General features: G+C 58.0%; 9 protein-coding genes, 1 long non-coding RNA gene and 1 other non-coding gene across 16 annotated transcripts; 7 read left to right on the top strand and 4 right to left on the bottom strand.

Moving 5' to 3' along the window:
- Nucleotides 1-26,607: 26,607 nt before the first annotated feature.
- On the top strand, nucleotides 26,608-36,059 carry TLE6 (TLE family member 6, subcortical maternal complex member). The gene is made up of 16 exons (XM_087425766.1): nucleotides 26,608-26,676; nucleotides 26,776-26,849; nucleotides 27,054-27,099; nucleotides 28,122-28,163; nucleotides 31,807-31,869; nucleotides 31,956-32,277; nucleotides 32,401-32,423; nucleotides 32,728-32,791; nucleotides 32,865-32,968; nucleotides 33,065-33,102; nucleotides 33,706-33,958; nucleotides 34,251-34,501; nucleotides 34,771-34,912; nucleotides 35,293-35,443; nucleotides 35,675-35,751; nucleotides 35,899-36,059. The coding sequence occupies exons 1-16, from the start codon at nucleotides 26,608-26,610 to the stop codon at nucleotides 36,001-36,003; spliced, it is 1,824 nt and encodes a 607-aa protein (XP_087281892.1). The 3' UTR covers nucleotides 36,004-36,059.
- A 1,713-nt stretch (nucleotides 36,060-37,772) lies between these two features.
- On the bottom strand, nucleotides 37,773-56,153 carry TLE2 (TLE family member 2, transcriptional corepressor). Of its 4 annotated transcripts, none has more exons than XM_014796043.2 (20): nucleotides 55,993-56,153; nucleotides 55,817-55,914; nucleotides 55,368-55,431; nucleotides 54,875-54,919; nucleotides 52,589-52,651; nucleotides 51,640-51,714; nucleotides 51,291-51,474; nucleotides 50,939-50,958; nucleotides 49,547-49,654; nucleotides 48,408-48,452; nucleotides 47,694-47,843; nucleotides 45,953-46,091; nucleotides 45,082-45,242; nucleotides 44,049-44,125; nucleotides 43,135-43,384; nucleotides 42,269-42,516; nucleotides 41,985-42,132; nucleotides 40,298-40,448; nucleotides 39,521-39,597; nucleotides 37,773-38,071 (listed from the first exon to the last, which is right to left on the bottom strand). In XM_014796043.2, the coding sequence occupies exons 1-20, from the start codon at nucleotides 56,014-56,016 to the stop codon at nucleotides 37,964-37,966; spliced, it is 2,235 nt and encodes a 744-aa protein (XP_014651529.1). In that variant the 5' UTR covers nucleotides 56,017-56,153; the 3' UTR covers nucleotides 37,773-37,963. The 4 variants fall into 4 exon arrangements, 3 of the variants coding, with proteins under 3 accessions (XP_014651529.1, XP_004441385.1, XP_087281889.1); XM_004441328.2 differs by having other exon boundaries at nucleotides 51,291-51,471; XR_015550241.1 differs by lacking the exon at nucleotides 41,985-42,132.
- A 12,705-nt stretch (nucleotides 56,154-68,858) lies between these two features.
- TLE5 (TLE family member 5, transcriptional modulator) lies at nucleotides 68,859-76,750 on the bottom strand. Its single transcript, XM_087425764.1, has 7 exons — nucleotides 76,434-76,750; nucleotides 75,248-75,345; nucleotides 73,027-73,090; nucleotides 71,774-71,818; nucleotides 71,245-71,307; nucleotides 70,042-70,116; nucleotides 68,859-69,955 (listed from the first exon to the last, which is right to left on the bottom strand). Exons 1-7 carry the CDS (start codon nucleotides 76,458-76,460, stop codon nucleotides 69,734-69,736), a joined length of 594 nt encoding a protein of 197 aa, XP_087281890.1. The 5' UTR covers nucleotides 76,461-76,750; the 3' UTR covers nucleotides 68,859-69,733.
- A 2,746-nt stretch (nucleotides 76,751-79,496) lies between these two features.
- Nucleotides 79,497-84,435, top strand: LOC147912201 (uncharacterized). Of its 2 annotated transcripts, XR_015550240.1 has the most exons (4): nucleotides 79,497-80,779; nucleotides 81,805-81,934; nucleotides 82,617-82,719; nucleotides 82,852-84,435. It is a non-coding gene; the product is annotated as an uncharacterized LOC147912201 (long non-coding RNA). The 2 variants fall into 2 exon arrangements; XR_015550239.1 differs by lacking the exon at nucleotides 79,497-80,779 and having other exon boundaries at nucleotides 80,805-81,934.
- Nucleotides 84,205-84,311, bottom strand: LOC147912202 (U6 spliceosomal RNA). Its single transcript, XR_015550292.1, has one exon. It is a non-coding gene; the product is annotated as a U6 spliceosomal RNA (small nuclear RNA).
- A 17,518-nt stretch (nucleotides 84,436-101,953) lies between the features above and the next one.
- On the top strand, nucleotides 101,954-124,851 carry GNA11 (G protein subunit alpha 11). Its single transcript, XM_087425762.1, has 7 exons — nucleotides 101,954-102,108; nucleotides 115,017-115,201; nucleotides 117,115-117,269; nucleotides 117,811-117,939; nucleotides 120,788-120,917; nucleotides 121,145-121,298; nucleotides 122,437-124,851. Exons 1-7 carry the CDS (start codon nucleotides 101,973-101,975, stop codon nucleotides 122,625-122,627), a joined length of 1,080 nt encoding a protein of 359 aa, XP_087281888.1. The 5' UTR covers nucleotides 101,954-101,972; the 3' UTR covers nucleotides 122,628-124,851.
- Nucleotides 124,852-131,089: 6,238 nt separating this feature from the next.
- GNA15 (G protein subunit alpha 15) lies at nucleotides 131,090-152,040 on the top strand. The gene is made up of 7 exons (XM_004441326.3): nucleotides 131,090-132,006; nucleotides 138,333-138,517; nucleotides 143,411-143,565; nucleotides 144,163-144,291; nucleotides 147,079-147,208; nucleotides 148,403-148,556; nucleotides 151,117-152,040. Exons 1-7 carry the CDS (start codon nucleotides 131,862-131,864, stop codon nucleotides 151,341-151,343), a joined length of 1,125 nt encoding a protein of 374 aa, XP_004441383.1. The 5' UTR covers nucleotides 131,090-131,861; the 3' UTR covers nucleotides 151,344-152,040.
- Nucleotides 152,041-154,813: 2,773 nt separating this feature from the next.
- On the bottom strand, nucleotides 154,814-159,751 carry LOC147912200 (uncharacterized). The gene is made up of 3 exons (XM_087425954.1): nucleotides 159,449-159,751; nucleotides 157,366-158,820; nucleotides 154,814-156,164 (listed from the first exon to the last, which is right to left on the bottom strand). The coding sequence occupies exons 1-2, from the start codon at nucleotides 159,749-159,751 to the stop codon at nucleotides 157,825-157,827; spliced, it is 1,299 nt and encodes a 432-aa protein (XP_087282080.1). The 3' UTR covers nucleotides 154,814-156,164; nucleotides 157,366-157,824.
- On the top strand, nucleotides 159,572-161,599 carry S1PR4 (sphingosine-1-phosphate receptor 4). The gene has a single exon (XM_004441324.3). It carries the CDS (start codon nucleotides 159,856-159,858, stop codon nucleotides 161,008-161,010), a length of 1,155 nt encoding a protein of 384 aa, XP_004441381.1. The 5' UTR covers nucleotides 159,572-159,855; the 3' UTR covers nucleotides 161,011-161,599.
- Nucleotides 161,600-166,188: 4,589 nt separating this feature from the next.
- Nucleotides 166,189-183,391, top strand: NCLN (nicalin). Of its 2 annotated transcripts, none has more exons than XM_014796055.2 (15): nucleotides 166,189-166,467; nucleotides 173,094-173,284; nucleotides 174,056-174,200; nucleotides 176,009-176,103; nucleotides 178,226-178,306; nucleotides 179,478-179,581; nucleotides 179,948-180,036; nucleotides 180,110-180,249; nucleotides 180,454-180,632; nucleotides 181,812-181,899; nucleotides 181,975-182,013; nucleotides 182,088-182,248; nucleotides 182,832-182,885; nucleotides 182,978-183,056; nucleotides 183,192-183,391. In XM_014796055.2, the coding sequence occupies exons 1-15, from the start codon at nucleotides 166,284-166,286 to the stop codon at nucleotides 183,249-183,251; spliced, it is 1,689 nt and encodes a 562-aa protein (XP_014651541.1). In that variant the 5' UTR covers nucleotides 166,189-166,283; the 3' UTR covers nucleotides 183,252-183,391. The 2 variants fall into 2 exon arrangements, with proteins under 2 accessions (XP_014651541.1, XP_004441379.1); XM_004441322.2 differs by having other exon boundaries at nucleotides 182,085-182,248.
- A 9,549-nt stretch (nucleotides 183,392-192,940) lies between these two features.
- CELF5 (CUGBP Elav-like family member 5) lies at nucleotides 192,941-242,797 on the top strand. Its single transcript, XM_087425256.1, is given in 14 exon segments — nucleotides 192,941-193,199; nucleotides 214,632-214,714; nucleotides 228,133-228,184; nucleotides 230,002-230,130; nucleotides 231,825-231,904; nucleotides 234,061-234,207; nucleotides 235,022-235,163; nucleotides 235,246-235,392; nucleotides 236,686-236,748; nucleotides 237,516-237,599; nucleotides 240,273-240,416; nucleotides 242,567-242,607; nucleotides 242,609-242,642; nucleotides 242,645-242,797. Coding segments are annotated over 14 exon segments (1,548 nt in total). The 3' UTR covers nucleotides 242,788-242,797.
- The last annotated feature ends 1,299 nt before the right edge of the window (nucleotides 242,798-244,096 follow it).

Here is a 244,096-nt window from a genome sequence, read left to right as displayed (position 1 = left end):
GAGCACAGAGTATGTGACTGTACAGGGTCCTGGCAGGGCCGCTGGACTCGCTTTGTTTTAGGCCCTGATTAGCCACATAGAGTCCATCCTGCCTTTCCCTTTTAGGGCTCATCTCTCGTTTGTTTGATTCCACGTTACACAGGTTGTTTTGCAAGATTTGCGATTGCTGCCAGCAACACTGTTCTTGGCTTTACGTCACTGGTTGCCAAGGCCATCTCTAAGGCAGAAAAATGCTTCTTTACGGGGGTAAGCCTATTTCTTGAAAGAGGGTCAAGAGGAAAACAGCCAAGGGCAGTTCAAAAGTTACAGGGGCCGGCCATGGTGGTGTGTGGTGAAGTGCGCGCGCTCCACTTCAGTGGCCCGGGGTTCACAGGTTCGGATCCCGGGCGCGCACCAACACACCGCTTGTCAGGCCATGCTGTGGCGGCGTCCCATATAAAGTGGAGAAGGATGGGCACGGATGTTAGCCCAGGGCCAGTCTTCCTCAGCAAAAAGAGGAGGATTGCCAACAAATGTTAGCTTCCTCACCAAAACAAAAAAACAAAGTTACTTTCTACCTGGGTAGAGACTTATATGCATGCCTAAGCTCCATTTCTTTAATGGCCTCGCATTTTTTTGGGGTCTTGGAATTGCAATCAGGGGCACACAGGTTCCCGCAGCAGCCAGAAGAGTGTCTCCCCGAGGATTAAAAGCCAGTTGTTTTTATTAGCAAAAAGGAGATCTGAGAACAATTCCCCCAGCTGTTCATTGAGATTTACAGTTGGAGGGTAAAGGAGGTAAGGAAAATTTAAAAATACTAAGGTGTTGGGCTGGCCCCGTGGCTTAGCGGTTAACTGTGCGCGCTCCGCTGCTGGCCACCCAGGTTCAGATCCAGGGCGCGCACCAACGCACCACTTCTCCTGCCATGCTGAGGCCGCGTCCCACATACAGCAGCTAGAAGGATGTGCAGCTATGACATACAGCTATCTACTGGGGCTTTGGGGGAAAAAATAAAAAAACAAAATAAATTAAAAATACTAAGGTGGATGAGGAAGCTATTCTGGTTTAAACCTGAGTTGCCTTGAATTTTATTTTAATCAGAGCAGCCTGCCTCCCGCCCTGACAAACCTACATTGCACATTTGCTTTAACTCACTCTCCTCAGGCTCAGGATGGCTCTTTGTAGGGAGGGATGAATGACCTTCCTCTGAGGTCAATACACGTGCTCTTTTGAAGATAAGTCTTTCTTACCAGAAACCAGGGTCAAGTTGACCTGCTGTGTACATGCTAACCTGCAGCAAAATATTGTGACTTTGAAAAAATGTATCCCTGTCATGGTGGATGTATGTTCTCTGTTCTGAAATGGTGTATAATCGTGCTGCAAACCATGCTTCTCCAGAACTTTCTCCCTGTGTGGAGACTGCCTCCCCAGCTCAGGTAAAATTCACCTGCTCTCTCCCGTCTATACAAGGGTTATTTGTTATTTGCATCGACATACATTTACGTCACACCTCATTAGCTTACTCAAGGACACCTTGCTGCTACCAGAAAAAGTGTATTTTTGCACAGTACTTCAGAAAGTTCTTTTTCAGCAAATAATTACCTTTTGGCAAATCAGTAAAGTCAGCACAGTTTCACCATTTTAACAAAATGGAGTCACTGCTGACAACTTGTTTCACAGTCTTTAGAGAATTCTGAAATATAAAGGTTTGGGATATCCCCAAGGCAACCGAATCCCTATTTTAACTGATTTAAGAAAAGACAATAAAAGTTTTTTTCTGTGTGTGTGTGAGGAGATCAGCCCTGTGCTAACATCTGCCAATCCTCCTCTCTCTCTTTTTTTTTTTTTTTGTTGCTGAGGAAGACTGGCCCTGGGCTAACATCCGTGCCCATCTTCCTCCACTTTATATGGGACGCCACCACAGCATGGCTTGACAGGCAGTGCGTTTGGTGCGCGCCCAGGATCCGAACCGGTGAACCCCGGGCTGCCGCAGCAGAGCTCATGAGCTTAACCACTTGCACCACCGGGCAGGCCCCCAATAAAAGCTTAAATAAATGTGAGTTGGACCTGAAAACTCTTAATACGCTGATTCAATTAAGCCAAAACACCTAGAGCCTTTCATCTGACTGCACATTCCAAAAAACACCCTCCAATCTGCGATCAAGTAAAAGTATAAACTCCAATATCATCGACCACTTTACTTATAAACATAATTATAAAAATACATTTTCTATGGTTGGCAAGAGGTTTTATTCACTTTCATAAAAATTGGTGTTTAGGGGAACATGTTTTGGAATGGTTTCCTATGTAGAAAAGTGACTTCCAGTAAAAGTAAATTACTTTTAATTTTTTTTTTTGTGAGGAAGATCAGCCCTGAGCTAACATCCATGCTAATCCTCCTCTTTTTGCTGAGGAAGACCGGCTCTGAGCTAACATCTATTGCCAATCCTCCTCCTTCCCCCCCCCCAAAGCCCCAGTAGATAGTTGTATGTCATAGCTGCACATCCTTCTAGTTGCTGCATGTGGGACGCAGCCTCAGCATGGCCGGAGAAGCGGTGCGTCGGTGCGCACCCGGGATCCAAACCCGGGCCGCCAGCAGCAGAGTACACGCACTTAACCGCTAAGCCACGGGGCTGGCCCAAAAGTAAATTACTTTTGATTTGTACACCCTTTAAAGATATGGTTCATATTTTTTTCTTTTTGTGAATTAATAATGAATGCTGTAATTCAAAAAATTCACCAGGCATTTAGAAAGCTGCATTCATGTCCTCTTACCCCAGACTCCCCTAGTTACCAAACTAGTTTCTTGTACATCTGGTTGGCATTGGTGTAAAAAGTAGCAACTTTACCTACATGATTTGCTTTCTTCCCTTTGTTATAAAAAAGTAACATAGTGTACACATTGCAATACCATTTGCTTTTGGGGTTCAATTAAAAATAAATCCTACAGCCCTTTCATATCAACAAGTGGCTTTCTTAACTGTTACAAAGGCTAGTAAGATGTGTGAAAAATGACCTAAGTGCACCCGTCGCAGGGGAACTGCCTTGAACATCCTGTTTTCTGAACCTTTGAACTGGGCCAAACGACCAGGGTTCCAAGAAGTCAACAAGACCCAGAACATCCTGCTTGAAAGAACCGATAAAACGAATTTTTGTCTGGTGACCCCTTCCCCTGACCAGTCAATGAAGCGGAAATCTAGCCCTGCTTGTCAGCACCAGTGAACTCTTCTTAAAAACAACTTACCTCATCTTCCTTTTTTTTCCCCCATAAAACCCTGAGCCACCCTCTGTAATCGGGACACTATTTGGGTTTCTACCTAAATCTGTGTGCCCCAAATTGCAATTCCCCACTCTTCCCGAATAAATGCGCTTTGATTTCCGGGCTTTATTGAAGATGGCTTATTTTATTTTTTTTTTTTTGTGAGGAAGATCAGCCCTGAGCTAACATCCATGCTAATCCTCCCCTTTTTGCTGAGGAAGACCGGCTCTGAGCTAACATCTATTGCCAATTCTCCTCCTTTTTTTTCTTCCCCAAAGCCCCAGTAGATAGTTGTGTGTCATAGCTGCACATCCTTCTAGTTGCTGTATGTGGGACGCGGCCTCAGCATGGCCAGAGAAGTGGTGCGTCGGTGCACGCCCGGGATCTGAACCCCGGGCCTCCAGCAGCGGAGCGCGCACACTTAACCGCTAAGCCACGGGCCGGCCCTGAAGATGGTTTATTGAAAGTGGACAGATGGTGTAGGTTCATGAACCAGTGCTCTCTAAGGAGAGACTGGGCTGTTAACCTGGAAGAAAACACTGACAGTCAGAGGTTCGGGGGAAGCTGGAGTTGATTTCGTCCAGTTACAGTCTGCAGGCTGGGGAATCACCGACTGTACAGGCTGAAACCCCAGGAGGCTGGTGTCAGTCCAAATTCCATAGTGACCGCTGGCGAAAACTAGGCTCTGCAGTCATGGTCTGGTGGTCTGACCACTGGGGTCAGTCCATCTTTGTCTGCATCTTAATCAGCACAACAGGAACACTGGTAAAGTGTCAGTTGCAAAACAGAATGTCACAAGTTAGGGATCAACGCTACATTGTGAGTACATTGCTCACCTTTCCATTTCCCCCGAGAAACTGACCTGGGGTCAATAGCAAAGAATTTACAGCTCAGTTAGCAAGAGAGAGTCCATTTCCAATCTTTTGGTACTTAAATATTGCTCGATGTTGGGGAAATATAATTGAAAACACAACCTCCTGCCAACCCAGAAAACTTCTCACAAAGGTCGAAGAGAAAGAAAACAGTTTTATTATTGAATCAGCACGAAACTGGAATTTGACATGCATCCCAGGCACTCTGCTAAGAGATCACCAAGACAGAAAGAAATCTCGCCCCCTTATATAGCCAAGCAGATGTAGCACACTAGACACACGTTCTCAAGATAAGCGACAATCTAACCAGTCCGCAAGTGAGAGGACCTGACAGCACTGGTCATCCCCAGTCTACCCAGTAGCTGGGTGACCATATTCCGTAGTTAACTGGCTTTATGACTGGAGGTAGTTTCCCAACGTGGAGAGAGGCACCGCACAAGGGTGCTATCTCCCTGGAGGACTGCATCTCCATCTCGGATCCCAGGTTGTCTTGAAAGTCTCTCCTGGGTGGGAAAGCTGGCAAGAGCCTTATTTAGCTTTTGAAGAGGTTTACACACATCTCAAAGGACAGAGAAAGAATTGACAACCACAAGTTCTCTAAAGAAAAGGCTCTAAGGAAAAAGAGGAGGGGGAAATCTCTTTCCTTATTTTCAACAGGGCGAATTAAGGCTCTGGTTGTCAATTTGACTTGCCCTTACATCTAGGGAAATTTGAAGGGACTCAGTATGAAATGGGAAACAAAATGGGCTCGATGATGTCTAAGGGTTTAAAATGGAGCTGGAAAGCCATCAAGGAAATGGGTCTTCCGCACGTCCTCATCGGGCAGAACACGAACTTTCAAACTGAGCCAAGACACAGATATTCTAACTTGTCACAGTGAGGGCCTAGTGCCTCCCTCTAGCCATAGCGTTAGCCATCAATTATGATTAGCCAAGATTAGCTTTCTGCCCCAACCCCAATTAACATTCTCTGTGATGCAACCCTCCTCCTTTTGCCTCTTTTGGCTTTAAAAGTCCCTGCTCTTACTCCCTAGCGGTTCACTATTTGGGTCTTGTGGGAGATCAAGATCTGGCCACCCTGAAATCTATCTTTTTTTTTTTTTTTCCCCCCAAAGCCCCAGTGGATAGTTGTATGTCGTAGCTGCACATCCTTCTAGTTGCTGTATGCGGGACTCGGCCTCAGGATGAACGGAGAAGTGGTGCCTCGATGCGCACCCGGGATCCGAACCCGGGCCACCAGCATCGCAGCGCGCGCACTTAACCACCAAGCCACAGGGCCGGCCCATGAAATCTATCTCTTTACCTTGATTGTTTTCTCTGATGGCCATTTGACCTCCCCCACTAACTGCCTAAAGAATTTGACTTAGTAACTCCTTCCTGGAACAGATCTTCTATCTGAGGGCTGTAATACAATGTAAAATAGATGTTACAATAGGAAAGGCACCAACAAGCCCATCTTATCAGAAGTTCTGTCTCTCTGGCCACATTCTCTGGATGGCCCTGCGAGGAGTTGCCAGACAAACATTTACATTTGTAAGGGAAATCTCCATTTGTAAAGGTATCTCCCTCTCTGTATTGGGAAGAGGGGGGATGACCTCATTTCTAGAAACTTATCACTGTGGAAGGTGGCCTTAAATCTGCATAATAACCTTACTCTTGTTTACTGTGCTTTAGTAGTAATCTCCTGTAACTGACACCCCCCACCCCCAACATCCTCCTTTATCTTTAGCTGAAGATATTAAAGACACGAATTCCTGCTATTGTGTTGAGAAACATAGTGTCCCAGGTTTCTCCCATGTTACATGTTATTAAACTTGGTATTATTTTCTCCTGCTAACCTGTCTTGTTGATTATTTGGCCAGCCAGAAGAACCTTAAGGGAAAGGGCAGAGGGAGATTCTCCCTCTTCCCCCGACAGTAGTCTCTTGTTCTGTGTCCTGACAACTTGGCTTTGTGACCAGTGAGAATATTCTCCTTGGTCTCCACCATACGGAAGGTGCATTTACCGGGGTGCACCTTGGTGGCCAGCAAGTAGACTGGGGTTCCGAACTGTCTCTTTGTCCGGCTGTGCCAAGCTCTCAGGGGAGTTTGTCATAAAGGGCCCAGTCCATAAGGGCTTTTGTCGTCTTTACCTTCGTTGCTTGTTAGTGCTGGATAAATCCCATTCCAGTATCGCCTGCCCGGTGTCACAGATTAGCGGGTCTGTGACTGGAGGCGTCCCACACTATTGTGGGAGACCGGAGACACCATCCTTACCGCCTGTGCAACGAAGGTCTTTACTTTCTCTGAATATCTTTGGGAGTGAATTCTGTGGATCATGGGGGCTACATCATCTGCGCCCTCACCAGGGACGCCTCTTTGCCTCCATGGTAAAGATTTATTCTGAGCGTGGAAAGTTACCTCCAGGTCTTTCCTTAAAAAGGCTTATTGGATCCAGTCACTATTGGAACAAATATACAAATGAAGATCCTACTCGTCAATGGCCAGACAATGGATCCTTTGAATTGGAAAAACTTCTAAATTGGGGGAAAAAAAATGTTTTGAGAGCTCTCACATAATTAATTAATTGGTACCTAAGTAAAGGCCAGAAAAAGGAAGGGAAAAATTTGAATAGCCTTAAGACCCTGACTCAGGTTACAATTGAATTGAGAACATGTAAAAGTGTAAGTGTTGATAAGATTATAAAGGTTGGAATGTTTGAGCTAATTTTATATAAAGAGGTTACATCAACTTTGCTTGAGTATGTTTTAAAATGTCTGACTGGGAATGCTTCCCTTGTCCAAAATTATAAGACCAAGACCTATTGATAAAACTCTTAACGAAAACTATGTTTAGAGGTATAAGAGGTGATGAAATTTTGTAAAAAAACTGATGTTATTTCTATTACAGAACTGGTTAACAAAAATAGTAACTTAAACGATGGCTAATTTTATCTAATGTCTTATGAAGTCTTGCAGGCAATCTAAATAATTATTGGGAACAAGTAATTAAATAGATGTGAAAAAGATGAATGTTGGGTAAACTTTAAACAATAATTATGTGTTATGATGGTTACAGCTTCCAAACTCTTTTTGGTGACTTAAAACTTTAGAGCTTTGCTAAATTTTATGATAAAAATTCATTGAGTATCTAGATCATTTCCAAATAAGATATGAGACATTGATTGCTAAATGTACTTTTGTCTACTTTTGGCTTATTACAGAAAAACTAAAAGGTGTTTTGGGTCTATTATTAAACACGTCTTGTGTTTTATTAAAAGATTGTACTATCAAGTAACATGTTTCCAGAAATTAGGAAGTGTTTATAAAGTTTCCAAGCCACAGAATACTACTATAAAAGAAAGTTTATAATTACTTATTTTTTACTTACAAATTAAGGTTTCTAAGGGGTAAAATTTCTAATTAGTATATGTGATTGAAGCTACTAAAAAATTGAGAAAAACATGTCTGTGTACAAGGAAAGTAAGATGTATAAAGAAGGTACAAAGAATGCAAATATTTTGTTTGGTTGATTAAGAAAGATAAATTTGTCCTCAAGTAGTAGGAGGGAAAAGACATGGGACAAATTCTGAATGTAAAAAGAAATTTATAGAAGGTTTGTGGAAGAGGCATTCTGGAAAAGGAGTTTTATGCCTGGTCAAGTTGGCTGGGATTAAACTAAATCCAATGAAGTAAATGAGTTTTAATATCAGAAGTAAGCTGGTGCAAAATTAAAAATTGGTCTTCTTTCCCTTAAAAGGATAATTTTCTTGAACTTGATAAAGAGGTTATAAAAGATTTTTCTTTACCTTTGAGTAAGTCTACCTAAAAGACAGGAAAAAAAAATAAACTGTTAATTTCCTACGTTCAAAAGACTGAGGTCTCTCTATTAAGGCTTTTTGGACTGTTAATGCTCTGTTTGCCTTGATTTTTTATATTTTTGACAAGGTCCCCAAAATTCGTATCTTAAAGTCTTTTTTTTTTACTTTTTTTCTTTGAGAATTTTCAAAGGGCCCTGGAACTTCTCAAAGAAATTTGCTCTCTTCCTATAAGGAGGAAGATACTAAACTTATTAGGCTTATTCAGTATGTTAAGTTACATGGAAAGCATTGTCAGACAAGTGATGATAAGCCTGCTTAGGTGGTATTATGTGGGTAAATGTTATTGATATAGGCGTCTTAAAATTGTATAACATTACTGAAATTCTGATCTGTCCTGGTTATCAGTCATAATTCTGGTTACTATTTTTTTTTTTATAATTTTATTTATTTATTTTTTCCCCCAAAGCCCCAGTAGATAGTTGTATGTCATAGTTGCACAGCCTTCTAGTTGCTGTATGTGGGACGCGGCCTCAGCATGGCCGGAGAAGCGGTGCGTCGGTGCGCGCCCGGGATCTGAACCTGGGCCGCCAGCAGCGGAGCACGCGCACTTAACTGCTAAGCCACAGGGCTGGCCCCTGGTTACTATTATTTTAAAGTGTTGTATGTCACAAAATTAACCAAATTTCTTGGTCATTTTGAGGTCTTGTTGTTTACTGACATTTCTTTGCTCTAATGCATTTGCAAAATATGTTTCAACTTCAGAAAAATTCATGGAAAGGACTCTGACATTTACACTGGAGTACAGGTTTCTGACAAACTTTCTTTTTTTTTTTTTTTTAAAGATTTTATTTATTTATTTTTTCCCCCCAAAGCCCCAGTAGATAGTTGTATGTCATAGCTGCACATCCTTCTAGTTGCTGTATGTGGGACTCGGCCTCAGGATGGACGAAGAAGTGGTGCCTCGGTGCGCGCCCGGGATCTGAACCCGGGCCACCAGCATCGGAGCGCGTGCACTTAACCACCAAGCCAGGGGGCCGGCCCTGTGACAAACTTTCTGATCGTAAAACTGAACTTGGTAAGAAATTACAGAAATCTGATGGAGAGACTGATGACTCCATGAAGCTGCTAACAAAAAGATTGGGATCAAGAATGGATTACACAGGGGCCAGCCCCGTGGCTTAGCGGTTAAGTGCACGTGCTCCGCTGCTGGCGGCCTGGGTTCGGATCCCGGGTGCGCACCGACGCACTGCTTCTCCGGCCATGCTGAGGCCACGTCCCACATGCAGCAACTAGAAGGATGTGCAGCTATGACATGCAACTATCTACTGGGGCTTTGGGGGAAAAATAAATAAAAAATAATAATAATAAACTAAACTAAAAAAAAAAAAAAGAATGGATTACACAGGACTGAATGAACTGATACAGATGATTATAATTTTTATGATTTTTCATTTGAAGTATTGCTGAATTTTTAATGTTTTACTTTTTCAGATTTAAGGAAAACTTTCTCTTTTCTCCTGAGCTAGCTATGATTTATAGCAATTTGGTAAATGATACTTTTGTAAGCAAAATTGAAATATTTCTTTTTCTCTCTACCTGACCCCTCCAGAATCTAAAAACTCTTAGTAAGTGAGTATTGTTGTTTTCATGGCAATATAGTTATTTGCATAAGTTCAATAAGAATCTATTATCCTTATAACAGGACACAATTGGAAACACTGGTTATATTACCAAGGCTGTGACTGGAACATCATATTTGCGATATAGCCATACAGCTTTTGAGGTATGAAGATTGGACTTTATGGAATAAAGCCACGTGGAAATATTGGCCTGGTACTTTGTGTTCCAAGCAGCACTTACCAGGATAAGTAAAGAATGTCACTTGTCTGGCAGGTACAAGGAACCTCAAAATATTTTGGGGGGAACCTCGAAAAAGAGAGGAATTCACCCAAATCTGTAGGTATTGCAGGCGAAGTCTGATGACAAAATCCTTGGCTTGGCTTTCCTGGCCTCAAGAGGCCTTTGAAGTTCAATCTGAGATTCCTTATAAAAAGTTCCAGCAAAGCAGATTTAAAAGAACTTATCTGATCAATTGCTATTCTTGCTGTACTTATGTAAATAATTGGGCCAACTTTATTGGAACTAGACTTATTTTGCAAACTAGTTAGTTTTAATCTGGCTATCTTTGATAAAAATGAGGGTGATTTTAGAGAGAAAAATTATATTTCAGTAAAAACTATAGTATACATTTCCGGATATTAGATCCTAGTTTTGTTAATTGTCTTTTAACGTTTTTGTTTCATATCTGTTGACTGGACTGGATCCTGATTTCTTCTAGTCTCCTAAAATATCTGGCTACAGATGTCCAAACTAACGTTTTTGATTTTTTCCATCATTTTCATTTGGAATCACTGAGAAGTGAACCTGCCCTTTATCCTGAAGCCTTACAAACTGAAGCCGATGGACTTGATATAAACTTAAGAGATTACCCAATGACATCATCAGAGACATTTTAAACTGCAAAAGATGCTTTGATGCTGACATCTAAAAGTCTTAACTGGCTGTCCTCTGAACTCAGAAACTGGTTTACAATTTGCTCCAACCATTAACCTTGTTTTTCTTTTGTTTACATAGAAATGCTTCTATTAAAGACTTGATTGCTTGCTTCCATAATATAGGTGTAACCTTGAGAGCCCACCTGCATCACCACCTTCTAAAATGAACTTAATTGAACTGATCTATTATCAGGACTAAGAAATGTGTTGAGTGAGATGAAACAATCTACCAACTCAGCTTCTGGACTATGAAACTTCTTTAAGTTTCAAAAGGACTGTGAAACTTCTAGTTTCAAAGGCCGGACTGTGGGAGATCAAGATTTGGCCACCCTGAAATATATCTCTTTACCTTGTTTTCTCTGAGGGACATTTGACCTCCCCCACTAACTGCCTAAAGAATTTGACATAGTAACTCCTTCCTGAAACAGATTTACTATCTGAAGGCTGTAATACAATGTAAAATAGATGTGACAACAGGAAAGGCACCAAAAAGCCCATCTTATCAGAAGTTCTGTCTCTCTGGCCACATTCTCTGGATGGCCCTGCGAGGAGTTGCCAGACAAACATTTACATTTATAAGGGAAATCTCCATTTGTAAAGGTTTCTCCCTCTCTGTACTGGGAAGAGGGGGGATGACCTCATTTCTAGAAACTTATCACTGTGGAAGGTGAGGCCTTAAATCTGCATAATAACCTTACCCTTGTTTACAGTGCTTTGCTGGTGACCTCCTGTAACTGACTCCCCCCACCCCCAACATCCTCCTTTGTCTTTAGCTGAACGTGGTATTAAAGACAAGAATTTCTGCTACTGTGTTGAGAAACGCAGTGTCCCTGCTTTCTCCCATGTTACATGTTCTTAAGCTGGGTATTATTTTCTCCTGCTAACCTGTCTTGTTAATTATTTGGCCAGCCAGAAGAACCTTAAGGGAAGGGGCAGAGGGAGATTCTCCCTCTTCCCCCACAGTCTGTACCCTACTTTGTGTACCTCCAATCGCAATTCTTGGATCCTGAAATAAATGCCTCACTGCCCCTTACTTTGGCTCTTTATTTTTAGATTAACATTCATAATAGAGATTTAACGAATTTTTCAAGCATGAGAAATTATAGCTTTCAAACCTCCATTTTCCCATGTTCTGTGACCACTCCCAGTCGTGGGGAGGAGGTTCTGAGCCTCTTGTTAACAAGGGTCTTGCAGCACGAGATGCCCGGACACCTCCAGGGCTCCTCCCACATCAAGTCCCCAATTCATAAAGAGGGAAACTGAGGCACCGGGAGGGGGAGCAGCTCACCCGCGGTTCACCGCCCAAACTACCTCGCCCGCTGCCCTGAGTCCTCCGCCCCGACCTTCGACCTTAACCCCACCGACAGCCCCACCCGCCTACCCAGTCCTCGGTGCAGTGGACTGAAGAGCAACCACCGGCGCCTGCGGGCGCTTCCGCTTCCGGCGCCTGGGCAGGAAGAGGTGAGCATTCCTGAGTTTGTGATTGGTGTAACCTTAGGGAGTGGGCGGGGAGAGCCCCATCCTCCAATCACAAGGTGGAAACACTCTAGTTCCTGCCCACTGGGACACGATTGGGCCCTAGAGCTGGAGCTGGAACTGCCTGTGGGCGGGGCTGGATCGTGGCTCCGCCCCCTGGGCAGCCTGAGAAATGAAGGGCTCCGTGGGCGTGGCTTGCATTTGGCTCCGCCTCCAGGGCGTGGCTAGGGCGTGGTCCCCCGGGGTCGTGATGAATTTCTTTCTTCAAGTTTACAAGGTCTCAAACGATACGCCCATATTTAGGATTTTTTCCTTACAGTGTTTCTAATTTTTTTTAAAAAATGGAATCATTTCATACACACTTTTGTGCCACTGGGTTTGCTTACTAAATAATACAATATGATTATCTGTGCAATTGAATGCATAGGCTCTAAGTCTTTTAAAGTTAATGGACTTTTTGTGGCAATCCATTGTCAGTAAAAAGTCCCTCTCGACCCCATTCCCCAGAGCCCTCACCAAAGACAAACACTGTCACCAGCGTTTTATGTAACCTTCCAAAGACACTCTGTGTGTACGCAAGCAAAAATGTGTGCATATTCTGTTAATTAACTGCTCCTTAAGCATCTCCTATGTCCCAGACTGTTCTCTGCACAGGAGGATACGGCAGTAAATGACCACAAAAATCCTTGCCTTCGTCCTTCTTAGATTCCAGTGGGGAGGGACAAGAAGACAACCATATTAATAAAGAACACGTATAATAAATATAATATATCCCATTGTGGACTGGGGAGTGGCCGTGAGTGCCCGTCCCTTCTGCTGCCTCCCCCAGACCCTGCACAGCTGTTTGATTCTCACCACACACATGGGAGCCTCCACTCTGCCCTAGCCCCCCTCATCCTCCCCTTCTGGGGAACCAGCTCCAGCCTCATCCAGGTTCTCGGCAGGAGGCTCCTGGTGCTGGAGGGCTGGCCCAGGGTGACTGAGGAGGGGCTGGGGCAGGCCTAGGGATACGTTTGCATACCCAACAAAGTAAAAAGACAATCCGAAGAACAGGAGAAAATATTTGCAAATCACATACCTGATAAAGTAATTTTATCTAGAATATATAAAGAACTCCTACAACTCAATCAACAAAAAACAAACTTATAAAAAGAGGCAAAGGATCTGAATAGACATTTCTCCAAGGAAGATATACAGAGGTCCAACAAGCACATGAAAAGATGGCCAACCTCATTAGCCACCAGGGAAATGCAAATCAAAACCATAAAAAGATATCACGCTACACCCACTAGGACAGTTAGAATCAAAGTCAGGGGCCGGCCAGGTGGCGCAAGCGGTTAAGTGCGCGCGCACTGCTGCTGGCGGCCCGGGTTCTGATCCTGGGCGCGCACCGATGCACCACTTCTCCGGCCATGCTGAGGCCGCGTCCCATATAAAGTAGAGGAAGATGGGCACGGATGTTAGCCCAGGGCCAGTCTTCCTCAGCAAAAAAGAGGAGGATTGGCATTGGATGTTAGCTCAGGGCTGGTCTTCCTGACAAAACAAACAAAACAAAACAAAACAAAAGAATGAAGCACTGACATACGCTACAACATTGATGGACCCTGAAAACATTATGAAAGAAGCCAGTCACAAAAAATACCACATATTGTACAATTCTATTCATATGATGTATCCCAAAGAGAGAATCTATAGAGACAGAAAGCAAATTACCGGTTCCTTAGGGCTGGGGGTAGAGAATGGGGAGATGGGGGGAGACAGTAAAAGGTACAGTTTCTTTTTGAGGCGATGAAAATATTCTAAAATTGATTGTGGCGATCGTTGCACAACTCTGTGAATACGAAAAGCCACTGAATTTTACACTTCACATTCAGTAAAGCACTAAACCTTTTCAATAAAAATAGAATTTTTAAATGGCCACATATGGCTAGCGGCTACTGAATTGGACAGCACACACCTCGTCGAAAGAAAAAACACCACAAAAATCACAGCTTGTAGGAAATGCTGAAAATTGCAACAATTCACTCTGTGAAATCAGACACGGTAGCAAAAATAACTGTGGATCCTTTATTCAATCCTAGAGTCTTTTCTCCAAAGTCCAGTGACAACCACTGTCATTCTGCCCCTGCACTTCAATTGTCTAAGACTTTTATTTTTTTAATTTTATTTATTTATTTATTTTCCCCCAAAGCCCCAGTAGATAGTTGTGTGTCATAACTGCACATCCTTCTAGTTGCTGTATGTGGGACACAGCCTCAGCATGGCCTGACAAGTGGCGCGTCAGTGCGCGCCGGGATCCGAACCCGAGCCGCCACCAGCAGAGCGCACGCACTTAACCGCTAAGCCACGGTGCCGGCCCTGTCTAAGACTTTTATATGAGGATGACGACCACGATGATAACCTGACATTAACAACAAATCAACACTTTACATCACACTCGTTACTTGCCAAATGCAGGTACTGGGACGTACTTTCATTTTATGGATGTGGAAACTGAGGCTCTCAGAGGCTCAGCAACTTGCCTAATATCCCCCGAGGGCTGATGAAGGCTGGCGCCCAGCTGAGTAGGAAAGTCTCCCTGCACCTGATACCACTGAGACAGTCAAAATCAGCTGAGACTATGACATACAACTATCTACTGGGACTTTGGGGGAAAAATAAATAAATAAATAAATAAATAAATAAATAAATAAATAAATAAAAATAAAAACTTATGAACTGTTTATTTCTAGAAACTTCAAAAAAAAAAAAATCATCTGAGAAAATCAGTTAACTGCCCTGACATTCATCAGGCTGGGAGGACAGACCCAGAGGGAGCCGGCTGCAAAATTAACAGGAAACATTTTCTCCAACGACAGTCTGCGGCTGTACAATGCCAAAACAACCCCTTTCTCTGGGCCGTTCCTGCTTTCTAACTCGCTGAAAACTCTGTCCATTAAAAGCACACCCTCTGAGCGAAGTCAATTGGGAAGAAGCCGGCGTCCCTCTCCGCAGGGCTCAGATGAGGGGTTTCCGGCCACTACAATCCCCCTCTATCTTATCTTTGTGATTCCCAAGCACCTGGGTCCACCCCGCGGCCAGACCCCACGCTGACCCCGTTGCACGTGGGCCTGCTTGGCTCTGAGCACGGGGAAACCAGGCTGCATTTCCATTTCACTTACACCCACCCTTCCCCTAAATCCTTGAGAGGGACCAGCCCAGGTCCTATGGTCTAGGGGGTCCGAACGCCCCGCGCCCCCAACCAAGACCCCCAGGCCCAGCCCCGTTCCACCGGCCTCCGCCCGGGCTGGACCCAGGAATTTGCCCTTTAAATAACCCCGCCCCCTGCCCTTTGAACTATGCCCTGCCCTTTGACCCATCCCCGGCACCGCTCGCCCCTCGCCCAGCCCCGTCCGCTTAGTAGACGCGAGGTCGGGCCCTGCAGTGGACACAGGGACTACCGCCCTCCGGAGAGGCGGGCGGCCGGGCACAACCACCACCGCCGCCCCCAGCTCTTGGATCCGCGCTTCCCCTTCCGGGGCTGCCGGGGCGGAAGAGGGGGCGGGCCCGGAGTTTGGGATTGGTGGAGCCTCAAGGATGGGCGGGACGAGCCGCGTCCTCCAATCGCTGAGCATAGAAACGATAGTCCCCGCCCACTTTAACACGATTGGTCCCGGTGGCCGGATCCGCCCCTCTAGGGCGAGCCTGCAGCTGGAATGGCGTTGTGGGCGTGGCCAACACTGGCTCCGCCCCAGGGCGTGGCTAGGGGCAGAACGAGACCCCGGGGTGAGGCTGGGGGCGTGGTCTCCTGCGCAATCCCTGAGGGCCCGGTTACCCCGATAAGCAACAACGGGTCACAGGAGCAATAAATGCTTATTTCCCTCAACACTTTCCTCCTGCTAGCATACTTTCATAAAGAGATATTTCCAATGCTGGAATGTTTCTTCCTTGAAAGTCTATTTCTTCCAGAAATGGGGTCCTGTGTCATGCATTTCTCTACCTATGGCTTTTCTTACTAATAAATACGTTGTGGTATCCTGTCGTGGCCGCTGGATGGCGACCTAGCTCGTATTTTCACATCTGTGCATGTTTTTATTTTTTGCATTGGGTAGACCCTGTCCTGGGATTCCTCCAGTAAATGCTCATTATGCATCTTCTATATCCCAGACTCTGTTCTCTGCACTTGGGAAGACAGCAGTAAGTGACACAAAAATCCTTGCCCTCATCCTTCTTAGATTCCTGTGGGGAAGGACAAAAAACTATATTAATAAAAAGCATTTATAATAAATATAATATATAAATATAATGTGGATAGGGGAGTGGCTGTGAGCTTCTGTCCCTTCTGCTGCCTCCCCCAGGCCCTGCACAGCCTTTTCATTCCCATTACACACACAGAAGCCTCCAGTCTGCCCTAGCCCCAACTCATCCTCCCCTTCTGGGGACCCAGGTCCAGCATTTTCCAGGTTCTAGGCAGAATGTTCCTGGTGCTGGAGGGCCGGTCCAGGGTGACTGAGGAGGGGCTGGGGCAGGCCTGGGAAGTTCCTGACTGTGAGCTTCCATCTCAGGCACCTGGAGAAATCAGGTGTGTGGTGGATGGAGCCCAGGCTGTGCTGGGACAGCTGGTTGAAATTGCACGAAATTAATGGGTTTCATTTAGGGAGAATCGAAAATTTTTACAGATCTCGTTCTGCCTATTCAGAATCAATAACTTCATCATAATATAGTGTACACAAATCAATTCAGTGTGAATCATAGACCTGAATATAAGCGTTAAAACTATAAGACATTTGGAAGAAAACAGAGGAGAAAAATCTTGGCAACCTCGGTTTCGGCAAAGACTTCTTAGTAAGGACACAAAAGGTGACAAACACACACAAATAGAAGATCAAGTGGGTCATTAAAATGGTAAAGATTTGCTCTTTGAAAGCCACGGTGAAGAAAATAAGAAAGCAAGCAACAACAAGGAGAAAATATTGGCGCAACATATGCAGAATATACAAAAAATGATTTCAATGGAGAAAAAAGCTGACCACAAGAGGGCCCCCTGTCACTCTCAAAACCCCCTAGTTCACTGTTGTCTGGAAATAGCCACTGAAGTATTTTGGGATAAAGGGGCATGGAATGCAATTGACTCGCCCAGTTAAGGGGGAAAATATGCATAATTTATATATACATATTCATATATACGCAGACTGATAAAGCAAAAGGAACAAAATATTAACATTGGGAAAACTGGATGAAGGGTATATTCAGGAGTTCTTGGTACTATTCTTGCAACTTTTCTGTAAGCTTGAAATTATATAAAAACAAAAAGTTACCCAAAAATATGTTCCTAGTTTGTATTACAAAGCTTAGAGATAGCCAAGCAGTGATCAAACAAGAGTGGTCCATTTTAATTGTCTGCAACCACGTGCTTTCATTTTTTTTCTTGTTTCTCTGGTTTAATTGCTGTGTTTTCCAAGAATATAGCTGGCAAGATGACTCCTTTAAGGAATTTAAGAATGGCTTATTTGTGATGGAAAATGGGTCCCAAATGAAGCTGCTTCCCTGAATTACCCAGAAAATTCTTATTTTGTTTTTCATCTAGAATTTTATTCTCACATTTATTTCCACAAAGCAGACTGGACGGTCACAGGGAAATTCATTCATTTAGCTCCACGTGATCGTCTGTCGGAAGCTGCCACCAACGTATTCTCGAATTTTCTTTTCGCAACCTCTCACGTTATTGGCTTTCCCATTGTGATACGTTTCTATTAGTACATCTCCTTAATTAACTTAAAGAGATGAAATTTTTATTGAGACAATTGTAGATTCACATGGGGCTGTAAGAAATAATACAGCGAGATCCCTTCTTCGTTTGCCCAGTTTCCTCCAGTGGTAACATTTTGCAAAACTGTAGTACAATGTTATAACCAGGATAGACGATCCATCCATCTTAATTCAGATGTTTGCTTTACTTGTACTTATGTGTGTGTGTGTGTGTGTATACTAAGTTCCATACAATTTTTATCTCTTGGGTAGGTTTGTGTATCCACAGTCAAGATACAGAACATAAGATACAGAACATTTCCATCACCACGAGGATCTCCTCCTTTGCCCTTTCTTTTATAATCACACCCACTTCCCGCCTAGATCTCCCACCAGCCTAACCCACCAGGAAGCTTTTAAAAGAGACACTTATTGGGGCTGGCCTGATGGCATAGTGGTTAAGTTTGCACACTCCACTTCGGCGGCCTGGGGTTCAAGGGTTCAGATCCCGGGCTCGGACCTATGCACTGCTCATCAAGCCATGCTGTGGCCACGTCCCACATACAAAATAGAGGAAGATTAACACAGATGTTAGCTCAGGGCCAATCTTCCTCACCCCCCAAAAAAATATATATCTTAAATAGATTCAAAGGGGAAGTGCCAAGGGCCCACTGGACAATATCGGGGAGCACTCAACGGGGAAATGATTATTTTGCAACTGTCCTAGCAGAGATTGTTTCGGGCAAGAATCATCCATTGTAACAGCTTCTGAAATGGTTTCTGATGAGTCTCACTTCCTCTTTCTAAATTAATGTAGTGCTGTTCAATGGTGACGAGTGCTGTGAAGACAAAACCAGACAAGGGGACTAGAGAGAGCCCAGGGCAGGTGTGGGGGGCCATTTTATGTGGGGAGGGGTCACAGAAGGCCTCTCTGAGGAGGTGACATTTGAGCTGAGACCTGAGGTCCTTGAGGGAATGAGTCACAATGATGTCAAGGAAAAGAATGTTCCAGGCAGAGGGAACAGCCAGTGCAAAGGCTCTGTGGTAGCGTTTGAGGAACAGCGGGGAGGCCTGTGTGGCTGGAGTAAAGGGACCATAATCAGGGAGTAATCGGAGGGATGTAAAGACCCTCTGGGGCCCTCAAAAGCCATCTGAAGACTTCAGCTTTGACTCTGAGAGACTGAGAGCCGTGGAAGGAGTTTGAGCAGGGGGGCAGAGTCTGAGTTAGTTTTTAAAGGATCGTTCTGGCTGCTGTGTTGAGAATGCACTGTAAGGAGAGAGAAAAGTAAGAAAAAAAGCAACTAAAAACTAGAGCGAACAATTCAAGCGTCCATCAATGGGCGAATGGATAAACACAACGTGTCCACTCACACACTGGAATATTACTCAGCCATGAAAAGGAGTGAAGCCCTGACACAGCCACACCGTGGATGGACCTTGAACACATGATGCTCAGTGAGAGAACCAGACACAGGGCCACACGGTGTGTGATCCCATTGATGTGAAATGTCCAGAACAGGCACATCCACAGACAGAAAGTGGGTTCGTGGTTGTCAGGGGCTGGGGAGGGGATGGGGAGTGACCACTGATGGGGACAGGGCTTCTTCTGGGGATAACGGAAATGTTCTAATGTGGTGGTGGTTGTGATGGTTACACAACCCTGTGAATATACTAAAAAACACTGAATTTTACACTTTAAACAGGTCAATTGCATGGTTTGGGAATTATATCTCAATAAAGCTGTTGCCAAAAAAAAAAGACACAAACCTAATAGAGAAAGAGAATAAATTGATAACAGGCTGCCCCCTAGAGAAGAGCCATCCCTGGAAACATATTGCGAGGCACATAAGCAATTTTTAATTTTCTAGACACCACATTAAAAAAAAAGGATGAAAAAACAGATATGAATTTTAATATTATATTTTATTGAACTCAACCTGTCCCAAATATTATCCTTTCAACATGTTATCAGTATAAAAAATATTCATGAGCATTTTACTTTTTTTTGGTACAAAGTCTTCAAAATCCCATGTGTGTTACACACTCACTTCGGAGACAATTGTCATTACAAATCCTTGATCTGCGTTCAGATTTCATAAAATTTACCGTTGAATAATTAGATTTGCATACCCAAATTGTTGCAAATGGAAACATTTTCCTATAAATGTATGATGACCAACTCGTCCCCGTTTGCTCTGCACATCCTGCCAGGCAAACCAGGATGGTCGGTCACCCTCATCGAGTGTCATTTTTAAATCCACGCTGTAATTAATTTAATTTAAATAAAATTAGGCATCCATTTCCTCCGTCCCACTAGCCACGTTTCAATAGCCACGTGGACGGCCAAGCCCAACAGAGAACAGTATTTAGAGTCACAATGATACGGCTGACCACATGGCTTATCGGTTAGGTGCGCGTGCTCCGCTGCTGGCGGCCCAGGTTCGGATCCCGGGCGTGCACCGACGCACCGCTTCTCCGGCCATGCTGAGGCCGCGTCCCACATACAGCAACTAGAAGGATGTGCAGCTATGACATGCAACTATCTACTGGGGCTTTGGGGGGGGAAATAAATAAATAAATAAATAAAATTATAGAGTCACAATGATAGAAATGTCCATTATTGAACTAAATAAACTTAATGATGAAGAAGGGGGGGAACGGGGAGAGAGGGATTGGTGTGACAGAGTGAGATCTTCCATCATCCCGTGGAATCGATCGTGTCCACGTCTGCAAACCCATGGACGGTAGGGTTCTCAAACTGTGATCGCCAGACCAGCTGCATCAGAACCACATGGGAGTTGGCTGGAAATGCAAATTCTTGGGCTCCACCCCAGACCCCCCGCAGCAGAAACTCCTGAGGTTGAGGGCCCAGGAATGCGTGTTTTAACACCGCCTCCCCCGGCTGACTCTGATGCACAGGCAAGTTTAAGATATGACAGTAAATACCCTAAGACAAAGGAAAAAGGAACACATAGCTGACTCCAAGGAACCCCACTGAGAACCCAGCAGCTGATGGTCATTTTTCATTTGAAATCTTGGGTTCTCTTCGTTTTGTTTTACTGTGTGTTTAGAAGCAATGCGTCAGTATGTTTCTTTGGTGGAACATTTTTTTTAAGTGTCAGTAAGTGGCAGTTAATAGAACGATGGAGAAACAGAGAGACAAACTGAAGAGACAGGGTCCCCCCCACCACCAGGAGCCACGCCCATTTGATTCTGCGATTCCCCCGTCCCATCTCAGAGGATGGGCAGAAGCAGACCTGGACCCTGATGAGGGCAGGCTGGCTCCCAGCCACCAGGAGACCCCTTCTGAGAAGGAAGAAGTTACTGCCACCACGAATCTTTAATTGAAAAGTTTTCCCACGGTGAGGATGGGGAGTAACCAGGACTGTCATGCGCTACTGGTGGGAACGGAAGATGGGACAGCCACGTTGGAAAACAGCCTGGCAGCTTCTGAAAAAGATAAACTGACATGTTTACCCGCGAATGCAACTCGTAGGAATCCACTGAGAAAAGTGAATGCAAATTTCAACACACAGACCTGTAAACAACCCAAATGTCCATCAACGGGCAAATGGATAAACAAAATGTGGTCCATCCTTGCAGTGGAATACTAGTCCGCGGTCAAAAAGGAATGAAGTGCTGATACACGCAAAAACATAGATGAGCCTCAAAAGAATGATGCTCAGTGAAAGAAGCCAGACACAAAAGGCCACCTATTTTAGGAGTCCATTTATATGACACTTCTAGAATAGGGAGAGAAAGTTAGGGATGGGAGGGAGGGATCGACTCAAAATGTACAAGAGGGACATTTACGAGGTGATGGAAGTTTTCTCAAATTGGATTGTGGGGAGGGTCGCACAACTGGACAAATTTCCTAAAAATCACGGAGCAATATGCTTAGAACGGGTGACCTCACTTATGCAAATTTACCCCAAGGAAGCTGTAATTCAAAGTTTCACCGGGAGAGGGTGCCAGAGACCACAAATTTAGCTCAGAACCAGCGAAGGGGATTCGGGCTCATCTGCAGGGTCTCCCCTCCCCTCTTCCCACCGCGTAGAGGAAATGGACCGGACCCTCAGCAAGGCCTTCCGCAGTCTCTCCGTGCCTTGGGGGTCTCCCTGGGACAAAGCTACTGCTTTCATTTGGATGACGCCATCAGAATTAACAACCAGCCACCTGGGAATCTGCTGGGACGTTCTCAGCCGCCTACAACAGCCACAGCTTGGCCGTGGAAAAACAACCTCAACCCCTGATGGGAGGCAAAGCCACCTTGGACCCCCAGCTGAGACACAGACATCCAAGGAAAATAAGCACAAAAAAAATGCACGTGGATGGACGCAAGTCTCACCCCTCAGCCATCCTTCCAGCAATGCATGAACCCCAGACAAGGAAGAATTAGATAAAAAATATCATTTAGGAGAGAACGAGAGAGAGAGCGATGGGGCCTCACTGAGAACAGATTTTTTTTTTTTTTTTGCTGAGGAAGATCAGCCCTGAGCTAACATCCGTGCTAATCCTCCTCCTTTTTTCTCCCCCCAAGCCCCAGTAGATAGTTGTGTGTCATAGCTGCACATCCTTCTAGTTGCTGTATGTGGGACGCGGCCTCAGCATGGCCGGAGAAGCGGTGCGTTGGTGCACGCCCGGGATCCAAACCCGGGCCGCCAGTAGCAGAGCGGGCGCACTTAACCGCTAAGCCACCGGGCTGGCCCAGAACAGATTTTTAAATTGAGTTCTGGGTGGCAGAGGTGTTCCCTGTGAAGAAGGTGGAAAAGAATGGCTGAAGCGTTGATAATTGCTTATCAGGGACCCACTGTTGAAGCAGCAAAGCCACCCCCAGATTCCTGACCACCAGAACCCACGTGAGATGATAAATGTTTATTATTTCGAGCCACTACGTTTGGGGGCAATTTGTTACACAGCCGGAGCTAGCTAATACATCTGGATTTCTTTAGAAGTGAGAGCTAGGTCTAGGAGACTCAAAACCCATTTCTAGAATGATTGCATCTTCCTCCAAGCTGGGGTGCCTGGGGCGGTCCAAGCCAATGGCACAACATGGCCAGTTCAGGGGCAGGGACCTAATTCAGATCTGGGCATGATGGTGGGTGGCTTATAAGGGTGCATCTTGGAGAGAGATGACCTGGGTTCCAATCCTAGCTTAGCCACCTAGAAGCTGTGTGACCCAGGACAGGTCAGTTAACCTCTCTGGACCTCAGTTTTCTCCTCTGTCAAATGGGGATATGAGGATTCACAGAGGATTGAGTGAGTTGCTATAGTCACTTAATTTCTCGTCTGAGCTCTGTAGAGGGTAGAATTGTGTCCCCCCAAAAAATACATTGAAGTCCTAACCCCTGTAACCTGGGAATGTGATCTTATTTGGAAATAGGATCACTGTAGATGTAATTAGTTACGATGAGGTCATACTGGAGTGGGGTGGCCCTAAATCCAATGTCTGGCGTCCTTATAAGAAGAGGGAAATTTGGACACAGACACAGAGGGGAGAAGGCCACGGGAAGACGGACGCAGCCATTGACAGGATGTGTCTACAAGCCAAGGAACGCCCAGGATGGCGGCCCCACCAGCAGCTGGGAGAGGCAGGAAGAACCCTCCTCTGGAGCCTTCGGAGGGAGCGCAGCCCTGTAGACACCTTGAGTCTGGACTTCTGGCCTCCAGAATGTGGTAGAATTGATTTCTGTTGTTTTTAAGCCATTTGGTTTGTGGTCATTTGTTAACAGCAGCCCCGGCAATTGAATAGAAGCCTCTCTCCACCAGGTGGCAGAGGCAAATCTCTACCAATTCTGGGTAATTTAATAAATTCACTTCTCCTGGGGGCAGGTCTAAGTTCAAGGGGGTTCACGTGGCGTCTGAGAGTGGGGGCAGCTGGGGGCCTCCCAGCCTTGAGCATCTCCCAGCCTGGCCAGCGTCTTCGGAGGGACCCCGTCCTTCTGCCTCTCGGTCATTCATTCACGGGCCGGACACCAGGGTCCTTTGGTAGAAGGACTTTCTGCAGCTTCTCCCTCACTTCTGTCACGTGGCTGTTGTCTCTTGCCCACGTGGGCCTCTGGGAAGTTCTGGGGATGGAGGAGAGAAGGGGGGTGATGAAATCTGTCACCACCTCCCTGCTGTCACCTCCCTGCGGTCACTCCATAGCCCCCTCTGCACCCTGGGCTGTCTCTTGAGCCCTCTGCCGGGTCCACACCCAACCCAGGTGACCCTGAGGCCTCTGGGGGGCGGGTCTAAGGTCCCCAGGGCAGGCCCAGGGAATCCCAAAGCTTTGGAAATGCAAACCCCTTTTCTCTCCAACTTTCCTCCAGACCCTGGATTTCCAAGTTGACCACAACAACTGAAAAACCAAGAAGGAAATCTTTGCTTCCTCCCATTCTATCCGCTATGTCACCCATCCCCTTCCCGGGGGCTCAAGGAGGCTGCGTCCCTGCTGGCCAGGCTGGGGCAAGCAGAGATGACCACACATCATGGAAGGCACCCAACATCACCCCAACCCCACAGGCGGGGGCTTTCAACAAGTGGGAATGGAATAAAATGTTTCCACTTTCTACACAGACCCAGAATTTTTCTTTTTTAAGAACCTCAGATCTGCGCCGTCCAGTGGAACTTTCTCCGGCGATGGGAATGTTCTAGACCTGCCCTGCCCAGTGCGGACGGTTGTCCCCAGCCGCGTGTGGCTACTGAGTAATTGACATGCGGCCTGAGTGCCACATGATGAACTGAGTTTTTAATTTTAATTTGTTTTAATTGAAATAGCCACAGGTACCCAGTGGATACCAGATGCGACAAGACAGCCTTGGGTAAGCTGGTGGGCCCAGCTGAAAGTCAGAGGAGGAGAGCCCAGGGCACAGAGGGAGGCAATTAGCAGGCTGGACCATAAATAAAATACACTTCAATTAACGGCTGGGTGATGGATCCTGGGTGAAAACCTTTCTGGCAGCTCATTCATGGCAGCCCTCGCTTTCTGCTCCGTAGACCAGCCCCCAAACCCGTTGTGTGTCTATATCATAACCTCTGGGGGTTACACATCCCAAGATCTGAACCCTCAGTGTCACGTGTGTCTGTCTGTCTGTCTGTCCATCCATCCCACTGACAAAGCACAGAAAGGGGCAAACTGGAGAATTCTCAGCATTATATGAATTTTGAACACAGCAGGGCTTACTGGCCACTGAGATTCCAAGATTAGCTCCAATCCACATTTGGAGAAAAGTAAGAAAGAATTGGGGTGGGGGGTGGGAGTGCCCTCACTGAGGTGGTGACCTCTGAGCAGACTGCTGAAGGTGAGGGAGCCAGCTGGTGCTGTGAGGAGGGAGGCTGTCCCTGGCAGAGGCGGAGACAGCCGGTGCAAAGGTCCTGGGGTGGGCAGAAATGTGGCCTCTCATTCCAAAACTCCAGACTGACCCTTCACATCTCGAGGAGGCATTTCAAACGGGCCAAAACAGAACTCCTGAATCCCTCCACATCCCCCCTCATCTCTCTGACATCATCCCAGGCCTAGGATACCCACCACATCCTCCCACCTCGGCCTTGGACCTGGAACCTGGAAAAATGGTACCAGCCTCCATGCGGTTGCAGTTCCAGCTTTCTGTTCTCAGAGGTACTGTCCCTGGGCTTGGAGAGCATTTTGGGAAAATTCAGATAAAATGTGTAGCACGGGGCTTGGCTCGAAGAAAGCATAAAAAGAGAGCTGTTTACCCCAGAAAAGGGGCTTGAATCTTCGTTTGCATTGCACGTTATTTAATATTGAGGGAAATGTCACTAGCTCATATCAAAGGATTGGAATCAGAGTCCTAAAGACCCCCCATTCCCAGCTCCCCACCCCCAGCCATAATTCACTCCTGGGCATGGCTAAAAATTAACAGGCTTCTCACCAAACAATGCAACTACACGCCGCCCAGCCCCTCCCCAAGTTGCACCTTCTGACCCCAAGCCCTTTGCCTTTCCAAACATCCTCGCGGGCCTGGACCCCAACCTGCCCGCAGCCCTGCACGCCCTTCCCCGCAGCGGGACCGCAAGGGTTAAGCGGCGGCGCCTCGTGCGCTGATTGACAGCTCGGCCAGCGACCTGGGCGAGACGACCAATCAGCGACGGCGGCCGCAGCCCACGTGGGCAAGCGGCCTGGCGATTGGCAGGCGCCGCCGGCGGCCGCCCGCGGAGCCCGAGCCCACGTGCAGCTGCTGCGCGTTCATTGCTCGGCTTCGCGGCGCAGGTGGCGGCGGGGCGGGGCCCGACGGGTCAAATAGCCCCCGGGGTTGGGGGGAGCCGCTTCCTCTTGGCCTGAACTTGGCTGACCTCTGCAGCTTCCTCCCGGGCCTCTATTGTAAGGGAGGTGGGTAGGCCGGCGAGTCTCCTGCAGGAGCCCAGGGTCCCCGGGCTGGGGACGAGGCTGGAGGGGCGTTGAGCCTCAGAAGTGAAGTTAGGAAGGGACTTGGTGTGGCAGGAGTGATTGTGGGGGGGAGAGGTCTCTTCTTCTGTGGGATAAATCCCACCTAATTCACCTGGCCAACTCTTACTCATCCGACAAAACCCCTTTCCAGTGATGTACTCCTGTACTTTAGGAAATTGTCTCAAAACTAAGGTTAAGCTTTGGTGTCCTTCTCTGGGGTCCGCCAGCCTGCTGGCGGGGAGTGTGTGCGTCCAGCACTGTCTTCCCCTCCTCCTCGCTCATAGGGTGAGGCCCCTGAGGTCCCCACGGTTAATCGGGGCAGCTGGAGGCATCAGAGTGTTTGATGAATGAACACAGGATGTGGGGAATGTGGTGGGGTGCTGGAGGTCAGGGAGGGGATGGGGGCCCAGGACTGGGTCCTGGAGGGGAGGCCGTGTGGGTGGTGCAGGAGGCCCAGGGGTGGGGTGGGACCAGTTCTGTCCCTGCCCCAGGACCTGACGTCTTTGTTACTTTTAGAGTCCTTGGCTAAAACCCTTGTGCCTACTGCCTGAAGATGACCTCCAGGGGCCATCTCAGCCCCCAGGGGCCCCCTCAAAGGATGGTGAGGCCCCCAGGGACTTCAGTGAGGAATCTGGGGTGGCATTAGCCCCTGGGGGGAGAGGGAGGAGCCTGGGGTGAGGGGGCCTGTGGGTTTGGTTTATCCATCCCGCAACCTTTCCAGGCTCATCCTGGGGCCGGCCTTCCAGGCCAGAACTACCAGGACGTCCTGGATGAGCTCAAGAAACAGTTCCCCAGGTGAGGGCGATTCTGGGGCTGGAGGGCCCACCGCGGCCCGAAGTCCCGCCCAGGAGAGAATCCCGTCCCATCCCTCGGGGGCCCAGAGAGCCCTGGCCCCAAATACGGCATCGAGTCGGGGAGAGCCACGCTGGAGCCTGAAGCATGGCTCGTGCTGGGGAAGGGTCCTGAGCCGCCGCCTCCAGCTGGTCTGTCTCCCCGCAGGGTCCCCCCTCACTTGACGAGCCAGATAGAGCACATTTACTACTTGGTGAGCCATACCGGGCAACCCCTCCCGGGCTTGGGGACCCCCTCCTGTCTACTTATTTTCGCTTTACTTTGGCCGAGTGAGTTAACTCCTTTGGGCCCCAGCTTATCGGGAGACCTTCTTCCTTAATGCCAACCTTGCTGGGAAAACTAGAAATTTCACATTTAAAGGAGGTGTTTCTGGGGCCGACAGTTGGTCCTGTAGGGATACGGCGTGTAACTGGAGTCCCTGCCCTCGAGGAGGGTGTGTTCTAGTGTGGGACGGTCTTCTAGAACTTTCCACGATGATGGGACTGTTCTATATTAACAGGGTCCAATAGGATATGGGGCCCTTGAGTATTTGTAAGGGAACTGGATTTTTAACTTGATTTAATTTAAATAGCCACACGTGACTAGTGGCTACATCATTGGACAGGGTGGCTCTAACGGGAGGAGGAAGACCAGTAAATAGAGAAACAAGACGCAACAAAGTGTAAGCCTGTAAAGAAAAAATGGAAGCCAATGGGGTGAAAATGAGCACAGATTTTGAGCTGAGGGAGTCAGGAAGGGCTTCTTGGAGGAAGCAATGTTCACAGTGAGACGTGGAAGATAAGGAGCTCCTGCCAGCCCTGGAGAGAACAGGGAAGGGTGTGCCAGGCAGAGGGCACAGCCCGTGCAAAGGCCCTGGGGCAGGAGCAGGCCTGGCGTGTTGGAGGAACAGCAAGGAGACCCGTGTGGCTAGAGCAGAGGGAGTGAGGGGGAGACAGGGAGGAGGGAGGGCAGGGAGGGGACAGGGCAGGTCGTGCAGGGCCTGGGGGGCCACGGGGAGGGCTTTGACCTTCACCTTGAGAATGAAATCCAAGGGTCTCCCTAACTAGCTCCCACTCTGAGTGTACGAGGTGTATCCCATTTGATGAGATTAGGGACCAGAGAGGTCGAACAACTTGCCCGGGGTCACACAGTTGGGGAGAAGCACAGCGTTCAGGTTCTGGACCCTGGCCGACTTCCCCCGAGCACCTCCCAGTGTCACGCTGTTGTTCCTTCTAGTTCCAGAAGATCCGGCAGGGTCTCCAGGAACATCACAAGCAGGTGAGTGAGTGAGCAGGAGCTCGGGGTACAGCTGCCCCTGCTTGAAAGGCAGGAGGGAGGGCGGGGAAGGCCTGGGGGGCCGCGGGGAGGACGTGGGCTTCTACCCCAAGGGAGGGGGCGCCCTGGAGGGCTGTGGGCAGAGGAGGGGGCCTGACCTGGAATCCCCCGGGAGTCAGTGGATCCACATCTTGGGGGTCCATCTCCATCCTGTCTCGGAGCCTCTTCCTTCCCGGCCCCTGTGTGGCGGCTCGGCTGCTGCGGCTGGGAAGGGCCTTTTATGTGCCAGGCACACCCGGGTTGTCATCTTCCGTGCGTCTGAGATCTCAGGGGCCGGGCTCTCGAGCAAGCGGGGGCCAGGTCTGCCCGGGGGGCCCGGGCTCCCGGCATGGGGCGCCCTGTCCTCAGCGCAGCCCGGCTCCCGCCCCTGCCTGACCTCCCGCCACCTGGCCCCTCTCTCCTGGGTGCTGGCAGGACTTGCTGCCTGTGCCAGATGTGACTGGCAGAGGGCCAGGGCCGCGTCTGCGACTCAGCAGGGCCTGGGGTGGGCAGCTCGGGGAACAGAGAGAGACAGACCCAGAGCGGGCGGAGGGGGGGAGCCAGGAAGCAACCAGAACTCAGTTATTCATTCAACAGATATTTATCCCTCACCTGCTTGCCAAGTGGTGGTGTAGGCGCCACCGGGGAAATGGCAAAAAAGAACACAGACGAACCCCTGCCCTTGGGGCGAGAGGAGCTTGGTAAACAGCAGTGTCAGATGGTGAGGGCCCGAGAAAGGTGGGGGGTGGATTAGAACAGCCTGAGGGGCTGGGGGCCCGGGCTGGGAGTGGATTGCAATTCAGGGTGGTCAGGGAAGGCTCGCTGAGAAGGTGACATTTGAGCAAACACTTGAAGGAGGGCAGAGGAGGAGTGTAGATGTCTGCAATGAGGAAAAGACATGAGGCAGAGGGAGCAGCCCATGCAAAGGCCCTGGGGCAGGATGGGGCCTGAGGTGTTGGAGGAACAGCGAGGAGACCCGGAGACCCGTGTGGCTGGAGCAGAGAGAGGGAGGAGGGAGGGCAGGGAGGGGACGGGGCAGGTGGGGCAGGCCTGGTGGGCCGCAGGGAGTACTTGGGCTTCTCCCCTGGAGGGAGGTGGGAGCCCTGGAGGGCTGTGGGCAGCAGAGGGGGGGCCCTGACTCAGTGAGTGGTTCACAGGCGCCCTCTGGTGGGAGCTGTGGGCAGGATGGACAGTGGGGGCCAGGCCAAGCGTGGAGGACCAGTTAGGACCATCCAGATGTGGGATGCTGGTGACTAACAGCGGTTGGGTGGTGAGCAGGAATCAGATGGTGGGCTTCCTTTGGGGAGGACCCTGACAGCCCTGGCTGAGTATCAAGACTGGGGGGCGAGGCCCCCAGATGGGCCACTTACGTTGCTGCTCACCCAGGAGGGCCCTCCCCACAGGCCATGATCCCTGGCCGCCATGCGGTCCTGCGGGACCCCCTGCCCGTCTCCCTCCCCTCTGTTCCCTGCTCCTTGTTTTGCCAGCCTCCTGCCTGTGCGTTTACAATCCCAGGCAGGCAGCCCCCCTGCTCCCAGCCCCCTGCACACAGCTCTCCCCGGGGAGGGCCAGCCAGCAGGCAGGAGGGAGCAGCACTTTGCAGGCTGAGAGCATTAAAGTGCCAGTAAATTGCGCATTAACGAGCCAGGGCGAATTGGGGAAGGCTCCCCTGGGCCTTGAGCTACTGGGAGGCGCAGCTGGGGAATCCATCACCGGCTGCCCCAGGAGGCAGCAGCCTGGAGCTCTGGGGCTCAGAGAGCGGGACCCACATGCCAGCCCTCCCTCCACCATCCGGTCTGCCCCACCAGGCAGGGGAGGGGCCAGGCGGGCAATGGAGGCAGGTGAACACTGCCTGGCCCCCGTTTCTCCTGATTTGGGGAAACTGGCTTTGATTCTCTGGGCCTCTGTTTTCCCATCTGCAAAATGGGAAAGCCAGTTCTGTGCCTGTTACACAGAACTGAGGGCAGTGGGCGCTCACGCTGCCTGCCTTTATCACTTGTCTTTCTTCGTGAGTTGGAACGTTTTCCCAGGATTTTCCGGTTCACCCTGGGCCAGATGTGTTGAGAGGCTGGGCCCGTGTCCTGAATTAAGAATATGCAGATTACGACCTGCTGAACGAGGGGGCACAAGCCACCCACACGAGGTGGGCAGGTGGCTCCCTCTGCATCTGGGCTCCCGCGTAGGGGAAGTGAAAGCCACGGGGGCATTTTGATTGAAGGCGCAGTTTCAATTCACCCACACAAAGGAAGGAGAGTCACGAGATTTATGACTTACAGATCCAGGTGCGAGGGGGTGCAAGGAGCTGGGGGAAGTTCCCTCTCAGGTCACGCGAGCAGGAGATGGAGAGCAGGGTCACTTATAAGGCTGTTGGGAGAGCTTTTTGGTACCCACGGTGGCGGGGAGAGTGCATTAATAATGCCCATGGGCGCCCCTCCAGGGCCGTAGACCAAAGACCAAATCAGTGCCATCCTCTAAGTGGCACCAGCCACATTTCAAGTGTTCAGTAGCCACATGAAGCTAGCAGCTAGCACATGAGGCAGATCTAGAACTTTCCTGAGGTCACTATATTTAGTCTGGCACTGGATTAAATACAGCTGCACACGCACAAACCCCAGAGAGTTCCTTATCGTGCATGACAAGGAGCTGGGTCCCCGCGCTGCGAATTCTCGGGCGTCCTGGCCGGGAGGTTCCTGTCTCGTTTGGTCTGAGTCCTCAGCTGGAGGCCGGGCGTGTTCTAGGAACCATTGCTGCTGGGTCTTGGTGCCGTCCGCTTCGGCAGCCGCTGGCCCCACGTGGATGGAATTGCGTTTTTAAGTGTACTCGACTTGATGTTTAAATAGCCATCTGTGGCCGGCAGCTACTGTGCAGGCGCAGTCCCGTGGAAGGAGGGGTTAAAGTGAAGCCAGTACCTTTGTCGGATCAGTCCTACGGGGGAAAAGCAGTAGGGTATGTGCTAGGAAGGAGCGTACCCTAAAAGGACAGACAGGTGTCCTGTGGGTAGGTAGAAAAAGAAACGTAGATTACTCAGTCCCTTGTGTGTCCATAGAAGCTGTTAAATTTGGAATCAGTGGTAGTCACATGGCTCCATTTTAAATATAAAATAATGCGAGTGACCCTCCCACGGGGTCCCCCATTGTCCTGTTGCCAGCCCTTCCCCCGTAGAGGTAACCGTCGGTTTTTTAGTATCTTTCCATCGTTCAAGGAAATTCAAATGCTGTCCCCACACAGGGGACATGTGGAAACACCGTTTTGCTTCTTGAGGCCGTTTTAAGCACAGAGTGGTGTTCAGGCTTTAGTTTTCAGACATCCCAAGGAAAGAAGTTGGGGTGCGAACCCGGATCTGACTCTACTGTCATATTATAATGGTGACTGGTCATTAGACTTAGATTTTTGTCACCTGCCACCAAGGCTGGCTTCTGGGTATAGGGAAGTTGCTTTACGCTAAGTCTAGTGCAGAGGGCTCTGCGTTATCATGAATTCACACAAAATGTTCGAGGGGCGGTATATCCCCGTTGTAGGCACGGGGAAACGGGCTCACGGGAGGGATCCACGCCCCGGGGCTGTCCCATCAGGAAGGCTTAGCTTGGGATGACGTTGCCCCCTCCAGGCAGAAAACTTCCTTCGGATCATGGAGACCTGCAGCGAGCCCCTGGGCTTCCAGCTGGCGGAGGTAGGTTTCTGCGTCCTCGAGGAGGGAGAGGACAGGCCCGGGGCAAAGGGCACGTCCTCATGTCCCTTACAACCCCATGCTTGCAGCCGCAGCAGAGCCAGGTCTCCCCTGGTGAACAGGCCGACCAGGACTCCTGGAGGCCTGCAAGCCCCGAGGCTTCCTGGCAGCGGGGGGTCAGGACCCCACGTCCCTCCAGTCTCCAGGGGCCAAACTTCGAGGACGTCATGGCCTCGAGGTCTTCCGACTGGCTGCAGCAGCCTTCTGGACTGGACGACGCCCCAGGCCACCAGCTGGACAGGCAGACCCCCTGGGACTCGGAGCCCAGGCTTTGGCAGGACGTTCTGACCGAGCAGCTCTGGCAGATTTTCACTGGGACCCACGATAAGGTGGACCGGCCGGGACACAGGAGTGAGTCTCCCTGAGGGTGACGGGAGAGGGGTGGCCTCGGGCTGTGTGGGGGGACAGCACAGGCTGAACTTGTCATCCTGCCGTCTCCCTCTCCATCGCCCTGCCCTCTTCCCATTGTCATAGTGACAGAAGAGACGCCAGGTCTGGTGAGTAACTGGAATCCTCGGCACCCGGAGGAGGGGGATCCCAGCTGGGCCCCCAGGTCTGGGCATTCGGTTCCTGTGGGATTGGTGCACTTCCTCCCTAGCACCCTTACCCCTGGGATGCCCTCGGAGGACTCGGGACTGTGCCCTGAGACTGTCTGCAGCTCCGTCTGGGTGGGAGGACAGATTTGGGGCAGTTGACGAGTCAGTCCTGTCCACGCCGCCTGCACCCCCCTAAGGTTTTCTGGTTCTAAGACCCCAGGCAGGTCCTCTGGTCTGACCAGATGGCCCCCCTTCCTGTGGGCAGGAAAGCCAGGACCCAGGACCACGCTGCTGCCCAGGCATGGAGCCACACCCCGAAGATGCTTCCGGTAACCCCAGTGGGAGGGGGCCGCCCGCCCCGGGGAGCCCTTGCCTGCCTCTTACCGGCTCTTGTCTGCCCAGTTCTCAGCCGGCCTGAGCCCTCCCCTGGCTCCCATGAGGGTTCCCGAGAAGGGAGCACAGGCCCGGGCACCGAAGCACGGGGGGTGCGCTCCCGCGTGACCCAGGTGAGACCAGGACCTGAGTGGCACCGCCTGTAAAGGCTGGGGGGACGGGGCCCAGGGGCCTGACATGCTCAGCTGTGATTCCTGGTCCACCCGCAGGAGCCTGCTGGGCAAGCCTATCGATTTCTGAAGCCCATGTAAGTATGTGCACTGCCCTTCCTTTCTGTACCCTGTCCCCGGCAGATAGAGGGGACCAGAGGTGTAGGTGCATCCTCCTCCTTCCCCATCGCCACGGTCCTGTCCTCAGTAACCGGAGCTGAGAGGTCTGGGTGGAGATGTATGACACGGTCAGCATCGCTGTCTCTCCCTATGGAACCAGCCCTGGGTTCAAGGGCTTTAGGGAAGGAACTCCCATGGAATGGCGAGGGAGGGGGGCTGTGTCAGAGCTGGATGCAAACAGCCCCAACCTTGAGGCTGGAGGCGCCCAGATGGGGACGAGAAGGCTTCTTTGAGGAAGGGGCATAATGGTTAGGGCCTTGAAGGATGAGTGGGAGTTTGCTGGGATAGGGCAAAGCATTCCAGACAGAAGGCAGTGGTGTTGGGTTATGGGGGAGGGAGAATACTTGGAGGGATGTGGGGAGGACTTTGGGGGAAGTGTAGTGTGGTGAGGAAATGAGGCCTGAGAGTAGAAACCCAACATCTGAAAAAGAGCAAAGCCCCTCTGGGGCTTGATGGGTGCCCCCGCTCGGGGAAGATGGGCTCAAAGGCAAGTCGGTGACCCCGAGGCCTCCCCTCCCAAGGTGCTGGGACCTCGAGGACTTCGAAGACATGTGGAAGAGACCGGATGCTTTGCCCTGGCAGTCCAAGAAGTTGGCCGTCCCTCACAGGATGGAGAAGATGCGGATGCTGCAACACGGGGAGCCCGTGCTAGCCACGGCTGTCAGCAGCTTCACGCGGCACGCGTTCACCTGCGGCAGGGGTGGTGTCAAGGTGTGGAGCCTGGCCGGCCAGGTGGTGGACGACAGGTTTCCCGAGAGCCACCTGCGTGTACAGGTGTGTGTGGGGGGGGGGGGGGCTGGCTCCCAGGGGGCGGGGCCTGGGAGCAGGGCTGCCTCATGGGGGTGGGGCTTTCTCCCAGGGAGGTGGGGCTTTCTCCCAGGGGCGGGGCCTGCTCTTTGGTGGGTGGGGCTATCGGGGGCGGAGCTTGGGAACAGGGCTGACTCCTCAGGGGCGGGGCTTCCTCCTGGGGCGGTGCTTGGGAGCAGGGCTGCTCCCTGGGGAAGGTGCTATTTCAGGGGTGGGGCTTGTTGGCGCAGGACCTCACCTGCGCCTCTGCCCATCCTAGACCCAGGGAGCCTACCTGCGTACCTGCCTGCTGTTCTCCAACAGCACGACCCTATTGACGGGCGGCCACCACCTGGCTGGTGTGAGTGTGTGGGACCTGACGGCACCCTCCCTGCATGTGAAGGATGAGCTGCCCTGTCCGGGTCTCACCTGCCAGGCCCTGGCTGCCAACCCTGCCGACAGCCTGGCCTTCGCCAGCTTCACCAACGGCACCGTCAGGATCTGGGACCTGCGGGACCAGAGTGTGGTCAGGTGCGGTCAGGGGGTAGGCAAGGTCACCCCAAGAGCCCGCACCTGCCTCATCCCCTAGACAGGGCTCTGGCAGTCTGGACGCCAAAGCCCTCTAGCCTGCTGGAATTCACTTTTGAGCGAGTCAAAGACTCGGGTTCAAATCTTGGCTGGGCTGCTTCCGTCTGGACTTTTTGCCTGCCTCAGTTTCCCTGTCAACGAGCTGTGGTTGGGCGGGTGGTGTTTCTGATGCCCAGAGCTCAGAGTCTCAGCCCCGACCCCCTCCTGTCCAGAGACCTGCCAGGCCACCCGAATGGAGCGAAGAGTATCGCTATCAAAGACCAGAACGTCTGGACGGGTGGTCTGGACGCCTGTCTGCGGTGCCGGGACCTGCGGGCCGCCGGGGAGCCCCAGGAGTACCCATTCGAGTCCCAGGTGTGCAGGCTGGGATGGGGCCTGCATGGCCGGGTAGCGGCTGGTCCTCGGACTAGAGAAGGAGGTGGATGTTGGTGGAAGAGCTGGGGGTAGTGGTACCCCAAGTTCCAGGGATGCTGGGAGGAATAGGAGGTCATTAGAAATGTTCCCTGTTACCCGAATAGGGATTCTTTCATACTTGGTACCAGGGTCCGGTAGCCCATTTAGTCTGTGGTCATCCCTTAGGGTAGAGAGGACCATGCCCATTTGACAGATGGGCAGACTGAGGCCTCAACATGTGAAGTTGTTTGTTGGGCCCCCAGGGTGGGTCCCTGTGTTCCTGCCTACCTCCCGGGCTGGATGAGACCCTGAGCAGGTTCCTCTGTGCCGCCTACCCCCAGATAATGAGCCTGTCCCCCAGCCCCCGGCAGGACTGGGTGCTGGTGGGCATGGCCAACGGCCAGCAGTGGCTGCAGCCCACCCGTGGGGGCCAGAGGCAGCTGGTGGGGTGTAAGGATGGCACCATCCTGGGTGTCAAGTTCTCGCCCCTCGGTGAGTGGCTGGGTGGGGCGAGGGCAGTCCCCAGGGGCCCCCAGCCTCCCACAGGGCCCCGCCCCACTCAGACTCTGCCCTGCCCTTTCTGACCCTCCTGAGTACCCCCACTCCCTTCATCAGCGATGTAGGAGGGGGGTGGGGGGCTCCCTCCGTGTCCCAGATCCCCAGGGGTCTGGCCCTCAGCTGCCAGCTTTCCCCTGTGACGCAGTGCCCTCTGCCTCCTTCCAGGCCAGTGGTGGGTGAGCGTCGGGATGGACGACCTGGTTAGCATCTGCAGCATGCCCATGGGGACCGTGGTGTTCCAGGTACCAGGGTGGGGCAGGTGTGCTCAGGGGGCCAAGGGCGGGGGGGTCCCGATGCAAATGGCCCCAAAGGGCCCACATTTGAACTGACAGGCAGAGCTTAGGGGCGAGGGTGGGTGAGCCCCCTTGCTCTGCTCCTGATCCCCCCAGATACCCGAGACCTCCTCCGTCATGTGCTGTGACGTGTCCCCCAATGACCGCCTGATCGTCACGGGGTCCAGGGACCACGCCTCCGTGTACCAGATCACGTACTGAGGGGCTCGGCCCTGTCATCCCAACTCGGGGCCCTTTTCTCTGTCCTTTTTCCCCTAATGGGAGGGGTGGTGGTGGAGGGGCGTGGTGGGTGGGCTGGGTTTCTCCGGCCTTGCACGACTGGGGCCCTGATCTTCGTCAAGTGTAATAAAGCAATTAGAAAAAGCAGAGCTGATCTGGTTAGCGGCCTGGCCCCACCCACTGGCCCTCCCGTCGAGGTTTGGAAAGCCTTCGTCCAGCCCGGGTCTCTGAGACTTGAGTCCACATTCTCTGTGAGTCAGATCAAACCACTGACCCCCGCTGTTGGGGGGAACTGGGGACGGAGCCCCTCTGCCTGCTCCCCTGAGCTGATCTCTCCTTGTCTCACGGAGAGAGGATCTCCAGCCACGTCTTGCACAATTCCAGGATGAAGTTCTCGGTCCTTCGCAAGACACCTGCCCCGTTAGACCAGGGCTTCTCATCCAGGGGCGAATCTAACCCCCAGGGGACACCGGGCCATGTCTGGGGACATCTGTGGCTGTCACACTGGGGGTGCTCCTGGCATCGAGTGGGTGGGGGCCAGGGATGCTGCTCAACCCCTCACAGTGCCCAGGACGGCCCCCCACAGAGGGTGACCCGGCCCTGATGTCCACAGTGCTGAGGGGCATGGCCTAGTTTACAGCAGTAGCTCTTGTGAGCGGGCTTCTCTTCTACCCTCCAAAGCCACTCTCCGCTCACCCTGTCCTTCCAGGACAAGGACCGTCCCAGATGGTGTCAACAGGTCTAGTTTCCTTAACCGGAGATTTATCCCGTCCCCGTAAAGTGCCTTCAGAAACTCCACCTGTGTGTGACTTCTGTTTCCAACAGGGACTCCCCCCACCCTGCCGTCTCCTTCCAGAAGGTTCCCTACAGCACCCCTGCTTGGCCCCCAGCCCCTTCTAACCCACGCTCCTCGTGGCAGCCCAGGGGAGCTTCCAGAACCCAAATCTGATTATGTGGCCACTCCCACCGGCCCCTCCCCCCTCTGGCTCATTTCCATGGCTTTCTCCAGTAAGCCCTGGCTCCTGCCCTGCCCTCCTGGTTTCCACCAGGCCAAGCTCCTCGCCTCTGAGCCTTCGGACATGCTGTTCCCTCTGTGCCCAGCAGAGTCTTTCATGACCCTTCCCAATGGCTGTTTCTTCTCCTTTAGCTCTTGGCTTAGCTGTCACCTCTGGGACTGTGACATTTGCACAGCTCCTTACAGTGAGGCCATGAATCACACGCCAGGCTCTTAGGAATTATCTCCAGGTCTCGACGGAAACAGGAGACACCCCAAATTCCTATGTGCTCCCCTATATTCCCCAACCCTTGGTATGTGTGTCTTGGGATGACAGTAAAACAGATATGTGACACTTTGGGACCAGGGATTTAACAGCCACGTGCGGCTCATCTCCCCTGCTCCGATGAATCCTGAAGTGACATATTGAGGGGGCAAAACCTCCACCATCCTGAGCCCTGAGTGTCTGGCGGGGAGCCTTGCATGCCCCGTGGGCATGAAGAAGAAGCCTCTGTGTGTTCAGCCCTGAGATCTGGGGCTGTTTGTTACCCAGCACAACTTAAGCCACACTGCCCAATACAACGCCCGTTTCTCAAGGCGGACTCCACACTACATGTGGAAGGAATTGTCGAGATGAAGAAAAAAGAGGCGGGGAAGCCACTCACTCACAGTCACACAGCCAGAAAGCGGCCTTCCCGTAGTGACAGTGCCTGAGCAGTCCCCAGTCCCCCGGCCCGAGACCTGGATGGAAAGGCAGTTGTGATAAATAGGTTTATTTCCCCAAAGGCCTCCTGCCAGTCCAGCCCCACACCCAGCAGGAGGATGTGGGGGCAGCCAGAGGGCAGGCGGGACTTCGGGCTCCCAGGTACCACTTGGGGGGGGTGATGGGGTCTCTGTCCCAGACGCCCCGCCCCCAGGGGTCGGGCCAGGGGGGCAGGAGGAGGGGTCTCAGTAGACCACCTCGTACACGGTGGCCTTCTTGTCCCCCGAGCCCGTCACGATGTACTTGTTGTTCCCGGAGATGTCGCAACTCAGCACCGAGGACGACTCCTTGGACTGTGGACGGGGACAGAGGGGAGGGGGAGACAGGGAGAGGTGAGGGGCCGCCGATGGTGCACCACGTTCAGAGGGAGGAGGCGGGTCCATCGGGCCGCCACCTGCCCCCAGGGACGGGTCTATGGTCGAGGCTGGGCAGGGACAGGACTCAGGATGGGGGCACCGAGTGGGGAGCCAGGACTCAGCAGAGAAAGGAGGGCGACGTGTTTTCCAGAGAAAGGTTCTTTGAAGCTAAGCATTTCTAGAAAGATGATGATGCTCCTGGAAAGGGCGGGACCTCCGTTCTCTGGACACCAAGAGAGATGGACCTGGAGCGCTGCCCTTTCCTGGGAAGCTCAGAGAGGGTGAGCACCCGGCACGAGGCCACACAGCACAGCAGAGGGCCGAGGCTCACAGCACGATGAGCTACGCCCGGGCTCAGCCAACTGTTTCTGTAAAGGCTGATGGTAAATTTTTAGGCTTTGCCTAAAGTCCAAAATCTGGCCAATAAGTCCAGAAACCAAATAAATCTAGGTCACATACTGCCCCTTTCCTTTTTTTTTAACAACTCTTTAGAAATGTAAAAATGTTCCACACCCACCAGGATGGCTATAATATAAAAGACACCATAACAAGGATTGGTGAGGATGGGGAGAATTTTGAACCCTCACACATTGCTGGTGGGAAAGGAAAATTTGCAAAACAGTCTGGTAGGTCCTCCAAAGATTAACGGTTATCAGCAATTCCAGTCTGAGATATCTGCCCGGGAGAAATGAAAATGTGTGTCCACACAAAAACTTGTACACAGATGCTCATGGCAGCATGATTCACAGTAGCCAAGAGGTGGAAACACCCCAAGTGTCCAAGGACGGATGATGGATAAACACAATGTGTCCATCCACACGCTGGAATATTACTCAGCCATGAAAAGGAAGGAGATCCTGACACCTGCTCCAACGTGGATGGACCTTGGGGACATGACACTCAGTGACATGAGCCAGACACAGAAGGACAGACACTGTGTCATCCCCTCACAGGAGGCCCCTAGTGGAGTCACATCCACAGACACAGAAAGTGGATGGTGGGGCCAGGGGCTGGGGGAGGGGAGGGGAGTCAGTGCTTCATGGGGACAGAGTCTCAGTTTGGGAGGATGAGAAAGTTCTGGAGACGGATGGTGGGGATGGTTGCACAACAGTGTGAATGTGCTTCATGCCGCTGAGCTGTGCCCTTAAAATGGTAAGATGGTAAATTTTATGTTTATACGTATTTTACCGCAATTTAAACAAAAACAGGCTGTGCACAGATGTGGCGGCGTTAAGTGCGCCAACCCTGCTTTAGTAGCTCCTGTCTGGGGGGGGTGGGGGAGTGGCTTGGAGGACCCGGGGAGGCTCCTCTCTTAACAGCAGTGCAGGACCCAGGCCCCTGGGCACAGGGCGCCCCTCCGGGGTGGGGGCCCCGACCGCCACGTACCTGGAAGATGCTGGCTCCGTACGGCGTCCTCCAGGCGTTCAGCAGGTTGTCTTTGCCCGTGCTCACGAACCACCGCCCTGGGGGAGGAGAGCCGGAGCGTCCAGGGGAGGAAGGAAGCCCCGGGGTTGCGGGCCAACGTGGGACACGCCGGGCTGGCCTCCTCCCCTCAGGCACCTCTGCCCTCATTTGGGGGACACGAGGCCCCTTAGAGAACTGAGGCCCCATCCTTCCCCCATTCTCCAGACGGTGACATCAAGGCCCCTGGGGGCTCCATCTGGCTTTCATGAAGGGAGAGCCCCAGGAGAGGGTTGCCAGCTAAAATATGGGGTGCCCAGTTACATCTGAACCTCAGATAAACCACAAATCATCTTAGTACAGACACGTCCCAAGCATTTCATGATTATTTTTTTTTTGTAGTATACGTACAGCCCATGCAATACTTGAGACATACTTATCCTAAAGTATGGGACATACTTATACTAAAGTTTGGGCTATACTTATGCTCAAGTATGAGATACACTTATACTAAAAAAAATCCTCTTTAGCTTAAGTCTATCCCAAGCAATATTTGGGCTACATCTGTACTAACAAATTAGTTGTTTTTTAGTATAAGTACGTCCCACACACTGTTTGGGATGCTCTTATGCCAACAAATGATGTGTCGTTTATCTAAGATTCAGAGTAACCGGGTGCCCTGTCTGCTGTCGTGTGGGGTTTTCTGCCGGTTTTGCTGGTGTTTCAGGGCCCCGGGGCCCCGCCGCAGCCCGGCAGACGCACCGCAGGAGGCGAACTTGAGGGAGAGCACGCAGCTCTCGTGGAGGTGGAGCTGGTACTTCTCCGGCTTGCGGACGTGCAGGATCTCCACGTTGCTGCTCTCCATGCCCACGGCCAGCCAGTCCTGGTTGGGGCAGTGGCCCAGGGAAAAAATCTGGGGGGAAGAGGGGAGGTCAGAAACCCCCTTGGGCATTTGGGGGATACTGGGGATGGGAGAGGTCCAGCGCTCTCCCCTGCAGCCCCCACATCGTCGAGAGGCAGCCGGCCCCGGGCCCACAACGCAGCGGGCAAGCGCGTGTCGCATCATTAACACGAATCAGAATCACACGGAACCCGGGGCCTCGCTTCCGTTATCTGCTCCGAACGCACAACAGCTCCGGGGAGGGAGAAGGGGAGGAGGGAGAAGCCGGGCGAGGACGGTCACTCCCCTTGAGCAGACGGTTTAAGGGAAACTGAGGCCACGTCCTGCTCATGGTCGCACAGCAAGTCTGAACGGGCAGACCGTGGGACTCCCAGCCTGGAACTTTCCCCATTCGCCGACACCTCTTTTTACTATGATTTGAAAGGCCTCATCATTCTGTGCCCCAGCCCAAGCGAGGCACGAAAAGGAATAAGGCCCTCTTCCATCCTAAACTTCTCGAAGTCTTACTGACCCAGAAGACACGTGTGGAGAGAACTATAAATTTACAGCAGAGAGAAGGCGGGAAGGTTTCACATGTTCTCTCCTGGCCCCGTAGAAGTGCTTGTGTATAAAGACGTGGGGCCCGGTGGGATGGGAGAGATTCACAATGGGCTCCTCAGATATATACACATCCTATCTAAGTTTTGGGGACAGGCAATGGACAACTGTATCCATGTGCACTGCTGATTTCCTCATCAAAGAAATTTTCAAGCTAAAGAGAAGAGAAGGTAAAACAGAGAGTTTGGGAGCTAGCTCCCTCCAGGCTTCAAGGATGGGGGCAAATTGGAGATGGATTTTGAAGCATGAACAGGAGTTTGCCAATTGGAAAAAGGAAGGGAAAGGCATGTCAGCCAGAGGGCACAATAAGTGGGGAGGTCTAGAGATGTCACAGGGCGTGGTGCATATGAGACTAGAGCGTGGAGGCCTTAAATGACAGGCCAAGGAGCTCACACCCTGCCCCCAAGGCAGTTGAAAGGTCTGGGTCTAGGCCTTGACTCTGCTCACCCATGAGGAGCCCCCTGGTTCTCTCCAACCCCTTCATCACATCCTTCAGCCTGGACTCCCACAGAGCCCTCTGCAGAGAACTCTCTGTGCCCGACTCACATCAACCTCTTCCTGTCTCCCTGGTCTGCGGCTCCCCCATGGTGAGTCCTGGGGGGGCAGGTGGGAGCTCTCAGTAGGGTCAAGAGATTAAACGCTGGGAGAACAAACCAGCTACCCAAGGAGAGATAAAAGAAGGGGGGAATGGCTTGGCAAGAGCACATAGGAAGATGATCTGAGAGTCTTAGTAGCCCCACAGCTTCATATAAATCAGCTCCTCTGTGTTTCCCCGTGACTGTATTTGTAGAACGAAGGGGAAGGCCTGAGGATCTGTCTGAAGGACAACAAGGGGGACACGGATAGCAGTACTTGGTCCTGCCCGGCTTCCAGAAGTGGGGGCCTCAGGGGAGAAGAAGGGAGCAGGAATCCTGGAGCTTCTGTCCCCCTCCCCCAGACCCCGTGGGGCACCTGGGAGGTGAAGTCATGCTGCTGAAGCTGGCGGCCCTCCCGCAGGTCCCAGCAGCGCACGGTGTTGTCCAGGCCCCCGGTCCAGAGCCGAGTGCCGTAGTCCGAAATGTCGATGCAGCTGGCACCATCCGTGTGGCCCTGGAACTGCCTGCGGGGACAGGCGCCCAGGCGTCCATCCTGGAGGTGGCGCTGCTCCAGCGTCCCCCCAGGCCACTCCTCCGCCCCCACCGCCCAAAAGGGGAGGGGGCGGGGCTCGCCCAAGGTCTCAGGGCCCCGCCACCCACCTGACCATGGTCTGGTTCTGCAGGTCCCAGACCACGATGTTGCCGTCGCTGCAGCAGGAGAAGCAGACCTTGGCGTCCGGGCTGACGGCCAGGGCGTAGCAGGCGGGGGCCGAGGAGGTCAGCTCGGCCTTGATGCGGGGGGTGGGCGCCGCCAGGTCCCAAATGGACAGGGTGCTGGCCTCGCCGCCCACGATCAGACTCCGGCCGTCCGGCAGCAGCTTGCAGGAGCGGATGTAGTTGTCCCGGTTCTGGGACGGGAGGGAGGCGAGGGCGTGGTCTTGGCCCCCAGCTGTGCCTCCAGGAGCCCAGCCAGAGAAACCTCACCCCACCCCGCGGTGGCCTGTAAGCCCCGCCCCTGTTATCCAACAAGCCCCACCCCATTGGACTATAAACCCCGCCTCCTGTTCCTATAAGTCCTGCCCCTGTTGGGCTATAAGCTCCAGCCCACTGGCCTATAAGTCCCGCCCCATTGGCCTATAAGCCACGCCCCTGTTGGGCTAAAAGCTCCACTCTCATTGGCCTATAAGCCCCACCCCTGGTTGTCCTATATTCCCACCCCATTGGCCTATAAGCCCCACCTCTGCTCGTCTATAAGCCCCACCCCCTTGACCTATAAGCCCTGCCCCGTTGGCCTATAAATTCCACCCCATAGGCCTGCAATCCCCACCCCTGGTGGACTATAAGCCCCGCCCCTGATTGTCCTGTACTCCCACCCTATTAGCCTACAAGCCCCACACCCTTTGACCTATAAGCCCCGCCCTTGGTTGGCCACAAGCACCACCTCTGTTGGACTACAAGCCCCACCCCCATTGGCCTCTAAGCCCCGCCCCAGGCCCGCCAGCCCCGCCCCCAGGCCGCGCCCTCACCAGGCAGTCGAGCTGGGCCACCGGCGTCTTGGCGCCGGGCTGGCCCACGTCCCACACCTTCACGCAGCCCTTGCCGCCGGTGTAGACGTGCTGCGTGGAGCCGCTGATGGTGACGGCGCAGACCACCTCGCCGTGCGCCAGCGTGTGCAGCTGCCGCGCGTGCCGCGGGATGCCCGCGCCCACCAGCGCGTCCGACGGGAAGGGCACCGGCTGCATCTGCCCGTCCGCAGACACGTGGAAGGAGTAGGCCCTGGCGGGGGCGACAGCGCGGCGGTGGCCCACCAGGGCAGGAGGGGCCACGCCTTAGGGAGGGGACCCACGATCTGGGGTGACCTGGGACAGCCAGCGTGGTACAAAGAGGCGCGGGCCAGGCCGTGGCCTGGTGCCTGGCCCCCAGGCACTGCGCACACATTTGTCCACGAGGATGCCCTGAGAGTTCCAGAGCACGCGGCCCGCAGTGCCCCCAGCCACACTGCCCAGCTAATTCAAATAAATCAACTTCCCAGGGCTTTTGCTCCATGGGCCACACTTCAAGGGCTCAAAGGCCACGCGTGGCTGATGGCAATCAGACTGGACAGCAGTAGGTGCAGAACATTCCCATCACGGCGGAAAGTTCTGCGGATACTTGGGGCAGGTCATTGTAGGGGGCCGTCCTAGGCACTGGTGGGGGGCGTTGAGCAGCATCCCTGGCCCCCACCCACTAGAGGCTAGAAGCATCTGGGTGTGACAACCAAAAATATCACCAAAGGACTTCTGGGGGGCAAAATCGACCCCTGTTGGGAACCACTGGTCTCGACTTGGCTTGTCACATACCTCTCTCTCTCTTAGATTACCTTACAGAAGAGACTTTCTGGAAAGGCAGCAGGGACCCACCCTCCCCCCCCCCACAGTGTGAGCCCCACCCCGGAACTCACGGCTTTCCCCCAGGGATGCTGGGCAGGGAGGACGAGATGGACGACCCGCGGAGATGGGGATGGGACTCAAATGCCATCTGCCAAGATGCCAAAGGGGGAGTCACAGGGCAGGTGACTCAAAGCCACGTCTGCCCTCTCCCATGCTCATCTGCCACATCCATCTCTGTTTATCAGAGGCCCCCCAAATCTGTTTATCAGCCCCCCACCCAGGAAAGCGGAGATGCCCTCTCCTTTACCCATACTACAGATGGGAGAGTGGAGGCTGGTCTCTGTCCAGGGAATCCTAGAGCCCCAGAGGTGGACGGATCCTGAAGCTTCTTCCGTCCAAGGTTCAGAACAGGGGTCGGCAAACTACGGCCCCCTGCTTGTTTTTGTAAATAAAGTTTTATTGGCACGCAGCGCCACACTCATTCGTTTAAATGTTGTCTATGGGGGCTTTTGAGCTATAAAGGCACAGTGGAGAGTTGTGACAGAGACCGGCTGGTCTGCAAACCCAAAAATATTTACCGTCTGGCCCTTTACAGAAAATACTGGCTGATTCCTTTTCTACAACAGCCCTCAAAAGTGCACACCCAGCCCGGGGCCAGGGATATCTCCAGTGACGGGCATTTTATTCCCTCTGGAGGCACCTTGAGCCACTTCAGGACGGCGCACTCTATCAGCCATCTGTCCCAGTCCTGTCCTCGGGGGCCCACGCAGACCCTGTCTGCTCCTGCTAGCCCAGCTCGGGGGTCTCATGCCTTATTTCTTCACCTCCTCTTCATGCGACCCTCACCTCCCATGGCTGGGGCTCTCTGTTGCTCTTAATGCAGCATAATCACAGTTGCTTTTTCCAGTCACAGGTGCTGATCTGTGTTAAGCTTGTGGAGCCACTGAGACCCTCAGATCGTCTTCCCACACACACTTGCCAAGCCCAGGACTCCCCTCCCTTTCCCCATTCCCTTGTTTCTCCTTGTATGACTGGTTTCTCCTCCCGGCCCCCCGCCCCGGGCCCTGCTGACACCTCCTGGCATCTCCCACCACAAGGACTCACCATGGGGGAGCGTCCATACACCACAGAGCCGCTGACTTGAGGGGACAGGTGGAGACTGACATAGGAGCTGGGCAGAGAGAGGTCCCCGTTAAGAGCGCTGTGGGACCCCAGGCTGAAGGAGGTGGTGAAGGGACTGGACAGAGTTAGGGGGCTCCTCAGGCCTGGGTGAGAAGAGAAACAGACAGGTGTTCAGACACCTTAAACCCTGCCTTCCACTGCCTTGGGGGCACGGTGCCAGCTCCCTGGCCTGTCATTCAGGGCTCCCATGCTCTGGTCCAGCATCCACATACCCTGTCTTATCTCCAGACATTTACAAATGTTGTTCCCTCTGGCTGACAGGTCTTTCTTTTTCCTCCTCCAATTGCCAAACTCCTAGGCATCCTTCAAAACCCAGACCCAACGTCTGACAACATCTCAGGAACATCCTTGAGCCTACTCACCCCACCCCTGGCCTCCAATCTTGCCCATTTTGGGTCCCTCCCTCTACCCCAGCCCTGACCACACAGGGCCTGGAGTATTGGGATCTGAGTCTCCTCCCCTGCCATCTGGGAGCTCCTTGAGGGCAAATCCCAGGGCTGATTTCTTTCTGGGACCCCAGAACCAGCAGAAAACCTGACCATAAGACAGAAACGAAGAACAGTGTCACCCTATATTAACGAGGAGGAAACTGAGGCTCAGAGAGCTTGAGGCACTTCCCCAAGGTCACACAGCCAGTGAGTATCTAAGGCTGGCCTCACACCCCAGCCTGTCTCTTAAGCTTGTCTTTCCGGTGCCCGGGCTGGAATCCAAACCTCCTGCCTCCCTAACCCCCTGCCATCTCCAGAACCCCCAGGGAGGAGACCCCCTCCGCCAGGCACCAGCGGGCGCTCACCAATACTGTCCACGGAAGGCGCTGGCTTGGCAGCGAGCTGGCGGAGGTGACTGGCGGAGCTGGGCCCCGGGGTGGACGCGTCCTGGGGCGGGGAGGAGTCGCAGGACTTGGAGGCGGGAGTGCTGGCGGGAAGATCGTTCTGGGGAGAAAGGGCAGGGCTGAGCACCACCTGGCACCTGGCGTCTTGCAGCCTAAGGATCTGGCCCGGAGGAGGATGGGAGAAGGCAGCAGGGACACCTGAGGGTGGCCAGGGCTCCTGGGGGGGCCTGCACCCCTCAGCAGTGCACCCCTGTGACTGCAGGTGCGCACGCGCTGGGGGAACAGGCCCACAGCTGATCCCCGGGGCACGGGGGACACGGAGTGTGAACACATCGGAATGCCGGGCGGGCACCTGAGCGGGAACGGCACGTGGCATGTGCCCACGGGGGCACACACGCATGCACGCCGAAGGGAACCGACACACACATCTCTTGTGAGAACCGTGCATGCATATGAGAAGGTATGCAGTGCAGAGACACAGCCAGGAATGTGCGTGTAGACAGGATGGTGTGAGGTGGACCCACAGCCAGGGCACAAATATGGTGGCAACAAAGTTGGCGGCTGTCACACCCTTTGGGGACAAGGAATAGGGAACTCTGGGATGGGCCCAAGAACCAGGAGACCACACAGCCGGCTCCCAGATGCAGGAATAGTGTCTAGTCCGGGCGGCGCCTCCTTCCCCCACAGGGAGGGGGTGTCCCCCACAGCCGTCCCTCCCCACGGGGACACTCGAGGAGAGGGGAAGCGGACCTCCATGCAGGGGCGCCTCTGTCCTCTGGGCTCTCTGCCATCACCCCCTTCGCCTTGCAAGAAACTTCACATCCTCGTCAGATGTCAGATGCCTCCCATCTTTCCATTATACAATCACACGTTCTGTGACAGCCACCATCGCACACCCACGAGAGGGAGAGGACGGGGACAACACGGGGGCAGGGGGTCCTTCCGGGGGCTTCTCCACTAGCACAGAGCCGCCCTCCCCCTCCCCGTCTCCTTGGAGTGGGAGGAGGGCACTGGGATCAATGGGAGCCCCAACCTTGGCGGTTGCCATAGCAACCTGCTGGGAGGGGAGGCCTAGAAACTGACGCAGACTCCTGGGGAAGTGCGGGGGCAGGGGTCTGGGGGAGATCTGGGGGGCTGGGGGAGGGCAGGGACAAACGCAGCCAAATTGCGGATGCCCTAGGGCTTTCAGGCAGTCCCCGCACCTGGCATTAAACATCGGAAAGTTGTCCCCATATTAATCATCTTCTCTTGCGGGGACAACATCTCAGGTTGGGGCTGGTGTGTCTCTAATGCCTCCCAAAGGCCTTAACACTTGCAGGGCTGGAGTCAGCCTCCGAGATGCCAATTCTAAAGTCTCGCCATGTTTATTTCCATGGGATTTCCTATTTATTGCAAGAGATATTGGTTTCCCTCTAAGATGGTGATTTGCCTTTTAATATACTATTTACAAAGCTTATTTACAAAGTTGCCTTTTGATAATTGTTCAGGTGCAACAGAGTGAGTGATTTAGGGAAAATGACGGAATAAAGGAGAGGTGGTGTTTAGGAAGGCGGGAAAATCATCAAGAAGGGAAGGCTGGACCACACCAGCCTGGCTGATTTCTCCTGGACCCTGCATCCAATGTGGCGGCATCTGTTTCCAGGCCCCCCCCCACCGCCCCGGGATGAATAAAGTGAGTTTCAAGGCCTCCCCTACTCCTTACCAGGATAAGCTCCTTGGCTCTTGAGAGCGGTGAGCCAAGGCTGGAGGCCAAGGAGGCCGGACTGTCCACAAGTTCCCGACGGGCGGGGACGCAGATGGGCGCCTTTCCGCAGGGGGTGGTGGCAGGGCTGGGGGGCTCCGACGGTTGGTCCTGGGTTCAAGGAGGTGACGTTGAGTGGGGGTGAAGCGGGTGAGGAAGGAGAGCTCCTCTCTGTGCCCCTCCCAACCTCTAGACTGGGCACCTATGACCCACCTTGGGGGGATTATGAGACTTCCCTGGGCCTCAGTTTACTCATCTGTAAAATGGGTTTAATGAAAGGACACGACTCCATAAACACACGTCGCAACAACTCTACAAGGGCTCGGTTTTGTTTTCCCCCATTGAACAGACAGGGAAACTGAGGCAGAGGAAGGGAGCGTCACTCCCCCAAATTCATGCAGTGAGCCAGGGCTTGAAGCCACTTCTGCTGCCATCTCCAGTGTTCCCTGGGCCTCAGTCTCCCCACCCGTGCTATGGAGAGCAGGTGGGCCCGAGGGGTCCTGGGATCCCCTACTCCCCCAGCCCCACGCCATCCCCGTCCCACCATCCCGCAGAGAGGGGACCAGGGCCCTAGCTCCCTCTGGGCCCCCACGCTCCGGAAAACCCACCGCTTGCCCTATGCCTGGACCTCCGAGTCCCGGGGGCCAGAGGGGGAGGAGGCCGGACCCAACTCACCTCATCCACCACCAGGTTGTAATCGCTCTTGTCTTCGTCGCTCTCCTGGGGGGACATGGGGAGAGAGCTCGCCCTGGCCGTGCCCCTGCCTCCATGCCCCCCGACATCCCCTGGGGACGGGGAGCGGACACCCAGCCGGCCCGAGGATTCTGGGCCCATCTGCTTGGTTCAGAAGGAAGGTGGGTCCCTCATGGAGAAGGACGATGGAGAGGGATCTGAGCGCCCCCCAGCCCTTCCCGGCCTCAGTTTCCTCCTCTGTGCAGTGGGTGAAGAGCCAGAGACCAGGAGTCATCCGCACCTCCCTCCTGGCTGTAGCCCCACAGAGCCATCAACCTCTCAAGATTGTCCGTCTCACCCGCCAGTCTGCCCACCACCCATCCCCACAGCCCCAGCACGGACCTACCCCCTCCTTGGGCTCCTGGCCTGCAGCCTTGTCCCCTCCAGGTAGCCCTCCAAGCTTGCCCCAGGGAGATTTTCCTAAGACCCACGCCCACATCTGCTCTACAGCCTTCTATGGCTCCCCATTGTCCTCGGGGCAAACACTGACATGTTGGGCTGCCCTCTGGTTTGGCTGGAAACCAAGAGAAGACCAAAGGTTGCAGCCCGGAGGCCACCTCCACAGACGGCCCCAGCTGCCCCTCTAGACAGACAAATGCCCCCCAGCTGGCCACCGTCCCGGCCTCACTCTCAGCCTGGCCCCTGGGACGCCAGAATTTGAAAGGACAGGCGCAGGAATCGCTCTGACAATGAGAGACGAGGTCCCGGCCCCCAAGGAGGGGGTCGGGGAAGGCTTCCTGCAGGAGGGAGCATTTTGTGCCTTGATGGGGAAACTGGTTTCTGAGAGGCAGGGGGAAAGGGTTCTAGGGGGAGGGAACAGCCGGAGCAAAAGCCAGGTGGTGGGAAAATGGATGCGTGGTCCAGAGGCTCCGGAGACTTAGAGAAAATAAAGAGTTAAGCCAGGCCCCAGAGGAAGGTCTCTGCTGATTGGCCAGTGCTCCATGAGCCATAGGGAGCTATGGAAGGCTCTGGAGGGAGAGAGTCGTGGGCAGAGCTGGGCTCTGGGAGGCTCCGAGGGGCAGGACCAGGGGCAGGTCTAGGCCAGGCGTGCCCACCCCAGTCCTCCCTTGCCCCTCGCTCACATAAGGTCCCGACAGATCCCTCTCCTCGGCCCTCTGCTTCCCGTCGCCGCCGGGGCCGCCCGGCTGCTCCTCCTCCGCCACACTCTCAGGGGGCGAGGGGGACGCGCTCTGCAGAGAGACGGGGCCGGGCGGGAGGAAGGGTCAGGACCCTGGGCAAGTCACTTAACCTCTCTCTGTCTCAGCATCCTCATCTGTAAAATGGGGATCATAATAGTGCCGACCTCCTAGGGTCGCTGGGAAGATACACGACGTAAGAGCTATGGACCGCTTAGCTGAAGTGGTGCCCGGCACACAGCGAGCGCTGTTATTTCTATAGGAAAGAGCCCATTTCTGTACAGATAAATGCAGAAACACCTATTATATACCAGGGTCTCCCCCTCGGCACTGGACGTGGGGGCCGGGTCATTCTCTGTGGGGGGCCGTCCTGGGCACTCTGGGGGTGGAGCAGCATCCCTGGCCCCACCCACGCGATGCCAGGAGCACCCCCAGTGTGACAACCACAGATGTCCCCAGACATGGCCCAGGGTCCCCAGGTGGCACTATTGCAAGTTGAGATGAGCTCTAAGTGCAAAACACATTCGGACCTTGGAGACTTAGTACAAGAAAAAGAATGTAAACTCTCTCCTTAATCATGTTTTAGGTTGAGGACAGGTTGAAATATTTGGATACATTGTGTCAAATAAAACAGACTATGGAAATTCAGTTCACCTGTTCCACTGTTTGTAACCTGGCTACTAGAAAATTTACCACTGCCTGGAGATTGTGGTGGTGTTTACGCAAGCCCGAACACAGGAGGCAACGGCACAGAACCACACATGCACACACATGCACACACACGCACACGCACGTGTGCACACAGTCACGAACAATGCACCTGTGTAGAACTGTGCAGTCTGCATAAGCTCCGTGGGTGGTACCCACGTCAGCTTCCTGCATGGGATACTGTATTTTAGTTTCACAAGATGTTATCTTTGGGGGGCAGCTGGGCCAAGGGTGCAGGGACCTCCCTGTGCATTTCTTTGCAACCTCCTGTGCATCTACAATTATTTCAAAATTAAACACTTTTTTAAAAATTACATACAGGGCTCACATCACATTTCTATCGGGCAGCGCTCTCGTAGGTAACAGTATTGAAGCGAAGGACGGATGGAATGCTACCACGGGCATGCATGCATTTATTCAGTTGCAAAAAGAGCTCCAAGATTGAAACATGTAAATAAATAAAACGCGAGCCTTATGTGCATCTCCCGCACCAAAAGGCTCTGGGCGGCACAGTTTGAAAGCGGGATGTGGGTCTCCGCCCCAGGCCCCCATCAGCTCAGAACAAGCAGCTTCGGCCACATGCGGATACAAAGCAAATGTCACACAAGTCCCGGATGCCCCTCAACTTACCCGGCTCGGGGCTCTCTCCACTGGAGGGTTGGAAGTGAGGAAAAGAGAGACAGAAGGAAAAGAATGAGGGTTGCTTGTCTCATGGTGCCAGAGGGTACCGCCCTCCACAGTTTGTAAAGCCCTCTTCCCAGCTCAGAATCTCCCTTCTCGCAAAGAGTGGATTATCCCTTCTCCGCACCATCCAGATAGATGCCCAGAGAAGGGCAGCAGCTTGCCCAAAGACACACAGCCAGTGGAGCAAAGTTGACCCCCACGGCCCCGCAGCCCCCCTCATTCATCCCCTCACACTTAGATCTGAGTCTGGTGCCCCACCGTGTACCCCGGCCAGTGCCACCCTGCGCTGCCCACTCACCTCTGGACCCCTCGGCCTCCACGCCTGCCCGGTCCTCCTTGGCGGCCGCGGCCAGCTGAGCCTGGGCGGCCAGCGCTCCGGACAGGGCCAGCAGCCCCGTGGCACTGCCGCCCACCAGCCCGGCCGGGCGAGGGGTGAGGGGTACAGGGGGGGCGTGGTGGGACAGCGGCTGGAGCTGCTGCTGCTGGAGACGAGGAGCGGTGGGCCGGGGGACGGGGACGGGCAGAGGGGGCGCCCCGGGGTCTCGAGAGCCCAGGCCAGCTGCCCACCCACTACCCCGGCTTTAGCACCGACTGGGTGCAGGGACCTGGGGGTGGGGTCCCCCCACAGCAGGGCCAGGTTGACTCACCCCGATGAGGCTGTTCAGCTCCCCCACGGTCACCTGCTTGGCACGTTCCACGGCCTGGAGCACCTGCTGCTGATGCTGGGGGGACAGGAGGGGAGTCACCGGGGCACGTGTGTGTCTGCATTCACACCCCCCCCCAAGGGTCTTCTGACCCTCGTTTCTTGCGGTTTTTGCCCTCCTCACCCTGGACCACCTTGTGCCCACTCTCAGCAGATGCAAAGGTCCTGAGGCTGGAAGACTCTTGGGGCATTCTCACGAGGGCTATGTTGTTTTTCTAAGTTTCAATAAAGTGCTCACACCGTTTATTGCTTTTATCTGCTCTAGTTCCATCTTTTTTTATTCTTGTGGTTACAAACATAAGAGTTACTCTTTTAACCATTAAGTGCACAGCTCAGCGGCATGAAGCACATTCACACTGTTGTGCACCCATCCCCTCCATCCATCTCCAGAACCTTCTCATCCTCCCAAACTGAGACTCTGTCCCCATGAAACACTGACTCCCCCTCCCCTCCCCCAGCCCCTGGCCCCACCATCCACTTTCTGTCTCTGGGGATGTGACTCCTCTAGGGGCCTCCTGTGAGGGGATCACACAGTGTCTGTCCTTCTGTGTCTGGCTCATGTCACTCAGCATCATGTAAGGTCTAACTTTTATCGGGTGTTTACTAAGCACCCGGCATCATCCTCGGCACTTTGTATGTATTAGCTCGTCTAAACATGACGACAGAGGCACAGAGAGGGCAGGCAGCTTGCCCAAGGCCACACAGCCAGGGTTTGGACCCAGGCAGCCCGGCTGCTGGCTTTGAGCCCCGACTCCTCACCCTCAGGGAACCCTCCATCCCTGCGGCCCCTGCCCCAGCTGGTCCTCCCCCCCAGACCGGTGCCTGCAGCTTCCCACTGTACCACACCCCCATCTTCCGCCAGCTCCCCTGCCGCCCCCACCAGGCCCACTCACCTCCTGGGTCAGGAAGGGGATGATCTGAGCACAGATCCCACTGAGGCGCTTCACGATCTCGGCCTGGCGGGAGGCAATCGGAGGGAGCTTGGAGGGGGGCCTCTCAACGCAGCCCCCCGACTACCGGGCATAACGAGCCTCTGCAAAACTCGGGGTGGGGGGCTGTCACCCGCAGGCACAAAGCGGGCACTGAGCCAGCGAGGCACGGGCTCAGGGAGAGATGGAGGGCCTGGCGAGGAGGCTGCATGCCCGGCGGATGCCCAGGGCAGGTACGCCACCCGCCAGACACGCCCGACAGAGTCCCAGAGAGCGGAGGCCCAGCCGGACCGGGACACGGGGAAGCTTCAAGTTCATCATAAACCAGGCGAGGGGCCTCCGCCGGGGTCCTGGGGGCTCGAGCCCTGGCTGGGCCCATGTCCCTCTCTGGGTCTGGCCTGCGGTCTCTACCTGCAGCCAGGTGACATGCCCGGGCGCCACACTGCAGAAGGTTTGTGATGTTGTGATATGAGAAACATGTACTTGGTCTCTGTCCCCAGTTCCTGGCACAGAGCTCCTGAAACCCCTGGGGTTCCTGAGTGATGGGCTAAGAGGAGCGTCTTTTGCTATTTGTAATAAGCCCCCCTTTCCCCCACACCTGAGTTCATCAGAGGGCTGGAGCTCTCAGCCCCAGCCTTCCACCTCCGGGAGGGGAGAGGGGCTGGGGATTGAGTTAACCACCAATGGCTAATGATTTAATCAATCGTGCCAACGCAATGAAGCCTCCATTAAAAAAATCCTACAATACTAGGTTTGGAGAGCTTCCGGGTGGGTGAACACGGGAGGTGCCGGGAGGGTGGTGCCCAGGGAGGGCACGGAAGCTCCGAGCCCCTTCCCCACACCCTGCCCTGAGCATCTCCTCCATCTGGCTGTTCCTAAGTTATAGCCCTTACCATAAATGGGTGATAGTAAACAAGAACTTTCCTGAGTTCTATAAGCTGTTCTAGCAAATTATCAAACCCGAAGAGCGGGTCGTGGGAACCAGGATTTATAGCCAGTTGGTCAGAAGGACACGAGGCCCGGACTTGGGACCGGCGTCGGAAGCGGGGCCGTCCTGTGCGGCCGAGCCCCGGACCTGTGGGGTCTGCGCCAACTCCGGGTCGTGTGTCAGAATCGAGCTGAACCGTGCGACACCCCGCTGGGGTCGGAGTTGGAGAATTGGTTGGTGTGGGGAAAAGCCACACGTTTGGCATCAGAAGGATAGAGAGTAGAGGAGAAACGGGGTGGTTTTACTTGTAGGTTTCATCTGGGACAGGGTCCAGGTGGGGGGTGTCCCACAGAGCTGAGCAGAGGGGAGGCTGTGCGGGTGGGGAGGCATATCCAGCTGTGCACAGTCAGCCTGAATTACCGGGGTGCTGGGTGCATCTGGGTGGCGTCTGTGTTCCCACCAGGAGGGAGGAACCAGGCCCCACCCCACACCCTCCACCCCATAAGGAGGTCTATTTCACGCACCCAGGGGACCACGGCACGCTCGAGGCCAACAGCCCCCTCCGGCCCACACCAGAACCGGTGGAGCCCACACATACCCGGAAAGCATGCCCGGGGCGGGCACCCCCAGGTACCCCCCACTCCCAGCCCACTCCTCTCCTCTTCCCACTCACCAGGAAGCCCGGACCCTAGGCTCTACTCATTGATTCTGATATTCTGAATCTCGGGGCCCCTTTCATCCCATTAGAAGCCCTCAGAGGTCAGTCTCAGGACCTCAGGATTAATCTGGGACAACCAGACTCAAGTTCAGAAGCTTCGGGTCTATCTCAGAACCTCTGGGTCTATCTCAGAACCTCGACGCCACACTCACAAGCTTAGGAGGGTCTCAGAGCCTCAGAGCCTTAGGGTCAATCTCAGAACCTTCAAAACAGTCCCAGGACCTCGGGGTCCATCTCAGACCCTCAGGATCCAAAGGTCAGACTCTCCGGGCTGAAAGGGGCCCCCCAGACTGTCCGGCCGGCCCCCTCCCGGGACAGAGGGCATCCCCACAGCCTCCCAGACCCGGCTGCCGGCCTCGGCTACGAGCCCTCCTTGGTGGGCCCCTGCCCCCCGCTCGCCTCGCGGCTGGACAAAGTCTCCAGAAGCTCAGACGCTTTTTCCTTTCACGAGGCTGGAATCTGACCCCCTGGTCCCACAGATTTCAGGATAAGACCCCTGTGCCCTGGATTTGCTTTGCTGCAGACCGCCCGAGCGCTGGGGCCCTGTCACAGCCTCCAGACCCCCATGCTCCCTCCTGAACACCCTCACCCCCCACCCACCTACCTGCTTGTGCATCTCAACGTTGAGTCCGTAGGACATCTCGTAGTACTGCAAGAGAAAGCCAGCCGGGGGCCCACGGGCCGACGCGTCCAGTCCTGCGCTGGGGGACGCTGGCTCTTCCAACAGCCCCCCGGCTGGACCCGCAGCTTCCCAGCCCCGTGGGACCCCGGAGAGGAAGCCCAGAGGACGATGCAGGGCCCCCCTCCACTCTCTCCAGGGAGGTGGGGCAGGTCACTGGTGTCCAGTGGCCCTGGCCCCGCCGAGATGCCCGTGGAGCGGGGACATCCTTGCCTCCCTGTTCTGAAGAGCCCGGAGGACCCTGGGAGACACAGCCTGAAATCCCAACCAGCCCACTTCACAGACAGGAAAAGCGAGGCCCAGAGAGGGGCAGGGACTTACCCGGCAGAGGCACAGTGAGGCCAGCGTCACACCCCAGTGTTTCACTCACAGCCCAGCCCTCCCCACTCCCCCCACCCAGCACCATCACCCCCCTCACCATGACATAATGTCGCTGCATTTCCGTCTTCTCACTGGCTAACTTCTCACATTCCAGCTTGAGGCTGGGAAGGAGACAGGATGCTGGGACCCCATTGCCCCTGCCCCCCAGCTGGAGTCCCAGGGACGCCCCTTCTGGGCCCGTTTCCAAACTGATGGGTTTGGCTCTCCCCCTCCCCACTTTTTCACACACGCACCCCCACCTCCTGGTCGCAGTCCCTCCCACCCCTTCGCAGGCTCTAAGTGTCCCAGTGCCAAGTGACCCCCTCCAAGCTCACCTGCGCCTCCACCTGGAAGCCCTCCCTCCCCTCGTCCCCGGGGGGGCCCCCCTCCTCCGGCACCCTGGAGGCCCCGCCCCCGCTGGCCCCGCCCCCTCCCCTGCGGGCCCCGCCCTCTCCCGGGGGGCTCCCAGGTGGACTCCGGGGTCCCCTGGGGCGGGCCCCCCCTCACCTGTGGTACTGAGCCTGAAGAAACTGGAATTCCTCCTTGATGCGGTCGCAGATCTCCAGGATCGAGAACTTGAAGGGCTGGCCGGACTGAAGCGGGGTCTGGGGGGGTCGCCGGGGTCTGAGCTCTGGGACGCCCCGGACCCCCGCCCCCGCCCCGCAGCCTGGACCCCCACTCACCGGGTGCCTTCCCTGGGGGTACATCCTGGCGATCCGGGAAGCCCCCCGCGCCGCCGAGCTGGATGGACAATATGGGGGTGGGGGGCGAGGCTGGAGGCGGGGGGCTGCCCGGAGGAGGAGGAGGAGGAGGAGGGGGCGCGGGGCAGGGGACCCCGGAGTGCCCGGCGCCCCCGAGAGCGCGCGCGGGCGGCGGGGACGGAGGGTGGCCGGGGCCCCTCCCGGGCGGGGCGCGCGGGGGGCGCGCGGGGGCGCGCGAGGGGCGCGGAGGGTCGGGACCGGCCGGCTGGGGAGGCGCGGGCGGCGGGCCCCGCGCGGAGCCGCCTCCCTCCGGCGGGGCTCGGCCGGGAGCCGCGGGCAGAGCCGCCTTAAGGTGGCGCCGCCGCCCGGCCCGCCCACCGGCCCGCGCCCCCCCCCCCCCCGCGCCCTCCCCCCGGCCGGGGGACCGGCGGGGAAACTGAGGCTGGCGTCCAGCCCCGCCCGCCCCGCCCCCGCCCTCCCCAAGAAAAACAAGAAACAGATAAACAAATACCTAGGCAGCCCGGTGGGGAGGGGGCGCTTTGGGGGCCTTGCTGGGCAAGTGGGCTAAGACTGCGGGTGAGGAGGAAGCGGGCTGGCCAGGCGCCTGCCAGGGGTGGGAAGAGCGTGTGCAAACGCCCCGGGAGGACCCAGCTGGGAGGCAGAGCCAGGCCCGGGCCCCCCCAGGATTCTCATCTGTCAAGTGGCAGAGACAGGCGCTCTTTTTAAATGGCATGAGACTGGAACAGCCCTCGGCCTGGCCTGGCACAGGGTCAGCCCCAGAGGTGGGAGCTGGTGTTCCGGTGGCCACCACCTGCAGACGGGGCTGCCTCCCCTCTCAGACTATGGGGTCCCAGCGAGGACGGGAACGGAATCTCTGCCATCAGACAGAGGCTCCTTCTCCCACCACAGACATCCAGTGAGCATCCCTCACACTCACCCCGGAGGTACCACGTCCTTGTTCCCATCTTGCATACAAGAAACCTCAGAGTCGATTATTAAGTCAATCAACAAACACCCCTTGAGTGCCTACCATGGCCCAGCCACTGCTCTAGGCACTGGGGCTCAGCGGGGAACAACAAGGGAAAAGCCCTTGCCCCATGTTAATGTTTGCACCCGGGTCAGTGGGTGAGCGAACAAAAGCACACACAAGCCCTTATCAAACTTAGAGCATCGTTTCCAGCCAAGGGCTACTTCTCGAGCATGGACTGCCTTCCAGGCACCAGAAATGCAAGGGTGGATGAAGGAGGACAGACTCCTGCCTTCTCTGGGTTCAAGGGACAAGGCAAGATCACAGCTTGGCAGTGATGGAATTATCTGTGTTAGGGAGCAGTGGTGGAGATCAGCAGGAGGGAACCTCCTTATCTGGGGCATCCGGGAGAGGCCTCTCTCCGGAGGTTAATGTAGGAGATGAGACCTGAAAGATAAAGACGGCAGCCCCGGAAGGGAGGGGAAGAGAGATCCTGGGGATAATGTGTGTGTGTGTGTGTGTGTGTGTGTGTGTGTGTGTGTGTGAGTGTGTTGGAAGGAGCATTCAATAGCTCCCTATTGCCATCAAAATAAAATCCAAACTTCTCCCTCTTCCCACAAGGCCCCGCACAAACCCCCTCCTGGCCCTCCCATCTCTGATCCCAACTCTGTTCCCTTTCACCCTCACTCCCTCTGTTCCAGCCACATTGGCCTCCTCGCTGTTCCTCCAACAGAACAGACAGGGGCCTGCCTCAGGGCCTTTGCACTGACTGTTCCCTCCACCTGGAATGCTGTTCCCTTGCTTCCCACCATTCAGGTCTCAGCTCAAACGTCACCTTCTCAGAAAGGCCCCTCCCAGCCACCCTTTAAGCAGCGTCCACCCATCCCACGCTGTTATTCTAAATAAATACTGTTATTCTCAACTACTCTTCTCTCTCTTTTTAGCTCCTATCAGAGGTTTTTTTTTTTGGTTTGTGATTTGTTTTGATATGTTTATGTTTCTTTGTGGGTTATTCTATGCATTGTCCCCCCTAGTACTAGGCTGTGTGGACAGAGCCTGTCTTGGTCCGTGCAGAGCTTGGCACACAGTAGGTGCTCGATAAATGCACAGGCAGTCAGTGAGGAGCAGAAACAGCCGATCCAGCCAAAGCCAGAGATCCCTGGCCACACTCCTGCTGGGAAATTCTAAGAAACGGGGAGGACCACAATTCCACAATGCCGGGGGCTCGTGATTCCGGGTTCTGGGGGCGTCCGTGAAGTCCTAATTCCAGAACTTTTCCAGGAGGTGTCTTGCGTCCCCTGCGAAGGCAGCACCTCCCCTCCCTGGGCCGCTAGTCCAAATCCTGGCGCCCCCTTCCTCACCTCTACTCCTTCCCACCCCGATCTCCTCTTGGGCCTTCTCTTGCCAAAAGCCCTCCACCTCCTCAAAGTCAAGGGCCCCGCCTGGACCCTCATCCCGCAGCCCCACCTGGAGCAGCCTCCCCACCCCGCCTTCTGCATGCTCTCCTAGCCCGTGGCCCTGATTCCTGTCTTTTCCTCTTTCCCTTTAGCCTGCTGGCCTCGGGCCGCCCGCACTTCTGGCTGCTTGGGCTCCAAGCCACCACATCCTTTTCCAGGCCTCAGTCACCACCTTCATGAGGGCGACTGCAAACTCTGGCTCCAGCCCTGTGGATGCAGCCACCTCTAGCATCTCCCCTGGATGCCCCCCAGGCCACTAGACGTGGCATCTTCCCCCAGACCTGTCAGGCCCCACAGTCCACCCTGGTCCCCAGAGACAGAGCACCAGCCGGGCCTCCTCGCTCCCCCTCAACTGCCATGCAACCCTCCTCCCCATCCCCACAGCCCCCGCCCGCACCAACCCTTAATCACCTCCCATCTGGACTTCAAGCCACCTCCCCACTCTGAGCAGCCTTCACTTTTATCACCTTCCCTTTGAGCCTGGCCCTCCCTCACTTAAAACTCTCCCATGGCTCCCGATTGCCCTTGGGACAAATTCCCAGATCTTCAGGCTAGCATCAGAGGCCCTGCACCAGCCGGCCCCGCCCAGCTTTGCCTCCCTCCACTGGTTCAAATGCTGTGCTCCAGCCACACCAGCCAGATTACCTAATCTGTGTTCTCTCCCACCTCTGGGTCTCTGCTTCCGTTGTTATCTCTTCCTGGAATTCCCTCCCACTGCATTTCTGCCTGGAGGAAGTCCACGCCTTCAGGGCCCAGCAAAAAGGCACGTATTCCCTGCATCTCCTCCAAAGTCCCAACGTCTCCTCCAAAAGGCATCTCCCCCTGCCCCATGTCTCCCTCAGCCCAATGTTGGTGGCTAAGTGAGCATTTATTCTATAGCCACCTCCTTTTGCTGGAAGATGCTGGGCCCTCAGCCAGCCTCAGGCCTTGCAGGGAGAGCTAGGGGTGGGGGGCGGGGGGACAGAGCAGAGCACACACCCCCAGGCCCACACAGTCAGTGCCAGGACAGAGGGAGCGCCCAGGGCGGGAGGTCCCCACAGTGGGAACGGGGCCTCTGCAGAGGCAGTCCAGAGGAGGCTTCCTGGAGGAGGGGGCCTTTCCTTTCCCCAGCAGTCTTTAGATGTCCCAGCCAGGCACACTCCACAGGGGAGGGTAAATACAGATTTGTGGATTGCCTGAGAGGCCACAGACCACACACACACACACACACACACACACACACACACACAGCGAGAGATGGTGTGTGTGACCTGCCAGGAAGGAAGAGATGTTTTGTTCTGAGCAGCAGCATCCCCAGTTTTGGGGGCAGAATTTGGGGAGGCTCCGCTGAGAGCAATCTGAGAGATGGGGGGACCCCCAGGCAGCCTGTGGCTCCATAACTCGCTAAAATGGCACATCCGGCCAGAACAGGAGGCAGGGAAAGGACTGGCCAGGCCAGGCGAGAGTGACAGTCTGGGCCGCCTGGCACAACCTTCTCATTTCCCCAGCCAACTCCTTTGCCATCGGGGGGGGGCTTCAGGCCCCACCTCCCTGGGGCTCAGTTTCCCCATCTGCAAGATCCAGGAAGACGCTGCCAAATGGGGGAAGGGGCTTAGCTTCCAATCTCTCCCCTCCCACTGCACAGAAGGGCTCAGCCCCGGTGGTTCCTGGCTGGCTTTTTATGATGTGGATGTGGTTGTTTTGTTTTTTTTTTTTTTAAAGGAAAAAGCCGAGAAGCATCGCTGGGACCCCGGGTTGCTCAGACCACCTTAAATCAGCCTCACCGCCCCAGCTACTGTGGAAATTCCTTTCTCCGCGGTGGTTGGCTGCGAGCGCCAGCCAATCCGCCCGCGGCGCTCCCACATGGGTCCGTGACGTCACAATAGGACCTGGCCAATGGGGTTTGGGGAACCGGCAACCAATGGCAGGAGGCCCTGGGATCCGCTGGGCCAATCGGAAGGCGGCGAGGCGCTCCGGCGGGGTATGGAGAGCGCGGCTCCCCCCACCGAGAGGGGCTGAGACCCTCGTGGACGCGCGAGCTTGGCCGGGTGGAGGCGGGGATCCGGCTCGATTGTATCCAGAAACAGGCAGAAGCGAGCCACCCCTGAGCCTGGCGGGTCTCCCCTTAAAAACAAGAGTCCCTTGTGCAACATGCTATCTTGCAAAAACCAGAGCTGCTAGCCCTATTTCACAGATAAGTAAACTGAGGCAGAGAGGCGTTGAGTCATCCTAGACCCCCTCCCCCGCCCCCGGCCAGGGAAGAGCTGAGACCCCCACCCGAGCCCGGAGGCTCCCAGCACGGCTCAGTTATTGTCCCCAGGTCCGACGGGGGAGGGATGGGCCTCCGTGTAGGCAGGGAGGGGGTTGCTGGTCCCCGTGCCTCAGTTTCCCCGCGCGCAGGCGGGAGAGGGGAAGGGAGCAGGGGTTCTCGGAAAGACTACAATCCCCAGAAGCCCGCGCGCGGCGCCCGCCCGGGCTGTCAATCAAAGTAACGTGGGGCCCTCTCCGGGCCGCGCTCCCCCGCCCGCCGCCGCGCTGCTGCCAGCTCCCGCTCCGTCCCCGCCGGCTCCGGGCCCGGCGCGGTATAATTACAGCCCATTGATCCGACCCGGGCCGGGAACGCGGCTCCCTCGGGGAGGCCGGGCCTTTGGCTTCCGACATCGCCAGCCTCTGCCTGCCGCCCCCGCAGAGCCGCTGGGCCACCAGCCAGGCCTGTCCCCTCCCGCCTGCCTGGGCTCGCGGGTGACCTCTGGGCCTCCGTTCCCGCCGCTAGAAATCACTCACGTATTCCCTTCCACCCAGGCACATGGGGGGCCCTCCCCTGTGTGCCAGCGCCCCCCCCCCCCCCCCGTGACCTTGAGACTCCTGAGGGCCCCTCTGGGGCCTCAGTTTACACACCTGTAGAGGGAGATGGTTGGACAAGACTCGTGGATGACACCAGTGCCCTCTGGGGTCCCCCGAGTGAGCAACCAGGCCTAGACCATGCTAGGGACTCAAGGAGAAAACTCTGAGCCCCGTGTGGTCAGGGCCGGGGTAGAGGGAGCCACCAGGCCTGGGGGTGGGGGCAGAACCAGGAGGGAGGTCCCTGTTGGGAAATTGGAAAGGCTTCCTAGATGGCAGGAGGGGGTGTTTAAGCTGGGGTTCTGCAGAATGCATAGGAGTTGCTTCCTTTGAGCAGTGCATTTATATTACCCTAACCCAAAGTGGAAGAGGAAAGATGGGGCAACCATAAGGCCTCCCCGGGGGGAGTGAAGACCCTTGAGCTCTGACCCTGCCTGGGTGGCCCTCTGGACATTCCCTGGCTGTGAAATGGGAGGAGGTGGACACCCACGGGCTGTAAGGCCCTCTGCCTGCTTTCACATGGGTCTGTGAAGTGGCAGTAGGCTCTGGTGGATAGGAGTCAGGGAAGTGGCAGCCAGTGGCAGGGGCACTAGGATGGCCGAGGGCTCAGAGCTCCAGCCTCTCACCGGGCGAGAACTGGGCAGCTCAGGGGAGAAGAGAGGGGGAGTCCAGGATGGCCCTGGGCTCAGTGGCTCTCCTCTCCTCATGTGGAAAACGAGGTTGATACTAGAATCTTCAAATAAGTTACTTAAAACAGTTCATAGTAAGTGCTCAGTAAGGGCAGGCGTCTGTACTCCCATTATGCTCCCAAAGGGCCCTCTCTGCCACCCTGACCTCACACCCCACAGCTGGACTATGCCCTCACTCTCCATCCCTCCCACATCTCTGATCACCCTTTAAAATGTGAATCAGACCCCATCCTTCCCTCTGCTCAAGAACCTGCCATAGCTCCCCATCACCCTCAGAATAAAATCCAGACTCCTCACCTCTGTTTACATGAGGTGTAACTCTCATGAGGTGTAACACTCACTCTGCTGCAGCCACACTGGCCTCCTGGCTGTTGCTCCAACACGCCAGGCCCAGTCCTGCCCCAGGGCCTTTGCACAGGCTGTTTCCTTTGCCTGAACCATGGCTGGCTCATCTCTTCCTTCCAATCTTGGATCAAACATCCCATCCTAGTGAGGCCTCACTGGGCCAGCCTGGCTATAGTAGCCCCCACCTCCCTCCCTGCCTCTCTCGTTTCATTTCCTCCAAAAGCCCCCTCACGCTTGGAACACTGACTATTTATGTGCCTGTGTGTTTATGGTCTGCCCAGGCCCAACGCAGTGCCTGCTCCATATATCAGGAGGATGAAGGGGCAGTGCCCAGGTCCCCCAACACGCAGAGCAGGGCCGCAGAGTCCCCGACAACCTGCCTCATGCTGACCTGGCCTGCAGAGGGCGACTGCACCCTGAGATCACAGCACCCCTGGAGGCCCGGGGTTCAAATCTCCCCTTGGCCACTGTGTCCCAGTGATTCTGTAAAATGGGGGAAATAATAGAAATTCTTTATCTGATCCTCATAGGATCAAACAGCTGGAGAGATGAACCGGCCTTTGCTCTTATTATTGTGCGAGAGCGTGCAGGGCCCGGCAGGGACGACCCCCGGTGGGGGAGCAGGGCAGGAGCTGGCACCCCAAAGGCGACCCCTATTTTTATGCTCCTGGGGTCTCCTGGCCATTGCACCCGTCCCTGCCCAAGCCACCTCCAAGTCACGGCCTCACCTTCCACTTCCTCCCTCCCTCTGGTTGGCTGAAACCTTTAATCCTCGCTGGGCCCCGTCTGCTCATCTGCAAAGGGGGCCAGCCCTTGACCGTGACCCCTACTGCCCCCCATATTCCCGCCGCTGGTGTGTTCACCTGAGCCGGGCTGGAGGCTCGGGGACCCTGCAGAGCCGGCAGCCCCCTCCGCCTGGAACCCTCCCTCTGTGCAGCCGTCTCCCCCTGGCAGGCTCTGACTGTCACCCAGGTCTCAGCTCAAATGTCGCCTCCTGGGAGGGGCCTCCTCCCATCTCTGGCTTAAGCAGCCCCCTGTCATCCTCCGTCTCCTGCCGGTGCTGCCTTTCTCTCCCTGGCACTTGACTGTTCCCTGACATTATCCTATTCGCTGGCTTACGTGTTGTCTGTCCCCCGCCCCCGACCAGGCTGTGGGCTCCACGAGGGTCGAGAGGGGCTCTATCCGGGGCCCCAGGCACCTAATAAATTCCGGCTTGGGAGTGGGGGGGGAAGAGGGGACCGCGGCCAGGCCCAGAGACGCCTAGAGCCCTACCCAAGGTCACACAGCGCCGCGCGCGCAGGGTGGGCGTCCTGCGGCTGCTGTTCAGGGGCCCCGGGGCCACCCCTCCCGCGTCCCAGGCCGGGCCCAGCGCCAGGTGGCCCGCCCTTGCCCCCGCCCCGGGGAGCCCACCATTGGCACGCGGGCCGGCCCAGCGCGCTCCCCGACAGGCCCGGTCAGGCCCAGCGGGGACGGGAGCGCGGGCACCGCCCCTCCCCGGGGCCGGGATCGGGGGGGCGGAGGAGGGGGGAGGAGGAGGGGGGAGGAGGGGGAGGGGACGCAGCGGGAGGAGGCGGAGGGGGCGGGGCGGGCCTCCAGGCCTGGCAGGCGCCCAGCGACAGGGCAGGGGGGCCTGGGGGTGGGAGAGGTTTGCAGGGGGAGGTCGGCTGCGAGGCGGGGATGAGGGGAGGGGGGCACATAGCGGGCGCACGGGGAGAGGAGGGAGGCGAGGGGAGAGACAGCCAGGAAGACCTTGAAGGGCAGAGGGAGCTGGACGCGGAGACGCAGGCCACCCAGAGGCAGGGGGCGGAGGGAGTCAGAGAAGGGCAGATAGCCCGGGAGAGGGCCTCGGAGGGCAGTCCTTGGCGGGGGGCAGGGGGTGGCGTGCCCGCGGCTCCCTCCTGCAGCCACTATGTCAGAAAACACCCTCCCGAGCCCCCCCTCCAGCCTGCTCATCGCGCATCTGGGTGTGTGCGCCCCTCCCCTGCTCCAACGCCTCCCATGGCTCCCGGAGGCCCCAGCCTTCCCACCTGGCGGGCGGGGTCCTGCCCCAGACACCTCCCCATCTCATTGTCTCCCTAAATCTTCACGGACCCCCTCCTGTGTGCCAGGCACAGTTCGCAGCCCTGGGGATTCGGGAGGGACCCCAACAGACCAAGGCCCTCTTGTCAGGGACTCCCAGAGCAAAAGGGAACGCTTGTTGACTTAAGTTGTGCGCCGCGATCAACGCTGCGCCGCGCGATAACGCGAGCGGGAGAGGCGGGGTGGTGGCGGCTCTGGGGACAGTGTGTTCCAGGCAGGGGGAAAGGCCCGGAGCGGGGCCAGTGCCCGGTCACCCTCCGGCCTGGAAAAGAGGCCAAAAATGGCGAGGATGAAGGCCACGCGCACGGCGCAGGGCTGCGAGGCCCGAGGAGCACCCCTACCCCCCATCCACGCCTAGTAGCCTCCTGCTGTATACCCCCACCCTGCCTGGCACCCCCATCTTTGAGGTCCTCCCCACTCCCGCAGCTCTGCCCACCAGCCCTGGGTCCAGAAGCTTCTCTTTCCCTTTAACAAGATGGCCAATATCCTGGGCCCCATAGCTGGGCCTTTCCTGCATCCGAATTCAGGTTCCCCGGTGTGCGCCCTTGGGCGAGCTTCTTTGAGTCTCCAGCCTCAGTTTCCTCATCTGTAAAATGGCCCTTCTTTCACGGCCATTTTCCAGAATTAATCTAGAGCAGCAGTTAAGGCCCCTCGCCCAGGCCAGAGCCATAACGGATGGTCTGCAAATCGCAAATCCAGCAGCGAGGCCAGGAGACCTGGCTGTGGCCTGGTTTGGGGACTGTGACAATTTCCTGCCCACCCTTGGGCCTCAGTTTTCCTGTCTGCACAATGGGGAGAGAGCGAGATCCTTTCGGGGTCCCCAGTTCCACCATCCCTGCAGGCCCGGCTTTTTTTGTGTGTCGCCCCATGGGAGCCGGGCACCCAGAGGAGGGGACCCGGGAAATATTTCAGGCAGCAGAATATTTCTGGCCACCTGTGACTGACTGTTTAATGTGTCACCTCCCAGTCCTGGCTCCTATTCGGAGTGTTTTTCCCCCCCGGGTGGGGATCCCTAAGTCCTCCCACTCCTGCTGAGCCCAGGAGGCCAAGCTCCGAGCAGGAGGGAGGCTGGCTCCGGGAGGCTGGGGTGTCTGGGTTTCCAGGAGTCCCCGGGGTGCGGGACGGGTGTGTGGGGACAGGGTCTGGGTCAGTCTCAAGACACAGGGGCCCGCGGGATTCCTAACACTGAGGACACTGGAACCACTGTACGGATGGGGAAGTCGAGGCACACAGAGAGCCAGGACAGAAGTATACCCTTGATGCACAGAGACCCCCTGCTGCAGGACCCGTAGAAAGCTGGAGGGGCTGGGAGCGGGGGACTCCCAGGAGGGACAGGGTCTGAGGGGGGCCGGGGTAGTCGGAAGGGGTGGTTCCCCCCTCCCCGCGGCTCCCCTCCCCTCAGGTCCCCGCCCGCGGCGCTGGGAGCGGCTCCCCTCCCCCTCCTTCTCCCTGAACCCCTCCCCAGGTCCCGAGCCCCCTCCCCTCCCCTCCCTGCCCCCTCCCTCTACAATCCTTCCCTCCCCATCCCCATCCCCTCCATCCCCTTCTCTCTCTCTCCTCCTCCTGCTCTCTCCTCCCCTTCGCCCCTCGCTGGTCTCCCTCCCCTCCTCTCTCCGCCCTCCCTCCACTCTCCCCCCCCCCCCCCTCCCCTCCCCCTCCCCCTCCCCCTCCCCCACCCCCACCCCTCCCCCGTCCTCCCGCCCCATTAGGCGGGGCCCATTAGCGCATCAATTAGCCGAGGTCCCGGGCTGTGGTCGTTAAGCGCGGGGGCGAGGGGGGCCGCGGGGAGGGGGCTCTGAGCGCCCTGGGCCCCCCTCCCCGCCGCCCCTGCGGGCTCCTGGATCCCCCAACTCTCCCCTCCTCCGGGGGGACCCAGCCCCGCGGGGTGGGGTCGGGGCACCAGGCCAGAGGGGGACCCCGAGGTCCCAGACCTGCCCCCTTCTTGGAGAAGACCCCCCGGGTGGGGCTGCCGGGTTAGTGCCCCCCCCACCCGCACCACCCCCACGGCGCCCTGCAGCCGCCAGCAGCATCAGTAAGAATAACAACAACATCAGCTGACAGCCCGGGAGTCCCGGCCTCGCAGGCTCTCTGCTAATTCCCAGAAACGGGGATCAGGCCCCCGCAAAGCCGGGGCTGCCGGCAACCAATTCGCGGACGTGTATCGAGTTGCTTCCATGTGCAAATTTCAAAAAAAAAAAAGAACTGACTCCCCATCCGTCTCTGCCTTGGTCTCTATCAACACCCCCCCCCACCCGACACATTCTGTATTTTCCTCATTTCTCTGTCCACCCAACCACGAGGGCGGGGAGCTGTCTGCTTGGTTCCCTGCCGTGGCCCTGGGCTCCTGGCGGGGTCTCGATAAGTGAACGCGTGTGCCAGGCTCTGCGTTCCACCGGCTAAATAATACGGTCTGCATAGCAAGGGTCGGTTCTGTGATTATACCCATTTTACAGATGAGGAACCCAAGACCCAGAGGGGCCAAGCCACTTGCCTAGATCACCCAGCCGTGGAGGAAGAACCAGGATTTAAACCCACGCTGGAGACCCCGTGCCTGGAACAGCCATGATGCAGTACATAATAATATCTGCTATTTGTGCAGATGGGGGGGGTTGGGGGGCGTGTGTGCAGAACCCTGCTTTGGGGTAGGGTCAGGGGAGGCCTTCAGAAAATCGACTTCTGGGGAGTCTTGGAGGATTAGAACAAGGAAAGGGACAGGGGAAAAAAAAGAGAGAGAGAGAGAGAGAGAGAGAGAGAACACTGTTCCAGGCAGAGGGAACAGCATGTGCAAAGCCCTCCAGGCAAGAAACAGCAAGATGTTTCACCCTGGCTGCAGCCTGCTGAGTAGGAATGATTGGAGGGATGGGTAGCAGGACCTGCCCTGCAGGGTCTCCTGGGCCTTGGTGAAGAACTTAGGATTTATTCCCAGAGCCATAGGAGCCAAAGATAGTCGATTTTTTATAATTTAAAAAAATGAAATATAACACACAGACGGAAGAGCACAGATTCTAAGTGAACAATTCTATGAATTATCAGAAAGTGAACACACTCGTGTAATCAGCCCCCAAGTTAAGAAGGGAAATACGACCAGCCACGTTAGAAGTCCCCTCCGCCCCTCCCCCCCTCCTGAGGGTAAACCTATGACATCTGACACTATAGGTCACTTGGGCCTGTTTTTGTTCTTCATGTAAATGGAATCACCCAGTATTTACTCTTTTGTTCAACATCATGTGTGTGTGAGATGCCTGGCGTTGAGTCCGTTCTTTTTCATGGCTGTGTAGTATTCCACCACACAACTAGGCCGCAACTTATCAGTCCTGTGGCTGATGGACGGCTGGCAGTTTGCAGTCTGGGGCAATGATGACTAACTACAGTGCCTCTGAACGCTCTTGTTCATGTCTTTTTGAGTCATGTTCATGACTCAAGTGGCATTTCTTTCGGGGGATGGACACAGGAGGGGGACTGCTGGGTGCCAAACAGCCTTCTGAAGTAGGTGCAACAATTTACACTCCCCAGGTGGCATAGGTGAGTTCGGGTTTTGAACACAAGGATAAATGTTGAGGAGCTAGTGACGCCATCGCACTGGTATCTGGGGAGGTGCTTTGGCTGCAGTGCGGGAGGGGCGGGACCCAGCAGGAGGCTGGTAGTGACCACTCCAGTCCCCTCCGTCTCCTCTTTCTCTCCCTGGGGACAGGAGACGTTTTCCTTGAGGTCAGCAGTCCCACCATCACCCTCTCCCTCCTTCCCTCCCTCCGTCCTTCCCTCTCTGCCCTTGTTCCCCCGTGGGAACCCACTGCACTGGGGAGACGGGTGAGAACTTCTTGGACTTCAAAGTCCCCTGGGTGTCCCAGCTCCGACCATGGAATTTCTGTGCCACGCAGCCCTGGCAGAGATCTTGCCAAGTCAGGATGGCCCCCCCATGCCAGCCCCACATCCTGGGTGGCCAGCCTGAGGCCCCCTGGGCCCAGGGCCAGATGCACTGAGGGAATCTGGCTCCCCTGGGGTCTTCCAGCTGGGGTGCGTGGGTGATGGTGGGGGCCTTTCAACTGGTTCCTTGGAGGATCGAGGTTCAGCTGGGGGTCTGCGTTGTCTCAGCTGGGACAAGGGTCTGTGTGAGTGCAGAGGGGGTGGATTCTGCTGTCTCCACATCTTCTGTCTTCAAGGGAAAAGAATACAACTTAGGAGCCCCCTGGCCTGGGGCTCAGCTCAGTGACCCTTAGCTTTTTTGAGCCCCTTCACCCACCTGTCTAAATAGCTAGCTAGACCTCAAGCACCCAGGTCGTGCTGTGTGACCTATAGCCTCCTGCTGACCCTCTCTGGTCTATGCATCCAGTTCTGGAGATAAGACTACACTTAAAGCCAGACTCGCCTCGGACCCTCCATATCCCGTCCTGGAAGGGAGGAGGGGGGCTCAGACATGAAGGAAGCCCCCTCCTCCCGGGGGAAGGGGGCCCCCCGCGGGCAGTCGCAACACAGAGGCAGGAACACGGCAACCAACCTTCTCACATCTTTATTTGAAAGGCACAGCTAAGCCCACCCTCGATACAGCATTTCACTTCTCTCCGCAGAGATCAAACGAGGAACACACAGAAGCCGACAGTCTAAAAGGCTATATACAGACACAGGTGTGGGAGTTGCTTTTTTTTTTTAAACATTTTTTTTTTTTTTTAATATCCCCCTTCTTCAAAGACAAGCTAGTGTACTGGAAAAAAAAAAAAAAGAATAACCAAGACAACTTGAGTACCCTCATCTTTATTGGGGAAGGAGAGAAAGGGAATTCTGAGACCCCCGCCCCGCTCACTTCCTGCGGCCCCCTCTTCTGTGGGCGAGGGGAGAGGCCCAGGTGGGGGTGCGTTCTGAAACTAGCGGCGGGGGGCGCGTGGGCAGAGGGGAGGGGGAGACTCGGGGTGCCCAGGGCGGGAGGGGGCAGCTAGCATCTTTGCATGCAGTGCCGGGGTAGGAGGAGGCTGGGGGGTGTGCCCTGAGGGGGCCCGGCGGGCGACTGTCAGTTACACGTGTGTCAAACGGGGGCGGGGAGTGCAGGGGGTGTTGGATTTCTTGAGGTCTTGCTCCCTCCTGAGCTGGCCTCCCATTTGTACCTCCAGGCCTCAGCTTGCCCCATCTGTGGTATGCGCAGGTATATACCCATTCTGGCTGCAGGGGAGCGGGGGGGTGGGGGGGGATCAGGAGGAGGAGGAGGGAGGCCGGGGCCGGGGGCAGGAGCAAAGCCAGGGGGTGGCACCCAAGCAGGGCTGGGGCCTTAAATACTACCGGAGTCGAGCCCATCTCCAGAGATACTGTGTCTGGCACCCCATCTTCCTCTCTCCGCCTCCCCTCTGTCCCCCCGCCCTCCCCATCCCCGCCGCCCCCTAATCCGACTTCTCCCCGTCGTCCTCCTGGTGGGTGTCCCCGTCATGCCCGTTCTTGTCTTCCTTGGAGAGGTGGGCCTGCGAGCCCAGCGCAGACAGCGAGAGCAGCCCGGTGCCCGCGCTGACCGCTGGCAGCGAGGGTGGCTGCAGCCCCACGGGCAGCGGGGTCAGGGGCAGGGCCAGAGCCTGCAGCTGGGACAGCTGGTGGGCTTGGAGCTGCTGCTGCAGGGCAGAGGGAGGGGGCGTCAGCCGCCTGGAGCGCCCCCACCCCACCCCTGCGCGCCCACCCGCCGCCACCCCGGACGTACTCGGATGATGGAGTTGAGCTCCGGGGCCGTGACTTGCTTGGCCCTCTCGATGGCTCCCAGGACCTGCTGCTGGTGCTGGAAGGGGGTGGGGAAGAGAGAGGAGTCACGTGAGGCGCCCGGATCTCCGTGGGGATTTGCGGCACAGAGCCCCCGCCCCCGCCCCAGAAAGCCCCCCTCTCTGCAGTTGATTCTTTCACCAAACCTCAGTCTCTTCATCTGGAAAATGGGGACCAATAGAGGTGCATAAAAGACCCAAAACGGCTGGTGGAAGAGGCCTTTGGGGGAGTCGGGAGAAACCCTGAGTCACGACCTATCCGATGGCACGTCCACAGAAGTGAAAGTGCAGTGCACAACCTGGCCAACCCTACAGGGAGGTCCTGATCCCAAGAACTCAGAGACTGTGCTCTGAGATCTGCTGATCTCAGCTCCCCTCCTTCTAGACCCAGCGAATTCTGGCAGGGCTGGGGCATGAGTCCAGGTTCATTCAGCGCATTCTCCCGCCTCCTCACAGCCCTCCCTGAAAGTCGGGCTCTGCTGCCATCAGCTGCTAAAATCTGCCCATCTCCCTTTTTGCCTTGGCTACCAGGAAGCCCACCATGAAAGGGAAGCACAAGTCTAGACCTGCAGGCCCCCAAATGCCCCCTTCTCTGGTGCTTTCCTGGTGTCCTTCTGGAATTGTCGTGGGGCATGCCTGGCACCCGGAGGACACTGAGATACGGGCAGGGATTAAAGAGGAAGTGACGAACTATCAACAGGAAACCTGGCAGAGAGCAGGAGCTGGGCCCTACACGGCCTTGAGGGGGGCGGTGGTGGAGCCGGCCTCACACCCGGAGTCTTGAGAACCCCAGAAAGCAGAAGAGGAAGAGCCGGGGGCCCAGTTCCCTTGGGGGTGTGTGCGCACACGCACGCGAGGCCATAGGTGCCTGTGTGTGTGCACTGCGTGTCTGTCTGCACACCCCACACACGCGCCCCCTTACGCGAGGCCTGAAGTGGCGCAGGGCCCCGCAGGTGAACCTCAAAAGGGTAGGCAGCAGAAGACGACGGGGAAAAATAATTCTCGGGGCGGCCCTGGGCGGATCTGACATTTTTACTGGTGAAGTGAGTCACCCAGGCTGGGAATTCCACAGCAGGGTGACGCCCCTCCCTCCGCCGCCCTGGGGGGAACAAGTGCATGGTCCCTACCCCTCGCCCCGGGGCGCTCACCTCCTGGGAGAGGTACGGGAGAACCTGGGCACAGATGCCGTTCAGCCTCTTGACGATTTCAGCCTGGAACAGACGGACGCTTCAGTCCCGGGGGGCGGGCACGGGGCAGGTGCAGACCAGCCCCGGGGGGGGCCCCCACAGCAGGCCCGCGGGCACCCAGTCGCGGGGTCCCAGGCCGGCTAGGAGCGCAGGCACAGGGCCACTCGGGGGGCGTGGGTGGGAGGAAGCGGTGGGGGCAGTGGGCAGCGTTATTCTGTGACACCCCAGACACCAGCCTCGTCCAGGCCCGGAGGGCAGGAGCCAGGCTGGGGGGCGCAGGGCAACCCGGGCGGGGGGCGCACGGCGGGCCTGCCCCGCGCTGTCACGGGGGACGACGGGGGGGGGGGCGGGCGGTGGCAGGTCCCGGGCAGGGGATGGTCTCTGTCCTCCCCCCTCAAGGAGGCCTGTAATAGGATCACGGGGCGGACCTGGTGCTCAGCCAAGGGGCGCCCCACCTGCCGGGGGGGCAGAGGAGGAGTGGGGGGCTTACCTGCTTGTGCATCTCGATGTTCAGGCCGTAGGACATCTCATAGTACTGTGGGGGGGGGACAGAGAGGGAGGAATGGGGGCGGGCAAAGATGGGGGCTCCAGAGACAGACATGGGGGAGATGGCCGGCGGGAGAGCCGGAGCCAGGCAGGTGGGAGGGACAGAAAGATCAGGGGGCACCCGCCCCGGGGGACCAGGCCCAGGTGCCTGGTGGGGGACCTGTAGGAGGAGCTTCAGGGCCCCAGCTGGGCCCTCTGGCTTCTGGAATAATTACCACCCCCCCCAGCAACACACACACATTCCAAGGCTCCTAATCTCTTATCTTTATGTGTCTTGTCTGCGGGTGGCCCCAGACTCCAGGGAAGTTTGCCTTCCTGGATATAAATAATCGAGGATAAACAAAGCTTGCTGGCTTGGGCTCCGAGGCCGGCAGCCCCCCTCCTGACGCCCTAGATCTGACCCTGCCCCTCCCCTGCTCTAAACCGTCCCATGGCTCCCCATCACCGGGGAGGGGGGGAGCCAAGTTCGTTCCAGGCCCTTGCATGGTTTCCCTTTCTCTGCCCAGAAAGCTCCTACTCGTTCATCAAGACCCCAGCTGCAGTGCCCCACTCTCCATGCAGCCTTCCTCAGGTAGCCTTTCCCCCTCAGGGCCCCCCAATCCCGGGGCCCTCTCTCTGCCCCAGCCCCATCCTTCTGGGGCCACGAGGGGCAGTCTGGCTCTGCCTTCCCCATGGCCTGGGAAAGTGGGGCTCTGGCTGGACCAAAGCAGGGGTTTTTGAGGCCAAAATCGCCACCTGGTGGGTATAAAACCGAGCAAGTGATTCCGACAGGGTCTCAAATGTCAGGCCAGAGAAGGCAGTGTCACCCCCTGGCCCCCACCAACCCCAAAGGGCGTCACCCCCAGGAGTCCGCCTCCCTGGGCGAGGAGGGGTTAAGCGGCGGGACGCCCGGGGTGGGGGGGGATCCGGCTGCTCCCCCACGTCAGTTCCTGGCTCTGGCTCCCACAGCCGCCTCCTCGGCTGCCAAGGCCAGCCGGGGGACCTGGCAGGCTCGGGCTGCAACCCGGTGGCTTGGCACCTCCGCCACCTCCCGGGCCGCCAGCCAGGCCAGCGAGGCGGACGCAGCCGGGCTCCAGGGGCCGCGGGATGGAGAGCAGACCCCGACTCCTCGCGCTGCCCGGAGGAGGAGGCCGGGGTGCCGGCAGGGAGGAGGGTCCGGGGTCCCCCACGCCCATCCCCCCACCCAGGGCTGCTTACCATCACGTAATGACGCTGCATCTCCGACTTCTCACTGGCCAGTTTGTCACATTCGAGCTTCAGGCTGAAGAGGGAGAGGGGGGAGGGGGCGGGCGCTGGGCTGAGGTCCCCCCGAGGCGCAGGGGAACCCCGAACTTCGATGGGGGACACACACGCCCTCCTCTGTGAGGATGGGGCGGGCATAGAGACCCCCAGGTTCCCCAGGTATGACGGGAATTATGAAACCAACCTCGCAGGTCGGGTGGTGAATAACAACAACGATAATAAAAATAACAGAAGTCAGAGCGAAAGCCCCGACTCTTGGTCAGAGGGGGATTCAGAGAACCTTTACCCATCCCGAATCCCGCTGAGGTCGGTCCTGTTAGCATCACGCTCATTCAGCAGATAACGCAGTGGATGCCCAGAGAGGGTGAGGAACTGTCTCCAGGTCACACAGCCGGGAAGCTGGCTTCAGAGGCCACACTCTCAGCCACTGGGGAAAAGTCTCCAGCAAAAGAGGAACAGACAGAGACCGCAGAGGGGCTGAGAGGCCGGGGGCCGGCTGGAGGGCTCTGGGGTGGACTCACCGAGGAATCCCCAAGGTGGTCCAGGCACCCCCCTGCCGTGGGCTTTGATTTCATGAGGAGGTGCAAGTTCCACTGCTGGGTAATGGATGGTGACCCCGGCCTCCCCCAGTAAGGACGAGCTGCGGGCATTTCTCGAAGCCCCCCAAGGGGGAGCCGACAGCACAGACTCAAGGCTGCCGGACTGCGTTCAACGCTGTCCTGTTCCTTCGATGCTGTGTGACTCTGGGCCAACGCCTCTACCCCTCTGGGCCTCAGTCTTTGCGTCTGTTAAGTACCAACCTCCCGGGGTGGGCTGGCGAGGAGGACACGGATTAAGACCAGAAATGCTCTTAGGACGATGCCTGGCATACACTAAGCATCTAATGAGTGCTTGGTGATCGTATGGTCACCCCAGGAGCCTGGCGCTTCACTCCGCCAGACCGACCGGGACTTGGACAGCAGCTGGGGTCGCCGTGGCCTCCACGAGTTTATTTTCTCTAATTTGCTTTAAAAATGCACATTTGTTAACCCCACTTAAAAAAAAGAAAATCGCAATCTCATCCCAGACTCTGGATTCCTGGCAGATCCGGTGTGTGCCCCCAACGTGGCAGGGCACCTCATTGGATAGCGGGAAGTGCGGGTCCAGTGCACAGAGACCCCAAAGCACAGAGAGGGGCTCTGGCCCCCCCCGAGGTCACACAGCACTGTGGCAGCAATATGACGCTCGGTGTCTGCGACTGGACCACCCCACGCTCACTGTGCGGGGGGCAGGGCCGGGGTCGGGGAGCGGAGGACCCCTTGGAGGGGCTCGGAAAGGCCAACCAGACCCCTGCACATCGCAGACCAGAACAAATTCCTGGGGCCTGCCTTCCAACTGCCCGTGCCTCAGTTTCCCCACCTTTAAAATAGGCACGATTATGGGACAACAAGAAAGATTTAAACGAGAGGATGTCTGTTCAGTATTTAGCACATGAGGAGTCTAGGAAGCACCTCCAAGAGGCTGGATGTTTGTAAAAAAACCGAAAAACTCACTATTCCCCCTTTTTTCTTCGAGGAAACCCAGCATCCTTCAAAGAACACTTGTGTGTGGGTAAACTGAGGTCCAGAGAGGCCTTGGACGCCCTTCCCGGGCCTTCTTCAACCCAGAGAGATCGGGTGCAACTCTCAGTTCCGCCACTTGCTTGCTGTGCGTCCCCGGGAAATCCCTAACCTCTCTGGGCTTCAGTTTCTCGGGCGGAAAATGAAGATAATAATAGCTCCTTCCCCTCAGATGGGGCAGAGGGCAGGCCCTGCAGACAGGTCAGCACATTCCATTCTGGAGGGAGAAGCACCTTTGAGAATCTGTTGGCTGCCGGGACGCTTTCTGCAAAACTAGCAGAGAAACGTATAGCAGGCTACAAAATTCTTTTTTGGGGGGTGGGCGGGTGGAGGGACCCCCGACAGTTATTGGGAGGTCTGTTATCCAGTAGGGATGGGGGTGGGAGGGGGGCTCTGAAGCCACGAGTCTTGGGCAAATGATTTAACTTTCTGCGCCTCAATTTTCCCATCTGTGAAATGGGACTGTCGGGAAGAGGAAGTGAGTTTATTCTTGGTCCAGTGCTCAGGATGTACACAGCAAGGGCCACGACCTCGCCCCAGGCCGCAGTGCTGCGCCTGCGCGGGGGCGCCCTCCTCACCTGTGGTACTGGGCCTGCAGCAGCTGGAACTCGTCCTTGATGCGGTCGCAGGAGTCCGAGGTGGTGAATTTGAGTTGCTGGGGTAGGTGCGACGAGCCCTGCGGGGAGGGGGCGGCCGGGTCAGGGTCAGGGCCGGGCGGGGGGCGGGGGGGCTCCCTCCAGGGCGGCCCTGAGGCCCGGCAGGCCCAGCTGCAGCGCCCCCGCCCCCCGCGCCCCACTTCCCGGGCCCGTGTTTACAGCCCCCGGCGCGCCCCCGCCCTCGCTTCCTGCCCTGCTTCTCCCGAGGGAAGCCAGGGGGTGGGCGCGCCCCGGAGCCGCCTTGTCCCCGCCACCCCCGGGCTGGGGGGTGCGCTGAAGGCCCGCCCTCGGGGACCCAGGGTGCGCCCTCTACCGCCCCTCCAAAGCGCAGGGAGGGGGGCGCACATTGAGCGCCCCGACTGCCTCTGGGAGGGGGGTGGGGACGCGTCCTGGGGAGCCCCCTCCCCAAGCTGGCGGGGAGCGAGGCCTCCCTGCAAAGTCCCGTTGGGGGAGGGGCCCCTCTCAGCGCCCCAAATCTCCTGGGGGGCCCCCCCGATTCCCGGCACCCCTCCTCCGGGCCCTTCCGGGAGGGGTGCGTCTCGGATCTCCCCCCACTCCCGGGCACCGAGAGCAGCCCCTGCGTTAGGGGCGCCCCAGGCCCGACGCCAAGGCCGCTCAGGCCCTGCCGGGCTCCGTGGGGGGGCGCAGGGCCCAGGGGCTGCGGGGCGGGGGCGCAGGGCCGGGAGCTGGAGGGGACCCGGCCGGGGAGCTGGGGGGGGGGGGCCCGGGCCCGGAAGCTGGGAGGGGGACTGGGAGCTGCGTGGTGGGGGAGCCCTGGGAGCTGGGGGAGCAGCGCTGGGCCTGGAGCTGGAAGGACCGGGCCCAGGAGTTGGGGAGGCGCCGGGCCCGGATCTAGGGGCACAGGGCCCGGACCTGGGGAAATGGCCGGGCTGGGAACTGGGGTGCCAGGCCCGGATGTAGGGGGGCACAGGGCCCGGACCTGGGGGGGAAATGGCCGGGCTGGGAACTGGGGGTGCCGGACGCGGGACCTGGGAGGGGCGCCGGGCCCGGATCTGGGGGGGGCGCACGGCCTGGAGCTGGAGGGGGGTGCCGGGCCCCGACCTGGGGGGGGCGCGGGCCCCGAGCGGCCCCGGCGGGCCCCGCTTACCGAATGCCTGCTTTGTGGAAACATCATGTCAGTCGCGGCGGGGGGCGCGGGCTGCGCCCCGGCTGTGCGCCCCGGCTCGGGCGGCTCGGGGCGCCGGGCGGCCGCGCCTTTGTCCCGGCGCCGATCGGCAGCTCCCGGGGCCCCGCCGCCGCCTCCCGCGCCCGGCCTCGCCCGCTTCCTGCGCCCCCTCCCCGCGCGCCCGGCCCCGGCGCGCCCCGGGCCCCGCTTCCTGCGCGCCCGGCGCCCTCCCCGCCGCTCCTATTGTCTAATGGCGGCGCCGCCGGCGGGGCCGCGGCCTCGGCTGCGCGGAGGCTCCCGCTCCACCTGCCGCCGCCGCCGCCCGGGCCCCGTGCGCGCCGCCGAGGGGGCGCGCGCCCGGGGAGGCCCGCCGAGCCCCTCCCCCGGGCCGCCCCTCGCCCGGCGCGGTGACCTTGGGCACGGCGCGCGCCCGCCCCCCCCGCCCGGCGGCCCCGGCGGCCGCGGGGGCCTCGGTTTCCCCATCTGTCAAGGAAAGGGGCCCGCCGCCCCCTCGCCACGGCCGGCTGTCATGGCGCGACCTGGACGCGTGCCAGGGACACGCTCTGCAGCCTCGGCTCGCCGGCTGTTCTCTCCAGCCTCGGTTTCCTCCTCGGAAGCAAGGCGGCGGCGGTACCGCCGGCCTCCTGGGGGCCATGCCTTCCCCACGCGTTCATTGAGCGCCTACTGTGTGCCAGGCCCTGCTCCAGGGCGTGGGGGCCAGGGCGGGGGGTGGGGACAACGTCTTTACTCTGGGGGAGCCGACATGGGGCACGCTAGAGACGAAAACACCAGCCAAGTCCCTGGCGGGTCAGATGGTGGTAACAGCTATGGAGAAAATAAAGCAGAGAGCAGGGCCAGGTAGGTGCGATTTCAAACAGAGGGAGGCAGAGAGGCCCTCCTTGAAGCAGAGAGGACCGGAAGCTGAGAGAGGGAGCTGGTGGAGGCCTGCCGGCGGCGTGGAGGCTCGTTCAAGGAGGCAGAAGCAGCAAGTGCAAAGGCCCTGAGGCAGCACTGCGCCTGGCACCGGGGGACCATGGGAGGAAACCAGGGCAGGGAGGCAGGGCCAGCAGCTTGACGCATTCGCACAGGGGCCCGGCTCCCAGAAGGGCCTGCGGTTGGGTTAATGATCTACTGTTCTGGTCTGGAAATTCCTAATAATTTTTGAAGGAGGGGCCTGATAGTTTCGTTTTGCATTAGGCCCTGCAAATTCTGTAGCTGGTGACAGGACCAGGGCAGATGGTGCAGGGCCTGGTGGGCCGAGGGGAGGACTCGGTCTTTTCCCCTGAGAGAGGTGGGACACCGGAGGGCTGTGGGCAGAGGAGGGGCGGCTCTGACTCAGATTTTGATGGGATCTGCTCGCGGCCACGTGGAGGACAGACCTCAGAGAAGCTGTTGAAATAATGCCCATCAACCCCTGGCACGTGCTAACCGCAGTCTCTGAATTCTCCTCCTCGTCATCGTCTATGCAGCTTGCCTCCCTGGGTGTGTCTAACTTCTCTGGGCCCTTGCTTTTTCCATCTGTAAAATGGTTAGGACCCTGGTCCCCTTTCCTGGGCACATGAGGGGCCGGGACTAGGGTGACATAAATAAGCAAAATTTTAAGTCTCCCCCCAGAGCAAAAAGCCTTCAAGATAAATAATACTTGAATGCAGTATTTTAAAAAATAAAAAGGAACGCCCCCAAAAATTCATAATGCACAAAATATCCACATATTAAATAAGACAGCATCTGAGGGGGCCGCAGACGAGTCTCGAAAATGCAGGGTCTCCCTAGTCCTGAGGCTGGAAGGAAAAAGGAACAAGTTTGGGAAAGTTCTTCGGTATTCCCATCGGGTTCTGGAATACTCAGACCCCACAAATCCTCCTGGAGTCCCTGATGGGGCGGGCTACAGAATTTTAGGGCCCAGGGCCGAAATGAAATGGCAGGACTTGTTGTTCAAAAGTGGTTAGAAATTTTGAGATGGTGACAACAGAGCATTAAAGCAGGCGCCGGGGCCTGGAGTGCAGGACCCCGTGGGGCAACACCAGACTCACACCGTGAAACCAGCCCTGTCCCCATCCCCACCCTCCCCCCGGACCGTGGGGACCAGACACCTTTCTCCTGGGAGGCCGTCTGCGCCTGGCCCTCATCCAGGCAGGCACCCCCCCCCGCCGTATCGGCCCTCGGGGACCAGCACTCCCACTTAGCACAGACTGGTTGTGGGGCAGAGCTGGGCCTTTCAGCGTGTAGAGAAGCCCAGAATTTTGACCCAAACCATGAGCAATAATAAACCAACCCAGCTGTGTATGTTTTCACTACGCACCAGGCCCTGCCTTTCCCATGTTAACTTAGGTGCAGCCATTGTGCCCATTGGAAAGAAGGGAAAATTAAGGCACTCAGAGGTTTAGTGATTTGGCCAAAATCACACAGCCGGGAGGTGGCAGAGCCGGGATGTAAACCCAGGTCCTCGGGCCCTTGACCGCTGAGCAAGACTGCCCCTCCGGGTGGGGCACGAAGGCAGGGCATGGGGGGATACTGGCTGCAGGGGGCCGAGAGCCAGGATGGTGCGGGCCCCTGCATTCAGCGCTGAGGAGTGGGGACTTGACCTGGAGGGCACTAGGGAGCCATGGGAGGCTATAGAGCAGGTTTCTGAGACTGCACTCTTGGCGTTCTGGCCTGGATTATTCTCTGTGGCAGTTCTGGGCACTGTAGGGGGTTGAGCAGCATCCCCAGCCCCACCCACTCAATGCTCAGAAGCACCCGCAGTCTTGACAGCCGTGGATGTCCCCAGACATGGCCAGTGTCCCCTGGGGGACACAGTCGCCCCCAGCTGAGAAGCCCTGGCTTAGAGCAGCAGAGAGAGGCCTCTAGGGCCAGATGGTGGAAGGTTCTCGCTGGTCATGGAACAGACGAGGCCAGGTGGGAGGCCAGCAGACCAGGGGCACGCCCAAAGTGGGGTTCAGGAAGGGGCGGGCTGGGGCGGGCCCAGTGCGCGGAGGAGCTTTTGGGGGCAGAAAGAACGGAACACGGCCGGGGAGGGAAAGGCACGGCCGGAGCCCCAACCCAGGAGGGCACAGTCTTGATGGTGTAATTCATTTGGGGGGAATTGGGGCTTTTGAGCTCTTTCTGTCTGGGTGGCTGTCCCCCACACCCCTCGGCCCCCACCCGTCCCCGACTCCACGTCCTGCTCTGTCCTCTCCCCGGGTCCTCTGGGCCACTGCTGGGGCCAGGTCGGGGCGGGGACGTGTCTCCTGGATCCCACCATTGGGGACCGGCCTCGCGGGCTGCTTACACATGAGCGGGGCTGTGGCCGCCGGGCAGAGCCAGGCACCGCCTGGTGCCTGATGGATGGGGCCGCCCGGCCATTCATCGGGGCCGGAGCAAACAGGTGGCCGCCCGGGGCCTCCCCCGTGGGGCTGCTGGAGCGGGAGCCTCCGCCGTCCTGCTCAGCCTGGCACGACCCCGCCGGGTGGCTGGAGGCCCCGGGACTTTCCTGCTCTGCACCTGAGTCCCCCCCTCCCCACATGGAGCCAGTATTCATTCATTCTCTCAGTAAATGTTTATGCACCGACTGTGTGCCAAGGTGCTTCTTAGTGGAGGTTTACAGCAGTGACCAAGGAGGACGATATTCCTTCCCCTGCAGAGCTGACAGGCTTTAAAACTTGACCTAAGTCCCGTCCCTCCTCTGCGCGCAGCCCTTCAGGGCTCCCACCTCCTTCCGGGGAGAAGCCCAAGTCCTCCTCGTGGCCCACCAGACCCTGCACGACCTGTCCCGTCCCCTCCCTGCCCTCCCTCCTCCCTCTCTCCCCCTCCTCCCTCTGCTCCTGCCACACGGGCTCCTCGCTGTTCCTCCAACACGCCAGGCCCGGTCCTGCCCCAGGGCCTTTGCACGGGCTGTGCCCTCTGCCTGGAACGCTCATCCTCAAATCCCAGCTTGGCTGATTCCTTCGTCTCCTCCCAGTCTTGGCTTAAATGTCACCTTCTCAGTGTGGCCTCATTGTGACTTCCCTGGTTCATTCAGGCAGGGCTGGGACCAGGCTGAGTGTACTTTCAAGTGAGACACTTTCTTTCTTTTTTTTTTTTTTTTAAAGATTTTATTTATTTATTTTCCCCCCAAAGCCCCAGTAGATAGTTGTATGTCATAGCTGCACATCCTTCTAGTTGCTGTATGTGGGACGCGGCCTCAGCATGGCCGGAGGAGCGGTGCGTTGGTGCGCGCCCGGGATCCGAACCCCGGGCCGCTGGCAGCGGAGCGCGCGCACTCAACCACTAAGCCACCGGGCCGGCCCCAAGAGACACTTTCTTCAGGCGTAAAATTTAAGGGGACCCCAAAAATCTCGGTCAACACGGTAAGCACTATTTTAAGACTTTTTTTTTTTTGGTGAGGAAAATTGGCCCTGAGCTCACATCTGAATGCAATCTATTTTTTTTTATTGTGGTAAAATACACATAAAGTTTACCATTAGAGACATTTAATACATTCACCATGTTGTGCAGCCATCACCACCATCTGGTTCCAGAACATCCCATCACCTCCAAAAGAAGCCCCGTCCCCATTGGCAGTCACTCCCCACCCCCTCCCCAGCCCCTGACAATCAGGAACCCACTCTCTGTCTCTGGACGTGCCTGTTCTGGACATTTCACATCAATGGGATCACACACCGTGTGTCCCTCTGTGTCTGGTTCTCTCGCTGAGCGTCGTGTGTTCAGGGTCCATCCACAGTGTGGCTGTGTCAGGGCCTCACTCCTCTTCAGGGCTGTGTAATACTCCAGTGTGTGGGTGGACACGTTGTGTGGATCCATCATCAAATGGACACTTGGGTTGTTTCCATCTTCTGACAACCGTGAGCAGTGTTGCCATGAACACGCGTATACAAGTGTTGATGTGGACGTATGTTTTCATTTCTTTTGAGTGTGTACCTAGGAGTGGAATTGCTATAGATCATGTAGTAATTCTATTTGTAGCTCTCTGAGGAACCACCATCCTGTCCTCCACGGCGGCTGCACCATCTCACATTCCCAGCAGCCGTGCACAAGGCTTCCAATTTCTCCACGTCCTCGCCAACACTTATTATTGTCCATTTAAAACAAAACTCACAATAGCCATCCTAGTGGATGCCACGTAGCATCTCATTGTGGTTTTGATTTGCATCAGGCAATATTTGAACAGATCACAGTAAATGAAAGAATTTCCCTGATGAACAAAATTTCAAACTTTAAGATAAAAAAAACAGGTCCAACACTTCCCTTGCGTGACCGCCTCCCGTCCTTCCCGCGCCCCTGGCCCGGGGCCGCTGCCCCCCTGCCCAGGACTCACCACCATCAGACAGCCGACGTCTCTTACGTATTTATTTTGTTGGTTTTCTCCTCCTAGAATGTCAGCTCCAGGAGGCATGGATTTTGTGTGTCTTGGTCACAGCTGTGTCCCCAGCATCTAGAACATGGCTGGCTCGCTGTCAGAGCTGGATAAATTGAGAACGAGTGCATGAATGGAGGAACGGAGTGTAAGGATCTATTGGGTTGTTGGGAGAATTAAATGAGATGGGACGGGAAAGGATTTAGCACAGATGGCTGGGACTCGACATCCCGGGTTCAAGGTTGATGACCCAATAGAAGCCTCTGATTGGCCAGATTTAGATCACATGACTACTCTGATTCAATATTAAGGTCTCAACAGATGCTCTGATTGGCCGGATTTAGATCACGTGACTTTCCAAATTCGTTGAATGAGGAAATGAGTGATTATTCGATTATATTACTTTTTCCTTCTCCCATCTTCCTTTCCTTAATAAATGCCTCTTCTTTACGGGGCCATTTGCTATGGAAAAAGAGTGGAGGATAAACTGACACTGACTGAGCATGTATTAATGCTCAGGTTGGCCCCTAATTTTCATCCGAATCAGTATAATGCAAGGCACAGGAACACGGAAAGTCGGTTGCCCCAGGGCCTTTGCACATGCTGTTCCCTCTCTCTGGAATGCTTTTTCCTACATCTTCCCGTGGACTTAATGCTTCTTCTCAGCTTAAGTGGCAGTTCCTCGGAGAAGCCTTTGCTGACCAGTCCGATGGAAAAAAAAAAAAAAACCCAATCATTCTTTAGGAAATCACCCTGTTTTATTATTTAAAATAGTGTTTATCACTCTGAAATGAACGTGTTTAATTGCAGTCTTCTTTATTTTCTGTCAGCCCCGTCCAATTAAGAGATTCGCAAGAGCCTGTCCTATTTCCTGCTGTGTCCCAGCACACGGCCTGCATCTGGCAAAGGATTGATAATCAGTACAAAAATCAGGTATTTGTGAAATGCGTGAGTGAGGTAGGAATAATGGTCCCCATTTTCCAGGTGAGGAAACTGAGGGCCAGAGGGGAGCAATGATGGATTCTATTATTTATGCATCTTTGGAATCTCTGTCTTCTTTTCCAGCCCCAGGGCTCAGTCACTCCATGAACATTTATTGAGCACCGACTGTATGCGTGATCCTGGTCTAGATGCTATGGATACAGGGATGCACATAGACTCTGACTTGACAGTGTGTTGGGGAAGCCACACAGTAATTAAATGACTATATGAACAAATATACTGTTGTGACCCATCAGAATCCAATTGTCCCCTAATTTGTCCCCTATTTAGGAGCCCCTCTGAGGCGGCCCCTGTGACACATGACACGTCCCCACCATTCTCTGAACACTTCCTTACGTCCTGGCCCCACCAGATCTTCTGAGTCCTTCCCCGGCTCCGCACCTGGTGTCAGACTTCTCCCAGGAGAGCCTGCTCCTGGCGATGGAGGAGGGGACTTAGAGACCAGGACCTGGGCGCCGGGTGTGCGCGGACGGCGGGGAGGGTGCTGTTCCCGGGCCTTCCGGGGGGCAGAGCTGACACACACACATTCGTGTCTTTACAGCTGCAGCTATCAGTCGTCTGTCTATCATCTATCAATCTTATCTGTTCATTATCTATCATTTATTTGTTTATCTACCATCGATCTAGCTATCTATCTCATCTATGATCTATCTATATTATCTACCATCTATCAATCATCTATTGATCTTGTCTGTTTATTATCTATCATTTATATGTTTATTTATCATCTATGTAGCTATCTATATATCTATCATCTATATCTATCTTATCTTTGATCTATCAATATCTATTATCTATCATATATCTATCTAATCTATTTATCATCTGTGTCTCTGTCATCTATCTATCCATCTGTCTGTCTATCTATCATCTGTGTCTGTTTATCATCTATCTATCAATCTACCTATCTATATCTATCTGTCATCTATGTATCAAATGCTTATCTATCCATCCGTCTGTCCATCCATCCATCATCTATCTATCTCTCTATCTCTCTATCTCTCTATCTATCTATCTGTCTATCATCTATCCATCCATCTCTCTGTCTCTCTGTCTTAAGAACTGTGGCTTTGCACTGACCCTCCGATCCCTTCCCCGCCCCGGGACCTCCTCCTTCCCTCTCTCCGTATTAAGCCCCTTCCCCAGCAGGGAACCTGCTCAGAGGGGAAGTTCTGAAAACAGAAGTGAGGCCGTGTCCTTCCCTGTTCAAGACCCGCCCTGGGCTGCCTCAGACGTTGTGTTATTATTATTATTATTATTATTATTATTATTGTTTACAAAACAAACTATGATTTTATTGTGAAATTCTGCTAGCTGGTAAACCAAAGTGAGTATTTATTCTGTCCATCTCGTACGTATTCCAGTTGCCTGTTTAGTGAAAAATAAAGAAACCTATAATTTTTGGCTTAAATTTTTAAAAATATGGAACGCTTCCCGAATTTGCGTGTCATCTCTGCTTGGGGGTCACGCTAACCTTCTCTCTGTCATTCCAATTTTAGTATCTGTGCTGCCGAAGCCAGCACCCTAATGCACTTTCTTCTTCTTTTTTTTTTTTAATTTTTTAAAAATTTATTTCTTTCTTTTTCCCCAAAGCCCCAGTACATAGTTGTGTGTCACAGCTGCACATCCTTCTAGCTGCTGTATGTGGGACGCGGCCTCAGCATGGCCGGAGAAGCGGTGCGTCGGTGCGCGCCCGGGATCCGAACCCGGGCCGCCAGCAGCGGAGCACGAGCACTTAACCGCTAAGCCACGGGGCCGGCCCTAATGCACTTTCGATGAGACCCACGTGCTCCCCGTGGCCCCTCAGGTCCCGCATGACCTGCCCCGTCCCCTCCCTGCTCTCCCTCCTCCCTCTCTCCCCCTCGCTCCCTCTGCTCCAGCCATGGGTTCCTCCAACACGCCCGGCCCTGCCCCAGGGCCTTTGCACAGGCTGTGCCCTCTGCCTGGGAGGCTCTACCCCTTCATATCGCCTGGTCTACTCCCTCCCTCCCTCCCTCCAGGTCCCAGCTCAGATATCACTTCCTCAGACAGGCCGCCTCGGGCCGCCCTAAAATAGCCCGACACCCATTCGCTGGCCCTTCTCTATTTTTCTGTATAGCACCATCCCCGTCTTTACATTTTCACTTATGTGCTTGCTGTGCCCACTAGACTGTCAACTCCAGGCATAGCGGATGCAGCTCACTTGGCTCGGGCTCCCCCCGGCCGGGCAGCTCATAGACCACGGACATCTACTTCCCACAGTTCTGGAGGCTGGCAAGTCCAGGGTTGGGGCAGGCGGATTCGGTTCCTGGGGAGGGCTGCCTCCTCGGCCTGCAGACGGCCGCCTTCTCCCCGTGGCCTCACGTGGCCTCGCCTCGGTGGCACGTGGAGAGGTCTCTCTGTCTTCCTCTTCTCCTAAGCACGCCGATCCGATGGGATTAGGACCCGTCCTTCTGAGGTCATTTCACTGTAATCGCTTCCTCAGGGCCCCGTCTCCAAGTACAGCCACGTTGGGGGCTCAGCGTGGGGCTTTGGGGACGCGATTCAGCCCATGGCACAGCTCCGTTCCTGGGAGGTGACGGCCCAGTGCTGCCCGTCCTGTGTGCCGGGCCCCGGAGCCCCAGGAAGGGACGAGAAGCCAGGCTCCCGGCTCCGCTTGGCGCGAGCACAGCCAGGTAGGAGGCCCTGATCTCATGTATCTCTGGTGCCGTGGGGGCATCCTGCCCCTGGGGGCGTTACACAACATGTGGGGGCGTCTGTGGCTGTCACATTGGGGGAGCTCCTGGCATCGAGTGGGTGGTGCTCAGCCCCCCACAGCTCCCAGGACGCCCCCAGAGAACGACCCGGCCCCACAGTGCCGAGGGGAAGAGATCTCGCTGCTCAGATGTGAGCCAAATGGGAAACGGAGAGAAGAGGGTGGGGAAGTTTTTTCCGGGAAAGTTTCTCACAGTGGAACTGAACTTGGGTGGGGCCCCAGGGGCCCGTCAGGGAGGGCTTCCCCAAAATGAAGGATGTGGGGTTACCTAGGTGACAGCTGATGGGCTGGAGAAGGCACGTGCAAAGGCCCGGAGGAGAGCACAGAGCTGCCGAGATCGGGGGGGGGGGTGTGGAGGGGCTGGGGGAGTGGGCCAGGGGGAGAGAAGAGGAGATGGGGGAGGGCGGGGGCAGACCACCCAGGGCCTCGGACTCTGCATTCATTCAAGGGAGCTGGGGAGCCACAGAAGGTTTGGGAATATCACAGGAGGCCAACTCGACCTGATTTGGCTTTCTAAACCTCCCTCTGGTTGCTTCCAGGAGAGCAGGAGGCAGGCAGTGTTAGGACTTTCGTGCGTCCCTCCCTCCAGAAAAAACACTAAAGGTTATATTTGATGACGGTGTTGGTATACAGACAGATATAATCCAAGCTGGATGTATGATGGTATATTCATGATTATTCTATTCATTGTTTTTTTTCCTGATTTTAAAGGAAATTAAAACATTTTCTTGGAACCTTGCAAGTATCCTGGAACCCGGGGACTGCCCAGGGAACACGTAGGTCCCGGCAGGAAAACCATCCAGAGAGCAGAGAGGAACTGGGGCGGGCGGAGACGGGGTGGGGGCCAGGCAGGGAGGGAAGGGGCCGGGTGTGAGCGGGATTCAGGAGGTGGTGGCCAGGATGGGTGGGTCGGCCGGAGGCGGGGTAACAAGGGTGGATGGCAGAGCCATCAAGAGAGTGAGCTGGGCTGGGAGAGGTGTAGGGCGGCTTCCTGGTTCAGTTTTGGACATGCTGAGTTTGACAACCCTGTTCAATGCGCACAAAAATGTCAAGGAGGGGACAAATAGATACACTGGACTTCATTGAAATTAAGAACTTTTGTGCATCGAAGGAAACGAAACCATCAAGAGAATGAAGACAACTCACAGAATGGGAGAAAACCGTTACAAATCCTGTGCCTGATCAGGGTCCGTTATCCAGCATATGTAAAGAGCTCCGAGAATTCAACAACAAAGCAAAACAAGCCACCCATTGGAGGATGGGCAGAGGACCTAAATAGACATTTCTCCAAAGATGGCATATGATGGCCGAGAAGCACATGGAAAGATGCTCAATGTCACTCATCCTTAGGGAAATGCCAATCAGAACACAATGAGACACCACCTCACACCCGTCAGGACGGTTATTATCAAAGAATGGAAAATAACAAGTGTTGGCGAGGATGTGGAGAAGTTGGAACCCTCGTGCACGGCTGGTGGGAATGTGAGATGGGGCAGCCGCTGTGGAAAACAGGCTGGCGGGTCATTAAAAATTAAATGTGGAATTAGCATATGACCCAGAACTTCTGCTCCTAGGTGTCTACCCCAAGGAATGAAATGCAGGGACTCAAACAGATGTTTGTACACCCGTGTTCACAGCAGCACTATTCACAGTAGCCAAAATGGACACAAATGTCCATTGACAGATGAACGGATAAACAAAAATTCACCATCTGAACCTTTTTTTTTTTTTTTTTTGTGAGGAGATCAGCCCTGTGCTAACATCCGCCAATCCTCCTCTTTTTTTGCTGAGGAAGACTGGCCCTGGGCTAACATCCGTGCCCATCTTCCTCCACTTTATATGGGACGCCGCCACAGCATGGCTTGCCAAGCAGTGCGTCGGTGCGCGCCCGGGATCTGAACCAGTGAACCCTGGGCCACCGCAGCGGAGCGCACGCACTTAACCGCTTGCGCCACCGGGCCAGCCCCTTCTGAACCATTTTTAAGTGCACAGCTCAGTGGCATGAAGCACATTCACATTGTTGTGCAACCATCCCCACCATCCGTCTCCAGAACTTTCCATCTCCCCAAACTGAGACTCTGTCCCCATGAAACACTGACTCCCCCTCCCCCAGCCCCTGGCCCCACCATCCACTTTCTTTCTCCATGGATGTGACTCCTCTAGGGGCCTCCTGTGAGGGGATCACACAGTGTCTGTCCTTCTGTGTCTGGCTCACGTCACTGAGCATCATGTCCTCAGGGTCCATCCACGTTGGAGCAGGTGTCAGAATCTCCTTCCTTTTCATGGCTGTGTAATATTCCAGTGTGTGGATGGACACATTGTGTGGATCCATTCACCCGTTGATGGACACTTGAGTGTTTCCACGTTTTAGCGATTGTGAATCGCGCTGCTGTGGACGTTCACGTACACGTGTCTGTGTGGATGTGTGTTTGTGTTCTCCTGCGTGGCCACCTGGGAGTGGGATTGCTGGGTCAGATGGAAACTCTACGTTCACTCATTTGAGGACCCGCGGCCTGTCTCCCACAGCGGCTGCCCCATTTCTGTTCCCAGCAGCCGTGCCCGGGCCCCGACGTCTGCACGTCCTGGCCGACACTTGTCATGACCCCCTAAACTTTCAAACCCCTCCCTCGTCTAGCCCGAGTCAGCTCCCGCGCGGGAGAGCAGCTCCCTTCTTCCCACGGCCCTTGCTTGTTCTGCCTGCGGCCCATCAAGTCCGGGGAGATGAACAAGCGAACGAGAAGGGAACGGTGCTGCTGATGGCTTGGGATGACTCTCTGCCGGGGGCTGATCTAAGTCTTCACGAGTGGATTCCTTTCCTAGTGACCCATTTTGCACATGGGGACCAGAGAGGCTCAGGGAGCGTGTGGCCCCAGCCTGGAAGATGCTGGAACCGAGGCCTCTGGGCCTTGTTGCCGCCCCCGGGCCGGGCTCGACAATGAATCTGTTTTGTTTTTGATCTCTTCCTTCCCCCCGGAGCATCCGGCTGCGCCCCTGGGAGCCTGGCGTCGGCAGGGCTGGGAGCCGCTGTTGGGGTGTTTAAAGCCCTTAAAAGGTGTTCCCAGCATCTCCCTGGGGCCGTGCAGTAATTAGGAACGGTGATTAGGGGACACCTAGGGACATTCAGGGACTGTGGGAGCAGGGAGGCGTGGCTGCCCACCTGGCCTGCCCCCAGAAACCCCCGCTGCCTCCCCAAGACACCAAGAGCCAAGCGCCGGGCGCAGCTTTGTGACTGGTGGGCTGTGTGGCTCTGGACAAGTGTCTGTCCCTCTCTGGGCGTCTGCTTTCCCACCTGTCTAGTGGGTGGGGATATGGTGGGGCTCCTGCAGGGCCCGGCGCCCCAGTCCTGGCCCCCTGGTGCCCGTGTGCCCCCAGCCTCCCTGGTAACACAATAAACATCCCCGTCATCGTACGTGGCCCGGGTCTGCCGAGCTCCCTCACGTCCCTTGCCTGTTCCAGGCACTCGAGGTGGATGCAATGGTCACTCCCGTTTTACAGCTGAGGACACCGAGACCCAGAGGCCCAGAGAAGTTGAGAAACCGACCCAGGAGCACACAGCCGGGATTGGAACCTCGACCATCATCCTAAAAGCACCAGCAAATATTTCCTGACGCCCTGCTGGACGTGGGCAATGCTTTCAGCGTTCTGCATGAGGGCACTGGGATGAATTCTGTCCCCCCAATTCTTATGCTGAAGCCCGGACCCCCACGGGATGGTATCAGGAGGGGGGCGTCTGGGAGGTGACTGGGGTTGGATGAGGTCGTGAGGGTGGGGCCCCCAGGATGGGATTAGGGTTGTTGGAAAGAGAGGAAGAGACCAGAGTGCTCTCTCCACCACGTGAGGACTCGGGGAGAAGGCGGCCCTCTGCCACCCCTGGAGAGAGACCCCCCCAGAGGCTGAGCCTGCTGGCACCTTGATGTTGGACTTCCAGCCTCCAGGACTGTGAGAAAATAAATTTCAGTTGTTTAAGCCGCCCTGTCTGTGGTATTTTGTGATGGCGGCCGGAGCAGACCAAGACCATGAGTTGTGTAGTTTAATCCCCAGAATAGCCCCAGGAGGAAGCGGTTATATTCAAGGAGGCTCAGAGAGGGCAAGACACCCCCCTAAGATCACACAGCCAGGAGTTTACAGAAGTGAGATCCGAACTCGAGTCTGGCTGGTTCTCAGTCCTGTGCGTGCCCCCCTAACCTTCCCCGGGCCCCCCCAAACCACTCCAGGGGACGGTTTAGCCTCATGATGGGTTCGAATCCTCACTCTGGCATTTTACTCGCTGAGTGACTGGGACCAAGGCACCGAGGTGCATCCTTTAGCTGAGCCTCGGTTTCCTTATCTGCAAAACAGGAGTCCTAACTGTTCCAGAAAATTGTGAGGATGGAATGAAATCGAGCACGAGGGTCCCTTAGCTGGGGGTTAGCACAGAGGTAAGAGCACTTGGCAGCTGTCCTCTCTGACCCTCAGTTTCTTCTTCTATAAAATGGGCATACTGTCAAAAGAATTGAGTCGATGGGAATAAACCGCTCAGAACAGAGTTTGGTGCCAGTAAGTGCTTGATAGATATTAATTTTTTAAAAAATGGTAAATACAAACGTGTCCACTGACCCCGAGACACAGCACCCGCGGACACACACGCCCTGGGACCCTGCTGCCCCAGGAGGAGGGGCTGCTTCCTCTACAAACCGGGCTGTCCACTGCGGTCACCGCGGCGCCCACGTGGCTATCTGCATTCAGATGTAAATTCATGGAAAGGAAAGGAAATTAAAAATCCAGGTCCTCGGTTGCCCTGGCCGCGTCTCCAGGGCTCAGAGGCCACGAGTGGCCCAGAGCTGGAGGATCGGTCATCTTGGCGGAAAGTGCCGGTGGCAGCGCGGGGTGGGGACCGTCCCCGAGGTCAGGGGCGCAGGGGGCGCAGGTGGCGCGGGCCCCGCGCGCAGTTCCACGACCGTCCACACGGGGGCAGCGTCTCCCAGGAGACAGCGTCCTGGGTGGCGCATCCTTGGCGGCACCCGCTGTGGTCCAGGCTCTGCGTGGACACGGCGCAGGGCAGGGGACAGTCCAGGCCACGTGCCCCCCCCCCGCACTGGGACGTGGGCCCGGGTCACTCTCTGTGGGGGGCCGTCCTGGGCACTGTGGGGGGTCGAGCAGCATCCCTGGCCCCCACCCACTTGATGCCAGGAGCACCCCCAGGGTGACAACCACAGATGTCCCCAGCATTGCTGACCGCCTCTTGGGCGGGCAAAATGACCCCCAGCCGAGAACTGCCATTCTAGTGAATCAACGCATCACACACGTAAGGATTTAAATTAGGAAATAAGAATCAGTTATATAAGGATGGTGGGGGGGGCGCCTTCCAACTTTTATTGACCGCGACATCTCCACCCAGTACAAATAAATAAATAAAAATTAATTTAAAAAATATATTTATATACACGTGCTCGGGACGCACATTTAAACCCGTACGTCCCCCCAATAAAAGTCATACAAGACGGTACTTGTCTTTGCAAAGCCGACACATTATGGTATTTCTACTTCGTTTAAAATAAAATGAGGGTCGTGACCCACTCATTTGATTTCGTTCTCGGATTTGGCCCACGGAGTGAGCAAAACAGTGGTTCAGGCTGCAGGCTGGGCCGGACCGAAGCCCTAAGGCCCGTGGAGCCAGTCTAACCCGGTTATAGCACCGGCAAAGGACCCCAGTGGACATTTCCCCAGAGAGACAGGCAAATGGCCAACAAGCATGTGAAAAGGTGTTTAGCATCGTTAGTCATCTGGGAAATGCAAATCGAAGCCACAATGAGATACAGCCTCACACCCACTAGGGTGGTTAGAATAATAATAAAACCCAGAAAGTAGGAAGAGTTGGCGAGGAGAAATCAGAAGGCTCGGGCACGGGTGGTGGGAATGCAAAATGGGGCAGCCGCTGTGGAGAACAGGATGGCGCTTCCTCAAAAAGTTAAACATAGAGTTACCATATGACCCAGCAATCCCACTCCGAGGTGTTTACCCAAAAGAGTTGAGAGCAGGGTCTCAAAGAGATATTTGCACACCTGTGTTCACAGCAGTGTGATTCACAGTAGCCAGAGGTGGAAACAGCCTAAATGTCCATGGACGGATGATGGAGCCACACAATGTGTCCATCCACACACTGGAATATTACTCAGCCATGAAAAGGAAGGAGGCTCTGACACCTGCTCTAACGTGGATGGACCTTGAGGACATGACACTCAATGACATAAACCAGACACAGAAGGACAGATACTGTGTGATCCCCTCACAGGAGGCCCCTAGAGGAGTCACATCCACAGAGACAGAAAGTAGACGGTGGGGCCAGGGGTTGGGGGAGGGGAGCGGGAGTCAGTGTTTCATGGGGACAGAGTCTCAGTTCGGGAAGATGGAAAGTTCTGGAGACGGATGGTGGGGATGGGTGCACGACAGTGTGAATGTGCTTCACGCCGCTGAGCTGTGCACTTAAAAATGGTGAAGATGGTGAATTTTAGGTTATGGATATTTTACTACAACTAAAAAAATTAAATTAAAAAATGTAAAAGAAAAACCCCCCTTGCTTGGATAGGGAGGCAGAGCTGGGCGCTGCCGTCCCACGTGGTCAGGTCTGCGTGGAGTGAGGGATGGGCTGAGATTGCCCGGGTGGGGTGTGGTGGGGACTTGGAGCTTCCGGATAAACTAGGGGGAGCCCCGTTCAATGTGCATGGGACGTGCTTGTCCTGACCTGAGATTCCCAGTGTCCTGAGCTCCCCGTGTTTTCCTTCGCTAAACCCAGCACGGCTCCCCAGGCCCCTCCTGGAATCCGTCCAGGCCTTTCTAAGGGGCCGGCCGGCTCAGGGGGCAGAGCCCGGGTCAGGCTGCGCCCACGTGTCCGCCCGTATCTGTCCTCGCCCCCCGGCCCTCCCAGGAACCCTGACGACGTTTACTGCCCGGCCCAGATAAGGGCTCCGAAGGGGACCGCGACGGGAGAGTGGCAAATACAACGCAGAACCCGAACCCTTCGCAGGCACGCCCTTTGGAAGCTTCTTGTGCCAACAGGCTGGCCGGGCAGGACTCCAGGCCAGACCCAGCTCCTCCCCTGTGTGCCTCAGTTTCCCCCTCTGAAGGAAGGGGCAGGGCCAGACGAGCATGTCCTACAGGCCTGCCACGTGATACGCAGTTTATTCCAAGAGCGCGGTATTGATTTTAACATATATGGGGGGCGAGGGCTTATTGAACAGCGGTTTCGAGTTGTGACATAGCATGAGGCCGGGCGTCCGTCCGTCCGTTCTCGTCATTCGCGGCAGCTCTGTCCCGTAAAGTCATCGCGGACACTGAATGAGCGAATACGGAACGACCGCTCCAGGCAGAAATACGGGGCTGGGTTCCTGTGGGCCTGTGGTCACACTGTCACCAGCCGACCAACACGTGACCTCGTGTTCTGTGTGTTTCTGTTTAAAGACGCCTTATTTAATATAAATTATTATTATTATTATTTTTAAAGATTTATTTATTTATTTTTCCCCCCACAGCTCCAGTAGATAGTTGTGTGTCATAGCTGCACATCCTTCTAGTTGCTGTATGTGGGACGCGGCCTCAGCATGGCCGGAGAAGCGGTGCGTCGGTGCGCGCCCGGGATCCGAACCCGGGCCGCCAGCAGTGGAGCGTGCACTTAACCGCTAAGCCACGGGGCCGGCCGCTAATATAAATTATTGATTCATTGACCCTGACCTCGGGGCCGACAGCACCGTAGCCCGTCCTGAACGCAGCCCGTCTAACACACGTATCTCCTCCGGAAGGCGCGTCCCAGCCTTCTCGCCGGGGGAACGCTGGACAGCACTGCGGCTGGACGCTGGGGGACACGCCAAACAGCTCATCTGCGTCCCCTGGAGCCGAGCGAGGCTTGTCCCTGGCTGCGCCTGGGCTCAGGACGGGCTTGTTGAAAATGCCGCTTCCCGGGCCTGAGTCCCCGCAGGATCTAATCCAGCGGAGTGAGGGCACAGTCCCCGCCGGGAACCAGCCTTCCGGGCGTTTCTGGTGCTCGAGGTCGGCGAGCGGGCGGCAGAAGCTTCCAGAGCCCAAGGCCCTGGGCGCAAACGGTATCGCCCTAACGTGGGAATAAGAAACTCAATCCGTCCCCGGGAAGAAATGGTTTATCCCTTTTTTTTTTTTTTAAGAGGAAGTCGCGGCTCAGTTATTTGCCTGATGTCTTGGTACAAGCTGGAATTAGTCAAAGGCGAGCCCTCAATTGGGCATTCATTCATTCATTCATTCATATTTAGTATACTCCTTGATGCTCCCTGTGTGGCCAGCCGCACGCTGGGTGGACCCTGAGGGCCCAGTAAAGCCAGATCCTTAGCCCTGGCCGTTGAAAAGTCCCCAGTGTGGAGGACACAGATATTTCTAGCCCCAGGGGGCAGAAGAGGGGATCTGAGGTTGGAGAAACCTCAGGAAAGGAATGAAGTATTTGTCAGAAGGAGACTGGCAAAGATTGTGCAGAGGTGGGGGCATTGAAGTTGGGGCTTTGAAGGATCAATAGAAGTTCTCCACTTTTGGCTATTGAGAAACCCCCAGTCTGAGGGTCAGGCACAGATGCTTCCAGCCCTGTGGGGTAGGAGGTGGGGCAGAGGGTGGGACCTGAGGCTGGGGGAGCTCAGGAGGGGGAATGGGGTTCTGTATGTACAAGGGAGGGAGGAAAGGCTGCAGGGAGGAGGAGGCATTGAGCTATTGGAAACTGGCAAAGCAGAGAGGCTGAGGAGGGTGGTCCAGGTGACGGTACAGCACATGCAGATGCTCAGAGATGCGACCCTGCACGGAGCATTTGCAGGGGCTGCAGCAAGTGCAGTCGACTTGGAAGAACCAAGGCCAGGAGGGGAGGTCCTTGGGGGCCTGAGGACGGTCGTGTTCCCAGGACCCCGGTCATGCAGGGCTGAGGTGGAGGAGGGCCTGAGGCTCAGGGAGCCTGCGGGGAGGGGATGAAGTTTCTGCCACAGCGGGCTGGAGACGGCTGTTAGAGGAGGGAGCATTGGAGCTGAGGTTTTGAAGGATGAATAGGAGTTCACCAGTCCTGGCCCTTGAGCAGCCACTAGACTAGGGAGGAAGTTTGTGTGGCCCGAGCCAGGACAGAGAAAGGGACACGGCGGGGAGCCCGGGACGGGGGGCAGGGCTCTGCCTGGAAGAGTCAGCGAGTCATTCACTCCTTCAGTGCCACCTGCTTGATACCTGGCCCTGGGCTGGGAGCTGGGGACACAAGGATGACAGAACTCCTGTCATTGTCCTCCAAGAGTCCTCCTGGGGGTGGGCCTTGAGGGTTCCCCAGGAAGCAAATTTCAGGAAGAGGGGTCAGTGTGAAATGGACCCTGGGCTGACAGCTGCCCCGCTGGAATAATAAATGATAATGATCATTACGAGTATTACAACAAAAATCAACACTTATGGACTGCCTGCTGTATACGAGGCCTTGTGTTAAGTGCTTGGCATAAATTAAACCTTCTGAGGTGGGTGACCGTTATGTCTCTGTCTTACAGGAAAGGGAATATGGAGGAAGACTGAGTCACCGCCTCAAGGTCATGGAGCTGGGATTTGAACCCAGAAACTGTGGGGCAGAGTCTGGGCTGTTACGACCAACTCACTTCCCACCATTCCAGTGGCCTCCCCCTGGTCCAGCCCATCTTCGCTCCCCTGGACCAGCGCCGTCCCCTCCACCCCGCTCCCACCCGGCGGCGCCCACCAGAGGGCGCCCGTGAGCCCCTGAGTGAGGTCCGCCCTCCTCTGCCCACAGCACTGCAGGGCTCCCCCTCCCTCCGGGGAGAAGCCCACATCCTCCCCACGGCCCCCCAGACCCTTTGCTCCAGCCACATGGCCTCCTCGCTGTTCCTCCAACATGCCAGGCCCGGTCCTGCCCCAGGGCCTTTGCACATGCTGTTCCCTCGGCCTGGAGCCCTCTCCTTGTAGATACATGGGTCCTCAGAGGGTCCTTTCCTAATCCCTGTATCTAAAATCCCACTCCCTTCCTAAGCCCCCTACTCCACTTATTTTTCTCTGTTTAGTATTTATTCCTGTCTAACATCCAATATATTTTAATTATTTATATTTGTTTCTTGTCTGTCTACCCCACTTAGAATGGTGGCTCCACGAGGGCAGAAATTTTTGTCTGTTTTTTCATTGCTGTGTCCCCAGCACCCGGCACCGTGCCTGGCACACAGTAGGCGCTCAATACATGTTTGTTGAAAAAAAAAACTGTCTCTACTGTGTTCATTCAGCCCATTAGAATGACAATCCTGAGCATTTGTTGAGTGCCTTCTGTGTGCCAGGCCATGTGGGAATTCCTTTTTTTATCATTGACATATATTTTTTGAGATGTAGTTCGCATATCATAAATTCACCATTTTAAAGTGTACAATTCAGTGGCTTTTTGTGCATTTAAAATGCTGTGCCACCATCACTGCTATCTAATTCCAGAACATTCCATCACCCCCAAAAGCAACCCCGTCCCCATCAGCAGTCACCTCCATCCTCTCCCCCAGCCCCTGGCAACCACAGAGCCACTTTCTGTCTGTGGATCTGCCTGTTTTGGACATTTCACATCAATGGACTCACACACCGTGTGTCCTTCTGTGTCTGGTTCTCTCACTGAGCATCGTGTGTTGAGGGTCCGTCCACGGTGTGGCTGTGTCAGGGCCTCACTCCTCTTCACGGCTGCATCATATTCCAGTGTGTGGGTGGACACACTGTCTGGATCCTTTATCCGTTGATGGACATCAGGCTTGTTTCCACTTTTTGGCGACTGTGAATAATGCTGCTGTGAGCACTAGTGTAAAAGTTTTTGTCTGAACCCCTGTTTTCCATTCTTTTCAGCAGATACCTAGGAGTGGAATTGCTGCTGGGATGGTAATTGTGTGTTGACCTTTCTGAGCAACCGCCATCCTGTTCTCCGCAGCGGCTGCCCCATCTCACGTCCCCACCCGCCGTGCACGAGGCTCCCGTGTCTCCACGTCCTGACCGACACTGGCTGTCATCCATCTGTCTTTTTTTTTTTTGTTTTTTTTTAAAGATTTTATTTATTCATTTTTTTCCCCCCAAAGCCCCGGTAGATAGTTGTATGTCATAGGTTCACATCCTTCTAGTTGCTGTACGTGGGACTCGGTCTCGCGTTGGACGGAGAAGTGGTGCCTCGGGGCGCGCCCGGGATCCGAACCCGGGCCGCCAGCATCAGAGCGCGCGCACTTAACCGCTAAGCCACGGAGCCGGCCCTCATCCATCTGTCTGATCCTCGCCGTCCCTGTGGCGTGCGATGGTGTCTCACTGGGTTCTGATTTGCGTGTCCCTCATGACTGATGATGTCGAGCATCTTTTTTTTTTTTTAATCACACAAACCAACATTCACTGGGTGTCCACGAGGTGCAGAGCCTCTTTGCATGTGCGTATCGATACGTGGAGATTCTCATCATCACCCCCAATCTAACACATGAAGCAACGGAGGCTCAGAGAGGGATAGCCACTTCCTGAAAGTCACACAGCCTGGAGGGGAGTGTGTGTGGGGTGAGAACCAGACAGTTTGACTCTTACCCACTAGCTTAAAATGAGACTGCTGTGAATGCCCGTGTGCAAATCTTTTATGGACGTATGTTTTCATTTCTGTCGTGTAGACACCTAGGAATGCAACGGGAGATCCTGCGGGAGGAGTGTGTTTAACCTTCGAGAACCCGCCCCAGGGTTTTCCCCGGCGGCCGCACCATTTGTGTCCCCACAGCCGTGGAGGAGAGTCCCGGCTGCCCCTCTCCTCGCCAGCACTTAGTGTGGTCAGTCTTTCTCGTGGTGGCTATTTGGGGGGCGGCACCTCGCCGTGGTGTCCGTGCGCCTTTTCCTACTGTGCCCATTGGCCCTCTGCCTGTCTCTTCTGATAAAGAATAAAAGCTCACATTTCTGGAGCTGTGCAGCAAACGCTAATTGGGGGTCTCCTGTGGACCAGGCTGGCTGTTGTGGGGTGCAGAAAGACACCCCCAGAGCCCTCCCGTTTTCTTGGATCGCACCGTCTTTGAAAAAAATTTTAAAAAGAAACAAATATATACCCCCCTAAGGCAGGAGAAGGCTGCAAGCCCCATCCCCGGTTTCTCGGTTTCTCCGATGCTGGGTGTCCGGGGGCATCGATGGTTTCCAGGGGCAGACAGGAGTGCCCCGCTGTCAGCCCCGAGGCCGGGGAAGGGCAGGGACGTGAGAGATCCCGCGGAATCTGTCCCCTGCAGCCCGCCGGCCCCGCCTGGGCCTCACTCACCTTTGCTCTCTGCTCTGCGCCGGGAAGCGGCCTTGTCCGCAGCCCCGGACCCTCATAAAGTGCAACTCGTCCAGGCTGGAGGCCACTTCCCAGGACGCAGGAGGGGAGGCTGCGGGCAGGGCGGGCGGGGCCTCGGGGCCATTGAGGTGCGGCAGCCGGACTTTGTCTCTCTGGGCCTCCGGGAGGGGAAGCCAAGTCAGCGATTAGCGAATGCCTGGGCCCTGAGGCCACTTCACCATCTCCCCGTGGGCCTCAGTTTCCCCTCTTCCTCATCGGGGGCCTTCCCGGTGTCCGTCCAGCTCCTGGCACAGAGTAGGCACTTAGTGAACGCACGAGGACGATGGCACCCCCTGTTATTCTGCTCCCCGCTGCTCCCCTCCCTTCCTCCTCCCAACGCCCAGGGGCCCAGGGCAGAGCTGCGGCCGGGAGGGGGTGTCATGGGTGACATTTGATAAATACCTAGGGAACTCACGAACCCACCACCCCTTCTCCCATCTTATTCGTTTCTCCGCCCTGGGCTGCACTCCCACCCTGCCTGCCTCTGCTTCGGCGTCCTTTGAAACATTTAAGCATTTGTTAAGCACCTACTGTGTACTTTATAAGTACCACCTCCTTGAACATTTCTTTTTTTTTTTTTAAAGCTTTCTCAAGGTATAATTGACACGCAATGTACTATACACGTTTAAAATGTACAATTCGGTGAGTTTTGTCCTATGTCTGCCCCCGAGCAATCACTGGCACAATCGAAAGTTTCCTTGTTCCTCTCCCCACCCCCACCCCCATCCCCAGGCGACCAGCAAGCTACTTTCGGTCACCATGGATTTCCACGGTTGGCATTTTCCAGAATGTTCTACAAATGGAATCACAGAGCACATCCTCCTTTCACTCAACACAAGTCATCTAAGGCTCATTCATGTTGGTGTGTGTTTTTCCTTTTTCATGGCTGAGTAATATTCCAGCATAGGGATGGACCACAATTTGCTCATCCGCTCGCCGGTTGGTGGACGTTTCCAGTTTGGGAGGTTACAAATAAAGCCTCTGTGGACATTTGCGCACAGGTCTTGTGTGACATCACTCCCATTTTTCTCGGCGGCATGTATTTGTGATCGATTTCTGCGTAACAAATCGCCCCCCAACTTGATGCCTTAAAACAATAAACATTCGTTCTCTCACGCAGTTTCCAAGGGTTGGGAATTTGGGAGCAATGTAACCAAGTGGTTCTGGCTCGGGGTCTCAGATGAGGTCACGGTCCAGCTGTCCGCGGGGGCTGCCTCATCTGAAAGCTCGACTGGGGACGGAGGAACTGCTTCCAAGCTGGCTCCCTTGAGTGGCTGTTGGCGGGAGGCCTCAGGGCTCCTCCAGCGGGATAGCCTAGACTCCTTTCCAGAGCGGCTGGGCTCTAGGAGCGAGTGAGACGGAGTCCAAGATGGGAGCCCAAGACACCTTATAACCCAGCCTCTGAAGCCACATCGTCATATTCTATTTGTTAGAAGTGGATCACTAAATTCAACCCACACCCTAGGCAGGGGGTGAATTACACGAGGCCGTGGATACCAGACAGCGGGGCTTGCTGGGGGCCGTCCTGGAGGTTATCTACCACCATCCCCTTGTGTTTAAATATTTAAGCAAACATTAGGCTTCTACTGTGTACATCACAAGAACCTTCTTCTTGGCGATTTACAACAGCTCAAGGTAAAAGAACTGATACGATGCCCACTTTACAGATGGGGAAACAGGCCCGGGGAAGTTAAGTCGCCCGCCCACAGTCCACGCCAGAGCAAGCAGCAGAAAGGAGATTCCGTCCTGAGGGTTAAGTCCTGTGCAAGGAGGTGGTGACGGCGTCACGGGACAGGAGCAGAGAAGGGAAGGAAGTACAGTGAGGTTTTTACCTGCAGAAAAAGAGCCCGGTTCCTTCATTGATTTCACAAACACTTATTGAGCACCTGCTGTATGCCGGGTGCTGGTTTAGGTCCCAGAGACACCGCAGAGGACGAGATGGACGAAGTTCCCCGCACACGTGGCCCTCACACACACGAAAGAACGATTCCACTCGTCACCCTCTGGTGTGGCACCCGGCACGCAGGAGCGTTGCCGGAGGAGGGAAGAGGCCCAAGTCTCCCTGCTGGACGTGGGGGACCCCTTGGTGACCGAGACACGCACGGTCACTGCCCACAGTCTGCTGGTTGATATGGACCGCAAACAACATTTGCAATAACAAATCCACCCTTTCCTTCAAGATTTATTGAGCACCTACTGTGTACAGGCCCAGTTCTAGATATGGCAGTGATCAAGACAGACAAAGACACCTTATATTACGGGTAAACGAGTGAAGAGATACATAAAGAAGATGATTTCCAGCCCTGGAAAGGGCCGTGGGGGAAGTCCAGCCGGTGGTGACGGGGTGGGGGCGCTGGCCTGACCTTCCCCCTGGGGAGGGGACGTTTGAGCCGGGGCCCGAGTGACAGTGGTTCTGTTCAGTCTCCCTGGCTGTGGGTTCTTTGCACAATGGGCTTCTGTCTGTTCATGGGGGAGCCCAGGAGCCCCGGCTGCGCCACCCGCCGAGGTGAGCACGGAAGCCCCCAGGTGACAGGTCCAAGGAGCCAACCTCCCCACATTTGCCATCAGCCAATAAACGCAGACTTTGACCCCCTCGCCCCGTATCTCGAGACAGGAGGCTGTGGCGTGTCAAGGTGCAGGGACGGGACCTGGGCAGGGCCGGGCGGGGAGGGGAGGTGGGGGTCCCGCCGGGTCACGGCTGGGAGAGGCGCCGCAGAGGGGGACTCGGTTTCCTCCTCCGTGGAGTGGGTTTCCGGCACCAGGAACACTCCAAGCTCTTTTATTCTTTTTCCATCATTCCAAATGCATTGATTGAGCACCTCCTGTGTGTCTGGGCCTCGTTCTAGGTCTTTCTATGAGAGGCCAGATAGCATATTGTAGGGTAGTCCACAGTTACTCCGCTCTGCCCTTGCCAGCTAAGCTCCACACGGAAATGAGCGGGCATGGCTACGTTCCGATAAATTTAATCGAGTAGGAGGGTTGGTTTAAAGGTCCAAAAGCAGGGCTTTGTATACAGTAGGCTCTTCATTAATGCTTGCTCTCTGCCTGGCCTATAGCAGGCACTGCTCTAATGCCTGTGTCCGTGCCTGGTTTACAGTAGGCACTCCACGATGCTTTTGCCCTGTCTGATATACAGCAGGCATTGCATTAATGCTTGGTCCGTGCCTAGTATACAGCAGGTGCTGCATTAACGCTTTAGCCCTGTCTGGTATATAACAAGCCTTACATTAATGCTTGTTCTCTGCCTGGAATACAGCAGGTGCCGCAGTAATGCCTGGCCCATGCCTGGTTTACAGTAGGCATTCTACTAATGTTTGCTTCCTGCCTGGTATACAGCGGGTGCTGCATTAATGCTTCGTCCATGCCTGTTATACAGTAGGTACTGCCTTAAAAGCTGGCCCATGCCTGGTATGCAGGAGGCATTCCATTAATGCTTGCTCAATACGTGGCACATAGCAGGCGCTGCATTAATCCCGGCCCGGGCCTGGTATACAGGAGGCCTTCCATTAATGCTTGTTCCAAGAACGGACGAGGGGAAGGCTCGTTTCCGGCCGGGAGACCGTGAGGGCTGGTCCCCCAGTGTCCCGCGTGGGAACGGGGTCCCCCAGCCCCGCGACCGCCGCGGCCGGGTCCGCGCCTCTCGCTCCCGGGCCGAGCGGAGCCGAGCGCAGCCGAGCCGGCAGGCCGAGTCCGCCACATTCCCACAATCCCGGGCGGCCCCGCCCGGCTCCGGGCCGCGCGTCCCCCTGCCCACGTCGGCGCAACCTAACCCGCGGGCGCGCCCGCTCGCCCCGCCCCGCCCCGCCCGCCGACGCCCCGCCCACCCGCCGCTGGTCCCGCCCCGCGGCGGCGCGCGCGCCACCGCCCTCCCATTGGCCGCGCCGCCCGCCTGTCGGCGCCGTCCGCGCGCGGGTTAGGTTGTGCGGCGCTGTCGCTCGGTCGCGGCGGCTGCGGTTGGCGGCGGCGGCGGCGGCGGCGCGGGCGGAGGGCGGCCGGGCGGACAGCGCGGCCGAGCGGACCGGCGCTCGCAGGCGGCCGAGCGCACCGGCCGGCCCGGGGGCCGAGCGCCGAGGCCAGGCGGGCAGAGGGCAGGGTGGGCGGCGGGTGGGGGGCGGCCGGGCGGCCGGGGCCGGGGCCGGGACGATGACTCTGGAGTCCATGATGGCGTGTTGCCTGAGCGACGAGGTGAAGGAGTCCAAGCGCATCAACGCCGAGATCGAGAAGCAGCTGCGGCGGGACAAGCGCGACGCCCGGCGCGAGCTCAAGCTGCTGCTGCTCGGTGAGTGGCCGGGCCTGCGGGCGGCGGGCTCGGGGCCGGTCCCCATCCGGGCTGGACACGGGGCGCCGATCCCTGTCTGTGCTGGACACGGTGGGCCGCGGTCCCCGTCCGGGCTGGACACGGGGGCCGATCCCTGTCTGTGCTGGACACGGTGGGCCGCGGTCCCCGTCCGGGCTGGACACGGGGGGCCGGTCCCTGTCCGTGCTGGACACGGAGTCCTGATCCCAGTCTGTGCTGGACACGGTGGGCCGCGGTCCCCATCCGGGCTGGACACGGGGGGCCGGTCCCTGTCCGGGCTGGACACGGAGTCCTGATCCCAGTCTGTGCTGGACACGGGGGGCCGATCCCTGTCTGTGCTGGACACGGGGGGCCGCGGTCCCTGCCCGGGCTGGACACGGGGGGCCGGTCCCTGTCCGGGCTGGACACGGAGTCCTGATCCCAGTCTGTGCTGGACACGGGGGGCCGATCCCCCCGTGTCCGGGCTGGACACGGTGGGCCGCGGCTGGACACGGGGGGCCGATCCCTGTCCGTGCTGGACACGGGGGGCCGATCCCTGTCTGTGCTGGACACGGTGGGCCGCGGTCCCCGTCCGGGCTGGACACGGGGGGGCCGGTCCCCGTCCGGGCTGGACACGGAGTCCTGATCCCAGTCTGTGCTGGACACGGGGGGCCGATCCCTGTCCGTGCTGGACACGGGGGGCCGGTCCCTGCCCGGCCGGGACATGGGGGGCCGCGGTCCCCATCCTGGCTGGACATGGAGTCCTGATCCCAGTCTGTGCTGGACGTGGGGGGCCGATCCTTGTCTGTGCTGGACACGGGGTGCCGATCTCTGTCTGTGCTGGACACGGGTGGCGGATCCCCGCCGGTGCTGGACATGCTCTGTGCCTGTGCTGGACACTGAGGGGCCCCCCCCATCCCTGCCCGTGCTGTCCACGGTGGGCCTTGGGGCCTTGCAGTCCTGAGCCGTGCTGTCCACCGCAGCCCGACCCCGCCTGTGCTGTCCACAGCCTGTGCCTGAGCTGTCTAGAGCGGGCCCTGGGCCTCAGGGTTGGCCCCTGCCTGTGCTGTCCACAGCAGGCCCTAGGTTCCTTCAGGTCAGCCCTGCCTCTGCTGTGCACGTTGGTGCCCCGGACCCTTGGGGTCAGCCTATGCCTGTGCTGTCTGCAGCAGGGCCACAATCCCTGCAGGGTCAGGCCTGCCTCTGTTGACTATGTCGGGCCCCAGGTTTCTTCAGGGCCAGCCCCAGCCTCTGCTGTCCAGGCGGGGCCCCCAGAACCCGCCAGGGTCAGTTCCTGCCTCTGCTGCCTGGTCTCTGATCCCTGCAGGGCCAGCTCCTGCTTCTGTCTGGGTCAGGCCTCCAGAACCCTGGAGGGTCTGCCTGCTGCCCTTCTCATGGTGCGACCCCCTCCCCACACAGGGCTGGCCCCCTGTCCCCACCCCACTGAGTGTCCCCCCTCACTGCCTGCAGCATCAACCTAGGGCCAGACCTTTGGGCTGTAATCCACAAGACGTGCCCCTCGCCTCCTGGGCTCCCGTCTCGGCTCTTCCCACCAGGTGGAGCCCTGTGCCCTGCACGCCAGGCCTGGCCCCCTCCAGCCCGTTCCCTCAGGCCGCTCCCCTGCCTCCCTCCCCCGTCCTCCCAAGTGGGGTGGAGTGGGGTACACCCGTGGGGGAGAAGACAACCTTTCGTCTAGTCTCGGGTTTCTGTTGTAGCCAGAGGCCGGGGCGGGTGGACCCTGGAGGGGCCTTCACCGGCATTCAGCACTTTCCTCATCCCCTTTCCCACGTCTGGGTGGGAGCTGGGTCTCCGGCTCCCCCTCCCTCTCCCGGAGAAGATCCCTGTCCGCGTCTGCATCTCCCCAGGCACACCTGTTGCTGTTGCAGGCAGCGAGGCGGCCCAGCTGTGGGCACGGTGTTGTCACCCCAAATAAGGGCTGCTGAAGGACTCAGCTCTGCTGTCAAAGGCACGAAGGTCGTTTACAAAACAGCAACCCTCGCGGCCCTTCCTGAGCTCCGCCGGTCCTGGGCTGCGGGGAAGGGAGGGAATGCTTGCTCCCCGCTCAGGCATAGCTCCCGTGGGCCCTGGGGCCCCATGGGAGGGAGCTGTCACGGAGGGCGCACCCCAAGAACAGCGCAGGGTTTAGGGGTGCCGAGCCTGATGGGGGCTGAGGGGCGTTGGCTCTTTTGGGGGGTGGCAGGCATGCATTGCTTCTCCCGCCTGCAGGGACCCACCCCCTGGACCCCCACTTTGATGAAACACCTTCCCCGTTTTTTTTTCTTTTTCAAACATATGTTCCGATTTACCTAAATGCCCTATAACAGGCTACCTTTCCAGGAAAGACAGGCAGGGAGTAACCGTAACGCTTGGAGGGAACTTGCGGCGGGCTCCAAGTGGCGCTCTGGCGGACAGGGTGGCACTGCTGGCTTTGGCAGCGCGAGCAGACTTTATTTTGGGAGGGGGGTTTAGACATCACCAGCATCTTGGTGATGTTACCAGACAGCCTTGCCTGGGGGCTCTGTGAGCCCCCAGACGGCCCCACTGCCTGTCCTGAGGGTACCCAGGCTGCAGATGGTCGTGGGGTTCAAGAACACAGGTCACCGGCTTGGCTGCAGGAGCCCCAGTGTCTGCAGTCCCCCCACCCCTGCCGTGGGACCCCAGAGAACACCCAGCCCTCCCCCCACTGGCCTGCACGACAGGGCATCGTGCACCTGTCTCGGGACGCCGAGTCCTGGGCACAGGGGGGCAGAGAGAAAGAGGATGATGGGAGCTCACGGGGCCAAGGTGAAGGTTTATGACGAGGAGGACCAGCTGTAAATGCCGGGCCGAGGTCCAGGGCCGTGCTGTGGGCTGTGGAGCCGCATCCCTGGCCCCACCCACTCGATGCCAGGAGCACCCCCAGTGTGGCAACCACAATGTCCCCAGACGTGGCCCAGTGTCCCCTGGGGGCGGGATCACCCCTGTTTGAGAACCCCTCATGGTAGCACACAAGATCAGCGTGTGTCACAGAGCTGGAGTGTAATCAGCGTCAATGGTTTTGTCACGTGTTTGGTGAATGTTTAAAAGGCAAATAGTTTTGTGGGTTCCATCTGAAGCCACCGTGTGTGCGTCTGTGCACGCTCAGTACATACACGAATGTGTGTGGCACACGTGCGCAGTTTTATTGGCCCGGGAGTCCGGGCTGCGGCCTTGTTAGCGGACGTCTGGTAGGAAATCGTGGGGGAACCCTGTCCGTGCAGCATCTGCGCCCCGGCCGCCCCGGGCCCTGCGGTCCTGAGAACCCAGCATCGTTCTCCTGGGCCCGGGGGCCGCAGGCCGGTCAGGAGCTCTTGGGGTGTGGTCCCGGCTGGCTTCTGCCTCCGGTGATCGCCTTTGCAGTCGACTTGCTGTCGCTTGCTAGAAACCCGCTTGCTAGAAACCAGCCAGGGAGGCCCCTCATCTGTCCCTTCGGGCAGGTTTCCCACTGGGACATGGAAGCTTCCCTGGGAAGCCTGTGCCTGGAGGCCCAGTGTTCCGGGATTTCTAAATAAAGCAGGGCAGTCAGCTCTGAGGGCTTCCTGTCGGGCCTGCGCTGGCCCCCAGAGCCCGCCCGGAATCTGGCATGGGGTGTGGTGGCCCCGCGGGAAGGGCGCGCCTCCCAGCGCTTGGAGGCGCAGAGCACGGCCACCAGCTCCTGGCGGCGTGGCCGTGCCTCGTCCCCTGCGGACCGGGAGAGCAGGTAGTGCCCTGGGGTAGCCCCTCGTCCACCCCCGATGACCCTGGGGCTGTGGAAGGACTGAGACCCCCCGGACGTGTCTTGTGTGTGTTAAGTTTAAGCTGCATTAAATTATTCTGCCCAATGGTCTGCTTTCTTGGGGCGCTGTCTCTGGAAGGCTGCCCCTCCCTCGGTGTCCCTGCCTGGACCTGGAGGACTCTGTTCCCTTGTCATGGGGCCTGTGGGGCCGGGCCCCTGGAAGGACTCCCCACGAGGGACAGTGAGTGTCGCGGGGGACCTCGCCGGCTGTGTCACCAGGCTCTGCATCCGTGTGCGCAGAGGGTGGTGGTGCGTTCGGGCTCTCCCCTTCCCCGTGCGTGGTGCCGAGCGTGCTGGCCGCTGCGGCCAGGCCTGAGGAAGTGCTCTGCTCCGATTTGTAACCACAGAAGGTTTCAGTTTCTGATTTTCGTGGGCGAGCCTTCCCCGTGCAGCCCCGCGGGTGCGTCTGCGGGCCTCGCTGCTCCTGGCCGGGAGCTGGAGCAGTGGGCATGTACCAGATGGAGCCCAGACAAGAGCCACAGCAGGAGGGGCGCCCAGCCCGCTGTCCCCGCTCTGTCCCGGAGGGCGCTGGGTGCAAAGTCCGAGCCGGGCTGGGCGGGTCGGGGCTGGGACTCTGAGCCGAGCGGGTGGGCAGAGTGGACCGCGGTCAGGAGGAGCTCTCCGTCTCAGGTCCCCCACGGGCGCTCCTTTCCTGCGGCCCGTGCTTTGAGGACAGTAAGGCTCGGCGGACCACTAGTTTGGGGTCTCTGAGCAGCGACAAGATTAGGGCATCTCCACGGGCTTGGGGAGCACCCCTGTATTTCTTGGTGGAACTCAAGCTGCTCGCAGAACCGGGATCCCAGACCCAGGCTGGCTGGCTTGGGGAGTTAGTGCAGCCACTTGCCGATATTCGTAGTTCCTGGGGTGGGGGTCCGCGGGCTCACTGTGCCCCCGTCACTCCCCCCCCCCCCCGCCTCGGGGTCCTCGGCCCCCATGGCCCAGCCGTGGCACAGCGCCGTGCAGGCCTCAGAAAGGTTTGCTGAGTGACTCTGATTTGCCACCTGAATTCGGTTCCCCTGGGGACGTGGGGCGGGAGGAACCTGGCGTCCTCACAGCTCGCCTGGGCGCGAGGCTGCCTGCTTAGGCGGGCCCCACTGCCCCCTGCCCTGGGCCCTGGGCCCTGGGCTCTGACGTGTGGACACACAGGGCTTCCAGGCGCCAGCTCGCAGCCGCCTCCCTCCCAAGGCCTCCTGTAGGCGGACCGGGTGGGCTCCCCAGTGGTGAGGCGTGTGCTGGCTCGGGGGTGAGATGGTGGCGGGCCAGGCCGGGTGTCCCGGCCTCAATTTCCTCATCTGTCGAGTGGGGACGATGCCCCTGCCCTGCAGCTTTGTCGTGGGATTGAATGTGATGATGCCAGCCACGCGCTTGGCACACAGTAGGCCCTCAGCAAGCTGAAGGAGCTGTTTTGTGTTTTGTTCCTACTGGACGCTTTGCATACGTTCCCATTGAAAAGCCGCAGAACAGCCCTGGGAGGTGGGTGTCCATACGAGGACCAGCTGGAGAGTGCTGGAAAGAGCTGGAGTGGGGTTTCTGTCCCCGCGTGACTGCGGAGCCTCGGTTTTCTCTTCTGGGAAATGGGAGCAATCATGCTGACTTTCTGCGGTCAGTGCGAGGGTTAGTGGGGTGATGGATGTCAAGCTGGGGACCGCCGTCTGTGTGATTCTTTTTATTCGACCACACTGTCTTCGCTGGCTCGCGTGTCCCTCGGCCGCTGAGTGGGGTTTCCGGAGCTGGGCCTTCAGAGGTTCGGCCATCTCGGTACCTTCTCCGACCCCCAGCGCCTGGAGGGTGCCGTGCGCGGTGGGCGCACTGTTAGCACCGTCAGGAGCAGCTCCGGCCAGGCCTGGTGGATGCTGCCCCTGCAGCCGGCCTGTCGGTTTGCTCGGGGACCTCAGTCGGGGCATAGAGCTGAAAGGGACCAGAGGTGACAGGTCAGACCCTCAGGGAGGCCCGTGGGGCCGGAGTTTGAATGGGAGGCACGTCTGGACTCTGAGCCCCCCGCCCCTGTCTCTGCCCGCGTGTCCCCTCATCCGAGCCTCCACGGAGGTATCTGTGAGCTGGGCAGGCGGGGGTCCGTCCTCGATCCCCAGGCCAGGGTGCTGCCCACGCACCCCAACTGGGTTGGACAGCGGGGCTGTGCAGGACTAGGGGCTCACACCAGGTCCCCCCGACCCTCGGGCGCTCAGGAGGGGCTGCAGCAAGACCAGCGTGTGGGACAAAGTGGGGGCTCAGAAAACACGTGGTGGGTGAAGGACACGCCCCGACCCTCAAAGTCGTGGCAGGCGGTGTGGCCCGGCCGAGGGGCAGTTGGTGTTGGCACCTGGGGGCCCGGGCAGGGGACGCCGGCCCTGTGCCAGCCCCGCCGACTTTGGCCCGGCGTGGAGATAAGGTGGTGTGATGAGTCCGGAGGTCGGTCCTGTTGCCGCCCGTGGCTTTCCCGTCGCCCGCGGGGCAGTGAGCTCTCACCCTCCTTCCTGTCCCTGTCAGCGAGGCGCCCGCTGGTGTCCTTCTCTCTCTGGGGGCCGCCGCTGGCTGAGGAGCATTCCCCCAGGGCACTTGCCTTTTCTCACTTCCCCAAGTGACAAGTGACGGTCGTAGCAGAACAAGGAGAGACAGATGTCCTGGGGGGGCAGGCAGACCTGTGGTTGTGAGGCCGGGAGACCCAAGTGTGTTGAGGTCCAACAGTTACCTGCTGTGTGACCTCAGAGAAACCACTTAACCTCTCTGTGCCTCAGTCCCCTTTCCTGTCCAAAGGGAGGTGGGTGGGAGTGGTATCACTGAATGAATGAACGGATGAATGAATGAGTGAGTAGGGCGAGAGGGGTCTGTGATGGCCGTCCTCAGCTGCACGAGGGTTTGGCGTTTCCTCTGTCCCCGTGTAAGGTCGGCGCCCCGTCTTTGATCTCGGCGCTGTTGACACAGCTTGAGCTCTGTGCTGGGTTTCGGGCTGTTCCAGGAGCCTGGATCCCGGCGGTCTCGCCTGGGCCTCCCCGCCGTCCCGGGGTTCCAGGCCTCTGCCCACATCCCACAGTTGGGGACAGCCGGGCGGCAGCCCCGGCCCCGGCCCTGGACTCCTGCACTCACGTTCTCGTCGCCAGGTCTTGGCCGCCTGCCCCGGGGCGTGCGACATTTCTGCGCAGCGCACCTGAGTCTTCTAGCAATGGGATGCGCACGGTCTCCTGTTCTGCCCTTTCTCTCCCACGGTGGCGGAGTGTCTGCAGGCTGGGGGCGCAGACTGTCGTCCTCCTGATCTGCGGCTCCAGGTCCAGCCAGAGTGACGGGGGCCGGCGCTGCCTCCTCCCTCGCACGCGCCTTCCCGCCTTGCGTGGCCTTCTCTCCTCCATTTGGTCGCACAGGGACAGCGGTCTCACTGGCCCCTGCTGGTGGTGGCGCGACCTAGCGTGCCCAGAGGGTGGCCCACAGGCTCCCAGGTCTGCTCTGCCCCAGCTGAGCCCCCCCGGGCCCCGCCTTCCAAGTGCAGAGCCCTGGGCTGGGGCGTGACCTCCGACCCCTGGGCTGGACCCCAGGGGCTCCCTGTTCTTGGAGAAATGACTGGTCAAGTCCAGCCTGCCCGGCGTTGGGGACTCGGCGGGGGGGACGCGTGGGGGGGCGCATGACGGAGCTAGCATGGTGGATCAGGGTTTCTGAAGAAATGTGCGCAGTGCTGGGGGCCCGGTGCTCCCTGGGGGCCCTGGCGGTGGGTTCCTGCGGGGGCCCGGGCGTGCTGGGGGGTTGGCCCAACGGGATGGTTTCTCTGTCGCAGTGTGCACAGCGCTGGCGCACAGCCGTGGGTGCCCATACGCGTCCTCTGGAAACGAACAGTGGGCAGGCCGGGGGCCCTCGGACACGAACTTGGGGTCCGCCCACGGCGTGGACCTGGAGCCGCCCGGCTTCCTCACGGGGAGGCGGGTGTGCGCTCGTCCCCACGGCGTCACCACCACAACCCTCAGGGTGAAGGTTTTCAGCACCTCGGGGACCCACGACCCGCCAGCCCACAACAGCCCCCGTCTGTCCTCCGTCCCCGCAGTCTCGTCATCGGAAACGTTCCAGCAGCAGGAGCGTGCGACGAATAACGTCCGGGGTGGATTTTCCCCCCTTGGCGTAATTCCCGGAGGCCACGGGGCCGCTGCGGTCCGTACGTGGCCCCCGTCCATCACTGAGTAGTGCTCCATGGTGAGGGGGCCGCGGTCCGTGACCGTCCGCAGGTGAAGGGCGCAGTTACGAGTGAGGCTGCTCCTGGGTTGCGTGCCAGTGTCTGGCCGGTGTTTGCGGAGCTCAGGGGTCCGGGCGGCCCCGCCCTGCGTGGTTGGGGATGGGGCGGGGTCCACGTGGATGGAACGAGGCCTGATCACGGGGTCTCACCCGTTCCTGCGGGAGGAGGGGCCTGTTTTTCTCCCTGGTGGGCGGCTGTTGAAGGCTTTGGGGCCGGAAGAGGCTGTGAAACCAGCTCTCTCTCGGGGAGTGTGGCCAGGGCGGCAGGGTGAGCTGCGGGCGGGAGGCTGAGGGCCAGCCCGAGCGGGGCAGCAGCGGGAGTGCAGAGGGCGGAGCTGCCCAGGCCCCGGGGCGTCAGCCCTTTCCAGCTGCGCCTGTACCCGAGGCCTCCTCCGGGCAGGTGGACATTGGGTCGGGCGTGTGGGGGTTCCCGGGGCTGGAGATTCCACCGCGGGCCCGTGTCCCGGCTCCCAGGCGCCGCGTGACGAGAGGTGGCTGAGATGGCCCAGGACACGGGCAGCTGACAGACCAGCCTGGTTACTTTGGCCGCCCCTGTGCCCCGAGCCTGGCCTCCCTCCCTCCCGGGCCCGGCAGTGGCCGAGCGCCTCGCAGGCCACCTGGGCAGCCCGTCCCAGGGCGGAGGGCACGCAGGCCCCTGGCCTGGAGGTTGGACCCCGGAGCCGGCGCTGGAGGCCTCACTTGGGCACTCTTGGCCCGGAGCACGGGCGACACAAGCACCTCCCTCAGGGCCACACCTCCTGCAGCTGCCCCCTCCTCGCCTCCCTTCTTTGTCCTGCCTGCAAGATGACAGCCGCCTGGGCAGGGTCACCGACCGTCCCACATCCCGGGCAGACGGGGACAGTTGGCCGCTGTCCCCAGGGGCATTGCCTGTGCTGCATTTTCTCCCTGGCTCCGTGGAGCTCTAGTCAACGTGAACGTGTAGGTTTCAGGGGTACAGCCTGCTGACCTGACTCCCGGGGATGTCGTGGGAGGGTCCACAGAGAGGTGAGCTCACACCCATCCCCGCACATGGTGGGGTCTTTGCTTCTGGAGGTCGCTCACGGCTGCTGTCTCTGCAGAGGCTACTCTGCCACGGGCGGGGGGGGGGACCCACGTGACCCCGGCTGTGCGCCTCCTGCAGGCCCCCGACATCACCGGCCCCTCCTGCAGGCTTCCTCGGCGTCCCGCTTCTTGTCTCTCGGTGTTAGGGGAGTGTCCCGGCGTCTGTCTCTGTCCGTCTGCTGGCCGCCCCCCCGTTCTCCTTTGGCCCGGCTTCTCGCCAATCGTGAGGCTGCTCCCTGGCCCGGCGTTCAGGGCCCCTCTGCGGACATGTCCCCTGCACCTCCCGTCCCCTCCTAGGGCCTGCCGCGGTGTCCTGTGCTGATTGACACGGGCTGTGTGCGTGCATGTACGTGTGTGGGTGTGCACATGTGCAGATACGTGCACATGTGTGAGTGTGTGTGTGCAGGTGTGCGTGTACGTGTGTGTGAGACACCCCCCCCCCCGCTGTGCCTGCACTGCCTCGAGAGCTCCATGGGGGGCTGGTTGTCATTTTCTCTCTTTTTTTTTATTTTTTTATTTATTTATTTTTTTTATTTATTTTTCCCCCAAAGCCCCAGTAGATAGTTGTATGTCATAGCTGCACATCTTTCCAGTTGCTGCATGTGGGACACAGCACCAGCATGGCCGGAGAAGCGGTGCGTTGGTGCGCACCCGGGATCCGAACCCGGGCTGCCAGCATCGGAGCGCACGCACTTAACCGCTAAGCCACGGGGCCGGCCCTTTTTTTTTTTTTATTTTTTTTATTTTTTTTTGTTTCTGTTTTTAAAAAGCTAGTGTGAGACTAGTTCCTCTCACCAGGTGGTGACCTGAGTGTTCATCCCGTTCTTGGTCTTCCCAGCGTGCTTGTGAGAGCCCGGGCTCGCTCTCCCCATTCTGCAGTCGAGGCCCACCTTGTGGCCGGCGGGGTGGGACCTGCGGGTCTGCGTCTGCGTTGGGCTTGAATATGTGCACCTGTTTGGCTGTTTCTAATGAGAGACCCTTCCAAAGGCACCAGTAGGGCAGTTATCTCTTTGTAATGGCGTTTTGTCAAAAACAGGAGTTCTAACTCCAGGGCAGTTCTGCCTCAGAGGACACTGGGTGATGTGTGGGGACATCTGTGGTTGTCACACTGGCATCAAGTGGGTGGGGGCCATGGATGCTGCTCAGCCCCCCACAGTGCCCAGGATGGCCCCAGAGAGAGTGACCCAGCCCCGGTGTCACAGTGCCAGGTTGCGGGGTGGGGGTGTTTGGGGGGGGGGGCGTGTAGACCCGTCAAGGGGAACCTGCCCTAGAAGTTGTGTTCCTAGCATGCCGTCCGCCCCTCGTGGCAGCGTGTGGTGAGGGGGTAGCAGTGTGGATCCCCCTGGGGGGCAGTGGGGCCCCATGCAGCCCCCCACCCCCTCCTGCCCCCAGCACTGGGGTGGGTTGGTGGGAGTGGGTGGCTGGCTTCATAGATTTTTGGCAGAGGTGAGCAAAGTGAGGTAGAGAGGGTGAGGGATGGCAGGGGTGGTGACCACTTGACAACAGAGCCAGAGTCATGTCTATTTATTGTGGGAAGGATCCGGGGCGGGCGGCCAGAGTTGTAGAGAGAGGTGGCTGCCCCCAAGGCCCTGCTTCGTGACACCTCGAGTCTGACTCACGTCTGCCCGGGTGAGCTCAGGCGCCTGTGGTCAGTGACTCGGACGCAGGACACTATGGTCACTGTGGGGCACACAGAATTGGCTTCTTCTCCAGGAGCTCTTGGGCAGGGAGGCTGGGGACAGACACCTGGGGACAGACCCCCACCCAGCAGCAGTGACGGTCCCCAGTGTCCACAGAGAGTAGGGGTGTCTGGGGTGCAGGCTGTGGGGGGAGCTGAGCTGCAGCCCGAGTGGCAGGCCGTGTCACAGGTGGCCGTGAGTGAGACGGCACCGCGGACGGAGGGTGCAGCTTGGGCACGTGCGGGGAGGTGGCAGATGCTGGGCTGACTCAGAGACAGAGTGGTGAAGATAAGCCTGGAGAAGTGGGATGGGGGAGTTTGGGGGGTTCTGAGTCTCCAAAAGGGGGCGCTGGGGCTTCAGTTTGTACGTGAGTGGGCATCTGTGGAGGAGTATCAAATAGGGGTGTGAGGCAGTGCATTCTTAGAATTTAGAAGTTGTGTCTTGCTGTGTAGTGACGTCACTGCAGAACTTAGCAGCTGAAAACAACGCACGGTTATTCTCTCTCACACGGTTCTGAGGGTCGGGAATCTGGGTGCTCCTGGCGTGGGGTCTCCCATGAGGTTGCAGTCAAGCTGTCTGCCGGGGCCGCCTCATCTGAAGGCTCGACCGGGACCGGAGGAGCTGCTTCCAAGGTGGCTCCCTCGTGTGGCTGCTGGGGGGAGGCCTCAGCTCCTCGCCACGTGGGCCTCTCCACAGCGCCGCCTAGGCCTCCTCACAGCATGGCGGCCGCCCCCACCCCTCCCCAGTGAGTGGTCCCAGAGAGCGAGGATGAAGCCAAAGTGCTTTTATCACCTCGTCTCGGAAGTGACACACCATCTTTCTGTCACTGAGTCCAGCACATGCTCACGGGGAGGGGACTCAGGTTCCACCTCTCGAAAGGAGACAGAGATTTGTGGACGCGCTAAAAACCATTGCAATTGCTGTCCCCTGTGCGGGGCTGAATGGAAGTGGGGAGACAGGTTTGCTGCTTGCGGGGTGGGAGGCGGCAGCCCCCTTGACCAGGCGGTGAGAGGCTGCAGCAGGAGGGGGACCGGGGTAGTGTTGGTGCTGGCGTGGGGCTGGTGCGGGATCGGGGCGCCGAGGACCCCAGGTCGCACAGAACATGTTGAGAATGGGGGCTCATCTCGAGCTGAGATGAGGACGCAGCCGGCCGTGTGGCCCCTTGTCAGATGGTTTTCCAGCCCGACTGCCCTATCCTTTGATCCTCAGAGCCTCAATGCGCCCCTCTGAGAGGAGGTGAGGCTAGAAGACCCTCACGCGGCTGCCGCGTTCCCTCACGCTTATGGAGGAAGAAATGAGACACTGCGGGGCTTAGTCACGTGCGTGCGCCGGGCTGGTGGCTGGAGAGGAGAGAGCGGGTGCCAGGACGGGGAGCCGGGGGGCCGCTGGGTGGACGGGACACGGGGCTTGGAGTTGTCTGAGCACTGTGGTCACGCTGGGCGGAGCTGGGGGCGCTCAGCTGCCGGGTGGCTGATGTTGGGGGGGTTACAAGCTCGGGGCTAATGAGGAGGAGCCTTTGGGGACTGTTGGGGTGGTGATACGGTGCCCTGCCACTCGATTTGGCCCTTGAACCGCGTGGCCTTCGCTGCACATGCCAAACTCTTGCCCCAAAGGAGAATGTTCTGGCAGATCTCGTAGCAGAGGAGCGGCCGAGGTCAGGGGAGAGGTGGCCGGGTCAGACTCGGGTGTCCCTGTGGGGCACGTGGGAGAGCTCTGAGTGAAGGCCACAGGAGAGGGGACTCGTGGCCCGACTCTGAAGGAGGTGGCGGCACCTGGGGAGAGAGACAGCCTCTCGGGCTCCGTCTCCTCGTGTGCGGCCCCTGTTGCCTTCAGACCAACTCAGCTTCTGTCACTGTGACGGGGTGGGACGCTTGGGGGTCCCACAGACGCCGTCCTTCCTCTCTCTGAGCCTCAGTTTCCTCTCGTGTGAGACGGGGCGCGTGGGAGGAGGAGGGAGGTAAAGGCAGGGATGTGCTTCGCAGGGTGGCTGTCTACACCCCTGCCGAGGGCCGATGAGCCACCCGGGGCCAGGAGTGTGTCCCCGAGCTGGGCTCCTGTCTGTGGGGTGGGGCGGGTGAGGCGGGGACCGTGAGGCGGGGGCGGGTGAGGGGGTGCCGTGAGGCGGGTCCCGGCCCTGCCCTCATCTCGCTGCCCCGGTCCCGCAGGCACGGGCGAGAGCGGGAAAAGCACGTTCATCAAGCAGATGCGCATCATCCACGGGGCGGGCTACTCGGAGGAGGACAAGCGGGGCTTCACCAAGCTGGTCTACCAGAACATCTTCACCGCCATGCAGGCCATGATCCGCGCCATGGAGACCCTGAAGATCCTCTACAAGTACGAGCAGAACAAGGTAAGGCCCGGGCCGTCGCGGGGGGCCGCCCTGGGCCAGGGGTGGCCTGGACGTGAGCGTGGGGCCCTGCGTGGGGAGCGCTGCTCGTGGGGGGCCCTCTGATGGCCTGCGTCCCCATCACGGACCTGCCTTCTGGAGCACCGACTGGCCTGTGCTGGGTGTGCCCGGTCGAGCCCCCCACTTCCCTGCCAGGTAGCTGTTAGCTCCCCCATTCTCCAGACGGGGAAGCCGGGCTGGCTAGCCGCCCCAGGGGTGGGCAGTGCGGGCTCCCTCCTGGTTCCGGCCCCCTGGAGGGCCACACCGTGTTTCTGACCTCTGGGTGACCCTGTGGGGGGGTACTTCCCTCCCGTTTTCTTTAGTAACAGCTTTATTGAGATAAAATTCACACACCATACAATTCACCCATTGAAAGTATGCAATTCACTGGTTTTTAGTACATTCACAGAGTTGTGCAACCATCACCACTATCTAGTTCCAGAACATTCCATCACCCTAAAAGGAAACCCTGTCGCCATGAGCAGTCACTCCCCATCCCCTCCCCAGCCCCTGATGACCACAAACCCACTTTCTGTCTGCGGATCTGCCTGTTCTGGACATTTCACATCAATGGAATCACACACTGTGTGTCCTTCTGTGTCTGGTTCTCTCACTGAGCATCGTGTGTTCAAGGTCCATCCACGGTGTGGCTGTGTCAGGGCCTCACTCCTCTTCATGGCTGCGTCATATTCCAGTGTGTGGAGGGACAGGTTGTGTGGATCCATCATCTATTGACAGATATCTGGTGGTTTCCGTTTTTTGGCGCTTGTGAATCATGCTGCTGTGACATCCGTGTGCAGGTGTTTGCACACCTGTTCTCATGCTCTGGGCATGTAGATGCAGGGCCTCGTGGTGACTGCAGTCTGCCCTTTGGAGGATCCGCCAGCCTGCTCGCCCCAGCAGTGTTCCACCGGCTGTGCACCAGGGGCTCTCGCTGGTGCCTCCCTTGGCTTTGTTTCTGTAAATCTGTTTTTGGGGGCCTCTCGTACACCCAGAAGTTTGCCTCGGGCTAACATGTGGCATGGAGTCCATGTTTATCCAAATACGGTTTAAACTAATCATTTAGTTCAAGGCTGAGGAAGGTCGATCAGCCCCATTTCTGATATGGCTCTGATTGGTGTCTTCCTCCTTTTCCCCCAATTCACAGATGATTGGGGCCCCTACAGGGCCCGGCATTGGGTTGGGGTCCCTGCCGGCCTGGCTGTGGGGCCACACGTGCGGGGTCTGCTGGAGCTGCTGGCCCGTGGGGGCTGATTAAGCCATGGGCCATTGCCATTAAGTCACCGTCCAGCCCCTCCCCGCCCGTGGTTGGTCCCCCTGCCACCAGCCCGGTCTCCAGGCTGCTCAGGAGCCCCCAGCCCCAGTCATCTTATTCGCATACGAGACAACTCTGTCACTTCAGAGATTCCAAGGGTTGGGGAGCCCTGTGCCAGGTGCTGGGGCAGAGACCAAATGACAAGTCCCACGTGTCACAGCAGCTCCCGGGACTCAGGTCCGTCGCCGTGAGTGGGGGCCCGGGCACTGCTGGCCGTGGTGGCTGTTCCCTGTCCTGTCTGGAGGCCGGAATCTCCTCCTCGGGGCTTTGCCGGGCTCACTTGTTAAACAGAGCAGCAGGTGTGTCTGCGTAGTCGTCTCCAATCCCCACCTGCCAGAGCTGCCCAGAGCAGCCCCTCCAACACTGAGGGTTCTGCTTTGGGGACCCCGCGCTGAGGGACAGTCACTGCTGGTTGCCCTCACTTCTTTCTGCCACGTGTTCACGCGGGACTGGAGTCGATGGCTCCCACTCTGGTGGCTGGGCGCTGGTGCGCGGCCGTGTCCTGGGGTGCCCGTGTGGCCAGGCCCCCGGCGAGCCCACAGCCCCCCCTCCCGCCTCGCAGGCCAACGCGCTGCTGATCCGGGAGGTGGACGTGGAGAAGGTGACGACCTTTGAGCACCGGTACGTGAACGCCATCAAGACGCTGTGGAACGACCCTGGCATCCAGGAGTGCTACGACCGCAGGCGCGAGTACCAGCTTTCGGACTCCGCCAAGTAGTGAGTGGGGTGGCCGGGGCCCAGCGGGGAGACCGGGGAGCCTGGGAGAGGGTGGGCTCTGTTATTACCCGCAGGAATGCAGTGACAGGGTGCTAGGGGCCTGGAGATGCTCACGCTGGGGAGCGGGCTGGGTGCTGGAATTTTCTCTGGCGTCTCTGCGACTTGTCCGTGAATCCGCAGCTGTTCTCAACTAGAGAGCTGTTTCTGAGAGGTCCCCCTGGCCCACAGCCTCTCTGGAGGCCCCAGCCCAGGTCCCTTTGTCCCAAGCGCCGTCCTCGGGCGGCTCTGTTAGGGAGGCCTCTGTGCCGCCCAGCATCCCTGCTCGGCGTCACTTCTGTCCAGTGAGACCCAGCGAGTGACCGGCTCCCTCCTGCCAGGTCGGGAGTGGGGAGGCTCCGCGGCGCCCCAGTGTCTTGTCCTGTCCCGAGGGTGCTAGGCCGTGTCAGCCCCCGCTATTGAGGCACGGTGCCGGGCCGAGGGGGGCCAGTGGTGGCCGGGGTGGCCCCGGCAGCTGGCTGAGCGCACCTGTCCCCTGTGGCAGCTACCTGACGGACGTGGACCGCATCGCCACCCTGGGCTACCTGCCCAGCCAGCAGGACGTGCTGCGCGTGCGCGTGCCCACCACCGGCATCATCGAGTACCCCTTCGACCTGGAGAACATCATCTTCAGGTACCAGGCCCCGCCCCCTGGGTGGCGTCGGGGCGGCCCGGGGCTCTGCGAGCGCGGGGGAGGGGGTGTTGGTCCCCCAGACCCTGAGCCCCACTGTGGGGCCGCGAAAGGCTCATTGGACCCTGGTCTTTGCTCTCGGGAGCTTCCTACCCATGAGGGAGAGGAGATCTGTGAATAGTGACTGTCATCAGGTGTCAGGGTGGTGGGCCATGAGGGGGTGTGACCCCCGCGGAGTCGGGGCCTTCGGGTGGGGCCCCCGAGATGGGGCTGCAGGCGAGGGAGGATGCTGGTGCGGGGTGGGTGGGGGTGGTCTGGAGTTCCAGCCAGGGGAGGGGTGCTGTGGGGTGGCGGGGGGAACCTGAAGGCCCTCGGGGCCCCGTGTAGAGCCAGGTGACGGGCGGGTCCTGGCCGATGTGGCCCCGGGGCCCCTGTGGCTTGAGGCACATTGGCAGAACAGAGCAGTTCTCCGTGGGGGCCCAGTCCTGGTGGATCCTGCAGCCAGAGGGGACTGGGTGCTGTCCCTGAGGACGCGGGCCCGGCCACTCAGCAAGGCCACAGCTTGTCCAGAGCCGCCAAGTGTGTGTCTCTGGGGGTGGCCACGACAGATGACCACAGACGGGCGGCTCAAACCACAGACGTTTATCCTCTCCCGGTTCTGGAGGCCACAGGCCAAGGTCGAGCTGTGGGCAGGGCTGGCTCCCTTGAGGCCGTGAGGGGGAGTGTGTGCCCGGTCTCGTCCAGCTCCTGGGGGTCGCTGGCCATCTGTGGCGTCCCCTGGCTTGTAGACGCATCACCCCATCTCTGCCTGTGTGTGTGTGGCCAGATTTCCCTCTGCTTGTAAAGCCACTGGTCACTGGACTAGGGCCCCCCACCCAGTGTAACCTCATCTCAGCCAGTTACATCTGCACCCACCCTGCTTCCAGAGCAGGTCTTGGTCCGAGGGGACTGAATTTGGGGGACACTGTTTGGCCCTGTGCTCCGAGGCACAGTCCCTGGTGGGGGCCTGTCTCCCAGCCATGACCCCTCCCTCACTGTAATTGCACATGGTCCCAGGGGGCCGCCATCATGGAGGGGGGTGGGGACCGGGCAGGGGGTCCTACAGAGGGGGTCAGCCGGGCCAGTGGCCGCTGGCCATGGTGTTCTGCCCTGCGGCCTTGAGGCGCCGGCCCCAGCGGGGGTTCAGGGAGTCTGCTGGGTTGCCCTTGAGGTGCCCTGGCCTGAGACCCACCCGCCCAGGGACCCCGCCCTCTCTGCCCCGTTGGGGCCTCTGTGGGGAGCCCTTGGGGGCTCCCTGGGGTCTCGAGCAGGGTCGTGGGCATCCGCCCTGCACGGGCCTGACGGCACATCTCTCTGGTGAGAGTCAGGGTTTGGGTTTTTTTTCTTTGTAATCGGGTTCTTGATGGGGTCGTGACCTCAGGGGTCAGAGCTGAGGCCGCAGCAGAGGCTGGGGTTTCACACGGGCGCTGCCCCCGCCCTCGAGTCCCGGAGTCCCCTCACGCGGCCTCACCCTGCCCTCTGTACAGCCGCCCCTGCTGTGTCCTCTGCCCTGGACGCCTGTCCCCTCTCCCGCCCCAGCTCAGGCGGGTGTGTCACCTCCTCCCGGAGGCCTCTCCCCGCCTCGCCCGGCCCTGCTGTGCTCTCACTGGGGGCCTGAACTGCACCGTGGCCCCCGTCCCTCTGCCGCCAGTGTCCCTCGTCCAGCCGCCCCTCGTCCAGCTGAGCCCGTCCGGTTGTGTGCTCCTAGAAGGCAGGCCGGCGGCCCTGGCACGGAGCTCGTGGCCCGGCCCCAGTCGGAGCCCGGCCGGCATTGACCGATGGCGCGATTGCCCCAACGTGTGAGGACGTGAGCCTGGTCCCAAATGGGGGGCCTGGTGTGGAGGCCTGCCCCCTGGGCCTGGGTCCCGCCCTGTCCTGGGGAGCTCGTGCTCCAGAGGCTGTGGCCCCGCTGGTGTTGCCCACACTTGCCGCCGCTGCCGGCTGGGCCTGGCGTCCAAGCACCAGGTCACCACCCTCCTGTCCCTTCACGGTCACCTTGGCATGTCCGCCGTCCACCTGGGCCTGCTGTCTCCCCTGCAAGCACCCCGCCAGGCGGAACCCCTCTGCCGGCGTGCCCAGGGTGGCCCGCGTCCCGCCCGTGTCTGTCCGAGCCCGGCCGTCCCCGCAGAGCTGCAGACTGCAGACGGGGCCCAGCGCAGGGACCCCCACCGCCTCGGGGCTGGGGTTGGTGGCCTGAGAGCTGCCCTCCTACCGCCTTTGTCTTCCTCTTTAAAAACAGAGCATCTTCCCTTATTATAGAAAACTTAGGAAATTCACGAGTAGAAAGAGCCCCCATAACTGACCCTGTCCCCCGTGGTCCCCGCCTGTGTCTGTGCCTGTCAGTATTTCTCAGGCTGGACGGAGAACTTGAGCCCAGTGAGGGGACGAGCGTTTCCGCTCTGCAGCGTCCCCTTGCGGTGCCTGAGGCGTGTCCGCTGCCCGAATGTCCCTCCGTTTATCTGGGTGTCGCTGTGGGGACACCGAGACAGCGTCTGGGCTTTAGAGACGCTGCTGCGCGTTGCCCAGCGAGGGGAGGGGGGTTTCTGGATGCGGGACGTGGGGTCCGAGGGTGGGCCCATCTCAGGTCCCACTGGGGTGCGCACATCACAGCCGCCGCCAGCGCCGGTTCCCCTGGGCTCCTTGGACTCAGGGCTCCCTGCAGAGCAGGTGGGGGCCGCTCTCGGGGCGGGCCGTCCCTCCGCTCGTGCAGACACGGGGGCTCCTGGGGCTCCCATGGGTGGGAGCGGCATATCGGAGGGGGGCAGGGCCGTCGCAGCCTCGGCCCTGAGCCCCGCGGCCCCGTCCCCTGCAGGATGGTGGACGTGGGCGGACAGAGGTCGGAGCGGAGGAAGTGGATCCACTGCTTCGAGAACGTGACGTCCATCATGTTCCTCGTGGCCCTCAGCGAGTACGACCAAGTCCTGGTGGAGTCGGACAACGAGGTGAGGCCCGCGCTCCGCCGGGGGCCCTGTGGGGAGGGGGGCCCTGGGGGGAGGAGCCCTGTCCTCAAGGGGGCCCTGTGGGGAGGGGGGCCCTGGGGGGAGGGACCTTGTGGGGAGGGGGCCCTGTGGGGACGGGGGCCCTGGGGGGAGGGGGCCCTGTGGGGACGGGGCCCTGGGGGGAGGGGGCCCGGCGGCGGGGCCGCGTCACTCAGAGCCGTGCCCCGCAGAACCGCATGGAGGAGAGCAAGGCGCTCTTCCGGACCATCATCACGTACCCCTGGTTCCAGAACTCGTCGGTCATCCTCTTCCTCAACAAGAAGGACCTGCTGGAGGACAAGATCCTGCACTCCCACCTGGTGGACTACTTCCCCGAGTTCGACGGTGAGCCGGCCCGAGCGCCGGGGCCCCCGTGTCCCCGTGGGGCGGGCGGCACCCGCTCTGCCCCGTGCTCCCTGCTGGGGAGGGCGGAGCGCTGGGCGCCTCTGGCGCGGCGCTCACCGTCTCTGGGCCTCGGCGTCCTCGTGTGCGGTCGGGCCGGCGGGGAGGAGGGTGTGTCTGTGGCCCGCGTGCGGAGGCTTCCCGGGCCCTGCGCTGCCGCCTCGCTGCCCCCGCCGCCGCTCCCCGCGCCTTTGACGGGCGGAAAGGCCCGCGTGCCCCCAGGGGAGCGCCGTCCTCCAGGGGGCGCCCTGGGGTCGGCACTTGGCAGCAGGAGGGATGAGCCGGGACACTGGCTCCCGGTCCCCACTGGGCAGCCTGCCCTCTGTGCCCACGGCTGAGCGAGGAGCCCGTGGGGGCTCAGTGGCCGGGCGGGGAGGAGCGAGGCCCTGGGAGTGAAGGGGGCCCCGGGACCACCGTCCTGACCCCTCCCCGGATCAGCCTGAGCTCCTATGGGAAACAGCTCAGGCGCAGACCCCCGCCTGCCCAGGCCCTTGGAGGAGCAGGGGGACGGGGGACAGGGTGGTCGGGCCGGGAGCCTCCGCGTGACGTCTCCTAGGAGGGTGCTGCCTGTGGGCACTGCCCACCCGGTCTGAGGGCGAAGTGGGGCTGGGGGTGGGAGTGTGGGCTCCCAGGCCGCGGGGCCTCCCAGCAGGACCGACGGACTCCCCAGGTGGGGGCTGAGCGGGAGCGGCTGGGCGGGAGGGAGCCGCAGGGGCGGGTGTGGAGGAGCCTGGCTCGGCCGGGCGCGTGTGTGTGTACCTGGGCGTGCATGGGGTGTGTGTGTGGGTACGAGTGTGCATGTGGGCGCGGGCCGTGTTGGGATGTGGCTGTTTGGGGTGCTGCGTGAACGCAGTGGGGTGACGTGAGGCCCAGAACGAAGGTCGGCTCCAGTGTGGGGGTGGTGGGAGCGTCCACATGAGCAGCAGGTCCCAGTGGACCCCGGCCGCGTGGGTCTCTGGCTGAGCCGGTGAGACGGGCCAGTGGGCGGGGCGGACCCTGGGCGGACCCCGTGCGCGCCCCCCACGGGAGGCGGTGGGGGCTGTCCCTGCGAGCCCCGCCGGCTGACGCGCCCCCTCCCCAGGGCCGCAGCGGGACGCGCAGGCCGCCCGCGAGTTCATCCTGAGGATGTTCGTGGACCTGAACCCCGACAGCGACAAGATCATCTACTCGCACTTCACGTGCGCCACCGACACGGAGAACATCCGCTTCGTCTTCGCCGCCGTGAAGGACACGATCCTGCAGCTGAACCTGAAGGAGTACAACCTGGTGTGACCCCGCCCGCCCCGCGCGCTTCTCCTCGTCCTTATAACCAGCGGTTCTGATCTCACAGCTGTCAGGGGACCTCCGTCGTTCCTTCCACACCCTTCTGCACCTTCTCACCTTTGTCAGCGGCGAGGCCGCCTTTTTCTGGCCTTGACTGGTGGCTCGCTTTTTTCTAAAAAAAAAAAAAAAAAAAGGAAAAGGAAAAAAAAAGGAAACGGAGAGGCGCGGAGACGAGACGCCCGGCGCCCTGCGGCCCCAGGGCCCCTCCCGCGCCCTCCTCCTCCCGGACACGTGGACGCGTGGACACGGTGACTCTCCCTCCTCGGTTAAGTTATTGACTCCCCCCGCCCGCGCCGGCTCCGGCCCACTGGACTCCGAGAAGCGGGCTGGGCGGCGCCCCCTGCTGCCCACCCTGGGAAGTGCCTGACTTTTTTTTTTTTTTGAGGAAAAAACAAAAAGTGTGGGCGGTCCCGCGGCGGAGGAGACGCGGGCCCGCCCCACTGTCCCCGCCGCCCCGGGGAGCCCGGGGGCCTCGGGCTCTCGGGGCTGTGTCCCCAGGGCCGGGCGGGGCTCCCGGGCCCTGTCTGCGCCCCGCAGCCGGCTGCCGTCCGGGCGCACCCGGGGGTCCCGGCCGGGGAGCCGGGAGGAGGCCCCCTCGGCGTGGGGGTGGCTTTTGTTCGGTTTTGTGACCAACGTGGGCAGAGTGAGGGCGGGTGGGGACGTTTTCAGAATATTCTCAGGTCTGTCCCCAGGAGGCGGAGAGAGAGGTGGGCGCGTGGGCTCCGGCTGACCGCTGTCCCCGAGTCCCCGGGGCCGCACGCGCGCACTGTGCCCGGCGGCTGGCACCTCGGCCCCGGGCGGCCCCCGGGCCTGGCCACGGCCGCGGCCATGCACTGAGCCAGAGCCGCGGGGCCGCCCCCGGAGGGCCGAGGACGGGGCCAGGGGCCGTTCCTGGGGCGGAGGCGGCTCTGCGTCTCTGTGGACTGAGCACTACAGTGTCGTCGTTTGTATGTGGGTTTTGTTTTTTTGCACAAACATAAGGGGAACGGGCTGCCGGCGTTGCCTTGGACGCGCCCACGACATTGGTGTCCGCGCCGGCAGCAAATCCGAGAAACAGCTCAGCGGTCAGCCCCGACGCCCGCTCCGTGCGCCCACCCTGCGTCCTCCTCTCGGGGCTGGACACGCGGGGCCACCGGCCTGCTGTGTCTGCTGCAGAAAGGGGGGCCTGGTGGCGATGGGGGCGGCTGCGTTCCTGGCGATCAGCCCCGTGGGGGCAGGGCGTGCGGGGACCCAGCCTCTCACCCCGTTTCCCTTGGGCGTCTCTACCGAGAGGGTCCTTTCGGTGCCGTTTCGTGCCGTCGCCCCAGGGCGCGCCCGCAGTGGGGGAGCAGATGGTGCTGCCGGCCGGGGCCCGCGGGGTCCTCGCGCCTCTGGAGGGCCCGGATCACAAGAAGGGAACTGGATGGGGCTCTCGGGGGTGGCGTGAGCCCCTGGGCTGGGGGGGAGGACACCCCAAGTATTAACGCTTCCTGGAGACGGGGCATCGTGCCAAGCATCGCAGAGCCAAAGCCTGGCTGGAGCGCCCACCGCCCCGCCCGGGCCTCCAGGACCCCCTCGGGCCTGGCCCCACCCCAGGAGGAGGGCAGGGCCTCCCCCAGGCCGGGGGGCTGCGACAGTTCTGTGCCGGTGCCAGCCGGGCGGAGGTCTCTGCCCCTCCCTTGCTTGGCGGGTGAGGCGGTGGGTTTCTGTGTCTCCCACCCCGTGAACTTCCCCTCCATGACTTCTCCGAGCTCCGGCCCCCACCTCCCCCGCCAGGCCCCGTCTCCCCGCAGAAGCAGAGCCGAGACCCCGGGCGCCTGGGTCCCCCGGAGAGACGTCCCAGTGCCAAGGCCCCCCCGCGGGGCCGACGTTGCCCAGTCATCCTTGTATATGACACAGTCCTGATTTCAGACGATTCAACCCTCAACCTATTTAAAAAAAAATTATATAAAAATGCTGTTTTTAAACCTTTTGTCATTGGAAATGCATGTATCGTGCGTGCGGGGGGCCGGGCGCCGTCAGCTCGATGCCGGCCTCCGGGCCGAGGCTGCCCCGTCCGGGCGGGTGGACGGCGGGCTCCCTCAGCGCGTCGGGGCCCTGACCCCTTAATCCAGAGACACCTGATGGAAATCGACTTTTCATATCTTTCTCCTGAAATGAATTGTTTTAAATTGGAATAAATTTTGTTCCTAAACGCTGCGGCCCCTTCTGGCTTATTTCCTGTTGCTGGTGATGGGTGGGTGGAGGGCAGCGGAGGGGCCCTGGAGGCCCCGGGGTGTCACCTGGTCCCCCTGTGGCTGGCTGGGAACCCACACCGTCAGGCTGGGTTTGAGCTCATGGGAGCCACGGCCACAGCCAAAGGGGGTGCGCCTCCCTCCCTGGGCCGGGACCATGGCTGCAGGGCCCGCTCTGAGGTCCTCATGGCCACTGACTTGAAGTTCATGCGTCTATGCTGCCGGCTGGAGCATCCTTCACGAGACACCTCCTCACTGGGGGCAGGGGCCTGAGGTGGGGGAGGGGCCCAGTGCTCACCACTGGGGACACCCTGGGGGACACGCCTCTCCCCCTCCATGTCTGTAACCCGGGGATGGTGGACTAGCAAATCCCTGCAATCTTCCTTCTGCCTTTTTCCTTAAAATTTTTTTTTTCTAATTGTGGTAAATAGACATATCATAAAAGTCACTATCTTCACCATTTTAAGTGCACAGCTCAGCGGCATGAAGCACATTCACATTGTTGCGCAACCATCCCCACTACCCGTCTCCAGAACTTTCTCATCTTCTCCAACTGAGACTCTGTCCCCATGAAACACTGACTCCCATCCCCTCCCCCAGCCCCTGGCCCCACCATCTACTTTCTGTCTCTGTGGCTGTGACTCCTCTAGGGGCCTCCTGTGAGGGGATCACACAGTGTCTGTCCTTCTGTGTCTGGCTCATGTCACTGAGCGTCACGTTCTCCAGGTCCATCCACGTTGGAACAGGTGTCAGACTCTCTCTCCTTTTCATGGCTGAGTAATATTCCAGTGCGTGGGTGGACCACACTGTGTGTATCCATCATCCGTCCATGGACACTGGGGTGTTTCCACCTTTTGACTGCTGTGAATAATGCTCCTGTGAACACGGGTGTGCAAGTATCTCTTCACGTCCCTGATATCAATTCTTTTGGGCACATACCTAGAAGTGGGATTGCTGGATCACATGGTGATTCTATTTATGATTTTTCTTGAGGACCCAGCATCTTGTTTTCTACAGCAGCTGCCCCACTGCACATTCCCACCAGCCATGCGCAAGGGTTCCAACTTCTCCCGTACCCCTACAGTTTGATTTACTCGTTCATCGGCGGATATGCCTTGAAGGCCCGCTGTGTGCCGGGCACTATCCTAGCGCTGCGGATACAGTAGGGGAGAGAGCACTTATCATCATGACTGAATCTATGAAGAAAAACAGCAGGAAGTGGGACGGGGAGCAACAGAGGCCACTTCAGACAGGCTGTTCAGGAAAGGCCTTTCTGAGGAGGTGGCATGTGAGTAGGATCCTGAAGACGCAAAGGGAAGGGGCCGTGCTGTGACCTGAGGGAAGGGCTTTCCAGGCTAAGGGCAAAGCCTGTGCAAAGGCCCTGGGGCAGGACCGGGCCTGGCGTGTCGGAGAAACAGCGAGGAGCCCATGTGGCTGGAGCAGAGGGAGTGAGGGGGAGAGAGGGAAGAGGGAGGGCGGGGAGGGGACAGGGCAGGTCATGCAGGGCCTGGTGGACCGCGGGGAGGACGTGGGCTTCTCCCCGGAGGGAGGGGAAGCCCTGGAGGGCTGTGGGCAGAGGAGGGCGGACCTGACTCAGGGGCTCACAGGCGCCCTCCGGTGGGGGCTGCGGGGAGGACGGGGGAGGGGACCAGGGCAGAGGGGACTGTGCTGGTCCAGATGAGCGATGATGGGGGACCAGGTGGGGGCAGAGCAGGGGAGTGGGATTCAGGAGGTCGTCATGCCCCCCGGGTCCAGCAGGTGTCGCCCGCCCACCTGCTGGCTGGAAGGCGCATCCTCTGGGGAGGTCCTCTCACCATCCCTGTTCTAGAGGGAAAACGAGGCACGGGGCGGCCAGTCTTTGCCCTGACGTTGGGCCAGCCCTTCCCGGGCGCCTGTCCAGCCAGGCGGGCCTGGTGCAAAATGAAAACGCAGGACCCTTGGTACAAAATTAGGAGAATTTCCACGTGGAAAACCTTCGGAGCCCGGGTCCCAGCCCACGCAGTGGCCCTGCTGGCCCGCGGTGGACACCTGGGTGGTGCCTTCCTTTGGCTCCTGTGAAGAATGCCGCCATGAGCACGGCTGGCGAGGACCTGAGTCCCTGCCCTCCATTCTTTGGGGTATAGACCCAGAAGTGCAGTGGCTTGATAGACACTTGTTGTCTTATCCAAATAAATGATTCCTCAGTCGATAAAAGGGGGGGTTGGCCGTGGGGGCGTGGGGTGGTGTACCTTTGTGTCCCAGCCTTGGGCCACTGGAGGGGCATGACCTCGGGTGTGGCAAGGGCGGCGGCCAGGGAGAGACACAGCCGTCCCCTCCGCAGCCAATACTGCCAGCCACCCGGGAGGGGGAAGTACTTTGAAACTGTATAAACATCCTATTCCTCATTAGACAGAAAGGCTGTTTTTAATACCAAAGCGGCAGCAAGGAATGCGTGGCTTCTGAATAAAGGAGACTGTTTTGGGTGGAATAAATTTAGCTCCACAAAAACTCGCCAGAGCTGCTGGGTGTAGACTGGTGTGGGCACTTTGGCCAAGGATCATTAATATCTGGGAAATACCTTATAACCCAGCAGTTCCACAATTGGGATTTATCCTCAGAAAGTCATACGTCCAGCCACCAAAAGGGATGCACTGGATGCCCACAGCCACCCCGTTCACTACGGCCCCAAACTGGAATTTAACCAAATGCCCATCGACAGTGGAGTGGAGGACTAGTCCAGCATGGTGACTAGTTAACAATACTGCGTCGTACGTTTGAAAGTTGCCAAGAGAAAAGATCATAAAAGTTCTCATCACAAGAAAAAAAATTGTTAACATATAGGGTGATGGATGTTAACTAGACTTATGGCAGTGATCATTTCGCAATATATACGAATATCGAATCATTATGTTGTACACCTGAAGCTAGAATAATGCTATATGTCAATTACATCTCAATAAAAAAATAAATAGAAAATACTGGTAAGAAAAAATAAAAGAAAGCATGAATAGATGTTGGAAAATTCACCTTTGGCAACGAGAATTAATGAATTACAGCCACACACACCAATATGATTTATCACACAAACGTAATGCTGAGCGACAGACAGAAACCAGAATTTGTCTCGGGCGATTCCATTCACATCAAGTTCAGAAAGGGCAAAAGTGAAACCCGATTTTTAGGGTTGCTTAATTCCGTTGTAAATTTATAACGAAAAACAAGGAAGTAAAAGGGGATATTTCGTAAGAGAATCAGTTCACCAAGAGGACCTAATAATCCTAAATGTGTGTGCACGAAATGGACGAAGACAAATATGATAGAATTGAGAGAGAAATAGACAAATCCACGATTATATTTCCAAGCGTCAACACTCCTCTCTCAGTAATCGATAGAGTAAGCAGACGGAATATTAGCCAAAATATAGGAGATCACAATGACACCATCGACAGAATAGACTCACAGAAATACGGTGAAATGATTTTTGGCCACTGTACCGAGGGCATTCAGTGCAGAAGGACAGCCTTTTCAACAAACGGGGCTGGAACAGCTGGACATCCATATGCAAAAAAAAAGGAACCTCGAACTATACAAAAATGAACTCAGAATGGATCATTGATCTAAACGTAAAATGTAAAACAATAGAACTCCTAGAAGAAAACATCAGAGACCATCTTTGTGGCCTGGGGTTTGGCCAACATTTCTTAGATATGACACCAAAACATGATCCATAAAGGAAAAAAAAAATTGATATATTGAACATCGAAATTAAACACTTTTGCCCCACAAAGGACCCAGCGAAGAAGACGAAAAGCCAAACCACAGACTGGGGGAAAATATTTGCAAACCGCTGACCCGGAAAAGCACTTGTATCCAGAATATATAAAAACTTCTCCACGTGCAATAAAAAAAAAACAACCAGTAAAAGAAACATTTGACACTTTTGACAATAGACACTTCATCAAAGCAGATACACGGATAGCACAGAAACACGTGAAAAGATATTCAACATCGTTATTGATGAGGGAGACGCAGATTAAATTCATAATGAGATACCGTTGTGCGTCTTGATTTATTTAATTTATTTATTTTATTTTTTTAATTTTTATTTATTTATTTCCCCCCAAAGCCCCAGTAGATAGTTGTATATCCTTCTAGTTGCTGTATGTGGGACGCGGCCTCAGCATGGCCAGAGAAGCAGTGTGTCGGTGCGCACCCGGGACCCGAACCCGGGCCGCCAGCAGCAGAACGCGCGCACCTAACCGCTAAGCCACGGGGCCGGCCTGCGCACGTCTTGAAATGGCTAAAATAAAAAACACAGACGATACCAAGTGCTGACAAGGATGCAGAACAACTGGAAGTCTAGTACCTTGCTGGCGGGGACGCGAAATGGTACAACCACTTTGGAAAACCGTTGTGCAGTTTCTTACAAAGTTAAACAGACAATTACCCTATGACCCCGCCATCCCACTTGTAGGAATTTATCCTAGAGAAGGAAACCAGAGCAACAAAGAGCAGATCGGTGGTTTCCAGGGGCTGGGGGTGGGTCGAGGGTCTGACCACCAAGGAGTAGCCACGATGAGTTTTTTCAGGCGATGGAACCATATTCTGTCAACTGTGTACAGTGGTAAATTACACGACCCTACACGTTTGTTAAAAGTCACAGAATCGTGCACCAAAGAAAGTGAATACAACGCCGTGTGAATTTAAAAAATGAAAAATGAAGTAAATCTTTGTACCAAAGAGTTCTTCCCCAACACAGAAACACTGTAGAGGGCAGAGCGGTAGTGACCACCGGCCAGAAGGAGGAGGTTCCTATTGAATAGACCTTCTGGGGGCCCTCGGGGCTGACGATGTGCTGGGTCTTGGCCTGGGTGGGGATCGCGTGGGTGTTGATTTCACAACATGTATTATGTATTCGTGTTTTATGCGTTTTCTGTGTGTGCTTTTCGGCATGCACGCTAGCTCACCTTGGTATTCCCGAATGCACTCATACATGACGAATGTCCCCAGCTGTGCCTGGCGCGTGGAAAGGAAGCAGATCGCCCGTTTGGGGAACTGAAAAGGAGGCTTGTTTTGAAGCTGGAGGTCACAGAAGCTGGGCGCCCGGAGGAGCGGGGATTGAGTAGCCGGGTCATTTTTCTGAGGTCAGTGGGAGTCATGGAGGGTGTCAGACCAGGGCCTGACACGGGTGCTGTTGTGACATGCAGAGGGCCCTGCGTCCTGTCTGGAGCCGGACGGCAGGGAGGTCCCCCAGGGGACGGCCCTCTGTCCCGGGCCCCTCTCGAAAGTCCATCCGCTCTCGGGTCTGTGACTCAGCCTGGCCTCCCAGTTTTGCCAAGCTGGTTGTTTCTGCTGCCCAGCAGCCCTCCCAGCTCTGCCCGGCCCAGACCTATTTCCGCTTTTCTTCACCTTCACAGCGGGAAGTCAGCCAGCCCCCGGGCTGGGGAGCACCCCTCCTCACGGCCATCCGGTGGAGGGCGGGAGGCCGTCTGGGCAGGGCAGCGCCTGCTGCCCCAGTGACCCAACGGGGGCCTTATCGAACTTCCCATATGCCCTTCGTTATGAATCAACGGCAAAGAAAACCGCACGTTGGGGCCCGCCGGGGCGTGGGGGAAGGGCAGCTGTTGCTGCTGTGACCCCAGGCACATCACTCAACCTCTCTGAGCCTCTCTAGAACTATCTGTGAAGGATCCAGAGGCCCCCCAAATCATGTGTATCTCTGTGGGGCGGGGGTTGATCTGGAACTTTCTAGAACATTCTAGAACCTCTCAGACGGGGTTCTGCACCCAAACACGGCCAAGATCTGCAGGATTGGAGACGTCTGCAACCTCTCCTTTGGCTGTGAGGGTCTAGGAAGCAGCAATGTGTGCACCCTCCACGTCCCCATCTGACTTCTAGGGTCCTGAGGACCATGGGGGTCCAGACAGGGAGGTATTTTGGCCTTGTTGGGAACGTCCTTGGCAAGGCTGCCATCTGACTCCTCCTCCTGGTCCCCAGGGTCATCTTATCAGCGTGACCTTCCCTGACCCTCTATTTAAAACCCCAACCCGAGCCCCCCAACATACCTGCCCCCTTCTCTGCTCTATTTTTCGCTGAGACTGTTATCGCCATCCGACAGGCTCGAATATTTTTTTAAAATATCTTTCCTTATCTGTCTCTAGCTAGAACATTAGGCAGAGAGATCAGGGATTCTGTCATATCGTTCCCTGCTGTGTCTAGAATGCCTGGTACACAGTAGGCACTCAATATATGCAGGAAGAATGCACGGCCCCTCCCCACAGCTGCCTGGGCAGCGTTTAGACCCTGGGGCCCCACAGGTGATCACAACTCCCAGCCCTGTCTCGTCCCAGCCACGCGGCCCCCAGCAAGTGGATTCACGTTTCTGTACCTCAGTTTACCCATCTGTACATGGGGATGATAACGGTAACTCGGGGCGGGCGGCGTGCACAGGAAATGAGTCAATACAGTAGCACTGAACACAGCAGGTGCCCCCCACACCAGAATCCACTGTTCCTTTTGAAAAAAGATCATTTTTGGTATTGTGATGACTGCTCGTCATCGGCTCGGAGGCGGGGAGAGGGGGCGGTGCCAGAGGCCGGGGAGGATGGAGTCCACCCCGTCTCCAGAATGAGGAAGGAGGGACCCAGACTGCAGTGGGGCGGCCCCGCCCTCCCCGGGGTGTGCACCTCATCTCTGTGTCACCCGTCAACCTGTTTGGCCAGGCCCGGGCAGGTCTGAGGATGGGTGGGGAGCCCTGAGCCGCCCCACCTTCTCTCCTCCTCCTCCTCCTCTGCCGCCCCGCCCTGGGCCTGGCGCTCAGGCCTCGCTGAGCTGGGCCACCCGGGTGCCCGAGGCCAGGAGATCGGGGGTCTCTAGGGGGTGGCCCCTTCGCACCTGGCTGCTAGGAGGCCTCCCCGGAGCCGGCCGGGGGGGGGTGCCCTCCCCAGGGGGGCCGGGGCCATGCCGCCTGGCGCCCTCTGAGGCCCCGACCATGGCCCGCTCGCTGACCTGGCGCTGCTGCCCCTGGTGCCTGACCGAGGACGAGAAGACGGCCGCCCGGATCGACCAGGAGATCAACAAGATCCTCCTGGAACAAAAGAAGCGGGACCGGGGGGAGCTGAAGCTACTGCTGCTGGGTGAGTCCAGGGCCCGGCTGGGGTGGGCAGCGGGCAGGGGCGGGAGGAGGACAAGGATGAGGAGCAGGAGGAGGGCCCGAGGAGGGGACCCTCAAAACCCCTGGGGGCCGGGAGAGCCTGGGAATCCATTTTCCAGATGAGAAGACCGAGGGCCAGAGTGGCCCAGTTCCTTGTCTACAGGGGTGAGCACCGTGCCCGGCCCCTGGGCGTGGCCACCTTGCAGGTCATCTGCAAGAACAGAGGTGGCTCAGCCATGTGGCCCGGCAGGGACCCTGCTGCTGCCTGGCAGGCCCAGTGTGCCGTACTGGCTGCTGCGTCACGGGGAGGTGATGAGGAGCCCGGCTCTCTCTCCCTGCTGCGGCCGGCCAGCCCAGGGGGGGCTCAACCTGGGTTCATTCCGGAAGTTGATTAACCCGGGTCCTTGGGACAGAGCGCTGTCAAGCGTCTCTGATCGATCGATCGATCGGTTCATTCATTCATTGGAGATGCATCCAGTAACTCGTGGGGACCTCACCTTCCGGTGAGGGAGACAGACGTTAAGCCGGTGAACTAACAAGCAGATACCGTTTCCGGCAGCGAGGAGAGCCAGGAAGAACGGCAAACGCGGTGACAGAGTAGGGGTGACTGGGGGGGGCAGATTGTGAGGCTCTGAGATGGTGACCTCTGGAGCCTCAAGTCTTGTCGCCCACGTGTGTCTACTCCTGCAGGCCTAACCCAGGGACGCCGGCCTTGGAGGGTCTCCTGGGACCCCCTGAGCCCTGGGTGGGGGACTGGGGAAGGGCCTGGGTGTCCCCAAGTCACACCTGCCTGCCCTGGGCACACAGGCCAGTCATCGGCGTGGTCACCCTCTCTCTTCCCTCTCGAGGTGGGAGGGGCAGCCCCATGTGAGTGGGAGCAGGGACCCAGGAACCGCACCTTCACTGGTGGCTATTATTATATTAATAATGTATGTGACCTACGATACTCATTATTTTTTAGTAAATAGGGCCATTTAGACCATCTATTTCTTCTTGAGCGAGCTTTGGCTATTGGCATCTTTCAAAGAATTTGGCTGTTTCTTTGAAGTTGTCGCATCTATGGGCATAGAGTTGTTTATAACGTTCCTCTGTCTGTAGGGTCTGTAGTGATGGGCCCTGTCTCATTCTGTGTCTCAAGCTCCCTTTCTCTGACCCGTCAGGCAAGAGTTTATCCACGTTAGGGATCTTTCCTTGCACATCTCGAGTTCACTTGTCTGTGCCTCGGGGCCTTTGCACTTGCCGTTCTCCCTGCTAAGAGCTCCCAGCATCACCCAAGCCTTTGTGCAGCTGGCGCTCCCACTCGAGGCAGGTCGCAGCTCAAGTGTCACCTCCTCAGAGAAGTCTTCCCCGGTTTCCCCGGCTACCAAGACAGCCCCATCCTTCTCCTTCATCTGTGACTTTTCTTCATAGTACTCGCTTGCTAACACTCTGGGGTGTTCGCTTGTTTATTTGTTTATCGTCTGTCTCTCCGTGTATACAGTGGACAACACAGGGGCGGGGACTGTGTCTGTCATTCACTCCTGTATCCCCAGCATCCAGGCCCGGAGTACAATGAACTTGACATACAGTAGACGCCCACTGCATGCTTTATGAATGAATGAATGAATGAATGAACCCTGTTTCCGGGGCGATTCCACCCAGAGCTGTGCCACATCTTCCTGGAGCCCCGACGGTCCCTTGCCCCACCCCACTCTGCCCACGGCACAGCCCGCCCCAAATCAGCCCCTTCTGCTGGTGCCGGGTGGGGGGACAGGGATGGGAGGGGGGTTGCCCATGTCCCCAGCACTGACCGTGGCAGCTGGACAGCCCTGGGGACTGCGGTTCACGCCACCCCCATCCCAGCCTGCGGGCCACCTCCGCCCCCCCCTCCCTTTCTTGAAAACAGGAATTGAATCCAAAAGTTATTTTTTTCCTGGAGGTGGCTGGTCCTTTTGAGGAAGTTGGCCACGGGGCCGGGGGTCTGTCCCTGACAGACTGAGGACCGTGTCGGGGAGGGGAAGGGTCAGAAGGAGGCAGAAAGGAGCCGGCTCTGTCTGCCGCGCTTGAGGCAAGTCCTTTTCGCATTCCCAGATGGGGAAACCGAGGTCCAGAGAGGTGAAGCGACTTGCCCAAGGTCACACAGCCCGATCTGAGCCTAGAATTCCGGTTCCAAAATCTGACCACCTTGTGAATGGGCCTCGGGAGAGAAAAGCCACAGAACCCCCATGACAGATGGGGAAACTGAGGCCCAGGGAGGCAGCAGGATTGGTCTGAGGCCCAGCTGGACGTAGAAGCTGAGCCGCCTGCCCCTGTGGCTGCCCGGGCCTGGCTCCCTGTGCCCCTGTCGCCCTGTTTCCCGGGGCGGGTGGGGGTGCGGGGCTGCCGGCCCCCGTGGAAGGGGCCTCCCGGCCGTCTCGCGATGCCTGGGGCCTGGCACGGCTGCTCCTGTGTCTGCCGGGTCCCACTTCCTCGTCCAGCCCCAGGAGGAAGCCGCCACTTCCTGTCTGGGCTGCGCGGCGACACCAGGTGGACACGCTCTCCCCGCAGCCCCCCGCCCCACGCAGCCCACGATCAGGCGGCTGGACAGGCTCCAGAATCCTCAGTGGCTTCAAGGATAGTCATGGGCTGCAGCCAGGGGGTTCCACTCGGTGGAGTTTTCCAGAATTCAGGTGCTGACCCGTCCGTGAGTCACAGAATCTCCAGTGTGGGTGGCGACCAGGATTTTTTTTTTCCTTTAATGAGACAGAAGAGACGAGAAGAAAAATCAGTGCATGGCTACAAAGCGAACTGTCGCTTGCCGAGACCTCTGTTCTCTGCACTTTTGGGGAGACCCGGGGTCGGACTTGCAAGGCAACCAGGAGGGAGTTCAGAGGGGACAGTCCCCGGCGGGGGCTCAGTGCCGGCCGGCGTCCGAGCGTCCCATAGAAACACCACGGCAGCTGATGCCTTGGTGACGCCTGGCCCAGTCGACTGGCCGTGTCCCGTCTTGTTGGTGAAGGACCCGTCAGGTTTACGCCTCTGCTCCTCTACTAGCTGTGTGACCCTGGCAAAGTCACCTCACCTCTCTGAGCCCCCCGTGAATGGGGAAACAGCGCACAGAGGACCTTGGCTCGCCGTGATGACGATGGTGATGGTTATTATTACTGATGTAGTTGTTATTGTTTAGGCAGCACACGGGGAACTTCCCGGTGTGATAATTAAAAAGCCCACAGGCTCTGGACTCAGACAGGATCGGGGTTGAGTCCCATCTCTGCCACCCACCGGCTCCATGGCCCAAGGCAATCCCCTCGGACCCATCTGGGACTCAGTTTCCCCATATGGAAAGGGGGGCCGTGAGTCTTGGGGGAAATGGTCCTGTGGGGCTCCCAGGACCTCGGAGCACTCAGTCTAGGGCCCCCGGGCTCACAGCCACCTCTGTCGTCCCCAAGTTGCCAGAGCTCCAAAGACGGGATGGCCCCTCAGGTCCCTTGGTGGGAAGCGGGGCTGTGGGCTCTTCTCGCTGACTGTGACCTTCAGATGTTCCCCTGCAGGAATATTTAGTGAACCTGACGCGTCCTCTCCTAAAATCCGAGAAATTCCAGAATCTGCAACACACACGGCCTCACATTGGAGAGCTTCAGATGGCAGACCCGGGGGTGGTTTTCTTTGTTTTAAGGAAACTTTTTATTTTGGAATAACCTTAGATGTACAGAAAAGTGACAAAGCTACAGAGAGTCCCCTTTCCCCCATGACCCGCTTCCCCTCACGTGCGCCTCTGATAGGACCCAGGGCGTCTGTCACAGCCGAGACATTACCTGGGAACCCGTGACGTGACCATTAACGAAACTACAAACTCCAGGCTTCACTGGTGTTTCCTCCAAGGCCCTTTTTCCCTTTCACTATCCAGTCCAGCATCTCAAATTGCTGGGTTTTTTTTTTTTCCCCGTTTCTTAACTTTTTATTTTGAAAGACTTTCAGTCTCAGAGAGAAGTTGCACCCAGATTCTGCAAATGTTCACATTTTACCTTTTTTTATTGTCTCTCTCCTCTCTGTCTCTCTCTGGACATATATACGCATATGCACACTATGTAAACGTGTATGTGCATAGACTTGTAATTTATATAATACATCATTGTGTCTAGAGTTTATTTACCGTACATTTATATATTTAATATGTGCATATTCATTTTTTTTCCTGAACTGTTGGCAAGTAAGTTGCAGGCCTGACATCTTTTTACCCCTAAATGCTTCAGTGGTTTGAGCCCCATGGAAAAGCAGAGCCCCCCAGGATGATTCGAGGCCCAGGGGCAGACGAGGAGCATCCTGCCCTGCTGTCGGCTCCCGCGCCTGGCCCACACCCCCAGATATTTGGGGTGTTAGTTTCCCAACTAACACCCTTGTGGGCAAGAGAAAGCCACTCTTTTTCTGGGGCCTCGAGTCCAGTGGGCTTAATGAACGCCTGGTGTCACCCCAGACCTGCCCCCGCCGTCCTCAGCTGGGCCGGGGGCCGGGAGGGGACAGGGAGCCCCTGGCCGCGTGGTGGTGGGGGACGGATGTGAGATCCTGGCTCCTCTTCTCTCTCCGCTTCCCACACGCTCCTCCTCTCCTCCCCGCTCCTCTCCCTCTGATCCTGTTTCCTCTTTGTGGGCTCCAACCAGGCCACCCCTTCCCTTTGTGCTGCTGCTCCAGATTCTCCGGCACCACAGCCCCTCCCGTCCCTGCAAGGACCCCAGGCCGCGTCTCCAGGAGCTGTTGGAGGAGCCTCCCGGCCCCACACCTCCCACCTGACTATTGCGCCCATTTTATGAATGAGAAAACAGAGGCCCAGAGAGGGGGAGATCTCAGAGCTCAGACAGCAGGAGGCCCAGCCTTCGAGCTTCCGGGCTCTTGAAGATTCCAGTGTTAGCATCACAGACCCAGGGCCGGGGTCACGGGTGTGCCACCTGGGCAGTCTCACAGCGCCCCGCGCTCAGAAGGGCCCTGTGGCCTCATCTTGCATGTGGAGCCGTAAATTCTCTAGATGGCCCTGCAAGGACCCCCTTCCTACTTTGGTCCGTCAACAAAGTCGTGGAGATTCTGTCTCCCAAATATCTCTCCAATGTGTCCCCTTCTCTCCAGCTCCACTGCGGCCACCTGGTACCCCCCATCGTCGCCCACCTGGACCAGCTCAGTCCCCTCCACCCAGGTCCCCACAGTCTGTCCTCCCCGCAGCCCCCACCAGAAGGCACCTGTGAGCCCCCGAGTCAGGTCCCCCTCCTCTGCCCACAGCCCTCCAGGGCTCCCACCTCCCTCAGGGGAGAAGCCCACCTCCTCCCTGTGGCCCACCAGGCCTGCATGACCTGCCCCGTCCCCTCCCTGCCCTCCCTCCTCCCTCTCTTGCCCTCCTCCCTCTGCTCCAGCCACACGGGCTCCTCACTGTTCCTCCAACACGCCAGCCCTGTCCTGCCCCAGGGCCTTTGCACAGGCTGTGCCCTCTGCCTGGAAAGCTCTTCCCGCAGATCTTGGCCGGAGAGCTACCTTCCCAGCTTTCAGATCTCAGCCCCACAAGCCACCCCCACTGAGAGGCCTTCCTTGACCCTCAGCTCTGGTGGTCACCTGATCATTCCTTACCCTATTTATCCTATTTTATTACCTTCAGAAAAGTCTCTCTACCTGAAATTATTATAGCAAGTAATAATAGTAATTATTATTACAGTAAATACTACAACTCCTGCTAATAGTGAAGACTTCTGTGGCACTTCCTATGTCTAGGCAGGCTGTAAGCTGGGGTCCACAAACTTTTCCTGTAAAGTGCCGGATAGTAAATATTTTCAGCTTTGTGGGCCAGATTCTCTCTACTTGACCACTCAACTCTGCCGCTGTAGCCAGAAAACAACCACATAAATGGGTGTGGCCGTGTGCCAATAAAACTTTATTTCTAAACACTGAAACCCGAATTTCATATAATTTTCACGTGTCACGGAATAGTCGTCTTTAGATTCCTTTCAACTATTTAAAAATGTAAAAACCGTAACCATGAAAAGCATTAGAAATGTAGAAATCACACAAATGGTAAAAACTCACTGGCCATGCAAAAACAGGTGCCCTGCGGGATTCGGCCCGCGGGCCGGAGTTTGCAGACCCCTCCCGGAGCACCTGGCAAGGGCCTCATTTAGACCTCACATGGATCAGCAGGCAGGGCCTGTTGTGATCCACGTGTTACAGGTGGGGAAACTGAGGCACAGAGAGGTTTAGCACTGGCGCAGGGTCACAGAGCACAGCTCTGGCCGAGCCAGGATGTGAACCCCCAGGGTCAGGGGGTGTCCGGCCTTGGAGCCCCCAGAGGGCTGAGCCGATGTGGCGTCTCCGCAGGCACGGGCGAGAGCGGGAAAAGCACATTCATCAAGCAGATGCGGATCATCCACGGGGCGGGCTACTCGGAGGAGGACCGCAAGGGCTTCCGGCCCCTGGTCTACCAGAACATCTTCGTGTCCATGCGCGCCATGCTCGAGGCCATGGACCGGCTGCAGATCCCCTTCAGCAGGCCCGAGAGCAAGGTGAGCATGCTGGGGCCTCCCAGGCGGTGTCACCTCCCTTGGGACTTGGGGGGGGAGCTGTCCCATAAGACCCCCAGGTTCAGGCCATGTCCCCTTAAGAACACCCTCTGGGGGGTTCCAGGCTGCTGCTTCCCCAGCTGAATCCTATCCCACTGTGTGCACACGCTGCCTTCGCCTTATGCCTCCATCCTCGGGGGACGTTACCTGATCCCCGCACCTCGGCTATTGTGAATAGTGTGCACATATCTTTTCGAGACCCCATTTCAGCTCCTTTGGATAAACCCTCAGAGGGGGCATTGCTGGAGGCTATGGTAGTTCTAGGTCCTTCCCCCACATCACTGCCTCCCCAGGGTCACTGCCGTCCTGTGTCCCAGCGGTACAGATTGGGTGGCTAGGTTGCGAACTTCTCATACGTGGAATTATCCAGAATATTCTCTTCTGTCTGGCTTCTGGTGTCCCACGGTGTCTGCGATTCATCCATCTTTTGGGGCATAGTCGTGGTCTGTTCGTTTCCACCATAAGACTGTGCTGCACTTTATTGGATAAATACCCATTCTAATGTTGGACATTGGGTTCACCTGCAGATATATGATGAAAAGATATGCATTTCTCTTGGGTTTCTACCTAGAAATAGATTTGGAGCGTGAGGGACGTGTATGCTTAACTTTAGAAGGAGACACCAAACTATTTTCCAAGTACAGGCAGACCTCGGAATTATAGTGGGTTCCATTCCAGACCAACGCGATAAAGCGCGTCACACGAATTTCGTGGTTTCCCCGCACGTACAAAAGTGATGTTGACACTACAGTGTATTCTCATAAGTCTGCAATAGCATTTTGTCTAAAAAACAATGTATGTACCTTAATTAAAAAAATACTTTGGGCCGGCCCCGTGGCTTAGCAGTTAAGTGCACGCTCCGCTGCTGGCGGCCCGGGTTCGGATCCCGGGTGCGCACTGACGCACCGCTTCTCCGGCCATGCTGAGGCCACGTCCCACATACAGCAACTAGAAGGATGTGCAACTATGACATACAACTATCTACTGGGGCTTTGGGGGAAAAATAGATAAATAAAATTATAAAAAAAAAAATACTTTATGGCGAAAAAATGCAGACCGTCATCTGAGCCTTCAGCGAGCCGTAAGCTTTTTGCTGGTGGAGGGTCTGGTAAAAACCACAATATCTGCAAAATGCAATAAAGCAAAATATAATGAAATGAGGTATGCCTGCAGTTGCACCAAATCGCCCTCCCACCAGCAGCACATGAGGAGTTCTGGTGCTCCAGGTCCTGGCCCCACACTTGGCGCTGTCTGTCCCTTGGTTTTAGCCGTCCCGGGGGTGCCTGGTGGAATTTCATTGTGGCTGTGATTTGCATTTCCTTGATTGTTAATGAGGTTGTGCCCATTTTCATATGTCTGCCGGACACCTGGGTAGTCTTTTTTGTGAAGCAAATGTTCAAATCTTTTGCCCATTTTTATTTTGTTTTTGCCCACTTAAAAAAAAGTGACGTTGGGGCCGGCCCCGTGGCTTGGTGGTTAAGTGAGCGCGCTCCACTGCTGGCGACCCGGGTTTGGATCCCAGGTGCGCACCGACGCACCGCTTCTCCGGCCATGCTGAGGCCGCGTCCCACATACAGCAACTAGAAGGATGTGCAGCTATGACACACAACTATCTACTGGGGCTTTGGGGGGAAAAAATAAATAAATAAAATCTTTAAAAAAAAAAAAAAAAAAAGTGACGTTCATCAGTTTTTCCCTACTGATTTGTAGCAAATTCTTTGTATAAGATGGATATGAGCATTTTGTTAGTTATATGTTTTGCAAATATTTTCTCCCCATCTATTCCTTGCATTTTCCGGGTCTTGAAGTCTAACATACCAATCTTTTCTGGTTAATGTTTTTTTTTTTTTTTTCCTGTGACCAGTTTAAGAAATACTTTTCTACCCCAAGGTCATGATGAACTTTTCTATCACTGTCTTTTCACATTTAAATTTACATCCCACCTAGAATTGACTTTTGTGTAGGGTGTGAGGCAGGCATCAAATTTCCTTCCTTTTTTTTTTTCCCAATGCAGATATTCAATTGTCCCTGCACCATTTGTTGAAAAGATCATCCTTTCCCCTGTTCTATAGTGTCTCCCTTGTGATAAATCAGGTGTCCCCCCTGTGTCTGGATCTGTTAATGCTTGCTGTTCTGTTCCATTGGTCTATTTATCCACCTTGGAGTGAATATCACTATGTGTTATGACTGTAGCTTCCTAGTATAGTCTTGAAATCCGCTGGTGTAAATGCTTCCACATCGTTCTTCTCTCGAATTGCAGTGGCTACTCCAGGCCCCTTGCATTTCTATATAAAGTTTAGAATTATCTTGTCAATTTTCACACACACACACACACACACACACACACACCTTTCTGGGATTTTGGTTAGGATTTCATTGAATCTGTAGATCAACTTGGGGAGAGTTGGCAGCTTAAAAACACCAAGTCTTCCAATCCATGAACATAGTATATCCCTCCCATTATTTAGCGCTTTAAAATTTTTTCTCAGCGACGTTTTGTCCGTTTTAGTTTAGGGAGCTTTCACATCTATTGTTAGATTTATTCCTAGGTTTTTGATATCTTTTGGTGCTACTGTAAGTGGGATTTAAATTTTAAAAAATTTCCAGTAGTTTGTGGTTAGTGTATAGACACACATTTGATTTTTGTTTACTGATTTTGCATTCAGGGATCTTGTTAAGTTCACATGTTTACTCTAATAGTTTATCTCTAGACTATTCTGGATTCCCTACATTATAGTCATCTCAGCTGTGAATTACCTCAGTGTAATTTATTTCTTTCCAAACCTGACACTTTTTTTTTTTTTTTTGTGACGGAGATCAGCCCTGAGCTAACATCCATGCTAATCCTCCTCTTTTTGCTGAGGAAGACCAGCCCTGAGCTAACATCTATTGCCAATCCTCCTCCTTTTCTTCCCCAAAGCCCCAGTAGATAGTTGTATGTCATAGCTGCACATCCTTCTAGTTGCTGTATGTGGGACGCGGCCTCAGCATGGCTGGAGAAACAGTGTGTTGGTGCGCGCCCGGGATCCGAACCTGGGCCGCCAGCAGCGGAGCGCGCACACTTAACCGCTAAGCCACGGGGCCGGCCCCAAACCTGACACCTTGAATTTCTTTTTCCTGTCTTATTGCACTGGCTGGGACCTCAGTGTGGTGTTAATTAGTGGCGAGAGTGGACATGCTTGTCTCCTTCCCAGGCTCAGAGGCACAGTCTCCTGCCTTTTAAGATCCTCAAAGGACCCTCATTCACTTCAATCACAGCACACTAAGATCTATTCAAGGGCTTCATTAAATATAATTTTTACCGTGAATTTTTAAAGGATGTTTCCCTAAATTTTTGCTTTTAAAATTATTACTCGTTTTGAGTCTCTGTGTTTTTTAAAACTTTGGAGCCAATATGTTTTCAGGCTGTGTATTAGTCTGCCCAGGCTGCCATAACCAAGTACCACAGACTGAGTGGCTTAAACAACAGTTTCTGAGGCCTAGAATTCTGAGATCAAGGTGTCGGCAGGGCTGGTGCCCTCTGAGGCCTCTCTCCTTGGCATGTAGACGACCGTCGTCTCCCTGTGTCCCCACGTGGTCGTCCCTCTGTGCGTGTCTGTGTCCTCCTCTACTCCTCTTATAAGGACCCCAGTCATATTGGATCAGGGCCCAACTTAATGACCTCATTTTAACTTGATCACCTCTGCAAAGACCCATCTCCAAATAAGGTCACATTCTGAGGTCCTGGGGGTTAGCGCTTCAATATATGAATTTGCAGACGGCAGGGGTGGGGGACACAGTTCAGCCCATAACAGGATGCACACTTTTTAATTGATCCTACACAGAGGTAATTCACAAACACCCAGGCATTATCCATTCCCACTGAGCTGTCACCAGACACCCGGACGTAACCACTTTCCATATAAGCACAAAAGGGATGCATAGCTCATGTGAAGAGTTGGGGCAGTTTTGGGGGTCACAGAGGGGCATGGCAGGCTCAGCGTCCTCTCCTCCTGGCCCTGCTTGGGCCAGCCTGGGTGCAGGAGGCCTGAATGTGGTAGGGAGAAGACCTGGCACCACTCTCTCCCACATGCCCCCAACCCAGCTATTCGCCTCCGTGGGGTGGTCTTTTGTGCCTGCCCGGCCCGATGCAGAGGGATGGCCAAGTTGAAACCCAGCAAAGCATCCTTGTTACTGGGGTCCCAGATCCTAGCCGGGGCTCTGCATTCCTCTGGCATCCATATCCGACTTCCAGACAATGAGGTTTGGGGTTGGTGCTTCAGAAGTGCATACACGACAGCCACACACCCACCCAGACACACACACAGATGCACACACATGCACACCTGCACACACAAAGTCACATGCAAGTACACACCCACACCAATGCACACACATGTGCAGGAGCACAAGCCACACACGTGTGCACATACAAACGCACGCGCACACGCATGCATGCATGCACACACATAAGTGCATACACGTGTGCACACCCAAACACACACGCCTGCACACACACGGGCCATCACGGAGGTCTGAACGACACTGGTGCCTGTTCCTGGTGGAAGGCGGGAGGGCAGGCAGAGCAGAGGTTGCTGTGGGGAAGAAGGGGGGACAGGAGGGGCCGGAGGGGTGGGGGTTGTCCACGGGCGCGCCCTCTGTGGATAAATGCATGGAGGGAGGAAGGAGTAATCAGAGGGGCCAAGGGAGCGAGAATAGGCTGGGTGTGTGTGGGGCAGGGGGCTCTGGGATGGGAAGGAGGGGTGGTGCCGGAAGGAGGGGAGGGGCTCTGGGAGTCGTCTGGGGGGGAGCCCCGCCCCACAGCCGCCCTGACCCTCCTGGGCCGTCCCTCCCCAGCACTACGCCAGCCTGGTCATGAGCCAGGACCCCTACAAGGTGACCACGTTCGAGAAGTGCTGCGCGGTGGCCATGCAGTGGCTGTGGAGGGACGCCGGGGTCCGGGCCTGCTATGAGCGCCGGCGGGAGTTCCAGCTGCTCGACTCGGCCGTGTAGTGAGTCTGGGGTCCCGGGCGATGGGCCGGGGGCGGGGAGCGAGGCGGGCACTGGGCACAGCCGTGGCCGAGGCGCAGCCAGTGAAGACCCAGTCCCGGGGGAGGTCCCCCCGCGCAGATGTGCTGCGGGGATGGTCTTGCTCCAGGGTGATGTCGTTCCTGGGGGGACACTGTTCCTGGACTGGCCCTATTCCTGGGGTGACGCTGCCCCAGGGTGACACCATTTCTGGGGTGACATGTCCCGGACCGGTGCCAGGCGTCTAGGGTGACCTGACAGCTGCTGCTCCCAGGCCCTCGCTGTTCTTGGGACAGTGCCACTCCTGGGGTGACAGCTCCCCCAAGGTGACACCCCTCCCCAGGGACTGTTCTCGCCGTCACACTGTCCTCGGGGTCACGCTGCTCTGAGGGTGAAGCCACTTCTCCCCAACACCCCCATGGCCTCGGGGTGCTGCTCCTGGGCCACCTGCAGACCCCAAGATCCTGACCCCTTCTCAAGGGTTTCCCGCCCCCAGCAGGGTCCTCGCTGGGCCCTGGGTGGGGGGTCTGAGAAGCTAAGGGAGGCTGCCAGGCCAGGCCTCAGGGATCCTCGCCCCACAGCTACCTGTCCCACCTGGAGCGCATCACCGAGGAAGGCTACATCCCCACGGCGCAGGACGTGCTCCGCAGCCGCATGCCCACCACCGGCATCAACGAGTACTGCTTCTCCGTGCAGAAAACCAACCTGCGGTGAGCGCACAGCCTGGGGGCTGGGGAGGCTTCCTGCGGGAGGGGCAAAGGATCTGGGGACCTGAGGGATGAGTAGGAGTTTCCTAGTCCTAGCCCTCAAGGGGCTTCCAGGATGAAGGAGGCAAAGCTGGACACAGACACCTCCGGTCCCCCATGCAGTTAGGACTGGGACCTGGAAGAGCCCAGAGTGAGGCACCAGAGCTCTAGTAGGAGAGGTCTTCCTGGAGGAGGGGACATTGTTATTAGGGCATTGAAGGATGAATAGGAGTTTACCAGTGCCCACCTTTAAGGGGCTGCTGGGCAGAAAGAGACAGACATTGTGGATTGACTCAGGGCTGGGAAGCTCAGAGGGTGACCCATCCAGTGGTCAGTGAGGGGGCCAGGCTGGAGGTCAGGAGACTCAGAAGGAGGCAGAAGCCAGGGTCCAGGCAGGAAGGGCTGGTAAGGGCCAGGGCAGTGGAAATGAGGGGATGGTGCAAGAATTGTTTGTGATGGTGAATGGGCAGGACCAGATGAGTGTGGGAATTGGAGCAGAGTCATAAATGGCTCCCAGGGCCGGCCTGGTGGCTTAGCGGTTAAGTGCGTGCACTCTGCTACTGGTGGCCCGGGTTCAGATCCTGGGCGCGCACCAACGCACCACTTCTCTGGCCGTGCTGAGGCCGCGTCCCACATACAGCAACTAGAAGGATGTGCAACTATGACGTACAACTATCTACTGGGGCTTTGGGGGGAAAAAAAGGAGGAGGATTGGCAATAGATGTTAGCTCAGGGCCGGTCTTCCTCAGCAAAAAGAGGAGGATTAGCATAGATGTTAGCTCAGGGCTGATCTTCCTCACACACACACACAAAAATGGCTTCCAGATTTCCCATCAACATGGCCGGGTAGATGGTGGAGCCACCATGGGGCTGGCAGGGTGGGGGGTGTTAGCGAAGACGCTGAAGTCATTTAGGCAGGTCTGAGGGGTCTGGAGCATCTGGGAAGCGGCTGGACACACACAGGCCTGAGCTGGAAGGCAGAGGTATGGGTGGCCAGTGCAGCAAGGGGTCGTCCAGGGAGAGTGAGGGCCACTGTCAGAGGCCAAGGAGAGGTCAGGAAGAAAACAGTGAGAGAAGTGACTTCTAGGACCATTAGAGGGTCATGGGTGACCTTAGCAAGGTCCATGTCTGGGGGCTCATGGCGGGGAGCTGTGGAAGGTGCGGGAGACAGGGGTTGTGTTCAACCCACCCCTGTTGAGTCCCTCATTTCCCTAGACCACCTCCCACCCAAAACATGCTGTTCTGGCCTCTTGTCATGCAGTAGTCTTCACCAGGAAAGTTCATAATTTATCTGTTTGCCGTGGGTCTCCTCCACTAGATGGAGAGCCACACCAGGTTAGCGGGTGAGTTTGATTCTCCTGCTTCAGTAGTGATCTGCTCAAGGTCAGAGTGGATGTTGGTAAATGTGCAAGGATGGTGGGAAAGATGGAAGGATGAATGGGTGGATGGGTGGATGGATAGATGGATGGATGGATGAAAGGAGGATGTGTGGATGGATGGACAGAGGGATGGATGGATGGATGTGTAGTTAGATGGATGGATGGATGGATAGATGGGTGGATGGATAGATGGATGGATGGACGGATGGAAGGAGAGATGGATGGATGGATGGGTGGATGGATGGATGGAAGGATGGACGGGAGAAGGGAAGGGTGGATGGATGGATGGATGGATGGATGGATGGATGGATGGATGGATGGAAGGATGGATGGGTGAATGGATGGAAGGATGGATGGATAGATGGATAGATGTGTGGATGGATGGAGGGATGGGTAAAAGTTTAGGAGTGAAGGTAGAGGCTGGGGACGTTCACAGGGAAGGCTGGTCTGAGGAGGGGATTTTTAGGTGGGGAGACTTGAGGACATTCTTAGGCCGAGGAGAGAGGCTAATCAGTGGAGTGAGGGCTCAGAGGAAACTGAGACTGCGAGACAGGAGCCTAGGGGGTAGTGCCCCCCATCCGTCTTGGCCTTTAGAGCCCCCCCCTCAACCACCGCATCCTCATCCCGCTCTGGATATGGGGTCTGAGGGAGTCTGAAGACGCGTGGGAGGGTTTGGCCTCAGGGATCAGGAGCCACAGGCACCTGCCTCGGTTTCCCCTCCTGTACAACGGGGCAAGTCACTTCTCGCTCGGTGGCTTCTGGCGTTTCGCATCGGCCGCCTGAGTAACAGCCGTGTCCCCGGGAAATGACGCAGGGTTTGTTATCAGTGACCCGCATTTCTTAGAAGGGAGAACAGGAAGGCGAGCACTCAGCCTTTTGTTGCAGTGTGTGGGGGTGGAGCCGGACCCTGGCTCTGGTCCACACAAGAGGGGATGGCGTTTGCCCAACTGTGTCCCCAGTGGACACTCCCATGGCCAGCCAGAGCACGGCACCCTATTCTGCCAATGGGGAAACAGTTCTGCAGACACTGCACAATTTCCTCCGGGCCACCCAGCCATGACCAGACACCAGATGTGTCCTCTGCCACGGGGGTGGAAATCAGGCAGCCTGGTGCAGTAGAAGCTCGGGACAGTCCCCTCTCCTCGCTGTGCCTCAGTTTCCCCATCTGTAAAATGGGCATAATATAATAGTGATTCCTGCCCCATGGGGGTGAAATGCAAGAATGCACAAGAAGCGTCAGCCCAGCGGCTGGCACACATTCTTGCTGCTATTAATACTGATCTCACACGTCCCAGATGTGACTGGGGTCTGGGGTGCCACGTCGCGGGGTCCCGACTGGGCCTGGGCTCTGAAAGAGGGCGGTTCCCCGTAGGATCGTGGACGTCGGGGGCCAGAAATCAGAACGCAAGAAGTGGATCCACTGCTTCGAGAACGTGATCGCCCTCATCTACCTGGCCTCGCTGAGCGAGTATGACCAGTGTCTGGAGGAAAATAACCAAGAGGTGAGGGGCCTCCGTGGGTGTGGGGGTGCCGGTTCCTCTGCTCTTCTCCCCCTCGATGGTCCAGGGACCCGCAGCTGAGCAGGAGGCCCCAGGTCGCTCTTGAAGCGGCCTGTGTGTGTCCACAGTGGCCTTGAGCATTGCTGTCCACTCTTCCGTGATTAGACCACTGAGCCCCAAGACCAAGACACAGACCCACAAGCGCTTGTGTAGCCAGGACCCCGGATGCGCACACACACAGACTCACACACACAGACACACACACACACTGAGGGATGCTCAAGCTGGGGACACGGCCCCCCCAGAAGCACAACACAAGCTGTCCCTGGAAAACAGTTCACACTGCAGCGTCCCGTCCTGCTGGTGTTCAGAAAGACTGGGGATCACTTCTTTCCAAGTGTGAACTCTTCTATTAACAGCCGGGTGTGGAGGTCGGGCACATTATCATCTCTGGAGCGTGCACTTCTAGGGGTTATGGTTTCATGCAGTTTCAGGATCTGAGGGTCAGATGTTACCATTCGGAGTTTCGGGTTGAATCAGATGGAACGAATTTGAGGTCGTTCTGACACAGCTCTTGCTCAAATCCAGCCACACGAGGTGTCCCGTTGGCTAGGGCTGCCATAGCAAAGTGGGAAGCTGAAACGACAGAAATTTGTCCTCTCCCGGTTCTGGAGGCTGGAAGTCCGAGATCAAGGTGTCGGCAGGGCTGGGCCCTTCTGAGGGAGAATCTGTCCCATTCTCTCCCAGCTTCTGGGGGTCCTGGCATCTTGGTGCCTTGGCTTGTAGGCGCATCACCCCATCTCCATGTGGCGTCCTCCCTGGGTCCTAACTTCCCCTTTCTCTAGGGACACCAGTCATTGGACTTAGGGCCACCCTACTCCCGTGTGACCTCTTAACTAATTACATCTTCAAAGACCTTATTTCCAAATAAGGTCACATTCTGAAGTTCCGGGTGGACATGAATTTGAGGGGGACACTAGTCAATCCAGTTCAGGCACAAAACCATGTCGGGCACACACGGGCATCTGGCCACAGCAAAGCATGAGCACACCCCCCTCAGACCCAGCTGGGCAGGAATTGGGGAGCCCTTAGCCCCTGGACGGGGTCCGACAGCCCTATCTCCACGTGAGGGGAGGGCTCCTGTTCGGGCCGAGCTGGCCGGCTGGAGCAATGACCTGCCTCTGCCCCCCGACCCAGAACCGAATGAAGGAGAGCCTGGCCCTGTTTGGGACCATCCTGGAACTGCCCTGGTTCAAAAGCACCTCCATCATCCTCTTCCTCAACAAAACCGACATCCTGGAGGAGAAGATCCCCACCTCTCACCTGGCTACCTACTTTCCCAGCTTCCAGGGTGAGTGGTTCTAGAACTTTCTATACTCTTCATCTCCCAAAAGCAGATCCCAAGAGAGATGCTGGTCGAGGCCCTCCTCCAGCCTGAAGTCAGTGGCATTTCAAATACGATCGGACAGACTTGAGTTCGAGATCCTTCCACTGCCCACCCTCTCTCTGCTCTGTTTCCCCATCTGTAGAATGGGGATAAAATCACAGAAGCCTTCGTCCTCAAGGCAGTTGCTTAAAGTGGGGGATTCTAACAAGACGTATACTATAGATCTTTTGAGTGTGGGTCTGCTGGATAGAGTTCCTTGTCATAAACTATACCCAGAAGGCATCAAAAACTGTTTCCAGAATCTGCCTGGATTTCTGAAACTTTTTTCTAATTTTTCACAGTCATCTCATCTGTATCTAATTGGATAGCAAATTGAAAAAAAAATCTGTGGCTGAGTTTTGAACAAGTCTTTCCAAAGCACAAGGCTCAGTTTTCATAGATACAACCTTCTTACGTGTTGTGATTGTAGCTAATAGATTTGTGCAGTGTCTCATTCAAGTGTAATTTGTCAAGACAGTACAAAGGGCATAAAGAGGTTGGCGGAACAAACTTTCAGCGCAAGCCGAGGTGCAAAGGGCCCCAGCTACCAGAGCGGAGCCTGGTACGTGTTGGGCACCATTTGGTAAATCTTACAGGATTAGGGGTTTTGGTGAATCCAGGGAAGGGATGTGTTAGCCAGCACTTTCCCCAGAGTGCCACTGTGAGGATAAAGGGAGCTTGAAGAAGTATCCTAGCTGGGTAGCAAAGTACCCCCAAAGTTAGGGGCTTAAACCAGCCATTTCACTTTGCTCATGATTTTGTGGGTCAGAAATTTGGGAAGGGTTGAGGTGGGTAAGTTCATCTGTGATACATACGGCATTCTGAAATCAAGGTGTCTGCAGGGCTGGTTCCTTCTGGAGCTCTGAGGGAGAATCTGTTCCAGGCCTGTCTCCTGGCTTCTGGTGGTGCCTGCAATCTTTAGCATTCCTTGGCTTATAGCTGCATCACTCCAATCTCTGTTCTGTCTTCACATGGCCTTCTCTCTGCTTCTGTGTGTCTCTCCTCTTCTTATAAGGACACTAGTCATTGGATTTAGGGCCCGCCCTAATCCAGTATGGTCTCATTTCAATTTAACTAGTTACATATGCAAAGACCCTATTTCCAAATAAGGTCATATTCTGAGGTTCTGGGTGGACATGAATTTTGGGGAACACTATTCACCCCAATACACAAGCAACCGTGGTAGATGAAGCCCTTAGCACATCTTTGGCATAGACTAAGCTTTGGTGACGTCACCATGGGTTTGACCCCTGGCCTTGTCAGATCTCAGAGCCCAGGTGACTAATCCAGCCAGTCATATCCGTAAGACTCAGGGTCTGGGTGACAGATGTCAACTTGTTCCAGGATGGTGGCTGGGATGCCCCTTACCCCCTTCCCAGCTGAGCAGCCCTGGGAGTGGGCCCATGGCTTGCAGAGTTTGGGAACAGGGATAAAGTGGATGGTTTTGAGGGATTTTTTTTTTCTTCAGGTCAAAGAGAACCCCCCTGAGTCATCCTTTTCTTCCAGCCAATAAGGCTGGAGTATCCTTTGCCAACTTCTGGCTCTTGGGTGTGTGACAATAATAAGAAACCAATAACAACAGCTAACACATCTAACACTCATGTTAGCACCCTCCTATCTTGACTTGTTTAATTCTCATTAAAAAAGTCTGTGCAGTAGGACTCATTCTTCTTACTGCTATAGACGTGGGGAAACAGAAGCACAGAGAGGTGCAGTCGTTTGCCAAAAGTCACACAGCCATTGAGTGGCAGAAGCAGGATTCCAACCCAGGCTGTCTGGATTCAGAGCTGGCAGGCCTTCACCACGATGCTAACCTGCCTGATGGTAGCACACACTCATGACGGCTTCCGATTATTAAGCACGGAGCCCCCGCCATGATTGCATTGAATCTTCACAACAACTCTGAGAGGCCTGGGACTGGTCTGATCCTTATTTTACAAATGAGGAAACTGAGGTTCACAGAGGTGACAAGGATTAATGTATAAGGTAACCCAACTAGTGGGTAGCAGAGCCAGGATTTGGGAGCCAGAAGCCCTTAACTCACGTTGCACTTTCAACATATATAGAGAGAGGGCCTCCCATGTGCCTCACGAGGGAGGCCAGCCCTCCCCTTCTCCTGGCCTTGATTTCCCCATCTGTACCTCCCCAAGACGTCTTTTTCTGCAGCTCCAGCCTCCCATCCCCCCAGCTCCAAGCCCAGCCAAGAGAGAGGGTGTCTCTTTAACACAGTTCTGCCCAAAGTCCCAGAGCCGAGTCTCATTCGTCCATTCCAGCTCATGTGACTGACCCAGGCCCTACCCTGATGCTCCCATTGGCTGAGCCTGAGTCATGTGACTTGCCAGAAAGACCAAAGATGGCGACCGCCTGTAGGAACCGTGGTGGGTGGTCCCTGGCGCCCTGATTCCCTGATGTTGCCCATCTAGGGAAGAGGGTCCCCAGAGGGAGGGTCTCCCGCGTGCCCTGACCACCCACCCCCGCCCCGCAGGCCCCAAGCAGGACGCGGAGGCGGCCAAGCACTTCATCCGGGACATGTACGTCGGCATGTATGCCGGCTGCATGGACGGCGCCGACGGGGACCAGAAGGGCATGCGCTCCCGGCGCCTCTTCAGCCACTACACGTGCGCCACGGACACGCAGAACATCCGCAAGGTCTTCAAGGACGTGCGGGACTCGGTCCTGGCCAGATACCTGGACGAGATCAACCTGCTGTGACCCAGGCCCCGCCGCCCCCGGGCTCGGGCCGCGCATGGCAGGCGGGACCTGCGGGCGAGTGGGCAGGAGGTCCGCCTGGATGCCCCCTGGGGCTCCAGCCCCAGGCTCAGGTGGCGGAAGGGCCACGAGAGAGTCGGAGATGGAAAGCTGGTCGCCGCCCAGTCCCTGCTCTGCCTCCCTTGACTCAGTTTACCTCCCCGGAGAGGGAGCACTTGGGATGCCATGGTGGAGGAAAAGGTGAAGAGAGCAGGGGACTGAGGACTTGGTGGGTGGAGGACAGACCCCACAGCCGGGTATGTCCACTCCTGGGCAGGGGTATGTCCCCTCCCTGGGACCCCCTGGGGGTGATGCACACGCCCCAGGACCGGGGGAGTGGTCCTCCAGGCGGAGGGATGTGGACTCTGGCGCCCCCTAGCGGACAGGAGGCGACACCTTCCAGCCTGAGGCCTGGGTACCGCTGGCACTTCCCTTTTCTGCCGGGGAAGACACCCCTGGAAGACGCTGCCCTTTCAGAGCCTCATGGCTCCAAGTGTGTCCTGCCCCAGTTTGCAGACGAGGGAAACCGAGGTCCACAGGCATCACCGCTCTTTCCCAGGCTGGGATCCAGGCTCCCTGCATCTTAACATCCTTTGGTATTTATTCCCTCACCTTCTGCTGGGCCCCTTGCCTGGGGGACATTAAAGGATGACATTCTGGAGACCTGTGATTTCTTAGGGGCGTCCTGTTGATCCCCCTGTGATCCCTTCTCAGGCTCCTTTCCCAGGTGGGGCAGCAAGATGGCGAAGGAAGGAAAAAAGTTCTACTTGTCCACCCACCTGTGCAGGGCAAAGTAGCCAGAGCTATGCGGGACTGTGCACACTTTGAGCCAGGATGTGCAGTCCAATGACTCTCCCAGTCAGGGGGCGTGGGGACAATGTTTCAGCCCACCCACTGTTGCCACTCACCCCAAATTCCAGCAGCAGCCATCACTCATCTCTGATGAAAGTGAAGAAGACGATAGCTCCGCATACTCCAGACCGTGGTCCCCCACCATCCTCAGGGCAGCCCCGTGTGGCACAGCCCTATCACCCCCATTTTACAGCTGAAGAAACTGAGGCACGGAGAAACTGAATAATTTGACTAAGGCGACACACCTGGGAGGTGGCAGAGCCAAGATCCTATGATTCATTCAATACCTTTTATTTTACCTTAAAAACAATAAACTTTATTTTTTAGAATAGTCTTAGGTTTACAGAAAAATTGTGAAGATAGTACAGAGAGTGGCTTTATAAAACCAAACCCAATTCCCCCATTATTAACATCTTACCTTAATATGGTACATTTGTTTACAATTAAATTTTTTCACCCCAAAGCCCCAGTAAATAGTTGTATGTCATAGTTGCACATCCTTCTAGTTGCTGTATGTGGGACGCGGCCTCAGCGTGGCCGGAGAAGTGGTGCGCTGGTGCACGCCCGGGATCCGAACCCGGGCCGCCAGTAGCGGAGCGCGCGCACCTAACCGCTAAGCCACGGGGCCGGCCCCATTTGTTTACAATTAATGAACCAATGTTGACACTTGATTAACTGAAGTCCAGACTCTATTTGGACTACCTTAGTTTTTCCCTAATGTCCTTTCTCTGTCCAAGAACCCCATCCAGGATCCCACGTGACATGGGTCATCACATCTCCCTAGGCTCCTCTGGGCTGTGATGGTTTCTCTGACTTTCCTCGTTTGTGATGACTTTGACAGGTTTGAGGTGTGCTGGTCAGGTATTGTGTGTTTCCTGGGGCTGCTGTGACACAGTACCACAGACTGGGGGGCTTAAGACAACTGAAATATATTCTCTCCCAATTCTGGAGCCAGAAGTCTGAGATCAAGGTGACAGCAGGGCCACACACCCTCTGCAGGCTCCAGGGGAGGGTCCTTCCTGCCTCTTCCAGCTTCTGGGGCCCCAGCGTCCCCTGGCTTGTGGCCGCATCCCTCCAATTTCTGCCTCTGTTTTCATATGGCTTTCTTCTCTTGTGTGTGTCTGTGTCCCAATTTTCCTCTTCTTATAGAGACACCAGTCACAGTGAATTAGCGCCCACCTAATTGTTGCTGGAGGAGGGAACAGGCCCAAGGTTCTCTGTGTCTCTGTCTCTCTGTCTCTGTCTCTCCAGGAGACCCATAACAACATATCTGGTTGCTTCTCTTTCTCTCCCTTTCATGTTAAAATTGATCAGTGGGTTTTTGGGGCATTGGTTGGCTCCATCCATTGTGAATTTCCCCAAGAACTTCTCTCCTAATGGTCTTAGCATCTTAGATACATCATTAGGGGTTGAAAAAATGGTGATTTCTACTACTTTCATTTCTTCTGTATTTATTGCCTGGAATTATTCTACTAAAAAAGTGCTCACCCATAAGAATTGAAAGCAGGGTCTTGAAGAGATGTTTGCACATCCATGTTCATAGCAGCATGATTCACAACAGCCAAGAAGTGGAAGCATCTCAAGTGTCCATCGATGGAGGAAAGGATAAGCAAAGTGTGCTCCATCCATACAGGGGAATATTACTCATCCATGAAAAGGAAGGAGATTCTGACACCTGCTACCACGTGGATGGACCTTGAGGACATGATGCTCAGTGACATGAGCCAGACACAGAAGGACAGACACTGTGTGATCCCCTCACAGGAGGCCCCTAGAGGAGTCACATCCACAGAGACAGAAAGTGGATGGTGGGGCCAGGGGCTGGGGGAGGGGAGGGGAGTCAGTGTTTCCTGGGGACAGAGTCTCAGTTTGGGAAGATGAGAAAGTTCCGGAGACAGATGGTGGGGATGGTTGTACAACAATGTGAATGTGCTTCATGCCGCTGAGCTGTGCACTTAAAACTGATTAAGATGGTAAATTTTATGTTATGTGCATTTTACTACAATTAAAATAATTTTTACAATGTAGTATGATAAGACAAACCTCTCCCTTATCAAGTAATTCGTTACCCAGAAATAAAGGCAGTGCAGGAAAGACAGGATCAATGCCTGATTCTGGCCTTTTATTTAGCAGTTTTTAGAATAATGAGTTCGTTCCCCAATATCCACCAAAGATAACCAAACAGACTCTTTTCTTTTGTGTCGCTGTGAACTCACGGATGTTAAGGTTTGATGTGTAGCCATACGTAGCAGGTTGTATTCTTTCCTTCTGCCCACACCGTTCTGTCTTTGGCGAGTGGAAACCTCTTTGAGTCGGCTCCTCACTCCCCCTGACACGACCCCGGTGGCCCTAAGGGCTCAGAGTTTGTTTGTTTGTTTTATAATTTTATTTATTCATTTATTTTTCCCCCAGAGCCCCAGTAGATAGTTGTATGTCATAGCTGCACATCCTTCTAGTTGCTGCATGTGGGACGCAGCCTCAGCATGGCCGGAGAAGCGGTGCGTCGGTGCGCGCCCGGGATCCGAACCCGGGCCGCCAGCAGCGGAGTGCACGCACTTAACCGCTAAGCCACGGGGCCGGCCCGAGGGTTCAGAGTTTTGACACAGCCAAATGCTTTCAGCTGACCCTGCACTTCCCCGGCCCCAGCCCTGGCCCCAGCCATTTCTCCAAGGAGCCCTGCTCCCTTTCAACGGGAGAGGATATTTAGAGACCACCATCTGACCACAAAGTTAGGACATCTATATGTTCTTCACTCATCTTTTTACTTTGAAAATGTTTCAAACCTCCAGATGTTGCAAAACCATCACAATGAACTCCTGTATACTCTTCATCTAGGTCAGGGGTCAGCACATTTCCTGCTCTAAGCCTGTTTTGTGAATAAAGTTTTATTGGCACTCGGCCCCCGCCCACCATTTACATATCCTGGGCGGTTTTCGCTACAACCTGAGAGTTGAGTAGAGGCGTCAGAGACTGTCTGGCCCTCAAAGCCGAAAATATTGACTCATTGGCCCTTTGCAGAAAAAAATTGCCCACTCTTGAGCTAGATCCAGCCATGGTTAGCCTTTTGCTTTATATCTCTCAATAAACATAATCTAAAAGTATATAATACATTCTATAGAGAATATACACATCCTTATTCTTTTTCTTAATTCTTCTAAATAATTTGAGAGTTACTTGGAGACATCATGCACCTTTACCCAAACCAGAGGGTGCTGATACAATAATAATCGATACAATATAATGTATCAATCAATCTAGCATTGATACAATGATATTATCTAATATACAGCCCATATGAAATTGTCATCAGTTGTCCCAATATCGTCTTTTACGACAACTTTCCTTCCATTTCTGGCATCCAGTCAGGGACCACTCATTGCATTTAGTTTCATGCATTTGGGTCTCCTTTCATCCGAGACAGCCTTGGGCTTTCTTGGTCTCTCATGACCTTGTATGACCTTGACTCTTTCGAAGAGTACAGGCCAATTATTCCGTGGGAGTCCCTCAGTGTGGGTTTGTCCCTTGGTTCCTAAGATCAGATGCAGGTTATACATTTTTGGCGGGAATATCCTAGAAGTGACATGTCCTCCTTGGTGCACCGTATCAGGAGGCCCCCGACGCCCATTTATCGCATTCCCGGGGATGTTTACTTGGACCTCTTGGTGAAGGTGACATTCACCAGCCTTCTCGAGTCAGACATTTTTCTCTTTGTGCTTGATACGCAATCTGTAGGAAGATATTTTGAGATTATGTAACTATCCTGCTCCCCAACAAACTTCCACCCAATAATTTCAGCATCCGTTGTTGATTCTTACCTGGATTAATGAATGCTGTGATCATTACAAAATGGCAATTTTTCTCACTCTGTTATTGGGTAGATGCCTAGGAGAGGAATTGCTGGCTCACGTGGAAAGATCATTCTTTTTTTGTTTCCTATTTTTTTTTAATGTGGTAGAATACACATAACATAAAATTTATCATCTTAAGAATTCTAAGTGTACAACTCAGTGGTATTAAATACATTCATAACGTTGTGCAACCATCCCCACCATCCACCTCCAGAACTTTCTCATCTTCCCAAATTGAAACTCTGTCCCCATGAAACACTGACTCCCCATCCCCTCCCCCAGCCCCTGGCCCCACCATCTACTTTCTGTCTCTATGATTTTAAGATCATTCATTGTTGATGCTCAAATGGCCCTGGGTCTGGCCAGCAGATCCCCTTCAGGCTGGCTTCTGTGTCTCTCTGACAGGTCCCCATCCTTCTCGGAGTACTTCCTTACTTTCTGGAACACCAAGATGTTCCAGGCTCATCTTGCGCTCCCCTTCCCCATTCCTGGAATCGGCCATTTCTCCCAGGAGCCCTGGATCCTTATTTTCAGGAGTGGGGATGTGATATTTAGAAGCCAAGATCCGGGTGTGAGATGTGCTTGTTGCTATTGGGCTGTCTCAGTGGACAGAGCTACAAAATAGATTTTTGTTTCAGTCACGAGTTCACATGGATACTTTCAATCCTATTCCAACCCTGTGGGTTCTTTCCTGCGTTCTTTCATTGCATATTTGCGTCTTCTTTGTCCCCCAGTGAAGACTTGGTTCCTAGTAATATCGATACACTTGCTACTTTGCTCAGTCCCATATCACACTTGATAGTTTCAGAATTGCTACACCCCTACCACTCCCGAGAACAAATCTACTAAACAAAGTTCAAAATTTTTTTCAGTTCTTTTTGTCTTTAGAGCGAGTCCAAAAGTTGCAAGAGCTGGTTCTTTTCTATTTCTGTGTGGTTACGTTTTTCATTTGAAATACAGTTCAGTTCATTTGTTCTGTATCTATATTCCATCTTAAAGCTTTTTTTCTCCATCTGTGTTGCTTTAATTTTATTGTTGAATATAGAAAGCATTCACAGAGATAAAAAACTATACAGAGAGGAACACAGAGGGTGTCATTCCCTCCTCTTTTCAATTTCAATCCCACCCACCCGCTGTAGGTAACAATTTCATTGGTGCCTGGTTTATCCTTCCTGTGTTTCATTTGCAAAAACAGGCAGATATGCGTATAGTTTATTCCCCTTTCTTTATTACACAAAAGGTAGCATATTACATATACTCTTTTGTACTTTTTTTTCCTCACTTACCAATATGTCCTGGCAATCACTCCATTCCATTCACAGAGATTGTCCTCATCCTTTTTCCTGGCTGCATAGTACTCCACTCTGTGATGCAGCGTAAGTCATCAGCCTCTCTCCTGTGTGCAGACGTTGTGTTGCTTCTAATATTTTGCATTTTCAAATAACAATGAATAACCTGTATGCATACTTGTGTATTGGTAGAGCTGTCTTCAGGGTGGATTTCTAGAGGGGCGATTGCTCTTCTGTAGCATGAGGATAAGATTAAATAAGGTAGAATGCACATATGGCCTTACCTAGGTGGCAGGTGACTCAGGGCAAAGGTAATTGTCAGACAGCTTGGCCTCCTTAGTCAAACTCTATGCTGTCATACCATTTTACATTAGTCCTGAATTTGCTCTTGGAGCCTGGGATCAGGGTCTCAGCCAGGGTCAGGGGTCAGAGGCGGGTCAGCCTACAGTCATAGGTTCAGCCAAGGTCAGGGTTCAGCCTGGGATCAGGGCTCAGTCCAATATCAGGGCTCAGCTTTGGATCAGGGCCCAGTCCATTATCAGGGCTCAGCCTGGGATCAGGGCTCAGTCCAGGGTCCAGGCTCAGCCTGGGATCAGGGCTCAGTCTGGGATCAGGGCTCAGTCCAGGGTCTGGCTTCAGCCCGGGATCAAGGCTCAGTCCAGAGTCCAGGCTCAGCCTGGGATCAGGGCTCAGTCCGTGATCAGGGCTCAGTCTGGGATCAGGGATCAGTCCAGGGTCTGGGTTTAGTCCAGGATCAGAGCTCAGTCCAGGGTCTGGGCTTAGTCCAGGATCAGAGCTCAGTCCAGGATCAGGGCTCAGCCTGGGATCAGGGCTCAGTCCAGTGTCTGGGCTCAGCCTGGGATCAGGGTTTAGTCCAGAATCAGGCCTCAGTCCAGGATTGGGGCTCAGCCTGGGATCAGGGCTCAGTCCAGGGTCTGGGTTCAGCCTGGGATCAAGGCTCAGTCCAGAGTCCAGGCTCAGCCTGGGATCAGGGCTTAGTCCGGGATCAGAGCTCAGTCCAGGACCAGGGCTCAGCCTGGGATCAGGGCTCAGTCCAGAGTCCAGGCTCAGCCTGGGATCAGGGCTCAGTCCAAGATCAGGGCTCAGTCCAGAGTCCAGGCTCAGCCTGGGATCAGGACTCAGTCCAGGGTCAGAGCTCAGCCTGGGATCAGGACTCAGTCCAGGATCAGGGCTCAGCTTCAGAACACACTGTTTCTCTCTGTGAATGTGCCTGAGTCGGTCGCCCTTGTGAGGTTGAGACTGAGGCTGGGTGGTCCTACCGCACAGGGTGGCACCTGGCAAGACTTGGCAGCTTGTCCCACCCCCGGCCTCACACCCCAGCGGCCTGTACAGCCCCTCCTCCCACACCTCCCCCTTCAGATCCGTTTCTGCTTGGTCACCTCCAGTGACGAGATGCTGCCACCTCCCCAGCAGCACTCGATCTGAGCGTCCCTGTCACTGTGGTGTCCCCAGAGCTGGACAGGGAACAAAGGGAGGGGTGCTGGTCAGGGGCCCCAGTCTCCTGCCCACCCTGCCCCTCACGGGGAGACCAGACCCCCTTGTGGGACACCTGTGCCCGTTATGGGATCTGTCCCTCCCGCTCAGACCTCTGGGTGGCTCCGCTCCACGGAGCCCCCACCACTTCCTCTCCTCACCTGGTGCCCCCACCCCCAGTCCTCCACCGTCTCAGGTTGAGTCAGTCTGCGCGGGTTCAGGATGGACGTGGGATGAGGGTGGGGTGAGCCCCCCACTTTTCCTGTGGGCCCCGCCCACTCCAGAGGTGAGGGGCTGCCTGGGGGTGTCCACAGCTCTGCTTCCAACAGGGACATCTCAGGGGCAGGAGAGACAACTGAAAACCCTGGTGAGGGGGGTCCTGGCTGAGACCCGGGCGCATGCATACTGTTGAGCTCCCTCTGTGCATCCTCCCCAGGGACCCCCTCTCCAGGCCTCAGTTTCTCCTGTGGACAGATATACTGCAAGTCAGCCCTGGCCCTGCCATCCTTGCCTCCGGTGGGGTAGCTGTTGGTGCTCATGTGTGTGCAGTCACTGGACATGCACTTATTAAGCACCTACTGTGTACCCAGCAGGCCTGGAGCCGTGGGGAGCCGGTGATGGAACAGCAGGGTCCTGGAGGGGGTGGCTCCGGGTGGGGAAGGGGGAGTCGCCCAGCCTGGGAGGGGTGGCAGGTGCCGTCGGGGGGCCGTATCCCCTTCCCTCTGGGCCCTCCCCGGCTGTCGGCTTTCGAGGACCGGAAGGGGGCCGAGACGGGGTCTCTGGTGGAGGGTGGCCGCAGCGCCCTCCCGGAGGCGCCGGGTGGGAACCGACCGTTGCGATGCTCCTCCCCGGCCTGGCCGCACCCCCACGCTGGGGGTACCTTGAACATAACAGGAAATTTCAAATAACAGGAAACCAAGATCGGGGAAGGCAGGCGGCTCCACCCTGCCCGGGGCGGCCACCCCGGGCCTCAGTCTGCCCCGGGGGACCGCCATGAACGCCACGGGGCCCCCGGCCGAGGCGGCCGAGTCCTGCCAGGAGCTGGCGGCCGGCGGGCACAGCCGCCTCATCATCCTGCACTACAACCACTCGGGCCGGCTGGCGGGGCGGCCGGGGCCCGAGGACGGGGGCCTGGGGGTCCTGCGGGGGCTCTTCGTGGCCGTGAGCTGCCTGGTGGTGCTGGAGAACCTGCTGGTGATGTTGGCCATCGTGACCCGCATGCGCTCCCGGCGCTGGGTCTACTACTGCCTGGTCAACATCACCCTGAGCGACCTGCTCACGGGCGCCGCTTACCTGGTCAACGTCCTCTTCTCGGGGGCGCACACCTTCCGCCTGGTGCCCGCCCAGTGGTTCCTGCGGGAGGGCGTGCTCTTCGCGGCGCTGGCCGCCTCCACCTTCAGCCTGCTCTTCACGGCTGGCGAGCGCTTTGCCACCATGGTGCGGCCGGTGGAGAGCGGGGCCACCAAGAAGGGCCGCGTCTATGGCTTCATCGGGCTCTGCTGGCTGCTGGCCGGCCTGCTGGGCCTGCTGCCGCTCCTGGGCTGGAACTGCGTGTGCGCCTTCCAGCGCTGCTCCAGCCTGCTCCCGCTCTACTCCAAGCAGTACATCCTCTTCTGCGTGGTCATCTTCGCCCTCATCCTGGCCACCATCACCGCGCTCTATGGGGCCATCTTCCGGGTCGTGCGGGCCAACGGGCAGAAGGCGCCGCGCTCCCCGGTCCGCCGCAAGGCCGACCGGCTGCTCAAGACGGTGCTCATGATCCTGGTGGCCTTCGTGGTGTGCTGGGGGCCGCTGTTCTGTCTGCTGCTGGCTGACATCTTCGGCTCCAACGTCTGGGCGCAGGAGTACCTGCGAGGCATGGACTGGATCCTGACGCTGGCCGTGCTCAACTCCGCCGTCAACCCGCTCATCTACTCCTTCCGCAGCCGCGAGGTGTGCCGGGCCGTGACGGGCTTCCTCTGCTGCTGCTGCCTCCGGCTGGGCCTGCGGGGGCCCGGGGACTGCCTGGCCAGGGCGGCCGAGGCCCACTCCGAGGCCTCCACCACCGACAGCTCGCTGAGGCCGCGGGACAGCTTCCGGGGCTCCCGCTCGCTCAGCTTTCGACTGCGCGAGCCGCTGTCCAGCATCTCCAGTGTGCGGAGCGTCTGAGCACAGCCGGCCGCGGGTGCATCCCCGGGCTCGGCTGGGGAGGAGCCCCGGGAGGGGTGGGCCGAGGGCCCGAGGGGCGCGCAGGGATGGAGAGGAGGGGACGGAGCAGCCAGCCGAAGCCCCGTGGTCCTCTGGGCCTGCCGACGCCAGGAGGTTCCCGTGGGCTCCTCTCTCCGGTGCAGAGAGCGCCCTGAGTGGGGGTGCGTGGGTTTGCTCCGGACGCCCCCGGCTCCTGCGTGATTCTGGGGGAGCCCTGGCCCCTCTCTGGCCTCAGTGTGGCTCCCAGGCTGCAAGGGGCGGGTTGTGGGGTGGACGCCCCGGCAACATGGAAGTTCAGTGACGGTGTGCAACGTGGCAGCCTCCCTCCTATGCTCGTGTGTGCATGGGGGGCTGTGGGTCTGCCGGCTGCGTGCACGGAGGTGTGCCCGTGGACAGGCAGGGCCGGGAGCCTGCATGCCTTGGGGAGCAGAAGAGGTTGTGCCCGCGAGCGTGTGCTGGCGTGTCTGCGTGTGCACAGCCATCTCCGCGTGGGGCAGGTCTGAGGGCGCCTGTGACCCGACCACTCTGCCGCAAGTGTGTGTGAGAGCATTTGCAGCTGCCAGGCCGGGGTGGGGGCGGGGGGGACCTAGTGACAGTTGACGGCGGCCCCTTCCTGCTCACTTCCCCTTTCCCTGCCCCCAGCTCTTGTCTCGGGCCCCTGCAGCCTCCTTCCCCCCCAGCTCTGGCCTCTGCATCTCCTGGGGGCCCCGTCGGGGGGGCCGGCAGAGGACAGCCGCCTGGCTCTCCCGGCCTCGGGGAATCTCCCCCACTCCTCTCGAACTCCCTGGTGAGCACAACGGGGCTCACCTTCCGCATCTGTAAAATGGGCTGAGAACAGACGGTACCCACGGCAGGAGGCTGCCGGGACGTGCTCAGCGCTCCCAGTGATGGAAGTGTTCTAGACTTCTCCGTCCACTCCGGAACCCCCACCTGCCTGCTGAACACTTGCCAAGTGGCCGGTGCCACTGAAGAACTGAACTTTAAATTGCATTTCATTTGAATTCGTTTGCATTTAAATAGCCCTCGGGCCTCGTGCAGCAACCGTATGGGACAGCGCAGGTGTAGACCCTCAACACGCCGCCCCCTTTGCTGGTAGAACGTTCTCTCTCGCCCGCCATCCTCCCAGGACCAAGCCAGCGCCCGGCTCTTCCCGCCTCCGTCTGGCCAGTTCTCAGGGCAGCTCCCTGCCTGGCACTTGGCAGGGCACAGCTCTGCGCCACTGCTTCTCCTCTGCACGATGGGGGACGCAGTGACGAAACCGTTTACCGCACTGTCCGATGGGGCAGCCACTAGCCACGTGTGGCTATTAAAATTAATTAAAATGAAACAAAACGTGAAAATCCAGTTTCTCGGCGCACAGGGCTGCTAGAGCTGCCGTATCAGAGGACCGCAGGCGGGCGGCTGAAACGACAGAAATCCATGGCCCCCCCGGTTCTGGGGGCTGGAGGGACGAGATCACGGTGTCGCAGGCCTGGTTCCTCCTGAGGCCGTGAGGGAGAGTCTGTTCCATGCTCCCCTAGATTCTGGGGGGCGCCGGCAATCCTTGGCGTCCCGTGGCTTGTGGACGCATCCCCCCATCTCTGCCTCTGTCTTCACGTGGCCTTCTCCCTGTGTGTGTCTGTGTCCAAATGTCCCCTTTTTATAAGGACACCAGTCACATTGGATCAGGGCCCCACATTCCAGCGCGACTTATCTTAATTAACGACACCTGTGACCATCCTGTTTCCAAATAAGGTCCCATCCTGAGGTCCTGGGGGTTAGGACTTCAACATATACATTTAGGGGGACACAGTTCAGCCCACGACAGTAACACGAGCCACATGTCAAGTGTTCAGTAGCGACACGTGGCTCCTGGCTACTGTTCTGGACCGTGTAGACGCAGAACATCTCCATCATCGCAGAAAGTTCTGTTGGGCAGGGCTGGATAAAGCGCCCAGCTTGTATCCACGTGCCACACTTCTCATATTTTCCTGACTCCTGTTCCCCGTGTGTTTATCTGGGACGGCGACAAGCAGGGGGGCGTCTCGGTGGAATTTGGGGTGAGTGGAACCGGGGCCGCCCTGAAGCTCTCAGCCTGCGTTCTGGGCCTGTGTGAGCTGGCCCAGTCGGCCCCTCCGCCCTGCGGGGTGTCACACGCTTTGCTTTGACTGAACTGAAGGTATTTGCCGCTCTCTCCCACGTCTGGGGGTCTTTGCACCTGCCTTTTGTCCCCATTACCGCCGCCTGCCTGGCACATGCCCACCCTCACCCTTCACTCGCCTGCTGCCTGTCCAACTTTCTGGGCTCAGCTGTAGCATCACCTCCTCCAGGAAGTCTCCCCTGATTTCTCCTCCTCCCGAGGGCTCCTCTGGGCTCCCACAGCTGCCTGTGCATCCCCGTCACAGCTCTGATCACCCCTGGTCATGCATCCATCTCTTCCCCTGGACTATACGCTCTGTGAGGGTGGAGACTGTGGCAGTGCTGGGTCACCGCTGTGTCCCCAACACCCAGCACACAGTAGGTGCTCAATGACCTGGAGCTCTGGGACAACTGGACCCAGCAGCACTGGACCCGCTGAGCCTCGAAGCCTCTCCCCTCCTTCCTCCCCACGAGCCCTCCTCCCTGACACGACGTCCCCAAAGATCCTGAATTCTGCTCATCAGGTGGCCCGAGTGTCTGTCACCCGTTATGGTCCCCCAGCTCTGCACACACCATGGGCCTCCGCCTCCTCATCCGTCAAATGAGGATACTGACAGCCCCTGCTCTCCCGGGATGTCAGTAAGAGGCATGTAAACGCCCTCAAACTATTATGTGTATGTCTTAAAATGAATAATAATAACAACAAAGCCTTATATATCACTCGGTGCCTGCTGTGCTTCTAATCACCTTTGTATTAACTCGTTTAATTCCCACAAACCCTCCAGGAGGCAGATACCACCATCAACTCTGTTTTACAAACGGAGGAACGGAGGCCCGGAGAGGTTAGGGAACTTACCCAAGGTCACACAGCTGGGAAGCGGCAGGGCTGGGATTCAGACGCAGACACGTGGCTTCTTGATCCCGGCCTGTTGCTGCCTCTCTGATGAAAGAACAGAGGAGCAGATGATTGAATGAATGGGTGAATACCAGTCCCTTCCCCCCTCCGAAAACTCAGAACGAGTGTTCCACTTCGGTCCTCCGGCCGGGGCAGATCAGTTGAACGTTCCCATTTCACAGATGGGAAAACTGGGGCTCAGGCAAGCAGGCAGCGAGGGCAGATCAAGGGTCCAAGCCTGGTCACCGCGGCCAAGTTCAGGCCCCAATCTTGGGCGGTCTCCGGATGAGCGCGTGTATTTTGAGCCCGGCCTGGGGAAGTTGGGGGACAGACGGAAGAACCAGGTAATAAATGTTTGCTGATGGCGCACACACAGGCCCGAATCAGTTCTTGCCCCATTCCCCGCCCTGCCAAGCCACTCCAGACTCCTCGGGCCTCCTGGGACTTCCGTGGAGAGGCCTGGGGATGGCGGAAAGCAGGGGACTTAGCTGGGAGGGGTGGGCTGGTCTGTTGGGGCTTTCATGACTCATTCATTCATTCATTCATTCACTTAAGCACTGAATGCCAGGCTCTATTCTGGGCACACACACAGCCTGGCACCTGCTCTCATAGAGGTCCCACTCTGCTGGAGGTGACAATACCTACCTAAGACATGCCCGGCATCATTTCAGTAAGGAGCTAGCCCTGCAGGAGGGTGCGGGGAGAGTGCTCGCAGGCAGAGCAGAGGCAACAGCCTTGAGGCTGCACACGCTGGGTGCATTCTCATGATATTGAGTGGCTAATGTATGCCTTCCTCTTTCCAAGCCCGTTCATGTGGATTATCTTATTGAATTCTTACACACCCCTGGGGGGAGGCGGAGAGCGTTTGATGATTTATCATCATATTTGGCAGCTGAGGAGACCGAGGCTCAGAGAGGGGAAGCGACTTGCCCAAGGTCACACAGCTGGGAGGGGGAGGAGTGGGGACTTGAACCCATGCCGTTAATCAACACAAATGCCACCTGTCACTTGGGACAGAAGGGAGGCCTCAAGTCCTCAGGCGACCGTATTGGAGCCTGGGATCTCAACTCGCTGGGGGCCAGGGCTGTTGTGTTCTGCACCCTGGGGCCTCAGCCTCCTCATCTGTACTAGGGGGTGTGAGTTATTGATGCTCCTCAAGACCCCTGGCCCTGAGACAGTGGGTTCTTAGGGCTGCCAGATTAGAAAATGCAAATTTGGGACACCCAGCAAAATTTGAATTTCTGATGAGTAACGAATACTTTTTTCCCATGAATATGCCCTGAATATGAATAAGCCTAAGTATATTTTTTTCCTATGAGTCTGTCCCAAATATGAATAAGCATAAATATAAATAATTTTTTACTGTGAGTATGCTCCAAATATGAACAAGCATAAGTATAAATAATTTTTATCACTAACTCCTGCAGGAACTCCAGGCTCCGGACTACAAGTCCCATAACCCATTGCGTTATCCCTTTAGGAAACTTCTGTCATGATTTCTTTACTCTCTTTTCATTCATTCATCCAAAAATTGTATAGACCACTCACGGTGTGCTAGGCCTTGTGTTAGGTTATGGGGACACAACAATGCACAGAGCAGACCAAAGTCTTTGCCCTCATGGAGTTTAACGTCTACATTCCTTTGGAGTTTTAAGTGATTTTTCTCCGACTTCGTCCAGGAAGACTACAGCTCCCGTGATCCCTTGTGCTTGCTCGATGGGACTACAATTCCCAGGAGACCTAGCGCACCAGGCTAGCTCCTCGCTTCCTTCATTTCCAACTTCCTTCCGGGTCGCAAGGTCACGTCTTGCCCCCGCGTCTCGCCTCCTTCCTCCCTTCACAACAAAGGCAGAGTTTAAGTAAATCCACTGCAAATAGTTTTCTTTAAGTTTCCGTATTTTCTGATTTGGAGTTTACGTGAAACTTCAGCAGTGTTAGCCAAACAGTCTACCACAGCTTCCTCCATAAGAGAGTAACAGAATAGGCCTACAACTCCCAGGTGGCGCCACGCGCGCGGGAAGGACTACAACTCCCAGCAGGCCGCGCGGCGGCGCGGGGCGGTCCGCGGCGGTGCCCGCAGGACCCCGGGGCGGGCGCGGGCTGCCCGGCGCGGCGCCCGCAGGACCCCGGCGGCTACCCATGCCGAGGTGAGTCCTCGGGAGTCGCCGCCGCCGCCGTCTGGTCACCGCTGCTGCCCCGCGCGGCCCCTCCGCCGGCCAGGATGCTGGAGGAAGCGGGCGAGGTGCTGGAGAACATGCTGAAGGCGTCGTGCCTGCCGCTCGGCTTCATCGTCTTCCTGCCCGCCGTGCTGCTGCTCGTGGCGCCGCCGCTGCCCGCCGCCGACGCGGCGCACGAGTTCACCGTCTACCGCATGCAGCAGTACGATCTGCAGGGGCAGCCGTACGGTGCGTGGACCCGCCTCCCGCCCGGCCTCCCTCCCGGCCTCCCCCCGGCCCGGCCTCCTCCCTCCCGGCCTCCCCCCCGGCCCGGCCTCCTCCCTCCCGGCCTCCCTCCCGGCCTCCCCCCGGCCCGGCCTCCCCCCCGGCCCGGCCTCCTCCCTCCCGGCCTCCCCCGGCCCGGCCTCCTCCCTCCCGGCCTCCCCCGGCCCGGCCTCCTCCTCCTCCCGGCCTCCCCCGGCCCGGCCTCCCTCCCTCCCGGCCTCCCCCGGCCCGGCCTCCTCCCTCCTGGCCTCCCCCGGCCCCCGGCCTCCTCCCGGCCTCCCCGGCCCGGCCTCCTCCCTCCCGGCCTCCCCCGGCCCGGCCTCCTCCCGGCCTCCCCCGGCCCGGCCTCCTCCCTCCCGGCCTCCCCCGGCCCGGCCTCCTCCCTCCCGGCCTCCCCCGGCCCGGCCTCCCTCCCGGCCTCCCCCGGCCCGGCCTCCTCCCTCCCGGCCTCCCCGCCCCCGGCCCCGGCCTCCTCCCTCCCGGCCTCCCCCGGCCCGGCCTCCCTCCCGGCCTCCCCGGCCCGGCCTCCCCCGGCCCGGCCTCCTCCCTCCCGGCCTCCCCCCCGGCCCGGCCTCCCTCCCCGCCCCCCCCCGGCCCGGCCCTCTCCCTCCCGGCCTCCCTGCTCTCGGCCTCCCCCACCCCCCGGCCCGGCCTCCTCCCTCCTGGCCTCCCCCCGGCCCCGGCCTCCCCAGTCCTGGCCTTCATCCCGGTTCCCCTCCTGGGTCTCCAGCCTCCTTCCTGGGTCTGGTCTTCCCCCTGGGTCCGGCCTCCCCTTCCTGACCTCCCTACTCTCGGCTCCCCTCTCCCCCGGGCCTCTCGGGCTGCTCCCTTCCCTTACCCGGTCTTTGCTCCCTGAGGTCCCAGCACCTGCCACTTCCCCTTGTCCAGCAGGAGTCCAGCCCACAGGTCTCACTTGGGCCGCCAGGTTGTTACCCAGGCCCCAGGCAAGTGAGAGCCTGATTGCCTGGACCCCCGCTAGGCCCCCCGCTCTCCTCCCAGTGCCCCAGGAACCCACCGGGCTGGCGCCCACAGCCCGCTGGCCTCCGTCCCTGACAAGGCTTGCATATCCCAGGACCCAGAATCTCCCACCCTCGGGCCAAGCTCCCTGCTCTTGGATCCTTGGGTCCCCTCTTTCACGGATTGCTAGCTGGGCCGGAGTCGCGCTGCCCCAGCCCCTCCCAGGACACTGGGTCAGGCCGGGCGCCAGGAGCTCCCACCTTTGACCTACTTGATGTGGGGGTGGGACTCCTTGCTTGGCCTCCGCCAGGCTGAGCCGCCGCACCCTGCACGGCCCCTGGGCTCCCGGGTGCTGTTTGTCCACGCCCTGTTCTGCCCCCGTCAGGCCTGGCCCCATGTGGAGGCCCATCTCTTCAGGCTCTTGGCCCCCCGGGTCCTGGCTCATGAGCTGGATTCCTCAGAATCTCTCAGCCAAGCCCCCCAGTTCAGTCCCCCCGCTTTTGGGCTCCGGCAGGGGGCTGTCCTTCAGACCCCTGTCTTACTCCCTCCTTTGGTGCATACCCACCCCCTCAGCCCACCTTCCACCCCCCAGCTTCCCGAACCCCACTGGCTCCTTCTCCCGGGATTTCTGGATTGTCTTGGACCCAGCTCAGTCCCCTCCCCAGACCCCCAGACCTGGTCCTGCACAGCTCCGCTCCCCGCCGAGGTCTTGACCTCAGTGCCCAAGTCATTGTAAATTTCTTCATCTGCTCCGGACTGTAGCTATATCTGCTGTTCCACAACCTTCTGGTCTCTGGTTTTTTTCCAGTTTGGTGCCTTAGGTCCCCGCAAGTCAGGGCCCAGTCTCTCCACGAAGGAGCCCCATCCCCAGTTTTAGTGGTCTCGTTCGTCTCTGAGCCCCGGTTCTCCTGGACTGGCCCCTGTTTTTGGAACATCCCAGGCCCTCGGGGAGCCCCAGTCTCTGGGGACGTGATCAGACTTTCCCTCAGATCCCTCCTTGCCCCAGGGTTACGTCGTTTCTGTTCAGGCCAGTGGTTCTCCACCCAGGGGTCCCTGGGTGATGACTTTGTGGGTGTCGTGACTGGGGTCCTGGCATTGAGTGGGTGGGGCCGGGGATGCTGCTCAACCCCCCACGGTGCCCAGGACGGCCCCCCAGAGGGACCCGGCCCCAGTGTCAGCCGTGCCGAGGGGAGACCTGGGTCACAGTGATGCTTCCCAACCCGAGGCCCCAGGCCCCGGGCGGCTGGGCGGGAAGCCGGGAGCCGCTGATGCTGTGGGCACGCTCTGATGCCTTGTCGGGCATTCTCCTGGGGAAGGGTCTTCACCAGCGCCGCCCCGTGCAGCTCTCTGCGACCACGGATGGGTTCTGAATCTTTACTGTCTGATAGGGGAGCCACGGGCCACAGGTGACCACGGGCACTTAGAGGTGCCCCATGCAGTCAAGGAAGGGCATCTTGTGCGTTGTGATAAACTTAAATAGCCACGTGCGGCTCGTGGCTGTCATCCTGGGCAGCCCCGGTCTGGAGCTTCTCTAGTTTTTCCAGAGAAATCCGCAACCCAGGAGGCTCAGGCCCTGGAACTCAGAATAACCCGTTTCCCCAGATCTGAGTCCTGGGCCCCTCTGCTCGCCCCCGTCGTTCCCCGGCCCAACTCGCCCCACTCACAGTCGGGGCCTTGCCAGGCGCCTCCTCAGGCAGCACACCCAGCTTCTCTCTCCGGCCCCTCGGGCGGCCGTCGTCTGGACGCCCGGGTCTCCCCTGGCCCGCTCAGCGCTGTCCTGCTCGCAGCTGATGGCGTCCCCCTCTTCCCCCAAACCTGCCCAGGAGACGGGCTGCGGGATCCGCTGTCTGTTCTGACTGCAGGGCCGCCCTCTCCGTCTCCCTCCGTGCGGATCCTTGGGGACGTTCTCCTCCTCGGTCCCCTCCCTCCCCCGTGCTCGCCCTCAACTCCCTCCTTCTCTTGCCCTCCCTTCTCTGAGTCCTGTCCCCTGATCCTGTGATTCCTTCCCGTTCTTTTTCCCACCTGGCGTCTCTGCCACATGCCCTCCTTCCCAGCCCCCCGTCTTTGTGGCTCCCGGTGAGAGACTCAGACCCAGCGTGTCCCGAGTGGGGCGTCCCCCCAGCCAGTCTGTAAAGACTGCGGGCTTGGGGGGCGAGCACAGGGGCCCTGGCGGGGTGCCCACCCGTCTTGGCGGAGTGTGTCTCATCTGCAGCCTGGGGAGGCAGAGGCCCGGCTCGGAGCTCGGATGAGACCCCTCATGGGGCTCCCGCCTCTGCACCCCCATGCTGGTGTCCCTGGTGGGGGACCCATGGGAGAGGCTGGCGGGATCCAGTGCTGAGCGGGGATTGGGTGTTGGAGGGGCGGCCCCTGGCGTCTGAGGCCTTGCTGCTTGTGCTGGGTGTGGCCGGGAGGGAGCCCCGGATCTCCGGGTGACAGTGCCTCTGAGGGCAGCTCTGCTGGGTCACTGCTGCTGCAGGCTCCCCAGTGTGGGGAGCGCCCCCTCCCCGCCTCCCGCGGGCTCTCCTCCGGGGCAGCCCTTGCTCTGGTCTCTCCTTGCCCAACTTCCTGTTGGCTCCTGTTGAGAAACTCGGGGCGGGTTGCTGGGAAGGCAAGGCGTGTGCTCCGTGCAGAGGTGTGAGCCGGCCTGAGGGACAGGCCGTCAGCCAGGGACGGCCGGGTGTGACCTCGCCCCCTGCCAGGTGGACTCTGGCCCCCCCGGGGTGACACGCCGCTCAGGCCGCTGGGTCTGTGCCCACGCTGCAGTGAGAGACCCACTCACGCCCCCTCACTCGATGCGCTAGGAGCCGGGGACGTTAGCACCCCACACCCACACGGGCGGGCTTGCTGGGCCGGGGCCCTCCACCCTTTGTTGTAAATAAAGTTTTATTGGCACACAGCCGGGCCGGGGTTGGTGGTCTCACGCGCAAAGGCAGGGTGAGTAGTTACATAGACACCGTGTGGTTGGGAAGGCGAGAGGATCGGCCCTCCGGCCCTTGATAGAAGAGTTTGCTGCCCCCGTTCGGGTCTGGTCCCGTTGTGGGGACCGCCGACTGCTCTCCAGGTGTCCACTGCCCATCTTCGTGGCGTCCACCGAGCCCAGCCTCTGCCCATCCTGACGCCGGGGTGAGGGGGCTGTGCCAGCTTTAAGGGCGTGTCGGCGGAGGTGGTCTCCGCCCCTGGGGCCCTCAGAGTCTGGGGGGCTGTGGGGGGATGGTGTCCACCGGCTCTGCCCTCCCCCACCTTCCCTTCTGTGGCCTTGCTTCCTCCTGGAAAGGGGGGTCCTGATTCCTGCCCTGCAGGAGCGGCAGGCCCAGGGAGAGGACGCACACAGTAGGCCCTCGAGTCCCCACCCCCAAGGTGACATTGGAGCCGCCCCTGGGAGGCCGCGTGTGTGGCGCAGGTGGGGCACGGGGGAGGGGCCTTCCCGGCATTCTCGGAGTTTCAAGGGCGTCCTGAAGGTCTTTGCCACCTGCCCCCGCCGGGCCTGCGGCCTCAAGCAGAGAAAGGCCCTGGGAGGGGTGGGGACAGGAGGGTTGGGGGCGGAGGCAGGGAGCCCCCTGGCCTGGGGCGCACGGCCCACCCTGGCTCCTTGGTCGCAGGCCCCCTGCTCCTGAGCCGGCCCTCCCCTTTCCCACCTGGGCGCTGCCACTCCTGTGTCCCTCCGGCCGCCTCCCGCTGACCAGCCCCTCAGGACGCCCCGTTGGAAGCGGGCCCTCTCCCGTCTGCCCACTTTCCCAGACGGCGTTCCTGGAAAGCAGAGGCGGGCCCTGCGCTCCTGGCCCCGAGCCCGAGCCCGAGGCTTCGCGGAGGCCTAGCGCAGTCACGTCCTCGAGAGCATGGGTGTCGCCTCCCCGGCAGTCCTGCAGCCTCGACCGACCTTCAGAGCCGGCTGAGCCGCTTCCCTGCATCAGTGTTTTGAGCGTTCCCTGTGTGTGTGTCAAACTGGAGACCCCGGGGGCCACATGCGGCCTCCACGTGCGTTAGGGTTTGTTGACTTGTGCATCCCGGGTCGGCCTGCAGCGTTTGAGACGTTTTGGACTCTGCTTGCCCTTAAGTTGTGGCCATTTGACGTACGAGTTGGGATTTCTGGCAGCTTCCCAGCTGGGTGTGGTGGTCCTGGCAGTTGGCGGCTGCCCGAGCCCCTTTCCCCCGTCCACGGGGACGGTGCTCCTGTGGGAAGCCGCAGAGATGTCTGCGCCCCCTCCACGGTCCTACGTTGAACGTCTACGTGGCCTCTCCCGGGTACCCCTCTCCACCAGAACGCGCTCGAGGTGGCTGTGCCCCCGTGCCGTGTCCCAGGGCCCTCGGCCGTGGGACAGCTCTCTGCGCCGTCCTGGTTCCGTTGTCTGGGCAGAGCTCATGAGTGGGCCGGGGTCCGAGCCCGGAAACAGCCTCTCGCTCCCTCCCTGGTTCTCGAGATCTTTCCTGAGCTCTCAGCAGAGATGGGAGTTGGTGCTGCGTACAGAGCAAGGGTTCCCACCTGGGTGACTGCCCCCCAGGGGACGCTGGGCCACGTCTGGGGACGTCTGTGGCTGTCACACTGGGGGTGCTCCAGGCATTGAGTGGGTGGGGCAGGGGTGCTGCTTGGCCACCCACAGCGCCCAGGACAGCCCCCCAGAGAGTGACCCGGCCCCGGTGTGGAAGGCGGTGGAGAGCAGTAGTGTGTCCGAGCTCTCTGGGTCGGGGACAGCGTTTGTCTGTTCCTTCTCCCGGCCTCTGTTCGTCAGGAGCCTGCAGGGCCGGGGGTTGCCGTCGGGGCTGCGTTTCTCCTGCAGGAAACAGAACGAGGTCGCCGCCCCCGGAGCCCCCAGTTCAGTTAGGGGAGCAGATGGCGAGTAGCCGTTCCGAAGGATGCTGCGTCCTGCTGGGGAGAGGAACAAGGCGGCCGGAGAGCCCTGAGGACAAGAGGGAGTCCAGAGAGGGGCTCAGGGCAGGACCGGGCGCTGGGAGCCGGGGAGGGCAGGCCTGTAGCCCTGGGGCTCCCCCGCTGGGTGACGGACTGGAGTGGGAGCTGGGACCACCCAGCAGCCGAGGGGGGCAGGAGGGGTCGGATTTGGTCCGCGGGCATCTGTGGACCTGCGTCCAGGGACTGGGAGGGGGCCGTCTGGCTTCCAGTCCGGGGCCCCCGCTGGCTTTCTGCGACGAAGGGGCGGCTTGAGCGGACCCTGGTCTCTGTCGGGTGGGCTGACACACCAGTCCCCTGAGCTGCTGCGGTGACGCGGGAGGAGCTTGTCACCACGCCCCGTCCCCTTAGGGGGAGCTGTGCCCGCGAGGCCAGCGGCGGGCAGGGTGCTGGAGGGACGGGGACGGCGCCCCTTCTGAGGGGTGGCTGCCCCTGGGGAGAAGGGGGGCCGCCTGTGCCGTGTGCTCCGGAGCGGTGGCGTCCGGGCTGCACCGCTGGGTGGGCCCCATCCAGACCGTGTGGATGGAGGCGCGGGCGGGGGGAGGGTCCCAGCTTTCCCTCGGCTCTCGGGAGCCCCGAGACTCCCCGGGTTCAGGGGGCCGCGCCCGTGGGCAGCGGGGAGCCTGCCCTGAGCGACACGGCCTCGCCTGCGTCCCCGCGGCCGATGACGGGGCCTGGGGCGCCCGAGCGGGTCGCCTGCGGGCTGAGGGTGACCCCCCCTCCCCTCCAGGCACGCGGAACGCCGTGCTCAACACGGAGGCCCGCACGGTGGACGCAGACGTGCTGAGCCGCCGCTGCGTGCTCATGCGGCTGCTCGACTTCTCCTACGAGCGCTACCAGAGGGCGCTGCGCCAGTCGGCCGGCGCCGTGGTCATCATCCTGCCGCGGGCCATGGCCGCCGTGCCCCAGGACGTCATCCGGGTGAGCCCCCCGCACGGGCTCGGCCAGAAGCTTCCGTGGGAGGGTCATGTCACCTCCCTGTGTCCTCCTCCTTCGGGACGTGGGACAGCGCCTGTTCCCCTTCCTCGGTGGTTCCTCCGGAGTGATTCTGACCCTGGGGGACACGGGGCCATGTCTGGGGGCATCTGTGGTTGTCACGGGTCCTGGCATCGAGTGGGTGGGGCCAGGGATGCTGCTCAACCCCCCACAGCGCCCAGGACAGCCCCACACACAGAGAGTGACCCGGCCCCATGTCCGCAGAGCCGAGGGGAGGGATCTGCTTCGAGTTTCAGGGGTCTGATAGGGTCCCACGAGACATGGGGGGGGAGGTGGTTTTGCACATGACCAGGGGTGTGGGGCAGCTGAGGCAGCTCACGCCCGCTGTCTGTGCGGGTCCCGGGAAGCCAATATCTGTCACCCACTTAGAGCCGAGGACGTGATGGCCAGTGGGGGTGGCACAGCCTGCGGTGACACCAGACCTGACCCCAGACCCGGCTCTGGTGCCCATTCTCCCAACGTACTTCCTCCCTGAGGGGGACTGTCCAGGGGGCCCCACAAGCATCACCATGCCTCGCCCGTCCGTCCTTGTCCCCTCCCCTCCCCCTCCTGCCCCGTCCTTCCCTCCAGCGTGACCCCGGCCTCGTTAGCCAGTCTCACAGCAGGCGTGCTCCAGGCCCCTGCCTGCCCGCCCTCTGGGGGCAGCCAGCGGGCTCCCCCGGGCCAGGGGCCCCCTGAACGTGTGTCTCTCCCCAGCAATTCATGGAGATCGAGCCCGAGATGCTCGCCATGGAGACCATCGTGCCCGTGTACTTTGCCGTGGAAGACGAGGCCCTGCTCTCCATCTACGAGCAGACGCAGGCCGCCTCCGCCTCCCAGGGCTCTGCCTCTGCAGCTGAAGGTGGGCTCGGGCTGCGGGCACGGGGGCGGGCACGGGGCCCTTCCCAGTCGCCGGCCGGGGTTGGGCTGTGCATTTCTAGGACATTGTTAAAGCCATCACGTGGCGTCTGTCACCCATCCTTAACAGTGCAGGTCACCGCCTCAACCCGGAGCTGCAGTGTCAGTCTCGGGGCCGGGGGGCGGGACCCTGCATTTTGCAGCCCCCAACCCTCCCCACCGCCCATTCCCAGGCAAACCAAAGCTTGAGAACCGCTGGTTTGGAGGGAGGGGTCTCCCATCCGCAGCCCCTGGATGGTTGTGGAAAGCATGAGCGTCCATTGGGTTTTCTCTGTCCGTTCTACCTGCCGGGTGAATTCCGGGTGTCTCGTCTCACTTGAGTACATCGGGAGGGTCAGCAGCCTTCCTGGGGAGAGGAGACCCCGTGCCTCCCACCCCGTGGGCTGCAGAGGCTGCAGGGGGCTTGCGCAGGAGTGGGCCGTGTTGGGAGTGAGCTGGGAAAAGTGACAGAAGAAATGGAGCCGAGAGGAGCCGCCAGTGCTCTCCTCACCCGCGGAAAGGGCCGGAGCAGAAAAGGGGAGGACAGAGCGGACGGGGCGGGCGGTGTGCTGACCCGGGCAGACTCGGCCCGCCGCCTCGGGGACACAGTTTGATAAGAGGTGCTTAAGCTGTGAAAGGTTGATTCCTCCAGGCCAGATTGTCAGCTGTGTGGGTCTCTAGCTTGGGGGCTGGCAAACTGCGGCCCGTGGGCTGCCTGTTCATGTGAATGAAGTTTTATCGGCACACGGCCAGCCTTTACAGAGGGTTTAGGGCGGCTCTCGCTACACCAGCAGAGTAGAGTGGCTGCGACAGACTGTCTGGCCCACAGAGCCGAGAATACTGACTCTCCGGCCCTTTACAGGAGGAGTTTGCCGTCCCCTGGTCTAGATTCAAGTCTTGACGGGGGCCGTCTGCATGGTAGCAGCAGAGGAGTGAATTTGGGGCAGACCTAAATGTGCAGTTAGAGCAGAGGGGAGGAGGAATCGGCTACTTGGTGGAATATCATGCAGCCACTAAAAATGACTTTGGGATGGGATTTTTAGTGGCACGAGAGAGCGCTTATTTTGCGTTGGTTAGTGGGTAAAACAGGATATAAGTTCCCAAATATTGATCACAACTGTCTTTGTTAGAAATCGCTTGCTTGTTTTGGAATACGTTAAGATTCAGGAGAAGTTGCAGAAATACCGCAGAGTCCTGAGGGGTGCTCTTCTCCCCACTGATAATGGCTTACACACGCGTCACGATCATGTTCTGAAACGCGCCAAGAGAAGAAGCGGGCTTGGGAGAGGGGGAGCTCGTGGGCGTTGTGGGGCAGTCCCTGGCCCCGGCTGAAGAGTGGCGTCCACGTGGACCGTTGGCTTGCACTGAGACGGAGACGGAGACGGTGCCGCCTGCTCACCGAGAACAGGTCACCAGACCTCGGTGCTCACGCCGTCCCGGGGTTCGGGGCTGGCTGGAGGCTCGTGGGCTGTCAGACGGGAAACTCCTGTGTCTGGGTCACCACCGGGGTGACCGTCTTGTCATCTGCATGCCAAATTGGTCCTGGGGAGGCTGAGTCTGAGGGCGCCCGTGCCCTCCCCGCCGCCTGCCTGGGGTCGGGGTGTCTGTCTCATCGGCTCTTCTAGACGCTCACGGGCCCTCCCGTGTCCAGTCGTTGTGTTGCGTTCACATCTGTGTGGTGACTGCTGCACACACACCACGCACCCTAGGGTCTGGGTGTCGGGGAGACCAGGAAGCCCCGGGGCTCCGCTGACCCTCCCCTCCTGTCCCCAGTGCTGCTCCACACTGCCACCGCCAACGGCTTCCAGATGGTCACCAGTGGGGTCCAGAGCAAGGCCGTGAGTGACTGGCTCATCACCAGCGTGGAGGTGAGTGCCCGCCACACCGAGACGGGGGACCGTGGGCGTCCAGACTCCTCAGCCCCAGCCCAGCCAGCCCAACCTCGCCCGACAGCAGACTGGCCGCCTCGGCCCGTTCCCTGCTGGAGGGAGCCTCTGATAGGGACGTCGGGCCAAATCGCCCGCCCGCCTTGCTCTGGGAGGAGGCGGGGCCCCCACCAGCCCCGCCACCTGCTGCACCACCGCCTCATCCCACCGCAGGGCCTTTGCATGGGCTGTCCCCGCCTCACAGCTCTCCCCGCAGGCCCGGGGTGGCCGGCCCCTTCTCGGCACGTCATGTCACCTCCAACCCTGTGTCCTCACAACTTTCTGGGGCCACACACCCCCTGTTTCCTGAGCTTGGCTGAGCCGGGGGAGAGCTGAGCTCTGGGTGCCTGGGTGGCCGATTATAGCAGCACGCCAGACATGAAAGAGCCCAGCCCTTAATCGCCCAGGGTGATGGTGTGAGGGGGCGTCTAGGCCAGAGAAGACACTGGCTCCCCCCTTCCGTTCTCCCCTCCTTGGGGGTCAGCCGTGGGGGTGGTCTCACTGGGGTGGGGGGGCCGGACCAGAGGCTCCAGCAGCTTTAAGGGCCCAGGAGTCAGGAGGGGGCGAGGGGAGGACCGGGAGCAGGAGGGTGCAGAGAGGGGGGTGTCCTCAGGGTCCCCTCCCCGCCGAGGAGGCTTCCGCAGAGAAGGGACCAGGGACGAGGGATGTGGATACGGGAAGAGCGTGGCGGCCGGGGCTGCGTCCTCGACGGCGGCTCCTCAGACCCTGCGTGTCCGGGGTCAGGAGTGGGGGCGGCTTCCCCTCGAGGCCCACCAGGCGAGGCCTTTGTAGACACCCGTGCTTGGTAACCCGGGGCCAGTGTCACCGGTGTCTCTTTCTCCTGAGTAGCTGTCACCGTGTGGCACGTTGGGAACTTGTGTGTCATTTGTTTTTTTCCGTTGGCCTGAGCTCCATGTGCACTGAGACCACGTTCGTTTTGGCCTCTCTTGTGTCCTCAGAGCCCGGCGCACAGTAGGCCCTCAGCGAGCACTTGTAGCCGAGCGTGCCGGTCCCCCAGCCCTCTGCTGGGCCAGGCAGCGCCTTCGGTGTTAATTGGGCTTCTGTGGGCGCCAATCCCCAGGGCCTCACCCCAGATGGTGCAAGGCTGCTCGACCGCCCCCTGGTGTCGGCGCGCAGGCTCGGGTGGAAGTTGGGGTGCAGCCGCGCTCTGAGCCGCCCCTTCCCCTCCAGACTGAGTCCTCAGGGCCGTGCAGCACGGAGTCAGGCGAGAATCCCATGCCTTTCCGCGAGTGCTGTTTGAGCCCCCACTGTGCGCGGGAGGCAGCGGCCAGCGAGATGTTGTTCCTCCCTCGCAAAGCTCACTTCCCGTTAGGAGAGGTCTGGGGGCGACGGAGGCGCACTTAGAATAAATGAGGCAGAGGAGGGCTCTGCCGGGCGGCGGGCGCCATCACCAAATGGCCCTTCTCGTGGGTTTGCAGGGCTTCGGGGGCGTCCCGGCTGAGAGCCTGCAGCCGAGGGGCAGTGAGGGGGACCCGGGCTCTGGGGGGAGCGGGCTGGACAGGCCAGTTCGGGACCCGGGGAAGCTGGTGCAGCGTCTATGCAGTTGGTACAGTAATAAGATGAGTACGTTTTTGAATATCTCAAAATCGACTGGGCAGAGAAAACCCACACTGGCCGGGTCCTTGCGGTCTGGCTCCCGGAGGTCAGGTTGCGCTGGGGTTGGTCCGGTTTGCTCTGGGGTAACAGCAGACAGAGTCGCCGAGGGTCTGATGGGCCCCTCTCGCCATTTGGGGGTCTGGCCTTCGGTTCTGGAAACGTCTGTGCTGCCGCGAGCCCTGCGTGCTCCCTGTTATCCGTGTGGGAAGTGGGGGCGGGGAGGGAGCGGGGCGTTAGGCCTCCCTCCGCTCTCCCTGAGCCCTGTCGGCCCTCTGTCTGCGTTTGTAAATAAAGTTTTATTGGCACACGGCCACGCGGTGTTCATGTTCGTTCTGAGCAGTTGTGACAAAGGCGTAGAGCCGGGAAACCCAGAAATACTGTCCCCACCGCCGCCCTCGCCAGGTGGAGCGCCCGGCCGGTGGGTGCTTCACAGACTGTCTCTCTGCAGGGGCGGCTGACGGGGCTGGGCGGAGAGGACCTCCCCACCATCGTCATCGTGGCCCACTACGACGCCTTCGGAGTGGCCCCCGTACGTACGCGTGCCCCTCGGAGGGGGGCCCCCTCCCCTGTCGTCTGTCTGCTCCGGGGCTGCGGTGTGGGGGGCAGCGCCGGCCCTCTGAGGGCCCTTCAGGCATTACCTCGGGGCCCCGTGAGGACCCCGCGGGGTGGGCGTCTTCGTGAGGCTGACACGGAGGCTGAGCAGGGGTGGGGCTCTCAGCCGGGCCAGGAATTGAGCCCGGGGTGTCTGTGTCGGGTCCCCAGGACCACCCCCCAGTTTGACAAGCCACTGGGAGGACCTCAGGACTTAGCAGTGGTCACCCTCACGGCCGTGGTTTGTACAGAGAAAGGATAATGAGCAGAGGTGTAGGTCCACGCCCAGGAACCAAACCTGGGCCACCAAAGCGGAGCACGCCGGACTTAACCACGAGGCCACAGGGCCAGCCCCATCTTTTTAAAGCATATAGTTCAGTGGTTTCTAGGACGTTCACAAAGTTGTGCTGCCGTCACCACTGTCTACTTCCAGAACATTCCATCACCCCTAAAGGAAGCCCCGTCCCCATCAGCAGTCACCCCCCCATCCCCTCCCCAGCCTCTGACAACCATGAACCTACTTTCTGTCTGTGGATGTGCCTATTCTGGACATTTCACATCAACGGAATCACACACCGTGTGTCCTTCTGTGTCTGGTTCTCTCCCTGAGCGTCGTGTCGTCCCTCCCCGTGAATTTTAATGCCATCCACACAGGATATATCAGTTTGTGGACTGTGACCTTGGGAGGGTCCAAGCCCCATTAGAGAACGCGAGATTTTTTTGTCTCCCCGAGAACTGATTGTCGCCCTGTTGGGAATGTTGCTTCGGCTCAGAGGGCCCAGTGGGGGGCGGTGGAAGACGGGTGGTCCGGCTGGAGGGAGCCTGTGCCGACCCCCACAGCATGGGGTGCGGGGTTCCCGGTGCAGGTGCCGAGGCCAGACGGCGGCCGCCCCCGTGGGTGCACGCGTGGACCTCCCCCCGGGCGGGGGGCAGAGCTGCGGGGGGCTCGGCCCTGCAGACATCGGGGTGCTGTCAGTCCGGGGTCCGACCAGAGGACGGGTCCAGCCGCACGCTGGAGACGTGGCCCCGGGGGCGGGTGGGGGTTGTTGAGGGTGGGCAGCTGCCCTGGGTGGCCTTGGGTGACCGCCGGCCTCGTCTCCCGCCCGCAGTGGCTGTCGCACGGCGCAGACTCCAACGGGAGCGGCGTCTCCGTGCTGCTGGAGCTCGCCCGGCTCTTCTCCCGGCTCTACACCTACAAGCGCACCCACGCCGCGTACGTGCCCGCGCCAGCCACGGGGCCCGTCACCCCCGTCCCTTTGAGCCTCGTGGCCAGAGGCGGCTCTGACCTGGGGAAGTGTCTGTGTGTTGAGGGGTGCGGGTGGGCCGGGCCTGGAGCTGAGCCCCCGCCCCCACGGGACACGGGGCCACGTCTGGGGACATGTGTGGCTGTCACACTGGGGGAGCTCCTGCATCGAGTGGGTGGGGCCAGGGATGCCGCTCAGCCCCCCACAGCGCAGAGAGTGACCCGGCCCCGATGTCACAGGGTCGAGGGGGCCCCTGCTCTAAGGGCAGGTCAGGGTTTCGTACTCGGGACCACCCCCTCGCTGTCGGGGACCAGCTGACGCCCCCGCTCCCCCAGGTACAACCTGCTGTTCTTTGCGTCCGGAGGGGGCAAGTTCAACTACCAGGGCACCAAGCGCTGGCTGGAGGACAACCTGGACCACACAGGTGAGGGCCGCTGGCCGGGCGGGGCAGGGGGGGCCCCGGTTCTCGCGCCCACGCCGGCTCTCGCCACCCGCAGACTCCAGCCTGCTGCAGGACAACGTGGCCTTCGTCCTCTGCCTGGACACCGTGGGCCGGGGGGACGGCCTGCACCTGCACGTGTCCAAGCCGCCGCGGGAGGGGACGCTGCAGCACGCCTTCCTGCGCGAGCTCGAGATGGTGCGCGCCCCTGCACGGACGGGCCCCCCGCCCCTCGTCACCTGGTGTCACATCCGCCGGGTGTCAGATCGGGCACTTTGTAAACGAGGGACCCCGCGTGGGGGCTTCCCCCCACTTCCCAGACGCGGGAGGTTCGGGGAGGGCCCCACAGAGGCTGGCGGGCCGGGGCGCGGGGCGGCGGCCCTGACGGCTTGGCCGGCGCAGGTGGCGGCCCACCAGTTCCCAGAGGTGCGCTTCTCCATGGTGCACAAGAAGATCAACCTGGCAGACGACATCCTGGCCTGGGAGCACGAGCGCTTCGCCATCCGCCGGCTGCCTGCCTTCACGCTCTCGCACCTGGAGAGCCACCGCGACGGCCAGCGCAGCAGCATCATGGACGTGCGGTGAGCGCGGCGAGCCGCCTTCTAGAACGTTCTTTCCGGAGTAGACGGGCACCCCGAGGGAAGGAACCCGCCTTGGGGAGGTGGGGGGGGCACCGGCGTGAGCCTGGCAGTGTGAGGAACGGAGAGGAGGGTGGCTCGCCTGAGCCCGGTGAGTGAGGGGCTGGGGTCAGGGGTCATAACCTCCCTGTTATTGGTGGCAAGGAGGGCAGAGCGACTCCCTACACGTGACCCCTAGACACTGGGCACCTCAGTCCACCCTGCTGCTCAGACGCCACAGCTCCTGCCTCCGGGCCTTTGCACGGCTGGCCCTGCTGGTGGCCTGGAGAGCTGCGCCCCGTCTCCCCGGCTCCTCGCGCCCCCTCAGGGAGACATCGCCTCCCGATCCTGTCCTGCTGTCTCTCCGGGACACCGGGCACCTCTGGCTTCCATCATTTTGTGACCTCACGTCCCGTCTGTCTGTCTCCCCCACTGGCATGTCAGCCCTCAGTGGGCTGGGTTTTACGGTGGCCTCGGTCACTGTGTCCAGGCTGGGTAGGCTCACTGGCTGGCCCTGGGCAGCAGCCTGGCTACTGGACACAGATCTGCTGGGGGGTGACGAGCTGGTCCCAGAGGGGGCCCAGAGGGAGAGCCAGCACGGCCGGTCCTGGGACCTCGGAGTTTCCTAGAGGGCTTCCTGGAGGAGGTGGTGCTGGAACCGAGGGCTGTGAGCTGGATTAGGGCTCCAGGGCAGAGGGAGCCGAGAGCAAAGGAGAGCTGGCGGGAAGGAGGCACGGGCCCCCCGCTGGTCACCCCTCTGCCCTCCCTGGGAGGCCCCGTCCCCCACACCCACTCAGATCAGTGACGTTTGGCCCCACAGTTCCTTCTTACGGGTCTGTGGCCGACAGTCCTGGTGTCCCCTGGCTTGTGGCCACGTCACCCCCGTCTCTGCCTGTCGTCACACAGTCATCTCCCTGTCTGCGTCTGGGTCAGATGTCCCCCTTAGCAGGGCACTGGCCGGTGGACTTAGGGCCCCCACCCCAGCGTGCCCTCATCTTATAACCACGGCCGCAGAGACCCCACGTCCAGATTGGCTCACGGCCTCAGGTCCCGGGAGGGCGTGACTTTGGGGACACTTCACCTCACTACAGGGTGTGTGTATATATTATATATGTGTGTTTCTCCCCAAATCTGCCCTCGCAGGTCCCGGGTCGACTCTAAAACCCTGACCCGGAACACGAGGCTGATCGCGGAGGCCCTGACCCGGGTCATCTACAACCTGACGGACAAGGTGAGCCCCCCGCCCCCGCGAGCCCCCCGCCGGCCGGGCGGCTGGGACTCAGGCCCCGACCCCCTCTCTCCGCAGGGGACGCCCCCGGACATGCCCGTCTTCACGGAGCAGATGGTAACGGCAGGCGGGCGGGCGAGCGGGGGCCCCGGCGGGCGGGGGCCGTGACGGCGGCCGCGTCCCCGCAGCAGATCCAGCAGGAGCAGCTGGACTCCGTGATGGACTGGCTCACGCACCAGCCGCGGGCCGCGCAGCTGGTGGGCAAGGACGGCCCGTTCCTGAGCACGCTCGAGCACTACCTGGGCCGCTACCTGAAGGAGGTGAAGCCACACCACGTCAAGGCCGACAAGCGGTAAGGCCCGGCCCGGACGGGGGCCCCGGAGCGTCCCCTGCGGCCTCCTCCCGGTCCCCCGTCTGCCCTCAGGATCCAGGCCCCCAGGTTTTGTCTTTTTTCTGTTCGGTGCATCCCAGCTTCCCGGCTAGGCCGAGCGAGCACCTCCATGCCTTGTGGTAGGAGGGGCGCCTGGGGGCATCCAGGGGCAGGAGACGTGCCCCAGACTGCTCGGTGCCCCTCGCTGGCTCTCTGTCTTCCTCCCAACTCCTGGGAGACAGAGCGTTTGGGCAGAAGAAGAAACCGAGGCTCAGAGTGGACCCACAGCCCTGGAGCTGGGGTCTCTGACTCCCAGGCCGTGGTCGTTCTCCCTCTGTAGAAATCCTTCCCAGACCAGTAAAGTTTCTGCAGTCACCATATTTCATTTTCAAAGAGTGTGTTGACCCCAAAAAGGAAGTAGGAAAGATGTTACTTCTTGATGAAGGACGGTTCTTCCCTCAGAGGGACAGGCTTCCGGGTCCCAGGGTGGGCGGGGCCTCTGGGCAGCCTGGCCTCTGGGGGCGGCCGTTGTGGGGAGCCCACTGAGAAAGCGCTGTCTCCCCAGGGACCCCGAGTTCGTCTTCTACGACCAGCTGAAGCAGGTTATGAACGCCTACAGGTGAGCCCAGTGCCCGCCGGGGGCCGCGGCCGCGGGACAGCCAGGGCAGGGGGGCCAGGCCCATGCCGCCCGCTGACCCCGCCGCCCCCCAGGGTCAAGCCAGCCGTCTTCGACCTGCTCCTGGCCGTCTGCATCGGCGCCTACCTCGGGACGGCCTACACGGCGGTCCAGGTGAGCGGGGGCCCGGGGTGGGAGGAGGCGCGTCCCCGGCCCTGCCCGGGAGCACGTGACCCCGCGCGGCCCCCGGGCCTTCCTCGTGGTGGGTGCGCTGGGCCCCGGCCTCACTTGCGCCCCCGCCGCCCCCAGCACTTCGACCTCCTGTACAAGATGGTGCAGAGGCTGCTCCTGAAAGCCAAGACACAGTGACCCGGCCCCGCCCGCCCGCGCCCACCGCCTGCGCGCCTGGCACCCCGAATTACAGAGTTTTCCGTGTTGCTCTGGAGGACCCGGGGCCTTCTTTCTCGCCATGTCCCTTGAACTCCTTTGGAGGAGCGGTTGGCGGTGTCCTGGGGCCAGGCCACAGACTCGGGGACAAGCCTGGCGACGGCCCTGCGATGAAAGGGCACGCGCCCCTGCAGCCTCGGCGTCACTCAGCCTTTGATGCTGACGGGCGACTGCAGGCCGAGGGGTCAGGGGCTGCCCGCATGCTGGTCTGCGTCTGATGCCAGCCCAGCCCCACTGTGACTCGGATGCTGTCCTCCCTCCTGTCTGGCTCTGGCCCCTCCCGCGGACACCTGTGCCCCCTGCCTGCTGGGCTGAGGGAGCCGGCTTGGTGTGGCCTTGGGACGTGGTCCCCAATCCTGGGGGATGGCGGGCGGCTCCCCAACTCCCACCTCCAACCCAGCCCTGCACTCGCCCTCGCTCGGCTCAGCTCCCTACTGCCCTGCTGTCCTCTTTCCGAGCCTGGCCCTCCAGGCTTTCCCAGCGCTCCGGCCTGTCCCCCTGGGAACCCGGGTCCCTGGGGTGGGAGGGGGTCCCGGAGGGGAGAGGCCCCAGCCCTTCCACTAACTCCCGTCTCACCCCGGCTCCCTGGGCCTCGGTTTCCCCATCTGTGCAAGGAAGATGCGTCCTTGGGCAGCTGGGGCGTCCATGTCCCTCCCGGGGCGTCCAGGTTGGGGGTCACAGGAGAGCGTCTGCTGAAGACACGGCCGTGGGCCCGTGGGGGCCTCCCTTCCCGGGACTGGAGGGGGAAGGTCTGGGCCTGAACCCCACAACCAGGCGCCTTGCGGGGAGGGGTCGGGGAGGGGCCGCCAGGGCCGGCTGACCTCAGGGAGCCCCAGGTGAACCCACCTGTTAGCAATATACCCTCGAGCGAGTGCCGAGGGGAGGGGAGGGCCGACGGCTCCACGGCCACCGGGGCGTCTCCGCCTCCATCTCGGCCCCCTGTGCCTGCCGGGCCTGTCCCTCCCGGGTGGGGTGCCGGCCCATCGGGGGGGTTCCTCTTCGTCCCCCTGTTCCTCCGCCCCGCTGCGTGGCCCGTCCCCCCACCCCGAGACTGTCGACCGAGGGGCGGGGGCTCCTCCTCCCCGGGCCACAGGCTGGCGTGGATGCAGTTGGACGATCAGAAAATAAAGCCATATCGAGAGATCAGCCTCGTGTCTCCTGTCTGGGAGTGGGTGGCGGCTTGTGACAGCCTTGGGGTTTGATCGTCCCCACGTTTGAGGTGGTCTGGGGGCCGTGTGTAGAGTGGGGTCCCCCCTGCCTTCTGCCCGGCACCCGCCCGGGTCTGTCAGTCATTTCACAAACGCTCACTGAGCATCTGTGTGTCAGGCTCCTGGGACAGGGCAGATGGACAGAAGACGGGCTTCGAGGTGTATGCTTGGGGGGCAGTGAAACAGTGGGGGAGGTGGGGCGTACGGGGGGTGCGACTTAGGGGCGGTGGGGGTGGTGTGTACGTGTCACCCGTGGAGGTCTCGCACCCCTGTACAGCCCCTCCCTGCGCCCCCGCCCCCCTTGTCCCAAGGCGGCCGCTGATCATGTCACGACAGATTAGTCTCATTTGACAGTGGAGGCTGCAAATATCTGCCCCCCTGCTAGAGCTCGGGAAACCACCACAAATGGGAGACCCTGCCCCGGCCACCCTGGGGCTCACAGTTCTTGGGGAAGACGGGTAACAGACAGAAATAATCCTGGGTGGACAGTGAAGGCTCTCCACGGAGGGAGCTTTAAGTGAAATTGGAATGACAAGAAGGATCAAACCATGTGGAAATCCGGGACGGTGTTCCAGGCAGAGGGCACAGCCCGTGCAAAGGCCCTGGGGCAAGACCAGGCCTGGCGTGTTGGAGAAACAGCGAGGAGGCCCCTGTGGCTGGAGCAGAGGGAGGAGGGGGAGAGGGAGGAGGGAGGAGGGAGGGCCATGCGGGGCCTGGAGGGCCTTGGCGAGGCATTTCATTTTGCCTTCAGTGTGATGGGGAACTGTGGGGAGCAGGCAGGCCCAGGAGAGGAGGGATGTGGCCTGACGTGCATTTAGAAAGGTCACTGGCTCTGAGAGGACGGTTATGAAGACGAATCCAGATGCGTGAGGCTCATTCCGTGGGCTCCCCCGGTGCCCCTGAGCGTCACCTTAGGTCGCCATCAGGCTGGGTGGCAGCAAATGATTTGGGCAAAGGCGTCGTCCACGGGGACCCCAGAGGGGTCGCATCCAGTGGCTTTGATCTCTTCCCGGGGGTCTTTGTTTTAAGGCAATAAAACACAGGGAACATCCCTGGAAACCACCTCAGTCTCTCCCCCTTCTGTGCAGAAGCATCGTTCCCTGTTTGTAGGCTTTTCATCCTTTAAAAAAATTTTTTTCCGTGTGCATTTATGAATACAGGACAATATTCAGCCTGTTTTGTGTACGGCTTAAACATTTTTTATAGATCGCATCATGCTGTCCTCCTCTGGAATTAACTCTTGCTTGTGTATGTCTCGCACACACACACTCCTGTTCACGGCTGTGTAGTATTCCGTCCTCAGAAGCCACCTCGAGTTTCACCCAGTCCCCAGCTGATGGACACACATCTCGTGTCCAGCTCTCCACCATCACAAACCTTCCCAGGCGCCTCTTGGGACACCAGGAGGGAGCGTGTTTAACCAGAGGTCAGCCCCACCGGCCGGTGGCTGAGTCCGGCCCCCAGCTTGTCTTTGTAAATAAAGTTTTATTGGCATGTGGCCACGCCCACTCGGTTACGTGTGGCCCTCGGCTTCCCTCCTGTTCCAAGGGCAGAGCTGAGCAGCCGCAGCAAGACCGCGCGCCCCGCCAGACCCACGGGGCTCCTGACAGGGAAAGCCTGCTCCCCAATCTTCACTCTGGTCTTCCTCCTCTTTCAGAGTGGACGAGGAGGACCTGTCATTTTGCAGTGGACGCACATCCTTGGCTTTTGAGATTTCCGTCCCAGCCCTGAGATTTACCCCTGCCTTTCATCACCGTTTTGACCTACGGAAGGTCCAGAGGAAATCGAGTGGGGGCGCCGAGTGGCTCGCTTAAAGGGAGCGTGGCTCCAAGGGGCTGCGGAAACTTCTCCACCCGCGGCCCCACATGGGGCGTCCTCCATCCACGCCTGCCGCCTGCCCGGGGACCGGAGACCTCAGGGCTGGGGACGAGGGCAGGGAGTGACGCTCGCAGCCGGAATCCAAGACATGCCCGGCAGCGTCCTTCACAGTCAAGAACATTCCAGACCCCGCGCTGCATGCTGGGGCCGTCTCTCCTCCCTCACCCTGGGGTTTTTCCGCCTCCTGGCCTCTCGCTCGGCTTGTGTGGAGGATCCTGGCTGGGCTTTTGTGGAATGTCCCTCACTTGGGGTTTTATTTTTAAGATTTTATTTTTTCCCCCAAAGCCCCAGTAGATAGTTGTGTGTCATAGCTGCACATCCTTCTAGTTGCTGCATGTGGGATGCGGCCTCAGCATGGCCGGAGAAGCGGTGCGTCAGTGCGCACCCGGGATCCGAACCCGGGCCGCCAGCAGCGGAGTGCGTGCACCTAACCGCTAAGCCACGGGGCCGGCCCCCCACTTGGGGTTTCTTCTGTGTTTCCGCACGACCGGCCCAGCCTGCGCGTGGGGAGGGGGTGGGATGTCACAGAATGTCACGGAATGAAGTGGAAGTGGGGATGGCGTGTCCTCGGAGCAGCGTCCTGCCGTGTGAGCCCTGACGGCGTGCACCATGTCATGTCTGCCGGGTTTCTAATTCCAGAACATTCCATGACCCCAGAAGGAAACCCCGTCCCCATCAGCAGTCACTCCCACCCCCTCCCCAGCCCCTGACGACCAGGAACCCGCTTTCCGTCTGTGGATCTGCCTGTTCTGGACATTTCAGGTCAATGAATCCTACAATATAGGAACCCGTGCGGTTTTGACTGCACGTACCGGAACGCGCTGGGGCTGGCTCATTCAGAAAAGGGGGTCTATTCATCCTTTTCTCGTCACCTGGGGAGGAAAAGCCACCGACGAGTCCCAGGTTCAACGTGGCGCAGGCTTGGCCCCACGGAGCTCTCGTCGTTCCCGACCTCGGACTCCCGGCCAAAGAATTCACCGGCCCCGGGGGCAGGCGTCCACTCCTGGCCCAGCGGGCTGCGGCCGGAGGGGCGGAGCCACGTCATAGGAGGGATGGGGACTGCCGTGTGGTGCTCCTGGGGGACGCGTGCCCAGCTTCCGGGCGCTCAGAGGGCGGGCGTGCTTCAGCCTCCCGGAATGTGCTAGAAGAGTTACGGGCAGCCTGGGCAATGAGGGGTTTGGAGACACAAAGGGGTCAGGGCCAAAGGGCATCAGAGTCCGGGGAGCCAGGGTGAAGCTGGCATCACCCAGGGAGACAGGACAGCTGCCCCCCCACCACAGGGCAGTTCCCTGCTGTTCTCGCCCGGGCTGGTTCTGCCCACAGGGGACACTGGGCGACGTCTCGGGACATCCATGGTTGTCACAACTGGCGGCGCTCCTGGCATCAACTGGGGGGGCCGCTAGGGATGCTGCTCAACCCCCCACAGTGCCCAGGACGGCCCCCTACAAACCATACGACCTCACATGTCCACAGTTTTCTTTTAAGATAAATTTATTGAAGTTGGCATGATTATTTCGAGAACCCTATTCTGGGAGACGAACACTGAGCACGTGCAAAGGCCCTGGGGCAGGTTTATGAAGCAACAGAGGTCCAGAGAGCCTGGCGACTTGCCCAAAGCCTGCCAGCTCCCGGCTCCCCCCGGGCTCTGCTGCCCGCTCCTTGCTTCTGCAGTGATGGCCCACATCGGGGCCCCCTGCGGTGATGCTGATGTGGCCAGGGTTCCTCTGGCTGATGATAACCCAGAGCATCGGCCCTGTGGGCCCCACAGGCCTCCAGGTGCATGACCTCAGTTTCCTCGGCCCCGACCCCTTCCCCGATACGGCCGAGGCGTGTCAGCAGGTCAGGGAATAAACTCCGGGAACAGGTATCACTCCGGAGGGGAAATGCTGAATCTAAGCTCCCAGAGGTCAGACGCCAGCGAGACCGGGCCCCTCCCCGCCCCGTCCCCGGAGTCTGTTTTGGGTGGAAGAAAGGGGCTGAGAAAATACGTCTTCAGCTCGCAGGAGGGCTGGTGGGCTTTTATTTTTATTCTTCTTACCGGCTCTCCGGGCGCAGCAGAGGCCCACAGGCCGTGAGCATCCCACTCGGGTCTCCATGGAGACGGAGCCTGTCTCCAGCCCGGCTCCTCCAGCCCTGCCCCGGCCGAGCCGAGGACCCGGGGCTGGCAGGGCGGGGAGACCCCTCACCCCGGCTCTGCTCCTCACCCCGCCCTGATGCCCTGCGCCTGCCCGGGGGTGGGCAGGGGGCTGCCGGGAACACTCGTGATAATAGCCGTTTACTGAGCGCTGAGGGTGTCCCAGGCGCTAAGCCCCACGGATTGGCTCACTGAATCCACGCCAGGGGCTTCATCCTCTTCCCCCTCCTTACACTTGGCAAATAAGGAAACTGAGGCTTGGCTGTCTAGAGTGTGGGGAAGACGGTGTGGGATCGCGGGAAGTGTGTGGGCCCCAGACTCGGGCTGGCCGGGTTCAAATCCCAGCCCTCGTGCTGTGTCACCTTGCACAGGTAACTTGACCTCTCTGGGCCTCAGTGTCCACCTCTGTAAAGTGGGTATAGGAATAGTATTTACCTCTTGCGGTTGCCATGAGGATTGGGCGGGGCCCGGGGTAAGCTCACCTGGGGAGCAAAGTCTAAGGGGATGCCGGAAAACTCCGTCATCAAGATAAAGAATATTTTAATGCAGTTTTTAAAAAGTCAAAATTAATGACCCCCAAATCCATAATGAACAAAATGTCACCGTTTTAAATAGAATGCGTATTACTGAGTTTTCCTTTGGGCTCAGCGTGGCATTGTGACTGGTCCTGTCTCTGTTTTAAACTAAAAATTAATTTCAATTTAAAAAGAAAGGAAACAAATAAATTAAAAATAATAAAATCAGGATCGGTAACAGCGCCAGGCTGAGCCAATGGGAAAAAGCAGCAATACCGACCCTGTCTTTCTTTAAAGTTTAATACTTTGTTCGTCATAATTTTTTTGCATTAATTTTGAGTTTTAAAAATACTGCATTAAATATTTGTATTGTTTTTTCTCAATTCAGTGACTTCTAGTATACTCACAAAATTGTGCAACCATCTCCACTATCTAGTTCCAGAACATTCCATCAGCCCAAAAAGAAACCTCATCCCCATGAGCAGTCACTCCCATCCCCTCCCCAGCCCCTGACAACCACTCACTCACTTTCTGTCTGTGGATGTGCCTGTTCTGGACATTTCACATCAATGGGATCACACACCGTGTGTCTTTCTGTGTCTGGTTCTCTCACTGAGCATCGTGTGTTCAAGGTCCATCCACGGTGGGGCTGTGTCAGGGTTTAACTCCTTTTCATGGCCGAGTAATATTCCATCGCATGGATATGCCACAAATGAAATGTAGTATATGCATACAATGGAATATTGTTTATCTTGACCGAGTTTTTCTGGTCTCTCCTCTTGGATTTTATGCACAATGTGAGGACCTCACCCTAGTTCCGGCCCTGATGGTTAAATTAATATTTCCTATAAGTTGCTTAGCTCAGTGCCTGCTGTGGAGCCCCTGAGATCATCCCCTCCAGCCCAACACAGACTTCTGTCCCCCAGTCACTCAGCACAGTGGTCTCCCGGCTACAGTCACGGACCTCCTCGCTGTTTCTCCAGCTGTCAGGCAGTTTCCTGCCTCAGGGCCTTTGCATGTGCTGCTGCATTGACATCTTAGCTCAAAGGTCACCCCCTCTGAGCAGCCTTCCCTGAATTTGCCTCCTGAAGCCATCCCTCCACTCCCCTAGCTGTTTCCTTGGTTGCATTTATCATAGTCTAAAAGAATCTGTTTATTTGTACCCATCCCAGTGGTTTGTTGTGTGGACTGAATGAGTTCACACCTGTCAAGTTGTTAGCACAGAGCCTGGAACCTGGAAAGAGCTGTATAGTTTATCAATAAACAAGTAAATATATAGCATATTAGAATTAAATTAAAATGGGTATAAATGCTCTGGAAATAAAAGGAAGCTTGAGAAGGGAGGTAATGGTGGATGAATGATTTTCGATCAAGTGGACAGAGAAAGTGATGGGGGATTGAAGCAGTGGGCCATGCACCATCTGGGGGAAGGGCATTCCAGGCAGAGACCACAGCCCGTGCAAAGGCCCTGTGGCGGGACAGGGCCTGGCATGTTGGAGGAACAGCGAGGAGCCCGTGTGGCTGGAGCAGAGGGAGCGAGGGGGAGAGACGGAGGAGGGGAGGGCAAGGAGGGGATGGGGCAGGTCGGGCAGGGCCTGGGGGACCGCGGGGAGCACCTTGGGCTTTAATTTGGGGACATCTTTGAAGAGTTTTAACGAGGGGCATCATGACGCCCATAGAGCACTTGGCCCAAATGCGTCGATATCCTTTGAAGTATTTTGAACAGTATATTCACATAACAGTTGTGATAAAAAGTGTCACTTCTGGTTGCTGTTGATGAAAACACAATGTTTGCTATTTCTATTCAATAAATAATAAAAGTGCTGAGCACAGCGCCTGGCACAGAGCATTATCAAAGTGTTCCATCTTATTGCCGAAATTATTATTCTTATTATTAATGACTTACATACTTAAAGTGCCGGGGACAGCCAGGTCAACGTCAGGTAAGCATCCTCTAGAACAGTGCGCTTTTAGTGTTTTTCTTGTTGTTATCAGTGGGAGGAGCCAGTGCCACCTGGAAGCTGGATCTGTCCTGCCCAAAGCTTCCTGGTTACTCACCCAGAAGGTAGGGGTTGTGGGCCCACTGGCCTCAGTTTCCCTGCCGGGACTGGGCACGGGGATGCAGGCTGTGCAATACACGCGGGAGACGGGATGCGGGACGTGGGGTGCTGGAGGTGGGAGGCGGGATGCTCGCGGGATGGGGGATGAGGGATGCAGGATGCTTGTGGGATGCAGGATGCACGCAGGATACAGGACGCTCGCGGGCTGCAGGATGCTCGCGGGATGCGGGATGTGGGATGCAGGATGCTCGTGGGATGCAGGATGCTCGCGGGATGCGGGATGTGGGATGCAGGACGCTCGCGGGCTGCAGGATGCTCGCGGGATGCGGGATGTGGGATGCAGGATGCTCGTGGGATGCAGGATGCTTGCGGGATGCTCGCGGGATGCAGGATGCGCATGGGATGCAGGATGCTCGCGGGATGCTCGCAGCATACAGGATGTGCGCTGGATGCAGGATGCGCGTGGGCTGCAGGATGCTCGCGGGATGTGGGATGTGGGATGCACGATGCTCGCGGGATGCAGGATGCTCGCGGGATACAGGATGTGCGCGGGACGCAGGATGCGCATGGGATGTGGGATGTGCGCAGCATACAGGACACTCGCGGGATGCAGGATGCGTGTGGGATACAGGACGCGCGTGGGATGCGGGATGTGGGATGCAGATGCTCGAGGGATGCAGGACGCTCGCGGGATACAGGACGCACGCGGGACGCAGGATGCGCGCGGGATGCAGGACGCTCGCGGGATACAGGACGCGCGCGGGATGCGGGATGTGGGATGCAGGATGTGGGATGTGGGATGCAGGATGCTCGTGGGATGTGGGATGTGGGATGCGGGATGTGGGATGTGGGATGTGGGATGCAGGATGCTTGCGGGATGCAGGACGCTCGCGGGATACAGGACTCGCGCGGGATGTGGGATGTGGGATGCGGGATGTGGGATGTGGGGTGCAGGATGCTTGCGGGATGCAGGACGCTCGCGGGATACAGGACGCGCGCGGGATGCGGGATGTGGGATGCAGGACGCTCGCGGGATGCTCGCGGGATGCAGGACGCGCGCGGGATGCGGGATGTGGGATGCAGGACGCTCGCGGGATGCTCGCGGGATGCAGGACGCGCGCGGGATGCGGGATGTGGGATGCAGGACGCTCGCGGGATGCTCGCGGGATGCAGGACGCGCGCGGGATGCGGGATGTGGGATGCAGGACGCTCGCGGGGGGCTCGCGGGGTGCAGGGCCTTGCGCGATGCGGGATGTGGGATGCAGGACGCTCGCGGGATGCTCGCGGGATGCAGGACGCGCGCGGGATGCGGGATGTGGGATGCAGGACGCGCGCGGGATGCAGGACGCTCGCGGGATGCTCGCGGGATGCAGGACGCGCGCGGGATGCGGGATGTGGGATGCAGGACGCGCGCGGGATGCAGGACGCTCGCGGGATGCTCGCGGGATGCAGGACGCGCGCGGGATGCGGGATGTGGGATGCAGGACGCTCGCGGGATACAGGACGCGCGCGGGATGCGGGATGTGGGATGCAGGATGCTCGCGGGATGCAGGACGCGCGCGGGATGCGGGATGTGGGATGCAGGATGCTCGCGGGATGCAGGACGCGCGCGGCGCCGCGGCGATGCGCGCTCCGGCCGCCAGGGGCCGCTGCGGAGCCGCCCTTTTGTGGTCCTGATGCTGGAGCGAGCGGGCGCGCGGAGGAGGGAGGAGGGCGCGGGGACCGGGCGGGAGGGGGGCGGGAGGCGGCGTCCGTCGCTCCAGCTGCGAGTCCGCCCGCCGCCGCCGCCGGCTCGGTCCCGCGCCCGCCGCCCGCCATGGCCCGCCTGACGGAGAGCGAGGCGCGCCGGCAGCAGCAGCAGCTCCTGCAGCCGCGGCCCTCGCCCGTGGGCAGCAGCGGGCCCGAGCCCCCCGGGGGGCAGCCCGACGGCATGAAGGACCTGGACGCCATCAAGCTCTTCGTGGGCCAGATCCCGCGCAACCTGGACGAGAAGGACCTCAAGCCGCTCTTCGAGCAGTTCGGCCGCATCTACGAGCTCACGGTGCTCAAAGACCCCTACACCGGCATGCACAAAGGTGGGCGCCCCGGCCCCCCCTCCGCTCTCCTCCCGCGGCCTCCCCGCCCCACCTGCCGGCGTCTTCTCTCCCCCAGCCCTCTCTCCTCGCCGCCTCCCTCGGCTTGCCTCTGCCACAGCGCCGTTTCCCCCCCCTGTTCCACCCACCCCCTCCTCCCCCCTCTGGGGGTGCAGCTGACAGATCCGAGCTGGCCCCTCCCTCTCCGCCCCCTCTCCCTCCTCCCCACCTTCCGGCATCCTCTCTCTCTCTCTCTTTCCTTTCTCTCCTCTCCCATCTCCCTCTACCTCCCATCCTCTCCCCCAGCATCCTTCTCTCTCTCTCTCCCTCTCCCTCCCATTCCCTCTAGACCCCCACCCCTTCCTCCCTCCCTCACCCGCTCCTTCCTGCCCCTTTGCTGGGGGAGCTGCCCCCCCTCCCGGCCCCCCCCCCTTCATTCAGCCTCCCTGGACCCCGTCCGGGAAGTTTGCACCTCTGGACTCTGTTGCTTTGGTCATTCTCACAAAGCCAGGCCGGCGGGGCAGGTCTGGCCGGCCGCGGGGGACACGGATGCCCAGGACCCCTGGCTAACCGGTAACTACAAAGGAAGCGGGGGTGGGGGGCGCAGGGAGCTGAGCCAGGCTGGGGGTGGGGGAGCGCCAGCCTCGGGTGGATAAAATGCTACCGCTCGCCCTCCCCCCTGCCCACCCTCTCTGTTCGGAGCAGCACCCCCCCCCTCCGCTTCTCTGCCCTCCCCTCCCTGCCTCCACCTTTGGCTCAAGTTAAAACTGGCCGAGCCTGTTAGCAATGTGTCGAGGTCTGAGGCCAAAGACGATGAGCCTGGACCGTCCATCTGGCAGAGCCCAGATCCCGGGGTGGACGGGGAGGCGTGGGCGACCTGTGAGCGCGGCAGGGGAGGCCGCTGGGGCGGGGAGGCCTGCCTGTCTCCCTCCCCCGTGACTCTCTCTCTGATGGCATGCTGGGAGGGGGTGCCCAGGGAACGTGGCCCCAGCCTGGGCTCCCATCACGGGCCCAGTGTCTGAATTGGGGCAGCTCTGACAGCTCTCCTGTCGGGTGTCAGGGACCGGGCGTGGGGGTGGCCAAAGCTTTGTGCTGGACACCCCTGGCAAGACCCTGGAGGGGCCTCGGGGATGGACCAGGGCCCATGACCTATTTCAAACCCCATTTGTCCCCATCCTTCCTCCATGTTGCAGGCGCAATAAGCATGACTTACATGTTTGTTGAATGAATGAATGAATGGATGGATGAATGAATGAATGAATGGATGGATGATGGGTTGGGGCAAGCCACAGGGAGAGTCTGGTGGGATGGAGACCAGACCTGTCACTTCAGCTAGACCCTCCAGCTGGTACCCTGGGGGCAGAAAGGAACCCCTCCCCTCCCCCACCTCTGTTCAAATCCAACCATCACCAAAAAAAAAAAAAAAATTGAGCCTGGAACATCTAACTCGTCCATGTGGCCTAGGAGGGCAGGGGGCTCGCGCTCGCCCGTGAGTCAAGCTCAGGGGTCTACGGCTGCGTGGAGGGCTCTTTCCACACACGCTCCACACACGCTCACCCCTTGGTGTGTCTGAAGAGCCCATTTCTAGAAAGAATCTGATGGGAGTGGGGGGGTGTCCACGTGGCCCCCCAAATGTTGAATGGAAAGGCTGTTGGTGAGCTCTGGGCCAGGGAAACAGATGGGGTGCAGGGGGATGGAGACGCCCAGGGGTCCTTCTCCCACTTCTCAGTTTTAAATCTCCCCTGGAAATCCCCCCACCCCCACCCCGCCGCCAGGAGAGGTGGGGGGGCTGTGGCTGAGTTTTTACCCGGCCCAGAGCCTCAGTTTCCCCACCATCAACAGAGCAGGGCCGGATGAGTGTGGGTTATGTTTTTTCTGGCTGGAGAGTGTTAGGATTGGGGGCGCTTCAGGGTCTTTCCCATTTCTGAGCTTTCCTCAGAGGGTGAAAATTAGGAAGCGGGGCGTCCACGACACCCAGCCCTCAGTGTGCGCTTTGTAGGGGCCCTGGGTCAGTCTGAGCCCAGGATGCCGGGCCTGGGGGTGACACATGGGGGGGCTTCCCCTCGTGTCCGCCCCACAGTACCCTTAGGTCAGGAATGGACCCCCCTCTTGATCCCACCTGTGCTGGGTCTGGTGGGACCTCACCTGTGGGAGGGAGCTGGGGGGCAAGCTGGAGGTGGGGGCGTGGAGGGCCAGCGGCCAGGATGGAGGCCTGGGTTTGGGGCTCAGCTGTGTGACCTCTGGCTAGTGGCTGCTCCTCTCTGGGCCTCAGTTGAAGGAAGGTGGAATGATGAATGGATGTCGGCGGGAGAGGGGAGGTCCGGGCCCCACTCGCCAACGCTTATCTGGTTTGGTTTCTTGGGGGTCAACAGGGTGCCGGCTGTCCGGCGTTGGTGCCGGCTGAGAGCGGCAGGGGTGGGAGGTGGAGAGAAATCCCCCCCAGAGCCTTCTGGGCCCCGGATGCTATGGGATCCTGCAAGGCTGGGCACCAGGGCAGCTGAAAGGGCTAGAGGGGGGCCGGGCGCAACGTCCATTGAGGGTCACCGTGACCCCAGCCCCCGGCATCGCCACTATCCTCGCGACCATCGCATCCTCCATGCTCGTGTTCAGGGGTCTGTGTGATCCCCCCCGAAGGGACCGCCACTGAGGTGGGCTGGCAAGCATCAGTGCATTTCCCATAGGAGGGAAACTGAGGCCCGGAGGGGCACATACTGGTCCCAAGGCTGACCAGAGCTGGTCCCCCTCACCCCCTGCCTCCCTCCCAGGCTGGGGGAGCAGAAGTTTATGTGTGTGACGAAGGGGTGACAGCTTCCCCCAGACCCAGAGTGAGGCCCCCCAAAGATGATGCTGGGGAGGGAGGGGGCTGGGGCATCTGATGGGCACGGCCAGGGGTGGGGCGGAGGCACCCCGGTTCCCAAGGGCCTGTGCAGGGGGCTCCATGCTGGGGCCCAGAGAAAGGCAGGGGGTCCAGCTGGGCCCCTGGGCTCTGGGGATGGGGCTGGGTGGGGGGAGAGGGAGGGAAGCGAGGGGTCCTCAGAAAGAGGGCAGCCCGTGGGCACCGGCTTGTTTTGTTTCTAAGGCAGAGAGATGGAGATGGAGAGAGACAGAGAGACAGAGATGGAGAGACACAAGGAGAGATGGAGAGACACAGAGATGAGAGAGAGACAGAGAGAGGGAGAGACAGAGAGAGGGAGAGACGGGGGACCCCCCCCATGCACACACAGGGAGAGACAGAGGGAGGGTGGGAGTGAGGGAGAGAGACGGAGAAGGGGGAGCAGCGAGGCCACCAGGCTGCTCCCCGCCCCCCAGGTCTGCCTCCTCCCGAGAAGGGGGCCTCCCCCTGTGCCCCCAGCCCAGCCCAGGGGCTCAGGTCGGGAACTGGGGCGCCAGGATGGGGCTCCCTATGGCCAGGTCCAGGCATTGCCCCCTCCAGTCCCCTGATAGTGGACAGACCCCCTCTGGGATGTCCCTCCAAGGGGGCTGGGAGCACGTGGGGGCCCCGAGGTGCCCTCTCCCCCATCAGGGTGACTATGGATGCCCCCCTGCCCGGGGCAGGCGCCCAAAGAGGGCTGTCCTGGCTGCCGTGTGGCCCCCCCGCTTATGGTGATCGCATATGCGTTTGCATGTTAATGACAATATTTGTCGTAAGGCGGAGGTTGAGGGGCCGGGGCGGGTGGGGGCGGGCGGGGGCCTGCGGTTGCCATGGGAGCCCCAGCTGCTCTGCTCGCCGGTGGAAGGGGGCTGGAGCTCGCGGAGCTCTGAGGCGTGAGATTCCTTGTGTGACGTGCCAGCCCCGGGGGACGCGCTGCCTGGCAGGGGGACGGAGGGGGAGCGGCTCTTCCCACGGCGGGGGCGGGGGCCAGCCACCGGGGCTGGCTGTGTGGCCTCGAGCCGGGCGCCCCCCTCTCTCTGCCTCAGTTTCCCCAGCCGCCCATTCTTCGTTGATTTAACAGGCTTTTATGAGGCCCCTGGGGCCTTACGGGCGACCGTGACATCATTTCTGCCCTCCTTCAGGCAGAGAGCAGTGATTAGGCGCCTACTGTGTACCAGCATTTGTTCACACGGAATCCCTATGGGGTTCATGATGGAGTGAACAAGACACGAATCTGTCTACCATATAATCAACGTGTATTGAGCACTTGCTGTGTACCAGGCCCCCTTCTAGGCCCAGGATACAATATGGGGCAAAATAGATAAAAATCCCCCTGGGACCCTTCCCACCCCCCCCAGAGCCCTATCTGGTCGGGGGACACGGTGAAGAACTAGGAGGTGACAAGGCATCGATGTCAGGGCTGCGATGGTGGAAACACACCGGCGGGGACCACCCAGAGGAGGCCCCCACCCCTGCGGGCGTGGAGACCAGGAGGGCTTCCTGGAGGAGGCGGCCAGTGTGGGAGAGCACTTAAGAGCGTGGCGTTGAGACGAGTCAGTTTCTCTGCGTCTTACCGGCTGTGTGGACTCAGGCAGCATTTTTATGTCTCTGAGCCTCAGAGTTGTCATCTCTAGAATCCGGAGACCAGCGGGCTCCCGTCTCAGAGGGGGTTGAGGGAAGGTGAGGACCAGACTGGCGGTAAAGCTCGTGACACAGGGCTGGGCACAGAGTCCGTGCTTGGGCAGTGGGAGCTGGGCGTATGGTGTGCCTAAGCTGAGACCACCAGGGGAGAGGGGTCTGTGATGGGAGAGGTGTTCCTGGCAGACGGCACGTGCAAAGGCCCGGAGGAGAGCTAACGCTGGAAGCTTCCGTTTCTGTCCTGCTGGGAAAGGAGTGAAGGGCCTTGGGAGCCCCAGGATCCCCTTCTGATGTGGGGCTCATCTGGCCCGGCTTTTCTGAGAGGTTCTGGAATTGGGGATGGATCCAGGAGCTTCTCTGAAATAGGCTCGTGTCTCTCTCTTTCACCCTGCTATTGGCCAATGGCAACCTGGCCATTAGGAACACTCAGTAGGACCACACTATTCATTCATTCATTCATTCATTCAGCCAACACTTCCTGAAAGCCTTTTGGGGCCTCCTCTTGTACCAATCAAGGGAGGTCTGAGAGCCTGCTGATGGAGAGACAGAGCTGGTCGTTGGCACCTACCGACACAGTGGTCAGGGTTGGGTCAGAGGGAGAGATGCAGGGTTGAGGGAACTGGATAAGGAATCGGGGGCTCAGCTGGGAAATCTGGCTGCCTGGAGGAGGGGCATTAGATCTGGGGCTTTGAAGGGTGAATAAGAGCTTGCCAGGTGGAGAAAGCATTTCATTTATTTATCCAGAGATACACTTACTGCATTCTGGGCCTTGCGATGAGTGTGAAACACGGCAGTGAGTTGGCCAGGTGGAGGTCTCTGTCCTGCTGGCTACGGGCAGAGAGAGCTGGGCTCGCAAAGGCCTGGAGGTGTGAAGGGGCATGGAGGAGGAATTAAGTGAGGCCTGGGAGATGAGGCCAGAGAGTCAGCAGGGGCTGGACCCTGAAGTGCCTCAGATACTGGGCTGAGTTTGGACTCTTGCCTGAGGGCACTGGGAGCCATGGAAGTTTTTGGAGCAGGAGAAGTTCTTGGTTAGACCTGCACGGAAAGGGAGCTGCCATTGCCACCACCAGCCTCTTCCCAGCCTCGCAGCCTCGCTCAGGATGCTGACCCCCTAGACACCTGGGTGGATAACATGGAAGCTCCCCCTGGGGCGAGGCCCACGGTGTGGGAAGAGAGGAGTGCAAAGAAGCAGACGTGCTCAGAGGGCAATGGTTCTCAGGGAACCAGCTTCCCCTCCCCCACAGGGATCAGATGAGGAATTGGGGCTCAGAGAGGGCCACACCCGGCTGCAAGTCACACAGCGATATAGCTAGGTGTCACACCCCCCAGCCTGAGCCCTGACCCATTTTGGAAGAGGATTAGAGGAGGCAGAGAAAGAGACGTGATGTGGAGACGTAGAGTCAGGGGGAAAGCCATCCAGGGAGGCTGGACCGAAGGTGACCAGGGCCAGAGGGCGGGGCTGCCAGGTTTGGAAGACACTGACCTAGCAAAGTCCTGTTGGTCCGGGGTCCTGGTGATCACCACTGACACGTAAGCTCTGTGAGGACAGGGACTGCGTCTGGTTCGTCATTTTGCAGCGTAGCATGTGGATGAAGGAGGGCGCAAGGGAATGAGGATGGGAGGATGGGGGAGAGGTGGGATGGGGGAGGGTGTGCTGGCTAAGATGGATAGAGAGATGGATAAGTGAGTGGGTGGATGTAGGCACAAATGGACGGACGGATGACAGTGACTCAGTGGATGTCTGAGTGGATTGGTGGATGAAAGTGTGGGTAGGTGGATGGAAGTATAAATGGATCAATGGGTGGGTGGGTAAATGGATGGGTGGATGGAGGATGGATGGGTGGACAGATGATAGATGAATGGGTGGATGGATGGATGGGTGGATGGATGGTTGGATGATGGATGGATGGATGGATGGATGGATGGATGGATGGGTGGGTGGATGGATGGGTGGGTGGATGGATGGATGGATGAATGGGTGGATGGATGGATGGGTGGATGGATGGAGGGATGATGGATGGATGGATGATGGATGGATGGATGGATGGATGGATGGATGGATGGATGGGTGGATGGGTGGGTGGATGGGTGGGTGGGTGGATGGGTGGGTGGATGATGGGTGGATGGATGGATGGATGGATGATGGGTGGATGGATGGATGGGTGGGTGGATGGGTGGGTGGATGGGTGGGTGGATGGATGGGTGGATGATGGGTGGATGTATGGATGGGTGGATGTATGGATGGATGGATGATGGGTGGATGGATGGGTGGGTGGATGGATGGGTGGGTGGATGGGTGGGTGGATGGGTGGATGGGTGGATGATGGATGGGTGGGTGGATGGGTGGATGATGGATGGATGGATGGATGATGGGTGGATGGATGGATGGGTGGATGGATGGATGGATGGATGGAGGATGGGTGGATGGATGGATGGGTGGATGGATGGATGGATGGATGATGGATGATGGGTGGATGGATGGATGGATGATGGGTGGATGGATGATGGGTGGGTGGATGGATGATGGGTGGGTGGATGGATGGATGGGTGTGTGGGTGGATGGATGATGGGTGGATGGGTGGATGGATGGATGGATGATGGGTGGATGGATGATGGGTGGGTGGGTGGATGGATGGGTGCGTGGGTGGATGGATGATGGGTGGATGGGTGGATGGATGGATGGATGATGAGTGGATGGATGGATGGATGGGTGGATGGATGGGTGGCTGGGTGGATGGATGGGTGGCTGGGTGGATGGGTGGGTGGGTGGATGGATGGGTGGATGATGGGTGGATGGATGATGGGTGGGTGGATGGATGGATGGGTGGATGGGTGGATGGATGACAGATGGATGGGTAGATGGATGGATGGATGATGGGTGGATGGATGGATGGGTGGGTGGGTGGATGGGTGGGTGGATGGATGGATGGGTGGATGGGTGGGTGGATGGATGGATGATGGATGATGGATGGATGGATGGATGGATGGGTGGATGGATGGGTGGCTGGGTGGATGGGTGGGTGGCTGGGTGGATGGGTGGGTGGGTGGATGATGGGTGGATGGATGATGGGTGGGTGGATGGATGGATGGATGGTGGGTGGATGGATGGGTGGATGGATGGGTGGGTGGGTGGATGGGTGGGTGGATGGATGGATGGGTGGATGGATGGATGGATGATGGATGATGGATGGATGGATGGATGGATGGATGGGTGGATGGGTGGATGGATGGGTGGCTGGGTGGATGGATGGGTGGATGGGTGGATGGGTGGGTGGGTGGATGATGGGTGGATGGATGATGGGTGGATGGATGATGGGTGGATGGATGGTGGGTGGGTGGATGGGTGGATGGATGGATGGGTGGGTGGAAAAATAGATGGATGATGGGTGTGGGTGGGTGGATGGAAGGAGGGAAGTTGGATACCTCCCCAACATTTCCACCTTTCTCCTCACCTGGTGACTGGGAATGGCCATCGGTCTGACAGACTTGGTTTCCATTGCTGGCTCTGCTTTTTATTTCTGTCTGATCTTGGACATGCCGCCTTATTTTGGGGGACTTAGCTTCCTCATTCATACAAGAGAAGGAATATTGATAGCTGTCTTCGGAGTGTAATTGTAAACTTTAGAATAAGTTTATATAATGTGATTAACATCATTACTCTGAGTAACGGCTTGCATATCCATAGCTTGAGGTCCATAGTGGTCAGGCAGTCAGAATGTCAACAGTTTTGTAAGTCTCTATGACGTGCCAGGCACTGAGCTAGGCTCCTGGGACACAAAGCAATCCAGGCAGGAGGAGGGGCTGATGATAAATTAATAAAGAAACAAATAAGATTTAGTTAGGAGTGAGTTGTTATGAAGAAAATAAAACAGGATGTGTGTTGTGGGATGACGGCTTACCTTGGGTGGCCAAAGACAGCCTCTCTGAGGAGGTGACATTTGAGATGAGACCTGAAGGACAGATGAGAAAGCTGTTGTTCTAAAGCCAAGAGAAAGGCATTCCAGGCAGAGGGCACAGCCCGTGCAAAGGCCCTGGGGCAGGACCAGGCCTGGCACGTGGGAGGGACAGAGAGGAGCCCGCGTGGCTGGAGCAGAGGGAGGAGGGGGAGAGAGGGAGGAGGGAGGGCAGGGAGGGGACGGGGCAGGTCGTGCAGGGCCTGCGGGGCCGCGGGGAGGACGTGGGCTTTTACCCTGGGGAGCTCAGAATCTGGAGAAGGCGGACTTTGGTCCTCCATCCTCTAGATGGGGAAACTAAGACACAGAGTCCTAGAACGTGGCTGGAGCTTCCTGCCACCGCAGTTGAACCCAGCTCCTCCGAGGGGCTCCCGAGAGATGGCACTCCTCCGGGAGGTGCCGTGGAGGGCGGATGTGTGAGGGCTAGAAGCTGGAGTGAAGCAGCTCCTCCCGCCCCCTCATCTCCCAGCAGCCTTTGAGTGTGGGGTCTTCACCTCTGAGAGGTGGGGAGGGGGCACTCATTTATATCCTTGTCCTGAACTTCTGCTAGGGTGAGGGACCAGATGAGACATCCCCGCCACAGCTAGGGCTCCCCAGAGCACCCTTATACATGTGCGGAAATGGAGGCCCAGAGAGGGCAGGGCACCTCCCCAAGGACACACAGCAAGTTCGTCATAACAACATCAGCGCCTGAAGGGATTTGGGGCTTCAGGGTCATTTCTTCAGCCACCCACCCGCTCCTTCTGTCAATTACTTTTTGAGTCCCTACTATGTGCCACTGATGAGCAAATCGGACCTACTCTGTGCCGGCAAGTGGCGAGCTGGTCCTAAGGGCTGTGCTATGTGGTGGCGGCAGGGCAGAGAGGGGTGTCCTGGGGGGTGAGCCTTGGGTTGAGAGCAAAGCCACAGAGAGGAGGTGCAGTGGGGTACACCCCACACCCGCACGATGGCTGTTACCAAACCGAGCAGAGGACAGCACGTGTCGGCGAGGACGTGGAGAATTGGCACCTTGTGCGCGGCTGGTGGGAGTGGAAGATGGTGCCGCCGCTCTGGAAAGTCGTCAGGTGGCTCCTCAAAAACGTCAAACGTCGAGTGTGATCCAGCAGTTCCGCTCCTGGGTCTATATCCAGCAGAATTGAGAGCGGGGTCTCGAAGAGACGTTTGCACACTCACATTCATCGCAGCGTTATCCACAGTAGCTTAAGAGGAGGAAACAGCCTAAATGTCCATGGACGGATGAGGGATGAACACAGTGTGTCCACCCAGATGCTGGAATATTACTCAGCCGTGAAAAGGAAGGAAATTCCAACACCTGCTCCAACGTGGATGGACCTTGAGGACGTGACGCTCAGTGACATGAGCCAGACACAGAAGGACAGACACTGTGTGATCCCCTCACAGGAGGCCCCTAGAGGAGTCACATCCACAGAGACAGAAAGTGGACGGTGGGGCCAGGGGCTGGGGGAGGGGAGGGGAGTCAGTGTGTCATGGGGACAGAGTCTCAGTTTGGGGAGATGGAAAGTTCTGGAGATGGATGGTGGGGATGGTTGCACGACACTGAATGTGCTTCATGCCACTGAGCTGTGCACTTAAAATGGTTAAGATGGCGAATTTTATGTGTATTTTACCACAGTTTTGAAGAAGAGCTGCATGGAGGAGAGATGGGGATATTGGGGAGGGGGTGGGGAACCAGAGTGAGGCCCCTGGAGGCAGGAAGGGGGCTGTGTGGGGGGATCAGGAGGAGACCGAGGTGAAGGGTGGTGGGGGGCGTGTCGAGAGCAGAGGCGAGCGGGCGGCAGTGCTGAGGATGGGAGGGGCCGCAGAGGCTGGTGGTCTTGCTTTGACCTGAGGGCACTGGGGAGCCATGGCGGGGTTTAGAGCCTGCCAGGGACATAGCAGATCAGAGCTGGGTGGGGGATGTTCCTCCGGGGGCCTGTGTGGAGGAAGGACGAGGGCAGGACGGGAGATCAGAGGTCAGAGAGGCGGCCGAGCCATGGTCTAGGCGTCAGAGGGTGAGGCCTGAGCTGGGCCTGGAGAGGAGGGGACAGCTGGAGACATATTTAAGAGGTCAAATCATTAACTCTTGGCGGGGTAGGTGAGGAAGGGGGAGGGATCTAGTGAAATAGATCTTAACCAGGGGACACTGGACAATGTCTGGGGACATTTGTGGTCGTCATGGCTCATGACGGGAGAGGGAGCCACTGGCATCGAGAGGGTGGGGCCAGAGATGATGCTCAACCCCCTAGAGTATCCAGGATGGCCCCCCACAGAGAGTGACCCGGCCCTGATGTCCGCAGTGTGGAGGGGGACAATTCCTGGTGTAGGGTGACACCAACATTCTGGCTTGAGCACTTGGTGGGCAGTATGTTGTCCTGGACACTCTCCCCTCTCTCTCATCCCCCAGCCATATCCCTCCGTCAGCAAATCCTGATGGCTCTGCCTGGCCAGCCCCATCATCCCTGGCCTGGACCAGCACAGCTGACCCTGCCCTCGCCTCCACAGTCCGTCCTCCCCGCAGCCCCCACCAGAGGGCGCCCGTGAGCCCTGAGTCAGGTCCCCCCTCCTCTGCCCACAGCCCTCTGGGGCTCCCCCCTCCCTCGGGGGAAAAGCCCACGTCCTCCCCGCGGCCCCCCAGGCCCCACACGACCTGCCTCGTCCCCTCCCTGCCCTCCCTCCTCCCTCTCTCCCCCTCGCTCCCTCTGCTCCAGCCACACAGGCTCCTCGCTGTTCCTCCAACACCCCAGGCCCGGTCCTGCCCCAGGGCCCTTGCACTGACTGTGCCCTCTGCCTGGAATGTGCTTCCCCCAGATCTGTGCGCGGTTTGCTCTCTCACTTCATTCAGGCCTTGGCTCAAATGTCACCTCCTTAGTGAAGCCTCCTCTTCCCCAGATGCTCACATGCCTCCTCCCTCATCCCCTTCAAACTTCACCTTCTCAGTGAAGCCATCCTTGCAGACATGATTTATAGTTACGGCCACTCTCTGGCACTCCAAATCCCTCTTCCCTGCTTTCCTTTTTTTTTTTTTTTTCTGTGAAAATGAAAACTTCTGACATACCATAGATCATAGATTTTGCTTCTGTTTTGTTTTTCTTTCCTCCCCAGTAGGATGGAAGCCCCATTAGGATGGAGATTTTTGCCTTTTGTGTTCACTGCTGTGTCCCCAGTGTGTAGAATAGTGCCTGGAACACTGGATAGGTGGATGGATGGATGGATGGATGGATGGATGGATGGATGGATGGACAGGTGGATGGATGGATAGGTGGGTGGATGGATGGATGGATGGATGGATGATGGATGGATGGGTGGATGGATGATGGATGGATGGGTGGATGGATGGACGGGTGGATGGATGGACGGGTGGATGGATGGGTGGACGGATGGATGATGGATGGACGGATGGACGGATGGATGGACGGACGGATGGATGGACGGATGGATGGATGATGGGTGGGTGGACGGATGGATGGGTGGATGGATGGGTGGGTGGATGGGTGGATGGACGGGTGGATGGATGGGTGGGTGGATGGATGGATGGATGGGTGGATGGATGGATGGACGGGTGGGTGGATGGACGGACGGATGGATGGATGGACGGACGGATGGATGGACGGATGGATGGATGATGGGTGGGTGGACGGATGGATGGGTGGATGGATGGGTGGATGGATGGGTGGACGGGTGGGTGGATGGACGGACGGATGGACAGACGGATGGACAGATGGATGGGTGGATGGGTGGGTGGATGGAGGGGGGGAGGGACAGGTGGATAGGTGGACGGACAAGTGGATGGGTAGATGGATAGGTGGATGGATGGATGAATGAATGTATAACAGATGGGTGGACAGGTGGATGGACAGATGGGTGGTGGGTGCATGGAGAGGGAATCGCTGGTGCCGTGATGCTGACTGTAACCATGGAGGTAGTCAAGAGTATCAGGGGGAGATCGAGGGATCCAGAAGGGTCCCGAGAAGCCCCAACATGTGAGGCTAGGGCAGAGGAGGAGGCAGCAATGGAGGCTGAGGGGCAGTAGTCAGGGAGGCAGGAGGTGTGCCCGGAGACGGTGCCCTGATGGAGGGGTCTCGGGAGTGTGAGCCCTGGCCCCAGGCCTTGCCCCTCGGACAGGAATGGATGAGTTTATAAGTGCGGGGAGAGACCATGGATAGGGGAGAGGACCCGTCAGCCCCACTGTTCTCAGCGGAGTGGGGGCCAGAGAGGATGGAGGAGGAGGGGGAGAGGTCGCCCCACAGCGGAAGGGGGTGGCTCCTGTAATCTTTAGTGGGTGGTGTTGTGATTCCCATTTGAGGGATGAGACGGTGGAGGCTCAGAGAAGTTAAGTGACTGGCCCAAGATCACACAGTAGAAACGCAGTGGGCATGGTGAGGGCCCCGTCTTTAGTGCTGGATTACAGAGCTCAGGTTCAAGACCAAGAATGTGGGGTGCCCGGCATGCAGGGGGTTGGGGATCAAAGGGATTTGAGACGGGGGTTCACATGATCGGTCATGGTTGGGATCCCGGCTGGGGAGAGGAGGAGGAGATGCTGGTGATCAGGGAGATGATGAACAAGGGTGTGTTTCCTGCGTCTGTTTCCCCAGCACAGCTGGCGCATAATAATTGCTCAGGGAACATCGACTGACCCTGCGTGAGGCATGGTGGGGGAAGGGAGGGATATAAATGAATCAAGTGTGGCTTCCGCCTTCAAGAGGGGGTCTCGATATTAGCAGGTCAGTTTGGAAACAAAATTTCTCATTCAGTCAACAAGTATTTATGGAGCACCTACTGTATGCCTGGCGCTGTTTAGGTCCTGGGGACCCAGCACTGAACAGAACACATGAAAACCCCTGTCCTCGTGGAGGTGACATTTCGGTGGGGGGACAGAAATAAACAAATGAAATATACGGCATGTGAGATGGTAATGAGGGATAGAACAGGGTGTGGTGGGGGTGAGGGCATTTTAGACAGGGTGCCCAAAGGAGGCTTCACTAAGAAGGTGACATTTGAGCAAAGGAAGTGAGAGAGTGAACTGTGCAGAGACCTGGGGGAAGCACATTCCAGAACAGCCCGTGCAAAGGCCCTGGGGCAAGACCAGGCCTGGCGTGTGGGAGGAGCAGAGAGGAGCCCGTGTGGCTGGAGCAGAGGGAGCCAGGGGGAGAGAGGGGGGAGGGAGGGGACGGGGCAGGTTGTGCAGGGCCTGGGGGGCGGTGGGGAGGACGTGGGCTTCTCCCCGGAGGGAGCGGGGAGCCCTGGAGGGCTGTGGGCAGAGGAGGGGGACCTGACCCAGGGGCTCACGGGTGCCCTCTGGTGGGGGCTGCGGGGAGGACAGACCGTGGCGGGCAGGGTGGAGGGAACTGACCTGGTCCAGAGGGGTGACAATGGGGGACCAGGATGGAGCCTTGAGCAGTGGCCAGATTCTTACTGAGCAAGCACTGTGTTCTCGGCCCAACGCTGGGGACACGTCTGTGACAGGGACACACCCTGTCCCCACCCCCAGGGGGCTCGCAGCCCCGAGGGGAGAAGGACGTGTTACTAGGTAGTCACGGCACGAGCGAGCAGAGCTGGGACGGGGGACTCACGGGCACGGGAACCCCCCATGGGGCGCCGGACCCAACATCGGTGGGGAGTGGGGGGCTTCCCAGGGGAGGGGGCGACTCAGATGGGCCCTGAAGGTCGAGAAGAAATGAGCGGGGCCAGGACGAGGGCGTGTGGACCATGGAGAAGGTCAGTGAGAGGCCCAGCGTGGGGTGTGGCCGGGGTCAGGGTGCAGCTGGGCACGGGGCAGCGTCCATTGGGGTCAGTCCCCGGACCTACCAAGCTCCGCAAGAAGTGACAAAAATCCAGACTTATGCGTGAAAATACGAACTATGAATAGGAAGCAGGAAAAACCAATTTTTGCCCTTCTTTTCAAAACAGTGTTTCTTTTTGGGCCGTTAGATCAGTGTAACAAGCTTCAGCGACTTAAGCAGTGCCCAACGCTCTGGAATTTTCTGACACTCAGAAGCCCTTTGCCCACCCCTGGTTTGCGTTCAACTTCAGGGGTTGTTTCTGACGTGCTGTGTGACCTCAGGAAAGCTGCCCGGCCTCTCTGAGCCTGGGTTCACTCCTCTGTCGGGGGGGGGGTGAGAACAGCCGCTGGGGGAGAGGGGATTCCAGGGAAGGCCGGGGGGCGGCTGCCCCAGGGCCTGGCTCCAGGCACACAGCCGCGACTTCCTCGCCGTTTGGGGGAATTTTAGCCGATCCTGGGGATCCTTTCTCTGATGGCCCCCGAACCCTCCGATCCAGCAGGGCCCAAACCGGGTTCCACGTCTTCCAAACTGCTCCTCCTCCGGGGTCCCCGTGTATTAGTGTCCTGGGGCGGCCGTGCAAGTGACCACAAGCAGCAGAGGTTTATTCTCTCCCAGTTCTGGAGCCAGACGCCCGAGGTCACGGTGTGGCGGGGCCGCGCTCCCTCCGGGGGCTCCAGGGGAGGGTCCTTCCTGGCTCTCCCAGCTCCCGGGGGCCCCGGGCGTCCTTGGCTTGTGGCCGCATCACCCCAGTCTCTGTCCCCATCTTCACGTGGCCGTCTCCTCCCCCTGTGTCCCCTCTTCTGTCTCTTATAAGGACACTTGTCATTGATTTGGAGCCACCTGTTTATCCAGGATGAGCTCATCTCGCCATCCTTAGTTACACTTGCAAAGACCCTTTTCCCAAATAAGGGGCCATTCACGGCTTCCCGGAAGTGGACATATCTCCTCCGGGGGGACCCCCATTCAGTAGGCTGCACCCTCCCGGGGATGCCCCACCATCCAAGCAAGTCCCAGGCACCCGCCTTCCTACACCCTCCCGTTCCCTTGCCCCCAAAGCCCTGTTTGGGGGTCCCATCCATCCCTCCTCTCTGTCCTTGTGGTCCCCCTCGGTCTCCTCGCCGGCCTCCAGCCTTCTGTCCCGCTCTCCTTTGTGCTGCCCCAGAGGATCTTTCCAGCACACAGCTCTGCGCCCTTCCCCTGCTCACACGCCTGCTGTGGCTCCCCACTGCCCTCGACACCAGTTCAGGCTCCTCACCTGTTTCTCAAAGCCCTTCGCCCCCGTCCATGTGCCCCTCCTCCAATGGCATCTCTCGCCACCCGCCACACCCCTCAGAATGCACATGTCCCAGATGCCAGACACAGCTGCGCCTGCTCCCTATGCCCTCAGTTCCAAGGGCGCCTCCTCCAGGAAGCCCTCCCCCAGGCAGAGCTGTCCCTCGTCCTCTGAGCTTCCCCTAGCCCTGCGTCCCTCCCTCTGTCTCAGGCTGACCACACACAGGGGTGTGTCCATCTCGGCCTCTTCCCAGCCGGGCAGCCGTAGCATCACCCATCAGTCCGGGCGTCGTCCCCAGAGCCCAGGCTGAGCAGAGACTAGTTACCACGGCCACCTCTGTCCCCTTCCTCAGAGAGAGCATCCCCAGGGCTGGAGAGAGGAGCGTCCTCATGGGCTGTGACAAGAGCCCTGTGCAAGGGGTCACGCAGATATGGGCTCATGTTCTAGCCGTGTCTCTACCTGTGGGTGACCTGGGCCACTGTGAACCTCAGTCTCTTTATCTGTAAGGTGGGCACTATTCTCCCCACCATTGAAGGCTCTGCAGGGTTGCTTTGGAGCCCCAGGTTTGAGAGGCCTGTATCATTAAGTAATTCCCTAATGATTCAATGTATCTACATCAAACAATGGGGTCTAGACTAGGTCGTAGGTGGCACAAAATGGTCTTTTCATAGATGCTCTGAAGGCCACCTTCATCTTAAAATATTAAAGGTTTGGAGTGAATTTCCGAGAAGATGGCAGAATTGGGGTCTCCGCCACTCCACACCCCAGGGACCAAAGCCCCGAAGTGCAGTGGATGGGAGCGAAGCCCGTGATGTCGGATACCCTAGGGTTCAAATTTCAGCTCTACCCCTTACCTGCTGTGCAGTCTTAGGCAGGTCACTCTGGCTCTCTGAGTCTCAATCCTTGCATACTCTGCCTAATACCCTCCTCCTAGGATTCCTGCAGGGACGAGAGGGACGTGGAGAAAGTACTGAGGACAGTGGCCGCGCTGTCGACGTGCCCAGGGAATCAGCTGTTACAGTCACTGCTGTTATCTTATAAGAGAGAGGATATGGCGGTGGAGAAGGGTACAGGGTGGAATTAGACCTCCAGGGTCCAAATCCTGCCTCTGACCCCTGTCTCTGTGTGACCTCGGGCAGATGGCTTAAAGGCCAGTGCCTCAGTTTCCCCATCTGCAAAATGGGGAAAATAATAGATACAATAGTGCCATTCTCTTGAAATAGTCTGAGGATGAAAAGGGTTAGGTGACATGTCCCTGTAAGATGCCCGGGGAGGGTAGGACTGCCCTCTCTTCCTACCGCACCCCTCCAGACCCCCAGGGCTCAGCCAGTGTGGGGAGGGACAGCTGGACACCAGCCCCAGCCCCTTGTCATTAACAAGGCTGATGTGTGGGGAGGGGGCGGCCGGGGCTGGAATTGGGGCGAGAGGCTCACTCGATGTGGACACGGGATGGGCTGAGTTTTCCCTCAGAGGGTTCCTCTGAGACTGGGACGCAGCAAACCAGACCCTGCACAATTGAGATGGGGTCCACGGCATCTGACCCAGCCCCACACTTCTCAGAAAGGTGGCACTATTTTAAGGTTCCTTTCAGGGAGGGGTAAGGCAGGGGCCTGCCTATGGGGACACGGGGAAAATTTTAGAAAAGATGCAAGTTCCAGGCAGTGTATCCAATTGGTTAGCGCACAGTCCGTGGAGCCTGTTTAAACCCGGGATGTTCCACTTACCGGCTGTGTGACCTTGGGCAAGTCACTCTCCCTCTCTGTGTCTCATCTGCTCCTCTGTAACATGAGGACAATACTAACAGCTACTGTGTGGGGTTGTTGTGAGGATTAAGTGAGTCAGTATGGAGTATAAGCTTATTAGTATTAAAAGCCAGTGAACTTTACTAACGTCACTAAAATTCTGTGCTGGTTGGGAACGGTACTAATTTGCTAGGGCCGCCGCAACGGTGTACCGCACACTGGGGCAGCTTAACGACAGAAATGTGCTCTCTCACGGTTCTGGGGGCTAGGTCTGAGACCAAGGTGTCCGTTCGGTGGGCTCCTTCTGAGACTGCGAGGGGAATCTGATCCAGGCCTCTCTCCCGGCTTCTGGAGGTGCCGGCAGTCCTCGCTGTTCCTTGGCTTGTCAATACATCCCCCAGATTTCTGCCTTCACATTTGCATGGCGTTCTCCCTGCGTGCGCGTCTCTGTGTCCGAATTTCCCCCTGTACAAGGACCCCAGTCCTATTGCATTAGGGCTCGCCCATCTCCATTATGACCTCACCTTAACTAATTACATCTGTGACGACCGTGTTTCCAAACAAGGTCACATTCTGAGGTCCTGGGGCTTAGGACGGCAACATATGAATTTGGGGGAGGGGGAAACAATTCAACCCTAACAGAAATCGAAAGTCAAGGCCTCTATTTATCTAGAAATGGGTAAACATCACACATTTTCACCAACTCGAAAAGAGAAGCTAGGAGTCCTAGAAGAGATTGGACCCAGAGGCCAGGAAACCTTTCAGCACCGGGGACAGCGGCTCGCAATTTCCTTTTTTCTCTGTCTCGCATCAAACCTTCCAGGACCAGAGGCTGACGGCCCTGAAGGTTGCGGAGGGTTCCACTCTCCTCTCCCAGGACCAGCACCCTCCAGGTTCTTCAGACGGGGCTCCACAGGCAAGAAATGACCCAAGGAGGAAGGGGTTTGCCCCTATTTTATATCTGCCTGCAGCCCAATTTCTTGCCAGCCATGCCTAACTTCTCTCAGGCCTTTGGGCTAGTTGTCTTAACATCTCTCCTTTCCCTGAAGACCTTAGGGGATTAAATTCAGAAAATAGAAACACACACAGAGTGGAAAGACAAGTCATGAATTGGGAGAAGATGTTACCCACAAATAACCCAAAATGGATAAGCACACACAATATATAAAGAATTCCTACAAAGCAACCAGGTGCCGGGTTTCATTAATAACTAGAGGAATGGACGTTAAAATCTCAGTGAAATACAATGGCACACCCACCGTAATGACTAACATTTAAAAGGCTGGCGAAACCAAGAGTTGGTGAAAAGGAAGCGAGAATAGGATTCTCAGACCCCATGGTGGAAGGATGTATTGGTACAACCCACTTTGGAAAACTGTTTGAAAGAATCGATTAAAACTAAATATATACCTACCTTATAAGCAGCAATTCCACTCCTGGATATGCCTTTGTGCATCACAATACATGTACCAGAATGTTCCCTAGCAGCTTTGTTCGTGATGGCCCCAAACAGCAGACAACCCAAATGGCCATCCACAGGAGGATGGATAACCAATTTGTAGTATATTCATAGGATAAAATATTATAGAGAAACACAAAGGAATATACACACAACCACGTGTTGTTGGGTATAAGTTGAGTGGAAGAAGGTGGACGCCAGAGTGTAGATAGGCTATGACCCATTTATCTAAGTTCAGAATCAGGAAGCCCTCAGCCACATCGAAATCATAACAAAAAAGCAAGGACGTGGTTATCACAAGAGCGGGGGGAGCAGTTACCTCCAGGATGGAGGGGATTGTGGTGGGGTGGGAAGAACGCTGGGGCTTCTGGTGGCTGCCATGTTCTACTTCTGCACCTGTGAAATGGTTACGTGACTTTATAATTATTTGTTACATTCTACCCTTCCAGGTTCTGCACTTTTTGGGAGAGGAATGTGTTTGAAATATATCCAAATTACAATTTTTTATTGTGGTAAAATATACATAACGTAAAATTTACCATCTTAACCATTTTAAGTGCACAGCTCAGTGGCATTAAGAACGTTCACATTGTTGTGCAACCATCCCACCATCCATCTCCGGAACGTTCTCATCCTCCCAAACTGAGACTCTGTCCCCATGAAACACTGACTCCCATCCCCTCCCCCAGCCCCTGGCCCCACCATCCACTTTCTGTCTCTGTGGATGTGACTCCTCTAGGGGCCTCCTGTGAGGGGATCACAGAGTGTCTGTCCTTCTGTGTCTGGCTCATGTCACTGAGCGTCATGTCCTCCAGGTCCATCCACGTTGGAGCAGGTGTCAGGATCTCCTTCCTTTCCATGGCTGTGTAATATTCCAGTGTGTGGATGGACCACATTGTGTTTATCCACTCACCTATTGATGGGTATTTGGGTTGTTTTCACCTTTTGGCTGTAGTGAATCATGCTGCTGTGAACACAGGTGTACAAATACCTCTTTGAGTCCCTATTTTCAATTCTTTTGGATCTATACCCAGGAGTGGAATTGCTGGGTCATATGGTCATTCTGTTTACCTTTTTAGAGGCACTGCCAAACTGTTCTCCACAGTGGCTGCACCATTTTCCATTTTACAAATATTTTTCTAATGCTAGAAACTGTCCTCAGCTCTGCCTGGTGCCCCCTCCCCAGGGCTCCAGGGGACCTCTTGGGCCTGAGGTGGGGACCCCTCTCCATCATCTGGTCCGGCTGGTGGGAGTGGCACCGTGGGGACCACAGTCCAACGGGATGCAGCTTTAATTAGCTCCTGTCTGGGGTGGAAGCGGGCACCACGGAGCTCTTCCCAGGGGCTCTGCACAGGGGGTCCCGGCGGGGAGGCGGAGAGGCCGTGCGGAGGGAGCTGGGGGTGGGGGACACAGGGTCCGACAGCATTACAGCAGCCAGCGATGGTCTCATTTCACAGGCAGTGAAACTGAGGTCCACAGAGGGTAAAGAGGCAAAGGCCAGCGCTGGGGCCCAGACCCCTGTGTCCATACCCAGGGACCTGACACCTGCCTGCACCCCCACCCCGCCTCGGACAAACGTCTTGCCAAATACCTCCGATCTCCTTGGTCCCTCCCTGGGGGCTTCTCTCTGTCTCCGTCTCTCTCCGTGTCTCTTGACTCTGTGGTTCTCACGCCTGGCACGCCCCGCCCCCGCCCCGGGACCTCGTCCAATCACACCCTCACTCTGGACCACTTCAGGGCAGGCCCCGCCCCTCGCCTCTCCTGATTGGCTCTGCCCTTTGCTGCTGCACTGCATCCCACTCTAGCTCCGCCCCTGCCCCCTGATTGGTCCATCCGATGACACTCTCGGACCATCTTCTCTGATGGGGGAAACAGGCCCAGAGAAGGGCAGCGTCCCGTCCAAGGCCACAAAGCAAGTCAGTGGCAGAGCCCACTGCTCCTCATCCCAGTGCGGGGGCCTCTTCTGGCTCCTGGAGGCTGCTGGTACCCCCACCCCCTCTCTGGGCCGGCAGCTCTGCCCACTCTCCACACCCACCTCGCCAGCTGTTCAGCCAGCGTCAGCCACAGATTTAATTAACAGCTGGGGCTCCTCTCTCCCTTTCCCCGTCTCCCCCTCTGGGGAGTGTGGTGTGGGAGGGGAGAGCTGAGCTCTGCCACTGCCCCCACAATAAAGGTGATTCCAGCGTCTACTTCTCTCTCTTTTTTAATCATACTAAAGTACACATAACATAAAATTTACTATTTTAACCACTTTTAAGTGCGCAGTTCAGTGGCATCAAGCACATTCACACTGTTGTGTATGTAACCATCCCCATCTGTCTCCAGAACTTTCTCTTCTCCCCAAACTGAGACTCTGTCCCCATGAAACACTGACTCCCCATCCCCTCCCCCAGCCCCTGGCCCCACCGTCCACTTTCTGTTTCTGTGGATGTGACTCCTCTAGGGGCCTCCTGTGAGGGGATCACACAGTGTCTGTCCTTCTGTGTCTGGCTCATGTCACTGAGTGTCATGTCCCCAAGGTCCATCCACGTTGGAGCAGGTGTCAGGCTCTCCTTCCTTTTCATGGCTGCGTAATATTCCAGTGCGTGGATGGACCACACTGTGTTCATCCATCATCCGTCCATGGACACTTGGGTTGCTTCCACCTCTTGGCTACTGTGACTCCTGCTGCTTGTACATCATCCTTTTCTCTTAACACCCCCTGTCTCTCCCTTCCAGGTTGTGCCTTTCTCACCTACTGTGCCAGGGACTCCGCCATCAAAGCCCAGACCGCCCTGCACGAACAGAAGACCTTGCCCGGGGTGAGTCCTGGGTGCTCTCAGCCTGGGGGAGGCTGGGGCCCTTGCTGGTATCAGCTGTGAAGCCTATGTGCCTCTGGACTCAGAAAGAGGTATAAGGAGCGGAGGGACAGAAATGATCACCAGAGTGAGCATTTATTGAGTGCCTACTGCATGTCATGCCCTATACTTCACACCAGAGTGGTTGTGCAGGTTGCATACTACACAAGGGCACCTGGCCCAGCAATTGAGTGTCGTTGGGCTGAGATCTGAAGGATGAGGGAGCATTAGCAGGCAGGGGGAACAGCCCATGCAAAGGCCCTGGGGCAGGAGAGGGCCTGGCGTGTTGGAGGAACATCGAGGAGCCCGTGTGGCTGGAGCAGAGGGAGTGAGGGGGAGAGAGGGAGGAGGGAGGGCAGGGAGGGGACGGGGCAGGTTGTGCAGGCCTGGTGGGCCTCAGGGAGGAGCCTAGACCCTGCCTGCTTCTCGCCACAAAAAGGAAAGGGATTTTCTTTGTCCTAATGGAGCAAATGGAGCTACAGCCCCTTGACGCAGGGGCTGCTTGGGCAGTATTTCACCCCCAGGGGAGGCTGGCCCAGGCTCTGTCCCTGCTGGGTCTCTCTTGTCAGCTGTGTCCTCTTTGGATGAGCAGGAAGTCGCTGCCCCCAGTGAAGGATGGGTGGTCCCCCCGAACCAGCAGAGCCAGGTCTCCAGGCGGGGCCTCCTGATGGAAATGGAAGGAACCACAGAGAGACCCAGGCACCCCATCCCATGAGCTCTAGGGGCGGAGGTCATCCTTCCTTCTGGAACTCTCAGGGACCTTGAGCATCAAGGGCATTCGGGAGCTGCTTGGGTGTATCTGTAGCCACCGATGGTGGGCACACGGGCACAGCATGGCTGAGAGTGGGAAATCCGGGTGCGCCCGCCGGGGACGTGAGATCATGGCATGAGTTGACTCGACTCTGAACAAGCATCAGAAGCTTCTGGGGGTGGCCTCAACCTCATAGAGAAGCATACAGAGCCCCTTTTTGGACACTGAAGTGGCGGAGGCAAGGTCGTGCGCTCTGGCAGCCACACCAGCGGGCTCCTTGCCCAGCGCCAACCTGTCCTCGCTGTGTGACAGTGAGCCAGTGTCTTAACCTCTCTGGTCTTCAGCACCGGAAGAGTATAACAGGGCAGAGTGGGGGAAGGAAACTGTAGAGCAGGTGGTCACGGAGGGCTTCACTGAGGAGGTGACATTTGAGAAGAGACTTGAAAGATGGGAAGGAAGGGCATGCCAGGAGAGGAACAGCACAGGCACAGGTGACTTAGAGCCTGTGGAATAAACCACCCAGAATTCACTCTTATCCCTCCTCCACCCTTCGGCTGGTACCTCCCTGAAGCAACTGGAAACCAGAGGGTAGGTCCGTCCATACAGGTTAGCGCCCAGGCACAGTGGAGTTCTGCGGGCTGTATTAGTTATCTCCTGCTGCGTAACAAATGACTCCACAACTTGGTGGCTTCAAGCAATCAGCACCCGTCATTCACGGTCGCCAGGGACAGGGACTGGGGAGTGTTCGGGGCACAGTCCTGGCTCGGGGTCTCTCCTGAGGTTGCAGTGGAGACGCCGGCCGGACCTTGACCGTGGCTGGCGAATCCACTTCCCAGCTGGCCCCTCGCACGCTGTAGGTGCGAGGGCTCGGCTCCTCTCCGGGTGGGCATCTCCACAGTGCTGCTTGGGCAGCCTCACAACATGGAGGCCGTCTCCCCACCGGGGCACGCGATCCGAGAGGGAGCGAGGAGGAAGCCACAGCGCCTTGTATGCTCTCATCTCAGAAGGGCACACTTTCATTTCTGCCACATTCTATTCACCAGGAGCCCGGGGGCATAGGGCGGGTGTGGAAGTGGGGGGGACCTGGAGGAGCACAGTTTGCCTGTGGACCTGTCCAAGGTCAGGCAGCCAGCGAGCAGCGGAGCGAGGATTTGACCGCCGTGGTCTGACTGTAGACTCTGCTAGCAATCAGCCCCCCGTGCTGGTGCCCAGTCCTTCCATGTCCGTTTTTTTGCGGCAACAGGTTCTGGCTGGAAGCTCTGACCCTCCTGTCCAGAGAAATCCGTACCCACGTGGAGATGTGCCAGCATTTCTGGCAGCCCCCTGGCTAAGTCCCTGTCCCCATTCCCCCGATGGGATCACTGAGACCCAAGCCAGCCTCCCTTTCCACTGCCTGAGGCCTTGGGGGCCTGGGGACCAGTTCCCTCTGTGTTGGGGGCTAAAGCTGGGCTCTGGGCTCCGTCAGCAGCGGGGTGGGGGCGGAGGGAGATGCAAGACCCTGGAAGAGCTGAGAGCTTTTCTCGACAGGCTGGTCTCCTGGGTCCGAGGCCACCTTGAGATGAAAAGATGTCACACTTGCCAGGGGTTTCTTCTCTGTGTCAGGCTCAGGGTCCTTTGTTCCTCTCTTGCTGCTCACTCTCCTTGGCCAGCCCATGGATCCAGTGCTTTCATCCATCCATATACCTATCCATCCGTCCCTCCATCCACCACCCACCCACCCATCCCTCCACCCATCCACCCACCCACCCACCCATCCACTCATCCACCCACCCACCCACCCACCCCTCCATCCACCACCCACCCACCTATCCATCCCTCCACCCATCCACCCACCCACCCACTCATCTATCCATCCCTCCACCCATCCACTCACCCACCCATCCCCCATCCACCAGCCACCCACCCACCCACTCATCGATCCCTCCACCCATCCACCCACCCACCCACCTATCCATCCCTCCACCCATCCACCCACTCATCTATCCATCCATCCACCCATCCACCCATCCATCCCTCCACCCATCCACCCACCCACCCATCCCTCCATCCACCAGCCACCCACCCACCCACTCATCTATCCCTCCACCCATCCATCCACCCATCCATCCCTCCACTCATCTCTCCACCCACCAGCCACCCGCCCACCCACTCAACTATCCCTCCACCCATCCATCCACTGATCCATCCCTCCACCCATCCACCCACCCACCCACCCCCTCCATCCACCACCCACCCACCCACCCACTCATCTATCCCTCCACCCATCCATCCCTCCACCCATCCACTCACCCACCCATCCCCCCATCCACCAGCCACCCACCCACCCACTCATCGATACCTCCACCCATCCACCCACCCACCCACCTATCCATCCCTCCACCCACCCACCCACTCATCTATCCATCCATCCACCCCCCACCCACTCATCTACCCATCCATCCACCCACCCACTCATCTATCTCTCCACCCACCCATCCCTCCACCCATCCACCCACCCACCCACCCATCCACCCATCCAACAAATTTTTATTGAGTGCCTCCTATTTTCCAGGGGTTACGTACACTTCTATCACCAGCTCTGTGACCAGCTGCCCCCTGGTGACTCCCCCAGACATCCCCCAGACCCCACAGAGCTCAAACTGGCTGTAGCATCCCCTTTGAACCTGTTTCCCTCCTCATCTTGCGGGCATCAGCCACTTCCTCCCTGCCCCTGCCCCCATAGCCCGCAGTCCCCACCTCCTGCTCTCCAGAGCCTCTCCCCCACGTGTCACCCCTCCTCCTGCTTCTGTGGTCCCATGGGATCAAACCCCAGCTCCACCCCTCCCAAACTGTGTGACCCTGGACGGTGTCTTTCCTTCGAGTCTCAGTCATCCTTATCTCCACAATGGGCATCGCCGTCTCCATCTGACCAGGCTGGAGAGAGGCTTGCGAGAAGTGTGGGTGCAAAGCGCATACTATTTTTGGAGACGTTAAGCCCTTATATTTCAGTCTCTGGCAGTGCCTAGTTCCTAGAAACTCCTCACTCCTCAGATTCTAAGGACCCCAAAAGAACATCAACCCCCACACTTGTGCCCAAGAACTCACGGGGAACTGCCCTCCTACCTGGAGAATCTCCACCCTGCCTTCAAGTGACACCTGTCATCGCCTCCCTCTGCTCATCCCTGACCACTCTGGGCTTGGAGTGTCTGCATCCCGCCAAGTCTCCCCGCCTGGGATGAGTCCTCAGCACCCATTGGTTCATTCAACAAACATTTACTGAGCCCCTGATGTCCCGCAGGGACAGGGATGGAGTAAAGACAAGAAATGAACCAATAGACACTGAGATAACTTCCAATGGTGAGGACAACATTGAGATAAGAAGTGGGGTGATTTTCCGAGCAATGATGCAGGAGGGGTGCCCTAGTTAGACACGGTGGTCAGGGAAGGCTCCAAGGGGGTGGCTGTCGGGGGCCAGAGGGACAGTGGGGAGACCAGGAGGTGTGGTTGTTCAGGCAAGTGCCTCTGGCAGGGACCGCAGAGGTGGGAGTAGGGGATTCGGGGTGGGAGTGAATCAGGGGACTGTGTTAGAGTCCTGGGGCCACCGTAAGAAAGTACCACAAACTGGGGGCCTTAGAGCAACAGAAACTTACAGTCTCACAGTTCTGGAGGCCACAAGTCCGAAATCAAGGTGTCGGCAGGGCCACACTCCCTCTGGAGGTTCTAGGGGAGAATCCGTTCTCTCCCAGCTTCTGGGGGCCACCAGCAATCCTTGGCTTGTGGCCACGTCACTCCCATCCCTGCATCCTCCTCTGTGTCTACATCCGTCCTGTCTCGCTCTGCCTTTCTCGTATAAGGACGCCTGTCATTGGGTTTAGGGCTCACCCTAAACCCAGGCTGACCTCTTCTCAAGATCTGTCACTTAATTACATCTGTAGAGACGCCTTTTCCAGATAAGGTCCCATTCCCAGGTCCTGGGCATTAGGGCTTGGATGTATTTTTAGGGGGGGCCACCATTTAACCCACTACAGGCGGTGACCCCAAAATGAACAGCCGGATGTAAGGGTGACTGGGGGCAGCATCGCGTGGGAGAGTCAGGTGACCTGCGTGGGTGACTAAGTGGAGGGCAATCAGGGCGGCTTCTTGGAGGAGGGCGCATTCAAGCAGAGGATTGTGGCAGATGGAGACGGAGATGGGGGTCTGGCGTCTGGCGGTAGCGAAGACGCCACTGGCATCTAGTGGCTAGAGGCCAGGGATGCTGTTCAACACCCCACAGTGACCAGGATGGCCCCACGAGAAAGAATGATCCAGCCCCAATCAACAGTGCCGAGGCACAGAAATCCTGGTTAGGAGAATAAGGAGCTGGTGAATGTTCCAGAACTGTGCTGACTAATAGAAACAAAACGCAAGCCACGTGGCTTAGCAGTTAAGTGCGCGCGCTCCGCTACTGGCGGCCCGGGGTTCGGATCCCGGGCACTCACCAACGCACCGCTTCTCCGGCCATGCTGAGGCCGCGTCCCACATGCAGCAACTAGAAGGATGTGCAGCTATGACACACAACTATCTACTGGGGCTTTGGGGGAAAAAAAAAGGAGGAGGATTGGCAATAGATGTTAGCTCAGAGCCGGTCTTCCTCAGCAAAAAGAGGAGGATTAGCACGGATGTTAGCTCAGGGCTGATCTTCCTCACAGAAAAAAAAAAATGTAAGCCACATATAGCATTTAAATTTTTCTAGGTGCAACACTTAAAAAGGAAAGAGAAACAGGTGAATTTTAATGAATTTTAATACTGTATTCCATTTTAACCCAATATCTCCAAAATCTTAACATTTCAACAGGCAGACAATAGAGGCAATATAAAAATTAGTAATGAGATCGTTCACATTCCTTTCTTCACCCTAAGTCTTCCAAAATCCCGCCTGTGGGTCATACACTCCCCGTCCATCCTGACTGGGACACTCGATTGTTATCAGAAATGTTCCATCTGTATTTGCATTTTATAAAACCGACAGTTGAAAAACTAGATTCACGTACCCCCGTGGTTCTCAACATACTTAAAAGTTTTCTGAGAGTGGCGTCGGGTGTCGGTTGTTAGATTTAGGTTTAGATTTACATTAATTATAATTAAACAGAATTTGAAATTTTGTTCCTCAGTCGCATGAGCCACGTTTCGAGCACTCAGGATCCACAGGTGGCTGAGGGCCACCGTACTGGACAGGATGGTTCTAGAATGTTCTAGACCAAGGGTCCGCCGACTTTCTCTCTAAAGGATCAGAGTAAATATTTTTGGCTCTGTTAGCTATATGGCCTCTGTCGTAACCACAGACAACACGTAAATGAATGGCGTGGCAGTGTGCCAATAAAACTTTATTTGCAGAAACAGACAGGGGGCCAGAACGGGGCTGTAGTTTGCCAGTCCCCATTCTAGACTGTCGCTGTGCAATTGAACTTTCTTCGATGGTGGAAATGTTCTGTCTGTGCGTCCAGTACAGTGGCCGCTAGCTCCCTGTGGCTACTGAGCCTTTGAAATGTGTGGCAAGGATGAGTCAGGACCTTAATTTTTAATGTTATTTAATTTTAATAAATTTAAATTTAAACTTAAACCGCTATATGTGGCTAGTGGCTACTATATTGGACAGTGAAAATCTGGAGTGTTCTAGAAGGAGGATCAGCTACTGTGTTAGCACAGATCTAGAATGTTCTAGACTAGGGGCAGCTACTATATTGGACAGCACAGAACTAGAATGTTCTAGAGCAGGGGTCAGCTACCGTATTGAACAATGCAGACCTGGAATGTTCTAGACTAGGAGTCAGCTACTGTTTTGGACAGCACAGACCTAGAATGTTCTAGATCAGCTATCATGTTGGACAGCACAAATCCAGAATGTTCTAGAGCAGGGGTCAGCTACCATATTGAACAATGCAGACATAGAATGTTCTAGACTAGGAGCCAGCTACTGTTTTGGACAGCACAGACCTAGAATGTTCTAGATCAGCTATCATATTGGACAGCACAGACCCAGAGTGTTCTAGATCCAGGGGTCACCTACTGTGTTAGACAGTGCAGATCTAGAATGTTCTAGATTCATCCAACCGCCGTGTTAGCCAGGTGCCAGCCCCATGTGACAGAGGAGGAGGCTGTGGCTAAGAGAGAGGAAGGGACTCATCCGAGGTCCCCCCCAGGGTGAGGACAGCAGCTCTGTCCACCCCACTCTGCAAGCCTGGGACCTCTGGCTTCTCTGGTTTGTTTTCCTGCAAGCTGGCCCCTGCCCTCCTGGGCATGCGGGCACAAATTTGATAAATAAGGAGACGGCTCAGAGCTGGACCCTGGGGAGGGAGGGGCCCGTGGGGACCACCCCCAGGCCTGGGCAGCATTCTCTGGGAGTGGAGCCTGGCTTTAAGAAATTATTTCTTAAGATATGAAAAATACTAGACACTTAGAGAAAAGTGCATACAACACCAATAATTATAAAGCAAGTGCCCCCGTTATCACTGTGCAGTTGGCACCCCCAAAAACACCCCCGTCCCATGTCCCCAAGCCCGAGCCCCTCATGTCCTGTTGGAGGAGCCACTCTCCTGAGTTTTATGTAACCCCTGCTTTTCTTCATGGTCTTAGCAATTATAGACACATCCCTAAAATATTACCTGGCTTTTTCCTGTTTTCCTTTTAATCTAATGTGGATGGAATCATATCATACATAGTCTTTCCCATCTGCATTTTTTTTTCACTCCCTTGATGCTGATGAGATTCAGCATCATGCATCAGTGGTTGGCCCTTTTACATGGCTGTGTAGTATTCCACGGGGATGAATACACACTTTATTCATGCATTCTCCTGTCGGTGGACATGTGCGTTGTTTCCAGTTTTTGCTGTTACGGATAGAGATCCTTGTCGGTGTTTTGTTTTTGGTGGACCCGTGGGGCATTTCCATCGGGCGTGTCCTTAGGATTCTGATCTCTGTGTACGTTGACCTTCGGCTTCTGTAGCCAGCACCCGCCTGATTAGCGAAGGGGTTGACTTTCGGGGTGAGCCTCCCTCCCCCGAGGACACCTGCAGCAGTGGAATCAGCCTTTCAGAACAGGAGCTGGAGGCTCGTTGGCAGATTGCATGAGGAGCAGACAGGGGCTGCTGGGGCGGAAGGTCCCCCTCACGTCAGCCGCATCTGAGCAGGGACACCTGAGACCCCCTCCCCAGGCGTCTCCGCCAGAAGATCGAGCAGCAGCCCCACGAGGTTCGCGCCGTGCTGGAGAAGCCCCCCGAGCCGGCTCACGTGCCCACACTGCAGACACAGCCATCGAGTTAGGGGGGCAGAGCTGGATCTTGCTGGAGACCAAGATGGCCACCATCTCTCCTGTCCCCTCCTCCCCCCAAGAAACCCTGTGTGTGTGTTTGTGTGGGTGTGTGTGTTGGGGGCGACACGATGGAGTGGACACTTGTGTCTTTTCATCTCTTTAAAACCCAGGAGGGGGTGACCCCCATCATTTGCTGGCTCCCTACTTCTGCCCCAACCGTGGCGCCGCCAAGCCCCCCCCAAATGCTGCTTTCTGAAGCAAGAGCGACCCCCCTCTCCAGTCCCCTCTCTGAGTGTCACAGCAGCATCCGTGGGGGACGCGGTTTAATCACATCTCAGCATTCTGGAACAGGATCCTAAATTGAATAACAGGATCCCAGAATAGAGCCCGGGATGGACCGGGGGCCCCTGGAGCCAGGCGGGGCGGGTGCCTCCGATTCCAGCGGGGGCTCTCTGCGGGCTGTCAGACCCCAGGAGGGGGTTCCCGGAGACGGGACGGATGCCACGGGGGCGGCGCGCGGCCCTGGGAGGGCGAGGGGCTGGGCCATTTGAGGCAATGCCGTCTCTTTCTTCGGGAAGGTCTTGCGGGGCACGGGACACCCCAGATCTGCCGGCCGCCCTGCTGCTCATCTGAGCATCTGGAAAGAGAGAGGTTGGTCTGTCCAGCTGTGCGTCCCCCCCCCCCGAGAAAAGCCATTTTGTGCACACCGGGGTCTCTGAGGCGGCCCCCTCGCAGGAGCCGCCCCCACATCCCAGGACGTGGCTCAGCATCAAGCCCAACCTGGGAATGGGCGAGGGGCCCCGACGTCCCGAACGTCTAATGATTTTACTTCCCTGGGCCTCAGTTTCCTCATCTGTGAAATGCGGCTGCCGGAGTGTTTGGAAGATTCTGTGAGGTGACCCATGCCAGGCAGTGAGCACAGAACCGGATCTCAGCAAATCTATGCCGAATGAATGAATGAATGAATGAATGAATGAATGAATGAAAGATCTCAGATGTCAGGCCGCGGAAGTCCGGGCCGGCTGTGTTGTCTTTCCGAGCCTGCTTTCTCCCTGTGAGATGGGGATGGTGTGGACACGGCCGGGCGCTGTGCCCAGCACATGTCCAGCCTGCTCTCTGCCCACAGGGACAGGGCGTGGGTTTCGCTCTCCGTGGAGTCTGGAAACGATGGTCGTTTCGTCTGGGTTGTCGTTTGTGGACCCCGTGCTGGGCCTTTGGCGGGGAGGGGGACACAGAGCCCCTGGGCGCTGCCCCCAGGAGCTCACCCCAAAGAGGGACGGCATTGTGATGGGGGGTGTGCCAGAATCGAGGTAGTGCCAGGGCAAAGCAATCAGGGCAGATGCAGAGCGAGGGGAAGGCTCCGGGGGGAGGTGGCATTTGAGGGGGCCTTGTGGGGTGACGACGGGGTGCAGAGGGCCATGGGAGGAGGAGCGGGGAGGAATGCCTGGGCTGAGCAGCGCGGGCGCCTCGAACGCCAGGATGAGGAGCTAGCACTCTCCCCCCAGGGCAGTGGGGAGCCATGGCAGCGTGGAGAGCAGGAGAGGCGCTTGGTCTGGGTGTTTGATGGAGGCTGGGCTGGGGCCCGGGCGGGAGAGGAGGAGGCTGGAATAGCAGCCTGGGCAGCTCAGGTGGGGGTCCCCCTTGCTTCCTTCCGGAAACAACGCAGTTGGGGCCTCTCCTGGGCTCCTGCATCTTCTAAAGGCACAACCTTGCAAATCCAGGGGAATTTTTGAGGCCCCGGCCTGACCACCAGAGACTTCTGCATTCTCTCCCCCAGCAGCCTCAGTTTCCCCCTCTGTAATGTACACAGGTCAGACATAAGGGACCCTGTTTGTCCAGTGGCGTATGTCTTGGTTGAAGTCACCCAGCAAAAGCTGGGGGGCAGAGGAAGGACTGGATCTCAGCCACTTAATGTATGTCCACCCCAAAGACACAGACACTCCCAGAGCCCCAGCCCCCAGGACCCTTGGCTGGAGGGATGGCTGGGTCCTCAGAGGACCCTGAGGAAACCAGAAGGAGATCGGGCCTCTGCTTCTGGCTTTCTCCTCTCCCTTTCTGGTTTGCCCATCTATAAAATGGGCATGTTTCCATCTCATAAAGTTGTTTGGAGATTAAATGTGTCAGTGGATGTAGGTATTGCTCCAACATGAGAAACTGTCTCCCCGCCTCCAAACTCCTACTCATACGTCAAAACCCACCACAGATTATCCATCTTCAGTGCAGCCCCAGGATAGCCTTTGGCTCTTCACTGCTCTTGGCTCTTGGCTCTCCCAGCCCTTGATGCCTCCTTCTGCCTCAACCCTGACCCCATGGGTCCAGGAGTTGTGTCTGCCTTGGTCTCCCCCTCCACCAGACTAGTGGGGGTTGCAAAATTACTCAGCATGGGGCACACTGGGAATGTTGTTGAATAAATGAGAAGAGGAAGGGAGGGGGCAGGGAAGGGTTGCAGCGATGGGGAGCCAGAGAAGGTGGAGGAGGGAGGGGGCACACTGCAGAGACCTCGGTGGGACAGATGGAGAGGGGGAGCCGGAAGGAGGTGGGCAGAGCCAGATGGGCGGGCAGGGGCGCCAGGCGGGGTGGGGTGCGGGGAGACCCAGCTCCCCCCGGCACGCCTCCTCCCGGCTCGGCGGGCAGCGCGGGCAGGCCCGGCCTCTGCGGGCGCATCGCCGGGGCGCTGGGCGCGGGGAGCGAGGCGCGGGGCCCGAGCGCGCGGCGTGTGCGCGCCTGTGCGCCCAGGGCCGGCCGGGCGGCGGCCGCACGTGGATGCCAGCCTGGCGCGCGTCTCCAGGCCGGTGGGTAAGGCGGGCCGCGGGGCCGCGGGGTGGCCGGGCCTCGGAGCCTGGCTTTCGAGTGGGGGGCTGGAGAGGAGGGGGCAGCCCACCTGGCTTCTCCGGGCCAGACCAGGACCCCCTCCCCGCGCCGAGCTGACCCAGGAGGGGCAGGGGCCTCCCAGGAGGAGGCGGAAGGTCGCAGGCTCCACAGCGGGCGGGGGAGATGGGGAGCAGGTACCCAGGCCCGGAGAATGGGGTGGGGGCGGAGGGTGCGGCGATGGGGGCAGGTTCCCTCCTCGCGGCCCCCCTCCCTCGCTCCCTCCCTCGGCTCATCCATCTCTAGAAGATTATATTTAAATATCTCTTTTGTGCGAGGCAGGAGCTGGGCTCGCCCCTAAGAGGCAGTTTCCATGGCAACAACAATTGCCAGCTTCCGTGTGGTGAATCAGCGTTGCCATGGCAACCCCATCCTCATCTGCCCAAGGTGCTGGGGTGGGGGGGGAGGAGGTGAGGGCCAGCGGAGGCGGGGTGGGAGGGGTGAGGGGAGCAGGAGGCTGGAGCTCAGGTGCCCCCTCCCCCCACCTCCCTTCACCACCTCGGTCTGCCCCCAGCCCAGAACCTGGTCCCATCGGGTTGAAATAATCCCCCCTCCTGTCTCCAGCTATCGAGGTGTGGTACCCAGGTGGAGAGGGCCCGGTGTGTGTGTGTGTGTGTGTGTGTGTGTGTGTGTGTGTGGTGGGGAGAGGGAGACGTGGTCCGGCCTTTCCCAGGTGGTCAGGGTCCCTCTGAGGATGTGGCTGGGTGGCAGGGAGGTTGGACTGGGATAACTGGGGACCCCGGGTGGGGGAGACACAGGCCTCTCTGGTTCTGGGGCTCCCAAGGCTGAGCTGAAATCGGGGTGGCCCATATGTGTCCGGGACCCATGCTCAGAAAGGGGGAGAGAATCAGAAGGGGGAGGGGCTCAGAGAAGAGGGAAGCTGGTGGGGGTAGAATCTCCCTGGGGTGGGGGCCAGGGGAAGGGGGCACAGGGCCGGGACAGGGTCTGAGAGATGGGGAGGGGGATTTGGGGGGGTTCAAAGTTGGGGAGGGGTCTCTACTCATGGGAGTGGGTGGAAAGATCCCTAAATTTGAAGTCCATGACCTTGGTGGATATAATGCGTAACTTGATTTTGACATCTGTAAAATGGGGTGAAACCCTGCCTTTCTGGAGCTTGCTGGGTGGCTGCCCTGTGATTAGAAAGCTGACATTTCTCGGGCCCCTTCTCTGAGTGGCAGTGGGGATCTACTCCGAAATTGTCTGACGTGGGAGGGGGTCTAGGACCAACACTCGTCCCAACCCCAGGCCTGGTGCGGAGGGACTAGGTGGCTTTCTATGCTGGTGGGTGTTGGCCACTTCCTTCTGGTCAGTTCGGTTCAGCAAGCTCGTCTAATTCTGTCGTGTACTCTGCCTCTGTGGGTGATGCTGTGGTCCCCTCTCTGGAGGGACACAGAGCAAAACATAGACACTTCCTGCCCTGAGGCAGAGGGAAGAAGGAACCCAGAGGGGTGGAAGTATTGTCTGCGTGGGGACTTTTGAGCTGGGTTTTGAAGGATGAATAGGAGTTCACCAGAAACACCAGGCTGGGAGGAGGAGTCTGTCCTAGGACCAGTGGAGAAACAAATGCCACCCCATCCCGTATGAGCTTATACCCACCAATGGTTAAGTTTGGGGGTGGGGGTTAGGGGACCATTTCTTTTATTGGACATCATTTTCAGCTGGGGGTGGGGGACAGAAGTGTCCAGAACAGTGAGTCCAGACGTCAGGCTGGTCCACTCAGGTATGACAGTCCTCCCACCCAAGCTGACTACAGGTAGCTGCCTTGGTGTATCAGTCAGCGACTGCTGAGTAACAAACCAACCCCACCATTTCATCTGTCCACGGTTCTGTGGGTTGGTAAGCCCAGGCTGGGCTCAGCTGGGCGGTTCTTCTGCTGGTCTCTCCTGGGGTCCTTCCTGCAGCCAGGCAGCTGGGGCTCAACCCGGGCCAGCTGGGACGGGACGGCCTCACTCCCATGTGCTGCCTCTCTGGGCATGAGGTCTCCAGCCCTCCAGGAGCTCGCCGGGGCTTCTCCACCTGGCCATCTCGGTTCCAAGAGTAGAAGCTGCGAGTTCTCTTGAGGCCAGTCTCGGAACTCCCACAGCCTCACTTCCAGCACATTCTATTGGTCAGAGCAAGTAATATGGCCAAGTCCAGATGCAAAAGGGGAAACAGGCTCCAGCTCTTAATGAGAGGAACTGCAAAGTCACATCACACACAGGGACCGGAGGAGTGGGGCCATCTTTGCAGACGCTCTGTCACACTTGGGGAGGCAAGGAGGCTTCCTGGAGGAAGGGATAGTGTTACGGGGTTTTGAAGGCAAAGTAAGAGTTTTCCAGGCAGCATGAGCAAAGCACTGGAGGTGGGACCATGTGTTGTTTGGTTTGTTGCCGCCGGAGTGAGGTGGGATGTTGAGGCTCGGGAGGTGGGCAGCCGCCCGGCAGAGTTCAGACGGAGCCCCCGCTGCGCTACCCCCACTGCCGACCTTGACCTGCCCCTCCCCCCTCTCTCCACAGATGGCGCGGCCGATCCAGGTGAAGCCTGCGGACAGCGAAAGCCGCGGAGGTAGTTGTCATCTGTCCGTGGTCACCAGGCTGGGGTGGGCGGAGGGATGGGACAGGTGGGAGCCCCTGCACAATGAGATGCAGCTGCCGCCTGCCTGCTCCCACACCTGATGGGGGGGAGGGGCGGGGGGAGGGGCAAGAGAGCAGGGAGGTGCCCCAGGCCCAGGAGCGGGGGTCTGTGGTCCACTTGCTTTCCCCTGGAGCTCGAAACACCCCAGTCCTCTCAGGGGCAATCACGGAGGTCTCCAGATGCACAGGGGATGGGCTGAAGGGCTGCGGATGGCTTTCTGGGCTGTGTGTGTGTGTGCACGCTTGCACATCTGGGCAGGTGCGTGCATGTGTGTGTGAGCATGCATACCTGGGCACACCCCTGTGCAGATGTGGGCCTGTGCATGCACGTCTCTGCGGCTGGTGCAGTGGGGGTGCCTGCCGGCCCATGTGCACGTTTGCGAGCCCAGCCTGGGCGTGGGCGTGTATGTTCGAGCCTGTGTGCTTGACTGTTCCAGGCTGGGTGTGTGGGTGTGCAGGCTGGGGCCTGGTGTTTGTGAGGCCCCGGACTGCGTGGTGGGGGGTGTGCCCGTGGGGGGATGCTTGGCTGTCCCCAGGGAGGTCCAAGGCAAGTCATTCTTGCAGATTTCCCACCCCCTCCCCATCTCAGGTAGATTGGGGGCTAAGGGAGAGCAGCGAGCCTTGGGGGTGGTGTGTGGGGCAGGGCTGTTAGGACCCCTGTGTATGTGTAGGAGCCCGGTAAAGCCCATGTGGGCCGGGAGCCTCTTTTCACTCTCTCCAACCTGGCAGCCGGTGTGGAGGTGGGGTCTGCATGTCTCCCTCTCTTTATCTCCTCTCTCTCTCTCTCTCTCTCTCTTTCTCCCTCTCCCTGCATATCTCTGTTTCTCTCTCCTTATCTTGTTCTCTCCTTATGTCTCTCTGGTTCTCTCTCTGCTCCTCTCTGTCTCCCTCTCTTTGCCTGTCTCTGTCTCTCTCAGTTTCTCCCTGTCTCTCTCTCTCATCCATCTCTCTCTCCCCGACTCTCAGTCTCTCTGTTTCTGTCTCTCCCTCCCTCCCACCCCCATGAGTGACAGCTGCCAGAGAACAGGTTTCCATAGTAACCCTGCTCAGCATCCCTGGGAGAGGAGGCTGCCAGGTTCCTGATTACAGGGGAGCAGTGCAATTACCTGAGGGGGCAGGGCTCTGAGGTCTCACACGGGAGAGGCTGGCCCAGGTTGGGCCCTGGCCTTAGACTGGGGCAGGTGCCAGCCGGGCCCCAACCCCACCAGATGAGGGTCCGGGCTCCCCAGGCCCCTGGTCCTGTGCACACACACGCCCTCACTCATTCAACGGACATCGATTGCCTGGCCCCTCCTGAGCCCCGGCGAGGTCAGGTGGGCACCGTGAGGATGCAGGGGCCATCAGGGCTCCCCCCTGCCTGGAAAATCTAGATGACAGACAGACAGACAGACAGACAGGGACCCAGGCCAGGCAAGGCAGTTCCTAACCCTGGTACCCTGTGTGGGCTCTCTGAGGGCACAGGAGGGAGAGACCATCTTTGCGCGGAGGGTGGGAGCCGTGGAGCAACGCCCGGAAGGACTGAAGGGAGGGCATTGCGGGCGGGGCCCCGCGCGAGCAAAGGCGCGGAGATGGGACCGAGCGGGGCACGTGGGAGGGTGGAGAGACCCGGGGCCGGGAACGCGCGTGGCCGTGTCCCCCCTCACACACGCGGCGCGGGGCCCCCCTCCGCGCCCTGCTGCCTCCACTCTCAGTTGGAGGGACCGAGCAATCTCGGAGGCCGGGACTCGGCTGAGGGGGTGTCTCCGCCCGCAGGGGACCGGAAGCTGTTTGTGGGGATGCTGAACAAGCAGCAGTCGGAGGAGGACGTGCTGCGGCTGTTCCAGCCCTTTGGGGTCATCGACGAGTGCACCGTGCTCCGGGGTCCTGACGGCAGCAGCAAAGGTGACAGGCGGGGCGGGGCTCTGGGGGGAGGGGCTGGCTCCGGGGGCACAGCTGCGCGCGTGGGGGCAGGGCCTGGCGCTCGGGGATAGGCTGGAGGGATGGGGCGGGGCCGGGCACTGAGGGGGCGGGGCTAGTTCCTGGGGGCGGGGCTTGCTGGGGCAGGCTCCAGCACATGGGAGCATGGGACTGGCGCGGTGGGAGGGGCTACCTCGGGGGGGCGGGGCTTGCTGGGGCAGGGAGGAGCCCATGGGAGGGTGGGACTGGCAGGGTGGGCGGGGCTAGCTCCTGGGGGCGGGGCTTGCTGGGGCAGGGACGAGCACATGGGAGGGTGGGACTGGCAGGGTGGGCGGGGCTAGCTCCTAGGGGCGGGGCTTGCTGGGGCGGGGACGAGCACGTGGGAGAGTGGAACTGGCTGGGCGGGGCTTGCCCCTGGGGGCGTGGCCTGGCCTGCAGACGCGGGCACATGGGAGGGCGGGGCTGGCGGGGGAGGGGTGAGGCTGGCTCCTGGAGGCGGGGCTTGGTCTGCAGGGCGGGGCTTGCTGCAGTAGGTGGGGTACTGGGAAGCCGGGGCTGGCTCCTAGGGCAGGGCTTGGTCCACAGGGAGGGGCTTGCTGGGGTAGGGGTGGGCACTGGGAGGGCAGGGCTGGCAGGGAGCGGGGTGGTGCTGGTTCCTGGAAGCGGGGCCTGGAACACGAGAGGGTGAGATTGGCTCCTAGGGGCGGGACCAGGCCCGTGTGGGGCGGGGTCGGCTCCTGGGGTGGGGTCAGGCACGTGGGAGGGCAGGACTCACTGCAGGTGCAGGGGAGGGGTGAGACTGTCTGGTCCCATCTGGTCCTTCCTGTGTGCCCCTGTCTTTGTGGGGCTGCCTGTGTCCACCGACTCTGTCCATGGGACAGTTTGCGTCGGGATTTGCCTGTCTCCTCCCCCGTTCCTATGCGGCTGCACCCCCTCGGAATGCTGGTTTAGTGGTCTCCAATGACTTGTTTTCCTGTCTGCCCACTGACTGTATGCGACGCGGGATGAGCATCACTCTGTCTGCATCTCTTAGTCCCTGACTCTCACTGCCTGAGTGTCCAAAGGGCTGTTTGGGTCTGGGTCTTCACGTGTCTGGCTGTCCACCTGATTCCGCCTGTGTCACAGGCCAGCTGGGTCTGCCCTGCCCAGCATCTCCCAGTCTCTCCAGCTCTGGTCACATATCCGTCTGGGTCTGAGTGTATCTCTGCCCGAATGTGCCCACAGGACTGTCTCTCTCCTCGTCTCTGTCTGATGCTTTGTCACCTGAATTCCGCATGTCTGATTACAACCCTGGATCTCGTGGTGTTGGTGGCTGGCGGGTGTTCTCGAAGCTTGGCCCCTTCACTTGTTCTAATGGGCTGGACCTGCCTCCTCGACTGTGCACCATCTCACGCTGGCCATTTGATTGAGTGTTTGACAAACATCTGGCTGGCTGGCTCGGTGACTGAATGGATGACCGACTGGCTGACTGTGCAGCCCTATGGCTGCCTGGCTGTGTGCTTGTCCTACTGTCTGATCCTTTACTGTTCAGCTGTCTGTCTGAACAAATGGCTGGCTGGCTCTGTGTCCGACTAACTGACTTTATGGCTGCCTGTATCTGAGGCTGGCTGGCCGTCCATGGCGCCCAGCTCCTCTCCTGTGGCCCCTGCCCCTCACCCCTTCTCCTTCTCTCCAAGCAGGCTGTGCCTTCGTGAAGTTCTCCTCGCACACGGAGGCTCAGGCGGCCATCCACGCACTGCACGGCAGCCAGACCATGCCGGTGAGTGGGAGCTTCCCCAGGCCGTGGGGGGGGGCACAGGGGAGGGGCCGGGGGCCTGTCCCCACCATCCCAGCCGCCTGGAAGCCCCAGGCTCTTCCCCAGAGAGGGCACAGTGGGAAAAGGAGCTGCAGTCCCTGATGGGGGTGTGGGTGGGTGTATCCATGTGAGTATGTGATTGTGCATGTGTGTGAGTGTATGTGTGTGAGCGTGCAAGTGTGGGGGTGTGTGTGGATGTACTGCCAGTGTGTGGATGCATGTGTGTGCTGCATGTGTGGGCCAGGGTGTGCTTGTGTGTACATGTGTGTGAGTGTGCCTGAGAGAGTGTGTGGGTGTGCATGCATGCCTGTGTGTGTAGTGTGTGATTGTCAGTAGGTGAGTTTAGTGTGCACACGAGGTGTATGTGTAAATATGTGTGGATGTGTGCATGCACGTGCTAGTGCATTTGTGTGTGAGAATGCATCATGCAAGTGTGTCTAGTGTGTGTGAGTGCATGTGTGTGAGTATCAATGCAAGTGAGGGGGCATCTGTGTGTTTATACATATGTGTGTGAGCGCATGTGTATGAGTGTGAGCATGCCTGGGTGATGTGAGGGGAACAACTGCACGTGTGTGAATCATAAGTGTGTGAGAGCAAGTGTGTGTGTGTGCATATGGACGAGTGAGCATGTGTGTGCATGAGTATGCGATTACGTGCATACATGTGATTGTGTGCATGTGAGTGTGTATGTGTGTGAATGCACGTGTGCACATGTCGTGTGTGAGTATGCATGATGAGTGTGTATGTGTGTACACCTTTGTGAGTGTATGCATGTATGTGAGCACAGAGGGTGAGTGTGTGAGTCTGTGGGGGTGGTATGCCTGTGTGTGTGTGCAAGGGTGCGTGAGCATGCAACGTGAGAATGCGTGTGTGTGTAAGCATGCATGGTGAGTGTGCATATATGTGTGTGAGTGTATGCAGAGTGTGAGCATGCACGGTGTGTGTGTGTGTGTGTGTGTGTGTGAATGTGCATGAGAGTATGTGTGTGAGTGTACAGGAGGGTGTCCCCGGCTGTGAGACCTGAGGGTGAGTTGGGTTGGCCAGGCCCAGGGAGACATGTGCGGGTGGGGAATGACAAGCACAGAGACCTGGGTGGGAACGGGTAGCCCCCAAGGAGCAGGGAAGATGGCCTTGAGGGGCCTGCGATTGGGGGCTGAGGAGCTGGATATTCCCCCCGCGGTGACGGGGAGCCACGGAGGGTGTCAGCAGGGGATGGAAGGGGCCAGGTGGGTTGGAGATGTCCCCTTGGGGCCAGCGTGGGGGATGCGCAGGGGGCAAGCCCAGAGCCAGAAGCTTGCGGGTCTGTAGCAGCTGGAAGGTGGGGAGGACCCTCCAGGTGCTGGGGTGGCCCTGTCCCCGAGGCAGGAGGCCCCAGGAGCCACCATCACTGTACATAAGTGTCCACATCTGCCACGGGGAAGACGGGCCACGGAGAACCAACTCTCCCTTCTCGATTGTTCTCGAAAATGGGTCCGAAGGGCAGGGCAGTCTCCGAGCCTCCCCTCCCTTGCCCTCTGGGTTCTCAGGCGTCAGTGTTAGTCCTGGAGGGGCACCGTTCAGCTGGACACCGTCAGCCTTACTCCTGCTCAGAGCCGTCCAGTGAAGGGGTGGTGGGCAGAGCAGAGAGTGAGCGCTCCGTCAGAAGGGGCATGTCTACCTCTCTGATGGCTGGAGTCTCACCCGTTCTCAGGTGCAAGGTGTCACTTGTGGGGTTCTCCATCTGTGCCCCGCTGTTCCCCCTTTGCACCTGGAGTCTCACCTGTTCTCAGGTGTGGGTGACAGTTACAAGGTCCTCCCTCCGGGCCCCCGGTGTTCCTCTCCAGCGGTTGGATTCTCCACCTGTTTGTGAGTCAGGGTCCTCCCCTGCACCCAGACACAGCCCCCTGGGCCTGGACACCCACCTGTGCGCACAGGGGGCCGCACGATCAGGTGCGAGACCCAGAATGCCGATCTCCAGGCTGTGGCGCCCGGGCCTGAGTGGGGGGCTTGTGGGCAGGTCCACACCCCTCACCACTCATCCCTCCACCCCTCGCCCAAGGGGCCCGAGCTGCGTGGTTCCAGGGACCCCGGAGTCCTGGCTACCCGCCCCCTTCTTTCCCTCGCTGCCCGCCGCCCTGCAGGGTGCCTCCTCCAGCCTGGTGGTCAAGTTTGCCGACACGGACAAGGAGCGAACTCTGCGACGCATGCAGCAGATGGTGGGCCAGCTGGGCATCCTGACGCCGTCCCTCACCCTGCCCTTCAGCCCCTACAGTGCCTACGCCCAGGCTGTGAGTGACCCCGCAGACGTGCTTCTGTCTCCAGCAGGGCTCCCAGGACCACTCTGGGGTCCGGCTCAGTCTCCCCTCCTCTCCGTCCTTTCTTCTGCCTCTTTGCCCACCTCTCTGTCTCTTGTCCAGTCTCCAACTCAGGGTCCTATGTTCGCTGTAGCCCCCAAATCCAGGCTGTTTCCTGAGCCCCAATCGCGGCTGAGCCCCCAACCATGAACTGAGTCCCAAGCCCAGGCTGAGCGCCAATTCTGGCCTGACTTGACCCCAGGCTCAACCCCCAAACCCAGAATGAGCCCCTAAATTCAGGCTGAGCCCCAATCGTGGGCTGAACTTCAATCTCAAATGAAGCCCCAACCTTGGGCTGAGCCCCAGATCCTGGGTGTGCCCCAAATCTATATTAGCCCCAACTGTGGCTAAACCTTCAAATCCAGGCTGACTCCGAACTGAGACCAAACCCTGGATGAGTTCAGTGTTGGCTGATCCCTGATCCCAGACTGACCCCTGATCGCAAGGCTGAGTCCTGATTCTCAACTGAGCCCTGATCCCAGACTGAACCCTGATTCTTGACTGAGCCCTGATCCCAGACTGAGCCCTGATCCCAGACTGAGTCTGATTCTTGACTGAGCCCTGATCCCAGACTGAGCCTACATTCCTGACTGAGCCCTGATCCCAGGCTGAGCCCCCAGTCCCAACTGAGCCCTGACCCCAGCCTCACTCCCCCTACTTACTAGAGGACCAGGCCTCCCCCCGCGGGCCATGATCTCAGGGCAGGTGTCACCACAGCTGTGCATGCTGACTTGCTCTCCACCCCCAGCTCATGCAGCAGCAGACAACGGTCCTGTCCACCTCGGGCAGCTACCTGAGCCCCGGCGTGGCCTTCTCACCCTGCCACATCCAGCAGATCGGCGCCGTCAGCCTTAACGGGCTGCCCGCCACACCCATTGCCCCTGCCTCTGGTGAGAATCCTCCAGGGGCCCGAGGATGGGTGGGTAGGGCCAGGCCAGGACCAGGCGCCCCATGACCCTCTTCCGCTTCCAGGACTGCACTCGCCCCCGCTGCTTGGCACTGCCACTGTGCCTGGCCTCGTGGCTCCCATCACCAACGGCTTCGCGGGCGTCGTGCCCTTCCCTGGCGGGCACCCTGCCCTAGAAACCGTATATGCCAATGGCCTTGTGCCCTACCCAGGTAACTCGGATGATCCCCCGGACCTGGGAGAGTGGGAGGGGGCAGGGAGGGTGGCTGTGGGACAAGCATGAGTCCCTATGCTGGTGCCCAGGGAACAGCGGGGCAGGACAAAGGGCATCTCAGCTGAACAGACATGTGGGCACAGAGAAAGAGGGTAAACAGGGGAACTTTGCATCCAGACATTTCTGGGTTCAAATTCTGGTTCGGTGGCCCTGAGTGGTTTCTTGAAGTCTCTGAGCCTCGGTTTGCTCATCTGGGAAATGGGGCGAATAACACCAGTCATCTCATGAGGTTGCATTGACAATGCAATCAGTATATAAAATGCTTAACGTGTCGCCCGGTACCAAATCTGTGTTTCCACCAGTGAGGAGAATTTGTTTTTATTTTGAAATGATTGGAGGCACCCAGGGAGTTGCAAAAATAGGACAAAGGGGACGTGGTACCCCTCACCCAGCTTCTCCTGATGGTAACAGCTTACATAACCAGAATACATTGTCAAGACCAGGAAACAGATTGGTACAGTGTGATGAACTCAGCTGGAGTTGGAGAGCAGATTTCACCACTTTTTACATGCACTCTGTGTGTGTGTGTGTGTGTGTGTGGTTCTATGCCATTCTATCACACGTATAGATTTGTGTAACCACCACCACCATCGAGATACGGAACTGTGCTATCTCTACAGAGTAATTCGTTCATGTGACTCCCTCATAGTCACACCCCCACCCCCACCCCCCCATCTTCTAGCAACCTCTCTCCATTCGAGCACAATCTTGCGGCTGAATTTTCCCCAGACTCACCAGCTCTAGTGACCTGGACAACTTCTCCCCTCCCCCTTCCTCCTCCCCTAGGGGAATGGGAAGGTCACAGCCACATGGGGGATCCACAGGGTGTCTGATGAGCGAGGTGTGGGAGGGAGAGAGGGGAAGACAAGGGGGTAGGTGGTGATCTGGAGCACAGGCCTGGAGTTCTGGAGCACCCAGAGAATAGAGGAGGAGCGAGGGGGTCAGAGTGGGGGGAGAGAGATGGGGGCGATCCTAAACCTCTCTGGAGTCCCAGAAACCTGGGTTCCGGGGCAGCCTCTGCCATTTCCTATCTGAGTGGCCCCGTGTCAGTCGCTTCACCTCTCTGAGCCTCAGTTTCCTCACCTGTAAAATGGGGTCATACCTGTGAAAGGTTAACACAGGTGAAGCTGCGGTGGATGTTTGTTGGTCTCCTTCCGGCTCTTAAGGATCGGGGGTGGATGGAAGACTTCTGCTGCCTCCGCCCCACTCAGCCCCTCCGTCTGCCCCGCAGCTCAGAGCCCCACCGTGGCGGAGACCCTCCATCCGGCGTTCACTGGAGTCCAGCAGTACACAGGTAGGGAGGCAGCCCCGCCCCGCCCCGCGAGAGGCCCCGCCCCAAGTGAGGCCACGCCCCCTCGTCACCGGCCTCCTGCCTCTCCACAGCCACTCCCCTAGCCACGCCCAGATCTGGCCTCGCCCCCAGGGCCTCCCTATCATTTGGTATTTCCTCTTGCTCCTAGCCACGCCTCCTACTTCTGGCCTTGGCCCAATCCCAGCTCATAGTCCCGCCCATGCCCCGCCTTCCTGCAGCATCTGGTCCCGCCCCTCAAGTCCCGCCCCTTCTCTCCCAAGGCCCCGCCCCCATCTGATTCTTCGTCTTAAGGCCTGCCTTTGCCCTGCCCTCAGCCAGGGCCCCGCCCCTTTGCATCATAGCCCCGCCCCACTCTACCCCATTGCCTTGGCCCTGCCCCCAACCATGGCCCCACCCCTCAGGTCCCACCATTGGTCCCGCACCTCGAGTCCTGGCCCCGCCCCGTTCTGTTCTTCCGTTGCCTCCACTCGCCTCAGGCCCACCCTCAGCTGTGGCCACGGCCCTCCTCCTCCCCAAGACCCGCTCTTGGCCCCGCCCTCTGCTGTGGCCCCGCCCCTCCTCCCCCAAGACCCGCTCTTGGCCCCGCCCTCTGCCATGACCACGCCCCTCCTCCCCCCAAGACCCGCTCTTGGCCCCGCCCTCTGCTGTGGCCCCGCCCCTCGCGTCCTGGCCCCGCCCCTGCCCCGCCCACACCAGACAGCCCACCCATCTCACGGCCGCCTCCGCCCTGTGTCGCCCGGTCTCCGCAGCCATGTACCCCACTGCGGCCATCACGCCCATCGCGCACAGCGTCCCCCAGCCGCCGCCCCTCCTGCAGCAGCAGCAGCGAGAAGGTGAGGGGGCCGCGACCTCCCCTGGGCACCCGCCCCGCCCTCTGACCGCCCCCTCCACCTCCAGGACCCCCGGCCCGGCCTCGGGGAACCGCGCGGCTGCCAGCGCAGCCTGGGGGCCGGACGGGCCTGGGTTCAAGTCCTGACGCAGCCCCTGGGTGTTGGGGGACAAGTGAATCTCCCTCTCTGAGCCTCAGTTTCCCCTCCGGAAAGTGGAAACCGTGCTAACCCTGACTGCTTGAAACAGCAGTGACCCCACCACCACCAGCAGCCCTCTCCAGAGGTGGATTTTTGGAGAGGAAGGTCATTTTGATGTTGGGGGGGTGCGGTGATGAGATATCTCCGGTAAACTGAGGCTTCCCCAGTAAAGTCGAGGGAGGGAGGAGTTAGATTCTGGAGTCAGACAGCCCGGATTCAAATCCACCCAGTTCTGACTGGTGACGTCGTAAGGAAGGCACTTCACTGTTCCGTGCCTCAGTTTCCTCATCTGCAGCATGGGCGACCATCTGTGCCGAGAGGCATTATGGGGAGCTGCTGACACAGTGGGGAGAAATGCCCCAGGTCACCCCACGGCAAGGGAAGCTGGGTGGAGGGCCTGGCCCGCAGACTGAGTTCTGTGAGCTTCCGCCCAATGTCTCCCCTGCCCTTGGCCTTGGAAGAGGGGACACTGCCAGGGGGCAGGAGGCAAACCCCAGGCTGAGGGGTTCCCGGCTCTGCCAACCAGCTGCGACCCCATCCTCGTGGGTATTGTGTCTCCAGGGGCCTCTGTGGTTAGGGTCAAAGACGGCAGCAACATGAGAGTTTGGCAGCTCCAGATGGGCCCGGGCCTTTTGCATGCCCCCCACAGCCCCCCAAGGCCCCCCACCCAGGGCAGGGCCAGTGGGGGCTTCAGAGAGGGCTCAGCTGCCTTGGGCCACGGTTTTGTGGATGGCAGGGACCTGGGTGTCTCTTTTCCTGGGGCCTGGGCCGAGTGCATGAAAGCTAGTTCACACGCAGTCAGTCCTGCTAGAACACCAGATACGCGTTCTGGAAAATCACAGTAGTTTGCAAAACCTCACAGTACAAACTACAGGGCTTGGGGGTGGGGGGGGAATAGGGTAAGGGGTCCACCATTCAAAAACTGTGTGACATGCCAAAAAAAAAAAAAAAAAGAGAGAGAGAGAGAAGCCTAATAAACATGGTGGCACAGTTTTACGCGTATTAGATGGTTAGCTACGTGAGTCCTGCAATGAATATAGCACTTTAACTTGAAAAAGACCTAAAATTGACACGCGGAAGTGGCGTCAGAAGGGTTCCAGCCTGTGAGTTACTGTGAAGGTGGGGAAAGGGGGGCGTCTGGAATCAGACAGAGTTGACCCCAGATGGAGACCCCAAGTGACTCGTAACACACTTGGGGAACTGAGGAAGTCAGCGGGTGTCCGAGCTGTCTGTGTGTGTGTGTGTGTGTGTGCGTGCGCGCGCGTGTGTGTGCACTTGTTTTCTTATGAGGTCCAATTTGGCTGGGCCCGGTTTTCCGCATTCACCTAATCATTCTTGGAGATGAGATAGCACAGAAGCAAACGCAAAATTCATGGGATGCTCCAGATAGTTCCGTAACGTATTGCTTGTGTTGGAACACACTTGCGTTTTTTAAACAAGCGTTATGGCAGAGCCGTCTTTCTAATCAGGAACATAATGGGTGAGTGTGAATGTGTAATCTTGGATTTTGCGTTTTCTAGGGTGGGGAATATTCATTGCAGGGGAGGGGGATTCTCTGTGGTTTGGGGATTACCCTCGTTTTGGGGGGCGTGGGAGATCATCTCTAAGTTTGGCACAAGCAGCAGGTTTGGGGACATCGTTCAAGGCTTCAAATAATCAAGGGTTTTAAATGCTATTATTATTTATAGTTTTTATATTTAGCCATGAATTGGGGATTATTTGGGGAGGGGATGATTTTGAGGGTTAGCTGCGCTTTTAAAAAAAAATTGTTTCTGGTGGGTAAAGCATATCTTTTCAAATTATCTGCGGTTTCAGGGTATCTGGGGTTAGGGAATGGAGAATTGTCTTTTTATTTCACTTGCTTTTATTTTTGCATCATCTGGGTTTAGAAAATCATCCGAGGTTTGGAGGCTTATCCAAGGTTTTGAAAAATATCTGACTGTTTGGGGCTCGGGGCCAGGGAATTATTCGTCTTATTTTATTCTGAGATCATCAGGCTTTTTAAAAATGAACATTTTATCTTAGAACCAGTTTGAGACTTAGAGAATTATTGCAAAGAGAGTGCAGAGTTTCCGTACACCCCACACCCAGTTCATCTGACTTTTGTAAATGATCCGGAGAGGTTTAAGGGTTTTCCATGCATTTGGGGTGGTCTGGGATTTTTTGACTATCCGGGAACTGGGATGGAGGAATTGACCTCAGTTTTGGAGAATAGGGATCATCCGAATTTTGCAAATTATCTGGGGCCTGAAGATCATCAGAGGTTTGGGGTGGCCGAGTGTGGGATTATATAGGCAAGGGACCAGCGCGCCCGGCCTCCCCCTCCTCCATTCCCCCTCCCGGCTTTCCAGATGTCCCCGGGCGCCCCCCTCTCCTGACAGCTGGGGACGCCAGATGCGGGCTCCGGGCCGCGCCCCGCCCCCGGGGGGTCCGCCTCCTCTCCTGGGGACCTTTATATCTTTCTCTTCCCACCTGCAGGTCCCGAAGGCTGTAACCTGTTTATCTACCACCTCCCCCAGGAGTTTGGAGACACGGAGCTGACCCAGATGTTCCTGCCCTTCGGCAATATCATCTCCTCCAAGGTCTTTATGGATCGGGCCACCAACCAGAGCAAGTGTTTTGGTGAGTAAGCAGCTGCCGCGGGCACCCCTTCCTGCCCACGGCCCCGTCCCACCCCCCTCGCCCTGGAACAGCGGGTGGGAAGGTGGAGTCAGCCACGAGACAGGTCTCAGACCCATTTGTCTATCTATCCATCCATCCAGCCATCATCCATCCATCCAGCCATCATCCATCATCCATCCATCCATCCATCCATCTATCCATCCATCCATCCATCATCCATCCATCCATCCATCCACCCACCCATCCATCCACCCATTCATCTATCATCTGTCCATCCATCCATCCATCCACCCATCCATCCATCCAGCCACCCATCCATCCATCCATCCATCCATCCACCCACCCATCCATCCACCCATCCATCCATCCATCCATCCACCCACCCATCCACCCATCCATCCACCATCCATCCATTCTCCATCCATCCATCCATCATCCAACCATCCATCCATCCATCCACCCACCCATCCATCCACCCATCATCCATCCATTCTCCATCCACCCATCCATCCATCCATCCATCCACCCACCCATCCATCCATCCATCCATCCATCATCCATCCATCTGTCCACTCATCCATCCATCATCCATTCATCCACCTATCCATCCATCCATCTGTCCGCTCGCCCACCCATCCATCCATCCATTCATTCATTCAACAAATAGATATATGGCACCCAGTTGAACAAGGCCAACGAAATTCTCTGCATTCAGAAAGCTCATGATCTTGCTGCGCTGTCCCATAGAATTTTCTCTGACGGTGGAAATGTTCTCTGTCTGCCCTGTCCCAGCCGTCAGCCCCACATGGCTCCCCAGCACTTGAAATGTGGCCAGTGCGACCAAAGAACTGAATCTCTAATTTTATTTAATTGTAAGGAATTTAAATTTAAATAACCTCACGTGGCCAGTGGCTACCAAATTGGAAAGAGCAGGTCCAGAGGGAGGAGGTAGAAATAAAAAAATGTAGAATATAGGCCAGGGAGTCATAAAATGGTATGGAGAAAAGTAAAACTGGGAGAAGGACTGATAAGGAGGAGGCAGTGTTTTAATGGAGACTTGAATGATGAGGAGCCAGCCGTGGGGATATCTGGGGGAAGAATATTCTAGGCAGAGGGAACAGCATGTGCAAAGGCCCTGAGGCAGGACCGGGCCTGGCGTGTTGGAGGAACAGCAAGGAGGCCTGTGTGGCTGGAGCAGAGTGACCAAGGGAGAAAGAGGAAGGGGACAGGGCAAGTCGTGCAGGGCCTGGTGGGCCACAAGGAGGACCTCCTTGTACCCAGAAACAGAGGAAATTAAAGCTCAGAGAGGAACTGCAACTTGTCCAAAGTCACACAGCAGCGAAGAGACAGAACCCAGATTAGAACCAATCTGGACTCTCAGCCGCACCCTGTCTGATTCAAAAGGCCAACTCTTGACTATTTATTAAGTGCCGCCTGTATATACTCAGTTCCCAACCTTAAGAGGGAAGAATTTTCCCAGTTTACTGATGGAGGAAGGAGAGTCCCGGAATGGTCAAGTGATACACTTAAGGTCACACAGCAAGGAAGGGACCCCCCGCCACAGCCCAGGCCCCTCCTCTGTATGCTTCTTCCAAGGGGAAGTAGGACATTTTTGGAGGAAAACCTACTCAACCACTTTCAAGAGTCGGTAGTCAGAGGCCTTCTCTCAGCCTCAGTTTCTTCATCTATATAATGGGGCGTGGGTTAGAGGAGATAATAGATAGGAAGACATGAACCCCTCCAGCTGCACGTTCCCCCATGGCTCCCCACGGGCCTCAGCAAGACGAAATGACACACACACACACACACACACACACACACACACAAAGATAGGGAGAGAATCTGATGGTCAGACAAGACCCCAGGTGGAGAGAGCTCTCAGACGAGGCAGAAGATTGGCATCGAGGGCCTAGAAGGAGGCAGGCATCCGGGGGGGAAGGAGAGAGAACGTGCCCCTCCCAGGACCCCCAGAGGCCCCACCTGCCCCTCACACCGACGGGAAGCCTCAACAGAGCAGCCCCAGGTAAGGAGTGAGCGTCCCGTCCCCAGAGGCATGCAAGTCCGGGGGGCGTCAGAACCAGGCCAGGGCTGCTGTGCGGCCTCCAGCAAGCCCTCCCGGCTCCCCACGCGAGCGCACACCCCGACCCCAGGACCCCACGAGCCGGGAAGCCAGGGCTGCAGCCCAGGAACCAGCGGAAGACGCCCGCGTTGCCCACCATGGCGGGTCCACCCGGTCTCCGCAGGCTTCGTGAGCTTTGACAACCCGGCCAGCGCGCAGACCGCCATCCAGGCCATGAACGGCTTTCAGGTCGGCATGAAGAGGCTCAAAGTGCAGCTGAAGCGGCCCAAGGACCCGGGACACCCCTACTGACCCGCCCACAGCCGCCCCGAGGCTGCGGGCCCGGCCCAGGTGAGCCGCCAGCCGGCCCCGCCCACCCCCGCCCCGGCCTTGTCCGCACCCCTCCTCATTCTCCAAACCCTCCCCAGGCAGGGGGACGCTGCCAGAGGCAACACGGAGCCCCCAGGTTGGGTTGGCGGGGACAGAGCTGGACGAAGACACCTCCCATCCCCCATGTGGACGGGAGGGTGGGATTGGGGTGGGAGCGAGGCAAGCCAGTGCTCGCTAAGGGTGATTAGGGAATCCTCCCTGGAGAGGGCTTTGAAGCATGAATAGGAGTTCACCAGAGAGGACAGGCGTGGTCTGGGGTGGGGTGTGCTGTGGGGAGGGGCTTCTGTGCTGTCCTGTGAATCCCCCAGCTGGGCTCCTCTCAGCTCCTCATTTGATAGAATTCATACCCAGCTGGCTGATGGGAAGGTGGAATGCTTGCCCCGCCCAGTGGCAAACCAAAAAAAAAAATCCCCCCAAACAAACAAATCCCTAAGAGTGTATTTTGCCATCAGAGGGAACAACTTTATCAACCAATTACCTTCTTTGGGGAAACGAGCAGTGAGCCTAAGGGGCCGATGGGGGAGCATAACTAACCTCGAGCCTCGACGAGCCTCGTCTGTGAAATGGGTTCCTGAAAGTCACCTCCCCAGGGGCAGCGGGAGGATGCACGTGGGGGTCATGGTGGTTTCCCGTCGGAGCCCAGGACCCGCCACCTGGAGAGCTCTCCATAACCTGTTTTGGGTTTTTTTTCTTTTTAATCACCATCGCCGCCGTCACCAGAAGGCCCGAAGTAGGTGCTCGGTCAGGGGCTGGGCGTCCTCTGAGACCCTGTGGGGTCGGCACCCACAGATCCGAGGGTGTGCCGTCCCGGGGTCCTGCAGCTTCCGCACTCCTCCAACTGGAAGCCAACCAGCTGGCGCCCCGTGCATTTTAACCCTTTTATTGAGCGCCTACTGTTTGCAGGGCTTGGAGACACAGTTTCAAATGAACAGACCCCGGGGTGGAGGGGTGGGGGGAGAGGAAACAGAAAGAAACAGATAAACAGAAATCTATGTCCCAGTTGCCAGATGAGGACCCGGGCTCCGAGACCCCAAGTCCGTTCCAAGGCCAGAGTGTCGGTCTCCGGACCCCGAAAGGGACTCTCTCTGAAAAGATGGGCGCCCTTGGGTTCCGGGACCCGGGCCTGGCCGGGGTGGGAGGCGAGGGCGTCTGCCTGCGGGCCCCCATGGCTGTTCCCTAACACCCCGCCTTCTCCCCCAGGTGAGGGGCCTTCCCCCACCCCGGAGGCTTC

This window comes from Ceratotherium simum, chromosome 39 (genome assembly GCF_057802395.1).
Source record: "Ceratotherium simum simum isolate JZ-2026a chromosome 39, ASM5780239v1, whole genome shotgun sequence".
In the NCBI taxonomy this organism is placed as follows: Eukaryota; Metazoa; Chordata; class Mammalia; order Perissodactyla; family Rhinocerotidae; genus Ceratotherium; species Ceratotherium simum.
This window is presented reverse-complemented; position numbering and strand designations above follow the sequence as displayed.

Excerpts from the sequence above, each read along its gene's own strand:
- GNA11 (XM_087425762.1), top strand. The coding sequence starts at position 101,973 with ATGACTCTGGAGTCCATGATGGCGTGTTGCCTGAGCGACGAGGTGAAG. Across the intron at positions 115,202-117,114 it reads ACAAGTACGAGCAGAACAAG|GCCAACGCGCTGCTGATCCG; the intron begins GTAAGGCCCGGG and ends CCCGCCTCGCAG. Across the intron at positions 117,940-120,787 it reads CTGGAGAACATCATCTTCAG|GATGGTGGACGTGGGCGGAC; the intron begins GTACCAGGCCCC and ends CGTCCCCTGCAG.
- NCLN (XM_004441322.2), top strand. The coding sequence starts at position 166,284 with ATGCTGGAGGAAGCGGGCGAGGTGCTGGAGAACATGCTGAAGGCGTCG. Across the intron at positions 180,250-180,453 it reads TCCTGCGCGAGCTCGAGATG|GTGGCGGCCCACCAGTTCCC; the intron begins GTGCGCGCCCCT and ends TGGCCGGCGCAG. Across the intron at positions 182,886-182,977 it reads CAGGTTATGAACGCCTACAG|GGTCAAGCCAGCCGTCTTCG; the intron begins GTGAGCCCAGTG and ends GCCGCCCCCCAG.
- LOC147912200 (XM_087425954.1), bottom strand. The coding sequence starts at position 159,751 with ATGTTCAAGGTACCCCCAGCGTGGGGGTGCGGCCAGGCCGGGGAGGAG. Across the intron at positions 158,821-159,448 it reads CACGGCTCCAGGCCTGCTGG|GGACGCTCAGATCGAGTGCT; the intron begins GTACACAGTAGG and ends CCACAGTGACAG.
- S1PR4 (XM_004441324.3), top strand. The coding sequence starts at position 159,856 with ATGAACGCCACGGGGCCCCCGGCCGAGGCGGCCGAGTCCTGCCAGGAG.
- TLE5 (XM_087425764.1), bottom strand. The coding sequence starts at position 76,460 with ATGATGTTTCCACAAAGCAGGCATTCG. Across the intron at positions 75,346-76,433 it reads TTCCACAAAGCAGGCATTCG|GGCTCGTCGCACCTACCCCA; the intron begins GTAAGCGGGGCC and ends CCCTCCCCGCAG. Across the intron at positions 69,956-70,041 it reads AGCTCAACTCCATCATCCGA|CAGCAGCTCCAAGCCCACCA; the intron begins GTACGTCCGGGG and ends TCTGCCCTGCAG.
- GNA15 (XM_004441326.3), top strand. The coding sequence starts at position 131,862 with ATGGCCCGCTCGCTGACCTGGCGCTGCTGCCCCTGGTGCCTGACCGAG. Across the intron at positions 147,209-148,402 it reads TGGAGGAAAATAACCAAGAG|AACCGAATGAAGGAGAGCCT; the intron begins GTGAGGGGCCTC and ends CCCCCGACCCAG. Across the intron at positions 148,557-151,116 it reads CTACTTTCCCAGCTTCCAGG|GCCCCAAGCAGGACGCGGAG; the intron begins GTGAGTGGTTCT and ends CCCGCCCCGCAG.
- TLE2 (XM_014796043.2), bottom strand. The coding sequence starts at position 56,016 with ATGTACCCCCAGGGAAGGCACCCG. Across the intron at positions 49,655-50,938 it reads TGGAGAGAGCCCCGAGCCGG|AGCGCGTCCCCCTCGCCCCC; the intron begins GTAAGTTGAGGG and ends GTCTCTCTGCAG. Across the intron at positions 38,072-39,520 it reads ACGGAGCCAGCATCTTCCAG|TCCAAGGAGTCGTCCTCGGT; the intron begins GTACGTGGCGGT and ends CCCCGTCCACAG.
- TLE6 (XM_087425766.1), top strand. The coding sequence starts at position 26,608 with ATGACCTCCAGGGGCCATCTCAGCCCCCAGGGGCCCCCTCAAAGGATG. Across the intron at positions 26,677-26,775 it reads TGAGGCCCCCAGGGACTTCA|GCTCATCCTGGGGCCGGCCT; the intron begins GTGAGGAATCTG and ends CAACCTTTCCAG. Across the intron at positions 35,752-35,898 it reads TGGGGACCGTGGTGTTCCAG|ATACCCGAGACCTCCTCCGT; the intron begins GTACCAGGGTGG and ends TGATCCCCCCAG.